Source organism: Typopeltis vanoorti, chromosome 9, assembly GCF_054136105.1.
Source record: "Typopeltis vanoorti isolate ZY-2024b chromosome 9, IOZ_Tvanoo_1.0, whole genome shotgun sequence".
NCBI lineage: Eukaryota > Metazoa > Arthropoda > Arachnida > Uropygi > Thelyphonidae > Typopeltis > Typopeltis vanoorti.
Window position 1 is genome coordinate 122,853,658 of NC_143557.1, and position 247,067 is coordinate 123,100,724.

Sequence of the window (247,067 nt, forward strand, 5' to 3'; positions counted from 1 at the left end):
TTTCTATATTCTTGCCAAAGTCCTCCCATGACTTTTGTTTAGCTAGTTTTACACACTGTTTAGCTTTCTTACATTTGTCTCTGTATTCTGTAAGAGTAAAAGCTGACTTATTTGCCAGGAACTTTTGATATGCTTTCTTCTTTTCCTTCACTGCCTCTTTAACTTCCTGTGTCCACCAGGGAGTTCTGATTTTTTTATCTTTGCACACAACCTCACCACATGCCTCTCTGGCAGAATCAATCAATGTTTCCTTCAGAGTTTGCCACTGAATCTCCAAGGTTTGATTCCTGTTCTCAAACTCTTTCATTTTCTTTTCAATAATATTTCTGTATTTTAGTCTACAGTTTACATCTGAGAGCTGCTCAACTTTTATTCGCTTTAAAACTTTCTTACATGTTATTCTTTTCAATATGAAATTCAATTTTATCCTGCTCAAGACTAAATAGTGATCACTTCCAATTTCAAATCCTCTGTACACTCTGGTGTCCTGCACCAGGGAGAAAACATCACTATCAACAATAACATAGTCAATGAGACTTTTCTTATTCCTAGCCTCTTCTCTCCATGTGAATTTGTGCACATTTTTATGTTGGAACATGGTGTTAGTAATAACCAGTCCATGTCCTGAGCAGAAATCCAACAGATATTTGCCATTATTATTAGCTTTGCTCTTTTCTCCAAATTTTCCCAAAATATTTTTGTATGTCTCACAATCATTTCCTACTCTACTATTTAGATCCCCAACAAGGACCAACTTTTCCTTTTTCATTGTGTCAGTTGCTTTTTCTAAAGCCTCAAAAAATTCCTCCACTTCTACCTTAGTAGAACCTTCTGTGGGACCATAGGCACAAATAAGTCTCATTGTCCAGTTCCCCATTCTCATATTTGCCCACATTACTCTACTTGAGACTGACTGCCATTCAAGAAGATTAGCCTCGTATTTTGTGTTGAATACTATGGCTACTCCTTCTTTTCCTTGATTGTTATTGCCTGAATATAACATTTTGTATTTATTGCTCAGAAAGATCTCACCAGTTTTGGTCTTTTTTGTTTCAGTCACCCCTATTATGTCGATCTGGTACTTATCTAATTCCTCAGCTAGCTCCATTTCTTTGCCATTCAGGCTTCTTACGTTGATAGTACCGATCTTTAACTCTGGTGATGTTGAGTTGGGGTTTGTTTTCAGATTTGTTCCAGTAGCTGACTTTTCGCTGTTCGCCCTGGTTCCCTGGCGAAAACAACGGGGGCCTTGTTTAACCGGGCGACGCCCCAGCCGGCATGAAATTTTGTCATGTTGTACCATCATTTCCATCATTTGGAAGGCATTAAGCTGCCAAAAATCCATAAACAGGATGTGTCATTTTGCCCTGTTCTGGATTTTATTTAGCATGAATACAAAGATCCCTTCCAATTTAGCTTTTGTTAGATATAGAAAAGGGGGGAGGGGGACTACTTCACTGAACTGCCTGGTGTAGTGGAACTTTATACTTAGTTACAAATTACCAATTGAATTCAAGAATGAACAGGTTTGTTTCTATTTCTAATGTTATTGCTGATCTATATGGGACTGCATTATTAAGTAATGTGATTTTAAATTCAGTTCTTGATTGTAGATCAGTCAAGTCTTCAAATGAATTAATCATTTGGCATGAAAATTGCCAATAAAAAAATAAACTGAAAACAACTGTATTCACAATGGTGAACTTACAAGACAGGTAATAATACATTTTTGCTATTTAGGCATAATTTTTAATGTAGATAATATGGAGCAAAATAAACCAAAATGTTAAGCTTGATAAGTATACAAGTCAGTGTTCAAACCAGTTTTAATATTTATATAATAATCTGAAAGTCTGATTAGAAATAAAGCAGGTTTGTTTGCAGAAACATAACTGAATTTCATATTATTAGTGTTGAACATATAAGTAGAGGTATTGTAAGGTAGTATAGTTGTATAAATAGACTGGGAAATTAAAGATTATTAAACATGACAGGAAAATTACCAAGATATAGAAGCAGAAAAGAAAACTGATCAAAGCAAAGCCCGAGTGTGTGTGTGTGTGCGAGCTTGCGTGGGGACATGTGAAACTAGTACATGAAATCTTAATGTGTTAGAAGATAGTAGCATCTGATACTTGCTTGAGAGCATGCATATATGAAAAAAAAAATGCTGATGATCAGGGTTCATCTATGGCAAACCCCGATTATATTTTTCAAAAAGTCGATGTTTTTACTGTTATTATTGACTTCTTCTCGGAATGGTTCTCCAAACAATGGTATACTGCACTACAAATCACTTTGTTAAACTACAGTACTGTAACTCTTGCTGTAGTGAAACGAATAGTTGATGCTATAGCATCTTTAGCGAATGAGTTTTATATAGTCAATTCTGACTAAAGCAAACTAAAAAAATTTTCTTTTGAGATTATAAAACAAAAATTTGGAGTTATAAAAATTGTTGAATGATCAGATCTAAATATTGACAACCTCCTTAATAGTTTTGAGCCAAAAAGAATTTGTTGGAATTCCCATACTGAAGTCAGAAAAATTCAATATTTTCTTTGTTCTAAAATAAATAAATTGTATTAGAGTGGAAGAGCCAAAGTTATCTTGGATGACTTCTTGATATGGAAATACTAATTTCCTTTTAACCTCAAGGTGCATGTTCCTGTAAAGGTTGGGAAAACTGTTAAGAGTTTTGTGATTGACAAACTATCAACAAAGTAAAAATAATTTATTTTAGCAAATATAATTATAATACATATCAAATTACAACCAAGACTAGAAATCAGGTCATAAAATACAACACAACCACTAATATCTTTTGCAGTTTACATAACCAGAAGTGCACTTTAGTGATCTATTCCTTAATACCTCATAAGAAATGCTGCTGATAAAGTTTCGAGGATCTTGTATAGCCTATCTAATTTTTGATTATTATACGTTATTGCCAGTTATAGTTCTACGTTCTTAACTGCCACTGGATAATATTTCATTAACTTATAAGGAACTGAAATGTGTCTCACAACCATTAAAACATGATATCCACATTCTACTACTTTGAGCAAAATGTCACTCAGTATATTTTGCCTTTGTTATATATAAACAACAGAATTTCACTTAATCACATGGCTTACAATGTAAAGGACTTATGTTTCTGCATCTATTAAACATATTTTCCCAAAATAATCCAGATTTAACTCATTTCATACATATCCACAAAAACTTTTTAGTTGCAATTGAGAAGCATATAAGCAGTGCACTTGCATTAGTGATATGATACATATGCAAAAATAGATCTTAAGAGAACTGTATAAAGTTAATTTATTTTTAACTGATCCTAATTCTCCTTGAGATCACTATTCTTGTTTCTCACTTTGTTCAATTTTTGATGCAGAAACTGGAATAGTTTCCTCTTTCTGATTAGGTGATACCAGTTCAGATTTTTGATTCCAGAACGGTCTTTCTTTCATCTGTAATATATCTGCTATTCTGCTAGCTGTCTGAACAACCTAAAGAGAGGGAAAAAGTTAGAAAATTATATTTATAGTGACCCACATTTATGCTTCTGTGAGGTATCAATTCTTTCATCAGGCTACATTTTACTTTTTTTTTTTTTACAAGGTATAATAGTCAAATAGGTATATGATATGTACACATACTGGCCACCAAATTAGAAACTTATTTAATACCATGTTGGGTCTTTTAATTGGCTTATATTTGATAGAAGAGGGCTTTGCTCCCAGATCTTTTTTTTTTTTGTCCCATACATTCTCAATGGGATTCAGATCTGAGGTTTGCGATGACTAGGGAAGATGGAAGTTGCTGTCATGCTCACTGAACCACTGCTGAGCAATTCCTGCACTGACAGCAGAATTCTTGCCCATGCATGAAACAACTGTCACCTGCTGGATAAAAAGTCAACATTGCTCAGATATTCCCTGATGGAGATCTGACTCTCACCAACAGAATATGCCCTATACCATGATACCACCTCTAGAACCTTGAGTTGTGTTTACAAGGCAAGCTGGGTTCATTGCTTCATGGGACTCCTGCAAAACTCTCTGCCTGCTGTTAGTACAGAACAAAGTATAATGTAACTTTTCTGACCACGACTTTTTTTTCTAGTGTCCAGTCACAGTGTTCCTGATGCCACTGTAGATAAACTTTCCAGTTCTTCACAGAAATCAGTGGCATGTATCGGTATTGGCAGTTGCATGTCTATAGTTTCCTATAGACATGCAACTGCCAATACCGATCCTTTTCAATTTCCTGCACATAGTTCAGTGAGTTTTCTGTGAGAACAATCTCATCTTCCTTTCTCTCTTTTACCTTACAGTGTCAAGGGTTTATTAATCATCAGACCTCAAACCATTCACAGTATAAGGTGGTCAGCCCTATGCCCCGGTGTATCCTATGTCCTGTGGTGTTGAGTTCTCAAGGCCGGTTTGCCTGCTTTGCAGGATAAAAAACCCTACTATCCCACTCCTAAGACCAGCTAACTTGGCTATGGCTGAGGAAGATCCTTCAGCTCCTCACGTCACTGACGGGAATCGAACCTAGGACACTCCTTCCCCAGGCATATGGTTGTGAAGCGCACAGCCACTAGGCTAACTGTGCAGACCCGTGAGAACAAGCCTTCCTTAAATGCTTCAATTGCTCCACACATGAAATTCTGTTTGTCTATACAAGCCTTCTCAGACAATGGCAATCTCATTCCTGACAGATTGTCTTAGGACGATAATTACACCTCTCAGACAAGCAATGTGGGTTTATAATCAGGTTTTAACTTGTATATATATATTTTTTTATTTATTTATACTAGGTGTATTTCCTTAACATGTTTTGCTGTCTATATGGTTAACAGCATCTTCAGGAGGTTGCTTAAAATAAGTAAAAAAGTTTTCCAATAGATGCTAATATCTATAAACTGAAAAGACTGGAATGATAGTTCATTCATGAGTAGCACTAGAACAGAGGATTATCATTAGTAGTCTATAGGAAAGAAACTCACACAAGCAGGTACCTATAAGCAAGTTTGTTCCATCACTCCACAAAAATTACATATAATCAAAACCTAGAGCTTACTCCACCTTTATGAGTGTCTGAGACCTGAAAATACTTCAGGCGCGAACTTGAAAAAGGATTAAAACCAAGTTTATAAAATTGCTTGGTATCGTTAACGTATAGTATACCCAAGGTAAAAAAATTTTCTACATCTTTCTCTCACCCTGAGATTTTTATTTAATAAGGTTTGTGGCAACTTGTATAGGTAAAATTTAAAAGTTCTGCATTACTTCAACCTTGGCATCTCGGGGTCTGGCTCCCAATGACGAGACCTCAATAAAGGTCGAAACCAGTCTGGGCAGTGGCCCTTCCCTTAATGCATAGCATCATACATGTCTGCAAAGAGATGTGCTTTGCATTAGGGGAGAGACTAAGGAAAGTGATCAGAGCTTACTCCACCTTTACCACAAGTTGCCTCAGACCCGAAAATATTTCAGGTGCAAACGTGACTTACCTGCTTTGCTTACTTGGAAAAAAGGATTAAAACCAAGTTTATAAAATTGCTTGGTATCTTTAACGTATAGTATACCCAAGGTAAAAAAAATGGATTCATAGCACACAACCTCAAAGACTATCACTAGTAAATTGGCAAACATTCTCCATGCCCTACTTAGAAGAGGAGTACTCTAAGGCAATTTGTTCAAAAGACACTAAACAGAAACCAAGGAATGATCCTTCTCACCATTTGGAAGTCATTAATTATGATGTGTAACGTTGAAGACCTGTCCTATGCCAGCACTTACATAGTTTACAGAACAATGTCGAGACTGCACACAACATGCCTAGCGATGCTTATGATTGAACAATCATTCCAGTCTTTTCAGTTTATAGATATTAGCAGCTTTTGGAATATTTTTATTTCTTTATTTTAAGTAACCTTTTGAAGATGCTGTTAGCTATACAGACAATGAAACATGTTGAAGAAATATATCTAGTATAAATAAAAAACATGAGTTAAAACCTGATTATCTGTTATTAAATGTAGGTTATTTTTCCGCTGATTAAAAGTAAACACCCAGGATATCTCACCTTCTGAGAAATCAGTTCTGTTGTTTTCAAAATTGTGGCTCCAGGCACCAACAACAAGTCCTTTATCAAACTTTGAAAGATCCTTTGTTTTGTTTTTTCCCCATTGTAATCAACCAGAAGCATTCTTAAATAGTTGCCTAGAGCACATGGTGATACAGGTGACCAAGTATTTTGCATATACAGTGTGTATATGCATAAAGGTTTCTAATTCAGTGACTGGTATGTGTGTATATGCTAGAACCCGTTGAGCCATTGGCAACAACACTGATACAAAACTAAGTTTCTACTTCATACTAGCTTCAGTAATTGTTACATCAACTTCAGCAAATTTAACGGCATTAGTTTTGTCTGATTATTGTATTCATGCTAATACAGAAAGTGATTGTCAGTAATGGTATATCTGACCTTTACTTTAGTATTTATATTTTGTTTCTGCATTTAATAAATTTTGTCTCATGATTTCCCCTAGTACAGGTGGATTTTTTTGCCTTCCGTTTTCAGCTTGTCTTTCAATTTACTGTAACGTTTGTGTAATCATCTATCTCCTGAGGTTTATTAATATAATTATAGACCAATGCAATTAAGTTTTTTATTATTACTAACTTCCTGTCAATTTTCTTTCAAATTAATTAGACTCCAACAACGTTAGTTTTTACATTTTGGTCTTCTAAGGTCCTACTAACTGCATCAATCCACTTACATCTCAGCCTTACTAATGTTCTTTTCTATCACTCTGGCTTCAAACACTTGTTATGCTAATCTTTCTTTCAGCTTGAATATTAAGCATCAACTTCTTTTCTGAAATCATTATTAATAATATTTTGACTTCTTTTTTTTCTTTTAAAGTGAATCTCTTAGCTTATAATATATTTATGGGCTAAGGATTTAAATAAGCTAGAAGCCCTGTTTTTTTCAACCTATTTTAGGCTTTCAATAAGCAAGGTGGTGGTCTCACATTAGCCAATGAATTGTATCTTCAATTTAAACCAGGCTGTAGATGACAATGATCTACAATCTGCTCTTATAATGCTGGATAGCATGTATGCTAATCACTCAGCATAACCAGGTTGGCTGTGCAATTAGCACTGGGGACTGCTCCCCTAATTTTCTTCATACAGTAGTGAACAGATTAATCTGCATACATTTTAAAGAAAAATTTTAATTTTGCAAGAAAATAAGTTCGAAAATTAAACTCCAACTTGAACTAATAATTTATATGCGCTCCTCTGTTCCTAATAAGTTCATTAATTTGCTTAGGCATGGACTCTACCAACATAGAATGCATTTTTCTTATTTTTGCATCTCAAAACCATGCTTTTATAATGGATCATATTAAGTTATCCTTTGTATCACAATTCAATTTTCCAAGTCTCTTTTTCACTATGGCTCACAAGTTTTCCATTGGGTTAATGGCAGGAAAGTTACCTGGCCACTGAAGCAACTGCATGTTGTGATTTTTGAGAACTCGCACTTTTTTTTGTCTTTCTGGATCTGTGAGGCCACTTTTCATCATACTGTCAACAAGCACAAATGATCCTAGATCGTCATTATGTAAAACAACTCCAGAACATCTTTTTAGCTGGGTGTTTAGCAGCTTGTTGAAAGTTTAGAAAAACCTTCTCAGCTGCTGATTTGCAAACATAGGGTACTTGCTCTCCTTGGACAAAGAAATGACTCTGATCTGAGAATAGACCTTCCATTTTCAACAATCCAATCTTTGTACACTTTTGCCCTGGAGCCTCTTTTTCTGCATAGCCTTCATTTGTTTCTTTTTTGGTCTGTAAGCGGTCCTCCCCGCTTCCAACAATCTTTGATGGACTGTCATGTCAGAAACGTTAATCCCACTAACTAAAGTCTCTAAGTCTACAGCAGACAATCTTGGATTCATTTTGCTTTTCCTAACTAGTAAATGCAGTTTTCCTTTTCTGTCCTGAAACCTCTTTAAAATATTAATAGTACCCAAACTAACACCACACTCATTGGCATTTTGTCTTTGAGTCACAGACGTGTGCTGAGAAAGAGTACATATTTTTGAATGATTTCTTGGAGATGTATCCATTTTATAGCTACACAAAATGAATAAAATACTACGAATGTCGACTTTATACACTATTAATAAACATCATAGAGACAGTTAAAACATGCAGCATTCATTCAACATAGTGAACTAAAACTAAAGCCGAAAATAGTAAACAAACGAAAATTATTGTGAAATGAAACAAAAACCAAAAACTTTGGCCTTCTTCAGATTAATTTATTCGCTGCTGTATCTATGGTCCCCAATTTCTGATATTGTTTTCTCTAACTCAGCTCTCTCTCTCTCTCAGATACATAAAATTGGTTTGCGTGCTGTTAACACAGTGTTTTTGGCTAATTTGTTTTTTCCTGTTGCTGTTTGAAGAGGAAATGTGTAAGAATAATAAACTAATTTTATTTAGTCATTAAATTATTAGACCAATAAAATATTCGGCACAAAGATTAAAAAAAAATATGCATGCATATGTGCATGCACAGACAAAGTGCAATACTCAAATCCTAACCACCATCCTCTATGGATGCAGGTCTCAAAAGGACACTCTTGCAGATTTTTTGGTAACATATTGTGGCCAGATTTATTTAGATTCAGAAATCTAAAATTTGTATTTACTTCTATATAACAAGGAGATTTTTCCTGTTGCATCTGGTAATCTGCATCAATGGCATAGTCTGCCATGCCAGAGGAGGTAGATAATGGTTGATAAAGTTGCTCAAAGAATACTGAAGATGCTAGAATGACTTAGTAAAAAGTAATAGTGACTTATTTTCAGTATGTTATAGCTTTTTATGAACATGTGAAATTTTTTCTAAAGTGCCAGCCTCAAGCTGTAAGGAATAGCAGATTTTTTTTATGAGGGATTTTGAGCAAAGAGTTCTATTGGCTAAAAAAAGTGTTCCTGTGTGATTGATTTTAGTGAGAGGCCAGTGTGGTTTGAAAAGATGGTATTTTAGCTCTATTTACTAAGGTTTTGATAACACCATATGAAGAAAAGGTGATGCGAGAGATGATGTACCTATCAGTATAGGTAGATTTTCTGTAGGAAAAAAGAAAAAAAAAAAAGAAATTAAATGTTTCAGTGTTTTTCATCGAAAAACTTCAGTTTTTCATCCCACAAAACAGACAAACTAGCCGAAGAACACATGCAATTAACAGACAAAGTGAACTATGTGGGCAGAATTAGCAGCCTTATTATAACATTAATAAAGAAAGATGTACTAAAAATCACGAAGCTGGAACAGTTCAAATGAAAAGCTTTCATTCTTAGCATCCTGGCCAAGATAAGAGCCTAGGTATTTCAATTTTCCAAGATGAAATGTTAATGAATTGAAGTTGACTTCAAGCTTACTGAAAAATAGCAAGGAGACAGATCAGCTTTCTGGGCACTAGGTTATAGAAGATAAATATAAAATAGATGTTTTCATTTTTTTTTTTTTTTAATATCTGGCACACACAAAAGGTCTCAAGACCTATGCATATCAGTGTTGTGTGTGGTTAAAAAAGCAGGAAGGCTGTTCCAAAGAATGGAAGGAGATGGAATAAACGTGAAGGCAGAGAAGTTGGTTTGGTGAGTTTCAAGCTGGACTGTAAATGGGTGTGGGTTAGCAGCTTTGTTTTTATGATTTTGGAGGAATGTTAGTGGCTAATTCAGTAGAGATTTGTGGGCAGAATTAGCAGCCCACATACAGATTCAGAAGATGAAATTTGATAAACCTTGTTTGTCAAATGAAAAGGAGGGAGATGCAATTATTAAGCATTAAATTTAAAGCAAAGTGTAGAGTAATTTTCTTACATTATCGTATAGCTCTTTCCCTGCTAACTTGTTCACTTTAAGCCACCTCTGTTCAAATTCTTTCATCTGCTCTATAGCAGCCTTTACATCTCCTTGTTCATACTGGAATACAGCATAATTGAGAGGTATGGTCGGATCATTCCTGAATATAAAAAAAAAAAATTAATTTAGTTCTTAGATTTATACATTATTTTATATTAGCAGAATGTTTCCTTTTAACTACAGAAATGGTCACAAATTTAAATGGTGCATTCTTTATATATGTTTAACCTGTAACCACCACCACTTGAGATATTAATTTGCTACTTCTGTTTTGCAGTCATATATATGTAATGGAATTTTCTTACCTTCCTTCCGCTCTCTTGGTACTTTGTTAGAGGCATTGCCAATTCTCCTAGTCACACATGCTGACATGACATCCAGTCCCATCACATTGATTTTTTCATTGAGAACCTCCTGTTCATCTACTTCATTTCTGACATTATTCTATATCACATCAACTGCAATTCTGTACCTTAATGATGAATCTTTGCAAAGTGATCACTCAGCAACTTTACTATTTATTTTGCTTCTGTCACCTTCCTATCATCAGCACTGATTATAGTCATCCCCTCATAATCATTCTACATAATGAAAAAATTCTTTTGGATTTACTTTGGCCTGCTTTATATAGTTTTCCCCTCTCATAATTTGATTTAACCTTCCCTACCATGCTAGTCACCCTACTTGTGGGCCTTATATTGCTCATGAGCATGCTAATCACCTTTTTATTTATATTTCATCTACAATGTACTTGGTTTATCCTCCTGACTCTGGGTTTGCAGCCTGATACTATTTCTCAAACAGTCCCTGAGTAAATTCTCCTGCATTACTGACATTGTTTCCTTGTAGCCTCTCAAGACATGGCACATTGCTCCAAGATGCCTCCTGTCTGTCAATTACCAGCTTTATAGTTCAACATAAACCCTTTCTTGAATATGAAATCTGCATTTAGCAACCTCCCAGAACAAGACTGCATGATCACTTTTCCTGATTGGAGAAAGAGTGTCTACTGTGAATACATCTTCTGATGCTATTACCAGATCCAGCAAACCTGTGGTCCCCCTCCTGAAACAACATGTCATGGAAATGGAATTTATACTGAACTAAGGGATAGTTAGTTCTATATAAATTCCATTTCCATCTTGCCATGTACCGATAGTTGGAGTCCCCCCCCACCATAATAATTGCTCAGCCTGCATCCACATCTTCCAATTGATCCCCTGGTCTATAGCAGCAACTAACAATATATTTTGTCCTATTGGCTTCTATCTGAGAGCCTCCATAGCTCAGGCAGTATAGACTAAGTCCTTTGGTCAGAAAGACCTGGGTTCAATTCCCATTAGTGACATGAGAAACCTTTATATGGTCTCTTTTGATGAAAGGTGAGTTAGCTGGTATCATACGGAGGAAGGAGTTTTTTCACCCAGAAACTTGGGTTTTTCATCCCCCAGAACAGGCAAACCAACCCTGTGAACACGTGCGTCAACAGGGCTAACCACCTTATCCTTGGGACGGGTATGGTTTGGAAGGGCTAAGGACAGCTCTGTAACAGGCCACTAGGCCTAATATGTAAATGGAAGAAGAAAAAGGCTTCTATCTCACACTAGATAGCCCTCAAATGAACCATCTCTCCTAGAACTAAAATCCTCTTTAACTTCTAATTTTGTTGGTTGAAGTTTTTCAGCTGTCATCAGCAATACCCAAACCTCCTATCCCTGAAAATACAATACCATTTACATTTTATCCGTGTAACTATGCCATGCTCTGTCAACCAGGGCTCACTGATGCCTATAATATTTGGCCAAGTCGAGCTTCCCAAAGCCCAAAAATCTTCTCCTTTATTTCTGATATTTCTGTGCATGCATCTCAACATTGCCTTGGTCCAACAGTTATCCTTGCAGACTTGAAATCTCTGAAACTGCATAATCATTTCTGTGCACACACACACATTTGTTTCAGAGCTGTTGAACCCACACTTGACTGTATCTCCCCATCCCAATACTTCTATTTCCCTGATTTTTCACTTCCAGTCTCACACTGAAACAACACTTTCCAAAAACCATTCAAATGCAGTCCATAGATTATTATCATCATCAGACCTCCATGGAGTCAAATGACTGATTGCAGGAGATCCACATCCCATCATACAGTGACTGGAATGCATTCACTGTCTCCCCATCTTAGATGTCGATGATTCATAATAATGTTTTACAATATAAATAATACCAAGAGAGGGGGAAAATACATTTATTAAACTGTAATATTTTGCTGGTTTTTTTAATCAGCATCATCAGAGCCCAATCATAACTATGATAGGCACACAGCACTAAACTGCATAATTGAGGGAATTAATTTAAATTGTAACTGACAATAGAACTAATGTCCAAAAAATCAAATAACCATAAAGTCAATTTAGAGAAGTCAGACTATCAGGTCAGGTCTCCTGGCCTGATACCACTTTCAAACCTTTCCTTTAGCTAGCTCCCTTCATACATTCTCCTAAACATCCTGGAGTGTATAAAGTTCCTTGTGCCTGCAGTTTGGCATACTTTGGACAGACTAGAAGATCAGTTAACATCTGCCTTGAACACAAAAATATCATTTGTGTGGTAAGGTTAGGATTAACAGACCATGATCTGAATACTCACATAGGATCAGATGGAGGAAAACATCTTTATTACACAGAAGTTGTTATAAATCTGAGATAATCTTTAAAAGTATCCGTGGCATAAATGTAAATAATAAATTACATGATAACCACAGTAATTAACTTTAATGAAATAAAGGTACAAATTAACAGTACATCATCAGCACAACAAGTAATTCAAAGGAATGGAATGCAAAGTACATTTGTTGAATTGCTTGTTGTCTACACTGATTATGTACTGTTAATTTCAGTACAAAATATTTGTACCTTTATTTCATTAAATTTAATTACTGTGGTTATCATGTAAAAGTCTGAGATACTATTTTTGGAATCAGCATCAGCTATGAAGCACTCTCCCAACCTCAACAATGGTTGCATTAATTTACTAAAGATCTGGGAGACTATCATTTTAAGACCTGATAGCTTGACGTCTCTAAATTAACTTTATAGTTATTTGACCCAAAGAGATGTTGTGTGCCTATCACAGTTCTTAAAAATGTAAGAGAGCTAAGCTATGTGTACAATTAGCTAAACAAAAGTCATGGGAAGACTTGGGTAAGAGTATGGAAAGTAAATATCAGGAAGGTAGAAAATGTTCAGGAGGCTATTGAAGAAATGGAGGAAAGAGCATGTAAAAGGAATCAAAGATAATAAAGGTGACATGAAAACTGAAGATAAGAATATCCAGAGTAATTACTTTCAAAGCCTGTTAAATGAACCAAGCAGTGACAGAACAGTAGTAGAAAATTTTCAAGAATGCAAACAGGAGTACACATCAATACTTCAGGTAGAAAAAGCCATCAAAAACTTGAAATGTGGAAAGACAGCTAGAGTATATGATATTCAACCAGAAATGCTTAAGTGTGGAGGTATAAACGTTTTTCAGTAGGTACACTTGCATAATTCAGAGTGCCTGGTCAGAAGGTCAAATTCCCAATGATTGGAGTAGAGCTCTCATAGTACCCATCTATAAAAAAGGGAATAAAACTGAATGTGAGAATTGCTAGAAGTATTCCTCTGTAAGTGTTCCAGGTAAGATTTATGCAATGATATATTTAAAAAGAGTTGAGAGACTTGAACAACCTGGGGGTTTAGGCCAAATAGAGGTTGTCAATATCAGATTTTCACTTTAAGATAAATAATGGCAAATACTTGTTGGATTTCTGACATGGACTGGTTATTACTAACACAATGTTCCAATATAAAAATATGCATAAACTCACATGGAGAGAAGATGCAAGGAATAAGAAAAGTCTCATTGACTAAGTTATTATTGATGGTGAGTGTACAGAGGATTTGCAATTGGAAGTGATCATCATAAAATTGAAGAGCATATAAGAAAGTTTTAAAGTGAATAAAAGTTGAGCAGCTCTCAGATATGAACTGTAGACTAAAATACACAAACATTATTCAAGAAAAAATGAAAGAGTTTGAGAACAGGAACCAAACCTTGGAGATTCAGTGGCAAATAATGAAGAAAACATTGATTGATTCAGCCAGAGAGGCATGTTGTGAGGTTGTCTGCAAGAATAAGAAAAATCAGAACTCCATGGTGGACACAAGAAGTTAATGAAGGAAAAGAAGAGCGCATATCAAAAGTTCCTGACAAATAAGTCAGCTTGTGCCTTATAGAATACAGAGACAAAAGTAAGAGAAAGCTAAACTCTGTAAAACTAGCTAAACAGAAGTCATGAGAAGATTTTGGCAAGAACATAGAAAATAAATATCAGAAAGGTGGCAAAATATTCTGGAGGTTGTTGAAAAAACTCAGAAATAGAGGAAAGAGTGCTGTAAAAGGAGACATGATGGAGAAAATGATATCCTTGAAGTGTGGAGTAATTACTTTGAAAAATTGCTAGATGAAACAATCGCTGACAGCCCCCAGCGGGTAGAAAACACTTGACAGGCATGCAATCAGGAATACATATCCATATACTTGAAGCCATCAAAATCCTGAAATGTGGAAAGGCAGCTGTAGTATTGACCATAAATGCTCAAGTATGAAGGTATAAAACTCTTACAGTGGCTGCATCGTTCAGAAGGCCTGGACAGAGGATGAATTCCAGATGATTGGAGTATAGCTCTCATAGTACCCATATATGAAACGGGAAATAACACTGAATGTGAGAGGTATTTCTCTACTAAGTGTTCCTGGTAAGAATTATTCAAGTATACTGAAGTGAGGAGGATTGTGAAAGGGAAGCTTGGTGAAGAACAAGCTGGATTCAGGCCAAATAGAGGCTGTCAGGATCAGATTTTCACTTTACAACAAATAGTGAAAGATCATGGGAATATAAAATAAAGATCTGTATTTAAGTTTTGCAGATCTGGAAAAGGCATATGACAAGGTGCCAAGAGAAAAGCTATTCAAAATGCTAAAGTTATATGATGTCAATGGGCGATATATCAAGTAATACTTGGTCTTTATTTAGGTTGCAAGCAGTTAGAATTGAAGGAAGTGCAGAAAGATGGTTTGACATAAAATTAGGGGTAAGACAAGGATGCAGATTATGAAAGAAAGTGGCATTAGGCCTGATATTATAATTGGAGATGTCAAGCTTAGCTCTTTTGTTGTTGATGTTGTACCCCTAATCATGTCCAGTGCAAGTTACATGGACTCACTAACTAAACTGAATAATACGTGTAACAAATTTGGCATGTAAATCAGCAATAAAAAAAAACCAAAGCTATGAAAATAGGCAGGAGCATAGAAAACTTCAGCTGCATTCAAGAGTTCCTATAGAAATAGCAAAATATTTTAGCTATTTAGGCACAGTTTTTAGTGAAGATGGCAGGTTAAATCTAGAAACTGACAACAGAATAAGCAAAGCCAGTATGGTGGATAGCCAGCTGAATAAATTTATATGGAATAAGAGAGAAATTAGCCAAATCATCAAACTAGTAGTATATACGACAGTGTTTAAACCAGTTTTAAGTTATGGATCTAAGAGTTGGGTTAGAAATAAAGCATTTGATCAAAAACTAGAGACCACAGATATGAGGGTTCTGAGAAAAATTAGGGGAGTGAACTGATGGCATTAATGGCAGAATCATATTAAAAATAAAGATATTAGAAAGGAACTTGAAACTATTAGTATTCAAGAATTTGTAAGCAGAGTTAATCTAAGGTGGTATGACCATTTAAATAGAATGGTTGAGGAAAGGTTAGTAAAACAGCTGTTTGATGCCAAGATGGCAGGAAAGAGACCCAGAGGAAGATCAAGGTCTAGGTGGAGTGATTCGGTCAGAAGTGCCTTAGCAGCACAAAATGTTAGATGTGACAATATTGGAGTGCTCACAAGTAATAGATTGATTTGGAGGAAAACTGTTGATAGAAGATTAATAATAATATAAACAATCATATAGGGCTGTCATAGTAACCTGAACATCTCTTGGGGGTTACATGTCAGGAAATTGATGATGTATTTTCATCTATATAATTTTCTGTTCATCACTTTTTATTTTTTTCTATGTAAAGTAGAGAGAACAAAATCTATTCACAATAGTAATTACACATCAATGTAATACCAATACAAATGTAATCTTGTGATTTACATATTTCTTTTAATAATCACAAATTAACACTTACCCATCAAGTTTCATTGCTTGCTCATATGCTTGACCTGCGTTCCCTGGATCCTGTAAGTTTTTTAATGACACTGGAAGAGCAGTTATTTAATATTATTATTATTTACATGATGTTTATATATCAATAAATAGATGGATTCAAAATGTAAATTATTTGATATATTTCATCCTTATGACTATTTGGATGGTTAATATATGTTATAAAGAGGCATTAATGTTTTATCATGTGAGGTTATACACTAATTATTTCCGATGCTTACAAATGACATTTTGTGGAGTGTTGGGTTATAAACTTTTCATTTCATCAATTAAAATACATCGCAAGCAGTTTTATCCACTTAGGTTAATTTTAATGAAGAGGAAGTGTTTTTCCTAATACTTGATAAAGGAAACCAAGTTAATACCTCAGCCTTTAGTGTCTCCTAAATCTTTATTAGTTCTTGACTATTTCCATTATTTATAAGATAACAATAAGACAAAGATTTAAAATTCCAAGTGAACATGGATGATAAGATTTATATTTATAAATATTATAAATCTTATCATCTTGATAAGATTTAAAAGTAAGTTAATGTTAGTAAACGTGGTATGAGAGAAAGATAACAGCTAGCTAGCATTGATCTTGAAACAACTAAGGCTGCAAGGTATCACTACATTGCTTGTTTTTTTTATGGATCATAACTGTAGCACCAAAACTTATCCCCAGTCGCAACTTTTGGAAGAAAGTTCTGGTCATTAAGAACTTGCTCCCTCAAATCGTGGTAAACAAAGCACAAATTAAGCAGACACGTGTTTCATTTGCAAATCTTCTGTTAAAATTTGCTGGCCTGAACTCTATGACAAATTAGTCTCTTCAGAAACTTGCTCATTGGTCTTTTAATGATCTTCAATTGATTGCCTGGCAAACTTTTTTGATATTTTCATCATTTCTGTTTGTCGAAGGTTGGCCAGATCGTGGTTGGTCTTTAACTGACATGTCCCATTTTTGAAATGGGGAAACCACTCATAGATCTGCATTTTACCTAAAGTGTCATCCTAGGCTTGTCAAAGCATAACAATAGTTTCAGCTGCAGTTTTACACAAAAGAAAACAAAATTTCATGCACACTCTGTTCCTTGTGGTCAGCTATCACAAAATTTCCAAACTGACTTGTAAGCACTAACAAACAAAAAAGCAGCCAGAACAACCAGCCACTTCACACAGGATGACACCACTTGCCAGTGGAAAACTGCACACTCATGATGCCGGTATCATCTGTAATTAGAAAATGCACATGCATGCCAAATTCAGATTCCTGTTATTTTTGGGTATCCCCCCTCGTATACAAAAATGTGTTGATATTAAAACCCTAATACAACACATTATCAATATTTTTATGGTGTGTCTTAGGACTATGTTTAAGATCTCAAGAATAAAACAAATTCATTTACCTGCAAGAAGCATCAACAACTGCCCATTGCGAGGATTCAGATTCATGGCTGCGCTCAAAAAATGAAAAGCTGATGCATACTGTTGCATTGACAAATGAACTAATCCAAGATTATGAAGAATTTGCCAGTTAAATGGTGCCAAATATGTTGCTCTCTTGAGACAGCTGATTGCCTAAAACGTTTTCAATTTGAAATGGAAATATTACAAAATTAAAATATTTTAATCTGAAAAGTAATAAAATATTTTTAATAATAAAAATGCTAATTTAAATACATATTTAGAGTTTACAGTTCTCATTATTTAGAATTATTGCTTTCACATCTACTACTTTCTGGCAATTTCATTTCAGATTATCCCAAAGCTTATATCATCTCTCTTTACATATTTTTATACCTCAGGATTCCTTTTATTTTGAAAACCTAACATGATATTTTTTCCAGTGAAGCTTATAAACAAAATAAGCTTCCCATTAAATGAGATTCTGTATTATAAAGCTTGTTTTGCCATATATTTATCAATTTTTTTATCTAAATTTGCTTCAGTTACTTACATTAATGGCAGAATCATATTAAAATGAGGATATTAGGAAGGAACCTGATACTGTTGGGATTCAGGAATTCGTGAGCAGAGCTCAGTTGGCATGATCGTTTAAACCAAATGGGAAATGAAAAGTTAGTAAAACGTATTTTTTGACAGGATGCATAAAAAAAGATCCCGAGGAAGATCAAGATCTAGGTGGATTAATACAGTAAAGTGCTTTAGAAGACTGAAATATAACATCAGACGATATTGGAATCTTGACAGATAATAGATTAATTTTGAAGATTGTCGATAGGCAGTTAGTAATGATGTAACCTTTTCATGCAATGCTATCCTAATATCCTGTACACCTCCTTCCTGAAGGAATACATCAGGAATTACATGATGACAATGATGAAAACAGGAACTATTCAATTTGAGAATTCTTAACACCTTCTGAAGATTTTTTTTTATGTGTAACTAGCTGAGAAAGGGCTAGAAAGTGTAATAAGTAAGATGCAATTAAAAACCAGTACAAACATAAGGCCAGGTGTGTGTGTGTGTGTTATGATCCATTGAGTCGTTTCCGACTCCACGAACATACACTCTCCATTCCGATCTGTTCCTGACCATGTCTTTCAGAACCTCCAAGCGCACTCCAGTGGCTTCTTTAACTCCATACCCGTCTAATTCTTGGTCCTCCTCTTCTCCTGCTTCCATCAACTTTAGCAAGCATCATCATCTTCTCCAGACTGTCATTTGCTCGCATAATAAGTCCAAAGTATGACAATTTTTGCTTGATGATCATAGTTTCAAGGGAGCAATCTGGCTTTATTCTGTCTATCACTGATTTATTGGTTTGCTTTGCGGTCCATGGTATTCTTAGCGAGCGTCTCCAAACCCATAATTCAAATGCATCTATCTTCCTTCTTTCACTCTTTCTCAGGGTCCAACTTTCATATCCATACAGCACCACAGGGAATACCACTGCTTTCACGATTCTGATTTTTGTTGTGAGGCTAATATCTTTAAAGATCTTGGTTAAATCTGTCATTGCATTTTTCCTTATTCTTCTTCTAACTTCTTCAGTACAATAACCATCTTTATCATTTCGGTATCCTAGGAACACAAAATTGTTAACTACTTCCATTTTCTCCCCATCTACTTCAAAATCATTAAGTTCATATGTTGCCATAACCTTTGTCTTTTTGAGGTTAAGTTTAAGACCATATTTAGCACTTTCTTCTTTAACTTTCATAATAAGTTCCTTCAAATCGTCTTTGCATTCTGCTGGCAAGGTGGTATTATCTGCATACCTCAAATTATTAATATTTTTTCCACCAATTTTAATTCCAACTGAAGACTCCTCCAGCCCTGCCATTCTTAAAATGTACAAGTTAAACAGGTATGGAGATAAAATACATCCTCATTGCACCCCTTTACCTATTGTGAAATACTCAGTTTCTCCAAGATCCGTTCGGACAGTAGCTTCTTGTTCATAATAAAGATTCCTCAGAAGGATAATGAAATGCTCTGGGACTCCCATTGTTCTTAACACATTCCACAGTTTCATATGATCTACAGAGTCAAAAGCTGTAGTCAAGGAAACCAAGGTAGACATTCTTGTGATATTCCTGTGCTCTTTCTATTATCTATCTCACATTGGCAATTTGATCTCTTGTTCCTCTGCCTTTTCGAAATCCTGCCTGTTCATCTGGCATTTCTCTCTTCATGAATGGTTCCAGTCTTTTCTGAATGATCTTAAGTAAGACTTTACTTGCACGAGTAATTTTTGTGCACTCTTGCATCGCCTTTCTTCAATAAAGGTATATAAACTGAAAGGCCAGGCATACAGTGTATTTTTTCATTATCATCAATTCCTAATATATACCCTCCAGAAATATACAGGATGATAGTATTTGCTATGATAGTATTTGTATGTTTAGACTTAGGCTGGTTAGAACTCATATTACACATTTAACAATTCTTGTAGATAAGCTTATACGTTGGTAACATGACTATTAAATTATTTCAGGAAATTACAATGCACACTAAATATTAATTATTATTATTATTACGGGTATCTCCATGGAGTCAGTAGACTCATCGCGGGAGACCCAAACTAGCAAAACAATATCTGTCATATCTCTTCTTGAATTCATTTACAGACGAAGAGCTCACAACTAAGTCAGGCAATGAGTTCCACTCATTCACCACCCTCCAGGCAAAAAACCTTGCTCTGACACCTTTGCTAACCACACTCTTCTTTAATTTCCAGAGATGACCTCTTGTTCTTCCATCACTATCACACAGCTGAAACATTTCCCCTGCATCAATCCTATAAAAACCTTTTAGTAATTTGAATGTTTCTATCATATCCCCTCTTCTTCGCCTATCAACCAATCTCTGCAATCCACAAGCTCTCAATCTATCAATGTAGGGAGCATTTTTTATATCACACACCAACTTGGTCACTCTTCTCTGAACCCTCTCCACAGCCTCCTCATCTCCAAGGAATCCAGGTGACCAGACCTGAGCACAGTAATCCAAATGTGGAAGTATCAATGCTTTATAAAGGGGAATAATAACCTCTTTATCTCTGGATGTCAGTGTGTTCCTCAACAACCAAGTAATCCTATGTGCAATCTTGGACACCTTAGCAATGTGTCCTCTGAACTTCATCTCCCTATCTACCAATACCCCTAAGTCCCTAGCCTCATCAATCTCTTGGAGTACCTTTCCATCGATGTAGTACACAGCTGGTAATCTTTTAATCCCAAAATGCATGACTTTACACTTTTCCACATTGAACTGACATCCATTTTCTTTTGCCCATTTTACCAGCTTATTTAAATCCTCCTGCAAACTTTCAACATCAGCTTGATTTTTTATTGCACTACACAACTTTGCATCATCAGCAAACAACTGAATATCTCCCTTTAAGCCGTTTCCTATATCATTTATATACAAATTAAACAACATTGTGCCCTGAGGCACACCACTGGTCACCTGCCTCATTCTGGACTCGGCTCCTCCATACACCACCTTATGGTATCTCTCCCTGAGCCATTCTCCTATCCATATCACCAATTTAACATCCATTCCCATCTGCTCCAATTTGCGTAACAGTGTTCTATGGGGTATCCTGTCAAAAGCCTTAGCAAAATCCAGAAGTACCACTGTGTAGCCAGTTCCTTTGTCCAACTCGGATGTTATTCTATTATGAATAGTTAATAGATTGCTAAGGCAGGATCTACCTTTAACAAAACCATGTTGGCCTCTATAGAGTATCATATCCTGATCCACCCATTCTTGAATTTTGTCTTTAACCAACTTTTCCAATACTTTTACCACTACTCCTGAGATGGTGATTGGTCTGTAATTCAATACCGCAGTTTTAGAGCCACCCTTATGCAAAGGAACCACTTTGCCTAACTTCCACTCCCTAGGGACCATACCGGAGTTCAAACTTAAATTAAATATCCAGGTAAGAGGGGTTGACAATTCATTTGCACATTCACGCAACACCCGAGCTGATATTCCATCTAAGCCTACCGCAGTGTTTGCATTTAAGTTTTGCAATATATTTAATACCTCTGATTCTTTAGCTTCAATTTTCACATTAGGTATTGCTATAGGTATAGAGATATCCTCACTTGGGTGATAGACTTTTGAGAAGTGATCACTCAGTAACTCGACTATTACATCTGATTTTGTCACCTCAATACCATCAGCACCCTTTAATCAACTTTAATCAATACTTCCTATATTTCAGCAATGTTACATTGCTATCTTCATGGGAACATAAAACCATGATATGTGCATGCAGGCACTACCAACCAATGAGCAATAAAACTATGATATAGTTTCCTCATTGTTAGCGCCTGTTTGCACATATCATAGTTTTATGTTCCATGAAGATAGCAATGTAACATTGCCAAAATATAGGAAGTACTGATTAAAGTTTTCTTTTAATTGGTTGGTCGATTGGTAGCACCTCTGCTACTAATGGCTCAGTTAAGTAAGTTTGAGCGCGGTTAGTAGTTGGAAAGGGAAATTGTTTGATGCTGTTGGCACACTCTCCCTCGATGAGTCTTTGGACTCCCTAGAGGTGTCTAATAATAATAATAATAATAATTTAGTATACATTGTAATTTCCTGAAATAATTTAATAGTTAACATACACGTTTAATAGAAGGAAAAAATAGTACAAAGAATGAATTAAATAATGATGTGATGCTTCCAGTATTTTGTCTCTGTCACAGTAATATCTTCAGAGTTAAAATATAAGCTGGAACAGACTACTAGACCAGAGTGTCAAGTGTGTCAAAGCAAATTACTAGTTTTGTCAAAACTAAGCAATCCATTTTGATCTGTCTTCCAATAAAAAATATGGCAGTTGCTGCCTTTTGAATATAGAAAAAAACTAAAATAAACTCAGAAAATCCAATAATAGGTCCTAAATCTGTTTTATTTTATTTTTTCTCACTCAATGTTCATTTTTATCCAAGAACATAGTTTTTGACAAAAGTGTCTGGATGGCAACTGTTTGTATTTAGTGTTGCTGTCAATATGAAGACAAGCCTCCTTTCACTGCTATTACAGTCATTACCCTTTGGGGTCGGCCACTAAGTTCTGGTAACCTGCTGCTGGAATTCATCTCCATTCCTCTTGTAGTATGGCAAACAGCTAAGAATTGTTAGTTGGACAAGTAGGTTTGGCATGCAACCTTTCCTCCAGCTCATCCCAAAAATGTTCAATAAAGTTGAGGTCAGGGCTTTGGGCTGGCCAGTTTAATTCTTCCACTTTCATGTCTTCAAACCACAGAGCTTTGTGAGTAGGTATGTCATTGTGCTGATATAGGAAAGGGCCTGTTGCTACCATGTGTAGGAATGGAATTGTCCAAAATATCATGGTAGGCATCAGCGTTTAAAGATAAGAACACAGAAACCAATGGGCCCAGACCATTATGCTACCACCTCCAAATTCTATGGTCGATACAAGACATCCCTGTAAGTATCATTCACCAGGCATCTGCCAGATCCAGACACATCCGTTGGATTGCCAAATCCAATGGATGTGTGCTGATTGTGTACCGTAATTAATTCATCACTCCACAATATCCTCTTCCACTGATTCACAGTCCAACGACAGTGTTGTTTGCACCATTCAAGAGGGCACTGGCAAATACAATCGAAGGCATATGAGCCACAACAGAACCATGAAACCCAAGGACAAACACCTCCTGGCAAATAGTTCTGTCACAGCATCCATTCCAGAGCTCATGTTTAAGTAGTTTGTGGTGGTTGCTAAGGTTGACTGATGATTTACTGTGGCAACACGTTTGAGAGTTCACTGGGCCTGATTTGTCAGTTTCTTGGGGCTACCAGTTCAGGGGAGCAGTTTGGTGGTTCCATCATGTTTCCATGTCATGATAATCTTGCTGACTGTAGACCAGGGCATGTGCAATGTGACAGAAATGCCCATGTGCCTATATAACATTGCAGACACGTATCTGCATCATACAGCAAGGCAACGTGGAACTATAGGGGTGTCCAGACACTTTTGGCAACATAGTATATGTGTACTCCAAGAGTGTCTGGACACCCCTATAACATCAGTGAGCTATAAGTAAGCTAATCTCCTGTGCATAGGAGTGATATATTCACACACATACACTGCTTATGAGGAACAAACAGTCACTGCACTCACCTTAATGAGATGTAGGACTCCTGCAGCAATCCAATGAGGTATGCTTGTGAAAAGCATGCCCCATTGGATTGCTGTGAACACACACCTGGACGCGGTTGCATTTACTTGGAAGCATTATATTCCTCCAATTTATATCACTTACAAACACGACTTGTCATGTAGTGCAATGCACCTTACCCATGAGGGGGGGTCCACTGATTTCTTCCAAGCAATGTATGCATATTATTTATATATATATATACACACACACATTGTGATTGTTCATTTTTACTCGGTAGAAAATATTAATTAGTTTAAATGACTGATACCGAGAGATAAAGAGGTCATATGGTTTATCAAAAAGATACTATTAGTTTACTAGTTTTGTTGAATGTATCAACTTCTTCAGGTATCACAATCAAAGAAATATATAAAAAATAACAGAGACTCAAAAATTGCATTAACAGTACTAGTACAAAAGACAGTAGTACATTTTGAAAACAGTAATGCGAGCTTGAGTTCCAAATAAAAGTTGACTACGTGCTGTCATGAGTGCGCCAGTATTGAACAGAGGCAATGTGTGCATCAGAGAGATTGAAACTTAGACTATTATTGATATGGGAAGAATCTAATGTAATTTCTCTAGATTCGACAATCTTTCAAGTTCATCATAGTATTAGAAGATATTAGAAGTTTGTGTCCAGTCCATAATGTGTTGGCGGCCTTCATCTGAGTTAACAGAAAAAAGAACGTGGCTAGAGAGAGCGCTGGCTCTAGTCCTGTTGTAGGAAATATCTCTATAGTGTTCGTCCATATATATATATATATATATATATATATATATATATATATATATATATATGGAAATCTTAATGGAAACAGTAAATTACTGTTCACAAATACCAAAACAATACTGAAAATTTAACTATTTCACATTACAAATTAAAAGTAATACTTTCACATAACATGAGTGTTATTTTATCCTATCCTTCTCATCCGTCTAGGACAGGAGTGGTGAATCGGCTGCATTAATATGCCAGTAACCCTTCATTAGGAAGGGGAACTGGCATATTAATGCAGCCGGTTCACCACTCCTCTACTGCATCCCCTAAGGGCGATATTCATGACTGTATCCATGTTCATAGGGCCGGTTTGCCTGCTTGTTGGATGACTCCCCCCCCCTCCAGATAAACTGGGGTCCATGCCCAAGACCAGCTAACTTGGCTATGGCTGAGGAAGATCCTTAAGCACGTTGTCAATGGGAATTGAACCTAGGACACTCCTTCCCCAGGCATATGGTTGCAAGCGCATAGCTGCTAGGCTAACCGCACAGACAGTGTTATTTTATATATACAAAAATGCAGAATAGATTATTTTGAGAGAAACTTCCCCAGAAAATTTTTCAGTTTAGTGAAATTCTTAACAAATCTTATCAATTATTAATTCTCTATTACCAAAAATTGTAGAAGTGAATTCAATACACTTACAATTTTCAAAGTAATGAAGGTACTCAGATTCTAGCAAAATTGTGGCTCCACATCTCAGAAAATTTTAATTCTCTGAGAAAATCACAAATATGTTATGTACAGATTTTAAATACGATTAAATCATGGAAATGAATTTATATGTGCAGAATGGTTGAACAGAATGTTCAAATAATGCACATTTTCAAAAAAAAATATTTTAGAATAAGATCATTTTATATTATAAAAAAATACTAAAATAAAGAGCCAAACGGCTTCATTTTGGCGATGTGAAATTATTTAAATTAAGGGGATATTAAATCCCACATTATTTCAAAGCCGAATAAGAAACTCAAAGATAGAAATCAAAGAGTTTCATACCGAATATATAGCCAACTATAAAAGTTTTGGCAGATTGTAGCGTATGCTAAAACACATGGTTCAATACTAGGGCAACTCATAGCAAAGGTGGGTAAAGTTCTGATCACTATTCTTAGTATTTCCCATAATGTAAAACATATCTCCTAGGAGATGTATGATATTATACATTATGGTGGAAAGTCACTACCCAGACTGGTTTCGAACTTTATTGAGGTCTCATCAGTGAGTAGGTAGACCTAGATAATACCCAGATTATAGTGAAGAGAACTTATATACTTTTCGATACGAGTTGTCAAAAAGGTGCACCAGTAAATTACTAAAATAAAGAGCCAAACGGCTTTATTTCGGCAATGTAAAATTATTTAAATTAAATGTGGGATTTAATATCCCCTTAATTTAAATAATTTCACATTGCTGAAATGAAGCTGTTTGGCTCTTTATTTTATTTAGTAATTTATTGGTGCACCTTTTTGACAACTCGTATCGCAAAGTATATAGTTCTCTTCACTATAATCTCGGTATTATCTATTCTCATCATTGAGTCTACCTACTCACTGATGAGACCTCAATAAAGGTCGAAACCGGTCTGGGTAGTGACCTTCCACCATAATGTACATCATACATCTCCTAGGAGATGTGTTTTACATTATGGGAAATACTAAGAATAGTGATCAGAACTTTACCCACCTTTGCTACAAGTTGCCCTGGTATTGAACCGTGTGTTTTAGCATACGCTACAATCCACCAAAACTTTTATAGTTCGCTATATATTCGGTATGAAACTCTTTGATTTCTATCTTTGAGTTTCTTATTCGGCTTTGAAATAATGTGGGATTTAATATCCCCTTAATTTAAATTTAAAAAAATATTTCTACTCACTGCTACGTATTTCTTCTTTCCAAAAAAACACATTCCAATGTTATTCCACAATGCTGGGCTCTCTGGGGCAGTAGAAGCAGCAACTCGATATTTTGTAAGGGCAACATCATAATCACCATGAGTCTGCATTATGCTCCCTGCAGCCAATATGCCAGGAACATAATAGGGATCAAATGTCAAGGCAGTACCCAATTTTTCAAATGCTTTTTGGTACATTCCACACTAAAAATTTAAGAAAATAACTTCCTGTCATTTAAATGGATTAATATCAATCATGAATAGAAATTGTTTAAGATAACATTTATATTTTTAGAACAGAATAAAACTTTAAAATATATGCTGTTTTTAAGCTTAAAGAAGGATAATGCAATTTAGTCAACTTTTGGCTGTAAGTAGTTTCATGAATATTGGTATTTTAATAGATGCTGTTTCACTCACTATGCTGGCCATCATCATTCCTCCACTGTCCTCTAATTATAAGCAGCTGCTGCTGGTCAACATCCATGCAATGGTTCAGTTTTAAAATTATTAAATCAACTTCTCGTCCATCTTTTTTTTTTCTCCCATCTACCTCTGTTCTCTGAAACTTCTTCCATATACTCACAGAGGACAGCATTGTGTTAAGGGTTTAACACAACATGGCAAATTAAGGACAAATCTCTCACAGAGTTGATTTTATATACAGTAAATCCTCCATTTAACGGACCTTGATTTAATGGACTTTGGGTTTAACGGACAAAATTTCCAGTCTGTATGCCACATGAAAATTAACACCCTGTTAATTTTAAAATGCTTTTAACCAAGATTTGCTTATGATGTTATTTGTTATTAATTTCCTGTTATTTTTAACAAATTTTGGCGAATAAGCCATCATATATTGGAAAAACACTGTAGTAATTTAGCCAACATAAATGAGTCGCTGCTCATAAAACATGTTTGCCTAATGATTAAGATGTGATCACACCAATCGCACTGTAATTGATTCCGTAAACTAATTACCAGTTACGCACTGTAATTGGTTCTTTTGTTGCATGGCATGACTTTCTGCAACAGTTTTATTACACGTTTTTGTAATTTTAGGGAGTTAATTATAAAAAAAAACAACAGCAGAATTCAAAAGTTCAAAAAAAAAAAAAAAACTTGATAGTTTTTTCAAAGTAGGATTACCTAAACCAAGCGCCTCAACATCTAACATTAACTTATCTAAAAGTGTTAAAAATTGTTAAAACAATTTTTTTGTTATTACAGTGTTAATATTGAAAAAATTGCAGTATAATTTTACAGATATTTTTATTTGAAAAAATTTGCGATTTAACGGACACCCCATAACTCCTATTAGTCCATTAAATCGAGGGTTTACTGTAGCCTCCTGAGCTAATCATTAGCAGAAAGTCGGTACTGCATATGATTTGCATATTTTCCTTTAATAACAATTATAGTTATCAAAGAATTAAAGAAAATTTAACAATTATGTACTTATGGAAAGCTTGGGTGTCATTAATTATTCAAGCACTTCAGAGTATAAACAACACCAGGAGAGCAAAAACTATATTTATACATTTTCTGTTCCCTTGGTGTTGTTTATACTGTGAAGTGCTATTATGAATATAACAATTACAGTTCCTGAAGTACTTGCATCCAATGACTAGTAATTCCAGCTACCTGACCTGGATTTGATCATATTTTATTTCATGCTTATCTGATGGTCAAATTCTTTTTATCTCCTTAATTTCATCTTTTTACTTTCTTCGAAAACTCGGGTTTTTCATCCTGCATACAGACAAATCTGCCTTTAGGCCACACACAATTTACAGACAAAAAATATTAGTGGCGATAATGAGCAGCAGATAGCGTTGGTGTAGATGACGGAGACAGAGAATTGTAGAGTAGATACCCTCCCCTCAATGAGTCTTTGGACTCCTTAAAAGTGTCACAAAATAATAATAATATACTTCAGAACCTATGCTATTAGAGTAACTTGAGGGCTAAGGCCTCTATTCTATTTTCCTCTTGCCAGTTTCCTGTTATTCTATTGTACAGCTAGAGCTATAAAATGCATCTCCCAATCTGCCTCAGTGTGGAAGATGAGACCAAAAACATCTTAATATGAAAAGAATGGCCATAATGGTAATTAATATAATCACAAATAAGACACTTTATGACCAGACACATGAAGAAACATTTCCAAACCTGCAAAAGAAAGTTGTCCCATTTGGTACAGCTTTCTAAGACATCGAATAAGAAGAAATGAATGACAATATCTATACAGCAACTTAGAATGTGGATACTCTCAGAGAAGATTAGTAAATATTGAATATAATTGGCATATACTAACATAGACACAAATGAAATATAATTGAAGATCTAAGAAATGGGCATCTATAAATTACAAGTAGGAAAAGAAAACCAAACATAGAGCTGGAGTTTTGATTAATAGAATACAAAATAAACAGACATAAAACTCATGACTGAAAGAATCTGTCCAATTACAATAAAAGATATCATTTAAGGATAGTGCAAATTAAGTGGGATATTTCACTTATATCCCGCTTATTTCACTTATATCTCACTTAAGGATAGTGCAGATTAAGTGGGATATAAGTGAAATAAGCTAACAGACACAAATGAAATATAACTGAAATGAGCATCTATTAATTACAAGTGAGAAGCAAATGAAAAGCAAATATGGAGTTGGACTTTTGATTAATAAAATAAAAAATAATATGCAAATATCATATCAGAAAAAATCCATCAAATCACAATAAAACTGAGAAAGATATAATTTAAGAATGCTACAAGTTAATCTTCCTATAAGATAAAGAGTACAACACTGATGAAATAGAGGACCTTGTTTATGACCAAATAAAGTCATAAAATTATTGTGTTAATTGAGTTGATTCATCTGCAAATAGTTGGAATAAATAGTTACATGAGAATGATAACCCAGCAGGACTATAAATGGAATGGTATGATGTTTTTCATGAGGACAGGAATAGTAAGAAAGGAGATCAGTGCTATTGATGATAGCAAGGCAATTATGTCCACACAAAGTTTGAGATAGAAAGGGAAAATAGTGGCAGTGATTTTATCATTATTATTACGTGACACCTCCAAGGAGTCCAAAGACTCATCGAGGGAGGACACCTACTCTACAACTCTCCATCTCCACCACTCAAATCTACTGACTACAGTGAACCACATCATCTACACCAATGCCATCTACTGTCCACCACCACCACTAGTATTTTCACAGACAATCACAAATGTCCATACCTACAGTGGGATTTAAATCCACAGCTTTTTGGCTGGAGAACAGATACACCTATCACCCAGCCAATCAGGCTGGCAGTTTAAAGCAGTATGGTGTGAGGTTGATAGGATGGGATATTTAGTTGGATGTTGCTTGAGGCTGGGGAATGCTGAGGTTGGAGACAAAGAAATGTATAGGCAACTTGGTTTAGTAAGCCAGAGAATGGTGATCATTATGGGCAACTTTAATTATGGCAATATTGATTGGAATGAAGAGATAGCATCAAGGATTAAGGAAAATGAATTTTGAGTTCTTAAGGGACAATTAGGCAATATGTAACAGAGGCCACATGAGAGTTGAGTTGTTTTAGATTTTATCATATCAGAGAATGTGCTTGTGAATGGAAAGTCTAATCTTTCCCTGGTTGGCAAGAGTGATTATGATCACTTGGATTGTAGCTAGTCACATGAGAACATCCATGAAGAAGGTGAAAAGGAGTAAAATAAAATGGATGAATGACGGGATTAAGCATGCAGTCTGGAAGAAGAAGGCAAAGAAGCAATACAAGATGAATGTTGGTAATAATCAGCTGCATGAAGAGTACAAAGAGCAGACCAGGAAGGTGACTTAGTAAAGACAACAAAGGTACAGTATGAGTAAAAACTAGCCAATCAAACCAAGAAAAATCCTAGTGAGTTTTTTTCACTACGTGGCAAAGTAGAAGAAAGAATGACTATGGGAGGATGATGTTAATTTATGACAGTGCTGGAGTGGTAATTGATGCAGAGGATATACTTGAGGTATTCAATGAGCAGTTTATCAAATCATGAGAAGCTGGAGTGTAAAGGATATGGTGGTGAAGGGATTGATGGTAAGAGAGCAGGAAATATATGAGGGATTGAGTAAACTTGATGTTAATATGGCAGTAGGCACATGGAACTGCAGCACCCCCAATTTTTCTTGATATATAAATATATTTATTACTTTATTTATATTTGCTTGTAATTTCCTTAATCCTTATTCTCAATTCTCTTATTTTGTATAAAAAATAATAAAAATCCATCTTGTAGCACTTAGGAGGGCAAAGGACGCTAGCAGCACTGTGTTTACCACAGTGTCATATTGATACGCGTCCAGGCATATGCACGTCACAGTGAGATGCGAGCTATCAGCATAATGTGGCACTGTCCGTCATGCAATTACACTGTTGTCTATATGCAGTTTGCGTCAGTAGTAGAGTGTTTGTAGTGCTTATCGTGTTTACTCCATTTTTTTAAATATTTGGACATTACAATTAAAGGAATGGATTTTATTTTTAAATAATTTTGAATTATACTAAACTGTATAATTTTATCGATAATAAACAATATTTTTTCATGTTTAATTTTTACCATAATTTTGATATTTTATCCAAACACATATACACTGTACTTACAGTGTCTATGTATATTTCGAAAGTTGCAGCACCCCCCACAATTTCAAGCCACGAGCTGCCACTGGCAGTAGGACTTGACAATATATCACTGCATTTTTGAAGGAATGCTCTAGAGCAGGGGGGTCAGCAACCAGTAGCACGCATGCAGCCCAAACGTGCATTTTTGGCGGCGGCCCATAAAGGTTTACCATACTTGCATGGCATGTGGCCCATATATTGAATTATTTAAATAATACATTTTATAATATGAATAATAAATTAAAAATAATTTTTATGCCTATATTCGTGATATCGCCGTGCAATTTGGCACGAGTCAACCGTGTGTCATCATGAGTGGGGATAACAAAGGCGACTTCATCCGATGACAACCAAGATTTTGGCACACTTTTGCAGTCGCCAACTACATATGTTGAAGAAACATATGATGGAAGAAAATCTACATCATTATACATGTTGCAAATCTGCATCTACAGTTGGACGGCAAACACAAAAGGAAACATTTGTTGGTATTATTGAAGATTTACAAACGGAATTTTCAACAATATTTGTGGATTTTCATAAAAATAGCATCGAAATGCGATTATTTTTGAACCCTTTTAATGTCGACATTGATGACGTACCGAATGAACTACAGATGGAAGTTTTGGAATTACAACACAATGAAACATTAAAGAACGCATTTTCGTTAGAAAATATTCAAAACTTTTATTGATGCTTACCAAAAAATTTGAAGGATTAATCAGTTTCGCAAAGAAGATGATAGTTGCATTTGGAAGCACATGCATTTGCGAACAAGCATTTTCTGCCATCAGTTTTAGAAAAAATAAATTTGCTTCTCGACTGACTGATGAATATTTGCATGCTTCTATTCGAATTTGCACCTAAAGTTATAAAGTGGACATAGATAATTTGACTAAGGGAAAACAATCACATTAAGCAGGAAGACACATATATTGTGATGCATAAACTATATAACTTTGTTTTTACGTGATAATAATTTTTCATTGAGTTTCATTTTTATGCTTGTTTCATATCAGGTGCTCGAAATATTTCGGTGTTTTTTAAGGTAGGTATTATTTCTGGGAAAATTCCCATGTTACTCCTCTAAACAAAAATAGGCTAAATAGCCATAAAAATAATAATCTGTGTTTTTTTAAGATTGATATAATAAAAATTGATAACTTAAGTTTTTTTTTTCCCTCACTATTTTCTCTTAATTAAACACTTGCAGCCTGATTATTAAAAATAAAAGCTGAATGTGGCTTGCGAGTCAGAAAAGGTTGCCGATCCCTGCTCTAGAGAATTAACAGCATCCTTGCCATACCTGTTTAACATGAGTCTTGCAACAGAGCAAGTCCCAAAGGAGAAAAAAGGCTACAAATTATAAGCCTTGCGTGTCTGGAGTTAAGGTGCTAGAGAGGTTGGTGGGACTAGGATTCACAATTCTCTATGGTAGTCAGCATGAGTTTGTTAGGAGGAGGTCATATTTCAGCAGTCTTCTTACATACTACAAGGTGATGAATTCACTGGATAAGGGAGATACATATATAGTAGTATACTTGGATTTTTCAAAGGCTTTTGACAGCTATTGTCACAGCAGGTAACTAAATTAAACTGGATTTGATTAGATAAGAGATCAGCTAGTTGAATAAGTAACTGGCTGTCTGATATGTATCAGCAGGTTGTGTGTGTGGAGAGTGGTATCCCAAAAGAGGAAGTTTACAATTACAAAAATAAACTCTTCTGACAAATAATAGGAACCCACTCACTCTCTCCTGCATTAGCTAATTTTTACCTGAACATTTTGAGGATATCTTAATCTTTACAATATAATCCCTACCATTCTTTTCAGCACATTATGATGATATATTCACAATCTAGCCTTATCCAAAAGATACACTTTCTTTATTCCTAAAGGAGATAAATGGTCTATAACTTTGCATAAAATTTACAATGCAAGTAGAGAAAGATGGGGAAACCGGCCTTTTAGATATTTTGCTTTCTCGCTCTCCATCTGATGATCTTACTACTTTTGCATATTGTAAACCAACTTTCACTGGCTGTTACACAATTCAGCACATCATCCTTCCAAAAAAAGCTCAGCATTATAAAAACCTCCAATAAATCATATATATGTTCTTTATTCCAACCCTCAAGACCTCTGACTAGAAATTCGTCATATCCAGAATTTTGATTTTACATATTATGATCAAAAATGGCTTCTCCGAGAAACAAATACAACATATCTGTGATTCCTCTGCACCAACTCCAAGAAACCGTACAGGGTTTCGATTCCTTACACCTCCAGTGTCTCTGAACCTGTTTCAAGAATATTAAAGAAAAAAAACTAATTTAACCAACATTCTCTCCTAAATAAATATTCATCTTGGCTACCTTCCTCTAAGGACAGACTGATTCCTCTTACTCTTCCAAGCTTGTAACAAGTTCCATATGAGGGTGATATTCTTTATTGTGGACAAACTGGTTGCTCTGTGGAAAAATGAATGCAGGAACATCATTCTTACGTCATTTACAATAAATGTGGATCGGAACAGCATGGTGTGGACACTAAACATAAAATCTTCTGGTCACAAACCTGACTGCTTAATCGAGGCTGCTTTAAACACGAACATTTATTTATGAAAAGTGTCAAAGCCTTAGTGAGTGCCCAAACTCAAAACGATTGTATGTTTTTATCAAAACATGGCTGATTCTCATTCTCCTTAGTCATCACTAGTTTTAAGTGATGACATTCATATCTCGATGTCACATCATGTATTCACATGGTGCTAATATCTTTTGAAATAATCTATTCCGCCTTGTTCAACTGTTCCTTCACTTCTCCAGCTTAATTTAATTTTGTAACCTAATAGATAATAATAACAAGACTCTAGCTTTGATGTAGTAAGGTTTTTTTCCCAACCAGAGGTCAGGCCAATAGTTGTAACGGTTGGTGAGTAACTTTAGCATACCATGTAGATTGTAGTGCAGCTCGTTTCTTTGTATATATATGTATACTCCAGATGACGACCTTAATGTGAAAGTCGAAATGTCGAGTGTTCATTTTGGTTTATATTAAACTAAAGTTTCGCTCTAACACAGTAGTTGTTTCCATAATTTTCATGATGAACAAATGATTTAATTGGGAACAAGTAGAATGTGAAAACAGAAGTTGGAAGGATGCTTAGGAAAGTAAAAGCTAACACTATTAGGAGAGGTAGTCAGTGTGCTGCTATGGTATGGTAATGATGAGTTGAGATGATAAGCAATGACCATGAGTAAAATATTAGCAGAGCTGTGTGAGGAGAAAGGAGTAAAATCTGAATGTATAGAATGAGTTTGAAAAATAGAGATGGAATTTTAGTAGAATGATGAACTACATTTACATGGCTTTGATGTGCATTGACTAGAGAGAATATTGCTGGAAGGGAGAGTAATGAAAATGATGACAGTGGTGAACAGGAAATCCAAGGTGAATAGGATAGAAGAGTGCTTGTAACAGAGATATGAGTGAGAATACTGAGGCAAGAATTAGAATGCAAGACAAGAAAATGGGGAGGATCGGGATAGACAGAGAGATACTACATGAAAAGGGTGAATGCTGGAACTAGTAGCGAATGTGGCTATATGAGCAGACAACAAAGGAATGCAAAGGGAGCATTTGAATTTGGGAAAAATTATGGGATAGGAAGTGATAATGAGGAATGTCCAAGGGCAGAAATGTAGAAGTCATATCTAAAAAGTAATGTCAGTAGTACTTGTTACAGACCAAGAAGTAGAGGTAGTGTCAAGGAAATGTATAGGCAAAAAAAAAAAAAAAAAAAAAAAAAACCTAGGCAAAATAAGAAATGGGCGATTTTGATGAAGAGATGGAACATTCTTGAATTTCTTGAATTTTAGAATGTAACAGAGCACATCAGGATCGAGTTATTTGGATTTGATCATTTTGTCAGAAGATGTTGCAAATGGAATGTTGCATCTCCCTCATTAGTGAGGGTGAATATGAAGTGATCATTTGGGTAGCAGCCAGCCAAAGAAATAACGTGGAACTACAAGGTTGCTGATTATGCAAAACTCAAGAGACGGCTTGGAGCTATATCATGGAATGAGGAATTGGGTGGTAAGACCAATGCTGTTTGGACACTATTCAAGAACTACTTAACAGAATGTCTAAATGCATTTTAAGGGTCAGGAGGTTAAATAAGGTAGGTGTGAAAAACAGATAAATGGAAGAGGTTATAAGTGGAATAGGGAAGAAGATTTTATGGAGATGGAATAAGATGAGAGGTAATAACCAGTTGTATGAGGAGTACAAAGAACAAGCAGGGAAGGTGACAGACAACGTTGCTTAAATAGTGCGATGAGTAGCAACTAGCTAATGATTTTCAAGAAAAACTCATGGTTCTTTTGATATGTAGCCACAGAAGAAAAAATTATTATGGGATGATGATGATACTGATTGGTGAAAATGGTAGAATGATAGTAGATAATGGTAAAAAAAAAATAATGATAGAAAATAGTAAATGAGCAATTTATAAAGGTATTTCATCCTTAGGAGTGGAGGAGAACTTATAGACCAAGTAAAGTATTTCAGCTCTTTACATTCATTTTAGTGAAGATGATTAATTATGGAAACAGGCAATAGACTACACAAAGTGGGTATGATAGGGGTTTTCTTTTTATGTATCTGGGATACCAATTTGTTATTCTTGAAGTCTTGCATGCATGTTATATGTCATGCCCACCTCTCTCTCTCCTTTTTTTGTTTGGTTGTTGTTATAGATAGCTTCTACAACATCTTTGAATCCAGATTTTTCCTTATTTCAATGTGTCTTATTATGATCTTTCTTGTTTATATTACAGACTCTTCTTTCTATTGGCTTTGGGTTGTTGTTAAGCTTTGTTCTTCCTTTTTTGTTGTTTCATATCTTGCTGATATAGGTAATTGCTGGTGGAATACTATTGTTAAAAAGGTTTGATCTTGTTTTGATATCTATTTTTTGCTTTGTGATAGTGTCTTTTAAAAAATCTGGTTAAAAAATTGTCAAGCAGCCTTTTCCCCCCATTTTTTATAATTTTTTTTTATAAATTTTTAATAGATTGTCCATTTTTAATACATATCCTAAATAAAGATAGTTCTCCACTCTATGGCTATTTTGCAATGTGATTTGGTGGTCATGACAGTGTTCATCATTTTTCATCCTCTGTCTTGTCGGCACGGTTAGCCTAGTGGCTATGTGACCATATGCCTAGGGAACAAGTGTATTAGGTTCGATACCTGTTGACAACGTGAGAAGCTTAAGGATCTTTCTCAGCCATAGCCAAGTTAGCCAGTCTTGGGTGTGGACAGCAGGTTCCCCCCCCCCCAAGTTTATCTGGGGTTTTTCATCCCACAAGCAGGCAAACTGATCCCTGTGAACACATGCTACAGTCATAGGATATAGTACTTAATCCTTCATTAGGAGGGCTCAACCAGTCCTAAAGGATGGTTAAGGAATGGGAGGAAATCACAAATAAATTAAAATCATCTGTCTTGTCAGGGTAGATTTGTAATCCTGACATTCTACAATGCAAATCTATTTAATTCAACATTATTTCTTATTCAGATGGGTGATGAGATATCAGAGCCACATCATCAGCAAACAATATTTTCAGATTCCATCTATATTTAAACCTCCATCCAGGTTTGTGTTTTTGATAATGTTTTCTGTAGATTTGATCTAAAATTACTCCTAAAAGTTCCCTCAAAATGCCTGAATCAATACAGAGGAGAGCAATAAGACCGATAAATGACCCATCTCTTACCAACTCATTCTCCTCACTTTCACACAGACGTTTGGTCTCTGCCATCTGTATATTCTATAAATAGTTCCATGGAAAACGTTCGTCTGAAACAGCATCAATAATTATGTTGGAAGTTTTTCCTACTTGGCTAGACTATAATAAATTTAGTTTAATCCTTTATTTAAGTGTAAGCAAACAAAGTTTGTGCCTGAAGTATCTTCAAGGACTGAGGCAACTCGTGGTAAAGGCGGACTAAGCTCTCTTCACGCCTTTTCTTAGTATCGCCCATAATGCAAAGCACATCTCCTTGTGGACATATGGAAGGGCCACTACCCAGACTGGTTTCGACCTTTATTGAGGTCTCGTCAGTAGGAGCCAGACGCAGAGGTGGTGATACCAAGATGGAAGCAATGGAGAAGTCATATTTAGCAACTTGTATAGATAAATATGATTCTCCATTGCTTCCACCTTGGTATCACCACCTCTGGATCTGGCAACCACTGATGAGACCGCAATAAAGGTCAAAACTGGTCTGGATAATGGTCCTTCCCTTAATGCATAGCATTATACATGTCTGCAAGGAGATGTGCTTTGCATTATGGGCGATACTAAGAAAAGGAGTGATGAGCGCTTGGTCCGTCTTTACGAGTTGCCTCAGTCCTGAAGATACTTCAGGCGCAAACTTTGTTTGCTTACATTTGGATAAAGGATTAAACTAAATTTATTAAAGCATCAATAATTCCCCCACTTTGTACTAAGCTCATTGGAACATGTACAGCTGCCACCCAACATCCTTTCACAGTACACCTTAAAACCCACAGAACAAGTTTCTTTTCCTCCTCCTCCATCTCTGCTACTGCAGTAGCAGTACTGCTACTGCAGTACTGTGGAACAGTCTTACCCCTGATGTATTTCCCAAGGAATACAACATACAGGCTTTTAAATCAAATGTAAAAAGTTTCTCCTTTCCCAACCCCTACCCATATATGGTACTAATGTACTATAGGTTGACAGGCAAGCCAACTTCTCGTATATGGGCCCAATATAAAAAACGGATTTCAGTGTTCTCCACATCATTCCCATAATCCGTTGTTTGTCCTCACAATTTTAGCAAAATGTCCACGAAATTTCAAGTCTCTGTCCACCACAACCTCCAAATCCTTCATCTTCTCCACCTCCTCCAAAATATCCCTGTCAATCCTATACTCTGCATCCCATCTTTGTTTCCCAAATTTTAAAGCCTTGCACTTTGTAACATTAAACTAAAATCCCCACACACTCACCCATTCAGACAGTCTACTTAGGTCCTCTTGCAAAGCTACAACATCTGTTCTACTTCTCGTAACTCTCCACAACTTTGCATTATCTGTAAACAACTGTATATTACCATTTAAGTCCTTTCAATGTCATTTACATACAAATTAAACAACTGTCCCAAAACAGATCCCTGGGACATGCCACTAGTGACCATCCTCTTCTGGGATATCACTCACCCATACACAAACCTGTTGATACCTGTCAGACAGCCAATCTTCAATCCAATGGACTAATCTTGTATCCAACCCCATCTGTTCCAATTTAACTACTAGTTTGTCATGTTGTAATCTATCAAAAGTCTTTGCAAAATCTAAACATACTACTGTATATGCATCCCCCTTGTCCAATGTATTTGTCACCTTGTTATAAGTAAGCAAGCAGATTGCTAAAACATGATCTTCCTTTAGCAAACCCATGCTGTCCATTAAAGAAAATTCTGCTGCTATCCACCCAGTTCTGAATCCTTGTCCTCACTAGCTTCTCCAACACCAGATAAGCAGATTGATCTATAATTTGAAGTTTTAGTCTTATCATCTCCTTTATGAAGTGGAACAATTTTGCCATCTTTCCATTTCTTTGGAACCTGGGCTAATCTAAGACTCATGTTGAAAATGTACTTTAAAGGTGTTAACTTCCTGGAACTTTCTCTCAAGACATGCGGTGATATAATATCAAGTCCCATGTCCTTGTTGATATCAAGTTTACTCAATTTCTCATAAAATACCTCCTGCTCACTCACCATCAGTGGTTCCTCTCCCATTCCCACTGCTCTCAAGTCCTGCATTATGACAATCACAAGGATGAAATACTTTAATGAATTGCTCATTTAACATCTCTACTATATCCTCCTCAGTGTTTATCATTCTCAACAATCTCCCATATTATACATATATTATATATTACATATTCTACCTTTTCTGGTAATACTTCTGGTGCTTTATACTCAATTAACTGTATTGGAGTCACATTCTGTGTGGATGAGTACAGCTTACTGTCATAATTCTGGACACTTTTTGCCTTTCTCTTCTGCTGGTTTTCTGGATAGTTAGGAGTGATAGTATCACTGTTTGTTTCATACTTAATTTATAAATGTTTTAGGCTCCTTTATTTTTCTGTTGCCTCTTGCAGTTTATTTATTCTAAATTTGGTGTAATTTTCATCATCATCAAATTCCTGCCATGTACCCTCAAGGGGTGTACAGGATATGATAGTACTAAATGAAAAATTTACATCATTACTAACTTCCTATCTACAATTTTCCTCCAAATTAGTCTGTTACTTGTCAAGACTCCAACATTATCAGATCTTATATTTCTATTGTCTAAGGCAGAGGGTTGGCAACCTTTTCAGACTTGCGGACCACATTCAACTTTTATTTTTAATAATCGGGCCGCAACCGTTTAATTAAGAGAAAATAGTGAGTGAAAAAAATACTCCATTTATCAATTTTTAATATATCAATCTTAAAAAACACAGAAATATTTAAAGTACAAGATATGAAACAAGTATGAAAATGAAACTTATTGAAAACTTATTATCACATAAAAACAAAGTAATATAGTTTATGAATCACAATATGTATGTCTCCCTGCTTAATGTGACTTTTGTGATTGTTTTCCCTTAGCAAATTCGAATCAAAGCATTCAAATGTTCATCAGTCAGTCGAGAAGAAAATTTACTTTTTCTAAAATTCATGGTAGAAAATGCTTGTTCGCAAATGTGTGTGCTTCCAAATACGACCATCATGTTCTTTGCAAAACTGATTAATCCTTCAAATTTTTTGCCAAGCATTGATAAAATTTTTAAACATTTTCTAACGAAAATGCATTCTTCAATGTTTCATTCTGTTCCAAAATTTCCATCTGTAGTTGGTTTGATATGTCATCAATGTTGACATTAAAAGGATTCAAAAATAATCACATTTTGATGCTATTTTTATGAAAATCCACAAATCTTGTTGAAAATTCCATTTGTAAATCTTTAATAATACCAACAAAAGTTTCCTTTTGTGTTTGCCATCCAACTGTAGATGCAGATTTGCAACATTCTTGAAATTCTTCAAATTGGCAGTGTTTCAGACCATTGTGTCAGATGTAATTTACAGTTGTATCACAATGTCCATAATGTCTTTCAATGACAGAAATAGAATACCCCTATTTTCAATAAAGAAGTACTTGCTATTCCATTTATCGTTAAACCTTCTTCCTACATCTGCAATTTTAAGTTTTCTTGAACCCATTTTTGAAATTATTTTTAAAAAATTATCATACCATAATCTTTGGCTATCTCATTTAGATCTAAAATAGCTTTCTGTAAGTTATCTTCAGAATTTGTAATTATTATTTATTTAAAACCTATCACAAGTATATATGAAAATAATCAAATATAAATAAGATTAAATCATGAGCTATCATATATGAGAGAGATAAACCAAGGGATCCGACAGGGATGTCCCCTCTCAGCAACTCTTTTTAATATCTACTTAAATGAAATAATGATAAAATGGAATAAACATTTACATCAAGGAATTAAACCTTCTCCTACAGTAAACTTAAACACTCTCCTCTTTGCCGACGACCAAATAATAATTACAAATTCTGAAGATAACCTACAGAAAGTTATTTTAGATCTAAATAAGATAGCCAAAGATTATGGAATGATAATATCAACAGGAAAATCAAAACTATGGCCTTTAAAAGACAAGATCCAGCAAGAACTAAAATAGTAATAGATAACAAGATCTTAGAACAGGTGAATTCATTTAACTACCTAGGATGTATGATCACATATGAAAATGAAAAAGATATAAACATAAAAATTGCAAAATATTTAAAAATAACAGGTGTAATTAACTCTATATTTAAACCAAACCTAGTTCAAAAACAAACCAGACTAAAAGTGTACAATACATTAGCCCTACCGGTCTTAATGTATGGAAGCAAAATTTGGACAATAAAACAAAAAGACAAAGATTAATAACAGCAGAAATGAAGTTTATGGGAAAAACTGCAAAGTATACCCTATTTGATCACAAAAGAAACAAAGAAATTATGAAAGAATTAAACCAAGACCCAGTAATAGAAAAAAATTAAAAAATATAAACATAAATGGATGGAACACGTTCAAAGAATGAAAACAGAAAGATTACCAAAACAATCCTTAAAGTACAAGCCATTAGGAAAAAGAAAAACAGGACGTCCTCTTAAACAATTCAATGATGACTTCTAAGGCCGGAACAGGCCATGCTAGGCTTAAATCCTTGATACGCATGATGATTTTTATCAAATATACATCCTCTGAAAATAATAGTTGATGTTATTGAATTATATTAGAAAATGGACCAGGAACGCAACTGCAAAAGTGTCCCAAAATCTCAGTTGTTGTCGGATGACATCGCCTTTGTTATCCCCACTCATGATGACTACAGTTAACTCATTGCAAGTTGCGCGGCAATATCAGGAAATATAGGTATAAAATTATTTTTAATTTATTATTCATATTATAAAAATGCATTATTTAAATAATTCAACATACGGGCCACATGCCATGTAAGTATGGTCAACCTATTATGGGCCACCAAAAATGCATGTTTGGGCCTTGGGCCACATGTGGCCCACTGGTTGCTGACCCCTGGTCTAAGGCACTTTGTACCGTATCAATCCACCTATATCTTGGTCTTCCTCTGGGTTGTTTTCCTGCCAACCGGGCAGAGAACACTCGTTTTGCTAATCTTTCCTCACCCATTCTGTTTAAGTGACCATACCACTTGAGATTAGCTCTGCTAACGCATTCCTGGATGCTGACAATGTCAAGTTTTTTCCTAATATCCTCGTTTTTAATATGATATTGCCATTGATGCCATCTATTCACGCCTCTAATCTTTCCCAGAACTCTCATATCTGCAGTCTTTGGTCAAGTGTTTTACTTCTGACCCAGTTCTCAGATCCATAAGTTAAAACTGGTTTGAACACTGTTGTTTATTTCTTAACGGTATATATTAGAACACAGAAAAATAAGTAAATAATTAATTTATTAACTTATTGCTGATATTTCGCTGGTGATATAACCAGCATCTTCAGAGCACAAAACACAGTTTGTCACAATATGCGAGACTATAACAACATGGTGTAATGAAAAATGATGTAAAGCAAAAGTACTGCACAGAAACTCTTACAAGTCGGAGAGATTGTTCTTAGAGGCAACAGAAGCCCTGAAACACACTCCAAATCTCAACAAATATGGCTGTATAAATTTGCCTAAAATCTGGGAGACAGTCATCTTAAGAAAAAACTAGTACCGGTTTTTTCTCTGTTTAGGACTCTAGTCTTATGTGATAAATTTAAATTTTTTTTTTTTTTTTTTTTTTTTTCAGATAGAGAGCACCAAAATCAAGACTCTAGTCTTTGTGTGGCTGCTACAATTTTGTTTAACTAATCCGTTGATTACACCATGTTGTTATAGTCTCGCGTATATTGTGACAAACTGTGTTTTGTGCTCTGAAGATGCTGGTTATATCACCAGCAAAATATCAGCAATAAGTTAATATAATTATTTACTTATTTTTCTGTGTTCCGTTAAGAAATAAACAACATGTACGACGAATGGTTTGAACACTGTCTTGTATATAGCTAATTTAGTTCTCACTAATTTCTCTCTTATTCCATATAAATTATTCAATTGACTTCCTACCACACCAGCTTTGTTGATTCTATTGTCTATTTCCTTATTTAATTTACCATCTTCAATAAAAATTGTGCCTAAGTAGCTGAAATGCTTTACTTGTTCCACAGGTTCTCCGTTCACAACGCGGTTGACATTTTCAACGATTCTGCCTATATTCATTGTCTTTGTCTTTTTATTGCTGACCTTCATACCATATCTATTACAACAGTTATTCAATTTAGTCAGGGAATCTTGCAGACTTGTAGAAGATTTATTTAGAAGTATAACATCATCCACATAAAGCAAAGAGCTGACATTAACATCTCCAATTTTGATGTCATGTTTAATAATGTACATCCTTGTCTCACACCAGATTTAACATTAAACCATCTTCCTGTACTTCCTTCAGTTCTAACTGCTGACTTACAACTGAAATAAAGACTAAATATTGCTTAATATAATGCCCCATTGACACCATATAACTGTAGCATACTGAATAGCTTCTCTCTTGGCATCCTGTCATATGCCTTTTCCAGATCGACAAAACTTAAATACAGATCTTTGTTATATTCCCATGATTTCTCAACTATTTGTCGTAAAGTGAAGATCTGATCCTGACAGTCTATTTGGCCTGAATTCAGCTTGTTCTTCACCAAGCTTTTCTTACACAATTCTTCTCAACCATTTCTCAAGTATACTTGCATAAATCTTGCCAGGAACACTCAGTAGAGAAATACCTCTGTAATTCTCACATTCAGCCTTATTTCCCTTTTTATATATGGGTACTATGAGAGTTCTACTCCAATCGTCGGGAATTTGTCCCTCTGTCCAGGCCTTCTGAACTATGCAGTGCAGTCACTAAGAGTTTTATACCACCATACCTCAGCATTTCTGGTTGAATATCATCTACTTCTGCTGCCTTTTCACATTTCAAGCCTTCTTGTATCTTTATTCACAGTAACTTGTTACTCGTTTACAGTCTTGCTGTAAATACTGTTACAACTTCTGTGCACTCATGCTGCCCACAGAATTGCACGAGCCCAGTTCCATTAGTGGCACTGTGTGCAGCCAATCAGTAGAGAGAGAGAGTTGTCTAGCTATATGGGTTAATATGCAGTGAGGAGATTATGAGAACAGTGTAGCTGTAATAGCACTGTTATTTTCAACATGCTTAAAACACTCAGGATCAGCAGGATCAACTATTAACTGTTATAACGATACAGAAGGTATATCTGGTCTCCAAAGAACAGGTCAACCATGCTGCATTAGGACACAACAGCTTGTGAGGGCTGTGAAGGCATGTCTCTCCATAATCCTGTGAGAATGCAGAAAGTGATGTTGCGAGAGATGAATGTCTTGCAGAGAACAGTGTCACATGTACTAACTGATGACCTGGGGGTGAAAGTCTACTGTCATTCTACTGGACAGTTCTTAACACCGCAACTTATGCAGCAGAGGGTAATAAAATCAAAGTCACTTCTCCGGCAGCACATGAACAACATACACAGAGATATCCTTTTTATAGATGAGATGTTACCATTGAAGTCATTTAATCGTGAAAATAATCAGGTATATATATATATATATATATATATATATGTATGTATGTCCTGGATGGTCGCACAGCACATGCCATGACACCTAGGATTCAGAGAGGTCATCACTCTTCCTCAGCGATGCTTTGATGTGTGTGTGTGGGGGTGACATATCAAGGGGTAACCAAGTTGCATTTCTGCAAGAAAGGGATCAAAACCTCCGCCAGTGTATCAAGACACCATGCTGGAACCTGTGGTATAGTCCCTGAACAACACCATGTTTCACAGTAGGCAGTGGAATTTGCAACAAGACTCAGCCCCTGCACACAAGGCGAGGACTACACAACAGCAGTTGGAGGCAAATGTGCCTGACCACTTATCACCATCTGACTGGCTGTCTAGAAGTCCTGATCTGAATCTGTTGGACTTTAAATTGTGGTCAGAGTTTGAGAGTAGCCTGCAAGAAACAACACCCCAGCATTGCCAACCTGAAGGTAGATTTGGAGTGAGCAGTGGCAGTGTTTCCATTGGATGTTGTGCATGCCACCATTGATATGTGGCATGCACAACTTCACAGATTTCGGGTGTGTGTGAAGGCAAAAGGGAGACATTTCAAACACTGAGTGCTGCTATATGCATATTTTACACATGGTTTGTATGTGCTGAAAGCCATGATTTACTGATAAATTAAATGTTTATGTGCTGTTTAAGATGTAACAGTATTTATGGCTAGACTAGGTACATATTCTAAATGAATATGACCTGAATTTTTTTTTAACTCACTTCTTTTACATAGCAGTTTGAGAGTTTCTTGGCTGAGATGCTCCTTGATTTTTTTCTGTTGCAAATTCTACCTGTTACATTGCTTTATTTGTTATTCAAATTTGGCCAGGTCTTTATATATATCTTTTTTGAAGCTCAAATCAATCTGCTTTACTAATTCCAGCTTAATGTTGTAACATTAGGCTGGAACAGTTAGGAAAACAAATTTAAGATCTGACAATGTTGGAGTCCTGACAAATAGATTAATTTGGAGGAAAATTGTTGATAGGAATTTAATAATAATGTAAACCTAGTCATGTCATACTACAACATATTCTATCTACCATTTGAGGATACATATCAGGAATTTGATGCTGATGAGAACTTTCACTGTAGCAAGCTAAACAGAACCACAAGAATAGTTATAGTTGACAGCTGTGAATCTTATAGTGAATTTTCTTCCGAATACAAATGTGTCTTTGAGGCTCAGCTAGAACTTTTGATGATTTGCTATAGTAAGTGAATTTTATATGATGTTTGTTATAATGAGAGCTGATTATACATGAGAGAACTATAAACAATCTTATTTATTATAATCTAATCAGTTAACTTAATAATAAAATAATGCAGAAAGAGTACATCCTTTTGGTCAAAAACAACTATGCAAATTTCAATGGATTAAATTTGATTGTCATATATGCATATGGTGTTGTTTTGGATTTAAAATTATGTGTATAGATCAGCTACCACTTTACTCTATATAGTAAGCTATGTACCGTAAAAAAAAAAAAAAAAAGAAAAAAAAGAAAAAAAAATCAGTATTAGTCATGTCAGAGGATATATGAAAACATTGAAATACCTGCATATAGAGCAATCCCAACTTAGTATTTAGCTCAGAATTCTCTGGTGCGTATCTGCAACCACGTATAAATTAAATTATTCATTATCTGAATTTATTTTATATAATTTGAAATAGATAAATAAAAAGATATAATTTTGAAAGAGTATTATAAAGAGACAGACAATTAACTATTATTTCATAAATGGTTGCCCAAAATATGAAAAATATGAGCCAAAAAGAAAGGATATTAAATATCTATTTTTTTTCTCAGCCAAATATACCATTCCAAAATGAGCTTATGAGAGTACAACCTTTAACATTACAGTTGCTTGGTTATTGCACTAATATGGCAGAATTTGCTCAGAAGCGTGTATATATTTGTCTTTTATTAGTGCATTTCATTAAGGTTGCAAAGACCTGATAGCTGTTTTGAATTGTTTGGTTCTCCTCAGAGGGCAGTTCAAAAAAACCTTACGAGGGTAAAAACCCATCTCAATACTGCAGCAATTTCATGTCAGAAAGTTCTATCTTACATAAATGAACCCTCAAGTAGTGCATCATCAGCATAAACATTGACAAAAGAGTCAAAAAGGCTTCCAATTTCCAAGTATTCTCTTTAAAGAAAGGATATCCATTCTTTCTTCATCAGCTATTTTGTTTTCAGCCAAATATATTTAAACACTAATAAAAGATGAATATATGGGATTCAGGCCAAAGTTCCATCTTTTAAGTAGTGCAATATAACTCCAATGCTGAAGGTCGCACGCGCATATGTTCTGTCATTTTCAACACTGATTAAAGAAAGGGTATTAAATATCCTTTTTTTTTTCTTTTTTTTAAAGCCAGATATACTGGAATGCATTAATTAATGACAAATATATAGGCTTCTGGACAAAGGACCATTGTAATACCTTTATGTGGTGTAAAAAACACCAAAAGAGGTAAAATTAAAGTAATTTATTGAACTTACTAATATTTCTGTGGTTTTTCTACCCAGCACCTTCAGAGCACAAATTATAACTATAACAAGCACTTAGGCCCTACACTAAATCATTAGAAACAATTCAATTAGAAATTGCCACAAAAGTAATATTCTAATATTGTGCCCTCTTTGGGCCAGATAACCATAAAGTTAATTTGGAGGTTAGGCTAGCTAACCTCCAAATTAACTTTATGGTTATCTAAATAAATTAAAGCAGCCATATCTTTTGAGGTTGGGGGAGTGCATCATAGAATATGTCAATTCTAAAAATAGACTTTTGGACATAGTGACTTTTGTGTAAAACCGGTGTCTTCCTCCATTTAATCCTATATGAAGGAGTATTCAAAAGCGTGATCCCTTAGTACCGACTTGCCATAATGATTATCACAGATGTAATTTTTGTGTTCTTCAAGGCAGATGTTAACAAATCTACCAGTCAGTCCTATGTAAGCCAAACTGCAGGCAAGGAACTTTATACCACTCCAGGATGATTTTTTTTTTAACCCCACACTTGCACAAGCAGTATATGAACCTATAACACATCAATGCCGTGGGTGAGGTACAGATAAGGGTTGAGAAAGAAGAAATTTATTGACATTTCTTCTTAAAGAGCTATAGGTGAAAATTGTTGGGAAACACATCATGAAGAAGGCTGTTCCAGAGGACAGAGGTAGATGGTATAAATGAGGAAGAGGAAAAGCAGGTTCAATGAGTTTGCAGTTGTGCTGTAGAGGGATGTTGGACATCCCTCTAAGATGCTCTTGTTTTAACAGGCCTAACAGCAAATGGAGAAATGATTTTTGCCAATTCACTGGAGACTATGGAAGTACCTGTAGAAGAGACACAGAGCTGAAACACTGCTTCTTGAGACAGAGGTTGAAGTGATTGTGAGGAAGGGCCATCTATGAACTTAACTGCTGTCTTCTGCACAGTATCAAGTATTTTTAAGGTGGTTTTTAGGTGCACCATCCCAAATGTATGTACAGTATTCTAACGATGGACAGATTTGGAATTTATAAAGCGTGAGTAGCTGGGTGTGTGTAAAATAGCTTCTTGAGTAAAAAAGAATGTCTAGTTTTTTAGAAGCTGAGGAAGATATTGATGTGATATGTTTGTGCTAAGAGAGGTTGGAGGTAAATGTCAGTCAAGGAGAGAGAGAGAGAGAGAGAGTTCATCCTGTCTGGTGATGTGTGTATTACTGAGGATAAGGATGATGATTTATGGTTTTAATGGTGCAAGGACAGCAAAAGTTATACTGCACCATATCAAAAGTTATAGCAGTACACAAGGTAAAACAATCACAAACATCCATGCCTGCAGTGGGATTTGAACCCACGACCTGTTGGTTGGAGAGCAGGTACACTAACCACTTAGCTAACTAGGCTGGCGAGGATAAAGGAAGGTGAGCTAAGATACCCGTTTGCGAGAAAAAAGGCAGGACTATGTTTTAGCAGCATTTCAGTTGATTGATTAGATGGGCAGCCTTATGAGGGGATGGTGCAGAACATCAGTAGAGTGGAAGTGAAGGAGGCCATGAAGAGGATGAAGAATAAGAAATCGGTGGATCCTGACAGGATCCCAGTGGAGGCATGGAAGACACTGGAGGATGAGGAAATTGACCTGCTGTGGGACCTGTTCATAAAAGCTTGCCAACAGGAAAATATACCTGAAGAGTGGAGGGAAAGTACTCTTGTCCCCATCTACAAGGGTAAAGGGGGATGCACAAGACTGTAAGAATTACAGAGGAATAAAGTTGATGTCCCACACAGTGAAAATCCTAGAAAGGGTTCTTGATGGAAGATTGAGGAAGGAGGTGGAGATTGCAAAGGAGCAATTTGGCTTCATGCCTGGTCGATCAACAGCAGATGCTATCTTTGGGTTATGGCAGATGATGGAAAAGTTTTGAGAGAAACAAAGGGAGCTATATCTGGTGTTTATTGATCTGGAGAAAGCATATGATAAAGGCCAGTCTGGAGGTGTCTGAGGGAGAAGAAGGTACCATAGAATGTCAGGTTGGTGCAGGAGATTTACAGAAATGTGAAGACAAGAGTTCGGACCTGCCTGGTACAGGCAGAAAGTTTTCAAGTGACAGTTGGCTTGAATTGAGGGTCAGCATTAAGTCTGTTCCTGTTTAATATTGTGATAGAAGTGGTGATGGAGGAGGTGAGAGAAGACGAGCCTTGCACAATGTTGTATGCAGATAACATCTTGCTGTGTGCAGAATCAAGAAAAGAAGTAGCAGCTACACTGGAAAGATGGAGGAATGTACTGGAAGAGAGAGAGGTATGAGACTGAGCAGAAGTAGGACAGAGTATATGTGTTGCAAACTGGATGGCGGCCAGAAGACAGATCTGGAGCTGGAAAGAAATGTCATCAGGAAGGTTAGGGACTCCAGATACTTAGGTTCAACAGTGGAAGAGGATGGAGAGGCTGAGAAGGAAGTGGGATGCAGGATACAAGCAGGATGGAGGAACTGGAGAGCTATGTGATAAGACGGTGCTGATCAATCTAAAAGGCAAAATCTATAGGACAGTAGTGAGACCAGCTATGACATATGCTATGGAAACTGTGGCCCTGAGGAAAACTGACATCAGCAGGATAGAGGTAGCAGATGCTTAGGTGGATGTGTGGTGTGACCAGAAAGGATCATCTGAGAAATGACTATGTGAGGGGAACGGTAAAAGTTACGAACTTAGGAGCGAAGATACAGGAGGCAAGGTTGAGATGGTTTGGTCATGTGACGAGGAAGGAGGACGAATGTGTGGGAAGTAAGGACATGCAGATGGATGTGCAGGCAGCCAAAGAAGAGATGGAAGGAGCTAGTGGAGGAGACTCACCCAAAACAGCAACCCCACTTAAGTGGGACATGCTGCAGAAGAAGAAGTTGATTAGATTATCCTTTTCCTTCTGAAGAATGGTATGGAGATTAGTGTTTAAGGCAATGGTTGCAGATGATCTTGATGTAGAAGAAAGAGAGAGAGAGAGTTCATCCTGTCTGGTAATGTGTGTGTATTACTGATGATAAGGGTGATGATGATTTATGGTTTTAATGGTGCAAGGACAGCAAAGGTCTGTCCTTGCACCATTAAAATGCACTATCAAAGGTTATAGCAGTTCACAACATAAGTGTGTATTACTGAAGACGAGGGATGGTAAGCTGAGATCCCTTTTGTGAGAGAAAAGGAAGGACTGTGTTTTGATGGCATCTGAAGGATGGTATGGATATCAGTGTTTAAGGCACTGGTTGCAGATCTTGATGTAAGGGATGTCTGGGAACTACATGATTTAGCAAAGGAATAGGATAAGTGGAGAGGATTATCATTGGCAAAGCTATGGATAGGATTTGTAGTGATTAAGAGCAGGTCATTTATACATAAGAGAAAGAGGGTAGATGAGAGAATGGAGTCCTGAGGTACTCCTGCATTGGTGGCAAAGCTTGAAGAGAGGGTGCTATCTACCATGACACACATACAGTGAATGACCAGAGAGAAAGCTGGCTATCCAGTTAGAGAGGGTGGCAGGAAGACTGAAAGAAGGCAGTTTGCAAAGCAGGCCTTGATGCCAAACCCAACTGAAAGCCTTGGAAATGTCAAGGGCAACAGTTTTCTGAACCTTTCCATGGCGCAAATCCAATGGTGAGTGATGTAGGCTAAGATATCAGCCATGGATCTGGATTGGCAGAATCCATATTGGTGGTCACTGATTAACTGGCAAGTTTCTAGGAAGTGAATAAGTTGATCATTGATAAATTTCTCAATTATTTTGGAGAGGACTGAGGTAATGACAATTGGTTGGTAGTTGGATGGTAGGCTTTTGTCTTCCTTTTTTTGGAATGGGTTGAATATATGTTAGTTTCCATGAGATGGAATAGGTGCCAACTGAGTATAGGAGATTGAAGAGAATATAGAGGACACTGGAGCTAAAGTTTGAGTACAAATAGGAGAAATGCCATCAGAACCAGATGACTTTGTAGTAATCAGGTTTTTACTATTCTTCTTGACTTCTGCCAAAAGATCCACAGGAGGCATGTGGTGCTCAGTTACTGGTATGGAAAGAGGTGATTTGCCTTTGTCATCTATGCTGAAGTTAGAGGAAAAGAGTGATGCTAGGAGGTCAGCTTTTTCTTTGAGTGTCGTAACAGTGATGCCATTTGGATGGGGGAGAGAGAGAGGTTGGAGCATGGGTGAGCAGAAGTTGTGTCTGATGGCTTTTGCAAGGGACCAGAAGGCACGGTTACCATTTGGAAAAGAGACTAGTTTTCTCTAGTGGCTTTTATGAAGTTGGATTTGCTGATAGTTAATTTACATTTATTGCATGCTTCCACACAGGCTGAGTATAAAGCTTGGGTTCTTGATGCAAGCCACATGTGGTAAGCTGAGTTTTTTCCTTCAACTGCTTTCATACATCTTCTGCTGAACCAGGGCTTGGAAAGTGGACAGGAATTTTGAATGGAATGAGGGACGAATGCCATCATGCAACTGAGGATGATTTCTGTGACTTTCTCAGTGCAGGTGTTAGGTGTTTTGCTCTGCTAACCTAGCAGAGCAAAAGCAACAGTGGAAGAGGATGAAGTTGATCTCTAAGTGAGCAGATGAAGAGTAGCTAGTTGCCTAAGTAGTTTAAAAGTGGCATGGAGATCATATCTTTACAGATATGATCTTCATGACAACTTCAGTTATCTTTTCTAGCCACCTGGAGTGTATAAAGCTCCCTGTGCCTGCAGTTTGGCTTACTTAGGACAGACTCGCAGATCAGTTAACATCCACCTTGAAGATCACAAAAATGACATCTGTGATCATCTTTATGAAACTCAGGAACAGCAGACCACACTCTGGATATTCCTTCACATAGGGCTAAATGGAAGAAGACATCAGTTTTACAAAAATCGCCATAGGTTTGAAAGATTATTTTTAGAATCAGCATTGTCTCTGAAGCACTCCCCCCAATCTCAACAAATATGGATGCATTAACATGTCACAGATCTGGGAGACAGTCATTCTGATAGATAGCCTGACTTCTCCAAATTAACTTGACAGTTAACATGTTAGGACATTAGTTCTGTGTCAGTTACAAACTGAATAGTTTCCAATGAATTTATTGTGGTGTCTGTATACTTGTCACAGTTATAATTTATGATCTGAAGATAACTAGAAAAAAGGTAGAAAACTAGAGACTAAAAACTAGAAAACTAAAAAAAGGTAGAAAACTAGAGACATATTAGTAAGTTCAATAAATTATTTTTTTTCATCTTTTGGTGGTGTTTATACTGTGAAGCACTATTATGAATAATCAACAACACCTAAGCCTTTTGATACTACTTCTTTGTAACTCAAGGTTGTCATTTTGCTCTATGTATAGTTCCTGCCAATCCTTTGTGTTCTGTCATCAATCTACAATTTCTCACCATTTCATTTTGTTTTGTTTCCCATGATTTTTTTGTTGTTGTTCTATTTCCTGCAATTAACTTTGTTAGCTTCTCACGACTTCTTTTGTTTCCTGCAAATTCTTTTGTCCTGTTTCCCATAATGTCTTCACAAGTGACCACAAGACATATACTGGTTGGTTAGGAGTGCTCTTGAAAGACAAGATGTTTAATAACGTGATACAGGACAAAAAAAAAAAGGAAACTATTGATATCTTAAATCATTTCACAACTAATCAAGTTAGAAGTAGGATAATTGATCTCTTATGCATTTTGAACTTATCCTACATGAGAGGCTACAGAACTTCATGTGTGATTCATTATTTTTTATTTTTTTTGAATAGTTAGATGTTGTTGCACTACTTGAGGACCATTACATGCACAAGACATTTCCAAAGGTAAAAGGAATAAAAAAGGAGGACTAGTGGATTTTATCTAGGAATTTACATGGGTATTGACTAGTGGTGGATTACATCAGGGAAGTGTAGGAATGATGGAAGATAGTTTAACACGTTAACTGCCAACTACAAGATAACTCATAGTTGGCGGTCTGCTGCTGGATGCCCATGAGTTATCTCATAGTGGCCAGGATGATCTATGATGCCAGCTACTATCATTCTCAATGCAAATACATTCTAATGATACGTATTGGGCATCTGTGGCAAGTCCATTCAAAGCCTTGATGGTGGCAGGAAATGAAACAAGTCATAAATAAAATGGATTTATTCAGAAAATAAAAAACCTTCACATGTTCAATAAGTAGAACTGGTAGAAGGGGCGATATTAGATCATTTGTAGTTGGCATCTGGAAGTACTTTAGACACCAACTACGAGATAACTTGAGTGATTTTTTTTTTTTTTTGAAAAAAATGACTCATTTTTGTCACAAAAAGTATCAAAAAAATCAAAATTCCTCATTTTCCTATTGAATAAAGTAGTTTACAGACCATGGTGTCTGGGATCAGACTTGACGACTCTCCCCCAACCCCATGGCACTCGACATGTTAAGCAGATCACTGATCATGGAAGAACCAACCGATAAAACAAAAACAGAATGTCTATAAGAAAATTGCTAGAATAAGCCTTAGTCAATCAATCAAATCATCTTTTTCTAGACAGCAACGAGAATTTTTGAGCTGGCTTATAGTGTCCTATTCCAAATGTGAGAACACCATTCTATGGCCAAGCATATTTGAGATTTGAACAAAAGATTAGTAGTTATACAGGTGAAAAATAATCCTGAGCAACAAAGAGCACAAAATTTTTGGAAGTTGTGGAGGTTATGAATATGAGGTGTTCAGATCTTTCTTGTTCCAAGAAAGATTTGAATACATCATATTCATAACCTTCTCGGAATTAAAGTATAAACCTAGATTAGAAATATGATCTTGCCTGTTATTAGAGTATTATCAAAGGTAAGGGAAGATAAAGTGAGATCTTTCTTGCATGAGATAAAACCAGACTGTCTTTGGAGTAGCACTGAACTCTGAGTTGTCTACACCCATACCAAAGAATGGCAAGGGGACCAGTGTTTAAGGCACTAGCCAGTCTTTTGGTCCAAATGATATCTCCCCCCCCCCCAATATGCTCAAAATGTGAGTGCTCCAAAATTAACACCCATTCTGCATTGTGTTTATAATCTTTTGCACTCATCTGACATTTATTCTACAGTATGAAATCAACCATATACGTATTCATTAAAAAAGGGAGGGAGGGGAGAATTGTTGATAGAAAAAGTCATTTAACAATCAAGTTGTTCCTCACCTAGAGTATCAATCAATTAGTGACCACCATTATGGATTCTGCCACTGCTGATTCACAACTTTCCAACACCACTCATCTTACAATACAAGCCATGAAAAGGTTTGAAAAAATTCATGAGGTCACTCTTGACATTTCCAGGGCATTTGATTGGGGTCTCTGGAACAAAGGCCAACCTTCTTACCATACTACTATTTTATTTTATGATTATCATATATTATTTGAAACTGAATTACCAATTTCAGGTTGTTGACCATGTCATGGTAGAGGGTTTTCTTTCTTCAGATTTTCTCATTAATTCATGAGTATTCGAGGCGCTACCTTTTGCCTCTGCCTTCCATCTATACTTATAAATGATTTCTCTCACTAACTTTCACAATAAACTCCATTCTAATTCTTTCTAATTGGCAGACTTTGTAGTACTCAAATGATTCAAGTTTCAATATCTTCCATAACCAATTAATTAATATTGGAAATGATCTGAAAGGAAATGTTCAGTTGTTTGCTGATGATGCAAAGATAGGCAGGGCATTTAGAGATGATACTGATATAAAGCATTTGCAGAATGATTTGAATATGGATTGATTTGGTCATAGTTATGGTGGAAAGGAGTTTGAAAGTCAAAGCCCACACAGCAAAAATGGCAAATACAACCTCAAGATAATTGCAATGTTGAAACAAACACTGACATGCAAGGATAAGGAAGCCATTTTGCCTCTTTACAAGGCCTTGATATGACTGCAATGAACATCGTTTGCAGATTGGGTTTCCATTGCTTTTTTCCCTCCTTGGAGCCTAGTAGATGAAATCTGCACATAACAGTCTAGGTGCAATCTTATTAAAGCTTATAAAGAAGTAAAATGACAAATGACATCCTCACACGTCAATGTTACCTTTGGGATTATGGAATATAAATTACATGGATAGAGTATGTGGACTGCAGACACTGGCAGTCAGGAGAAAGAAGGGTGATATGAGAGAAGTCTATAAACTTCTGGGAGGGTGCTATAACACCCTCTCTGTTATGCTTATGGTTTCCTTGGCTCCAAGAAGATAAAGAAGCCATGAAAACCAAATCTGCACATGCCTATGACAGAGAATATTATAACCTATAGCCCAGAATCTTACATTACAGTGAGAGTCTCTTCTTACAAGTTTATATTAATGAGACATCAGTTCATACTAATGTCTCATTAATAAGAAACTAGAAAACTGAACATATTGTGTATTTCTTGTATTTGACAAGAAATTATAATCTAATTTTCATCCATGTTTAAACCTAGCATAAATAAAGAAATCAGAATCTGCACAAGAAGTAACTTCATGATTTCTTTTTTTTTTTGCATACACCATTTGGCTTGATTAAATAATGACCACAATAGAAGTACACATATTAGCTATGCTAAATAAAATATTTGGCTATTCAGTTAAAATAATATCAAATAAAATTATATACAAGTAACTTACTCGACAGCTTTGCGGTATATTCCAACAGCAGCTTTCACATCTCCTTCTAAAAGGTAAAGTTTTCCCAGAGCAACAAATGTTTCTTCATGTGGCCGCTGCAAAGCCTGATGAAAGTATTCTTTTGCCTTAAAAATTAAGTAAAAGAATTTAATGCAGGCATGAGGAAAAGTTTTTATCAAATATATGAAATGTATGGAATCAGTAGATAGAAAAGCAGCTTTATTAATCATTCTTTATTTGTTTCCATTTACAGAAACTTCTAGATGTTTTCAGAGCATTTTATTAGGTCTAGAATAGAAGATTCTCCAAACTATCATCTTATGGTTGCCTTGAACAGCTGTTTACTTTCTGGCAGGTCTCTGCATGTTGTGGCAGACAGCATCCTCTCTTCAGATTTCCCTACTAATGCTGGAATCTGTGCTTTCACCCAGGCTTACATTTCTGTATATAAATAATCTCTCTGTCCTCAGGTCCCGTACATGGTTTTGCTGATGAAAGTTCAATCCATCCTCTTCTCCAAATGAAGAATCTTGTAGTAGTTCTTGACATTCTGGGCTTCATGATTTTCCATAACCCTGAACAATGATTGCCTTGCCTGGCAGGGTAAAATGGCCATGACAACTTTGGTGCTATAAAAACAGTTCCAATTTCTCACAAGAAGGATCTCATTTACCTACTCTAGCTTTTTCTCTTCTTGGGCCAATTTACACTTCTAACTTTTTCTGGAATGGATGCATCACATACATAGCCTCCTTGGTTTCCAGAAGGCTTGGTGGTCCACATTTGAGAGAAACTTTGTGGTTCACATTTGAGACTTGGTGGTCCAGATTATCAGCTCTATAAGTAACAAATAGTGACCTAAGTCACTATTTGTTACTTGTGGAGCTGATAATCGTGATCAAATCCCAGGCCCGCCCAACTCCAAAATATGGGTGAAGGAGTAGTACAGTGATTGGTTGTTCCTCTCTCTCTCTCTCTCTCTCTCTCCACTATCACAAAGATGTTCTATTTCTGCTGACTACTTTTTCTAGTCATTTATAAGTGATGTTCTGCAGTTTCTATCATTCTATCACTTTCCTCTGAAACTACTATAACATGCGCAACTGCTCTTAACATCTATTCATGAGTCTGATTGAACCAACTTCTTGTCCACCACTTGTATGTTATATGTACCTTTCAACTAGGATACTTCAAGGACTACAATATCAGATATTCAACAAACACATCAATGGATTTCTTCTTTCTAATTAACCTTTTCTTTTTTCTTTTTTTTTAAAGGAGAATCCGACTCATGAAAGGTTGTAAACCTATAGTATATTAGTATTGTGAATGGGCTAAGGGTCAGGTAATGCTAAAACCTCTTCCTCTAGAGTAGTGGTTTCTAGAGGAAAACACTGCCTCTGAATTAATTCTGACACTAATAATTAGAGCAGCAAGATTAATTCAGTGGGTCAGAGCCAACTTACACTGAATATCAAAAATGAATATTTTTATAGTCTTACTGATTAATTTGAGCTACTAACAATAGCAATTTTCTTACTTTTAAACTGAGCAGTAACATATTTCAATGAAATCAGAAAACCTTTTCTTGGTTTGACTTAATGAAATGTGACACTGCCCAATTTTTTTTTTAATAGACATATCAACTCCAGCATATGAGAGGTAGCAGCAAAGTCTATAGAAAATGAAATACTGTGTGTGTGTAGGCAGGTGGTCAAGAGAAAAGTAATCTGCTGATATTCCTTTTGAAGAGCTAGAGGTGTAGTCTTTGGGAAATACTTTTTGGGGAAGGCTGTTTTAAAGAACTGAGGTACATAGAATGAAAGATGAATAGTTGCAGATCTGATAAGTTGGGGATTCAACTGTCAAAGCATTGATCAGCTGACAGTGTGCCAGGTGTTGAAGTTGTCCAATGATCTTCTCCATTACTTTAGATAGCACTAATGTGAGAGCAACAGGACAATGGTTTGATGGTAGGCACTTGTCCCCTTTTATTTGAAATCAGCTGTATATGGGCTTGCTTCCATGCTGTGGAGCAGATGCCTGCATATAATATAATATAGAAATGATAGAGGACAGGTTTCGTTTCAAGAGTACTTCTCTTGAAATTAAATTTTCTCATCAATTCAACTATCAAAGGATATTGAGTTGTTGCTCATGTTATCATAGGCTTAAGAGAAATGAGGGACATGATGAATGGCATTTCTGCAGAACAGCATCCATGGAAATATCTGTAGAAGAGAAAATGCAGTAACTGACTATCTGTGAGACAGTCACAGGAGAGAGAAAAAGAGCAGTTGTCAATTTTTCAAGGCTGACCTGTGAAAAACATGTTAACTCAAATGGAGGAGGTGCAGGCTCCCTAGTTTAATAACTGTATTGAGGATGCCCAGCAAGACCATCATCTGCACTAAGAAAGAAAAAACAGAAACTGGGAATCCCACTTTAGAGATGAAACATGGCAGTGGCCACTTTACATCTCAGGTAAGCAGGGTGGTGGTGTTTCACTGGATAATGAAAGTCACCTACCACCTAGAGCTATAGCTGACATTTCTTCCAAAGGATATGATGCTACAAGGCAGCAATATCTCACCAGAGCCCTATTTGTGGAAAGAGGCCATATCACAGGAAGGTGGGGTTGACCTGACTGGGAGACTGTGCATCACCAACCCTTAATCTTGCAGCTGATTCATCAACTGCTCTAGTTTCCTAATAAAAACAGCATTGCTAGTATACACATCCATGCTATTTTTATGCCAAAATGCATTAAAATTACACTAGTTCAGTGTATTATTTATATCTTCATGACTAGGCTATTTGACTATAGAGAGCAGATAACTTCACATCAAATTGTTCTTTGTATTTCACAATGAACAGTGCACTCCCTTCTCAGGTATGTATAATACTATCACTATGATGAGATTCCGATTCCCTTACAAAACTAGTTTAAAACCTTTACTGAGGGGAGCAACTTGCTTAAAAATACATGAAATGTTTTCTAAGATAATTTATATTACATACCTTCTTGTAGTCTTTCACATGAAAGTAGCATATGCCAAGGTTATGACAAATTTCCTATAAAAAAGGTATATATTTTTAAATATACAGCATATATAATAAATCAGTGATTTTGTTTAACCTGATATCATTAACAAGCTTTAAGGCAGAAGCCTAATTTTACACATTATTATAATTCATTATGGAAATAGAGAAACTAAGTTATTTTTGTTTATTCATAATTATTTTAAATTACATCCTTTCATTCTATAAATATTGTTCTAATCTATTTCCGTAATTTTTTAAAACTGAAAAGTGCTTTTACAATACTAAAAAAAAAAAGTGCAACGTTTAAGTATGAACTGAAATTAGTTTCAACTGATTGCATAATATCACCACATCATAATACTGTGACAATTTTTATTACTATTTGTTTTTTAGAAATAGCATGCACAATTATGTAAATTTTTGAAGTGACAGTAATTCTTTCAGATATTAAACATTCTACTACTAACAGTTTTCAGATGGAAAAATAAGATGATTATTAACATCTGAAGTGAATATATTTGCTGAAGTGATCATGAAATATATATTTCATGGTCACTTTTCTTTTGCTAACATCATAAAACCAACTTTCACTATAGCAAACTCATAGTAACCACTTCTTCTTATTATTGTGCTATCTTCTATCGAAGGTCAGCGACCATCTTGGCGAACAAACCGCGCTCTTGTGCTAATCTGAGCAGTTGTGCACTGCTCTTTCCTGTCCACATCTTGATGTTGTCAAACCATGATATTCTTTTTCTTCCTCTAGTTCCTTTGCCATCAATTCTTACTACCAAAATAGTTTGTAGAAGTTGGTATTTGCTGTTTCTCATGATGTGTCCAAGATATGATGTTTTTTGTTTCTTGATTATTTGTACAAGATGTTTAGCTTTACCAATGGATTTTAAGACATCTTCATTGGTAATTTTTTCTGTTCATGATATCTTTAGCATTCTTCTGTATAGCCACATCTCAAAGGCTTCGATTTTCTTAATGGTTGTCGCCTTCAATGTCCATGTTTCAACTCCATAGAGCAGAATAGACCACACGTAGCATTTCAGCATTCGGCATCTGACTTCAATGTTTAGGTCTTTATTGCAGAATAGTGTTCTCATTTTCATGAAGGACTGCCGTGCAACTTCAATCCTTGTCTTTATATCTATTTCTGGATCCCACCGTTCATTAAGCCAGCAACCAAGATATTTATATCTTGACACTTGATCAATATTTTTCCCATTGAGTGTCAGTTTCATTGATGAGGCTGGATGTTTGCTGATGATCATGTATTTTGTCTTGTTTTCTCATAGTAACCACAGAAACAGAATTATCTTCAAGAAAGCATAAGAATATGATAAACTAACATAATTGAAGATTTTTTTAATCAAACTTTTTTCATCTTATTGTTGCATTACTTGTTAAGTCTTGCATGTGATAAATCCTTCCTTTTTTATATAAAGAGTCTTTTCCTTGTCACTTTTATTTTTTATCTTGCATATCTTTTCCCTCAATATTTATTTTGTATGCCTATCTACCAAATTTCATTTGAAGACCTTATTATAATCCCTAGTCTCCTGCAGCCAAATAGTTTTGCCTTTTGTTACTTGACTGGATTATCACTTTTCCTAAATTTTATGCACTAAAAATTTGTTTTTCTTTCTCCAAAGCAAGCATAGCCCAAGAACACACACACACACACACATTTACATGTGCATAATTCAAAAATTTTCTAGCTTTTTTTTTTGGTAAAAATAACAGATTGTAATACTGATCACAAACAAGTTCTGTCCTCAAGTTAAGTGAAAACAGCAACTGGATAATGACAAATAGCTGAGATGATTATCATAAATTTAGTTCCTGACAACATTTTTATTTTTGGCCCAAACCAGCTCAGTTTGCCTTCAACAATTTTTCTTAAATTCAAAATATTTCATAAATGAAACTGTTTGGTCAAACTATTTTCTGTGGAGAAACTGGAATATATTCAAACATATTTTCAAACTGATAAATCCATCATTTATAATTCCAAGAAGGGATCAATAACCCAAAGCATTTAATGTAAATATTAGAATATATTTCTGAAATTTAATTTTTACAAAGAAACTAAATAAATTCATGACTGTCCCTTCTCCTTAAAATAGCACACTTAATGATACATTTATGACATAACTGGATCTAGCAATAAATTTCTAAATGTCAAAAAAAATATTTTGTAAAAAGTTTCACATGTTTTTAGACAAATAATGAGTTTAAAAAAATAAACAAATGTAACCCTACAAGTTTTGTAAGTCATTAGACATATCATCAGGGGTATTATCAAAAGTTTACATACAAAAAAGACTAGAAACAATGAATTACACACATTAAATCCTATCAGAAAACTTCACAACTGATACAAATAAACAAGTAACCAGAATAAAAAAAAATATTAAATTAATTACTATATACACTTTGGAACAATACTAGTTGTTGCTGTCACATTCTGTACGTCATATCCTAGGTCTACAATAGTTATATTTTTAATGAAAGCAGACCAAAGTTGGTGTAGGATTAAGCCTTGATTTTTGTTACATTGTGTGGAAATCCATAGCATTTCTTCCTTGAACTTTCTCATAAAACAGTTATGATCAATATATGGCATTTTTGCTTGTTGCAACACTACTAGATGCCAAACCTGATTTATGCTGTCTTCTTCTTTCAACATCTTCCATCTCCAGACCTTCTCATCTGGTCTACATAGCAAATGCCACAAATGCAATGAATCTCATAAATGACAAGTTTGTTCATGGGATGATGTAAAGATTTTGGTGGATGTAAGAACCTGGAGATTTTATACAATGGTAAAAAAGCACTTTAATGTTGCAATCACACAGCAATGTTGCCATTTTGTCTATAACATTCTTAATATAAGATTTTAAGGACTGCATCCTTAAAATCTTGTTTAAGTATAATAAATTTAGTTTAATCCTTTATCCAAGTGTGAGCAAACAAAGTTTGCGCCCGAAAAATATTTTCAAAACTAGGGTAGTACAACACTGAGCCACTTGTAGCAAAGATGGAGCAAGCTACCACCACTTCTATCCCAGTATCTCCCATAATGCAAAACACATCTCCTTGTGGATATGTATAATATTATGCATTAAGGGAAGGGCCACTACCTAGACTAGTTTCGACCTTTATTGAGGTCTCTTCAGTGGGAGCCAGGCCCAGAAGTGGAGATACCAGGCAAAAGCAATAGCGAGGTCATCTTTACCTATAGGAGTTGCCAAATGGTGTGCAACCTTTTTATTAAATTACTCTGGATTTAGAGAAAGATGTTGAGAGTTTATTTTTCACTTGGTTAGACTATAATAAATTTAGTTTAATACTTTATCCAAGTGTGAGCAAACAAAGTTTGCACCTGAAAATATCTTCAGGACTAGGGTAAGGTAGTACAACACACTTTTTGCTCACACTTGGATAAAGAATTAAACTAAATTTATTATAGTCTAACCAAGTGAAAAATAAACTTTCAACATCTTTTTCTAAATCCAGAGTAATTTAATAAAAAGGTGGCGCATCGTTTGGCAACTCCTATAGGTAACGATGACCTCGCTATTGCTTCTGCCTGGTATCTCCACCTGTGGGCCTGGCTCCCACTGAAGAGACCTCAATAAAGGTCGAAACTAGTCTGGGTAGTGGCCCTTCCCTTAATGCATAACATTATACATATCCGCAAGGAGATGTGTTTTGCAATATGGGAGATACTGGGATAGGAGTGATGGTATCTTGCTCCACCTTTGCTACGAGTTGCCTGGTGTTGTACTACCTTACCCCAGTCCTGAAGATATTTTCGGGCGCAAACTTTGTTTGCTCACACTTGGATAAAGGATTAAACTAAATTTATTATAGTCTAACCAAGTGAAAAATAAACTTTCAACTTGTTCAAGTAAAGGAACTGTCAGAGGTATATTAAGAATTTTGTTGATTATCTTGGGCTCATAACCATAGGGAAAGAGTATGCTTCAGATAGTACAGTTCTTCATTCCTGTTAATTGACACATTGGAAATATATACAATATTTCAAGTACTATTAACTTTATCTCTTAATGTTTTAATCATGCCTATCATGACCATGGCACGTCCTTTTTGTTCCTGATATTCAAACACTATTTGAATAGTCTGACTGTGTCGGGGGGAGGGGGCTTTTTAAATTGTTGTTGTTGTTTTTATGTTGCTCTGACCCATAAAAGGTCATTTGCAAACTTATAGTACATTTTGTACCAGGTGGGCTGAGGATTTTTTTTCTTCTATTTTCATCAATTTTTATATTATTTATTTATTTTTTTACATGGCATGGTCCGGAAACCCTGTTCTAGAGACCAAACATGAAACTTTTCCAAACCACTTCAAGCCTCCAATAAGTGTGTGTGTGGGGGAGGTCTTCACACCAGAAGATGAAACTTAACTCCCACCTAAATACAATCACAAACGTCCATGCCCATGGCAGGATTCAAACCCACACTATGTGGTTTGAAAAGCAGATATGGTAGTCGCTCGGATAACCAGGCCAGCAATCCACTGTGTCAGCTTTAGGTATATTGGTAAAAAGACTGACTACATTTAAACTTACTAGGATGTCTGAAGGCTGTATATTTAAATATTTTACCTTTTCAATAAAACATAAGCTATTCTTCACATATGATTCTGTCTTTTCTTCTATGTGCAGAGCTACCAAGTTTGACAGATACTCAGCCAAGTTTGAGGTTCAGGAATTTCTTCCATCTACAATAGGATATAATTTTTTTTTTTCCTGTGAATTTTTGGTGCTCCTAAACCACAGAAATTTATATATTCATTTAATTATACAGTTTTGTTAAAAAATGGCATTCTTATTATGTATGTACAAGAAATGAATTAAATTTTCAGGCAATACTTTATATATAGCTGAAAATTAAAAATAAAAACTGAGCAGCAAATCTTCACCCAAAACTTGGCCTTATTTCTAAACATGAAATACAAAGAACAGCATTTTTTAAATGCTATTATATGTTTAAATGTTTATAACTCCATTTAAATTCTGGACAAATTTAAATGTTGAAATTAGATTATAGTGAAAAGATTGTTTCTCCTATATTAGTCTCATTACTGAGACTAACATAGGAGAAAAATTTGAAACATGTTCAAAAATACACACAATTATATTTTGGAATTAACTTGGAAAATATGAATAATAACAAAGCACTTATATTATAAACCTCAAATGCTTCCTACCCAATCTTTTGAACTTAGCCGTGCAGCCTCTTCATAGACATCAATTGCATTCTTATGTCTGCCTAACAGAAATCTATACCAAAGAAAACGATGGTAAAAACAAGAAAATTAATGTCACAAAGATTTTCAGCAAATAATTAAACTTTTAATGTACAAATTAAAATGTTCTTGTTCAACTAATTTTTTATGATAATGACCTAAACAAAGATCAATATTTTTCAAAGTTTTTTATTCTTATTTTTTTTAAACCATTATCATAGAAAATTTCTGAATCTTATGTTGCATTTAAGATAGTGTTAAGTTCTGGCTATGTTAAAACTCAGAGTAAATCAAACTATTAGCTTTGGGGGAGAAAAAAAAAAACTTTTAATGAAAAAGTATAACTTTAAATAAAGAAACTACATGGTAACAAAATCTGGAAAATAAAACAAGAAAATTCTTGGCTAACTATTCCAGAAAGCTTGAACATAATTTTTATGGTACAAAGAAGCAAATATGAAGTTTAATTAGAAACTAAATAACTGAATTATATGAATATATAAACATATTCCAAACTGAACAAAATGTTGGAAGAACATTTTACTAAGCTGCATGGAGATGGAGAAAAAAGGTCACTCCTGACAGTGCTTAATTAAACAAACATCAGAAGACAAATAATTAATTTACCAAACTTACTAATATTTCGCTGGATTTTCAACCAGCATCCTCAGAGTATAAAATTGCAAATGTGGTAAACATGTAGCCCTTGAAAAAAAAAAAAAAAAAAATCTTAACCTGAAAGATTTGATATTAGGTCATCTTTGATATTACTTCTTTATTTACCAATGTACCATTGATAGAGACCTTTGACCTTATCAAGCCACATTTCCCATCAGATATACAGTCAGCCTTCAAATTACAACAGGATTCCATTTCGATGATTCTGTCATAAGTCAGAAATCACTATATAAACCACAAGAATATGTAAATAATTAATATGACTGAATGCTAAAATGCATAAATCTGTTTTGTTATATTTTTAACTAATTTTACTCATTTGTAGTGAAATAACACAATATACAAATTATAATATAATTTGTATTATATTGTAATTTAATATAATAATATAATATAATATAATTGAGCTACTCAAAGCCCTGGGAGAAGAGGCAGTTAAAATTTTAACAGTTCTATGTCAGCAAATTTGGATCACAACTACATGGCCTAGGGAATGGAAAAAATCAGTTTATATACCTTTATTGAAGAAAGGCGATGCAAGAGAGTGCAAAAATTACAGAACTATAGCAATGATTTCTCATGCAAGTAAAATCTTACTTAAGATCATTCAGAAAAGACTGGAACCATTCATGAAGAGAGAAATGCTAGACGAACAGGCAGGATTTCGAAAAGGCAGAGGAGGAAAGAGATCAAATTGCCAATGTGAGATGGATAATAGAAAGAGCACAAGAATGTCTACCTTTGTTTCCTTGACTATAGCAAGGCTTTGGACTCTGTAGATCATGTGAAACTGTGGAATGTATTAAGAACAATGGGAGTCCCAGAGCATTTTGTTATTCTTCTGAGGAATCTTTATTATGAACAAGAAGCTACTGTCCGAACAGATGTTGAAAGTTTATTTTTCACTTGGTCAGACTATAATAAATTTAGTTTAATCCTTTATCCAAGTGTGTGCAAACAAAGTTTGCGCCTGAAAGTATCTTCAGGACTGGGGTAAAGTGGTACAACACCGGGCGACTCCTTGCAAAGGTATGGAGCAAGCTACCAACTCCTATCTCAGTATCTCCCATAATGCAAAACACATCTCCTTGCGGATATGTATAATGTTATGCATTAAGGGAGGGCCACTACCCAGACTAGTTTCGACCTTTATTTTGGTCTCTTCAGTGGGAGCCAAGCCCAAGTGGAGATACCAAGGCAGAAGCATTAGCAAGGTCATCTCCTCCTATAGGAGCTGCCAAACGGTTTGCCACCTTAATGCATAACATTATACATATCCACAAGGAGATGTGTTTTGCATTATGGAAGATACTGAGATAGGAGTGTTGGTAGTTTGCTCCACCTTTGCAAGGAGTCGCCTGGTGTTGTACCACTTTACCCCAGTCCTGAAGATACTTTCAGGTGCAAACTTTGTTTGCACACACTTGGATAAAGGATTAAACTAAATTTATTATAGTCTGACCAAGTGAAAAATAAACTTTCAACATCTTTCTCTAAATCCAGAGTAATTTAATAAAAAGGTGGCACACCGTTTGACAGCTCCTATAGGAGAAGATGACCTTGTTAATGCTTCTGCCTTGGTATCTCCACTTGGGCCTTGCTCCCACTGAAGAGACCTCAATAAAGGTTGAAACTAGTCTGGGTAGTGGCCCTTCCCTTAATGCATAATATTATACATATCCACAAGGAGATGTGTTTTGCATTATGGGAGATACTGAGAAAGGTGTGTTGGTAGCTTGCGCCACCTTTGCAAGGAGTCGCCCGATGTTGTACCACTTTACCCCAGTCCTGAACTAAATTTATTAATGTCCGAACAGATCTTGGAGAAACTTTACCTATTGTGAAAGGGGTGTGACAAGGATGTATTTTATCTCCATACCTGTTTAACATGTACAGTGAATACATTTTAAGAATGGCAGGGCTGGAGGAGTCTCCAGTTGGAATTAAAATTGGTGGAAAAAATATTAATAATTTGAGGTATGCAGATGATACTACCTTGCTAGCAGAATGCAAAGATTTAAAGGAACTTATTATGAAAGCTAAAGAAGAAAGTGATAAATATGGTCTTAAACTTAACCTCAAAAAGATAAAGGTTATGGCAACATGTGAACTTAATGATTTTGAAGTAGATGAGGAGAAAATGGAAGCAGTTAACAATTTTGTGTTCCTAGGATCCTGAATTGATAAAGATGGTTATTGAACCAAAGAAGTTAGAAGAATAAGGAAAATGAATGACAAATTTAACCAAGATCTTTAAAGATATTAGCCTCACAACAAAAATCAGAATCGTGAAAGCAATGGTATTCCCTGTGGTGCTGTATGGATGTGAAAGTTGGACCCCGAGAAAGAGTGAAAGAAGGAAGATAGATGCATTTGAATTATGGGTTTGGGAGACGCTTACTAAGAATACCATGGACTGCAAAGCAAACCAATAAATCAGTGATAGGCAGAATAAAGCCAGATTGCTCCCTTGAAGCTATGATCATCAAGGAAAAATTGTCATACTTCGAACATATTATGCGAGCAAATGACAGTCTAGAGAAGATGATGCTTGCTAAAGGAGAAGAGCGTGACCAAGAATTAGATGGGTGGATGGAGTTAAAGAAGCAACTGGAGTGCGCTTGGAGGTTCTGAAAGACATGGGCAGGACAGATTGGAATGGAGAGTGTATGTTCGTGCAGTCGCCAGGAGTTAGAAATGATCGATGGATCATAACAACAACTATAATAAATAATGAAACATGATACAGTGTTTGTGTGTACTTCATCATCAATGCCCTTGAGTCTAATGTGTGTTGGTATCTTGATGCATGTTTCACCATTCTTGGCCATTTCTCTGTCAATGCCAAGTAACTCCATTGCTAGGTAACTCACATCTGCAAACTCTTTCCACACCACTCTTTCACATCATCTAACCACTCTTGTCTTGGCTGTCCTCTTCTGTTTATACTATCCTTTGTACCAAGCATCAAGGTTTTGATTTTTCTACTGTTATCCATTCTGTGATATGTCCAAACAGCTTAAGTTTCCTTTGAATTAATTTCTACATTAGATTCTCTTTGCAGTTTATTTTGTTATACAGTTCTTCATTTGTTACCTTTCGCCCCCATTCAATTCGTAGAATCTTTGTATAACATGTTCTTTCAAAAGCCAATATTCATCTCACAAAATCTTTGACCATTATTCATGTCTCACAGCTATAGAGAGTGCTTGTGAATATGCATGTTTCCAGCAGGCTCAGCTTTATGGGCAGGCTCACTGATTTACTTTTTCATAATGGACACCTTGGTCCATGGGTTAAAGGAGTGAAGTGGTATTTGGTGAATATATGAGCTGGGCGTCGTAAGTATCTGACTGTATTTGAATGATTCAAATTCACCATTTATTCAAGATGGGAGGGACTGCTATTAGTTCCCCTTTTTGCCAGCTAATTTTTCATGGTATTTCTATAAATTCAACACAGCTACATATAATTTACTCTGTGTAAATTATGTGTTTGCTATTTGGTCCAGTAGCCAAAACACAGATACATTTTTAGTGTATTTAAATAGCTTACCTTCAAAAATACACTTTATTACATAAAAAGAAAGTAACAACTGCCTCTCCATCCTAGACACAATAGTCACATAACTAACAAATGGTTATTACCCTTGTCTATAAATGCAGACATGTTTATAAACATTGCCTATAAACATAGAAAACCCACACACACTGGACGGTGCTTACCCAAGCAATCACACGATTATCCATCTCAACAGTATTTGCATCCTTAAAGCGCGCACACACACACACACACACACAGCCAGAACTATCTGATCAAATGACAGAGCCCTGGCTACCAAACTTAGGTACCTTCACAACATTTTTTAGCCAATGGCTATAACTTCTAAAATAGATAAAGTGACATATTCACTCACCCTACTCCTCCTACAATCACAACATACAATATCGCAACAAAACTATTCTCATCCCTTATGTTCAAAAGATAGCTAAACTTCTCCACAAATATAATCTCCATACTTTCAAATCGATGGATCATACTTTCAAATCACACGTCCAATTAGTATTCATCTATTCTCCTTATATTCATCCTGTTGCACATTTTGCAGCTACAAAGAACTTTGTATAAATTTCTTTGTACCCGCAACCTAACCCACCTTTTGGAAACACTGGTAGTTCTATTAACAACAGCTTTTAAGACCATAAAAACTACATTCATAATTATCTAAGTCACAAATCAGAATTGGCAGACCATGTTCTGGACATTCCTTCAGACAGCATTAAATGAAAGAAGACTGTTGCACATAAGTCACTATAGTCTGAGAGACTATTTTTAGAACCAGCAACAGCTACAAAGCACTCCTCCTAACTTCTACAAATATAGAAGCATTAATTAGCCAAAAGATCTGAAATACCCTCATTCTAAGACCACATTTATCCTGACTTTTCTGAATTTGTTTTTATCTGGCTCCTAAAGGACACTTGGTAGGACATTAGTTCCTTTTCAGTTACAATTTGAACTATTTATATATAATTAAGTGCTATAACCCAGACACTTTAGGAGGGCAAACCATCCCATCTCAGTGCCAGTCCAAGCCCAGATAAATGGGGAGGGCTGGCGTCAGGAAGGGCATCCATGCCAAAACCAGGTATGAAATGTCGGATAACGGAGAAAGGACAATGGCTAGGGCATCCCCTGTAAGCGACGCACAGTTTTGTTGCCCGAGGACTGTGAGAGGTGAGCTTGGGCTACCAAACCAAGAACGGGTTCGGCTAAAGAAGCGAGTCTAACAGAAAGAGAGAGTGGGTAAAGTAAGAATCGGGTCGCTGAATGTGGGTACGATGAATGAGAAGAGCAGGGAGAATAGCAGACATGATAAGAAGAAGGAAGCTAAAAATCTTGTGCATGCAAGAGACAAGGTGGAAGGGCAACAAAGCAAAAGAGCTGGCTGAAGGATATAAAATGTTTTACAGCGGGGTAAATGAGAATGGAAGAAACGGAGTTGGAATCATCATCGACAAGGAGCCGAAGGGTGGAGTCTGCAAGGTGTGCTGGAAGAACGATCGGATTATGAGTGTTAAGCTTGAGATTGGAGGAAGTGTGGCTGCAATAGTGTGTGGCTACGCTCCACAAGTAGGTTGTGATAAGGAGGTGAAAGAGGCATTCTGGAGAGAACTTGACCAAGTTGTAATGGGAATCCCTGACGGCGAGAGAGAGTGATCGTCGGAGCAGACCTGAATTGGCATGTAGGAAGACGACAAAGTGGTGAAGAAAGGGTGCACGGGGGTTGGAGTAGTGGTGAAAGAAATGAAGAAGGTAAAAGAATCGTAGAGCATGCTGTGGTCTTCAATCTGGCAATAGCTAACACATGATTTAAGAAGAGAGTTGGACACCTGATAACCTATAAGAGCGGGCATAGAATGAGTCAGATTGACTATATTATGTGCCATAGGAAACATCTTAAGCAGGTGAAAAACTGTAAATTGATTAATGGAGAAAGTGCAGCAGCACAGCACAGGTTGGTTGTGGTAGACTGTGATATAAAAGGGGAAAAGAAGAATAGACGGAAGTTGCGGAAAGATAGGAAAATAAAGTGGTGGAAATTGGAAGAGGAAGGCCCAAGGAATAAGTTTCAAGAAAAGGTACTGAAAGAAATGAAGTTACCAGAGGATGTGGAAGAATGGTGGAACGTAAATAGTTGGATTATTAGAAAAATTGGAGAAGAGGTGATCGGTATAACATCAGGAAAGGGGCTGCCCGAGGATAAGGAGGCATGGTGGTGGAATGAGGAGGTGCAGTTGGAGATCAAGGAAAAGAAAGAGGCAAAGAAAAAAACGGGATATGACTGGAACTAGAGCCGACAAGGAGGCATATAGATTAGCGAAGAAAAATGCAAAGAGAGCTGTAGCAAGGGCGAGGAAAGTTGACGAGGTTTATGAAGTATTGGAGAGAAGCGGTGGTGAAGCTCAGTTGCTGAGAATAGCAAAAGCTAGAGATAAGGCCTTGAAAGACATAACATCAGCCAAGCAGATAAAACCTCAAGAGTAGTACTACAAGAGGAGGACAAAATCAGAGGAAGATGGAAAGAATATTTCCGTAATCTGCAAAATGAGGAGAATCCAAGAGAGAGGTGTAAGGATGGAGAGGCAAATGGATCGGTGCATGACATCAGCAGAAAGGAAGTGCTTTAGGTACCGAGAAAAACGAAGAATAAGCTGTGGGGATAGACCAGATACCTGGGGAAGTGTGGAGAAGTCTGGGCAGCGAGGGCACAGATATGTGATCTGATGAGGAAAATAGCCCAACAGGAGAAGATACCAGAGGGATGGAGGAAAAGCATTCTCATCCCAATGTACAAAGGAAATGTTCAGGATTGTGGTAACCATAGAGGGATCAAGCTGATGTCACACACGTCGAAGACATGGGAAAGAGTAATTGAAGGAAGGATACGGCAGAAAACGAAAATTGGCAAGGAGCAGTTTGGATTTATGCCAGGAGGAGGGACAATGGATGCATATTTGCGCTAAGACGACTGATGGAGAAATATACGGAGATGCAGGCGGAGCTGCATATGGTGTTTATAGACCTGGAAAAGGCGTACGACAGAGTGGCCAGGCAGGAGGTATGGAGGTGTATGAGGAAGAAGGGGGGGTGTCGGAGAAGTACGTGAGGTTGGTGAAGGAGATGTATGAGGGAGCAAAACTCAGGTCAGGTCTAGTGTCAGCATGACAGAGGGGTTCCCCATTGTCGTCAGGCTCCACCAGGGTTCAGCTCTGAACCCCTACCCCTTTGATCTGGTCATGGATGTACTAGTGGAGGACGTTAAGAGGAAGGTGCCGTGGAGCGTGATATTTGCCGACGACATTGTTCTTTGCGAATCATCCCGAGAGAAGCTTGAAAAGACCCTGGAAGAGTGGAGAAAGATATTGGAGGAGAGAGGCATGAGAATTAACTGAGTGAAGACCGAATATATGTCAACAGGGAGTGCCAACGATATGGTCATACGACTCCAGGGAAGAAATTAAAGTAACTCGGGTCGGTCGTCGAGAGGAATGGAGACAAGGATGAGGAAATACAGCACCAAATAAAATGCGGATGGATGAAATGGAGGTAGATGAGCAGGATCCTGTGTGACAAGAGAGCGAGTTGTAAGATGAAAGGAAAGCTGTATAAGATGGTGGCGAGGCTGGCAATGCTTCATGGTGTGGAGACGTGGCCTATAACAAAGGCACAGGAGAGGAAGATGGAAGTAGAGGAGATGCGGATGTTGAGCTGGATGAGTGGTGTGATAAAGATGGATAGGATAAGGAACGATTACATCAGAGGAATGGTCAAGGTGGGGCTGATCGGTAAGAAGGTACAAGAAAGCAGTTTGAGGTGGTTCGGTCATGTAGAGAGGAGGAGTGAGGAGTATGTTGGTAAACGAGTGGAGAGCATGGAGGAAAAGAAGCAGGCCCAAGCTCAGGTGGCAGACGATATTAGGTAGAAAGGATGGAGTCAGGAAGACACCCTGGGCCGGAGAACTTGGAGGAAGCAGATTAAAGATGGGAACGTCAACACTGTTTAACATGGGATAAAGGCATAGCGAAAGAAGAAGATATATAATTAAGTGCTATGCGTCTACCACATATGTAATTTTGTGCTCTGAGGTTGCTTAGTAAGTTCAATAAATATTTTTTTTTTTGCCAGTATTATTTAAACTATGAAGCACTTACTTAAATATAAAGAGCCAACAGCCTTCATTTCAGTGATATAAACACTATTTCAATTAAGGGGATATTAAATCCCACATTGTTTTAAAACCGAATAAGAAACTCAGAGATTGGAATCAGAGAGTTTCATGCCGAATATAGTAAACTATAGCTCACGCTAGTATTCGCCAATATTTTTATAGTTTACTATATTCGGCATGAAACTCTCTGATTCCAATCTCTGAGTTTCTTATTCAGTTTTAAAACAATGTGGGATTTAATATCTCCTTAATTGAAAAAACTATGAAGCACTGTTATGAATAATAACCAACACCTAAGCCTTTCTACACATATGCAAGAGTCATTCCATATGAAATCATCAAATTAAAAATTAAACTGAAACTGAACAATTTTGTATTTTGATGAAAGTCAGTTCACACCTATCGTTTAGATGGAAGATTTTTTTTTCTTAGATTTTTTTTCTGGCATTCTATTAATTATGGCAGTCATTTTTATTCAGTGAATCCACAAAATTTTTACCATTTCCAACAATTTTAAAATTAATCACATCTTATTTCCAAATTGTCCAATTTCTGTTTTTTACTACTGTTTTAATACATGAGGTATACTTTGTGATCTCTTATTTGCATTTTCATGCAAACTAACGTTTCTCGAGATAACATACACCTACTTTAGGTGTCTGAAGTGCTTCCCTCCACACACACACTTTGTACTCTATTACTGTACTCTGTATGAATAGTTTGAATCCACAACTCTGATTTTTTAGTGCATTCTATGTATGGCACTAAATCCTGAGGATTTTCCCCTTCAGCAATTTTTCTTTGCCTTTTCTCTAGAATGCTTGCATAAATTTCCTGAAAGATTTAGTAAGGAAATTCCTCTGTACTGACATTCAACAATCAATTTTATTTTCATTTTATACACTGGGGGGGGGGGGTGAAAAGTTCTGATAAACACCTAGAACAAAAATTAATTAATTTTATGTCTTCTTACATATCCTAAAAGAAAATTTTAGGATATGTAAGAAAGAAAAAGAAAAGGTTATATCAGTTGCTTTAATATCATTTTTATTCCAGGTGTTTATCAGAACTTTCCAGAACCCACTTGTATGCACTGCAGGTTCTTATTTTTTTAATCTCAAGTATCAATTTGTACTTCTGAATACATTCCTCTTGGATATTTTCTACTGTTTGTTACAATCTTAAATAATTTTTGGAAGCAATTACTCCAGAATATCCTTATCTTTAAAAACTTAGTCATTTCTGAACATTTTGAAAATTTCATGACATTTATCTTCTAAATTATTTCCAAAAATCATCTATCACTTTTGTTTAGCTATTTTTCAACATAACTTAGACCTACATTATTCTTTCTATTCTTGAAGAGTACATGCTCATACTGACTTACCACCCAAGCATTTTTTATAAGATTTCTTATTTTCATGGATTATTTCTTTGACTATGTTCACTGTCAGGTTACTATTTTTCTAATCTTGAAGCTACTTAACCACATTCTTCCCAGATTGTATCAATTAATGATGAATGTATACTTCAGGTTTCTTACAAAAGACCTTTATGCAGAAAGTTCTTTTCACTTGATTTCAAATCAAATTAAACTTGTCAAGAAATTAATTTCTTGTTTTAACCTTTATCCAAGTGTAAGCAAACAAAGTTTACATGTGAAGTATATTCACAACTAGGCTTATTCTATATATAGAGGCTTATGACTTCACATTAATTTTATAATGTATCCCATAATGCAAAACACACATCCTTTCAGACATGTTCAGATGCTATACATTATAGGAAAGGCTATTACACAGACTGGTTTTGAACTTTATTATGATCTCATCAGTAGAAGTCAGATCTCGCAGAAGAAATATCGAGGCTGAATTAATGTAAGTCTTATATTCCCATATACAAGGAGCAAAAAAGATTTTGCTTTCTATAAAAAAAAGTTTTGTAGAAAGTGAGTCTTCTCACTTTCTACAAAACTTTAAAAAAATTTTTTTTTTTTACAGGATAAAACAAGACTATAATTTCTTGGCAAGTTTAATTTAATTATTATTATTATTCATGACACCTCCAAGGAATCCGTAGACTCATCGCTGGAGGACACCCACCATACAACTCTCCTTCTCCACCACTACATCAAACTTCTACTACAAATCACCAACACCATCCACTGCCCACCACCAGTTTTTTTGTCTGTAAATTGAGTGTGTTCTGAAGGGCCGATTTATCTGTATGCGAGATGAAATACCAAAGTTTTCCGGGAGAAAAAACCCTGCTACCTTAAAATTAAAATGATCTTCTGAGACATTTTCTTTGAATTTTATTGGCCCATGATTTTTTATATAAATATATGTATACAATCATCAAACAGTTTTGCCAGCTTGGGTCTGTCTGGCTTCTTCAGGACAAGAATGGTTACATTAACATTAAATGCTACAATAGAAGAATGCAGTAACAACCTTAAAATCAGTTAAAAAAAAAATTGAAAAGCATGCGTGACTTTAAGAGCATAAAGTGTAGAGAATTAATCATTGTTGGTAGATCGCGTTTTATAGTTTTCCGTGTAATTCAGTTCTGCTAAACATAGTGAATTTATTAAGCTTTTCCAAATGTCTTTTAATATCATGCCTTGATTTCTATTGAGATTATCTCCTGTACGAAGTACCACTGCAGCTTCTTTAAAGCTGCTACATTTGAAATCTTTTTCAATGTACGACATGGAGCTGTTGTCCCAATCAATGGAATGATTCGAAATTGAGAAATAATGGGCTAATCCTGAGGTGTCTGTTCTGTTGTTGTTGGCATCTCCGATATGTTATTTTTTTCAGATTTCTAGGCTTCGTGATGTTTGGCTTACATAGTTCAGTCCACAGGAACATGGGATGTTGTATACTCTTGCGTATTTGTAGAAAAAGGGATGCTGTCCTTAGGAGATCTTAACATGTGCTGTGTAGTTAAAATACGTTTAAAGGAAACCCTGATGTTGAAAGACTTCATGATTTTTCCTATTTTGGTGGAGACTAAGCCTGCATAAGGTATGACGATGTGTACTGTGTCACTTGAGGTTGTTGCTGTGGGCTGTTTCTGTAGAGAATCTTTTGAATTATATTTTGTGGATAATCATTTTTGGATAGGGTTTTTGATATGAGTGAGAGTCAAGTAGATCTTTTTCTTCTGTGATGATATTTATTGCTCTGTTTTTGAGCATATGAATGATGCTAAGTTTTTGTGCATAATGATGAATAGATTTAAAATGAAGATAACGTCCAGTGTCTGTAGGTTTGCGGTAGATTTTGAGCTTGATTTGTCCATTATCCTGTTTTTTTACTAATACATCCAAAAAAGGCAATTGATGAATGTTTTCTAACTGTAATGGGAACTTAATTTTTTGGTGGAAAGAATTTATTTTTTGAAGGAACTCATGTAAGGCATTTTCCGTGTCTTTCCAAACGATGAACACATCATCTACATATCTCCACCAGACTGATGGTTTCAGAGTTATTTTTGATAGGATGTCATTTTCTAATTTTTCCATGAACAGATCTGCGCACGGTGGTGACATGGGATTGCCCACGGCTAAGCCTTCCAGTTGTTGATACAATAAGTTGTTTACTTTAAAATAGTTTGATTTTAGGCAGTGGCAGAAAAGCTGAGTAATGCCATTTGGAAAGAAATCTTCTATGATCTTAATTACTTCTTCGACCGGTACGTTCATGAATAAAGACACTATGTCTAGACTTGCAAGTATATTTGTATTGGATATATTGATACTTTTTAGTTTTTCAACAAAGTGCTGAGAGTTCTTTATGAATGAGGTTGATTTCTTTATCTTCTCTTTCAACAGACTGGCTATGTGTTTGGCCAGAAAGGTGCCTTTCTGCATTTAAATTTAAATTATGAATAACCTAGATGGATATTACAAAGCACAAGGTATGTTGTTTTGAAAAATTTAAATGCAGAAAGGCAAGACTGCTTAACCATCTAACTTTCCTTAAAAGATGCAGACAGTTTTCTATCATTCCAAAGTTCTTAATAGTCAAAGAGCATAAAATCTAAAAAAGCGAAATGGATTTACTACAAAACTTCTTTAGCCTTACTTCGGGAAAGGATCCAATATGGTAGATACGTACTGAATAAAATAGACCATCAATGCCTAGACCTGTTTGATGATATTTCTAATAACATAGATAATACCATTTGGAATATAATTGACTGCATGATACATAATAGCTACAGCAAAGTTTTTTTGGTTTAGTAAGGAATCTCAAATTAAAAAATTTGATGAACTTTATCAAAGAAAATACAAAACTCTAGACCATGTCTCCAGATGGTAAGGTTATTTTCAACCTTCGGACTACAGTCTTTCCAAAAAAGAATCAGAGATTTAAAAAAAAAAAAGGTTTCAACTTCTCAATAGCTCCTAATCACATCCCAAAAACAGATTTTATAAGTAATATTGAAAAAGATCTTTCTTCATTTTCAGAGCAAGTAACAAATGACATAAGATTTAAAAGTACAATCATACTCTCTACCACAAAATCACTGAAACGTAATATTACACCCTTTGAAAAGAAAGCACTCTTAAACTTAAAAAAGAACAAAGACATTATCGTCCTTAAAGCAGACAAAGGAAACAGTTATTATGAATAACTAAGTTTACATAATGAAGATTGATGCTTTAGTTTCTGCCTTGTCTACCTATCATATATGAGATGTAGATCCAACCATGAAAAACCACAAAGCAACCAATCTCTTAATACGCAATATGACTAGATGGCCTCAAGAATTGCAAAGAAATTTAAAATCTCTACATCTATTACCACCACGTCTATATGGTATACCAAAAGTCCATAAAGTCAGAGTTCTGCTTCTCCTGATCGTGGATGGCAGAAATTCTCCTACATACCCACTAGCCAAACACCTAGCCAGTCTGTTGAAAGAGAAGATAAAGAAACCAACCTCATTCATAAAGAATATCAGCATTTCGTTGAAAAACTAAAAAGTATCAATATATTCAATACAGATATACTTACAAGTCTAGACTTAGTGTCTTTATTGACAAATGTACCGGTTGAAGAAGTAATTAAGATCATAGAAGATCTCTTTCCAAACGACATTATGCAGCTTTTCCACCATTGCCTAAAATCAAACTATTTTAAAGTAAACAACTTATCGTATCAACAACTGGAAGGCTTAGCCATGGGCAGTACCCTGTCACCACCATGCGCAGATCTGTTCATGGAAAAATTAGAAAATGACATCCTATCAAAAATAACTCTGAAACCATCAGTCTGGTGGAGATACGTAGATGATGTGTTCATCGTTTGGAAAGACACGGAAAATGCCTTACATGAGTTCCTTCAAACAATAAATTCTTTCCACCAAAAAATTAAGTTCACATTACAGTTAGAAAACATTCATCAATTACCTTTTTAGGACGTATTAGTAAAAAAACAGGATAATGGACAAATCAAGCTCAAAATCTACCGCAAACCTACAGACACTGGACGTTATCTTCATTTTAAATCTATTCATCATTATGCACAAAAACTTAGCATCATTCATATGCTCAAAAACAGAGCAATAAATATCATCACAGAAGAAAAAGATCTACTTGATGAGCTCTCACTCATATCAAAAACTCTATCCAAGAATGGTTATCCACAAAATATAATTCAAAAGATTCTCTATAGAAACAGCCCACAGCGACAAGCTCAAGTGACACAGTACACATCATCTATCGTCATACCTTATGCAGGCTTAGTCTCCACCAAAATAGCAAAAATCATTAAGTCTTTCAACATCAGGGTTTCCTTTAAACGTATTTTAACTACACAGCACATGTTAAGATCTCCTAAGGACAGCATCGCTTTCTACAAATACGCAGGAGTATACAACATCCCATGTTCCTGTGGACTGAACTATGTAGGCCAAACATCACGAAGCCTAGAAATCCGAAAAAAAGAACATATCGGAGATGTCAACAACAACAGAACAGACACCTCAGGATTAGCCCATCATTTCTCAATTTCAAACCATTCCATTGATTGGGACAACAGCTCCATGCCGTACATTGAAGAAGATTTCAAATGTAGGAACTTTAAAGAAGCTGCAGTAGTACTCCGTACAGGAGACAATCTCAAAAGAAATCAAGGCATGATATTAAAAGACATTTGGAAAAGCTTAATAAATTCACTATGTTTAGCAGAACTGAATTACAGGGAAAACTATAAAACATGATCTACTAACAATGATTAATTCTCCAGACTTTATGCTCTTAATGTCGTGCATCCTTTTCAATTTTTTTAAACTGATTTTAAGGTTGTTACTGCATTCTTCTATTGTAGTATTTAATGTTAATGTAACCATTCTCGTCCTGAAGAAGCCAGACAGACTCAAGCTGGCGAAACTGGTTGACGATTGTATACATATATTTATATAAAAAATCATGGTCCAATAAAATCCAAAGAAAATGTCTCATATTTAGAAAAAAGGATCAAATATCAACAATCAAAATAAAATGATCTTCATACTTTGAAATGTTTATTGCAAAAAAACAATGAAAGAGGTTAAAATTAGATAACAACAATTCACTTCTGAGAGTTGTTCAAATTTATTTTCAAAACTTTAGTATACATTTTTTCTTTTTAATAGAATACTCAATTCTTATCCAATTATGGTCATTTCCTATTATCTCCTGTATATGCTTGGAGCAATTAGAAGACACATTCAGATATTGCATCACTTAAGCAAATTTTCAAAGCTTCCCTATGCACAGTTGATATCATTCCCATTCAAGTAGCTGATACCAAGGGACCAGACATATCAATGTTATGGCTATGTCACAATTTCCAGCTTTGTAGTTCAGCATGTAACCTGTCTTAACTGGAACATCCATATACTTACAGCAGCTACTTCCCAGGTCAGTACAGCATGATCGCTGTTACCAACTGGTAGCAAAACAATCGCATCCTTAACTGAGACACTTTCTGATACTATGATTAAATCCAACACTGTCTCTCCTCAAGTTGCTTTTTTTCACATAGCTCAATAAATTCTACTTCATTCCTTTCAGAAGTTTTCTCTGGAAATGTGACTTAAATGTTAGATAATTTAAGTAACACGTTCAAAATAAAAAGTAGAAAGGAAAAATATGCATCAAACTAATAATTGAGATTCAGAGTTTATCACAACTTCAAAACTAACACATTAATACAGTCAAAATGATAAAACATACTTACAAAGATCTAGCTACTTGCTTTAAGTTATCAGAAGAGGTATTTAATATTGAACAAGTCTGAAATAGTTCGAGTGATTCTTGTATTCGACCTTCTTCTCTTAAGATCAGAGCTAATGAGAAAAAAAAACTTTTTTTTTTTAATTACTGTTGCTAGAATAATATATTGTACATAATACGATTTATGTATGTTTGGTTTGAATTTAGGACTAAAATCTCAAATAAAAAAAAATACCAGGGCTAAAATTAGAAAAAGAAATTATCAGTGTTATTACTAAAATCATAAAAAGAAAATGGACAAAGAAATTTATTTTGTACAATGTAAAGGGCAAAAAATACTCAGGTTCACACATGTAAAATAGGTTTTCTCCCTTGAATATAATAAAGAATTATTAACAAAATTACTTTAATATACAAAATTACAATATTCTTCGACAGTTACAGCATGCAAATAGTTTTTTTTTTATTAAATATAGAGAAAAATTCCAAAATGGTATTCAACCAACGATAAATTAACACATCCTAAAGGGTTATTACATAAAGTATAAAGATTACAAGAAATACTCTTCATACTTCATACAGAGGATCCAGAGGCGAGTGACCAAGATGACAGCAGGTCTATGGAATGAACCTTATGAGAACAGGTTGAAGATTTGTGGGGTGCAAAAATTGGCTGATAGGCAGAAAAGGGGTGATATGATTGAGACATTCAAATTATTGAAGGGTTTCTATAAGATTAATTCAGAGGATATTTTTCAGAACAGGACTAGGGGCCATCCATGGAAACTGGGCAAGAGTGTGGTTAGCAAGGGTGTTAGAACTAGGTTTTTTACTTGGAGAGCGATGAATGAGTGGAATAAGCTGCAAGTGTCTCTGTTGTGGGTGTCATGGCTGTGAATGAGTTCAAGGCAAAGTATGATAGATACTGAGTGGATGTTGAATAGTTGTTCTTGACCTGATGTGTAGGGCCTCCCTTATTATTAAGGACTCCTTGGAGTCGCTCGTAATAATAATAAATACTTGAAACTGGTTCACTGATGTAAAATATAAGATGTTTTTCTCTTTTAGTGATAAAGAATTATTTGCAAAATCAATTTAGATTAATGACAGCATGCCATCATGTATCAATACAAAATGTCACTGATAACAGAAAAATCTAGAAGAAAGTTGATTTCAAAATTAGTCATGAAATTGGATTAGACTGATATGATATTAGTATATCTTTCTCCCCTGAAGGTATACATTAGGAAATAAAGAGGATGAGGATACATAAAGAACTTCTCTATAGTTGATGGAAGTTTTTTCACTTGACTATGCCTTTATCCAAGTGTAGGCAAACAAAGTTTGCACCTGAAGTATTTTCAGGACTGGGGCAACTCGTGGCAAAGGTAGTATAACTTCTCATCACTTGCCTTAGTATCCCATAATGCAAAGCACATCTCCTTGCGAACATGTATAATGCTATGCATTAAGGGAAGGGTAACTACCCAGACTGGTTTCGACCTTTATTGAGGTCTCATCAGTAGGAGACTCAGAGGTGAAAGTAATGGAGATACTAAGGTGAAAGTAATGGGAAGCCATATACCAGTTGCCAAAAGGAGTCGCACCTTATTATTAAAATTCTCTAGATTAGAGATAAGTTGATGGAAGTTTTTTTACTTGGCTATGCTACCAATTATATATTTGGTTTAATCCTTTATCCAAGTGTAAGCAAACAAAGTGTGCGGCTGAAGTATTTTCAGAACTGGAGTAACTCTATGGGGCAATCACCTTTGCCATGAGTTGCCCCAGTCCTAAAAATACTTCAGGGCACAAACTTTGTTTGCTTACACTTGGATAAAGGATTAAACCAAATATATAATTGGTAGCATAGCCAAGTGATATATTACCTGATATATACAATTAAGGAAAGTACCTACTGAATGGAAAACATCAAAGACCATACTTCTGCATAAAAAAGGTAATAAAGAAGACATCAGTAACTACAGACCTATCTGTCTATTAGCACACACACATATAAAATATTCGCCAGAATCGTCCTAAGCCGAATACAAACCTCCATCAATGAAAATAGCTGCAAAGAACAGGCTAGTTTCTTAAAAGGTTTTTCAACAATAGATCACATTCAAACTATTACTCAGCTAACAGAAAGATGCAGAGAATACCAGATCCCACTTTGTCTTCTTTTTATATATTTTAAAAAGGCATTTGACACTGTTGAGCATAACACAGTATTCCAAGCTTTAATAGAACAAGGTGTAGAAAAAATATACATCCAACTCATAAAAGATATCTACAAAGAAAGCACAACAAATATCACCCTTTTCAATCACCCGATTAAAATTAACTTAAGTAGAGGAGTACATCAGGGTGATGTCTTATCACCTAATCTCTTCACATCTACTCTGGACAGCATCATTCAAAAAATTGACATGAAAGACGGAATAAACATTGACGGTGAAATATTAAATATCCTATTATTTGCCAATGATGTGGTATTAATATCTCACTCACCCAAACTCCTAGAATCAATGCTGAATAACATAAGCCAAAACTGCCAAAAAATTGGATTGGAAATACACCCTGACAAAACAAGATGGATGAAAAATAAATACTGTAAAGATCATACAATCACTCTAGAATCTCACACCATTGAAAAAGTTGAAGAATACATCTACCTCGGCCAGTCCATGAAAATGAATAATGATATATCAAATGAAATAGCAAGGAGAAAAAGAGCTGCTTGGATAGCCTTCAACAAAATAAAATCAACAATTACCAACCAAAACATAGATATAGACATAAGAGCCCATCTTTTCAATAGTCACATCTTACCAGCATTAACTTATGGCAGTGAAACATGGAACACAACTTTAAAAGAAGAACAAAGCTTAACAACTCAACGTGCAATAGAAAGAAGAATATGCAATATAAACAAAATAGACCACATAAGACACACAGAAATCAGGAAGAAGTCTGAACTCACAGATATAATAAAAACAATCTACAACAGCAAAAGAAGATGGGCAGGACATCTTGCCAGAATGAGAGACAACAGATGGACAGTCAGAGTTACAAACTGGTATCCGAGAGATACCGAAAGAAAACCTGGAAGACCAGCCATAAGGTGGGAAGACCCAATGATTAAGAAAGTTGGAAGAAAATGAAGAAGAAAAACTCAAGACAGGAATAGCTGGACTCTTTACGACCTGCAGGCATGGAGAAATCCTGACTGAAACCACAGGTCCATCAAGGAAAAAAACTCCCATCAACTTATCTCTAATCCAGAGAATTTTAATAATAAGGTGTGACGCCTTTTGGCAACTGGTATATGGAAATATGACTTCTCCATTACTTCCACCTTAGTATCACCACCTCTGGGTCTAGCTCCCACTGATGACACCTCAATAAAGGTCAAAACCAGTCTGGGTAGTGACCCTTCCCTTAATGCATAGCATTATACATACTGCAAGAAGATGTGCTTTGCATTATGGGATACTAAGGCAAGTGATGAGAAGTTATACCCACCTTTGCCACAGTCCTGAAAATACTTCAGGAGCAAACTTTGTTTGCTTACACTTGGAATAAGGATTAAACCAAATATATAACTTCTTCATAGTATTTTCATTCTAATTTTTCTAACATCAGTGTGTAAGAACTTTTGCATGCAGGGTAATGTCAACCAGATAAAAGTGGCAAAGTAATATTATCTTTATTTGTAAGCAATACACAGACATAGCTGAATTAAAGCAAATACTACAGATAGTAACAAATGACATCAGAACAGTAGAAACTTTTCTTTGGTGGGGTTATGTCACTGAAGGTTATTGAATATTAGGTTAGCTGATCACATAAATATAGAAATCGTTTAAATGAAGAGAATGACTTAGAGAGTAGATGATATAGTAACTGAGTTATTCAGAGAACCAACAGATTCAGTAGGATATCATTTAAAAAATGTGATCTAGAACAAATAATTATAGTCATAATTAGGCTGAAAATAGCTGATTTTTGATTAATGAATCCATTGGGAAGAAGGATTCCAATGAACATGTAAAGCAATTTTGCACTATTATAAGTGCTAACATTGAAATCTATGGCAATTCTAATCTGAGAGAGGTAGGGAATATTTTATGTAGGTCATAAGAATATTACTCAATTATATTTGCTATAGCTAGAGGAAGTGATCTAAATAAAGCTATCTATAAGGAAAAATAACAGAAATTCTCATGTCTTTATGTCAGTGAAAATTAATAATTTAAAATATGAAGTTATTTATAAGAATACATATTAATTTTTCACATTCATATCAGCAGTTAAATAAAAACTTTTGGTTAATTTCTTTAATATAATGTCCAGGTTTGGCAGTGAGGAATCCATAATCAGAATAATGGCTAACTGGATCTAAGTGCTATACAGAACTGCAGTTTTTTTAATTTATGGATCAGTTTGTTAATGACTGGAATAACTAGATAGTGATGACTCATCTAGATGAGTAAGCCCATGAATTCAATAATATTATTAAAAGATTTAATACATGACACAAAAGCAAATTTATGGCAACTGAGCAAATATAGGAGATGAGTACTTCAAGTAATAATTGGAGAGGAGGGAGAAGTATATGCATTGATAGCAGAAGAAAATACTAGAGTGTAATTTGAATAGTATAGTTTTATATATGAATGCAAGAAGCTTAAATAATAAGCTCACATATAAAATTATTCCACACCAAATTATTATTATTATACAGGCACATCCAAGACTGAAGGCTCTTTATGAATGCCCCACAAAGAGTCTTCAGACCATTATTCACACAACACCTATCATATTTCTACTCAGTCATTCACTGACAAAGCATTCATAACTTCAATCCATTTGTTTTATCACTCTCCAAGTAAAAAATCTAGTTGTTACGTTCTTGTTAACCACACAACTTCTAGAGGTGATCCCTTGTTTTCTCTCACCTAGTCATATACTGGGAAATTCCTTGAGCATCTACTCTATAAAATCCCTTGTCCCTTCATATCCCCTCTTTTCTACCTATAAACTTTTACCAATGAATCTTCTCCACCACTTGCATAACCTTAAGAAGTAACCAAATCTGTGCAAATCATCCCAGATGTAGTCACATCAAAGGCTTTACAAAGACGTTTATAATAACGTCCTTATCCCTGCTTCTCAATGTTTTCTTAACATCCAAGTAATCTTTTAAGAGAGTTTATGCACATTTTGCAACATGTCCTCTGAACCTCTATCCACAATTACCAATAAATCCCTAAACTCAATTTTTTACATTCATAATGAATGTAACTATTTATTTAACATTTATGTAAAACACAGTATTTTTCAGCACAAAATGCATAACTTGACATTAACACATCTGGTTGGCAGCCATTATCCTTTGCCCAAACTATCAGTCAATTTAGATCACCCTCAGAATTTCTATATCACCTTTATTAACTACTGCTTTCCACAGTTTAGCATCACCATCAGCAACAAATGGATATTTTCCATCACCTCCCCCTCCTCAAATCATTATCACTGATGTACACACTGAACAGCAGTCCAAGTTCAGAACTTAGTGACATACCATGGTCACCTGCCTTCTCTTTGATTCAACTCCACCATATATTACCACCCTTATCCATTTTGCCAATTTCATATCCATCCCATTTATTCCAACTTGCATACTAGGGTTCCAAGTAATATCCTGTCAAATGCTTTTGCAAGATCCAGCAATATCATGTTCTTTCCCCTTCAAGAAATCATGCTATTCACTATAGGGTATCATAACCTGATCAACTTTAGTTTATATCTAAGGATCAACCTGATCCTTAGATACTTACTGGTGAATTAGTAAAACACTAATTACTAATTTGAGATATGAATTAAGCCACATATTATGGAGGCTTCAGTCCTTGGCTTAATGATGATTTTGTTATACTGAATTGCATAATGGTAATTATAAAGCTGTCAGGAGAGAGTACGTTGTTGCTCTCTCTCTCCCTCTCTCCCCTTTCCCTATTTGCTGAAAAGATAAGATTTTGAATTCTTACATAAGACAGAAGTTAAGGAAGTTTAGTGTATAATAAGGATGGGGGTATGTTAAGGTGGGAGTATGTTACCATAGTGGAAAAGGTATTCATGATATTATGGGCAGCTACCTAAAGTGATAAGGAATTGGAAGAATGAAAGAACCAATAATCCAATGGAGAGCAACTTTGACACAACTGTGATAGTTATCTAAAACAACATCAAAGGAATCAGTGATGGGCCATATTAATTACTTAGAACTCCTCTGTGATAGAGCCCATTTAACCTTGGAAGAGAAAAATTACAACTAAGGAGAAGGAGCATTATCATCAAATTCCTTTAATGTACCCTCAAGGGTGGGATGATGTAGGATATTATGATAGTAATACATGAAAAGATTACATCATTACTTATTTTCTAATAACAGTTTTCCTCCAAATTAATCTGTTATCTGTCAAGACTCCAATGTGATCTTATATTTTGATCTTCTAAGGAACTTAGTACTATATCAATCCACCTAGATCTTGAAACTGCCATAATTGCAAAAAAAAAAAAAATCTTATGCTAACATTTCCTCTCCCATTCTGTTTAAATGACCATACCACGTGAGATTAGCTCTTCTGATATTCCTAAATGTTAACAATGTCAAGTTCTTTCTTAATATCCACATTTTTAACATGATACTGCTACTGATGCCATCTATTCACTTAATCTTTCCCAGAATTTTGGAAGAGCAGCAAGCTGACTAACTTCATAAAAGCTTCCTATTCTGTTTCCATGTAGATAGAGGATTTGTATCTGAGGAAGATCTGTTACAATCTCTTCTATCTTGGATATCTGATTGAAGTTAAGATCAAGCCAAGAAATATCATCAGGTTTTGCAATCAACTGTTCCACAAGTTCTCATAATCCTTATGTAGTGAGAGCATTGTTCTGCAAACACAGAGAGTTTGTAATCACTTTGTTAGTTTTGCGACAAATGGTAAGCTTTTTCTGTTCTTCTCTCGGCATTTCCTTAGAAACATCATATAGACTAGTCAAACATTTAAATGAAAAATCAAGAGGACATTTAGTCATTTCCTGATCTGGCATTGGTAAAGAAAGCTATCTTCGGGATTTCATACTTGTTCTTGAAAACCTAAGTGCTTGAGAATTGCCAATAAATGTTAGTATCAAAGGATCGGTACATGTCTTAAGGTAAAAACGATTTATGACTGCTGTTAATGCATCGTCTAAGAAATGTTTTATATATAGTCACTAGATGAAATGCGACTCTACTTCATAGAATAATTTATATCACAAATTTCAAAAGAAGTACAGCCTTTGATCAAGTGTTTTATTTCTAACATAGCTTTCAGATCCTCAGTTAAAACTGTTTGAACACTACTGTATACAGCTAGTTTAATGTTTTCACTAATTTCTCTGTTATTTCATATAAATTTATTCAGATTTATTCACTTGACTTCTTATCATACAAACTTTGCTAATTCTAAATGCTATTTTTCAGGAAATTACAACATATACTGAATATTAACTATAATCACTTTAATTAATGCTTCTGATATTTCAGCAAAGTCAAATTGCCATCATCAGGGATCACAGAACAATGATATGTGCACACAGGCACTAACACAGAAACAACTGGTACAGCAAGAGAAAGAATGAAAGAAAAAGCGAGTTGGAAAAAAGTACAACACTAAGAATTTGACCTGCTGCGCCCTCTTTACATCTTTTCGAGTGACTCAAAGATGTATGCAAGTGTATGCAAATTTCTCTTAACTCCTTAATCGTCATATGATACTTTCTCTTAACTTCCATTTTCTCAAGTGTAAGAAAATGGAAGTTAAGAGAAAGTATCATATGACGATTCAATGATAAGAGGTGTAATTACTGAGAAAGTGATGAAAGCACCAGGGGAAGCTCGTGTATAGGCACTTCGGAACTGCAGCACCCCCAATTTTTCTCGATATATAAATATCAGGGGTGAATATTCTGGGTGTGCGGTGCTAATCCATGAAATATCAGTATCACCAATATTATATTTTTGCATTTATTCCGGTTAAAGACTCCCCCAATTGTTTGCAGACTTTGCGTGATTCCTAAAATTGAACAGAGTATGCTGTACTAATACTTCATTGTCCTCTTCAGGAGAGTAATAAAGCATTAGTGCTTCATGAAGAATGAAGCACTAATGAAGCACACTTTTCGGCGTGTAAACATTGTGTCACATTCGTGTTAATAGCCCGAGTGTGCTTTTGAAATGCATACACCTTTGAGTCATTCGAAAAGATGTAAAGAGGGCGCAGCAGGTCAAATTCTTAGTGTTGTAGTATTTTTAAACTGCTGAGAAGGCAGGTCCGGGTGAACTAAAATTTTGAGCTCACTCAGCAGCTAAAGTCTGTGATTGGTTATTGTGTCTACCAATCCAATTGAACGTTGTCACTTGTCATGAGTTGAGCGCTTTTCTTATTCGATATATATTATAAGCAGTTGTTACGCATGTTTTCTGGAACTGAAAATTTGAAAGTGGATGTTAGGAGAAAAATACTAATTGTTTTTTTTCTTTTGCTTGTGCAGTATAGCATCTGTTGAGGTTGCAAAGTTTTTTAACGGTATATAGAGCCATTTTTATTCTAGTCTTCGGAAACAACAGACAGTAAAAAATATCTATTCCTGAATAAAATTGAATATTCTGTGTATTATAAGACATTGTCGATCTATAAGAAAATACCAGCATGTGTGAGATTGATAAGACAGAAGATTCCCGAAAGTGTGGATAATTCCGATAATGATCGGATGTTATGTATACTGAGTCTTACTAAACAAAATAAAATTTTTGAAAACGTAGCGAAATATACAAAAACCATAGAAATACACATAACATGGGCAAAATTTTATGAGATGATTTGCTGCTCCGTCAAACCATATTTATTCCTGCAATATTCTCTCTCTCTTCATAAGTTTTCTTTTTTTTTTAAATTATGCCATCATAAATTCACTTATTCATGTTTAGACTTTATAGGATCGTGCTATTCGCTCTACCCAGCAACTTATAGGACACACATATCACAAATGATAATTATTCTTTACCATTAATTAAAGTGTTTCCTTTCACACTTATTCTTTCCTATTCTCACATGTCTAATAAATGATGGTTCACATATTTTCATCTTTGAGCATGTCAAATATACCAACCAAACTATAGCATTCTCCTTCATTGTTGTTTTGTAATAAATCCTAAAACAGATTGTTCCCCCACTCTATGCAGTATTCAAAGTTATCCTGCAGTTAATTGCACTGGACCAATTAAGAAGAGCGGCGATGCACTATGCCCTCTCAAAACTTTCATACAGCGATAAAATGCAATCACACGGTCATGGGCACTTCCCCCAGGGATCGATTAAAACATTCCACAAATTATAATCGTAAAATTGATTGAGATATGTAATCTTACACCCTTGACCCTGGGAACGCTTTGTCTGTCTTAAAATTTTATTATGGGTTGGCCTGTTTCGGCCAGCCCACTGCAGGGAAGCCATAGAACACGTGTTTTATTGCAGCAATAAAACACATGTTCCTGTTTTTGGTTCATCTTTTTCTGATTTGTGAACAGTGACCGGTTAGTTTGCCCTCTGTGTCTAGTGATTTACTGTAAATTTATAGTGAAACAAATTTAAACAGAAAAATACATTTTTAAAAGGTAAGTGTATGTAATTTAATATTATTTTACTCGTTAGTTTTATGATTTTTTTGCTTTTAAACTAATAATTTGGGATTAATTAATTAGTTGATTTTTAATAAAATATGCCAGTCATTTTTTTAATATATGAAATTGTGCTAAAAACTATTAATTCTGAATACCTTTTTTTTTCTCCTCCAAGAATTAAAGATCATTAAAATTGATGCAAAATGAAAATAATATATTTATAGTTTACATCGACAAGTAATTACATAAAAAAAAAAGCTAAAAGACGTTTATTGATGTAATCATTTAAATAATCAATAATTATAAAAATGTATTGATATAATTATTTGCCTTCAAACTTTGCTCACCCCCAGAAAATTTTCTGTGGATGCACGCCCATGCATATGGTCAAATTGACGTGAAATTAGTAGCACAGGTTGCATAACCCACATGACAGCACATCCAACCGAAATGAGCACACGATGCCACTAATAAATATATTTATTAATTTATTTATATTTGCTTGTAATATTTAATTTTATCATCAACAATCCTAGACAATTCCCTTATTTTGAATAAAAGATAATAAAAATCCATCTTGTAGCACTTAGGAGGGCGAAGGACGCTAGCAGCATTGTGTTTACCACAGTGTCATATTGCTACGCACGCAAGCATATGCACGTCATAGTGAGATAAGAGCTATTAGTGTAATGGGGCACTGTCCATCGCGCAGTTCCACTGTTGTTTATATGCAGTTTGCACCAGTAGTAGAGTGTTCATAGTGCTTATCGTGTTTACCCCGTCTCTTTAAATATTTGGACATTACAATTAAAGGATTTAATTATCATGTCCAAAAATTGTATATCCATTCCTTTAATTACAATTAAAGGAATGGATTTTATTTTTAAGTAATTTTGAATTATACTAAACTGTATAATTTTATTGATAATAAACAATACTTTTTCATGAAACAAAACAAGAAGGATATATTTTATTTTTAAGCATTTTTGAATTATACCAAACTGTATAATTTTATCAATAATAAACAATATTTTTTCATGTTTACATAAATTTTTACCATAATTTTGATATTTTATCCAAACACATATACACTGTACTAACAGTGTGTATGTATATTTTGAAAGTTGCAGCACTCCCACGATTTCAAGCCACGAGCCACCACTGGAAAGCACATTTCCCAGGTGCAAAGATCAAGGATGTTAGTGAAGCAGAAGTTAGTTAGGCGAAGTGAAAGAGTTGACAGTTTTGGCAGACACAGATGATTTGAATCCCTGGGAGAAATATGCAATGACAAAGGATATGAAAGAATTAAGTTAAGGGGATAATAAATTCCTCATTATTGTACAGCCGAATATGAAACTCGGAGATCGAAATCTATCGAAATTTAAGAGTTTCATGCCGAAGAAATATCGGCGAGTCCAAGCGTAAGTCCTGGCTGTACAATAATGAGGGATTTATTATCCCCTTAATTTATGCCGCCGGAAAAAATAGCCTCTTGGCTCTTTATCATATGAAAGAATTGTTGAAGAAAGCAAAAATGAAAAGTAAGAATATAAAGATTGTGAATCTGATGCCTCAGTATGATAGGACAGAGTTGAGAAGATGGACCATAATTGCCGATGGACTACATTTGAATGGTTTTGGAGTCAGATGTTTGGAGAAAGTGTTGTTTAGAATTTGGTAGTGTAAAACCAGGGAAACCAGAGATATTAAGGGAATTGCACCCCAACATGTTTCCACCCCTGGGACTAATGAGTGTGAGTATCAAAAATTATTGGCACCAGCGAGACCTGGTTGACAGAGAATGATGTAGTTATAGGGATAGAATGTAATCGGATATTTTATTTTCAGAGAAGATAGGGGAAATAGGGCAGAAGAAGGGATATTATTAATGATAGATAAAGAATTTCAACCAACAAAAATAAAGTTAAAGAGGATTGTGGATCTTGGGAAAATGGTTCATTTGAGGCTGTCTAATGTCAGATGAGATCAATAGTATTTTGCTGGTTCTTTGAATTAGTAAATTCATTGAAATTTTCCATATTCTCATTATTAATACATAATCAATGCAATTTCTAGTAGAGAAGTCAGGTAAGCATGATGAGGCAAAAGAAGGTCTCAAATTAAGGTGTGTGCAATTAGAGAGTTTTCGAAATATAAACACTATCTTGATGTGTTTATATTTCATAATTAAATCATATGTGAATATGATTGATTTTGATTTTCTCAAAATCAATCATATTCACATAGGAAAGCATTACCGGAAACGCCACCCGAAAGTGATAGGCGGTGCTGTTCGGCATCGCTCCAGGTGAGCAATTGGGGCTACCTCATTCAAGCTTTCGACGTTGTACGAAGAACGTGCGTCATTTTACGAACGCTGAGATGGCAGACATGCACCTCGTTTACCATATCATGTATCCAACTACTATTGAACTGTTCAGTTACGCCTAATAAAGTTTTTTATACTACTTACTGCCTTGTGTTATTTCTGTATCTTTGTGTTCCTGTTAGTACCTCCCAGTGGCGTTTCCTGTCATGCTTTCCTATGTGAATATGGTTGATTTTGATGTTCCTTACCCCCCCCCTCTCAAAGTTTGCACGTGGAATTTTGAACCACCCTGTATATGTGTATGCACCTAAACCTCTTTTTACGTGATAGATATGTTCCTAAAAATTACGCGTAAAAAGAACTACTGACTCCATAGAAAAAGTGAAGATTGGTTCCAAACCTGAAATATAAGCAAAATAATGAAAAAACAAACATTAAATTCGTTAGGATCATAAGATTTTTATTTACATTTCATGGAGAACACACATACATATAAAAAATTTTAATAACTTTAAAAAAACATATTTCAATTGTTTGCTAACGATTCTATAAAAAAATTATGTTATTTGCTATCAGTTTCTGACAATAAATGCGAAAGCTTTCATTTTCGTGAGACTGTAATATCACTAGAACTACTAGATATGGTATTATCGTCATCGACTTCCACCTCAACTTGTGGAATTCTTCTTGTCATGTCTTGAACAAAAGTACCACTGGTTGTTTCAGTAGTTTTAGGCATAAACTCAGTTATTAATCGCTGTGTTGATGCTTGAGATAAGTCGCGATATAATTCTCTGTATGAAGACATTAACAACTTAAGCTCACATGAAAACTTCCTAGCATGTTCTTCATTTGGATCATGTTGGGCAAAATAATTGCCTAAATTACTGGCCAGTTTAAGACCTCCTTTAATAATATCAGCAGTAAAAGTAGAATTATCTTGATCATTATCATTAACTTCTTCACTTTCAGGAGTCTCAGAAACAATCTCCACTATTTCGTCTTCGCTAAGAGGTTTATCAATTAACAATTCTTCGATATCTGCTAAAGTAAGATCATTGAATCCTTTTTCGCCAATTTCACATGCCAAACTTATTATATTGGGGAATTCTGCAGTCTGATTGAAGAGAACAGGAGCATTCTCTTTAACACATGCGGGCCAAATAGCTTTCCAACATGCATTCATAGTTTCTGGTCTCAATTCAGATAACGATGATTGAACCTGATCAATACAATCCATAATTGAAATTTTTTTATTTTTTCCACACAACCATAGTGAAAGTGTTTCATCATCATTTAGCTTGTTCAAAACATACTGAAATGTTCGTCTGACATAATATGTTTTAAAAGTCGCAATTATACCCTGATCTAGAGGTTGTAGCAATGATGTGGTATTGGGCGGCAGAAAAAAAAATTGCACATTTGGGTGTTCTATGGGAGAATGACCGCGGGCATTATCAAGAATCAAAAGCACTTTAAATTCGAGACCCTGTCATTCAAATAGCGTCTAACCTCTGGCACAAAATGTTTGTGGAACCACTCAGTGAAAATATCAATGGTCACCCAAGCTTTTTTTGTTGGCCATCTAATGAACTGGCAATTTTTGAAAATCTATGCCTTTCATTGGCCATGGTCTTAATGATCGATTTATGAGCAGTGGTTTTAACATCCAATCTTCTAAAGCGTTCGAACAAAATAGGAGTGTTATGCGATCCTTTGCTGCTTTGACCCACCAACAGTTTTTTGCATTTTTGATAGGTAAGTTCTGTTCGGCATTTTTTTCCAGAAAAGGCTGGTTTCATCCATATTCCAAACTTGTTCATGAGTGTAACCTCCATCTTCAATTATTTTAGCAAGTTTTTGTGGAAATGCTTTAGCAGCTGTTTCATCAGCAGAAGCCGTTTCACCTTTAATTTTTATATTATGAAGAGCATGTCATTTAATAAACTTAGCCAGCCAACCATTGCTTGCATGAAATTAATATTTTTTCCTCGCTTGAGATGAAGTATCTGGCTGCAGTTTTTTAATCTGTTCATAAAATCTCAATACTGATTGCTTGATGGAATTTCTGTCAACTGGCATTCTTTTTTTGTACATTATCTTCTATCCACATCACTAAAGCTTTTTCGGCCTTTTCTAGAACAACATCTCTTGTGTATGATGATAACTTCGCACTCAATTTTGTACCAGAACATACCGCATTTCTAATAGTCTCTTCATTTTTTTTTTTTTTTATAGATCTGACAGTTGATTCACAGACTCCAAAATGCTTACCCACAGCCATCACACCCCCCAGTTTGAAGATGATCTAAAATTTGAATTTTTATATCCAAGGAAACGGCTTTCCTTTTTTTTTTTTTTTTGGTTATCGGCAAATCATGTGAGGGCTGGATTAAAATCTTCGGTTAATGAAATTGAAGTTTGAAAATTACATATAGCTTAACATTTATTCTTGGCAAAATTATTAATTTTATAACGCAATTTTTATTTTGATTTCACTTAAAAAATGCAAATGCAAACAATGCGGTAACTGTGTTGTCTACTCAAACACCAAATTCAAACTGCTAAGAACTGCTTTTTTATGCACAGTCAGTTATGTAATTTGGGGAATTCCCAATAAATGAAATTCATAAGAATTTAGAATTTTCTTAATTGAAACGAGAATGCAAAAAAAAAAAAAAAAGAAATCTCAGAATTTTCTAGAATTTTCTTAATTGAAACGAGAATGCAAAAAAAAAAAAAAAGAAATCTCAGAATTTTCTAGAATTTTCTTAATTGAAACGAGAATGCAATTCTCCAAAATTCTCAGAATTTTCTTGAATTACAGATTTTTTCCTAACTTAGACTTTAGGTTGGTCGCGTAAAAGTGAATAAAAATCGTGTAAAAAAAAAATATATATTTTTGATATCCCAATTCGTGTAACTCCGAATTCGCGTAAAAAAATTCGCATAAAAAGAGGTTTAGGTGTATACACATTTTCAAAATCTGAATTTTGTGAGGATGGGGGATCTGCAGCTATCTCCCTGTTGTAAAAGCAGCAGCACCTGTGTTGCTTTTACAATACTGAAACAGTCAGAAATAAAAATTTATCAGTTTATTTAAATAACTTGCAGCTACATACCTTGAATATAGAGTGCATATTCACACATTCCCTGTGTTTCATCTAATTGTTCTTTAATTAAAGCCTTACATGTATCATATTCTTTTTGGATATAATGGAGATGGATTAACCAGTTCCTTCGTTCCAGTGTGGGCAATTCTGGAGCTAAACAATTGGAACAAAAATTGTTATAGCTTATATGATATATTAACTATAATTCTTATATTTATACATATAAGAACCAATATATATTACTTTGATATGGGGCCAAAATACTTTGATTAATTTAATTATTACAGTAACAAAGCAAATTTTCTTTTGAAATGGTTTGCCAAAACAACATGATATGTTAATTTTAACTCATGTATAACATCATGTATATTTTTTCAGGGTCAAGCCACTCTATTTAACTATTATTATGATAATAAAGCAATTTTGTATCATATAATTTTGAATCATATAATTCAAGTTCAAATTACATAAAATCTCATAGCTGTGACTGTGATCTCATTTATCATTAGAGTAGAAGGAAGTTGATTTGGGAGTCATTTCAGAGATAAAGAGGGATAAATTGTTAGCAAGAAGAGTAAAAAGGAAAAGAGCAAATAAATGCAGAAGGGATGATGAGTAAGAAGGGGAAGAGAAACAGGAAGAGGCATTTAGGAGATGGAAAATATAGTAAAAGTGAATAATATGATCTGTGTGGTTAGCCTAGTGGCTGAGCGCTTCACAACTATATGCCTGGGGAAGGAGTGTCCTAGGATCGATTCCCGTCTGTGATGTGAGGAGCTGAAGGATCTTCCTTGGCCATAGCCAAGTTAGCCGGTCCTGGGCATGGACAGTAGAGTTTTTTCCCAGTTTATCCTGGGGTTTTTCATCCCACCCTGGCCTTGAGAACTCAACACTACAGAACATAGGGCTGACCACCTTATCCTGTGAACAGTTTGAGGTCAGATGATTAATAAACTCTTGACACTCCAAGGATAAAGAGGGTAAAAGGGATGTTGAAAGTTTATTTTTCACTTGGTTAGAGTATAATAAATTTAGTTACTTTCAGGCGCAAACTTTGTTTGCTTACACTTGGATAAAGGATATTATCCTTTATCCAAGTCATTCTTTATAAATTTAGGATAAACTAAATTTATTACGGTAAAAGGGAAATGAGATGAGATGAGTGAATAATATCTTTTGCATACATCACAGATGTATACTTCTTTGTTCACTGACAGAGGTATGTGAGGGGGGATATAAAAAGTCAACATGCAGTTATATGCAAAATGGACATTACAGAGCATAAGAAAAAAAGTTACAGTAAAATCGTAACCAAGGTGTTCTTGTATATTCATTTGTATTTAATTTTTGATGATTTCCACATGAAGATATGTATAAAGGGAATAATTCATTTTGAGTTTTCCATCTTACTCCCTTCTCTCTCTCTAAACACTTTTGCTCATCATCCCTTTTTTCTTGTCCTTTGAACTTTTCTTACTAAAACGCTTTCTCTTTCTTAAATTCTTTCTTTTTATTGAATGACCTCCCATTAAGTTACCAGCTTAATAATAAGATGAAGTATTTCCTTTTAGCAAAATTTCCTGTCACATTACATGAAGGAAACAAAGTTAATAAGCATAGAATGAGATAGTTAAATTTATGCAATCATGAAGTAACACACACAAAACAGCTAGTATGCTATGCTGATCTATCATAAAGGATAATTAATTATTATTATTTTTTTTTTTTTTTTATAAAATAGGTAATGGTACTTATTCTTTGCTGATAGGAAAAATTGAAGATTAATGATAGTGATATTATTATTATTATTATTATTATTATTATGTGACACCTCCAGGGAGTCCAAGACTCATTGAAGGAGGACACCTACTCCACATCTCTCTGTCTCCACCACTCAATCCACTTACCACAACTACACCAACGCCATCTACTGCCTGCTGCTGCCACCACCACCACCACTAGTATTTCCACATACATTCACAAACATCCATTCCCATGGTGGGATTCGAACCCTGCAGCCTTTTGGCTGGAGAGTGGATACACTAACCACGCGGCCCACCAGGCCAGTACGTATAGGTATGGTGATAACGATAATGATAGGCATAGAAACAGTCACGATGCCTTGTTTCTTTATACTAATGCCAGGATTATCCGAATAAAGGAGATGAATTGGTGGTACTGATAGCATCAGCCTGGCCAAAGATTATTGGGATCTCTGTAGTTGACAGAAGGTGATATAATAACAGGAATAGAAGTAGCAGGGTACAGCATTTTTTGGCAGAATAGGAAGAGAAAACGCGGTGGTGGAGTACTGCTTATGATAAGTGATGACTTATATCCTCTCGGAGTGGACGATTTGGATGGCAGTGGCACGAATAGTTTTGAAAGCATATGATGTGAGGTAGAGGTGGGCAGGACAGGATATTTAGTGGGTGCTGCTACAAGCCAGAGAGTGAAGAGAAAGAGATGTTTAGGCAGCTGAGCTTGGCAAGTACAAGAAGAATGATTGTTATGGGAGATTATTGAGAAGAGGAAACTGCATGTAGTAATAAAGGAATTGAATCTCTGGAATTCTTGAGGAACAAATGTCTTAGAAAACATTTGTTCCTCATGTAATAGAAGAAACATGAGGTTCAAGAGATGTAGATTTGGTCATAGCATCAGAAAAGCTGATTATAACTGAAATGGCATCTCTGCCCCAAGTTGGAGAGAATGATCATGTGGTTTTGATTTGGAAGATGAACAGACATGCAGGAGTATCAAACAGAAAGGAATATATGGAGAATTATAAGGCAGTTGATTATAATAGGCTTAGATATTAACTTAGGACAGTTCCATGGAAGGAGGAATTGGAAGGGTGAGATATCATCAGTGCTTGGGAACTTGTGAAGGAATATTAGCAGCAATAGCAAGCTGCATACCGCGAGTGAAGAAGAGAACACAATTTGGTATTCTCTTCTTCAAATGGGAACTGCGGGTAAAAAAGAGGTTATCGAAGAGGTTATCGAAGTTCACATTAAACTGACATCCGTTCATCCTACACTCTCTACATTGTCTTGATTAAATATTACACTATACAATTTTGCATCATCAGCAAGCAATTCAATATCTCTCCTCTTTAATTCATTTCCTACATCATTGATTTACAAATTAAATAGATGTGGTCTAATCATAGCACACCGCAGCACATTTCTATTATAAAAAGTGACTGAAGCACTCATGACCAATCTCACAAAAAGCCACACTGTCTCCCCTATACAATAACATTATCTGTCCATTCCTGAATTTTGTCTGGCCAACTTTTCCACCACTCCCAAGATACCGATTGGTTTATAATTCATTATCTCTCCATTATAGCCTCCTTAATGCAACATACTATTTTGTGCTCTTTCAATTCCCTTAGGAATGGCTATGATAGATCAATATAGTTAGGACTTTGCTATTGAAACCATTGGTTAGTGCACATTAATTTTCTGCAAAACTCATATCAGTTTCTAATCAATGATTTTATTATTATTATTATTATTATGACACCTCCAGGGAGTCCAAAGACTCATCAATGGAGAGTGTGCCAACAGCATCGAACGATTGATCCTGTCCAACTACTAGCCAAGCTCAAACTTACTTAACTTTTTGCATGAGCCATTAAGTAGCAGAGGTTCAACCAACTACCAAATGCTTTGTTTGTTTCTGATTTTAGACATCATAACTTTCTTTATATGCTCACAAGTTAGTTCAATTTAGCACTGCAAGAATCCTTATATAACTTAATACACCTTTGTAATATGACCTCCAACCTTCTGTCCACCATTAGATCTCTAGATTCATCAGTTTGTTGCAGTAAGTTCCCATCAATGTAACACTCCAGACAAGATCTCTTAGTCACAACCCAATGTACACAAATTAATGTTTGGCTACACTGAACTGATACCTATTATTTTTTACCCACAACATCAGTCTATTCACATCCTTTTCCAGAGACTACATATCAAAACGTTCCTTAAAAACTTACCAAAAGTTGTCATCTGCAAACAATCAAGAGTTTCAAAACCTATCCTACTATCATTAACAAAGTGAACAGGACAAGTGCCTGTGGAAATTAGAAGTTTACACAGAACCCAAGACACACCACTAGTCACTCCCAATTTCTTAGACTCTGCTTCCTCAAATATGCTTTCTGATGCCCATCAGTCACACCCTTGTCATGATACCAAATTTTCCTCCATCTCCATGTGATTCAATTTACAGAATAACCTTTCAGTGACACTCTGTGAAATATTTTATGAAAGTTCAGCAATAGGCCTTGATCAGGCCTCATATAGATTATTGTACAGATTTGGTCGCTAGGTTTTCATGCAAATGAAGATATGTTAAAAAGGGTTCAGAGAATATTCATAAAGGTGGTCAGTGGTCCTTGGAATGTGGACATATTGAGAGAATGTAAACTGCAAAGCCTTGTTAATAGGAAAAGGGGGGTACAATTGAGGCATATAAGCTAGTAAGGGGTTGTTATCAGGTTGACATAGAAGAGATTTTTCATAGAATGGGAGTGCAGGGGTAGAACAAGAGGCCATTGCTGGTAATTGTATAAGGAGGGTGTGAGCAGGTTCTTTGCATGGAGAGTGGTTAGTGAGGTGAAATGCATTGCCTGAGTGTGTTGTGAATGTAGACACACTGAACTGTTGGATGAGCATTGTGTGCAATAATGTGTACCTCCCATGATGAGTCTCTGACTCCAAGGAGGTCAGATGTTAATAATAATATCATTGCATATGTTTTTCTCAATTTGTGAAATCTTGAGAAATTCCTGCTCATTCTCAAAATGTTATGATGAACAAATCAACATAAAATGAGAACATCTACAGCAATAATTCAGAAATCCTGCTCTTGAGACCAAATACGGAATATTCTTTGTTACTTTAGACCTTTGGTTGTGCTCTTCACTCAACTAAAGCAAATATCATGGCAATTCATAGAAAATTAAATCCTCTTCAGCTGATCCTGTGTTTGCTTTTATCTACTCCTCAATCAAGGTGTAATAGTAATTACAGGTTCCTGCATAATAAACATGCAGCATCCAAAAAAAACCAAGCTTTATTGTCCACTCTTCTTCTAATACAATGCTTGGAAAGAAGTCAATAGACATCATAGTGTGAGGAACAAACAGCCATGGCATTCACCTTAATAAGATGTAGGACCTGCTTTCATTGCGATACCTAATAGAATTATAGGCATACTTTTCACAAGAATACAATAGTGATCAATGGGAATTTTGGACCCTTTTTCCTGTAGGCATGTAATGAGGTCCTCGACTGTTGTGGAGTGGACATCCCTTCACCTCACCCAATGCTCCAGTTCATCTGACAGATGTTCAATATTGTTGAGATCAGGACTCTATGGAGGTCAGTCAAACGCGATGATGTTCACATCCAAAAACCATGCAGTTGCAGCAGCAGCCTTATGACATGGTGCCTTATCTTGCTGAAAGAGACAATAATTCTAAAGAAATGCACAAAGTAGAAAGCATCGCATTATCCAGAATGTTCAGATATCTCTGAGTTCAACGTTCATAAACAACCCACAAACAGTGGTCTGAGGCCAAACCAGGAAAAATATGACCAAACTATCACACCACCATCTCCAAATTTCATAGTTGGGGTTACACACTCTGGTAAGAGACGTTCACTGGACATCTGCCACACCTGTCCATCTGCTCAGTATAGTGTGTAGCATGATTCCTTGCTCATTAACACAGCATTTCAAGTTTCCATGTCCCACTGTACACATTCTTTGCACCACTGAAGATGACGATGCATATTGGTTCAAGTAATGTGGGGCTTGCATGTTGCAGTCCTACAATGGACACTCATGTTGTGATCCTCAGTTCTGAATGTTTTTTGTGTTCCAGTCAATGCCTGGAACTCTGCATTCAATGTCAGCCAACGAATGGTGGTTTTTACATATTATCCTTTGTATCCCTATGGTCACATTCAGTGAATGCAGTGGGTCATCCACTGTGGATAGCACTTGTAGTTGACTCCCTGAGCTACCATCTCAGTATGGTATCACTGATTGTTGACCTGGGAAGGCCCAGTTTGTCAAATATTTGAACAGATAGGACTGTAACATGGCATCCTATCACAATGCCTCTTTCAAACTCAGTCAGTTCTTTTCTCAAGCCATTTCATCAGGGAACAGTTGCACGGACATGGGAGCATCATATTCCTCCAATTTATACTGGTTACAAACACATGACTCGTTACATCGCACGATAAATTCCACAGATATTAGTATACGATGCACCTTACACGTACAGGTGTCTGTTGACTTCCAACCAGTGTAAATTAGAAATCCCAAATCCATCCAGCAATGGAGTTGGAAACTGAAATCAGACACTAATATTAAATTTAGTTTAACCCTTTATCCAAGTGTGAGCAAACAAAGTTTGTACCTGAAAGTATCTTCAGGACTGGGGTAAGGTGGTAACAACACCGGGCAACTCGTTGCAAAAAAATTCCTCCAATTTATACTGGTTACAAACACATGACTCGTTACATTGCACGATAAATTCCACAGATATTAGTATACGATGCACCTTACACGTACAGGTGTCTGTTGACTTCCAACCAGTGTAAATTAGAAATCCCAAATCCATCCAGCAATGGAGTTGGAAACTGAAATCAGACACTAATATTAAATTTAGTTTAACCCTTTATCCAAGTGTGAGCAAACAAAGTTTGCACCTGAAAGTATCTTCAGGACTGGGGTAAGGTGGTACAACACCAGGCAACTTGTTGCAAAGGTGGAGCAAGCTAACATCACTCCTATCTCAGTATTGCCCATATTGCAAAACACATCTCCTTGTGGATATGTATAATGTTATGCATTAAGGGAAGGGACATTACCCAGACTAGTTCCGACCTTTATTGAGGTCTCTTCACCTCTTTCCTCAATAAAGGTCGAAACTTACCGTAGTCCAGAAGATACTTTCAGGCACAAACTTTGTTTGCTCACACTTGGATAAAGGATTAAACTAAATTTATTACAAAAGGCAATTTGTTTATTAGCAATAGTAAGATAGATTTAAATTGAGACATCCTGCTATTATCAGCATTTTCTATAAACCATAACCTAACAAAATTAGAAAAAATGTCTCCTGTCTTCTTAGCCCACCTACAGCATTAGTATACTATGCCCTCAACTTTTCATGGCTATAATCATTACCCAAGCCATACAAACAAATTACCAAGAATAAATTGCCTGTAGCAAAGCATCCTATCCTGTATGAACTATTAATCCATGTCTAACCATCCATTCTCATATTGGGATCATAAAAGAAATATGATAGGAGCATTCAACCCATTCCTGAATTCTACCTTTAAAAAAACGTTTCCAATACCTTAAACACTACTCCTGAGATATTCATTGGTCTGTAGTTTGCTATGTCTGTAAGAGCCTCTTATATGTAATAGAATTATCTTGCTCTCTTTCCACTCCCTTGGAAAGAGGACAAAACAGAGCTGACACTTACATTAAACAACTTGTTGAGGCACTACTAGTTATTTTGTACATTCTCATAATGCATGGACCAACATGTCATCTAATCCTACTGCTGATTCACATTGACATTTTTCAATAGTCTGAGCACCTCCAGTTCAACTACCTCAATTCTCATCAGTCTCTGTCATGTCAGAGACTGATGAGAATTGCAACATCACCATCTAAACGATGCAACCTTGCTAAGTGATCAATTAGTAAAAATTATTTCTTCTGCTTCTTTCTTTCCCATCACCGGAAATGATTAACAAGTATTCTTCTCTTACTCACTACATAGCAAAAAAAATATTTTTCTGCTTAGCTAATTTTCTCTCATAATTTAATCCTCCTTACCATAATGGCCACTCTTCCTGCATGACTTGGTACTGCTCATGAGCATGCTGATTGCATTTTTCTTTATATTTCCTCCATAAGGTTTTTTCTTTATTTTTCATTTTCTGCAGCTCCTGATTCATATTGCTACCCATCCATTCACTGCCCAGTTAGTTTATTCTCTTGAGTCGGATTCTTGACATTTTCCATGCCCTACTGACATTCTTCTCTTACTTCTTATGACTGCTTCCTTAGTTTGTCATAATCACTAGTGTTGTAGTTCCACATACCCTTACTTGACTGAGAATTCCACATTTTAGCAACTTCCCAGAGCAAAACTGCATGGTACTTTCCTTGAACAGAAGCAGAGTTGCTACCTTAGGTATAGATATAAATTCCATTTCCATCTAGCCATATGTCCTTAACTTTCCCCAAGTCATGTATCCATAGTCAACATCCCTTATTATAATTGCTTGGCCTACACTCATTGTACTAATTAGTACATATAACTTACACCTCCATCATTTCATTTTCCACTGACCATTAGATAACTCAATAAATTAACTCTTTCTTCTTAATCAGTCATCCTGCTAACACCAATATTTAACATGATTATTTGCTCTTTTTTTTTTTTTTTTTTCACTTGCCATAGGGCTATACAACTTCATATTAGCAGAGAACTTAAAGAAAGCTTAATGCTTTTCCATTAATCAAATCAGTACATATGAATCTTCCCCTAAGGCTAGAACTCGACACACACACACACACACACACACACTGGTTACAGTGTTGTAGCTAGAGCTTTTGCCACCGGAGCGGTCCCTGATTTTGCCACCCCTCTCAACACACACCAAAAATATTACAAAATGTCAAAACGACATATAGGGAAATAAATTAAAAGCACTATGTTTATATTTGAAGTTTATTTATTCATTCAAATGGAGTTTTCTCCCTTTTCTCCCCTGTCCCTATTTGGGCGAGTTGAGCCCCCTCATGGGGAGTTAAGTATTTATGGCTGTAGCTCTGTGTGTTCCCGGGGCCGGTTTGCCTGCTTGTAGGATGAAAATCCCCAGATAAATGGGGGGGAAAAAAACCTTACTGTCCACGCCCAAGACCGGCTAAATGAGCAGTTGGAGTAACACAACAACAACAAATTCGCCACATTGCCTTGGACCCCAAATTCCCCTAACTATGATCTAAATTGAACATGTGTGGGATATGCTAGAATGGGGCATGCATGAGAACTGCTGATCCTCTTCCTCCATGGAATGAGCATGAACTGATGGAGTTGCTGCAGCACACATGGATTGAGTTATGCATGGAGGATGTTTGATGCCTCTGTTCCTAGACATCTGCAGGCCGTGATTGCAAAAAGGTGGACCAACACGTTATTAGGTGGGTGTTCCTAATGCAAAGCTAATTCAGCATGACATTCATGGTATTGTTATTATTATTCTTGTTATTATATATTATTCATATTATTGTTAATACATGGTATTATTCATTTAGGAGATGCAATGCCTATATTCGGGTTCCACATCAGTAAGCGATATTTCTAATTAGGTTGCTGCTCATGCCTGGGCCATGGGTAGTTTCTTTCACTTAGCCAGACTCGTTGGTCGAATGATTAGCATAATCACTCTCCAGCTAAAAGGCTGTGTGTTCATAACCTGCCGTGGGACAAGATGTTTGCGATTGTCTGTGAAAATACTACTGATGGTGGGCGGTAGATGCCATTGGTATAGTTGTGGTTCATTATGGTTGGTGGAGACACAGAGTTGTAGAGTAGGCGCCTTCCCTAGATGAGTCTTTGGCCTCCCTGGAGATGTTACATAATAATAATAATAATTATTATTAGCAAGACCCTGCTATGCATTCATACCCTGCTAAATACAAATCCAATATTCCTCCCATACTTTTGCAAGAATATCTGCACATATTCATATGTACTTGTCAATCTATACTAAATAATGGGATTATGGAAAATTGTACTCTGCACCACAATTGCAGGTTACGTACATAACAAATAATTAAGTAAGGTATTGTATAATTATGTAATAACATCTAATAATGTGAGAAGAACTTGACAGATAACCATGTAATAGTTTATCAGCTCAGAATTTCTTGCAAGCACTGCAGACAATTTTCTAGGGAACATAAAGAACTGACTCTCCTCCATATCTGGCTTCAAGTGCATGCACAAGTAACTGTACAATTTAATTTTTACTCTATCACTGAAGTTTCACAGAAAATTTCTGTAGTAAAAATGTTGATCTTACGCTTTCGAGAATGGGCCCTTTTATTTGATGGATTTAAGACCACTGCTGCAGCGGCCAAAGCAACCGGTTTTTCTTCATTATCCCCTTTTTCGTTTTCTTGAGACTGAGAAGGCGAATTAGAAGGAGAACTTTTTAAACCAGAATTTTCGGGGGTTTCGCTTTCTTCTTCTTCCATTTTGTAATAATGTAGTTAGCATAATCTGGGAATCTATATTTCATCGATCTCCTACATCCATTGATTAAGAAACATAACAGTGAAAGCTGGCGTTTAGATATTTATAATTAAATTTGTATTGGCCCTCTCTAACGTAAAACTCGAACGTCCACACAGATACTGAATAATAAAATTCATTTTCTTAACCAATACCAGTAAGAAATATTTCAGACCATTAAATATCGACTGTAGTCACATCTACGCTGACAAATCAGAAATTAAAAAAAAATAAATAAAAAATAATAAAAAAAAAACTTATCGAGGCTTTTCATTTAAAATGATACCATCCAATGAAATAAAAGCCGTTAGCTGATTTTTTTTTTCTTTTTTTTTTTAATGTATCGTCCTTCCTCAAATGTTAATAGAGGAAATGTTCGGAGAGGACAGAATTTCGATGGGATTACAATAAAATCTTACGCCATAGCATAAAAATTTGGAAGGGAGAGAGAAATGTTGGTGGGAGGCAGTCATTGATTGCTTGAAGAAAGCAGTATTACACTGTATACCAAGAGTTAAGAAGAATAAATCAGATAGGGAGTAAACGGATAAACAGAATCAAGTTCTTAAGTTGCTGTGTGTATATACTTCAGGGCATGGAATGGATAGGAATATGATGCTTTATAAGGGATTGCATGATTTTTGAAGGTTAGGTCTTGTCTTAGTAATTTGCTTACTTTTTATAATAAAGCTATAATGCAGTTTAAGACACAAAATGGCGAGACGGTGATACTGCTGGACTTTGAAAAGGCATTTTTACATATTCCATAGAATTCTGTTGCATAAATGGGAGGATTGGAGATTTATATGAATTAACAATGGCAAGAAACTATATTCTTTATTTAATAATTTATCCAAGTGTAAGCAAAATTTGCACGTGAAGTATCTTCAAGATTGAGCTACTTGTATATAGAGGCTAATGACTTCATGTCACTTGCCTTAATATCCGATAATGCCAAACACATTTCCTTTCAGAGTATATAATGCTATGCATTATGAGAAGGCTCACAACCTCTTTATTGAAGTCTCATCAGTGAGAGCCAGATCCAGGAGACATACAAAGATTGATATGACTTCTGCATTACATCAACCTTGGTATCTCTTCTGGGTCTGGCTCCCGCTGATGAGACCACAATAAATGTCGAAATCTGTCTGTGTGGCAAAGGGTTTAGCATATTTGCTTTCCAGCCAAGAGACTGCGAGTTTGAAGCTAACCAGGGATATGGATATTTGTGATTGTTCTACTAATTCATCAGCAAAGCTATGGAAAGAACGTCTGTGACCCCATCACTTCACTCCCAAAAAGCAGTGAGTTACTAAAGTGACTATTCGACGTCAAATCATGTCGCACGTGAATAACTCACTTCTATCCTCTCAGTTCTGCTCTCACTTCTGTTCTCTCTGAAGCTATGGAGAAAGTAATCAACAACCAACTCTTGAACCACCTAGAGTCACACTAACTAATCAGTGACAGTATCGATTCCGCCATTCGCGATCTACAGCTGAACTTCTTGCTTACATCACTAACATCTGTACTCTTGCCATGGAAAAATTTGAAGAAACTCAAGTGGTTGCCTTCAACATTTCAAAGACATTCAATCAGGTTTGGCAAAGTGGCCTACTTAACAAAATGCTATCCTATGGTCTGTCTTCCTAACTCTGCAACTGCATCGCTGACTTTCTCATTGATCGCTCACTGTCATGGTGGACGGTTTATTCTCGTAAGATTTCCCCACCATTGTAAAAGTATCCCAGGATCCTGATCTTTCATCCACTCTCATCCTTTTGCATATAAATGATTTGCTCTCTGAGACTTCCAATCTGATTCATAACTTTGCTGATGACAGTACACTCCATTCCTCCTTTTCATTCGATAACTCTTGCAGTGATAGAATACTACAGATCTACCATGACCAGTGCCTGTACTCGGATCTCCTAGTATATCCCACTGGGTAAACAACAACAACAACCTTGTAAACTTCAATGCCACCAAAACAGAGTTCTGCATGATCTTGCTCAAGTAAGATCATGCAGAACTCACATGCCTCCCACTCACCTTCAGTAATACTGTGATATCCGAGCAAAATGAGATTTCTCTTCTTGGACGTACCTGAACCTCTTCTTGGCACAGCTACATTTCACCTATAGCTTCTATAGCTGCCAAACATTTGGTGTACCTTTTCACAGAAGACACTACTTCACACCTTCACAACGATTAGCCGTTTACAAAGTTCATATCCGCCAATCCATGGATTATTGCTCCCATATTTGGAGTGGTGCACACCAAAATCCTCTCTAATGTTGCTCGATTCTGTCCAGAAGAGAGCAATCCAGCTAACCAAAAATTCCCTTCTCTTACATACCCACATCAGTTCCTCTTTCACAGACGTTCAGTTTCTGCCTTGTGCTTCTTCTACAGATATTTTCATGGACAGTGTTCTGTTGAACACTGGCCACTATTATTCCCACTCTCCTCTACAATTATTAAAACGAGAGCTACTGTTAACCAGCACCCTTTTACAGTCCATCTTGAAACTCACTGAACCAACTTCACTGTCTCCTCTTTCATTCCATCCACTTTTGTTCCTTGGAACAATCTTCCCCACCCTTCCTTCCTGAAACATTACACCCCTCAGCTGTTTAAGCAAAATGTGAACAGATTCCTCCTTTCTTCTTTCCTCTTGCCCACACATGGCAGTAATGTGCTACTGGTCATGTGGCCTTTTGTGTGTGGATCATATATATATATACTATATATAATTTATGATCCAGTCCAGTCTCTGAGAAGAGAAACTTTTCCTAAACCTTTCTTTCACCGGTTCCAGACTTAGTTGATCTCTAGAAGGGGAATGCACATTTTTTCTCCCAGCAATTCAGTGTTTCATCCCGTAAATTCAAGAAAATCGACCCTGTAATCCACACAAATTCAGACAATAACATATATTGATAGGACTTAATACTAGGAGATGGAAGCATTTGTTTGCCAGTCTCATCATTGGTTGCTGCTTATAATTAGTGATAATCTTGGACCAGTTATCTCTAATTGGCTACCAGTGGAGATTGAGTAGGCAATTCACAATCTCTAATCTACTCCCTGTAAGGGAATAAAACTCGTTAGCTAAAATGTGGATTCTAGTTGTTAATGCCATTACTGTGGATGGCATTAACAACTAGAATGAAGGGAAAATTCTAGTCTCCAACTTTTCAAATATCATGGCACCTGCTGAATTGCGTGACATCCAAATTCCAGTTCATCTGGTATTAGAACGACGCATGGCTGTGAATTTTAGAACTCGTTAGCTACATTTTTTTACTCATATCACCCCTATGGAGCAATATCCGAGCATATAAGTGATATCTTGAACACCTCTTTGTGGTACATATCAGGAAAACGATGATCATGATGATCGTTTCTGCATAATGTACAATGTGTTCCTGCAAATTTTCGCTAGTTTGATCACTGGATGGTACTCCAAATATTGATCATCCTGTATACTATGATTACTATTATTATTATTACTATGTGACACCTCCAGGGAGCCCAATGACTCATCGTGGGAGGGCATACTACTCTACTTCGCAAAATTCATCTCATCCTCTCCACTATGACACCACTACCATCAACGCTATCTATCGCCCATCATCACCACCAACAATAGTGTTTTTTGTCTGTAAATTCCGTGGGTTCTGAAGGCCGAATTGTCTGTACGCGGGATTAAAACCCCGAGTTTTCGGGGAAAAAACCCTGCTACCACCGTATGAGATCGGCTAACTCACCTTGAACTGAAAAAGCCCATATACGGATTCCCCTCGTTACGACGAGAATCGAACCCAGGTCTTTTTCAATCGAAGGGCGCAATATTCCATTGTTCTTCCAATTCCGCTACGGCGGCCTATGTATTAACGATTCATATTATTTTAATATTGACAATGATGATTATATATACATTTTTACCATGAGTAACTAATATATATATTTCCAAATTGGTCTGAAAAGTTTTTGGCCAAACAATGAAAAAACGAATTTATAAGGTGAGTTAGCTGATCTTAGACGGGATTAGCAGGGTTTTATCTCCGGGAAACTCGGTTTTTCATCCCGCATACAGGCAAATCGGCCCTTCAGAACACACGCAATTTACAGACATAGAATACCAGTTGTGGTGGAGGTGGGTGGTAGATGGCGTTGATTCGTAGTAGAGATTCGGTGTAGTGGTTGAGACAGTTGTAGGTGTCCTCCCGCGATGAGTCTTCGGACTCCTTGGAGGTGTCAGGAATAATAATAATAATAATAATAATAATAATAATAATAATAATAATAATAATAATAATAATAATAATAATAATAATAATAATTTCCAAATTAGTTTTATTTTTCAACATAATCTTCCGTAAGACTAATACATTTATTCCAGCGATGCTCCAGCGCCATTATCCCGTCCCCGAGTGGTTCTCAGTTAGATCTGAAAAATACCCCTCTACAGCTACAATCGAAGAGCTGACCAGGAGGAAGAGTTTTAGTTTTGGAAAGAGACAGAAATCAGAGGGAGCCAAATCTGGGGAATAGGGTGGATGTTCCAATTGTTTCATAGTGCAGATCCCTTAATTTTTCCATTGCCAAAACACCTTTATGGGCAGTTGCATTGGCCTGATGAAAGATGATTTTTTCTTATGCAAACTGGGTATTTTATCATGAATTGTTTCCTATAGTCTGGTTAAAAGATCGAAATGATATTCCCCGGTTATTGTTTCACCCTTTTCAAGATAATTGATAAACAAAATACCTTTCGCATCTCAAAACGCTGATGCCATGACCTTTCACTCATCAACCTACTACTCAATCTAAAATATTTAAACGGTTACTAGACATTAAAAATGAACGGTGGAAACTATCATAACAAACAGATCCATCACCCCCCCACACACACACACAAAGTTATATTATTACCAATCTCTTCAGAAAAGCTAAGTCTAGCCCTGAAGCTAGAGTTAGCTTTTCTGAAGCTTTTTGCTTTGCACTACTAATATTTTTTCATTATTTAACCAACTCAATAATTATACAATTTTCTTTCCGGAATTTTATTTTATGCTATAATTAACACACGCTATCATGTAAAAAGCATGTTATATAGCATATATTATTTTATACCTAGGTATTGATTATTTTATACCTAAAGACAGTGCCTCCTTATCCATTGGGCTAAACAGGCTCAATATAACCCAGGAGCGCCATTGATCCATATATGTATTAAATAATGCATATAATTAATTATATGTATTATTTAATTATTGCTCAATCCAATGTGATTAAGGTGCCAAATTTTTTTTTAGTCCAGGGGCGCACAAACTTGTTAAGACGCCACTGTTTAAAGATCATACAATAAGCATCACCATTCCAACTGTGTCTATCATGTTACACCATACTTTCTTTGTCTCTTTTTAAACATGTACTAATTTTCACGGTAATAGTACTATAATTATGTACTAATTAATTAATTATTTATTTACGTAACGAAATATTATTGGTAATAAATTTGTACTAAAGAAAATTTTTTTAAAAAATTTATCTGCTTGTATATGTGATATTCTATGTCAGGGATTCCCTTCAGCTGCCACTATTGAGACGCACCTAGTAAGTTGAGCCTCCTCAAATTGCTGACAATATAGTTAATTATTTATGATTACATAAATAATTAACTATATTGTTAATTGCTAGAAAATAATTAAGCTCTGTTGTAGTAATAGAAATCATCACTATTGATAATCTTTGAGTTTATCTTAAGATACATCAGTTAACTTTCTTAATTACTAATAAAATAAAATAAAATAAAATAAAAACTCACAAATCAGATTCAACAAAAGAGTAAATGGTTTAGTAAAAAAACACAGACCAGTGTAGCTCTTGCTTCACAGTGTTAGCACAAGCGCTACTTCAGTGGAAGTAGCGCTTGTGCTACTTCCACTGAAGTAGCACAAAGATAGTCTTATTAGTTCGAGTCTAGTCACTTCGACCGGTTCCCGAGTTAGTCGATCTCTGGCATGGGCAAGCTGGTTTTCTCATCCCGTAAACTCAAGAAAATCTATCAGAGAACCCACATTATTTCAGACAATAACATATCCTGTTAAGGTTAGGTACCTAGAGATGGCAGCACTTGTTTGCTCGTCTCTTAATCGGTGCGCCTATAGTGATAGACATGGACCAGCTATCTCTGATTGGCTAACGGTGGAGATTGAACTGCTCACTCAGTCTACAAATGGTAGAGAGGGTTTAACCTTAAAGGAAGTGGGCCTCGCCTACTTCCTTTAAGGGGATAAAAAGGTGTTAGCTTATTATTATTATTATTATCATTATAAAAAACTAATCATTGTAAAACTAAACTAAACTAAAAAAATCAACAACTAAACTTTGTAAAATAACACTTTACAACGTTACTCGAGATGATTATTGTAGATATGTAAATATTTTAGCAATCAATAAAATTATTTTTTATATATTATTATTATTATTATTATTATTATTATTACACTGCCACCTCCACGAAATCTATGGCTTATCGTGGGAAATCCAGTGGACACATAACATCAGTTCATTTATTTTATACACTTAAAATCTAAAAAGCAAACTACTTTCACTAATAATCTATTACTCACAGTATCTGTTATACTATCCTTAAACTAATTCACCGATGTAGCTTTAAACACACACTCTCTCTCGCTCTCGCAATATATTCCACTCGCTCACCAACAGTCATGAGAAAAATATATTTATTCCCTAAAACATTAAACAAGTTTCATTTGTTTTCCAATTGGATACTAGATATTCTATTTCCAAAATGCTGAGAGAGAGTACTTCTTTTGGAAAATGATTTAAATAAGGTGTGCATATATATAAGACAGCCTAAAAGTGGAGAAATGAAGAATGGAGAAACAATTGAAGCCAGGTAAGCCAATTAAAACTCTTAATCAGTTAATGAACTTCTATTAATTCTTAATTCTTTCATTGCTAACCAAAAAATTTACCCAATAGATTTAAAGAGTATTAAATGAAGTCAATTTTTTTTTTGTTTTTTGCTTAGAAGCAAAGCCTCTAAGCGAAAAAGACAGGGATATAATTTCTTGTTAAGTATACGTAAAGTAAAGTGATTTGGACGTACAGTCCCGTTTTTAGGCCTATGTCCCGCTTTTTTCAGAAACGTTTGCGGGACACCTGTCATCACATGAACACAACGCACACGCAGTAATAAGTGCTTGTTGAACACGAACATTGACAGTTTTCTGAATTTTTTTTTCTCTTCATCGGAAGTTGTTTTTAAACTTTGATGAGTTAATACACTGTGTTATTATATTTTTATCATAGAAATTATTATTATTATTATTATTATTATTATTATTATTATAGCGGATGATGATATAACGTCTGTGAGGCCCTATTACGGGGAAGTACAGCACCATCTCAATCTCCCCAAATTTTATCCGGGCTCGGGACCGACATAGCTGACGAATCAGGCCTATAGCTGGGATGTATTCCTGACTGTAATCCGTGTGTTTACGGGGCTTGCGGGAAGAAAACCCCCAAATAAACTCGGGAGAAAAACCTTGCTGTCCACGCCCAAGACCGGCTAACTTGGCTATTTCTGAGAAAGATCCTTAAACTCCTCACGTCAACGAGAATCGAACCAAGGACACTCCTTTCGTAGGCATATGTTTACGAAGACATATGCGTGGACGTCTTAGAGAAATAACTAGACGAAAAAGAAGCTCATGCCGCCTGACATGCACAATAGCTAGAACTGTTAATTGTTACACATATGTTTACTTTAATATGTTTAACCTGTTTTTCTTTTTTATAGAAATTAATGGTAATTTATATATTTTTATTAAAATGCGCATTTAAGTTAAATACTGTACACTGTATGAATTATTGATTTATTAAATAAATGTTATCGTACAAGTATAAATGTGTGTATATTTTTTATTACAAATTATGAAAAGATATTGGGGAAAGGAGCTCGTAAGAGTGCCCCGGTTTTGTGTTAGACAAAAATGATAACATGAGTTCTGTATACAGAACTTATCTTCTGATGTTCCGTGTTAGCGGATTTGATATATTTTTTTATTAGTATTCCGATGTTGACCATTGAGATACAAAAAAACATACTATCCAAAATAACTTAAGTAAATATAATATGCGATTTCTACTAACGATTTTTCAGATATTATAAATTTTCTTTATATAAAGATATTGTTCTTCATTAAAGAGAAATATCAGCTGCGCAATCACAGATAATTACATGAAGCAACTCTAAGGAAAAATTGAACTTTAAATTGCACACTCTGTGAGTCTAATGACGTTTATAGCGAAAGTAAATAAAATTGCAGCTATTATTGTTTGAATATGGGTCATTTCCTTCAACAGAGTCAATTATCTTATTTTAAAACGAAATTTGCGTTTTTTTATTGTGTGTTATTTACCCTACTTTTGCACAATTCAGCTACAGAAACTAGTTCTGTAAACACCTCGACATAATTAGATTTCTAAAGTTTAAGGGAAAATCAGTACAAATGGCATGATTAAGAGCTAGCAACAGATAGCGCTACAATCATTGGAAAAACGTGCCTTTCAGTGACCGGAACTTCTGGACTTTGAGGAGCAGTATTTTAGTTTTACAACTTATGTGTAAGTAGTACGAGTTTGAATGAAATTCTGTTTGGCGTAGGAGTAATAAACATGAATGTTATCAGGATTCGTGTAGATTACGAATTACATAATGCACTAACGTTTCTTACTTTATTTTGTCAGATGCTCATAAGTAGTCATTATGTTGCTGAAACTTCAGATAAATTTGGTTCAGCATCCACATAGAAAGGGTTTCCCGGAGTAAGTGTGATGGGTCGCAGGAAAAAAGCGCATAGTTCTGTATTAGTAATCAGCGTGGTAACCCATTCTCCATCTAAAATTATGCAGAACTTAACTGCACTGTAAACTATGAATGTAATGAGTAGCAACTTTTGGATGTTTTGAATAGCAACCTCCTTCCCTCCCTATTATTATTTTTATTTATTTATTTAATTTTTTTTTTTGTGCAGAAAAGTAATTTTAAGTAAAATAGCAGGATTTAAGAAAAATACTTGCATGTTTAGCATGTGTTGTTTCATTAATACAGGCTACTAGCCTTCTGACGGCGCCAGTTTTTGTTTATACTTAAAAATGTGTCATAACTATTTTATAGTTGGTTCCAGGGAATTTGAGGAATCTTCATCCCCTCCCCATATCAAAAATTATATGAGAAGCTATTGAGAATTGTTAAGTAAATAACGAAAAAAGCAACGTGTGTGTTAAAATATATTGGGAATAACAAATACGATCAACCACTCGCTCGTGACGAGTAGGTTTCGTCATTTGGCGAGTAGCTGCTGACTGGACAAAACAATGTTTTATTTAATAAACAATAACTTTCTAAATCTAATCTTTGTTTAAACTTTAAGAAAACACAGAAGAATATGAATACTTTAGTAACAAAGAGTAACACATTTATATTTTCAAAAAAATCAATATTATTTTTATATATCAATATATTAAAAAAAATGGGGGGGGATTCTTAGAGTACATTGTTTTCCCCATGATAAGTAGGATTTTACATAATTGGTTGAGCCCTGTATATACACAGGTGTGCTTAATTTTATATATATATATATATATATAATGTTTTAATTATATATATATATATAATTGTTTTAAATTAGAGATGCCAAGATATATTCTGGTTTCATCCTTTATCCAAGTGTAAGCAAATAAAGTTTGCATATGAAGTAGCTTCACGACTGGACTACTTGTATATAGAGGCTAATGACTTCACACCAGTTGCCTTAGTATCAAATAATAATCCCATAATTGTGGTAAGGCAATTGATGTAAAGTCATTAGCCTCTATATACCAGTAGTCCAGTCGCGAAGTTACCTTGGATAAAGGATGAAACCAAGAATATAATTTCTTGGCATTTCTAATTTATGGTCTCTAGGGATGGATTCTGTAGTGCTAATATACTATTGGTTCACATCCTTTTGTAGGTGAGATAAACAAAAAATAATAATAATAATTATTATTATTATTATTATTTGACACCTCCAGGGAGGGCAGCACCTACTCTACAACTCTCTGTTTCCACCACTCAACTTCATTCATCCGTCATCCACATCATCTACATCAATGCCATCTACTGTCCACTACCACCACCACTACTATTTTCACAGACAATCATAAACATCCATACCCATGGTGGGATTCGAACCTGCAGCCTTTTGGCTGGAGAGCCAATATGCTAACCACTTGGTAGTTCGTTTTTGTTATGAATAAAATAACTAAACCATACCACAAGGAAATGTTTTACTTCATATTTCTGTATTCATATTTTTTGCTGTGAACTGAAAAAAACATCAAGGGTAAAATTTATAATAATCTGTTTACTTGTTGTTACATGACACCTCCAAGGACTCATTGTGGGAAGGCAAAATCCACTGTTTAATGCCACTTAATCCTATGTGTACATGCTATCCACCACCTTGCACACTGCATGGCCAATTTGCTTGTATGTGGGATGCAAAAAAACTAGTTTCCAGGAGAAAAATTAGTAGGCTCAATGCTATGTTAGAGCTGCATAACTTGGCCTTAACCTAACTTTACTTGACAGGCAATTTATCCTATATTCATAATTTGCTATCTCTTTCAACTGTATGTGTTCTCTAGTTGGTTCATCTGTTTAGCAGGAAAAAAATGCAAGTTTCCTGGAAAAAAACTTTGCCACCTCTGTATGAAACTGAAGTTGACTTAGCTGGTTGGAGTCAAATGTTCTTTTCATCCTAGACAGGATACAAATAGATCTTTCCAGCTGAGACACATGCCATTTAATGTGTTATGGAGGTAACACATTAAAAATAAATATAAATGAAATACAGTGATACGTCATCTACCTGACCCTTGAATAATGCACTTCAGTTTATTGGTTACTATGTCATCTGACACCTGGAATAGCATTTTGGAACTGCACAGTTAATTAACCACATTAATTTTCCCCTATATCTGGATAATTAAGATTACAGTACTAAAATTCAAATTCAAAATTCTTATCTGGGGCTAGAATACCTAGTATACTTAAATTGAAAAGAAGCAAATTTTACAGAAGAATATTTCATTAGAAGTAGTACAAGTTAGCACTGAATGTAGTACATGTATAAAAGTCATTAGCCAATGAAGTGTAATTTTTATGAACTTAACTGAATCCTATCTTAAACTGCATTGCAATTACTTCTCAAGTTTCTAGAACAATGTATCACACAATTTTACATATAGAGAAAAGTGATTTTCAAGTCTTCTGAGAAATTAAATAAACGCCTACATTTTTGCAAACGTAAAAATTAAAAAGTGTATTTTTTTTAATTTCATTAAAGCATGCTAAAAAATATTACATTTCTTTCATAATTTGTCAGGCAGCTGCAAGGTATTGTTATTCTCTTTCTGTAAAGGCTTGTATTATCTGAGACACTTTCATGCATCATATAATACTTTAGGCTTTTACAAATTTATATGAGAATATTTTGAATATAGTGAAAATAGACACTTCTTAATTGATAATGGGAAAATATTTCTAAGTTTTTTTTTTTTTAATTAATATATATATATATCCATGGAATTTGGGTCCACTATTTTTCCCATTTCTTTCCAGTTCATGTACCTAGATATTATAGCTTTACCTATACCATGTCTGGATATGAAGGTTTTTTTTTTGCTGTCTGGGAATTGGATGTAGTTAATGATTAAGGTGACCTCATTTCTCTGACCTTCAGAAACCTATTTACTAGTTTTTAAATCTGCATAGTCTTTTTTGAGTCACTAAAATGCAAAGTTCCCAGTAGCATTCATTAATAGTTATACAAAGAGAATTCTTATTTAGTTGGCTGTTTAAGTTTTTTCAAAACAGTATCATTGTTCTGGTAAAAAATTTGATGCATTTCATTACTTTGGGCAGATGACTCAGTTCTAGCAGAATGGTTAATACTTATTTTGCATTGAAACCCTATTAGTCAAAAAGAATACCCCTTAAAGTATAGTTAATAAAGTTTTACATGTTAGCATATCAATGTGTTTCTGTTAAGTAGTACGTGGAGAATATTATTTGAGGGTAAAAAGGAACTATTCAAGAAGGAATGATTTATTATAAGTTACCGTACGAACAAAAATTTTTGCTAATACTTACGAAATTTTGTGAAATCTATGATCTGAATTTGCAAAAAAATCTTAGACATTTGTTCTTTTATTCATGATAGGTAAAGAGATGCAGTATTTTTTTTTTTTTTTTTTTTTTTTTAATTAATGTAGAACAACATATCCTGCAGGAATACTACCTTCCCCCTTTATTATTTTATTTTATTTATTTATTTTTTTACATTACTTCCCGCCTCCACTTGACCAAATAACTGAATTATGATGAAATTCTATGAATATATGAATATTTTATCCTAGGTTATGTTCATTAGTTTATTCACTTGCCATCAGAATCAACATGGACAAAATTGAATAACATCACATCTTGGCTATATTTGAAAGCATTGTTTTGGAGAAATTGATAAATATAGATGATGGTGGGAGCATTGCAAGAATTGTTATTGATATCAATGACTTCAGTCACTTGAATATATTTTTATTAAATATGCAATGAAGAATTCATAAACAAGTTTGTATAAATACATGTTTTCATAAAATGTGCTCTCTCCCATGAGCATCAGTTTATATGTCTGTTTTATTTTATACTTCTCAGAAATTATTATTCATCTTTAATCCTTTATCCAAGTGTAAGCAAACAAAGTTTGCACATGAAGTATTTTCATGACTAAGCTACTTGTATGTAGAGGCTGAAAACTTCACATCAATTGCCTTAGTATTCCTTTATGCAAAGCACACTTCCTTTCAGACATGCATAATGCTAAGCATTAAGAGAGAGAGTGTCACCACCTGGACCACTTTTAATCTTTATTGTAGTCTCATCAGTGGGAGCCAGACCCAGGAAGATACTAAGGTAGAATTAATGCAGAAATCATAGGTTTCCCATTATCCAAGTAGTAAAAAAAAAAAAAAAAAAAAAAAATTAAAGTTTAGAAAACTTTCCAAATTTCTAACCTTTCATTTTTCGTTTTGTGCATTTGACATTTGTCTTAATTTCATCATCATCATCACGAACCATGGGCTGGCTCATTGCCCATTGGTGTCCGATGCCTCCTTCACTATCTTCTTCCACCTTTTTTTTTTGTCCAGTGCATAGTGTCGTAGTTTCTGTAAACCCATTCCACACTATTCCTTTATGTCATCTATCCATTCTCTGTATGTGGTCTATCTCTACTGTTTACATCATCCATGATACCAAACATGAATGTCTTTAACTTCTGGTCCTCACTCATTCTGCAGATGTGGCCAAATAATTGCAGTTTCCATTGTATAATCTTCTGCATTAGATTCTCCTTTGGTTGTATCTTCCAATAGAGCACTTCATTTCTGATTTTCTGTACCCATCCTATTCTTAGAATTTTCATGTAACAAGTTCTTTCAAATGCCAAAATTCTTTTTCTTGATTCCTTATGTATTACCCAGGTGAAGCACTCACAACCACCTATGGCAATGCATTCCATACATTACCCACTCTCCAAACAAAAAATGTAGTCCTAACATTGTTTTTAACTGCACTCTTACACACTTTCCAGGGATGACCCCTGATTTTCTCCCTTCCTGCAATGTACAGAAAAAAGTTATCAGTATCAATTCTATTAAGCCTCTTTAATAACTTATATGCTTCTATCATATCTCCTCTCTTACATCTATCAGCTAGTTTTTGGAGCCAACAGACTTTCAGTCTATCATCATAAGAAGCATTCCACAGACCTGCAATAATCTTTGTTACTCACCTCTGGATCCTCTCCACCACTTCATCACCAAGGAATCCAGGTGACCAGATAGATCTGTGCACAATAATCCAGATGTGGCTTTATTAATGCCTTATAAAGTGGAACAATAACTTCACTATTCCTGCTTGTCAGTGTGTTCTTCAACAACTAATTTCATGTTTTGTTTTGGCCACCTTTGTAATATGTCTTCTAAACTTCAGTTCTCTGTTCATACCCCCCCCCCCCCCCAAGTCTCTTGCACCTTTCAACTTCTTGCAGTTCAGTTCCATGAATATAGTACACAGCATGTGATCCCATACTTAGTGCGGAATTTAAAATTGAGCTGAAAAATAATGTGAGATTAGAAAACAATGTGGAAGCTGATAACTAGATACATGAGCAAAGATATATAAATTGAAATAAAACCTTTATTTAAAATAAAGAGCCAGTAGGCTTAATTTAAATAATGAAATAAAACCATAAAACAAAATTAAGATGGCAATGAATTCAAATAATGTGAATTAAGAAAAAAGTTAGTTAAAAATAAACCTGAGTAAACACAGTTAATACATTCACTCCAGACAAAAGTTGTGCTCATGGGGGATGGGAAGTGACAAGTCATCTCATACTTTCAGTTTGTCATCTGTTGGGCACATGACAAATCATTACACGTTTTCTAGAGAAACCGAAATTATGTTAGAAGGGAAAGACTTTTTGCTTTAAAAATACAAATGAGTATAGAATTTATCTCACTGATAATTAAGAGACATTCTATAATTGTTTATATTTGCAGATTTCTAAAGGTGTAGCAAATATTAGTTTTACACACACACATTCTAACAAAAAAAAAAAAAATCTTTCAAATTGGCATGTGAAACATGTTGGAGCTCCTGCTGGATGCATGACAAGCAAACACAGTCTGGTGTGAACCTGTTAATAGCCAGCAATATAAATGACAGCATGTTGGCCATTTTGGTGGATTTGTCATCAGATAGGAAAAACTAGTTATGAGCCTGGCTCATGGTTCACTAGATAAAAAGATCCTTTTTATAGGACTCATGTTGAAGTATGGAAGTTTATTTTGCACTTGGTTAGACTATAATAAATTCATTTTTCACTTGGTTAGAGTATAATAAAATTAGTTTAATCCTTTATCCAAGTGTGAGCAAACAAAGTTTGCGCTTGAAAGTATCTTCAGGACTGGGGTAAGGTGGTACAACACCAGGGCAATTTGTTGCAAAGGTGGAGCAAGCTACCAACACTCCTATCTCAGTATCTCCTATAATGCAAAACACATCTCCTTCCGGATATGTCTAATGTTATGCATTAAGGGAAGGGCCACTACCCAGACTAGTTTCGACCTTTATTGAGGTCTCTTCAGTGGGAGCCAGGCCCAAGTGGAGATACCAGGCAGAAGCATTAGCAGGTCATCTCTACCTATAGGAGTTGCCAAATGGTGTGCCACCCTTTTTTAATAAATTACTCTGGATTTAGAGAAAGATGTTGAAAGTTTATTTTTCGCTTGGTTAGAGTATAATAAAATTAGTTTAATCCTTTATCCAAGTGTGAGCAAACAAAGTTTGCAACTGAAAGTAGCTTGCTCCACCTTTGCAACGAGTTGCCCTGGTGTTGTACCACCTTACCCCAGTCCTGAAGATACTTTCAGGCACAAACTTTGTTTGCTCACACTTGGATAAAGTATTAAACTAATTTTATTATACTCTAACCAAGTGAAAAATAAACTTTCAACATCTTTCTCTAAATCCAGAGTAATTTATTAAAAAAGAGTGGCACACCATTTGGCAACTCCTATAGGTAGAGATGACCTGCTAATGCTTCTGCCTGGTATCTCCACTTGGGCCTGGCTCCCACTGAAGAGACCTTTTTCAGTGGCCCTGAGAGAAAGCTCCATGTTCCAGTCCTTCTTCAAACCTGTTCCAGCGGATTCCAGCAACAGTTTAGGAGAACCGAAAAGAGAGCTCCGATTGAAGTCCTGCCTTGGTAAGATTCCTTTGTGGTTTTTTTTTTTTTTTAGGCCTATACACGGCATTCCGCTATTTTATAGGAATAGACTATCCTTGGAAAGTCTTCTTCCTTTCTTTCGTTAAATAATGTCTTCGGTTTTACCGAGGGTAAGAACCCTCGGGTTCGAAATAGATACTGGTATTCACCAGAGGACGTTTGCGAGGGCTATATTATTGACTGCGTCGGGGCAGACAATATTTCCGGTTTCACCCCTTATGGGGGGGGGTTTCAAGTTGTATGCAAAGACGCTGCTACTAGAGAAAAACTTCTGAAAGGAGTCGAGTGCGAGGCAAAAATTTTTCAACCTTTTGTGGTAGGAAGCTTTGTCAAAAGAGTAAGAATAGATCGTTTTCCGCTTGAATACTTAGAAGAAGACAATGACATCATAACTAAAGTCTTCTCGAAATGGGGAGCTGTTCGGGATATCAAAGTTGGCACGGACGATGAGATCCCACAATGGAAATCTGGTGAAGTCACCTTTTCCGTCATGATGAAGGCAGAAATTTCGTCAGGATAGGATCGGCCAGGGTAATGGTGAGTTACCCGGGAGTAAAGAGGCAATGCTTTAGATGCGGCGCCCTCACTCATCTAGGGGCCCAGTGCCCGAAGTTAATATGCAAGAACTGCCTAACAGCGGGCCATACAGTAGCACAGTGCCAGTCAGCATGCCTAAAATGCGGCACTAACGGCCATAAGGTGGACACCTGTCCGGACAAACCTGGCCGAAAAATTGGGAGGCAGTATTATGCCCAACACGGAAGCAACAGCCAAAAATGTCATTGGCACAGAACAGAATGAGTTCCCTACCCTGAAGGCCGCGCATGAGGGAACAACAAGAAAGAATCATGCTGCCACGTCTGAAACACTGCCGAATACACCAATAGAGAAACCTACAAGCAGGAAAGACAAAAGGCAGAAAGAACCAGCCACTGAGCAAACTGCCACTACAAATGTAGCGACCGAAAATAACTAGCAGCACCAACAAAAAGGAACTATCACTGCAGTCACAATAGACGAAGACACGGAGGCAGTAGATATGGAAATCAACAATGCAGAAAGCACACAAAAGAGGCCAGCCAGCCCTGAAGAAGTAAATATAAAAAAACCAAAACCAGCTGAAGTTGGAAAAATAAAGTCAACTTCAGAACCCACAAAGTTCCCTCACGCAAAGGCCAATGCACCTATATTGCATCTCTTAAAAGATTTCCCCGAGGAGGAGGCGAGACTACGAAAAGCAATAGAAACATTCGGAGACATTCAACTGATACTCACAGGACAAAACAGGCCAAGAGTCGTCAGTGCAGAATGGAACGACGTGTTTGTCGATAATATAGATGAAATCACTCCTGAAAAGATCATTGGTCTTATCGATGCAGAGGACGACGTGGGACTAGCACTGCACAGAGGCCTCTACGTGCTAAACCACGTCAGTGGAGACAAATTAGCAGATCTCATCATTAAAACCCACAACAATAGACAGCAGGAGGATTTAAACCTCGGATAACAAGTCAGTCGACTCCTAGTATCGATCTGCCAGAGGGGAAAAAAAAAAAAAAAAAAATCTGGTTTGTTTTTTCTTCTTTTTGTCCTCTTTCAGATTAGAATTTTTGTTGTAAAAAAGGTCTATGTCTATTCCACACAGGAGGGGGTATCCTGAGAACCTGGGCTGCGAAGGCTTACACCGAGGCGGTGCAGCTCCTTGTGGGCTGCATCACCCAGGCCAGGCTCTGTCCCCGCTCTTCTCAGTATTAAACTGGTCATTCCAGTTGAAATTTCAGAATTTTCCTAGTTTCTTACAAAAAGTTATATGTAATTTTAAAGGTTATTTACTAGTTCCTCTTTTTCATGTGGTGCTTCTTTCATTTGTTTTTCCCCACTTTCCTCGGGCAGACACCTGAAGAGGTGACTGACCGGGGAAAGCTGAAAAGAACGGATGGAGGGAGATAATGTCGGAGATCTGCTTGGTGCTGACATTTAAGTCAGGCCAAGTAGATCGACTGAGGCCTCTTTTAACTATCTACTGCTATCCACTCTATCTTTCTCCTCCTCTCTCACTATCAAGCTGACTCTCAGCACAACTTTTTTAAATCTAAAGAGGCCAGTGATGAAAGGCATGAACTCCCATTCGACCTCAATAATGGTCGAAACTAGTCTGGGTAGTGGCCCTTCCCTTAATGCATAACATTAGACATATCCGCAAGGAGATGTGTTTTGCATTATAGGAGATACTGAAATAGGAGTGTTGGTAGCTTGCTCCACCTTTGCAACGAGTTGCCCTGGTGTTGTACCACCTTACCCCAGTCCTGAAGATACTTTCAGGCACAAACTTTGTTTGCTCACACTTGGATAAAGGATTAAACTAATTTTATTGTAATAAATTCAGTTTAATCCTTTATCCAAGTGTGAGTAAACAAAGTTTTCACCTTAAAATATCTTCAGGACTGAGGTAAGGTAGTATATTTCTCTAAATCCAGAGTAATTTAATAATAAGGTGGCATACCTTTTGATAACTCCTATAGGTAAAGATGACCTCTTCATTGCTTCTGCCTTGGTATCTCCACTTCTTGGCCTGGCTCCCACTGACAAGACCTCAATAAAGGTCGAAACTGGTCTGGGTAGTGACCTTCCCTTAATGCATAACATTATACATATCCGCAAGATGTGTTTTGCATTATGGGAGATATTGAGATAGGAGTGATGTTAGCTTGGTCCACCTCTGCTACGAGTTTCCCGGTGTTGTACTACCTTACCTCAGTCCTGAAGATATTTTCAGGCGCAAACTTTGTTTGCTCACATTTGGATAAAGGATTAAACTAAATTTATTATATTGAAGTATGGATTTTGCACATACTCAATAGAGATTTTTTTTCACTCCCACTTAGAGAGTTAATTATATTAGACAAATTATATTTGTATTTTAATCTTTTACCCAAGCACAATACACACTGTAGTGTGAGAAACAAACAGCCATGGCACTCATCTTAAGCTGCAGGACCACCTTTTGCTGCAATAACTGCAGCAGTCCTGTGGGACATACTTTCCACAAGTGTAGAATAGCTGTCAATGGAAATTTTGGACCATTCTTGGGCATGTAATGAGATCCTGGACTATTGTGGGGCAGACGTCCCTTGATCTCACCCAACTCTTCAGGTCATCCCACAGATGTTCAGTAGGGTTGAGATCAGGGTTCTGTGGAGGCTAGTCAGAGTATAAGGGAAAGATGAAAATGTGGTGAGTTTCATGTCCACAAACCATGCAGTTACAGCAGCAGCCTTGTGACATGGTGCATTGCCTTGCTGAAAGAAACAGTTTTCAGTTCCACAGAAATGCCACAAAATAGGAAGCATTGCATTGTCCAGAATGTTCAGATATCTCTCGAAGTGCAATGTTCATGCCACCGCAAACAGATTTCTGAGGCCAAACCAAATTTCGTAGTAGTTATGCACTCTGGTAAGAGATGTTTACTAAGTATCTGCCACACCCTTCCATCTGCTCAGTAGAGGGTGAGTGATTTGTTGCTCCATAACACAGCCTTTCCAAGCTTCCATGTCCCACTATATATGCTCTTTGTACCACTGAAGATGATGCTGCATGTTGGTTCAGCAATGTGGGGCTTACATATTATTTTCCCACCATGGAAACCCATGTTTATGAGCCTCAGTTCTGAATGTTTTTGTGCAGATTCATGTTACATTTAATGCCTGGAACATTGCATTCAATGTGTTGGCTGATGAATGGCGGTTTACATATTTTCTTTGTAGCGCCCTACTGTCATGTTCGGTGAGTGTCGTGGTTTGTTCACTGCAAGTAGCACTTACATTTGACTCACTGAGCTACTATCTCAGTATGGTATTACTGATCATTGACCTAGGATGGACCAGTTTGTCAAAAATTTGCTGATAGGCCTGTAGCATGACAGGCCTATCACAGTGCTTCTTTCAAACTCCATCAGTTCTCTTCTCGCAGCCATTTCACCTGGACACATTTGCACTGACTTGGGAGCATCATATTCCTCCCAATTTATACTGGCTACAAACACGACTCGTTACATGGGACGATACATCTTGCCCATGGGGTGTCCATTGACTTCTTTCCAAGCAGTGTGTATATACCCATCTAAAAGGAAATGTGGGATGCTGTGTATTATGCAATGCTGAGGCAACTGTGGTTAAGTCAATAGCCTCTGTATACATGCACTAGTAATCTAATTTTAATGATACTTAATGTGCAAACTTTTGCTTACACTTGGGTAAAGGATTAAAAACTATTTAGTCTAGTATAATTTATGCTTAGTTGAATTCAATACAGAGAGTTATTCCTCCCCCGCCTCCATTTTATCCCATTCACTTGTATATAGCCTATGTAAATCCCATTCTGGGTGTTATTGACTTTGTCATACCATGTGCAGTCATACCATTCCTGCACATGGTATGACTTAATATCCTAAGTTTTGGATTTGTGTTTAAGTTACATTTCTATTACTATCAGTTATATTACAAATTCATAATGTAATGTCCCAAACTTTTTATTGCATGTCCATTTTTAATCATTTAAAATAATGATTAATTTATAATTTGTTTTAGATTTCCTCATGTATCTTGCGGTTTGAATGGCCACTGCAGCAGCTCATGGTATTAAAGCGGTTTGTAGGAAGGTAATTCGTGTAGGTCATCAGCTGTTTAATGAATATCTACTGGTGACTAATGCTGTCTTTTCCACAGCCATGGGAGCAACAGGAGATGTCATTCAACAACATTATGATATCTTAATGGGTGATAAAGAAGGATGGCAACCAGTTCGCACTCTTCACATGTCTGCTGCTGGGTTAACCACCGGTGTGTTATCCCATTATTGGTATGTTTTATTAGACCGCTGGTTACCTGGTAGATGCTTTAGGACTGTTATTAAGAAAGTTGTTTATGATCAAGTTTTGTTTTCACCAGTAAACATCACTGTCTACTTTGGTACTGTTGGCATATTAGAAGGCTCCACTGTAGCTGTAGTTAAAGAAGAAGTTCTTGAGAAGGGAGCCAAGATATATTTAGCAGAGTGGATGATATGGCCACCTGCACAGCTGTTAAACTTTTATGTTCTTCCTTTGAGATTTAGAGTATTTTTTGACAACATCATATCACTTGGTTTTGATATATATTCTCCATACATTAAATATAAATATCAAGCAAAAAAAAATGATACAGAAGATTGACAAAAGTATCATTTTAGTGTTTAAAAATTAATGTACATTTTAATGCTGGTGTAGATTTAATATTTATAGAAAGTCTATTCAAAGAGCCCCAGGTTTGTATAATATAATTAGAATTAAAATTTGAATAGATTTCATGATGTGTATGTAGATATTATCATATTTGTTTCACAATGTATAATTTTCAAGCATTCCAAACTTAACTACAATAAATTAAATTCTATAGGCTCTGGTTTCGAATCTCACTGTGATATCAATATATGTCTTTAAGTGATATGATCCTGCACTGCTTATAGTGGAATGCAGTGCAGAATTATATCACTCTCCATGCAACTATCACCATGTTTATTGTAGGATTGAAGTAGCTTGACAAATTTACTATGTTTGATCTCAGACCAAAGGTTTCCGAATTGTCCATTCATGGTACTAATGTAATAGAAGCTGACAGCTGGAGTTTTTTTAAGCTGGATATTTTTATAAAGAAATATCAGTGGAAATTCCACTGATATTTCTTTATAAAAATAAAATGATATGTTTATAATATAGGTTCAATTCTATTTTGCAACTGACTAATAGGTTATAAATAGGCATAACTGTATGTGATTCATATTAACATTTCCATATTAATAAAATCTTAAATTTTGCATATACAGCAACATTACAATATCTACCATGATGAAATTATAAATTAAAGATGCCAAGAAATTATATTCTTATAAACAAAGTTTGCACGTGAAGTAACTTCACAACTGGCTACTTGTACATGGAGGCTAATGACTTCACATCAGTTTCCTTAGTATTCCATAATGCAATGCACATCCTTAGACTTGTATAATGCTGTGCATTATGGGAAGGGCCACTACCCTTAATGCATACTAGGTTGCATTACTTCAACCTTGGAGTTACCTTTTGGTCTGGCTCCCACTGATGAGCCCTCAAAATAAAGGTCAAAAACAGTCTGAGTAGGTGGCCCTTCCCATAATGCATAGCATTATAAATGTCTATAAGGATATGTGTGTTGCATTATGGGATACTAAGGCAATTGGTGTGAAATCATTAGTCTCTATATACAAGTAGCCCAGTTGTGAAGTTACTTCATGCACAAACTTTGTTTGCTTACATGTGGATAAAGGATATAACCAAGTAGAAAAATTTTCAACATGAAATTATTTAGATTGAAATATTCAAACTTCAAACTTTTATTCAAAACTTTTTTCCATAATAAAATTAAACCTGTTTGGCGTATTCATTTACTAACAAGCAAAGTTTTTAGCCAAATTTCTTGACTGTCTTCAGTGCCAGTGCATGATTATGATTGCTTCATAAAAATTTACTTGAAAATAAAGTAATTACTTTAGTCAAATCCTGTTTAATCTTTATTATTATTATTATTATGTAGTATCTCCATGGAGTCCAGCGGCTCATCGAGAAGACCCAAATGAAATATTTTACACACAAAACCTATCATATCTCTCCTTAAACTTATTCACTGTCAGGGAACTCAACTAATTCTGGCAATCCATTCCACTCCTTCACCACTCTCCACACAAAAAATCTAGTCTGCACACCACTACTGACCCCATGACCCCTAGTTCTCTGACCATTGGTCATATATTGAAAAATTTCCTTGGCATCAACTTTATAAAATCCCTTTATGATCTTATAAGTTTCTATTATGTCCCCTCTTTTCTGCCTATCAACCAAACTTTGTAACCTACACACCTTCAGTCTATCCTCATAGGGAGCATTCCACAGACCTGTCGTGATAGTCACTCGTCTGAATTCTCTTCGCTACCTCCCTATTTCCTAGAAATGCAGGTGACCAAATCTGTGCATAGTAGTCAAGATGCAGCCAAACCATAAGCCTTATAAAGAAGGATAATGACTTCTCTATCTTTACTTGTTAGGGTGTTTTTCAACATCCAAGTAATCCTTTGCTTTTACCAACTTTTGCAATATGTTGAACTTCAACTCTATCCACCATTACTCCAAGTCCTTAACCTCACCAATTTGCTGCAATCCAGTCCCATGAATATGACACACATGTAACCTTTTCAACCCGAAATGCATAACCTTACATTTTGCAACATTAAATTGACAATCTTTATCATTTATCCACAATGCCACTTTATTTAAATCATATATCTGCATCACCTTTATCAACTATTGCTCTCCCGTTTTACATCTTTAGCAAACAACTGAATACCCCCCCTCCTTAAATCTTTCCCTATAGCGCTAATATACAAATTAAAGAGTAGTATCTGTAGTAGAACCCTGAAGTAGTCCACCAGTCATTTTCATTCTCTAAGATTCTATTCTACCATATACTGCTTTCTGGTGTCTGTCAGCCATCCCCTCTTATCCGTGCTACTAGCTTCATATCCATTCCCACTTGCTCCAACATTTGTAATAATATCATGGTGTAGCCATTTCTTTTATCCAATTGTGCTGTCACTTTTATTATAATGAATAAGTTACTAAGACAGGACTTACCCTTTACAAATCCATGCTGCCCACTATAGAGTATTGCACCCCTATCTACCCACTTTTGGATTTTACTTTTAACCAACTTTTCCACTACTTTAACAACCACTCTTGATATGTTAACTGGTCTGTGGTTTTCTGCTTCTGTCTTGCAGTCAACTTTATGTAATGAAAACATCTTACCCTCTTTTCACTCCCCTGCCAGAGCTGCTTAGATTGAACAACTGCATCAGAAGCAATTGCAATTCTCTTTTGCATTCACATAGTGCATGGGCTGACATGCCATCAATTCCCACAGCTGTATTCACATTGATATCTTTTAATATGCTGAACACATCCTGCTCATCTACTTCAATTTCAATATGCATCTCTGCAAAATCATCCACCTGGATGATGCATCTTTGCCAGATACTCAACTATTTCTTTTCCCTCTGTCACCTTCCTAACATCAGCATTGCTTAAAGTTATCCTATCATAGTAATTTTGCCTCTTTACTTTAGCCCACTTAGCTAGCTAATTTTCTCTCAATTTAATTATCATAGCTCAAGTATCTATTTTGTATTTAAGTACTTTGTATTTATTGAGGTGTTTGTATTTAAACTCATTTGTGACTTATCATGATTGTTTGCTTCTATTGTAACAAATATATAATGAACTGAAAATAGATTATGAATGTATTTAATTTGTAGAACTCTTCAGTTTAGAACAGATGATTAGTACAGAGAAACTGGCCTTTAGAATACGCAATTTACAGACAAAGATGTTGATGGCGATGATGATATGAACGTCATAGTTGGAGAATTAAATAGTAGTGGAGAGGATGAGATGTATTTAGCGAAGTAGAGTAGTGTGTCCTCCCATGATGAGTCCTTGGACTCCCTGGAGGTGTCATGCAATAATAATAATTACATTTTTTACAACAAATAAAAAGATCTGATTAATAGAATTTGTAACTAAATGGATAATAAAGTTATTTAACAAAAAAAAAAAAAAATTCTGAAATTCATACGAAAAAGTTTATTGTAAATGTAAGAATACTTCATCAAACATTTTTAGAAAACAAGTATAAATATGTCATATGTTCTTGGAAAGATACTGGTAGGGTTGGGAAAATGTGCACATATCTTTAACAAATTAAAATTCATATGAAATAAGAACTCAGTTAAATATGTCTGTCTGTATAATATATTTAAAATTTGTGATTAGATATGACCTTTGATTAGCATATTTTATTACTGAAAATATAATTACCATTTTAAATGAATGTAAAGTTGTACAGAAATGGGAAAATTTATTTTTTTATTAAATTTATATCTCACTCTGTATCTATCTAAATGAGATATCTGTAAATATGTTGCAGTTTGTACATATGAACATATTGAGGCTTTGTGGTTGTGAGCGATGACAGTGGGAATTCTGTATGTCATGAGTTTTGAATGGTAATTTTGCTTTATATATATTTTCAGGGTCCTCTCTCAATGAGTACCTGATTGTTTGGAGGTGCTTTTATATATATATATATATATATAATAGTATATTGTTGGAAAGTTAATTTTATTCTTGGGAAATGAAAAACAAAAATTTCCCTCAAAATAAATTTATGCACAAAGTCATTAATATTGTAATTGGATATGTCTTCTTTTTGTAATTTAATTCTTTCATCAAATTTATATTTTTATTAATATGATCATTTCCTACTGTATACCCTCAAGTCATTTAACACCCCAACCGGCCATGATGTCTATAGACGTCCAGAAAAATCTGGATACGATTCTGTAACACCTATTGATTAACATGGATAAGAAGTGCAGTTTGGTTTCACTATTTCATCCACCATGGCTGGTAGAGAGGTTAAAGGATATTGTGAATGTCCAATATAATTTAATTAATTTTCATTATTAGCTTCCCATCGGCAATTTTCTTCCACATTAAATCTGTCCATTATCATCTTAGATTTATCTTATTTTTTTGGATATTTTCTCTGCCATCTTTGCTTTAAAATTTAACATTTCCCATTCTGTTTGTGTCCATATCTTAGATTAGCACTGTCCACCATTCCATTCCCATTTTCCTTTTTGTGTTAGGCTCAGTGGCTTATTTGAAACCTACTTAATGCACTGATTGGGTGTTTAATCACCCTGCATAGCTTATTATGGCTATCAGTTGCACATTGTTCTTCTGGCCTGTTTTGTAGGATGAAAAAAACCTTGCGACCTCTGTATGAGACTATCTTGCCTTCATTTGAAATGTCCTGATAAAAGTTCTTTGTGTTGAACAGGATTTAAACCTAGATCTTTCCAACCAAAGGACATCGTCAAAACTGACTAAGCTACTTAGGCTGTGCTTATATATATTCTTGTGTGCTCATGTCAAGTCCCTCTTGAATATTTCCAATTTTAGTACAGTGATACTATTGATGTAATTTGTCCTCTGTCCTAATTTTCTTGGAACTCTTATCGTGGCCTTCAGCTGCTTTATTTCTAATTCAGCTGTCAGCTTCACAAGGTTTGAAATGATTTGAATATTGTCTTTTATACTGCTGTTTTAGTGTTCCCATTCCATATGTTTCATAAATTTATTCACCTGGCTTCCCACCATAACAGCCTTGCTTATTCTGTTGCATATTTTCATCTTTAATTTACTATTTTTACTAAAAATTGTGCATAAATGATTGAAATATTTTACTTGTTCTACATGTTCTTTATTGATAATGCAGATTTTTTTTTTTTTATTCAGAATTCTCTTTCCATATTTTGATTTTTGATTTTTATACCAAATTTGTCATGGCAATTATTTCATTTAGCTAAAGGCTTGAAGTAGATTTATTTACTTCTAGCCTTTAATAATGTGAAATTGCATTGCACCATATAAATCTAGTTTAATATTTTGGATATCAGGTTTGTTGCCTCTTTTCTTCATATTATGATCTGTATATATGGTGAATACCTGGAGATAACATGCAACTTGATCTTGCACATAGTTTTTTTTTTTATCAAGCTATACTATCTTCCTATATGTATAACTATTCATAACAGTGTTTCATGGTATCAGCAATATCAAGGGGGGGGGGGGAAAGCTTGTTTCTGACATATCTAAACATCAAAGGTAGTTGATCATTTCCTGTTTCCAATCCCCTTTATGCTCTAACTCTTGTATCTAAACTAGCCTAAAGAAATCATTTTCTTGTGTATATCCTAACAAGGTGTACCAGATATCAGAGTCTAACACGATACTTCATGAACTAATTTCTGATCAGCATATTTCTAAATTTCTCTTTTATATTTTGATATTCTAGAACAGTTTGCATTAATTTCCCTCACCTTTATCATGGGTTTCCTCTTGGTCTTTTTTCCTGCCATTTTTATTTCAAACACTAGTTTTTCTAATCTACTATCCAGTTTACTGACCTTGTATTAGCTCAGCTTGCACTTTCTTGAAAATTAATATCAAGTTCTTTTCTGATCTCATTTTTAATATTGTCTGCCACTGATTTACTCCTCCAATTTTCCTTATTACTTTTATATCAGTTACCTGCCTCTTATAGACATGGGCTGGTTTTTGCCAAATTAAAAACTGGTCAGAAGAACACACAAAATCAAGACATAATACACTGCCCTACAGCCTTATCTGTTTGGCTGTAATTCAAAACAATTCAACCATCTCATATCATTTTTAACATATAAATCGGAGAGGTTGATCACTATTTTTTTAATTAATCTCTCTGATACAGATGCTAAAATCAGTTTGAATATGGTCTTGCATGTTGCTAACTTGGTCTTTTAGTGAAGATGAAAAGCTTCACTAAATTGTATGTAGAAATGTATATTCTTTTTTTTAAATTTAAATTTAATTTTTTTTTATCATTTGTCCTCTGACTTAGTTTGCCATTTTGAAATTGGGCTTGGGATGTTGAAAGTTTATATATGTCACATGGAGAAGGAAATTTTTTTTTTTTAATTGCTGTTTTGTGTGATTATACAGCTCTTCAGGAGAGTGAAGTAAGCAACTTAACTGGTGTTGGATTTGCAAGTAAGCTAATAGTATCAGTAATATTTGAAATAGACTATTTGTCTGTTTCAAATAATTTGAAATGAACAGTTTCAAATATTCTGTATTCCTGATGCTTCTGCTGCATTCATAATGTTTTGGAATTATGAAATAAAAAAAAAACGTTTTTCATGTGCTCTCATACAGAAAAAGAAGTTTTTCTGTATGAGAGCAGTCCACATCTGTTTGCAAATATATTACTCTGAAATAGCCAATATGCACAACATACAACAGGGATACATTTTTTTTTAAATGTTTAAGTGCACTGTTGACAAAGTCTAATTATATTGGAACAAAGCACATCACAAAAAATTATTCTGTGTGGACAAATAAGAAGAATGCTAGCTTTATGCTGCCACTAGAGAAGCTACATTTTAAAGCCTTGCAAATATATTTGCAGGTGTATGTCGACTGCATTAACATTATCTGATTTAAATTTCCGTTTTAAATGCATAAGCTATTGAAGTTATATACCTTAATTTTAACATGTAAGGTTTAAATGTTTTGTATGAAGCATGGTTAGATATTCTCTTAATAAACTGATAAACCACTGAACTCTTATGGGAATTTTTTTTTTTACCAACTTATCAGTTTTATATGATAGAGGTTTATTGTCTAGCTTAAGATCACTGCCCTGCTAGTGCGTGGACTGAAGTTATTTGCATTATAATTGCATTATATAATTTTATTTTTAGAGGTTTGGAGATTTTACCTAGTTTATTATTTAATCTAACTTTCAGCATATCCAAAATCTGTCACACAATTAATGCCATATGTACCAATGTATTAATTCATGGATGTGATGGGATGCACATAAAAAAAAAAGGAACTTGGAGGTTTTACTCAATATAAATATTTCACTAATCTATTAAAATCATACAGAATTCTTAACACCTTTATTTATTATTACGCGACACCTTCCAAGGAGTCCAAAGACTCGCGGGGGAGGGCACCTACTCTACAACTGTTTCCACCAACTACAGCAAACTGCAACTACAATCATCTACACCACCGGCACTAGTATTTTCACAGACAATCACAAACATCCACGCCCATGGTGGGATTCGAACCTGCAGCCATTTGGCTGGAAAGCAGATACGCTAACCACTCAGCCAACGTTTGTTTATTATTTTTTTTATTGCAAAGTCTACCATGTTAACAATGCAACGAAAATCGAGAGTTAACAAGATAAAAAATGATTACTTTTCATATAAAAAAATTATATGAATTATATTGTAGACTGACTTTTTTTAAATTGTACTGATGTTAATTGCATTCAGTTTAAATAAAGAAAAACTAATGGTCTACTGGTGTATACCCTCAAAAAATGTTATTATTGGCATTCCAAAAGTAAATATTTTGGCACTAACCCACAGGCTGCAGGTTCAAATCCCATCATAGGCTTGGATGTTTATGAATGTCTTTAAGTCATCCTCCAACGGGGTTCAGATAACCCTCATCAATTTCAATGCTAATAAAACTCAGTTCTGTCTTATATCTCATAAAAAAGAACGATTTTCTTCTAGTATTATTTTTGACAACACCCAAATTTCCAGACAATTTGTGATTTCTCTTGGGATTACCCTGACATCGTCTCTTCTGGCATAAACACATCACAACCATTGCATCCTCAGTTTCTAAAATACTAGGATTTCTCTTTAACTCAAAATGTTACTTAACCCCAGAACAGCTGTTTACCTTACACAAATCTGTCCAGCTATTGAATACTGCTCTCACATATGGGGTTGGGTCCATAAAAGCTCCCTCAAAATGCTGACTCAATGCAGAGGAGAACAGTTACTTATCGAGTTGGTAAGAAATGACCCGTTTCTTACCAACTCACTCCACCTACTTCTGCACAGACGTCTGGTTTCTGCAATATGTGTATTCTACAAATATTTCCATGGAAAATGTTTATCTGAAATAGCATGAAAGCATTCACAGTACACTTTGAACCCAGAGAAAAGTTTCTTTTCCTCCTGCAACAGCTGTATGTATTGTGGAACAGTCTTCCCCCTGTTGCATTTCCCAAGGAATACAATATACATTCTTTTAAATCAAATTTAACAAGTTCCTCCTTTCTCTACTCCTACATGATACTGATGTACTATAGGTTGATCAACCAACCTCTTGTGTATGGACTCAACGTAAAAAAAAAAAAAAGGTGGGAGATGAATCTCATTTCCCTGTGTGAGCCCACTGTCTAATAAACAGATTGGTTCCATTGTGAGCATATCATCATCATTAAGCAATATTACATTCATCAGTTTTTTTTCCCTCAACTTGCAGTTATCACAACCATCATAAAATTCCTGATGTATATCCTCAAGGGATGAGAGGACTTTATATTACATGATTAAGTTTGCATTATTAGTTCCTATCAACAGTTTTGTTCTTGATTATTTAAATCTAACATTTCAGTCCTCTAAGGCTATTAGATCTACATAAATTAAAGCTATTAATAGCATCATTTCATGTATATCTTGGTTGTCCTCAGGATTTTTTCTTTCTTTTTGTTGTCCTAGGCATTAGATACCTGTTTTACAAACCACTTCTCACACGTTTCAGTGTTAACAATATGGTTTCTGATGTCTTCATTTTTAATATAATTCCACCATTGACATCTGTTCTCTCTCTCCTAATTTTTCTCAGAACTCTCCTATCTGTTGGCTCTAGTCTTTGATCAACTGTTTTATTACCCACAGTTCAAGTTCATAAATCAAAATTGGTTTGAACACTGCTACCCATAGAAATATACTCAGCAGGTTTCCCCACCACACTGGCTTCATTTATTCTATTATCTGTTTCCAAATTTAATTTATCTTTTACAAAAAAAAATTGTTTTGTAGATTTTCCACATTTCTGCATATTTTCTTAGTGTGTGTTTAATGCTGATTTTCATTCCAAATTTGTTACAGCAGCTGTTCAATTTAGTGTCCTATAGACTTATAATGGATTTATTCAGGAGTCTGTAGTTCTAATAAGATCCGAGTTGAATATTTTGAGTTTCATTATGAAGTTGTATGCCACCACTTTCCTTCATAATTCAGTCCATATAGACAAGAGATGAATAACAATGGGGTGCTTAAAGGTCAAAGCTGTATAACAGAGAGGAGACCTCTCTGTTATACAGAGAGGTCTCCTCTCTGTTGGCATAGCCTTTAAAGCAGTGTTTCTCAACATTTTTTTGGATCATGCCCCACCTCAACATCTCAAAGATTCTGAGGCCCCCCCTCTAGCATAATAGTCAACCAAGTCCTGAAAAATTATAATATATGTACATTTGCAAATTGCCACCCAAAATATTCAAATTGCCCCGTGTGGAGTGTATGCCCCACATTGAGAAACACTGCTTTAAAGGAATGCGGAGAACCGAACAGGGCTTCTGACCTAATGTAAAATCCTCACCTTCTCATGGTGCACCCTGTTAGGTATCTACCTAGATATTGAACGAATGAGGATGGGCTGGCAATTTGGGATTTAGCCAACCAAATTGTATTCTTATTGGCTTAAACCAAAATACAAAATGATGGTACATGACAAAATTTCATGTGGCTGGGGCATCACCCAGTTAAACAAGGTCTTTTTTTGTTTAACTGGGTGATGTTCCAGTAGCTGACCAAAACAGCTACTGGAACAAATCCTAAAACACACCCCAACTCAACATCACCAGAGTTGAAGATCGGTACTATCAACATAAGAAGCCTGAATGGCAAAGAAATGGAACTAGCTGAGGAATTAGATAAGTACCAGATCGACATAATAGGGGTGACTGAAACAAAAACTGGTGAAATCTTTCTGAGCAATAAATACAAAATGTTATATTCAGGCAATGAGAATCAAGGAAAAGGAGTAGCCATTGAAGAAGGTTAGCCTTGTATTTAATTTGTTAGTCTCAAGTAGAGTGATGTGGGCAAATATCAGAATGGGGAACTGGACAATAAGACTAATTTGTGCCTATGATCCCACAGAAGGTTCTACTAAGGTAGAAGTGGATGAAATTTTTGAGGCTTTAGAAAGAGCAACTGACTACTGTATGTCTCACAATTATTTCCTACTCTGCTATTTAGATCCCCAACAAGGACTAACTTTTGGTCCTTGTTGGGGATCTAAATAGCAGAGTAGGAAATAATTGTGAGACATACAAAAATATTTTGGGAAAATTTGGAGAAAAGAGCAAAGCTAATAATAATGGCAAATATCTGTCGGATTTCTGCTCAGGAGATGGATTGGTTATTACTAACACCATGTTCCAACATAAAAATGTGCACAAATTCACATGGAGAGAAGAGGCAAGGAACAAGAAAAGTCTCATTGACTATATTATTGTTGATAGTGATGTTTTCTCCCTGGTGCAGGACACCAGAGTGTACACAGGATTTGAAATTGTAAGTGATCACTATTTAGTCTTGAGCAGGATAAAATTGAATTTCATATTGAAAAGAATAACATGTAAGAAAGTTTTAAAACGAATAAAAATTGAGCAGCTCTCAGATGTGAACTGTAGACTAAAATACACAGACTATTCAAGAAAAAATGAAAGAGTTTGAGAACAGGAACCAAACCTTGGAGATTAAGTGGCAAGCCTTGAAAAAAACCCTGATTGATTCAGCCAGAGAGGCATGTAGTGAGGTTGTCTGCAAGGATAGAAAAATTAGAACTCCATGGTGGACACAGGAAGTTAAAGAGGCAGTGAAGAAGAAAGCATAAGTGAAGAAGAAAGCATATCAAAAGTAACTGACAAGTAAGTCATCTTGTGCTCTTAGAGAATAGAGACAAATGTAAGACAGCTAAAAACTGTGTAAAACTAGCTAAACAAGAGTCATGGGAGGACTTTGGCAAGAACGTGGCAAAATATTCTGGAGGTTGTTGAAGAAGCTTAGAAATGGAGGCAAGAGTGCTGCAAAAGGAGTTATAGATGATAAAGGTGACATGAAAATGGGAGAAAAAGATATCCTTGAAGTACAGAGTAATTACTTTGAAAAATTGCTAAATGAAACAAGCAGTGGTAGCACAGTGGTAAAAAACACTTAAACAGGCATACAGTCAAGAATACATATCCGTACTTGAAGTAGAAAAAGCAATCAAAGCAGAACTAGATGATATTCGACCAGAAATGCTGAAGTATGGTGTTATAAAAATCTTAGTGGTTGCACTGCATAGTTCGGAATGACAAATTCCCGATGATTGGAGTAGAGCTCCAAAATACCCATATATAAAATAAAAAGGGAAATAAAACTGAAGGTGAGAATTAGAGGTATATCTTACTGAGTGTTCCTTGTAAGATTTATGCAAGTATACTTGAGAATTGTGGAAGAAAAGCTTGATGAAGATCAATCTGCATTCAGGCCAAATAGAGGCTGTCAGGATCAGATCTTCACTTTAAGACAGTTGAGAAATCATGGGAATATAACAAAGATCTGTATCTAACTTTTGTCAATCTGGAAAATGCATATGCCAAGAGAGAAGCTATTCAATATGCTACAGTTATATGGTGTTAATGGGGCATTATATCAAGTAATACTTAGTCTTTATTTGAATTGTAAATCAGCTAACGCCTATTTATTCCTGTATAGGGAGTAGGCGAGGCCATTTACCCTATCTAACTTTTTGGAGACTGAGTAGGCAGTTCAATCTCCACTGGTAGCCAATCAGAGAGATAGCTAGCCCAAGGCTATCACTGATTCATCGGTACGTAGTGAAGGCGTCAAGCTAGTGCCATCATCTCGTAGTCCCTAACACAATATTTTTAATGTCTGAAAATAGCGTGGGTTCGACAGTCGATTTTCTTGAGTGTCCAGGACGAAAAACCAGAGTTTCCGCGAGAAAAACTCGCTAGCCCGTGCCAGAGATCGACTAACAAGGGAACCGGTTGAAAAAATGCTTAGAAAAATTTCCTCTAGTCGGCGACTAGATTTGAACCACCAAATCCTTTCTTCGTGCGGTCAAGCACCGTAGAGTGGAAACGCCACTTCTACTGAGCTACACAGGCTCTTGTAAGTCAGCAGTTAGAATAGAAGGAAGTACAGGAAGATGGTTTAATGTTATATCTGGTGTGAGACAAGGATGTACATTATCCCCTCTGTTATTATCTATATGGATCACATTATGAAGAAAAGTGGTATTAAACATGATATCAAAATTGGAGATGTTAATGTCAGCTCTTTGCTTTATGCGGATGTTATACTTCTAAATAAATCTGCTTCAAGTCTGCAAGATTCTCTGACTAAATTGAATAGTTGTTGTAATAGATATGGTATGAAGGTCAGCAATAAAAAGACAAAGACAATGAAAATAGGCAGAATCATTGAAAATGTCAACTGTGTTGTGAATGGAGAACCTGTGGAACAAGTAAAACATTTCAGCTACTTAGGCACGATTTTTACTGAAGATGGTAAATTAAATATAGAAATAGACAACAGAATCAGCAAAGCTGGTATGGTGGGAAGTCAATTGAATAAATTCATATGGAATAAGAGAGAAATTAGTCGGAACACTAAATTAGCTGTATACAAGACAGTGTTCAAACCAGTTTTAACTTATGGATCTGAGAGCTGGGTCAGAAGTAAAACACTTGACCAAAGACTAGAAACCGTAGATATGAGAGTCCTGAGAAAGATTAGAGGCGTGAACAGATGGCATCAATGGCAATATCATATTAAAAATGAGGATATTAGGAAAGAACTTGACATTGTCAGCATCCAGGAATGCGTAAGCAGAGCTAATCTCAGGTGGTATGGTCACTTAAATAGAATGGGAGAGGAAAGATTAGCAAAACAAGTGTTCTCTGCCAGGTTGGCAGGAAAACGACCCAGAGGAAGACCAAGATATAGGTGGATTGATATGGTACAAAGTGCCTTAGACGATAGAAATATAAGATCTGATAATGTTGGAGTCTTGACAAATAACAGACTGATTTGGAGGAAAATTGTAGATAGGAAGTTAGTAATGATGTAATTTTTTCATGTAGTACTGTCATATCCTGTACACCCCTTGAGGGTACATGGCAGGAATTTGATGATGATGTACTATGATCCACATTATATAACATACAGAAATGTGGACTTGACATATTTTTTAAGCCCATGAAATTTTTACCACCTTATAATTTTCATATTTGTGTATATATTTTTTTTGTTGTGAAAGTGGGTCATAAACTTTGTGCTGAGTAGTATGGAAATAATTTCTTTCCCAGAAGGATATGCCTTAATTAAATACCAGTAGTAAGGTAACTGTTCAGACTTCAGGAATAGCATAGTTAATTAACAATAACAATTTAATATGAAAAAATTGATACATGCTACATTAGGTTAATAAACAATTATATTCTATTAGATCTGTCAACTTAATTAGCATTTAACACCTTGCTCATGCAAGCACATTCAGTTAACCAAGTTATTCATTTAAATGTTAAACAGTATTCACATCTCACCTTACCAAGTAGCTTTACACATCAAACACTCACTTCTCAGCCAAAAGTCCTTAAACTTGGAATTAAGATCACAACATTACACATCCAGTTAATATACTTTAACATGTAAGCACATTAAGTTTTTATGTAACCACAATGTATAAAAGGAGAGGCCTATGAAATTCTAATCAACCATCCTAATCTTAGCAATAATAATGGTCTAAAAATCCCAAGAATATGGATGGCGCATATTCTAGAAGTTCATTATAAATTATAATTAGCACTAATCCAGGATCTTAGCCTTAATATATAACATAGCACTTATGTTAAATCATTAATTAGGCCGCCACCACCACTGATGTGTTAAAAGTATTAATATGAATTTGTTCCATCTTATAAATAGGATATAGTTTTGATGTAAGTTTATTTTTTGCACTAGAGGTCAAGCCAGTAGAATGGTGTCACTCTGTTTGAAAATGTAGCTGGTCTGTGTTATATATATATATATATGAGAGTGTGTGTGTATATATACTCTGGATGACCTTATTAATGAAGTTTGAAACATCAGAAAATTAAGGTAATTATTCTTAACATGGTTGTTGTCTCTATAATATGAATAAGTTATTATTCTGTATGGACAAAACTAGTGGTATTTTAATCCTTCCTAGAGAATTTTTATTCCATTGTGATTTTACACAGGAAAAACTTAATACAAATTGCTTCTTCCCGTATTCTAAAATAAACATATCTTGCCTTGATTCAAAACACATTGGTAACTTAATTCACTTTCTATATGGAAGTCACAGTAAGCTCCACTGAATAATTACTAAAACAATTGTTTCACCACATCAAAATGAATTTCCTTTCTATACAAAAATCTCAGGATACTTTATTAAATAAATCATATCAACAGTGCCAAATTCAGACAATCCTAAATAAAAACAAGACACTTCACTGGATCCATTTTTATATGAACTGGGAAGCTATTGCTTCTTTCAGGTTTAACTGAATAAATCCTATGTGGATTGACTACAATAAACTTCACTTCTCTTTTAAAGGAGTTCCTCTCTGTCTCCCCTTTCTAACATTTCTTATTTCTGTTCATTCTTCATATATCGAAGACAAAAACTCTTCAATTTTTTCCTTCTGTTGTGTTCTCTTTTTCCTCCTCCTTAACAGTTAATGGTGCCCATTAATGTTCTTTTAACTAATGCACATGCTTGGAAATACAGCAGAGCTACTTCTGTTCTAGTCCACCACTGTATGCCATCATGACTGGTTACAGCATTGTGCCTGAAAGCTGAAAAATGTTCTTTACTTAGTTCAGGAAAGTTAATTATATCAAAATGAAAGTAGTGAAAATTATAGCAATTAATTTTACAGTATTTAAATGCTGAAGTAAGTTATTCCCACAACATGAATTTACAACTGATTTCTCTCACAACAATGTAACAAACTAAATAAAAGTTGTCAAGAAATTATATTCTTATTTAATTCTTCATTCATTTGTTTGCAAATGAATGAAGAATTAAATAATTTTTAAAGTTTGAATTAAAACTTTAAGAAAAATGTGCAAACTTTAAGAATTAAAAATTCTTAAAGTTTGCACATTAAGTACCCACACGACTAGGCTACTTGTATATTTTGGATGTGTATAATGAAATGCATTATGGGAAGAGCCACTACCCAGACCGGTTTCGACCTTTATTGAGGTCTCATCAGTGGAAGCTGGATTCAGAAGAGATGTCTAGGTTGAAGTAGACTAGTTGTGAAGATACTTCACATGCAAACTATGTTTGCTTACACTTGGATAAAGGATTAGACAATATAATTTCTTTGCAACTTATATTTAATTTATAACCGAGAGAAAAAAACTTTCTACAACTATCTCTAATCCAGAGGTTTAAATAAGGCCATACCTTTTCACCACTTACATAAGGGAAACATATGACTTCTGCATTACTTCAACCTTTTGGTTGAAGTAATGCAGTTTTGGATCTGGTTTGGATCAGTTATCACTTTTGGATCTGGCTTTCACTGATGACATTTAATGTTCATCTTTGGACTTGATTCCAGAGCGTAGAGCAATTCTGCTTAATGGCAAGTTTTATCCTATCACTGAGTAGAACCACTGTTAAGAGTTTAATGAGTTTAGTAGTGATCTTTTTTTTGGCATCACTCAATGACATTTAGTGATTTTGTAGATCACTCAAGAGTTTTTGGAGAGGTCATCCCAACACTTTATCTCAATAATGTTCATCTTTGGATTTGCTGTTTCCTGAGGAGCTGAGCAGTTCTGCTGTGTGGTAACTTCATCCTTCATCCAAGTGTAAGCAAATAAAGTTTGTGCATGAAGTAACATCATGACAGGGTAACTTGTATATAAAGGCTAATGACTTCCACATCAATTGCCTTAGTGTCCCATAATACAAAGCACATTGTAAAATCTTGTATAGACAGAAATTTAAAATTAAATTCTTTCTATACTGATTTTACTTAGGAATTTAAATTACATTAATTTACTTGTGATTTTTGTAAATATTTAACTGTTGAATTACTGTACAACAACAAAAGAAAGAAAAATATATATAAATGAAATGTAACAATAGATTGTTAAGACAAAGAAATATCCCAGACGGGATTAAGAATATGACCTAAGGCCATAGCACGAAGGTCAAGAATGTACGGGGTTTCCTGCCTTAACGCAGCGACCTAAAAGGGTGGCGGATGAAGACCCATGTGAATAAAAGAGTAGAAAAATCCAAGGTCGATGGAGCAGCTTAAAAGGGAGAGACATCGAGGGCAAGGGAGTTCTTTTTTCGTCAGAGGTCAGTCGTTATAGCAGGAGGTCATTGGTAGCCAGAGAGCCATTTAAGAGGAGAGGCCATTATCGATGGTCGTCGCTGGATAAGCACGCTTTCGCCCAGTTTTCTGTTTCGGCTACAGGTTCGGGTATGTCCTGTCGGTTCTAGGTCAAGGGACCTGTTCCAGCCAACAGACACCTGAAGATGTTAGGTGGGTCATTTAAGCAGTGAAAGAAGTGCGTTCCGGACTTCCAGCTGCCAAGGTGATCTGATGATCACCGCCAATGGAAGTGCCTCCGTCGATGTCGAAAAAAGGAACCTGTGTGTGAAAGGCAATATCGGAATGAAATAGATACGATCTCAAGGATCCACTGATGTGAACTAGATGACTAAATACCAAGTAAGGTCTTCTATATATGATTAACCAAAGACAGGAATTATAGCAGAGATTGCTCTAGCGAATTTGTTTGTCAGTATTACTTCAGGACTGAAGGCAATTAGCTAAACATTAAGAATTTACCTGCTTAGTTGTGTGAGATAAGATAGCGTTTATTGTTACTTTTTTGTTTAAACTTGCCTGTTGTATAGCATTGTAGGTAATTTCTATTATGTGATTTAAGTGTAGGCACAATTATTACCATAGTCTGTGTACGTAATGAAAAATTGTTGAACTAGGTTGAATAAGTTAAGATCCAAGTTATATTAATGAGAAGTATAGAGTCAGAATTAAATTGTATGCCTGGTATTAACCCTTATTGTAACTTGATTAGTATGAATAAATTGTTTTGTTTGTCAAATAATTTGCCTGATTCCTGCATACCAATGCACTGTTCATAAAAATCTAACTTGTGTGACCTAAGGAGATAGTTAGCCACGACTGAAGAAAAATAGTTTTACGTTGCTTGATAAAGTGATAAGAGTTAGAAATATTTCCGTGCTAAGCGAAGTGTTTTTTTTTTATGGAAGAATATTTAAATCTTATCTGTGATTTCTGATGACACAGTCAAAATAAAAATAAATTTTCAGAAATCAATATAAAAAAAATACACCACTTGCTGTTATATAACAAAGGAATTCGGCTCCAGCCAGAGGCAAATTCCCAAGTAATAAATTTCGTGCAAGTGAATAAACATAACTACAACCTTGAGAATGGGGGGCAATGAGTAAAGAGAAGAAATATGGAATGAGTTTAAATAAAAATTAAAAGAACATATATAAAAATATAAAAAACAATATTTTTACAACATATCCTTACAGGCATATATCATGCTATGTATTATAGGACGGACCACTACCCAGACTGGTTTGACACTTATTGAGGTCTCATCAGTGGGAGCAAGACCCAGAAGTGATACTAAGGTAATGCAGAAGTCATATTTCCATATACAAGTAGCTAAAATATGTCACACCTTATTTAAATATTAAACTTTAAACACCATTATTAAAATACTCTGGATTAGAGATGCTGAAAGTTTTCCCCTGCACAATTTTCATTTGCAATCTTCATAAAGATGAAACCAAGAATATAATTTCTTGGCATCTTTAATTTATAATATAATCATCTATCTCTTTCTCATATTTTTAAATATTTTGTAATACTGAAAGAATATCTAAAGCTTCAGTCATAATATACATAAAAACTAAGCAAAACAAATATGTCCTGGTCAAATTAAAAAAAAAAAAAAAATTCACTAATTATAAACCCTTTAACCATAACTGCTAATTACATTGTTCTATGAGGTACTCATAGTGAAAACTGACTATGCAACAGTTGTAAACATCCTTATATTGTGCCTTATTCTTTGTTTATTAATGTATTCTCAAGCAGAAACACAGAACACTGCAATGAATTTAAATTTATAAAATTTTACATATAAACATGCCCTGAAGGTTGGTTAGATACATCCAGAGATTAGTGCATGGGTTGCTTGAGGATGATTCCGATCATAGATTAGTTCTGTTAAGTTAATTAAATGAAAATGTTCATTTGCTCCAACACATCTGGTTAGATGAAGCTACCCTCCACCTATTTGGACACATAAATAGGCATGACTCTGTCTATTGAGACAACACTAATCCTCATGTGGCCAGTGAAAAGCAACCAGACATTAATGTGTCGGGAGCAATTTCTGCATCTAGTGTTACTGGACCACACTTATTTAACGGAACAGTAACATATCTGGAAATGTTGAGAACACGTCTGTGTAAAATGTAACTATATTTCACATTTTTATTTTATTTCATCTTGCATTAATCAATACATCTAACTGTAAACTGACTTTTGCCTCACTCTGCATATTAGGTTTGCATTCCAGACAGTACCTTTGTGTTAGATGCATTTGTTAAATTAATAACAGGAGAATATGTATAACATATAAATCACACAGAAAAAAAATTCACTGAAATATAATGAATAGTTAATGCAACAATAAAATACAGTGATCTTTGAAACATCCAACTGCTATGGAAATTGATTTGCTGGCTGAACATAAAGTTACAAAGTGCTGGTTCAATGGTCAGTTGAAATTTATCCATTCAAGTACAGGTAAGCTGAAGATTCTGATAATTTGGAGATTGGATAAACCAACTACAGTAAATATACTTCTCTAGCAACCAATTCTCACCATATATATTTCTGAAAAGGCAATTATTTTAGTATTAAAGTTTTACATCGAAGTAATATACTTAAATCATTCAACTACAAAAGTAGAGAGTAAAATAAATCACACCAAGCATCTATACAGCATGGGAATTGGCTGTGTAGATGTCCAGTGTAATTTAATTATTCAATTGCAATTTGTGATCCTCATAAAAAACACACTAGTATGAAGTTATGAGTTCCTATAACTTCAGGAGAATGGATGGATGTGAATATGCAAATTATTAGCCTATATATGAGATTATTGACCCACTTGACTTTTTTTTTTCTTTTCATGTTTATCTTATATGTACTACACAGATGAGAGATAACATTACATAGGAGAGGGACAGTTGAATATCATTCAGGAAAACTGAACTATTAGCAATAAGTATTTTCTGTGCCCACAGCTGGCAATGTGCTAAAGAAATGGAAGCCCACAGTAACACTGAGACCAAGATAATGACAGGAGTCGATGCTGTTTGTGAAGGCTAGCAATTTACCCATCTTAGAGAATTTATGTTTGGAGATAGGAGCAGTCAGACAATCTTATTGTTTTCATGATAGTTAGAGTTATAATCTGTGTTTACCATTCACAACAATACACACACACACACACACACACACACACACACACACACACACACACACACACACACACACACACACACACACACACAGCTTACATGACATAACCAAGATACACAGAATCTGGACTGAGGAGCAAAGGGTCACGTTACATACTTTTCCAGTCTGATGGATATATTGGTTACAGAGAATGCCTAGAGAACACTTTTTACATGAGTGTACTGCCTGAATGAAGTGGAAATGTTAGCTTATTGATGTGAAGATGATTTTCATGGTATGAATTAGGTCCAGTGAACGGAATCTTAACTGCTAATCATATATTAATGTGCTGCATTATTTTCATTGTAGCAATTTTATGGTAAAAGTGCCCTTACACCTTATACGAGAGGGTTTCCGAAAAGTAAAGTAACACATTGAGTTACCTTCATCAAGCAAGACAGAAGACAACATTCAGAGACAAGCAAATCTAACAGATAAGCTTAGGTGTTGATGGTTATTCATGACTTATTTTTCACGGTATTAACAACACCACAAACACTTTTATCAACAAGGATGTTTTATTAACGCTAATATTTCGCTGATTTTCAACTCAGCATCATCAGAGCACAACACACATGTAAACGCGACAGTGAGTGAGAGAGTGAGTGCTTTGATGATGCTGAGTTGAAAATCAGCGAAATATTAGCGTTAATAAAACATCCTTGTTGATAAAAGTGTTTGTGGTGTTGTAATACCGTGAAAAATAAGTCAAGAGAGACAAGCAAAATTGCAAAAGGGGTGAACTTGAGTAAGTCTACTGTTTACAAAATTGTTCATTATGTCCTTGGCTTTTGAAAGGTGCGCTCCTGATGGGTACTCTGACAAATGTCAAAGTTGCATAAGGCAACACACATGGGGATGTGTCTGGAGAATCTGTTGTGATAAAGTCATAAAGGTGAGGATTTTCTCATTCACCTAGTCACAGGAGACAAAACGTGGGTTGATCACTTAACCCTCAAAGAGCAAACAAGACTCCATGACCTGGAAACATCCACAATCTTCTGTGTGCAAAAAATTCAAAACTGTTTCCACTGTCAAAAAAGTTATGGCCATACACAGTGTTGTGGGATCGCCAAGGTGATCCCACAACATTGTGTGTGGACTTCTTGCAAGGGAGGAACAATTAATGGAGAGCTCTACTAAAAGCTAAGAAGGTAAATTAAATATGGAAATAGACAACAGAATCAACAAAGCTGGTATGGTAAGAAGTCAATTGAATAAATTCATATGGAATAAGAGAGAAATTAGTGAAAACACTAAATTAGCTATATATATACAAGACAGTGTTCAAACCAGTTTTAACTTATGGATCTGAGTGCTGGGTCAGAAATAAAACACTTGACCAAAAACTACCGCAGATATGAGAGTCCTGAGAAAGATTATAGGCATGAACAGATGGCATCAATGGCAATATCATATTAAAAATGAGAATATTAGGAAAAAACTTGACATTGTCAGCATCCAGGAATGCGTTAGCAGAGCTAATCTCAGGTGGTATGGTCACTTAAACAGAACGGGCGAGGAAAGATTAGCAAAACAAGTGTTCTCTGCCAGGTTGGCAGGAAAACAACCCAGAGGAAGACCAAGATATAGGTGGATTGATACGGTACAAAGTGCCTTAGACGATAGAAATAGAAATATAAGATCTGATAATGTTTAAGAGGACGTCCTAGTTTTCTTTTTCCTAATGGCTTGTACTTTAAGGCTTGTTTTGGTAATCTTTCTGTTTTCATTCTTTGAACATGTTCCATCCATTTATGTTTATATTTTTTAATTTTTTCTATTACTTGTTCTTGGTTTAATTCTTTCATATCTTTGTTTCTTTATAGGATATACTTTTGCAGTTTTTCTCATAAACTTCATTTCTGCTGTTGTTAATCTTTGTTTGTCTTTTTGTTTTATTGTCCAGATTTTGCTTCCATACATTAAGACTGGTAGGGCTAATGTATTGTATACTTTTAGTCTGGTTTGTTTTTGAACTAGGTTTGGTTTAAATATAGAGTTAATTACACCTGTTATTTTTAAATATTTTGCAATTTTTACGTTTATATCTTTTTCATTTTCATATGTGATCATACATCCTAGGTAGTTAAATGAATTCAGCTGTTCTAAGATCTTGTTATCTATTACTATTTTAGTTCTTGCTGGATCTTGTCCTTTAAAGGCCATAGTTTTTGATTTTTCTGTTGATATTATCATACCATAATTTTTGGATATCTCATTTAGATCTAAAATAGCTTTCTGTAAGTTATCTTCAGAATTTGTAATTATTATTTGGTCGTCGGCAAAGAGGAGAGTGTTTAAGTTAACTGTAGGAGAAAGTTTAATTCCCTGATGTAAATTTTTATTCCATTTTATTATTTCATTTAAGTAGATATTAAAAAGAGTTGCTGAGAGGGGATATCCCTGCCGGACCCCTTGGTTTATCTCATTTGTTTAGTCCCCCTCAAAAAACACCTTTCCAGAAGGCATTTCACTACAGAGGGAGTTCATCAGACAGTGCGATGTTGGTTACTTGGAGTGGGCACAGACTTCTTCAGTACTGGTGTTGATAAACTAACCTATTGTTGAGACAAGTGCATTGGTAAATTTACAGACTTTGTAGAGTAGTGCATGTCTACTTATTTTTTGATGTATAATTTCATCAACTTGTTGATGTATAATTTCAAACTTCCTATTATTAAACATCCTTGAGGAAAAAAATATGTTACCTTATTTTTTGGAAACACCTCATGACATGCTAACACTCCATGCCCCAGAATAATGATTATAAATAAATTGCACAAAGAGCCTAACATTAGAATATTTTAGTAGCCCATCTTAAACAAAACGGTTATGGAATGAACTGGAATGCAGAATTCCATGACCAAGATGGCTCTCTTCATTACTGGAACTTGCAAAATGCTTTAAAGGAGGAGTGAAGTACTATACTTCACTTTAGCAGAAAGTCTTCTATAATTAATGACCTGCCCTGCCAAAAGCAGGACAACAGGTCAATCATTTTTATAACTTTCTACACGATGTTCCATGACTTTTGATAAGATGGTATATATATATATATATTAATTTATTCAAGTCTTTTTGACAACAATTCTTATGAAGTTTGCTGCTCATTTAATTGTAATCCACTGCTTGAGAACCTGTGCCTATGTGGGCATGCCAAGCAGGAATCTGCCGAACTTCAAGAATTGATTCTTTAAGTTATTTAAGCACAAATATTTGTCAGCACAGGGTCTGATTCCTGAGAGACAGGAAGCACAATTAGGTTGAGTATCTGATGATTATCATTCAGATACACGTTTTCATAATTAACTTACATTCAAAATTAAACTATTTTAAATCAGATAAACTGAAAATGATAAATCAATAATCTATTACAGTAATCCTCTTTATTTCCTTTCTGCATTTACAGTAATATAATACTGCTAATGCTATTATATGCAAATAGTCTTATGAATGTTTAAACATCACATAATGAATAAATTCATTTGTTTTTGCTTCTATAAAAATGTTCGGTTGTGTTAAAATATTTTTTTTTAATGCTTAACTGCAATTTATTGTTGTTATTTAACCACAGAGCTCTAAAACAGAATTAAGTTTTCAAGTTCAAGAACAATACTTATTTCATTTCAGCAGATATTAAGAACTTTTCATACTTGAACAGACTGGAAACAGTACAATGAAACTTCTTTTCTTTTAATTCCTCAGAATTCATTTTTACATTATTTGTCTTACATATATAAATATAACTCCATTAGCTTAACTAGCATATTTATAGCAAGTGTGCATATGCACATACTTTCAGGAATCAGTGCAACTCATTATCAATAGCATTGAAATGTTAGAATGTGCTGATATTCCAATGGAATGTTGCTTTTAGAGGAGAGCTAATGGAATACTGTTTTTAGATGAAAGAGAAGAAAGTTAAGAAATGGAAAAAGATAAAAGGGAATAATTATCAGAATATATAAACCTAAAGAAGATCTCTTCATTGTTTTGTTTATAGTTAAAACAAAAATTTGAAATAACTTTGGGGAAAGCTATTTCCTCAGGGGCTTGCTAGCGAGCGTGGGAGTAGCAAACCAGAGGTACCAAATGCTTGACTTGGTATTACTTCATACAATATGCTTCTGATATGTTGCCTGTAGGCCCTGTCTCTACTCTTTCATTCTCATCTCTCTTTCATTCTCATCTCTCTTCCCTTTTCTTACTCATTTTCCCAATGCTATTAGAGTACTCAAGGGCTAGAGGTGATATTTTCTTATTCTTATCTTTTTTTTTCTTGCAGTGGGAGTCTGCCTTCTCTTCCCAGGTTCTGGCCCTATCCTTAATGGACTTTGCAGCAGAGGAGTGGCAAGCCAATTGCAGCATATTGTATGAAGTCAATTGCAGCATATTATTTAAAACTGGAAAAAAAAAAAAAATCTTCTAACATTAGAAGATTTTTTTTTCCAGTTTTAAATAATCTTCTAAAATTAATTGTTGGAAGATTATTTAAAACTGGAAAAATTAACGTTAGAAGAATTACCAAAATTTAAGTGGAGTATAGGGGGTATGTCAGAGACCCACTGGACAGACAAGGGATATATTAAGATCTAAAAATGCAAGAATATCTTATTCAGGAAGAAAAGATGGAGTACATAGAGAAGGAACAGCAATCATATCACAACTTTACATCATTTGCCTGAAATTTGACTCCTGCATTACTTCAACCTTAGTATCATTTCTGGGTGTGGCTCCCACTGATGAGACCTCAAATAAAGGTCAAAACCAGTCTGGGTAGTGACTGCCCTTCCCATAATGCATAGCATTATACATGTCTGTAAAGATATGTGCATTGCATTATGGAATACTAAGGCAATTCATGTGAAGTCATTAGTCTATGTATATGAAGTTACTTCATGTGCAAACTTTGTTTGCTTACACTTGGATAAAGGATTAAACCAAGATTTTAATTTCATGGCATCTTTAATTTATAGCATAACCAAGTGAAAAAAGTTTCAACTTTTATACCTCCATACTTAAGCATTTCTGGTCGAATGTCATCTACTCCAGCTGCCTTTCCACATTTCAAGTTTTTGATGCCTTTTTCTGCCTCAAGTACTGATATGTACTCCTCTGGAAAAATTTCTAGTACAGTTCTGTCATTGCTTGGTTCATTTAACAGTCTTTCAAAGTAATTACTCCAGACATCTAGGATATCCTTATCTTCAGTGTTCATGTTACCTTTATCATCTTTGATTCATTTTACAGTACAATCTCCATTCCAATCTCCAAAAACTTCTTCAATAGCCTCCAGAACATTTTGTCACCTTCCTGATATTTATTTTCCATACTCTTACCAGTCTTCCCATGACTTTTGTTTAGCTACTTTTACACATAGCTTAGCTCTCTTATGTTTTTCCTCTATAATCTTTTAGGGTATCTGCTGACTTATTTGCTAATAAACTTTAGTATATGCTTTCTGCTTTTCCAGACTGCTTCTCTAACTTCTTGTGTCTACCATGGTATTCTTATTTTTCTATTCTTGCAGAGAATTCACCACATACTTCCCTAGCTGAATCAATCAATGTCTTCTTCAGAGTTTGCCAATGAGACTCCAAGATTTGGTTCTTGTTTTCAAACCACTGCAAATTTTCTTCAGTATTGTTTGCATAGTTGAGTCTACAATTTACCTGTAACAGCTGCTCAACTTTAATTCTTTTTAAAACTTTCTTTCTTACATACTGGTCTTTTCAATGTGATATCCATTTTTATCCTGCTTAGTATAAGAACCTGAACCAGCCTTATGATATCATTACGAACAATGACGTAGTCAATGAGGCTTTTCTTATTTCTTCTATCCATATGATCTTGTACACATTTTTATGTAGAAACATGGTGTTATTAATGACTAGTCCATGTCCTGAGCAGAAGTCCAGTAAATACTTACAATTATTATTAGCTTTACCCTTTTCTCCAAATTTCCCTATGTGCCTGATGAGATTCATTTCCTACTCTGCTATTCAAGTCTCCAACAGGACGATTTTCTTTATGTCAGCTGTCTGTTTTAATGACTCAAAAAATTCTCCATTTCTTCTGGGATGATCTAGACATATACATACAATGATATATTAAAATCTTTAATAAAGATGGCAGATCAAGACAGGATATTAGAATAAAAATTGCAAAGCAACAGCACTCCAAAAACTAAAACCACTATGGACAGATAACAAGCTTATAACTACCAACAGATTACACCTTATGAACATGCTAGTTAATTCAGTACTTTTATACAGAAGTGAAATTTGGACCTTCCTAAATAAAGAAAAAAAGAGGGTGAATTTGAAATGAGGTAGTAAGGGTCAAAGCTGTATAACTGAGAGGAGACCTCCACATAGCCTTTAAAGGAATGCAGAGAACCGACCAGGGCTACTGACCTAATGTCCAATCCTCACCTTCTCGTGGTGCACCCTGTTGGGTATCTACCTGGATACTGAACGAACGAGGATGGGCTGGCAATTTGGTATTTAGCTGACCTAATTGTATTCTTATTGGTTAAACCAAAATAAAAAATGATGGTACAACATGACAAAATTTCATGCCGGGGTGTTGTCCGGTTAAACAAGGCCCCTGTTGTTTTTGCCAGTGAACAGGGCAAAAAGCGAATAGTCAGCTAATGGAACAAATCTGAAAGCACACCCCAACTCAACATCACCAGAGTTAAAGATCGGTACTATCAACATAAGAAGCCTGAATGGCAAAGAAATGGAGCTAGCTGAGGAATTAGATAAGTACCAGATCGACATAATAGGGGTGACTGAAACAAAAAAGACAAAAACTGGTGAGATCTTTCTGAGCAATAAATACAAAATGTTATATTCAGGCAACGACAATCAAGGAAAAGAAGGAGTAGCCATAGTATTCAACAGAAAATACAAGGCTAATCTTCTTGAATGGCAGTCAGTCTCAAGTAGAGTAATGTGGGCAAATATGAGAATGGGGAACTGGACAATGAGACTTATTTGTGCCTATGGTCCCACAGAAGGTTCTACTAAGGTAGAAGTGGAGGAAATTTTTGAGGCTTTAGAAAAAGCAACTGACACAATGAAACATTGGTCCTTGTTGGGGATCTAAATAGCAGAGTAGGAAATGATTGTGAGACATACAAAAATATTTTGGGAAAATTTGGAGAAAAGAGCAAAGCTAATAATAATGGCAAATACCTGTTGGATTTCTGCTCAGGACATGGACTGGTTATTACTAACACCATGTTCAAACATAAAAATGTGCACAAATTCACATGGAGAGAAGAGGCAAGGAATAAGAAAAGTCTCATTGACTATGTTATTGTTGATAGTGATGTTTTCTCCCTGGTGCAAGACACCAGAGTGTACAGAGGATTTGAAATTGGAAGTGATCACTATTTAGTCTTGAGCAGGATAAAATTGAATTTCATATTGAAAAGAATAACATGTAAGAATGTTTTGAAGTGAATAAAAGTTGAGCAGCTCTAAGATGTGAACTGTAGACTAAAATACAAAAAGATCATTGAAGAAAAAATGAAAGAGTTTGAGAACAGGAATCAAACCTTGGAGATTCAGTGGCAAGCCATGAAGTAAGCCCTGGTTGATTCAGCTAGAGAGGCATGTGGTGAAGTTGTCTGCAAGGATAGAAAAATCAGAACTCCCTGGTGGACACAGGAAGTTAAAGAGGCAGTGAAGAAAAGAAGAAAGCATATCAAAATTTCCTGGCAGAAGCAAATAAGTCAGCTTGTGCTCTTAGAGAATCCAGAGACAAATGCAAGAATGCTAAACACTGTGTAAAACTAGCTAAACAAAAATCATGGGAGGTCTTTGGCAAGAATATAGAAAATAAATATCAAGAAGGCGGCAAAATATTCTGGAGGTTGTTGAAGAAGCTTAGGAATGGAGGAAAGAGTGCTGTAAAAGGAGTTAGAGATGATAAAGGTGACATGAAAATGGAAGAAAACGATATCCTTGAAGTATGGAGTAATTACTTTGAAAAACTGCTAAATGAAACAAGCAGTGAAGACAGCACAGTGGTAAAAAACACTTACCAGGCATGCAGTCCTGAATACATATCTATACTTGAAGTAGAAAAAGCCATCAAAGGGCTTAAAATGTGGAAAGGCAGCAGGAGTAGATGATATTCAACCAGAAATGCTGAAGTATAGTGGCATAAAAGTCTTGCAGTAGCTGCACTGCATAGTTCAGAAAGCCTGGAAAGAGGGACGAATTCCTGGTGATTGGAGTAGAGCTCTCATAGTACTCATATATAAAAAGGGAAATAAAACTGAATGTGAGAATTACAGAGGTATTTCCCTACTGAATGTTCCTGGCAAGATTTATGCAAGTATACTTGAGAAACGATTGACAAGAATTGTGGAAGAACACACTGGATTCAGACCAAATAGAGGCTGTCAGGATCAGATGTTCACTTTACGACAAATAGTCGAGAAAGCATGGGAATATAACCAAGATCTGTATTTAACTTTTGTCGATTTGGAAAAGGCATATGACAAGGTGCCAAGAGAGAAGCTATTCAATACGTTACAGTTATATGGTGTCAATGGGGCAAAATATCAAACAATACTTTGTCTTTGAGTTGTAAGTCAGCAGTTAGAATTGAAGGACGTACAGGAAGATGGTTTAATGTTAAATCTGGTGTGAGACAAGGATGTACATTGTCCCCTCTGTTATTCATTGTCTATATGGATCACATTATGAAGGAAAGTGGTATTAAACATGATATCAAAATTGGAGATGTTAATGTCAGCTCTTTGCTTTATGCGGATGATGTTATTCTTCTAAATAAATCTGCTACAAGTCTGCAAGATTCTCTGACTAAGTTGAATAACTGTTGTAATAGATATGGTATGAAGGTCAGCAATAAAAAGACAAAGACAATGAAAATAGGCAGAATCATTGAAAATGTCAACTGTGTTGTGAATGGAGAACCTGTGGAACAAGTAAAACATTTCAGCTACTTAGGCACGATTTTTACTGAAGATGGTAAATTAAATATAGAAATAGACAACAGAATCAGCAAAGCTGGTATGGTGGGAAGTCAAATGAATAAATTCATATGCAATAAGAGAGAAATTAGTTGGAACACTAAATTAGCTGTATATATACAAGACAGTGTTCAAACCTGTTTTAACTTATGGATCTTAGAGCTGGGTCAGAAGTAAAACACTTGACCAAAGACTAGAGTCCGCAGATATGAGAGTCCTGAGAAAGATTATAGGCATGAACAGATGGCATCAATGGCAATATCATATTAAAAATGAGAATATTAGGAAAAAACTTGACATTGTCAGCATCCAGGAATGCATTAGCAGAGCTAATCTCAGGTGGTATGGTCACTTAAACAGAATGGGCAGAGAAATATTAGCAAAACAAGTGTTCTCTGCCAGGTTGGCAGCAAAACAACCCAGAGGAAGACCAAGATATAGGTGGATTGATACGGTACAAAGTGCCTTGGACAATAGAAATATAAGATCTGATAATGTTGGAGTCTTGACAAGTAACAGACTGATTTGGAGGAAAATTGTAGATAGGAAGTTAGTAATGATGTATTTTTTTCATGTAGTACTATCATATCCTGTACACCCCTTGAGGGTACATGGCAGGAATTTGATGATGTAGTATAGATGACTCCTAAAGATACCATACACTGATCACAAATTTTGAAGTAAGAAAAATAATCAATTCTTTTCCCAATCCAAGAGATAACATCATAACTAAGATTTGAAGAAAACAACTTATTTGGCTTGGTCATATTAGTAGATCAAATGGCATACCAATGCAAGTTCTTGAAGGACTTATTCCAGGAACTCGAAAGAGGCAGACTTAGAATAAACTGGATAGACAATATAAAAAGCTGGACCAATGTTTTGCTTACAGAGCTGAAAGCAAAGTGTCAATCAAGGACTGAGTGGAAGATAACATTTCCTAATATCTACTGCATGGTCCTTTGTTGGCTATGGAATGATGAAGATGAAGCTAGTTTTACAAACAAAATACCCTATCTATATATCTGTTTAGCCAGTGGACCCATGAATATACTTTTTTGCTTAAAATTGTGGAAGGAGGTCAAATCAACCCCAAATTTTTCTGGGAACAATCCAAACAGAATAATATCCAATAATCTATTAATTTGGATATTTCTTTTAATGTCTTCATCAGGTTAACTTAAGTTTTTTTAAATATTTTAACAGTTGAAGCAAATAAAGAAACATGTTTATAAAATCCACATTATTGTTACCTGAAATTACACTGGATTACAGGAAATTAATATAACATTACAACATATTGCATCTAATATTTCTCATCCTGAAGTCCAGTTCGATTTATCTGCTGATATGATTTAGGCTGTCTGGCAAGGTGTGGATTGAACTGAGAATTGTAACTCTGATATCTTTCATCTGTAGGAATCATGCCCATTTCTTTTAAAGTTGCTTCTCCTCGAACTCTAGCTAATAGCTGTTTTGTACGTTCTCTCTCTTCTTTTTCCCTTTCGAGCCTTTCAGCTCTAAGCTGTTCAATAGTTTTACTTGGTTTTGAACTTGTATAATTAGTCTTGTTATCTTTTTTATTTCTCTTTTTGACCTAAAAATTTAAAAAATCCAATTACTAAATCAACTTATTAAATTTTTAAATTTAAATATTTAAATTTGTACAGTGATCTCTTAATTAGCTAATCACTTAGGAAATTATCTGAAGTTACCTGAGGACACAATATGGTCAACCAAATGCATAATGTTAGATAATAGTCTTAAAACTGGTGATGTGGTGTTAATTCAATGACCAAGTAATCAAGAGTTTGATGGTTGGATAATTGAAATACCACTGTATTTCTGTTTCTTGAAGTTAGTGCTTTTCTCTTATTTATTTCAGAATTCTTATTTCTTTTCAAGTAAGAAGGCCTATATTATGATTAAATGAGATCTCTAGAATTCATGATTGGAATGGATAATTGAAATACCACTGTATTTCTGTTTCTTGAAGTTAGTTCTTTTCTCTTATTTACTTCAGAATTCTTATTTCTTTTCAAATAGGAAGGTCTATATTATTATTAAAAGAGACCTCCAGAAAGTCAGGGAGACCACATATCACACACACACTCCAGCTATCGTACTTATTCTTGAATTCATTTCCCACTGCTTGCACCCACAACATCCAATGGCAATCCATTCCAATCATGCACCACCCTATTAGAGAAAAATCTAGCCCCCCCTTAGTGGCATTCATTCATTCTCAGCTTCCAAAAAGGCCCTCTTATCCTTTTCCCACCCTCCATAAATAGAAAAATTCCATCAACCAAAATCCCGTATGGCCGTTTCAGAAGTTTGCAAGTCTCGATCATATCACCCCTCTTTCTCCTATTTGCTAGTGTCTGCAGTCTACAAATTCTCAATCTGCCTTTATAATCAGTATTCCACAATTCTGGTATAATTTTACTCTCTCCACTATATCAGAATCACAACGGAAACCAGACCTGTGCACAATAGTCCAAGTGAGGTCTCTTATCAAGGCCTGGTAAAGAGGCAAAATGATATGAACGTTCGTTTCAGCATTGCAATTATCTTTTGAGTTGTATTTGCAATCTTTGCTACATGGCTCCTGAACTTCAACTTCCTATCTACTAACACTCCAAGATTGCTAACCTCATCAGTTTCTTCAAGCATAATCCCACCAATATACGAGAGTGGTCTGAAAAGTTCTTGGCTTCGACCATAGATGGCACCACTATCGGCAAGATTTCTTTTTCTAAGTTGGTACATCTGTCATAAGCATCCATGTGAAATTGCAAGGCATTCTATCAAGTAGTTTGTTTTATACAGCTGTCTGAAGCAAAAGTGTTGTCTGTATCCCTTGAAATGGATAAAATTGAGTATTGTACGGTTATAAAATTCTTTGTAAAAGAAGGCTTAACGCCAAAAGAAATTGATTTGAAGTTCATAAAAGTTTATGGGCATTCTTCTCCTTTGTTTTCGACAATTAAGAAATGGGATGCCGAATTCAAACGTGGCCGTACCAGCTCTGAAGATGATCCACATGAAGGACGTACAGAAAGTGTAACAACACCAGAAATCATTGATCAAGTGAGCGATATGGTATTGGATGAATGGAGAGTCAAAGTGTGTGAAATTGCTGAGACTATGGGCATTTCAAAAGAACATGTAGGATATATTTTGCATGAAGAATTGCAAATGAAAAAGCTTTGTGCAAGATGGGTGCTGCACTTGCTCACAGCAGATCAAAAATGCACTCGCATGAAAATCTCTGAACAGTGCTTGGAGCGTTTTAACAAGAATAAAACTGATTTTGTGCGTTAATTTATTACTATGGATGGGAGTTAGATTCACCATTACACACCAGAATCCAAACAGCAGTTAAAACAGTGGACAGAAGCCAGTTGTTCAGCGCCAAAGAAGAGAAAGTTGGTTCCATTAGCAGGAGAGGTCATGGCATCGGTGTTTTGGGATGCTAAAGGCATTTTGTTTATTAATTATCTTGAAAAGGGTAAAACAATAACTGAGAGGAATATTATTCTGATCTTTTAACTAGACTGGACAAAAAAATTCATGAGAAAAGAACTGGTTTCCAGCATAAGAAACTCATCTTTCATCAGGACAATGCACCTGCCCACTAAGGTGATGGGAAAATTAAGGGATCTGCACTGTGAATTGTTGGAACATCCACCCTATTCCCAAGATTTGGCTTCCTCTGACTTCTGTCTCTTCCCAAAACTAAAACTCTTCCTTGCTGGTCAGCGTTTTTCTTTGAATCAAGAGGCAATTGCAGATTATAGGGGTATTTTGTAGATCTTCCTGATTACCACTACAAGGATGGGATAATGGTGCTGAAGAATCACTGAAATAAATGTATTAGTCTTAAGGGAGATAATGTTGAAAAATATAAATAATTTCGAAATTATAAATTCGTTTTTTCATTGTTAGGTCAAGAACTTCAGACTACCCTCGTAATATGACATTGGATATCTAATCATGCCAAAGTGAATGACTTTACATTTATTACCATTGAACTGACATCCATTTTCCCATGCCCACAATTCCAGCCTATTCAAATCATTCTGCAAGTACTGCATATCAGCAGTATTCCCAATTACCCTATCTATCTTTGCATCATCAGCAGATAGCTGTATGTCGCTTGTCAAATCCTTCCCAATTAATGTAGAGATTGAATAACAGTGGACAAAGCACTGATCCTTGTTTAAGTGACCATATCTCAGGTGATATGGTCACTTAAACAGAATGTGTGAAGAAAGATTAGCAAAACAAGTATTTCTGCCAGGTTGGCAGCAAAACGACCCAGAGGAAGACCAAGATATAGGTGGATTGATATGGTACAAAGTGCCTTAGACGATAGAAATATAAGATCTGATAATGTTGGAGTCTTGACAAGTAACAGACTGATTTGGAGGAAAATTGTAGATAGGAAGTTAGTAATGATGTAATTTTTTTCATGTAGTACTATCATATCCTGTACACCCCTTGAAGGTACATGGCAGGAATTTGATGATGATGATAAAAGAAATTCACCAAAGCAAATCATTCACTATAACAAACCATTGCTGTGATTTCCATGGTTTCAGCATAATGAGAGTTGACTGTGTATGATTTAACACAAGTTATAAAACTTTTATGACAAGCAGTAAATGTTTCAAATGAAATAAATTAATATTAAATTCATCTTACTTTGGAAGTGTGTTTATGCCTTTCTGAATGTTCGATTTTATGTGATTTTGCAGTTTTCATTCCTTTTCCAGCTTTGAGCTTCAAATATTCTTGCATCTTTTTTAAAGGATCAAGAAGTGCCTTGCGTTTGCTATCTGGAAGGGTGTCATCATCACTATATAACAAAAAATAATCTATAAACAAAGTACACAATATTCTAGAAGTATTAAGACACTTTACTACTAGCATAATAAGCACATATTAAACATGGTAATGACACATAGTAACAATTCTAAGGTATGATCATGACTATAGAAAGCCACAGGAAGCACAGATCAATTCATCTGAATATACAGACAGCAACTGGATGTTGTAAGACATGGATGTCTGATGAATTCAGCAGATCCTCAAGGCTATTTTAATGGAATGCACCATGGCAATTCTTCTGCAACTATGGATATGATTGTTTGCCAGTATATTTGCTGCAAAAATAAATCACACCCACAGCTGCAGCAAATTATCCAGCAGATCCTGAAGAATACAACAAATACAATATATAACAGTTAACTACACCAATTCCAATAAACTGCCCAATGCAGAGCCTAATTTCAGCCCTCAGAAGGGCTGAAATTAGATTTGCAATATATAGCCTCACTTTTATCACAAATGAATTTCCACCAAACCCATTGAATACTGCTAGTGTAAATATTTCTTCAGTTGGAAGAAATACCAACTAGACCTCTAGATAATGAATGACTTTCATTGCCCAGTGAAAAACCAGTGCTTTACTTATTAGAGACAAGAGGCTATTTGCTGCTGATTTAGTCTCCAGAGTAATCTTGAATTTCTGTTTTCCCTTTCTCTTCTTACATGTAGTGCATGTGACACCTTTCAAGGGAACAACAAACACACTGTAAGAGACCCAGAATCTACTCCTCCATTTGAGGATGCACTAAAGTTCAAATGCTAAATAGTACACAGACCAAACCTGACAGTAATGTATCAGGAGGCATCCCAACCAGTCAGCAAATAATTGTGCTACCACTTACTCTGCCAGATCATTCTTTTAAATCCCTAGTAGTTAAATGTAGGCCAAGAGAAGAAGAAGACCAAGTATAACAGTATACAGATGGTATTATGGGGGAGAGCATTGTTCATGCATGCATGAACTGTGTTCACTTTCTATGTAGGAGAAAATTTCATGAGTCTTTCTCCTACACTTCATTTTTACCACAGTAGTTTTAACTTCCTTGCAAACTAAAAAAGAAATCTTAAATAAATACAGCAATACCCCGACTTACGTGAATCCGGAGTTCCGCAGTTTCTTATATGTACGTATTCCCATCCCGCTTCACCACTAGTCTTATCTTTCCGGCATCCGCATTTGCCAGTGTCGCACATGCTGTGAACAAGCACTGACATGTTTCATCAGTCTCCATTCATACACGATTTTTATAGTCTACAAACCTTGCGATTGTTTAATGTTATGTTCTTGATAAAAATTTTATCACAAAAAATAATAATGTCGTCCAAAAGAAGCAAGTCTGATTCTTCTACAGCTAGCAAGAAAAGAAAAACATTGACTTTGGAAACAAAACTCAACATTATTAAGGATTTTGAAGGCGGAATGAAAATTTGTGAGCTAGCAAAGAAATTCGATCTACAGGAATCCACAGTAAAAACAATCATAAAAGATAAAGAATTCTTGCTGCTCTGGAAAATGCCCAATCATTGAATTCAAGCATAATTTGTAAACGTCATGTGATTATTGGTGAGATGGAAACTATGCTTAAATTATGGCGTCATAATCAAGTGAGAGTAAAAAATTGTCCAGTTGATCAAATGACAATATGTAGTCAAGCCAAGCTGATTTTTGAGAGGCTAAAAGTAGAAGCTGGAGAAGTGGCCAAAGAAGAAAATTTCGTGGCCAGTAATGGTTGGTTCAACCGATTTAAAAATCGCTGTAACTGGCACAGCGTTGCGGAGATTGGAGAGGCGGCAAGCGCTGATAAAGAGGCTACGTCTTCTTTTCCTGAGAAACTTAAGGCTATCATCGAGGAAGGTAGCTATAGCAGTCAAACCATATTTAATGTAGACGAGACCGGCTTGTTCTGGAAAAAGATGCCTAAGAGAACTTTCATCGCACGTAAAGAAAAAACGTTTCGTGGCTTTAAGGCTTCCAAAGACGGTTGACAGTAATGCTTGATGGAAATGCAGCTGGTGATTGCAAGTTAAAACCTCTCTTAATTTATTGCTCCGAAAATCCAAGAGCTCTAAAAAATAAATCTAAAGCTGGCTTGGTAGTGATTTGGAAGTCAAATTCTAAAGCTTGGGTGACAGCTTCTATTTTTGAAGACTGGTTTGGTCACCACTTCATACCTGAAGTTGAACGTTATTGCCAGTTTAAAAAAAATTCTGTTTAAAGTTATGCTCATTATTGATAATGCACCTGGTCACCCTCCTGCAACTTTAATTGATTTTGATCCAATGTAAAAGTTGTTTTCTAGCCTCCAAATACAACCAGCTTACTTCAACCGATGGACCAAGGAGTTATCAAAACATTCAAAGCATACTACACACGGCGTTTGTTTGCAAGTCTGAATGAAGCTATGAGGCAAAATGAGCAACTGTCTGTTAAAGAGTTTTGGAAACAGTTTAATGGTTTAGATACAGTAAGGATTATCGGAGATTCTTGGGGTGAAATTTCCCAAAAATCCTTGAATGGTGTCTGGAAAAAACTTTGTCCATTTTTTAAATGTGAAACAAAAATGTTGGCAAAAACTGATCAAGTTGCTGAGGCAATAGAAGAAGTTGTCAACCTTGCAAGGCAATTAGATTTAGAAGTCAACAGTGAAGATGTCAGCGAGCTGTTAGACTCACATAACAAGTAGCTTGTAATCGACGAGCTCATAGAGATGCGTGAGCAAAGCGCTACTGAAGAGACCGAAATCTCAGATCCAGTTCTACCAGAAAAGCATATGACAATTATAAAATTAACAGAAGGTCTCAGCTTAATTAAGAAAGGTTTACAGATTTTGGACAACATAGATTCTAATGAGGAACGAATTGTAGCCACAAGACAAGGAATAAAAAAATCATTGGCTTGCTATGAAGAAATTTTGCGTGACAAGAAAAAGACATGCCGTCAGACGAATCTAATAGATTTTATGAAACCATCGACATCGAAATAACTTTCTTTTTTTTATGTACGAAAAACTACAATTATGATTATATTTCTTAAAAAATATAGGTGTTTTGTAAACCTTTGGTCCCAATTAACTAATATTTTGTGTGTTTGTATATATAAATTACATGCAAAATTATATCCCGAGTTATGCGAATTCGACTTACGCTTTTTGTTGGTCCCACCTACCGCGTAACTTCGGGATTTTACTGTAGTTTAATACCGCAAATCAGAAAAAAAAAAAACTTTCACAAAAACAGCACCAAAAAACAAAAAATCTCATCAGATAATATTCTTACTATTTTAGCAGTTGTATTATTGGTTAGTAACAAATCTTAAAGTGCAGTCTAATAATAATCAACATTAAAACATTTAATTGATATCTATCTTTTGTTCTTAAGTCCTCTAATATGGATCAATGTTTAAAAACAGGATGTTCGAAAGGCACAACAAAAAGAGTGAAAGATATGAAAACAATTATAGTAACTGTAAGAAAGAACACGTTACTTTCATTAAATGAATGTCAGCCATCTTTAAGTTACATAAAAAAAAAAAGTTAACTACAAAAAGTGAAAAAATCCATAAGAAAGATTAAGATTATTTAAAATTTGGATTTTCACAGACTGTTGTCTTCACCTGGAAGTAAGGGGAGCTTGCACATTCCAATGATTCCATGAGCTATACCAGCAGCAGCAGCAATGCTACCAGCAAGAACTTCCAAGCTGGACAAGTCATAGGTGAGGGGTCAGAGGAAGAGTCACTCTGATTGTCCAGGTTGAAGGTTGAGCATGGGACTAACAACTCCATCTAGTAAAAAATCTGCTAGTCACAAAACATGTACCAAGTAATCTTCGCTGGATGGACTTAAATGGATATTGACTCAAGCCTTGGAATAACAGTTTCTGAATAGGTTCTTGAAATGTGAAAAGCTTCTACAGAGTTGAGCATTTCAAGAAATCATACATGAATTAAATAATTATGAAATGGATATAGTAGCAATACAAGAAACACGATGGATAGGAGGAAGTAATTTGAAGAACGAGAACCTTTTGCTACTTTACGGTGGAAACAACTCTGTGGCCAGTGCCAATCGAATTTGAAACTTTTAATAAGCAAACTAAGAGTACAAGCAAAATGGTTCAAGATAACCTTTATTAATGTACATGCACCTACAGAAGCTGAAGGAGGATATAAAAGATAAATTCTATGAAAAACTGAAACTAATTCTCAAAAAAATTCCATAACAGGATATAATCATTTTATTAGGAAATTTCAATGCAAAAATTGGAAAAGAAGAAATATATAGAAAACTTATTGGAAAATGAAGAGACAAATATTAATAGAGAAAGATTAATTAATCTGACCACATTCAGAAATTTAATAATAAGCTGCACTATGTTTATGATGAAGAATATTCGCAAAAAAACATGGAAATCTACTGAAAGGACACACATTCAATCAAATAGACCATATCATAATCAGTACAACACACATAAATTGCATTCACAATATCCAGCGCTTCAGAGAAGCTGAACATGAAAATAAACAGTAAATATTTTTCAGCACATGCAAATCAACTTAGATTAAATATTAACAAACTAGTTAAAACTGAAGAGAGAAGAAAACATGAGTGTGAATTAAAACAGAAACTGAAAAATATGCTGGAAGAGAATAAAAATATTGAAAATATCTGGAATCGTATCAAGGATAGCATAAAAATTCAACTGGAATTCAAATACAGCATGATAAAGATCTAGGTGGATTGATACAGTAAGAAGTGCCTTACATGACAGACATGACATCATCATCATCCAATTCCCAATAGGTACCCTCAAGAGCAGGGGAGGGATGTACAGATTATTATGATAGTATTACATGGACACAATTACATCATTACTAACTTTGGATAAACAATTTTCCTCCAAATTAATTTGGTATCTGTCAAGACTCCAACATTATCAGATATATTTCTGTTTTCTAGGGCACTTTTTACTGTATCAATCCATCTACATCTTGGTCTTCCTCTGGATCTTTTTCCTGCCAACAAGGCAAAGATTACTTCTTTTGCTAATCTTTCTTCTCCTATTCTTTTTTAGTGACCAAACCACTGGAGATTAGCTCTGCCAACGCATTCATGAATGCTAACAATGGTAAGTTATTTCCTGATATCCTAATTTTTAATATGATACTGTTATTGATGCCATCTATTCATCCCCCCCCTAATCTTTCTCAGAGCTCTCATATCTTTGGCCTCCAGTCTTTGATCAAGTGTTTTATTTCTAATGCAGTTCTCAGATCCATAAGTTAAAATAGGTTTGAACACTGTCTTGTATACAACTAATTTAGTGTAATTCGTGTTGCATTTTAATGGAATAATTTACAGCATAAAGAGAAATAACTGAGCAACGGGTTTAATCGATTTCAATATTTCGTCTGAGTCACAGAGACATCAAGAATACAATGTTAAAGTTGTAATAACACACACAAGAATCGGTAACTGAAAGAAATGAGGTAGAATAAATAAAAACTAGAGTCCTATGAGGGGATGAGGGGTATCCTCTATGAATGCTGTTGGCTAGCCTAAGAAGTTGGGCAGGAGGCCTAAGAATTAAAGTTTCCCAAATTTTGGAAAGTTTAATGCACTCATATTTATTAAGATTAGGATGGTCTTTTAAGTTCGCTGCAGATTCTAAAAAGAGAATTTCAAGTTCTTATTTGTTGGGATGGAGCATGGTGGTTTTCTTCCATCTGATTCTGTGTAAAGTATCCAAGGCATGGTCTGCTACACCTGAATGACCATGGTTGTAGTGGTAGATGTATTTTTTTTACGTTCTTCTAGGCCAGGGGTGTTCAACCATTGATCGCGATCGACCAGTCAATTGCATAGTGATTTTTGGTCGATCTCTTGTGTATTCCTCCTTACTTACAAATTTCATTAAAACTGAAAACATAATATTTTATTTATCATTATTTTGTATTATTTTTAATTCACTTTAAGTGTACTGCTATTGTTTTATTTATTTTTCGTTAAAATTGTCAAATCAGTAATTTTCTTATAAGTCCAGGTAAATTAATTAATTTGGATCAGTGGAAGTCAAACAGCGAGCCGAGTGAATAAGATTATAAGCAAAGTGTAAAAACTCAATTGTAGCTTAAATATTAAATATTCCACAGCACATTATATCGATTTTTTACTTAGGATAAGTCCCATGTGAATATTGTAAAAAAATAAACTTTGTTTGTCTCGGTATAGTTTGTATTAGATGTTTTTGTAAATAACTCTTTCGAAGCTAACTGAATATACTGCTTTAATAAGAATATGTTAGTGTGTTAAAAACAAAGGCGATGTTTTTGTCGCCGAAGCTGTACATGGCGGCATTAGAAAGATTGTTATTGAAACTTGAATGTATGAGAAAGGCTTGCAGGCTCTAAGTGTAAACATCTCCGAAGTCAGTCAGAAAGAGTTCAAACAACTTTCCGATGGCCGGCAACTTACAATCAAAAGAAAGCGGAGGAGAACAAAAGGCATGCCGAACTTGAAACTTAAGATGAAAGACTCATACCGATTCTTTGGGGGTTGCCAAACTTCATGCAAGGTCTCAGAGGAGGCCTAATAAAAAGGTACTGAAGCAAGCAGAAGGTGTCCCGGTTCCAGAATTGCTGTCAGAGAGGAGGCTGCCCAGTCCATAGTCGCCGTCAGAGAGATTGACCAGATCCATGTTGCTTGAGAGAGGAGTTCACCACTTCCAGAAAGGTGCTTCTCGGTTCAAGACGTTGCTAGAGAGAGAGAGAGAGAGAGAGAGAGAGACTACTTCTAGGCCACAAACAAGGTTTCAAATTGCCAAAAGGAAGAGTTCCAATTGCCGGAGAAAAGTTTCCAGGCCAGGTTAAAGTCAGACATTCACCAGTGTGTTGCATTTTCATTACAATTTGATGAATCAAATGACTTCACTGATATTGCTCGGTTAATGGTATTTATTCGCATGGTATTTCAAGATTATTCAAGTAAAGAAGAACTTTTGAAAATTATACCATTATTGGGAAGGAGAGCCTGTGTAGCTCAGTGGATGTGGCGTTCGCACACCACAGCGCTTGGCCACATGAAGGAAGACTTGATTTCGAGTCTAATCGTCGACTAGAGGAAATTTTTCTAAGCCTTTTTTCGACCAGTTCCCGAATTAGTCGATCTCTGGCACAGGCAAGCGAGTTATTCTCCTGGAAACTCAAGAAAATCGACCGTAGAACCCACATTATTTCAGACATTAAATACGAATGTTAGGGTTAGGGACCACGAGATGGCGGCACTTGTTGAGCCATCACTCTTCACTGTGTACCACTTAATTAGTGATAGCCTTGGGCAAGCTATCTCTGATGGGGTACCAGTGGAGATTGAACGGCCCACTCAGTCTCCAAAAGTTAGTTAGGGCTAAAAATGGCCCCGCCTACTCCCTATATATACAGGAATAAAAAGGCGTTAGCTGATTTTTGATTTATTTTATTGGGAAGGACTAGGGGAGAAGACATTTTTTGGCATTTGATGAATTTGTGAAACAACACAAACTTTCTGCTTTACCTATCATTGCAGGAGCTTAGTGCTCCTGCAATGATAGGTAATAAATCGGGGTTCATTTCATTATATATAAAAACGATGACAAATATCCAGATTTTTTAACGCACCACTGTATTATTCACCAACAAGTACTGTGTAGTAAAAGATTAAACACAAAAGATGTTTTGGATATTACATTTAAAATTGTAGATCCTGTTCAAGGAAAAGCCCTGCAACGGCGGTTTAAATTAGGGAACTTCTGTTGTACAATAATGTTTGCTGGCTCAGCAGAAGTCAATTTTTAGAAAGATTTCTTGTATTAATTAATGATATAAAAATTTTTCTTGATGAAAAAGGAGATATTTATCCACAATTGAGTGATAAAAGATGGTTGTTACACTTATCATTTTTAGTAGATTTCTGTACGAAATTAAGCAATTTAAATTTAGAGTTACAAGGTAGAGATAAAAATTTAATCGATATGTTAAGTTCAATAAAAACTTTCCGACAATACTTACTTTTATTAAAGAAAAATATAAATGACCGCAAATTTAGACATCTCCCATATTTATTAAAATTTTTTGAACAAAATCAAGAAATGCTTTGCTATGATTTAAAAGAATTTATTCATGAAATAGAATTAGTTGAGGAAGAAATAAATTCAAGATTTAAATAAAACTGAAATGATTGTATCTTTTATCAATAATCCATTTTGAGAAAACTTGAACATCACAGAAATTTCAAATAAAATTAGTGGGCTGTTTGATATAAACCATGCTGAAGTAAAACTTGAGATGATAAACATTCAGATTAGTTTACATTTAAAATCAATAAACAATGAAGTCATTTGGAAGTATGCACATGAAAAATTCCCAATATTAACTGATATTGCGCAAAAAATTCTGTCGTGTTTCGGATTGACATACTTGTCAGAATCCGCTTTTTCAAATATGAGTGTCATAAAAAATCAATTAAGAAACCAAATTACAAGTGATCATTTGGATAATTGTCTGTGATTGGCCACTTCTTCATATCAACTTGACTATGAAAATATTGCGAGGTCCCAACAATGCCAAATTTCACATTAACTTTTTCTTTTTAATCAACCAGCATTTCCTGTAACTTGTGAGTTTGTAATCAATCTTGTTTTTTTTACTTCGGTTTTCCAAAATAGAGAAATAAATATTTTATTCCAATATATATATTTTTTTTTGTTGTATTAAAATAATTAAAAGTGATAAATAAATTTTTAAATACAAAAATAAAATTTCTAGTTGTGTATTTTTTTTAGTTGTTTATTTGTGCATAATCAGATATCAGGTTGGCGAAAGTGATCTATATGAGAGAGTAGTTTGCCAAATAACTTTTTATAGAAAAGTAGCTCACATAGTAAAAAAGGTTGAACACCATTCTAGGCAGATATTAGAAGATCTCTCAGTCTGACCATAATATGATAATTTGCAAGAACAAGGAATCTTGTAAACACGAAATAGAGAGGTGGGGGGGGGGGGAGAAGCAGATCCTTAAGAGAGAAACTTAAGGATCTGCCTCTCCCCCTCTCCATTTCAGGTGTTTACAAGATTCCTTGTTCTTGCAAATTATCATATTATGGAAAGACTGGGAGATCTAACATCTGCCTAGAAGAACATAAAAAAAAAATACATCCACCACAACTATGGTCAGTCAGATGATATTTTGTTCAAAGTTCTGGCTATTTTTTTCTGAAGTGTCCCAGATACAGGAAATAGTAATGGCATTATGTTGAATTTTTTATTGACAATTATTCATAAGACTATTACACTTTTTTTATCTAATCTTTGTCAAGTAACTTTATTTTATCCTCCTACATGTTTCGCCAATATTAACTAAAACTGAAAACCTAAACAAGAATCAACGTCTAATTTTACCAGAAATTTGGAAAACTTTTATCAGATCATTAAACATCAAAGAAATGAACTTTCATAACAATTACGTCATGAGCCATAACAAATAAATCACATTAACGAGACAAGCACATTGTCACCCACAATACCAATTTTTTGTATGAATTAGAACCATCGGTTATAACCTAGTCTGTAACCTTCATTTTAGCTTACTAGTTTGTATTCCCTGAGGATGCCAATAGACAAAGATTGGGTGAAACATGTAGGAGAATAAAATAAAGCTACTTGACAAAGATTAGATAAAAAAAGTGTAATAGTCTTATGAATAATTGTCAAGAAAAAATTCAACATAATGAACAGGATCAACGAGTTCACCAAACAAAAGGTATGCAATCTCGAAGGTTTAAAATGCAAAAAAGCTAGGTATTTAAACTATCTGACTTTTTTAAAAAGATGTAGAGACAACAGCGTGATCCCAAAATTTCTTCATTTGAAACAATATTATAAAATTAGACAAGCCAACTTGATTTACAAACGAACTTCGTATGTTCTTCTTAGAGAAAGAATTCGGCATACGAGATTCATGCTTAGCAAAATAGACTCACAGTGCTATAATTTATTCACAGATATCTCTAATAATCTTGACGCTGAGACATGGCAACTATTAGACAATATGATTAGCAACAGTTTTACCAAAACATTTAATCACAGCAAAAAGACACAAATTGAAAAATTCAATATACTGTATGATAATCATAGCAACTGCAAACCGTCTCTACCAGATAACCAAGTGATAATTAACCTATCTAAACACGTTTTAAGTAAACCTGATATCTCTATTCTCAAAAAAGGATTCAATTTTGCTTTAAAACCCACTGTCATTCCTAAAATAGAGTTCATCTGCAACTTAGAAAAAGCCTTCTGATTACTACCAGTTCCAATAGCTAATGACTTACGATTAAAAAGCAGCATAATGCTTTCAGCTCAGTCAAGATCTCCTAACACCAACTCTAACCAAATGGAAAGAAGAACGCTTCTCAAATTAAGGAATAATAAAGATATCATCATACTCAAAGCCGACAAAGGTAATAATACAGTTATATTAAATACTAAAGATTATGAAGAAAAAATTAAAAATCTATTATCTGACAGGTCTGTATATGAAGTTCTCAGTAGAGATCCTACCACAAAAAACCATAATGACACCAATGAATTATTACATGGAATGAATAACTGGCCTATAGAAATTATAAAAAAATTAAAATCTATGGCCCCACTTACTCCTAGATTGTATGGCCTTCCAAAAATTCATAAAGAAGGTATACCATTACGTCCAATAGTTGATGGAATCTATTCTCCCACTTACCAACTGTCCAAGTATCTTGCGAAGATTTTACAACAGCACATTCACGTCTCGGATACTTATATTAAAAATCAAAACATTTTATAGATAAAATAAAAAACATTCCGATTTTTTAAGAGGATATACTAGCAAGCCTGGACATTACATCTCTGTTTACTAACATTCCAATGGTTGAAGTCATCAACATCTTAGACAACTTGTTCCCAAGAAACATCACTACTTTGTTCAATCACTGTTTAACTTCTATTTTATTTGGCAAAAAACGATCTACAAACAACTCACTGGATTAGCTATGGGTAGCCCCCTCTCACCTCCTTGTGCTGACTTATTCATGGAAGATCTAGAGAAAAAAATCTTAACCCAGATCATTCCAAAACCGAAAATTTGGTACAGATATGTAGATGACATCTTTATCATTTGGGATCATACGAAAGAAGAACTAATGAATTACCTCAACCAAATCAATAGTTTCCACAATACCATCAAATTCACATTAGAAATGGAAAAAGATAAAAAACTGCCTTTCCTTGACATTTTAATAAAGAAACAATCCAATAATAGTATCAACCTATCTGTATACAGAAAACCTACAAATACTGGACGTTACCTCCATTTCAACTCAGCTCATCACATAGCTCAGAAACTTAGCATTATCCATAGTCTCAAGAAAAGAGCTATACAGTATACGACAGACAAGGATGACCTACTAACGGAATTAACCACAATATCCAGAGAACTTTCTTTAAATGGTTACCCAAAAAGACTCTACAAGATTCTCTTTACTGATATACCACATCGACAACGTGATGACGTCCAATACATCAGTACAATTACGATTCCTGTTGTCAGTAACCTTTCCAAAAAATTAGCTAACCTTTTAAAACCACATAAGATCAGAGTGGCATTCAAACCAATCAACACTATTCGGAAATTTTTAAGATCACCGAAAGATCCTCACCCATTCTACAAGTACTCTGGAGTATAATATACCTTGCTCATGTGGTATTAGTTACGTAGGTCAGACCTCTAGAAGCTTTGAAACGAGAAAGAAAGAACACATAGGATATGTCAGAAATAACAGACAAGACATTTCAGGCCTTTCATGCCACTTTGCCTCTATTAACCATCACATTGAGTGGGATAAGAGCCTTATGCCATACATAGGAGATAACTATCATTCAAGAACCTTTAAAGAAGCAGCTACAGTCGCCCGTAAAACTGAAAACCTAAACAAGAATCAAGGTCTAATTTTACCAGAAATTTGGAAAACTTTTATCAGATCATTAAACATCAAAGAAATGAACTTTCATAACAATTACATCATGAGCCATAACGAATAAATCACGTTAACGAGACACGCACATTGTCACGCACAATACCAATTTTTTGTATGAATTAGAACCATCAGTTATAACCTAGTCTGTAACCTTCATTTTAGCTTACTAGTTTGTATTCCCTGAGGATGCCAATAGACAAAGATTGGCGAAACATGTAGGAGGATAAAATAAAGCTACTTGACAAAGATTAGATAAAAAAAGTTTAATAGTCTTAGTAATGGCATTATTGTAGTTTTTATGGTGAGAGGGATGAAAGGGACAGATAATTTGTAGATTTTTTTGGCATTGTAACCACTAGACAGGAAGGTTTGGCAAATAAAGGCAAGTCCTGCTGACAAGAGTTTTGATTATCCCATATTGTTGAGAAGGGGGATGGTGGGAAAGTTTATGTATCTATCTGTGTTGATGGGTTTTCTTTAAACTGAAAAAGAAAGGGTACCATTTGGCAGTCGTGTGATTAGAGTATCTAAAAGGAAAGATGTTTTTTTCTTTTGAATAGTGAACTGGATTCTGGGGTGTTGACTGCTGAGGTAGAGGAGGAAAGAGTCTGTGTCTGAGCTATGTTGCCAAATAGAGAACACACCATCAATATATCTTTACAAAATAGGTTTGAGACTGGTAGTATTATCAAGAGCATTTTCAAAAGGCTCCATATAGAAATTGACCAGAGGGGAAAAGAGGGAAGAGCCCATGGAAGTACCTTCTATCTGTTTATATAAAGTGCTCTTACAGGAGAAGAAACCAGTATGGATGCAAAAATTAAAAAGATCAATAACATCGGGGGGGGGGGGAAAGCATTTTTAAGTAAATTTAGTGTCAGAAAGAGGGATATTTGTAAATATCCCTCTTTCTGACACTAAACATCAAAGTTCACCATGATATCATTATTATTTAAAACAAAATTCTGGATTAAAGATTTGAAATAAGTGGAATTTTTATAAGATATACTCATTTAGCTAATTTGATGTTCTGATTAATTTCTCTCTTATTCCATATAAATTTATTCAGCTGACTTCTTACCATATCAGTTTTGCTAATTCTTATCCATTTGCAAATTTAATTTACCATCTCCACTAAAAATTGTGCCTAAATATCTAAAATCTTTTACTTGTTCTATAGGTTTCCATTCAGGATACAGTTTATTTCTAATGTTTCTACTATTTTCATTGTCTTTGTCTTGTTACTGCTGATTTTCATACCGAATTTATTGCAACATGTTATTCAATGAAGTCAGGGAATCTTGCAGGTTTGTACTATATTTATTTAGAAGCATAACATGAGCATAAAGTAAAGAGCTAACGTAAACATCGCCAATTTTGATATCAGGCAACACTTTCCTTCATAATGTGATCCATGAAGATGATGAATAAGAATACAAATAATGTACGCTCTTGTCTCACATCTCATTTAACATCAAACAATCTTCCTGTACATCTTTTTCAATTCTAACTGCTGATTTGTAACTGAAATGTAGACTAAGAATTGATTGATATAATGTCCCATTTTCATCATATAACTGTAGCTTTTGGTAATGTTTTTCTCTTGGCAGTTTACCATATGCCTTTTCCAGATCTACAAAACTTAAATACAGATCTTTGTTATATTTCCAGGATTTTTTAAGTATCTGTCTTAAAATCTCACTTCTACCATTTTTCTTAGCTGTTTCTCTAGTATATTTTGGATAAATCTTACCAAAAACAATGAGCAGAGAAATTACTTTGAAATCACCCACTCACTTTTATTTCCCTATTTATAATGGGTACTATGAGAGCTCTACTCCAATCATCTGGAATTCAAGCCTCTGTCCAGGCCTACTTAATTATGAAGTGTAGCCACTGTAAAACTCTTTGCCTTATATTTGAGCATTTCTGGTTGAATATCATCCAGTCTAGCTGTTTTTCCACATTTCGGGTTTTTGACAGCTCTTTCTACTTGAAGTATACTGAAATGTATTCCTCATTCTATTCCTGTTGTGTTTTCTACCACCATGCTGTCACTGCTTGTTTCATTTAGTAATCTTTCAAAGATATTAATCTAGACATCTAGAATATCTTTATCTGCAGTACTGATGTAACTATAATCATCTCTGATTCCTTTTACAGTATTCTTTCCTATATTTCTTATCTTTTTAAACAGCCTGCAGAATATTTTGCCACCTTCCTGATATTTGTTTTCTATGTTCTTACCAGTCTTCCCATGACTTTTGTTTAGCTAGTTTTACACATGATAACTAATAATTAAGGAATTGACAGCATACGCTAGAAACATAAATTAAATAAACTTTAATATATACTTTCCGATATTTCGGCAAACGTCATGTTGCCATCTTCTTGGGAACTTAATACAAAGACACGTGCACACAAGTACTACATAACAGCAAATGAAAACCGAAGCTAGGAAGCTAACGTTTTCCTAAAGTCCTGATGGTGCCCCCTGGTGGGCTATATTGATAGTTCTTGGCCTTTGGGCTGAAGTTCTGATAAATGTTTCCCAAATTTGGGGCAGTCTCATGCATCCAAATTTGTTGAGGTTTGGCATGTTCCTAAGGGCTGAGGCTGATTCCATGAATAGTCTGCAGTAATACACCGCAGCAAGTTCATATTTGAACTTGCTGCGGTGTATTACTGTGGCTTTCTTCCATCTTATTCTGTGGCGAGTATCCAGAGCGTGGTCTGCAAGCCCAGAGTGGCTGTACTGGTGAAATCGGATGTAATCCTTATGTTCTGAGATTCTGATATTAATCTAGACATCTAGAATATCTTTATCTGCAGTACTGATGTAACTATGATCATCTCATCCCTTAGGAACATGCCAAACCTCAACAAATTTGGATGCATGAGACTGCCCCAAATTTGGGAAACATTTATCAGAAGAACTTCAGCCCAAAGGCCAAGAACTACCAATATAGCCTGCCAGGGGGCACCATCAGGACTTTAAGAAAACGCCACTGTGGTACTCAATCTTAATGACTACACAGGTAAGCTCAAGGCTTTACTATTAGATCGATCCACTTACCTCCCTATTGAATACAATCCCACCAACTCTCAAATTAGAAAACTCCATAGGCTCCTTTAGAAGGTCACTTCTTGGCCTGTGGAGATTACCAACAGACTGAAACCATATAACTCTAGACCCCCCCCCCCCGTATATGGGCTCCCTAAAATATAAAGAAAATGTGCCATTACATCCCATAGTGGATGGCATTGATTCCCCCACTTACAAACTAGCCAAGCACTTAGCCAAAGCGCTCTCACACTATACTGGCAACACACCATCACATAAAAAACTCAGCCCACTTCAAAGCCAGTATAGAAAACCTTACACTCCAACATAATGACATAATGGTCAGTTTTGACGTCTCCTCCTTATTCACGAATGTCCCCTCAAAGAAACCTTAGAGCTAATCCAAGCTAAATTTCCTCCCGATATCTCAGCCCTATTTCAGTTTACAATGAACTCAGGCTATTTCATTTGGCAGGAAAAATTCTATAAACAGATAGATGGGACAGCCATGGGTTCACCACTTTCCCCACTCTTGGCCAACTTCTTTATGGAGACTTTTGAAGAGAAAGCCTTAAACTCAGCCCCACAAAAACCTACCATATGGCTTCGCTACATTGATGGTGTTCGCTATTTGGCCACATGGCCCGGATTCACTCCTCTCCTTCCTAACACATTTAGACAACCAACACCCTAGAATCAAGTTCACCCTGGAAAAAGAGGAAAACAATAACCTACCCTTCCTAGACACACTAGTCACCCGCCAACCTGATGGAACCTTGATTTTCTCAGTTTATAGAAAACCCACCCATACAGGCAGATACATTCACCAACAATCCCATCACCCCCCTCACAACAATATGGAGTGGTAAAAACACTATACAACAGGGCTAAACTAATCTGTTCTAACGACATAGCCCTTAACACTGAACTAAATCACATCCTCAACACTTTCTCAGCCAATGGCTACCCCCCCCCCCCCACAAAAAAAGAATCCAAAAAATACTTAAACCAGTTATCCACAACCCACCTCCCCCCCCCTTCACAAAAAAGATTACTCTAAATCCATCACCATTCCCTACGTCCGAGGCACCTCGGAAAAAATCAACAAAATCTTAAAAAAAAACATGACTTGACCACTTGTTACAGACCACACAGAAAATTGACATCCCTTATCCGCTCCACTAAAGACCAACCACTTCCCCTAGACCTACCTGGCGTATACCAGGTCCTTTGCAGCTTTGTCCTACTTTGGCGAAACAGGCAGGACAGCAAATATCAGAATCTCAGAACACAAAGATTATATCCGATTTCACCAGTACAGCCACTCTGGGCTTGCAGACCATGCTCTGGATACTCGCCACAGAATAAGATGGAAGAAAGCCACAGTAATACACTGCAGCAAGTTCAAATATGAAAGACTATTCATGGAATCAGCCTCAGCCCTTAGGAACATGCCAAACCTCAACAAATTTGGATGCATAAGACTGCCCCAAATTTGGGAAACATTTATCAGAAGAACTTCAGCCCAAAGGCCAAGAACTACCAATATAGCCCGCCAGGGGGCACCATCAGGACTTTAGGAAAACGTTAGCTTCCTAGCTTCAGTTTTCATTTGCTGTTATGTAGTACTTGTCTGCACGTGTCTTTGTATTAAGTTCCCAAGAAGATGGCAACATGACATTTGCCGAAATATTGGAAAGTATATATTAAAGTTTATTTAATTTATATTTCTAGTGTACGCTGTCAATTCCTTGATTATTAGTTATCATGTTTAACCAGCGTATAAGCCTCTCTACAAGTTTTACACAGTGCTTTGCTTTCTTACATTGTTCACTGTATTCTCTAAGAGCTCAAGCTAACTTACTTGCCAAGAACTTTTGATACGCTTTCCTTTTTTCCATGAATGCATTAACTTCTCAGCCCACCACAGAGTTATGATTTTTCTATCCTTGCAGACCTCACCACACCCTTCTCCGGCTGAATCAATCATTTTTTTTCAGGGTTTGCCACTGTATCTCTTTCAATTTGTACTGTTTCATTTATTTATTTATTTGAATAATGTTTACGTACTTGACTCTGCATCTCTAACCTCTGAAAACTGCTCAATGCTGATCTATTTTCTAACTTTCTTAAACAGTCTTCCTTTCAATATGAAATTCAATTTTATCCTGCTATACACTAAATGGTAATCACTTTCAACTTCAAATCCTCTGTATAATCTTGTGTCCTGAATATGGAAAACATTATTATCAACAATAATAAACAATGAGTTTTTCCTTATTTCTTGCTCTTGTTTCCACATGAATTTGTCCATATTTTTATGTTGAAACATGGTGTTCGTAATAACTATGTCCTGAATAGAAATCCAGCATGCATACCAACACAACCATTCTTTATGCAAACAACTGAAAACAACTTGCAGACCAAATGGATGGGAAAAGCATGCAATTTACTAGCAAGTGAATGCAGCAAGCAATCAAGTTAAATGCAAATAAGGAAATGATAATGTCTATAATTACCAATGACTTGGGGAAAAATAAAAATCTCTATGATATTCATTCAACACTGTTGTGTAATGAAAAACTAAGAGAACTGGACAAAGTTTTTGTTCAAAAATCTGATTGTAAACCCTGGTTTCCTAAACAACTTCTCATCTCATCTTCCTTTTCCCTCTTTTACAGTGTCGAGGGTTTATTAATCACCAGACCTCAAATCGTTCACAGGATAAGGTGGTCAAGCCCTATGCCCCCAGTGTATCCTATGTCCATAGTGTTGAGTTCTTAAGGCCGGTTTGCCTGCTTTGCAGGATGAAAAATCCCAGGATAAACTGGGGGAAAAAGCCCTACTGTCCATGCCCAAGACTGGCCAACTTGGCTATGGCTGAGATCCTTCAGCTCCTCATATCATCGAAAGGAATCGAACATAGGACACTCCTTCCCCAGGCATATGGTTGCGAAGCACATAGCCACTAGGCTAACTGCGTGGACAAACAACTAAAACAACCTAAACAACTTTATTACTGAAAATAAAAATTGGCTTTTCTAACCTGATAATCAGAAAGGAATAATCCATAAGGAATTTGTTCCAAAATGAAGGACTGGTAGTAGAAATATTTAGGAGTATCGAAACGTCTATTAGCAAGAATCAAGCAGCAGTCAAAGTTGGAGACTTTGCAGCTGTTACATAATGCACATGTTCACACAGTGATCAGTGTGAACATTTCTATATAAGAAGCAGGCTGCAGTGCTTAAATAACTTCTTTAATCCCCCTTACTTGACTCCTGAAGACTTTTTTTTCTGTTTCACAAGTTGAGATTGAAAGGACATCCACCGATCAGATAGTATTTATGTTACAGCAAATATGACAGCAGAACTAAACACCATTGTAGAAGAACAGTTTTCCAAGTCTTTCCATAGATTAATGAATGTGAAAGGATGTAAGAAGTGTATTTTGTCCATATTTTAGTCCATTTGAATTCAGTCTCATTACTGTTTTGGCCATACTCTGTATACACATAATATATATAATACATGCAATAATGGAAAGAAGAAATTTTTTCTGTATACCTGTCTTCATCAGGTTCTTGCTTTCTCTTCTTATCAGGAGGTTTCAAGTACCATGGTTTCTCACCTACATATATCAAATTGAAAAAAAAAAAAATATTAATAAATAAATAAAGGTATTTTGCAATACGCAATTTAGAAATAAATAATTTGATTTAAATGCCTATTTGTGCAATATCGTTATTATTTTTGATAAAAATTATGTGGACGTCATTGCAGATTGTACTTATCCATCGATACACTTTAAAAGGATAAACGATGCTGAGTGATTTGATACTGACGTCCACCACCATTAAGGGGTGAATCACTTGATGACACACCTCGTGAGGGATGAATGACTGCCACTAAATCATATTCATGCCAAACACCAAGATGCTTGCAAAAAGATACAACATGAGCGATGAAACCATTTATTTGTATTTGTATTATCAAGTTATACAATCTTAGAAAATAGGTCTTACATAAATGCACAATTGACAACCAACTTCCGAGATTAACAATTTGCTTGTCACAGCTTTATTTCAACCGATTGTTGTAATAGTTTATGCACAGCAATGCCAATTAATGATTATATCATTAGTCATTGTCTAGGAAACGTGCTACATATATAAAAGTTCATAATAACCCACAGAAGAGTTTGCTCTATGCCTGATGTAATATAGCTGATATCATCTATTAAAAGATGCTATACTAACCAAATGTTCAATGGGGAAATCTATCTGGCACAGCTGGAGTGTTACAAAAGAAGCCTGCATTGGTTAATTGTGAAGTGCCTTTACAGTTAACCAGGTAATGCGAACCCTCACACAGTGCAAGTGACTCCAGACAAGCTCCACAACGTTGGGAAATTATATTCCATTCTTCACATTTTCCAGAAATTTGCCATATGATTATCACTTTCTTAGTACTGGAAGCATTGGAAATAAAAATTAATTTTTTGTGGAATAGCACTTTTGTCATTTTTTTAAGAATATTTATATTTCATTATCAAGAAGAAAATGGAAGAAAAAAAATATATAAATAAAGAAACTGTGAAAGAAAAGAAGAAAGGCAAAATAAAATGATCTATAGTAGATCATCTTTATGGTAAATAAATACAAAGGCTGAAAAATGGCAGAAATATGACATACAATTATATTGCTATTTCAGAGATTTCAAACAAGCATTTTGATTCTACAGGGGAAGAAAATAAACAGTTCAAACAATTGATTTTGAAAAATCCTCATTTAATAGATGAATTTAACGTAAAAATAGAATGCAGAGACTCTTACCTAACAGATTAATATCTTCTTTTTTTCACTATTAAGTCAAGTTGTTTGTAATGCCACTGTTTTCAAAAACATCCTACCATCTTCTCATTGGTCTTCCTCTGTTTCCTTTTCCCTTTGGTATCCAGTGTTTATTTATTTTGTTTGCCCATCTCTTATCCTGCATTCTTTGTATATGATTTTTCTATTCTTGTTTATGAATTGGATCATTTATTGGATACCAAAAAAATGAAAGCCATTGCATTTTACAGCTTTCTCTGGTTTATAAGTTCTTAATTTTCTTTAATACTGTTACATCACATTTTATACTGTTACAGGGGAGAATATTTGATATGCTTTACATCATCTATAAACTGACCCTGATTGTTCTCGGATCCAGGTGATATGGATATGGGCACACAAACTATGGGTTGCCTAACAAGAGACCACCTTCGCGAAGCCTTCTGCACATATTTGAAGCAGATACTAATGTTCTTGTAGCTGATGCAAGGTCAGATCTTAGCGATTTGAGGTAGCACTCCTGTTTTAGCAAGCAGATAACTGGAGATATCAGTCACCCACTGCAGCCATAGCCAGTGGTCCTTAAGTGTATTTCCAGGATGCTATTTGTGACTGTTAGAATTGGTTTTTACAAAGTAATTACTCCATACTTCAAGGATATCTTTTTCTCCAGTTTTCATATCACCTTTATCATCTCTAATTCCTTTTACAGCACTCTTTCCTCCATTTCTGATATTTATTTTCTATGCTTGTACAAAAGTCTTCCCATGACTTTTGTTTAGCTAGTTTTACACAGTGTTTAGCTTTCTTACATTTGTCTCTGTATTCTCTAAGAGCAAAAGCTGACTTATTTGACAGGAAATTTTGATATGCTTTCTTCTTTTCCTTCACTGCCTCTTTAACTTCCTGTGTCCACCAGGGAGTTCTAATTTTCCTATCCTTGCAGACAACCTCACCACATGCCTCTCTGACAGAATCAATCAATGTTTTCTTCGGAGCTTGCCACTGAATCTCCAAGGTTTGATTCCTGTTCTCAAACGTTTTCATTTTTTCTAGAATAATGTTTGTATATTTTTGTCTACAGTTCACATCTGAGAGCTGCTCAACTTTTATTCGTTTTAAAACTTTCTTACATGTCATTCTTTCCAATATTAAATTCAATTTTATCCTGCTCAAGACTAAATTGTGATCACTTCCAATTTCAAATCCTCTGTACACTCTGGTGTCCTGCACCAGGAAGAAAACATCACTATCAACAATAACATAGTCAATGAGACTTTTCTTATTCCTTGCCTCTTCTCTCCATGTGAATTTGTGCAGATTTTTATGTTGGAACATGGTGTTAGTAATAACCAGTCCATGTCCTGAGCAGAAATCCAACAGATATTTGCCATTATTATTAGCTTTGCTCTTTTCTCCAAATTTTCCCAAAATATTTTTGTATGTCTGACAATCACTTCCTACTCTGCTATTTAGATCCCCAACAAGGACCAACTTTTCCTTTTTCATTGGGTCAGTAGCTTTCTCTAGAGCCTCAAAAAATTCCTCCACTTTTACCTTAGGAGAACCTTTTGTGGGACCATAGGCACAAATAAGTCTCATTGTCTAGTTCCCCATTCTGATATTTGCCCACATCACTCTATTTGAAATTGCCTGCCATTCGAGGAGATTATCTTCGTATTTAGTGTTCAATACTATGGCTACTCCTTTTCCTTGATTGTCATTGCCTGAATATAACATTTTGTATTTATTGCTCAGAAAGAGCTCACCAGTTTTTGTCTTTTTTGTTTCAGTCACCCCGATTATGTTGATCTGCTACTTATCTAATTCCTCAGCTAGCTCCATTTCTTTGCCATTCAGGCTTCTTATGTTGATAGTACCGATCTTCAATTCTGGTGATATTGAGTTGGGGTGTGTTTTAGGATTGTCCCAGTAGCTGATTTTTCGCTGTTCGCCCTGGTTTCCTGGCAAAAACAATGGGGGCCTTGTTTAACCTGGCGATGCCCAGCCAGCATGAAATTTTATCATATTGTACCATCATTTAATATTGTAGTTTAAGCCAATAAGAATATAATTTGGTTGGCTAAATCCCGAATTGCCAGCCCATCCTCGTTTTTTCAGTATCCAGGTTCAGTACTTAACAGGGTGCACCATGAGAAGGTGAGGACTGGACATTAGGTCAGAAGCCCTGGTATGTTCTCCACATTCCTTTAAAGGCTATGTAGAGGTCTCCTCTCAGTTATACAGCTTTGACCCTTATGCACCCTGAATATAGGAAATAAATATCAGGAAGGTAGGAAAATGTTTTGGAAACTATTGAAGAAGCTTAGAAATGGAAGAAAGTATTAAAAAAAAAAAAGAATCAGAAATGAAAAGGTAACAGGAAACTGGATAAAGATATCCTAGATGATTGGAGTAATAATTACTTTGAAAGATTATTTAAATTACTTTTAAAGATTGGTGGTAGAAAATATAGGGTCAATTGTCCATATTGATACTCAGTACTTGAGATAGGAAAAGTCGTCAGAAATCTAAAATGTGAGAAGGCATCCAAAGTAGATATTGATCAGAAATATCAGTATATGATTTTACACAAGATCATTGCAATTTATAAATGCTAGATTTTAAATTTTAATGCATTTTAAATTAGTGGAATATTTACTTTATATTTGTATAATTGTGAATGAAGTATTTAATTTGATGTTTATAATTTACAGGGTTACTATAAATGAAGTTAATGAATTTATATATGCACTGTATGTTGTCCACAGATGCGAGATCCTTCGATACTTCTGCACATATCAGAAGAAGGAGAATCCATTCCAATAAGAGGGTAATCACGTCAAAAAATTAACTTTTCTTTTATGGACATTGTAGTTTTTAAAATGGTAACTATTGGAAAATTTTATGTATAAAGCACGTGATTTTGCGTGTTGGTGACCAATTCGTACATCCTTTATTTCCTTCTCTCCTTCAGCATGAATTGACTCTTCTGAGCAGGTTGCCAGACTAGGGTCTTGGATCTATGGTCAGACAATATTATAAATAAAATATACACCTTAGATCACTACATCACATATTCTATGAAGAAAAACTTCAAAAGTTTTGCATTATTCAGTCTTTAGTAGTTCACCAAAGTTGTACATTCTACAAGCACCTATAAATTCTTGTACTTGATTCAGTGTCTTAGACAATAGGACTTGATGACATGTTGCTGTGCATTTTAAGGAAATGTTGCTTAACACAATCCTTTCAGAAGTTTAAAAAAAAAAAAACCTCTGAAAAGTGGAAGAAGAGTGTGAAGAAAATTACTAAACACATTCAGTAATGTTGCAGAAAAGAAAAATATGAAGATATCAACAAAACAACAACAACAAAAAACTATAACAGTTGCTAGAGAACTAATAAAATGTGAATCACTGGTTTCTATAAATTAAGGAACAAAGAGAAAAATTACAATAACTTTTTTTTTTGGGGGGGGGGGTAAAACATCTGAAAACCATGTCTATTTTTTCCCAGACTCAACAAGATGTAAAATATGATATCAACTCTGGTTATCATATACATATGAGTGGTGCTGCCGGTGATTTATGCAAATGAGCAATTACATAAAAGCAAGCATTTTGAAGGTTGTTCATTTTATGTCTGAAGGGAGAACAAGACATCATTTAACTGATGAATTCAGTTGGTGACCATTGTAAGACTGTAGGCCAGCCAAAGTCAGAAGTAGCCAGGTAGTTGCATGTGAGTTGTTACCTGGTTCACAGACTGGTGAACCAGGTAACAACTCATACTGTACATCTTCACAGAAGATGTATAGTATGTTTCTCCTACCAAGGAGAGACATACTGTACATCTTAGGAGACTTAAATGCAAAAGTGGGAAAGAGTATAAGAGTCAGGCCGGAGTGTGGCATGTTTGGTCTGGGTGAACGTAACACCCATGGTGAAAGACTGTTGGAATTTGCCCGTGCTAACAGATTAGTTATTACCAATACCTGCTTCCAGAAACATCCACAATGGACCTATACTTGGACATCTAACATTGATAGGTCAAGGCACCAGATTGATTACATCCTGGCTCTCCAGCGGTGGAAGACAAGCATCTCTGATGTGCATACTTGTCCTGGAGCAGATTGTGGTACAGACCATCAGCTGGTAAGAGCCAAAGTAAGACTAAGACTGAAAACTTCCAGGTCAGGCACATTCCACTAGATTGGATGCTAGAGTAATTCCTAGTGAATTCACAGAAGAAACATCAACTTGCTGGATGATTTTTTGGAGACCAATGAGGAGAACTCACCAGAAATGCTTTGGGAAGGAGTCAAGGTGATAATACAGGATACAGCAAAGAAGTATCTCAGCCCAATAAGAAAACCAAGAGACCCATGGATATCAGATTCAACATGGGAACTAATCAAAAGAAGGCGGTTGGAAAAACAGAGACACAGGGACCGAAGAATACAAGAGATTACATAGAGAAATCAGAAGAGCCATCAAGCAGGACAAGGAAAAGTACTATACTAATAAATGTGAAGAAATAGAGTTCCAGATGAGAAGGAATAATTATAAAAGAATGTTTTATTTAGTTCGTGACTTAAAGCACAAGTTTAAGCCTAAATTGAATGTCATCAAAGAATGGATCATTACTAACAGAAGAGTTGGAAATCAAAAACAGATGGAAAGAATACTGTGAGGAACTGTACAGCAGAGTGGATAAAGAAAATGTGGAGTCCTCCCACCAAGAAAAGTTTGATTTGGAACCTCCTCCACTTAGGCATGAAGTTGAAAGAACAGTTAAGCAGCTCAAGAGCAATAAGGCCCCAGGTGCAGATGAAATCCCAGCAGAGTTAATTAAGGCCACAGGGGATGGAGGGATAAGTGTTTCATAGATTGATTCCAAGGATATGGGAGACAGGATCATGGCCTAGAGACTGAAAGAAGTCAGTTTTCATACCACTACACAAGAAAGGTAATAAGAAGGCATGCAAGAATTATAGAACTATTCGTTTGATATCTCATGCAAGTAAAATTTTATTAAAGATCATGCTAAATAGGATTGAGGCCAAAGTTGAGGCGGAGATGCCCGAGGAACAAGCAGGTTTTAGGAAAGGTAGGGGCACCAGAGATCAGATCCTTTGCCTTAGACAGATCATAGAAAAATATAAAGAATTCAGACTTCCTCTGGTAATGTGTTTCTTAGACTACTCTAAAGCTTTTGACTGTGTTGAGCATGTGAAACTGTGGGAAGTAATGAAAAGAATGGGTTTTCCTCAACACACTATCAGGTTGATAGCCAACTTGTATAAGGAGCAAGAAGCCACAGTAAGAACAGGTGTTGGATTGACTGACTGGCTTCAAGTTAGAAAAGGAGTTAGACAAGGATGTTTACTTTCTCCTCACTTGTTTAGTATATATGCAGAGGACATCATGCGTGAAGCATTGGATGAGCTCAGGACAGGAATTACGATAGGAGGTAGATTGATCAGTAATCTGAGGTACGCTGATGATACAGTACTCCTTTGTAATGACATGGAAGAACTAGGACTAATTCTTGACAAAGTTAACAAGATCAGTAATAATAGAGGACTTCAACTCAATTCCAGCAAAACAAAGATCATGGTTCTCAAAGGAAAAACAGAGAAGCTCTTGAGAAACAAGTGTATCTTAATGGAGAAAGAATTGAGGAAGTCAGCAAGTTTGAGTACCTGGGATCCATTATTAATGTGAAGAATTGCTGTTCAGAAGATGTCAGAAAAAGGGTTAGGAATGGCTAAAACAACAGTCAGAGACCTGTCTAAAATCTGGAAGGATGGATCTATCTCCATGGGAAAAAAGTTGAGGATTTTCGATGCAGTTGTTTTTCCAAGAGCGACTTATGGATGCGAGACTTGGAACCTAAAGAAGTCAGATAAGAAACGGATATCTGCTTTTGAGATGTGGTGTTACAGAAGGCTATTGAGGATATCATATACTGAAAGATGTACAAATGAATGGGTGTTAGAAAAGATTAGTAGAACTTTAAGGCTCCTTAAGGATATTGACATAAGAAAGTTAAAATATTTTGGACACATAGAAAGGATGGAAGGAGGACTTCTCAGAACAGTAATAGAAGGTAAAGTTCCTGGAAAAAGAGGCAGGGGTAGACCATCAATGAGATGGATGGATGGCATGTGTGGAGTGACTGATCTTCAGAGTTGAGGCTGCCAGAAAAGCAAACAACATGACTACATGGCGAGGCCTGGTGTGGAACATCATCGAGCATCAGAGTGACCATACGGCAACTGTAGATACCCAGTGAACATAGAGAGAGAGATCTTGAAAAGGCATATGACAAGGTGCCAAGAGAAAAGCTATTCAATATGCTACAGTTATATGGTGTCAATGGGGCATTATATCAAGCAATACTTAGTCTTTATTTGAGTCGTAAGTCAGCAGTTAGAATTGAAGGAAGTACAGGGAGATGGTTTAATGTTAAATCTGGTGTCAGACAAGGATGTACATTATCACCTCTGTTATTCATTATCTATATGGATTACATTATGAAGGAAAGTGGTATAAAACCTGATATCAAAATTGGAGATGTTAATGTCAGCTCCTTGGTTTATGCAGATGATGTTATACTTCTAAATAAATCCGCTACAAGTCTGCAAGATTCCCTGACTAAATTGAATAACTGTTGTGATAGATATGGTATGAAGGTCAGCAATAACAAGACAAAGATAATGAAAATAGGCAGAAACATTGAAGATATCAGCTGCATTGTGAATGGAGAACCTATAGAACAAGTAAAACATTTCAGCTACTTAGGCATGATTTTTAGTGAAGATGGTAAATTAAATATGGAAATAGACAACAGAATCAACAAAGCTGGTATGGTAGGAAGTCAACTGAATAAATGTATATGGAATAAGAGAGAAATTAATGAAAACACTAAATTAGCTATATACAGGGTGTTCGGGATAAATTTGACAGTTTCGTAAGGAAAAAGAAAATCTTCTTTGTATCTATTAAATTTAATGAATTGACAAAAAAACATTACAGGCAGAGTTAATTACAATACTATCAACAAGATTTACTCAAAATAACCACCATTAGCATCGATCACAGCTTCAATTCTGCTTCGGAACCTCGAACAAGCTGATGCTACAGTCTCCCTGGGAAGGGCCGCAAAAACTGTTTTAATTTTATCCATTAACTGGGCTTTTGTATTACTGGAAGTGCGATTGGTGTCTTTTTCAACTGCGCCCCATACAAAATAATCCATGGGGTTAAGGTCTGGGGAGTTTGGAGGCCAAGCATTTGGACTGGTGAAGTCGTAGAAATTTTCAGACAACCATTTTTGACTTTTCCCAGAGGTGTGGCAAGGGGCCGAATCCTGCTGCCATACATACGGCCTACCATTGGCTACCCTTGTTATCCAGGGCTTGACTACAGTTAGCAACTCCACGAACAAAGCCCGAATTCCAATGCCAGGGTTCTTCAACACCTGTTCCTGCAGATTTGCGAGGAATTCTGCTGTACGAACGCAATCAGATCGCCTGCTAGGGATCTTTCTTCTTGCTACATCCTCGTAGTCACCATTGCAAGTCTCTAGTTCATGCCTGATTGTTTTTACTGTATTCAGGGAGCATTGGGCAGCAGTCGTAATATCCTTATTTTGATGGCGGGCACGAATCATCATGATACAAGTTATTCTCTTCCATGATTCAGGTGGGTTCCAGCTATCCATCCTTTCTGACATCTTGTATATGAATGAAGAAGGGTCCAAACTTTTAAATGAAGAGAAGTGTGTGTTAATACATGTAACTTACGGAAAAATATAATTAATTATAAATATGTCAAATTTATCCCGAACACCCTGTATATATACAAGACAGTGTTCAAACCAATTTTAACTTATGGATCTGAGAGCTGGGTCAGAAGTAAAACACTTGATCAAAGACTAGAGACCACAGATATCAGAGTCCTGAGAAAGATTACGGGTGTGAAAAGATGGAATCAATGGCAATATCATATGAAAAACAAAGATAGTAGGAAAGAACTTGACATTGTAAGCATCGAGGAATGCATTAGCAGAGCTAATCTTAGGTGGTATGGTCACTTAAACAGAATGGGCGAGGAAAGATTAGCCAAACAAGTGTTCTCTGCCAGGTTGGCAGGAAAAAGACCCAGAGGAAGACCAAGATATAGGTGGATTGATAATACTGTAAAAAGTGCCTTAGAAGATAGATATATAAATATAAGATCTGACAATGTTGTAGCTTTGACAGGTAACAGATTGATTTGGCAGAAAATTGTAGGTAGGAAGTTAGTAATGATGTAAATTTTTCATGTGGTACTATCATATCCTGTATACCCTTTGAGGGTAAATGTCAGGAATTTGATGATGATGATGATGATATTCTTACCAATGCCTTCTTATGACGTTTGTTGAGTTACTTTTATGCATAATAGCTTAGCTTTCTCACATTTTTCTCTGTATCCTCTTAAGGCATCTGCTAAGAACATGCAACATGCTTTCTTCTTTTCGAGTACTGCATCTTTAACTTTTTATGTCAACTATGGGGGTTCTGTTTTTTTTAAAACAACTTTACCACATACCTCTCTAGCTGAATCAATCAATGTTCTCTTCTGAGTTTGCCACTAAGTCTCCAAGATCTGGTTGTTTTTGAACTCTTTCATCTTTTGTTGAATAGTATTTATTATTATTATTATTTGACACCTCCAGGTAGTCCAAAAACTCATCGAGGGAGGGCACCTGCTCTACAGCTCTGTCTCCACCACTTAATACACCAACTGTCCGCAACTTCCACCAATGACATCTACCACCGACCACCACCACAAGTTTTTCCACAGACAATCACAAACATCCATGCCCACAGCGGGGTTTGAAACTGCAGCCTTTGGCTGGAGAGAGGATATGCAACCTCTCTCTCATTTATGGCCGACCTGGCCGTCCAGCCAGGTCGGCCATAAATAATTCATGAATACTACCTAGTCTATTCTGATCCTGTCCTGATTTATGCTCATACATAGACCTACACTCTTTACCACGTAAGCATTTGGAACTGAAATTCTATGGAATAGGTTGGTTACTCCTTATTCCTGGAGATATCCTATGTCTGTAGAAGCATGTGTCCACAGGGCTGGTTTGCCTGTTTGCGGGAAGAAAAACCCCCGATAAATTGGGGAGAAAAACCCTGCTGTCCATGCCCAAGACCAGCTAACTTGGCTATGTCTGAGAAAAATCCTAAGCTCCTCATGTCAGTAATGGGAATCGAACACAGGACATTCCTTTCCCAGGCATATGGTTGCAAAGTGCATAGCCACTCGGCTAATTGCGCAGAGTCTACAACTCACTCCTGAATGTTACACTATTTTGATTCTTTTTTTAAAGTTTCTTATATTGTTCTTTTCAAGATATTCATTTTTATTCTACTTAAAACTAATCACTTCATATTTCAAATCCTCCATATGTGAAGATATATTGGAGGATTTGATATATGAGGAACCAATGTGAAGATATTGTTAACAGTTTTAAATGTCTGAAAATGTCTTGAACTGAAATCCAGCAGGTACATATACCATTATTATCTTTGCTCTTTTCTCCAATTTTGAACAACACATTTCTGTGTCTGGTATTCATTTCCTACTTAGCTATTCCGATCACTGACAAGGACCAGCTTGAACCATTTTCTTTGTCAGCTGCCTTTTGAAATGATTCAAAAAAAATTCTTCCACTTCTTGTTTAGTGGAACCTTCTACGGGCCTTAGACACAAATATGTCTCACTGTACAATTCCCCATTTTTTTATGTTTTCCTGCATCATTCTACTTTAAATTGTCTGCCATTCAAGAAAATCATCTTTGTGTCTAGTATTGAATACTATAGTTAGTCCTTCTTTTCTCTGATCATTATTATTATTGCCTGAATAAAACATCTTATATTCATTTAGAAGAATCTCATCTGTTTTTTTGTCCTCTTTGTTTTGGTAACACCAATTGTGTCTCCTGGTATTTCATTAATTCTCTTCCCAGTTACACTTCTTTTTCATTGATTTTTTACATCGAATGGTTCCTATCTTGAATTCTGCTCATGTTTGAGTTTGTTTCATATAGACTTTTCACTATTCACCCTGGTTCCCAGATGTAAAAACAGCAGATGCCTTGTTTAACCATGCCCCAGCCAGCATGATATTTCATCTTGTTATACCATCACTGTCTTTTGGCAAAAGACATACAGAATTTGATCAATTAAACTCCAAATTGCCAGCTCATCCTAGTATATTCAGTATCCAGGTAGATACCTATTAACAGGATTCACTACAGAAGGCAAGGATTGGCAGAAGCCCCGATCAGTTTTGTGCATTCCTTAAAAGGTTATGTGGAGAGCTCCTCCAAGTTACCTAGCTTTGATCCTTAAGCAATCCCATCTCAATTTATTTACAGGTGATTTTTTTTTTTTTTACAAGACTGTGCACATAATGTAACATATAGAAATTGTACTATGCATGTTGCATTATGTGAACAACCTGTTAATGTAATCTTTTGACTTGATGCATGATGGGCAAGAACAAGTATGGAAACTTAAGACTATACGGATTACAAGCAGACAGTAAATAGTGCTAATCATGCAGGCATAATATAACACTCTGTATAAGGCAATTCAATATACTTAAGAAAAGGATACCATACTACTAGATGGTACCAAATTTGGTATAAAACCATTTTCATTCATCATCCCACATCATCACCATGGTAATCTAATACAACTATATTTAAAATAGCAAAATAAAGTAAAACAATCATACCAGAGGCTTCAATGGAACTCTGACCAAGATAAGTAAGCAATCCAATGCTCTTCTCAAATTTTTCTTGTTCTGCTTTCTTTTCAGCTTCATGTTCTTTATTGGTTCCTCCAAGGTATCTCTATGAAGGTATATATTTATAGGCCACTACACTATAAAAAATTATCTTTACTCATGGAAGTTATATACAAATGATGCTGCAAAAATATTAAGTATATTTTTAAAATCTTAACTTTAATGATACTCATAATATAGTAATAATATAAGACATATTAGACATGGTAATGAATTTAGTGAAATTAGCAACAAATACTTTGTACTAAAATTAAGAGTGCATCTTCAGTGCAGAACAAATGAGAAATTTAATGAAACAAAAAGGTAACAGCTCATTCTCACTATAGCAAACTCATGGGGACCAAAAATGGCCTGCAATGGACAGCTGGCAGCATGGCATTATATGGCTGGGGCTTTCCAACAGTTCATTATAATGAGCCTGTTTGTTATAGCAATGTTTACTATAGTGAGAATCTCCCACACTTTTGAAATCAAGAGGCAATCATCCGAATTTAAATTTGGATAGCATAACATGGACTCTAAAATTTCTGTGAAGAGCCATGCATACTTAAAACTGCTTAAATTTTAAACATGAATTAGGTGAGAATCATTCCAGTAGATAATGTGTTTGGTCACAATACTATGTTGTGCAAGACCCAACTTTTGAGATTTAAAGTACTCAATGTATTGATATTTACTAATTCTTTTTTTTCCCCCCACAAACTTGTCAATCTGTCCAAATTTTTAAATTATACTCACAAGGAATCTGATAAACACCAATTAAAGACAGAAGTGAAAGTCTGTCTTTTTTGTAGTTGCAAAAGATTAAAAATTTTATTGACTTCAAAACATAGGTATCAGGTGAAAATTCAAGAGTCTGCTGACATACTGCTCGGAAAGAAGTCAATGGACACCATAGTGTGAGGAACAAATAGCCATGGCACCTGCCTCAATAAGATGCAGGACTTCTTTTCACTGTGATGACTGTAATAATCCTACAGGGCATATTTTCCACAAGTGTACAATGCCGATCAATGGGAATTTTTGACCATTCTTCCTGCAGGCATGTAATGAAGTCCTGGACTGTTGTGGGGCAGACATCTCTAGACCCTATATGATACTCCAGTTCATCCCAGAAATGTCAGATATTCAATAGGATTGAGGATCAGGGCTCTGTGGAGGTTGAAGTGTGGTGATGTTCATGTCCACAAACCATGCAGTTACAGCAGCCTTATGACATGGTGCATTGTCTTACTGAAAGAGACAATGGTCAGTTTGGTAGGAAACATTGCATTGTCCAGTCCAGAATGTTCAGACCTCTCAGAGTTCAATGTTTGTGTCACCACAAACAGAGGACCGAGGCCAAACCAGGAAAAACAGGACCATACCATCACACTGCTACCTCTGAATTTTGTAGTTGGGGTTACACACTCTGGTAAGAGATGTTCACCAGGCATCCACCACACTCATACCCTCCATCTGTTCAGTAGAGGGTGTAGCATGATTTGTCACTCCATAAACATAGCTTTTCAAGTTTCCATGTCTCCACTCACAACATGAATTTTCATGGTTCTGCCATGGAAATCCATGTTGTGAGCCTGGGTTCTGAATGTTTTTATACAGATTCATGTTCCAGTTGATGCCTGGAACTCTGTTCAATGTGTCAGCTGACAAATGGTGGTATTTACATATTATCCTTTGTAGCACTTTATGGTCACGTTTAGCGAGTGCAGTAGGTTGTCCAGTGCTGATAGTACTTGCAGCTGACTCTATGCACTTCCATCTCAGTATGGAATCACTGATTTTTGAATAAGGATGGCCCAACTTGTCAACAATTTGCCAAACAGATAAGCTTGCAACATAGCATCATATCACAACACCTCTTTCAAATTTGTCAATTCTGATCTTGCAGCCATTTCATCCAAATACAGTTGCACTGACTTGGGAGAACCATATTCCTCCAATTTATACTGGCTACAAACACATGACTCATTACACCTTGTCCATGGGGGTGTTTGTTGACTTTCTTTCTAAGCAGTGTATCTGTTTGGCAAATTATAGGATCAGAACTCTGCATTCCATTGTGATATCCTTGTATGCAGAGCTAGTCCAATATCCATTGAATACAATGAGGGCTACAGCCATTTGATTCCATTAAAGATTTGAATAAGAAGTTCTTGTTGTGAAGAGAGGAACATATGTTATGTGCTTTGTTAATTAAGGTTTTTGACAACTCTTTTTCTAGGATGTATGAATAACAGAACTTTGGCATATGTGTATATGCATGAAGGTAAGCCTTTTTGATAGAAACACTGGCTGACAAGTTACTGGGGGCTGTATGACACAAACATATAAAACAACAAAGTACAATAAATTAACTTATTATTATTAAACTATAAACAAAAGGTAAAAGAGAAAAACCCAGAGAAGCACAGCGATGGGATAGGAGGGTTGGTGAAGTCATAATAAAACAGTGCATGAGAATAACTGATATAAGCATGATGTTTAACACTTCACATATACTGCTATGTTTGCAACTCATTATGCAAAAAATATTCAGAAATAAGGGAGCTGAGTTTGTGGCATTGATTGAGTCTGTGCCAAGGAAAACCAGCAAAGCAAATCTTAGTTAAGTGAAGATGACATAAAGGTGATAATAGAAATGGGGATAAACAATCTTCTAGGAGGTTATGCAGGATGAAAAAGGAGGGGCAAGTAAACTGTTAATGATAACAGGAGAATTATGCCTACTCAGGGTAGAGGTAGAAAATGGTAGCACATATGACAGTTTGAGGCTGAAATAAACAGAATAATGTATCTAATATGATGGTGTTACAGATCTCTTATAAAAGGACAGTAACTGTAAAAATTTGTGACAAATTATTCGGAGAGGTAAAAGGAAGTTGATTATAGGATTATTGATTGGAAGTATTTGCACATGCACTTAATGGCTTTGGAGTGAGTGCACTAGGGAAAATGTTGATAGATGGAAGTGCAGTGTCAGCTCATCAGCTAATGCCTTTTTATTCCTGTATAGGGAGTAGGCGAGCGAGGGAAGTGCAATGTGTGATGCAAAAAAGAGATCAGAAGTAAGAGATGAAGAGAAAGATCAGGAGAGTAGTATTGAAGAGATAGAAGTGCTTGGCAATGGAAAACAGCAGTAGAGTGAGAGATGAAAAGAGATCAGGAATGCAAGACGAACAGGGAAATGATGGGAGCCTGGGTGGATGGGGGGGGGGACATGGCATAGCGAGAGTGGATGTTGAAGTAGTGTATGGGATATTATTATGTGATAAGCAGTGATAAAAGTGATTTTGCAAGGGCAAGTGCAGTGGGGAAATCACAACCAACAAGTGGCTTGGGTAGGACTGGTTATAGACCTAAAAGTGAACTGCTGTGTTTATTTAAAAATGCCAGAAGTATCAGAAATAAGGGAGAGGAAATGGTTTCACTGATTGAGTTTATCATCGTCATCATCAAATTCCTGCCATGTACCCTCAAGGGGTGTACAGGATATGATAGTACTACATGAAAAAAATTACATCATTACTAACTTCCTATCTACAATTTTCCTCCAAATCAGTCTGTTACTTGTCAAGACTCCAACATTATCAGATCTTATATTTCTATCGTCCAAGGCACTTTGTACCGTATCAATCCACCTATATCTTGGTCTTAATCTGGGTCGTTTTGCTGCCAACCTGGGGCAGAGAAAACTTGTTTTGCTAATCTTTCTTCGCCCATTCTGTTTAAGTGACCATACCACCTGAGATTAGCTCTGCTAACGCATTCCTGGATGCTGACAATGTCAAGTTCTTTCCTAATATCCTTGTTTTTAATATGATATTGCCATTGATGCCATCTGTTCATTCCTATAATCTTTCTCAGGACTCTCATATCTGCGGTCTCTAGTCTTTGGTCAAGTGTTTTACTTCTGACCCAGCTCTCAGATCCATAAGTTAAAACTGTACATAAAAATATAACGGAAAAACTCACGTAGAAAAATTATTTAATGGTATAATTTTCGCCCGTGTGTCACAGGCATCTTCAGTACAATTAGGCACAAAAATTAAACATTAACTGACAATTCCAAAAAGCGCCACCTAAGTAGCTGGTGTAAGATAACTAAAAAGGTCAATAACTTTCCTAAAAAAAAAAAAAAAAAAAAAAAAAAAAAAATTAATACAATAAATAGTTAGGAAAGATTAGCTGATTTGTAAAGTACTATCTCCCATAAAGGGGATAGACGTAAGCCGTCGGATCTGTTTAAGTTAGGAGAATGAAGTAGAGTTTCACATGCTTCTTTATAAAGGCGTTCCATGAGAAACTGACTTTTGTGAAGAACTCTTGTCTTTTTCCAATGAACTCTGTGTCTAGTGAAGATGGCATGTTCTGCAAGTCCAGACTTTTCAGGTTTAAAGTATTCAATATAAGATTGGTGTTCTTCTAGCCGAATGGAGGCAGATCTTCCCGTTTGTCCGAAATAACATAATCCACAAGAGCACGGAATCTGGTAGACACCTGGATGATTGAGATGTGGAAGCTTGTCCTTTGGAGAAGCGAGAAAGGTGGAGATTTTTCTAAACGGTCGAAAGGCAACAAAAATATTCAGTGGTTTTAAAATTTTTGCTATACGTTCACTGATGCCTTGTATATAAGGGATGGTAATGCGTGTTATTTCCTCTGTGTTTGAAGAGGGAGACATATTAAATCTACTCAAAGTTCTTTTAATGAAGCAATTCTTATAGCCATTAGATAGAAAGGAAGAAGTTATATATCGTATTTCTTTCTGTAAAAGATCGTCTGTAGAACAAAAGGAGTGGGCCCGATGAACCAGTGTTTTAATAGTTCCTGCCTTTTGACTGGGATGGTGATGAGATTCCGCATGGATATAATGGCCTGTATGAGTCTTCTTTCCATAAACTGAGAAATGTAGGTTACCATCTGGTTGGCGAAGAATTAGAAGATCTAAAAAGGCTAACTGCTTATTTGATTCTACTTCTAGGGTAAACTTGATCCTAGGATGAAATGCGTTTAACTTATTGAGAAATTGTTGAAGTTCATCAGAAGAGCCATTCCATACAGCAAAAATGTCATCGACATATCTGAACCAATGAGTAGGTCTGGGAGAAATATTGTCAAAGATACGTTGTTCAAAATGTTCCATAAATAAATTGGAGATAGCAGGAGAGAGAGGATTACCCATTGCTGTTCCTTCAATTTGTTGATATAACTTATTTTTAAAAGAAAAATAACCAGAATTTATTACAAAATCAAATAAGTTTACAATGTCTGAAGGAAATTCCTGTTGTAGTAATTCAATACTTTCCGAAAGAGGCACATTTGTAAATAAAGAAACAACATCTAAACTGATCATGATATCAGAAACGTCCAAATGAAGATCTGAAATTTTATTTTTAAAATCCAAAGTATTTTTTATATAAGTATCAGTTCTTCTAGTTGAAGAGGAGAGTAAATTAGATAAAAATTTTGAGATTTTGTAAGTTGGGCAACCTATACAATCTACGACTGGTCTTAACGGAATGCCTGGTTTATGAACTTTTGGAAGACCATACAATCTAGGTGGACGACCGAAGAAGGTTTTAAGTTTTTTCTTTTGATCTTCATTCCATGTAGATACATTATCTATAAGAGAATTAAGTCTCTTCAATTGACTCCGGGTAGGATCCGATGTAAGAGGCCTATAAGTTGAATAGTCGCGAAGTAAAAGAGACATTTTTCTCTCATATTCCTTCCTATCTTGAATCACTACAGCCTTCCCCTTATCAGCTTTCGTAATTATTAAATTATTGTTATTCTTCAGTGATTTCAATGCTTTAAATTCAGAGTAAGAAAGATTAGGACGAGGAGGCTTGGCATGAAAAAGAATTTGTGCACATTCAAAACGTAATCTGTTGGCTGTTTTTTGGGATAAGGATCGAATACCCCTGTCGATGTTATGAAAAAAATCCATAAATTTGAATGTGCACAAATTCTTTTTCATGCCAAGCCTCCTCGTCCTAATATTTATTTTCCATATTCTTGCCAAAGTCCTCCCATGACTTTTGTTTAGCTAGTTTTACACAGTGTTTAGCATTCTTGCATTTGTCTCTGGATTCTCTAAGAGCACAAGCTGACTTATTTGACAGGAAATTTTGATATGCTTTCTTCTTTTCCTTCACTGCCTCTTTAACTTCCTGTGTCCACCAGGGAGTTCTGATTTTTTTATCCTTCCAGACAACCTCACCACATGCCTCTCTGGCAGAATCAATCAATGTTTTCTTCAGAGTTTGCCACTGAATTTCCAAGGTTTGATTCCTGTTGTCAAACTCTTTCATTTTTTCTTCAATAATCTTTGTGTATTTTAGTCTACAGTTCACATCTGAGAGCTGCTCAACTTTTATTCGCTTTAAAACTTTCTTATATGTTATTCTTTTCAATATGAAATTCAATTTTATCCTGCTCAAGACTAAATAGTGATCACTTCCAATTTCAAATCCTCTGTACACTCTGGTGTCCTGCACCAGGAAGAAAACATCACTATCAACAATAACATAGTCAATGCGACTTTTCTTATTCCTTGTCTCTTCTCTCCATGTGAATTTGTGCACATTTTTATGTTGGAGCATGGTGTTAGTAATAACCAGTTCATGTCCTGAGCAGAGATCCAACAGATATTTGCCATTATTATTAGCTTTGCTCTTTTCTCCAAATTTTCCCAAAATATTTTTGTAATTCTCAATCATTTCCTACTCTGCTATTTAGATCCCCAACAAGGACCAACTTTTCCTTTTTCATTGTGTCAGTTGCTTTTTCTAAAGCCTCAAAAAATTCCTCCACTTCTACCTTAGTAGAACCTTCTGTGGGACCATAGGCACAAATAAGTCTCATTGTCCAGTTCCCTATTCTCAAATTGCCCACATATTCAGGCAATGACAGTCGAGGAAAAGAAGGAGTAGCCATAATAATCAACGGAAAATACGAGGCTAATCTTCTTGAGACTGACTGCCATTCAAGAAGATTAGCCTCGTATTTTCTGTTGATTATTATGGCTACTCCTTCTTTTCCTCGACTGTCATTGCCTGAATATAACATTTTGTATTTATTGCTCAGAAAGATCTCACCAGTTTTTGTCTTTTTTGTTTCAGTCACCCCTATTATGTCGATCTGGTACATATCTAATTCCTCAGCTAGCTCCATTTCTTTGCCATTCAGACTTATGTTGGTAGTACTGATCTTTAACTCTGGTGATGTTGAGTTGGGGGTGTGCTTTCAGATTTGTTCCAGTAGCTGACTTTTCGCTGTTCGCCCTGGTTCCCTGGCGAAAACAACGGGGGCCTTGTTTAACTGGCGATGCCCCAGTCGGCATGAAATTTTTCATGTTGTACCATCATTTTTTTATTTTGGTTTAACCAATAAGAATACAATTTGGTCGGCTAAATTCCAAATTGCCAGCCCATCCTCGTTCATTCAGTATCCAAGTAGATACCCAACAGGGTGCACCACGAGAAGGTGAGGATTGGACATTAGGTCAGAAGCCCTGGTCGGTTCTCCGCATTCCTTTAAAGGCTATGTGGAGGTCTCATCTCAGTAATACAGCTTTGACCCTTAAGTAGCCCTTGCCCAAAAATCGTCGGAATAAGTGAAAAATGGTTGAATGAAGATGATATCCTAATGGGAATAAGAAATGGAAGGATATAGTGTTTGTGAAGATAGAAAGGACTGATGATAATACGGGAATAATATCCACATGAAGTAGACATGAAAGAGGGAAATAGTGGCAATGGTTAAGAGGCAATGTGGTGTGAGGCAGAGATTGACAAGAAGACATTTAGTTGGTTGCTATAAGCCAGGAAATGTGGAGGGTGGTCATGAAGAAATGTATACACAACTTGGGTTATTGAAAAAAGGATGGGTATTTATTATGGACGATTTTAATTATAGTGGTATAGATTGGAATGAAAAGATAGCATTTGGGAATAAGGAAAATGAGTTTCTCGAGAGACAACTATTTCAGGCAGCATGTACAGGAGGGCATGCGAGGATTGAGAGTTTTAGATCTGATCATTTCATCAGAGGATGTAATTGTGAGTGGGGTTTCATACGTTCCTCCAGTTGGTGAGAGTGATCATGAAGTGACTGCCTAGATTGTAGCTAGCTATATGCACTTTTGTGCGGAAAGGCCATACGTGGAAGTACAAGACTGGTGATTATGACAAGCTTAGCAGAGAGTTGGAATGAAGAGCTGAGTGGTAAGGAAATAAATACTCTTGGGAAATGACAAAGAAATAGATATCAGCATCAATGTGTGAATGTATTCCAAAGATCAAAAAAAAGCTGAATAAGGTACGTGTAAAATAGATGAATGAAGGGCTTAAGCATGAAATCTGGAAGAAGAAGAAGGCACTTTGGAGGCAGTACAAGATGAATAATGGTAATAATCAGTTACATGAAAAAGTATAAAGAACAAGCCAGGAGAGTGACCCAGTTAGGTAGAGAATGAAGGACAATGAAAGTGCAGCATGAGCAGAAATTGGCAAATTAGGCAAATAAAATCCCTTGAGTTTTTTAGATATGTGGCAAGTAGAAAGAAAAACGATTATGCTAAGATGATGTTAATCAAAAATAGTAGAATGGTAACTGCTGCAAAAGATATTGCAGCAGTTACCATTCTACTATTTTTATTACTATTACTACTATTCTACTAATAGAGGAATGAATGAATGTTGAGGCATTCAAATATCAATTTATAAGTGTTTCATCCTTATCAGAGTGAAATCATGGGGAACTTAAGTGTAGAGAACTTAGGAGAGGATGGCTAATTGTGAGTGAGCAGGAGATATTTGAGGAAATAAATAATCTTGATGTCAATAAGGCAATAGGATTTGATGACATATCACCATGCATCTTAAGGGAATTGGCAGTAGCATTGGCATGCCTGTTTAATAAGTGTCTTACAACAGCACAGGTTCCAAGGGAATGGAAAAAGGTAAAATTGTTCTACTGCATAAAGGTGTGATAAGGCTATGGCAAATTATAGGCCAATCTGTATATCTGGAATTATGGTGAAGGTATTAGAGAGATTGGTGAGAAGTAGGATACAGAAATGGGTTGATAACAGCAGTATTCTCTGGTTATCAGCATGGGTTTGTTAAAGGCAGATCATATTTTACTAACTTATGTACCATAACAAGGTGACAAATATCTTGGACAAGGGAGATGCATATACAGTAGTATACTTAAATTCTGCAAAAGCTTCTTTTGATAGACTGCCACAAGACAAGCTGTTAAATAAACTGAAACAGATAGGAATGGATAACAGACTTCTGAGTTGGATCAGTGACTGGCTGTCAGATAGGTATCAGAAAGTTATATATTGGGGTTCGGTATCCAAAAGGAGGAAAGTCACTAGTGGTTTGCTGCAGGGGGTCTGTATTCAGACCATGTGGTTCAGTTTGTATATTAATGATGTTGGGATGGGTTTAACTGGTGGTATGCAGCTGTTTGCAGATGAAGCAAAACTGAGGAGAGCAATGCAGAATCAAGCAGATGTTATAGCCTTACAGGAGGGCTTGAATAGATTACATGAATGGACATGTAAGTGGAACTGTCAGTTCAATGTTGCAAAGCATAAGAGTTTTGAAATTTGGTAAGCAATGATGGGATGCAAAGTATACACTTAGTAGGGAAACTTCAAAAGGGGTAGAGGAGATGAGAGATCTGGAAGATGGTGGACAAGGACCTGAAATTCAGGGGACACAATGCACAAGTTGTAAAGACGTCACATTGGATAATGGAATGATGCAGAGAAACCTGACATGCAGAAATAGAGAGGTATGTATAAGGCCTCGATCAGGTCTGATATGGATTATTGTACACATATATAGTCACTAGGTTTTCAATGTGATGAGCCTTGTCAAGAGGGTGGGGATATGATTGAGACATATAAACTAGTCAGGGGTTATCATGGGTTGACATGAAAAAGATTTTTCATAGAATTAGAGGGGGGGGGGGGTAGAACAAGAGGCCATCATTGGAAAGAAACTGTATAAGAAGGGCGTGTGTGAGCAGAGGAGTGAGGAGAAGGTTCTTTACTTGGAGAGTGATTGGTGAGTGGAATGTATTGCTTAAGTGTGTTGTGAATCTAGGCATGTTGAATCGGTTTAAGGCACAGTTAGATGAGCTTTGTTTGCGATAGTGTGTCTCCCACGATGAATCTTTGACTCCATGGAGGTCAGATAATAAAAAAAAACAATAACTATTTCATGCAGCATATAATGGAAGCAACATGAGGATTTTAGATTTGGTGATAGCTTTACAAGAAATGGTCATGAATGAGGCATCAAAACTGCTGCCAATTCATGACAGTAATTATGAGATACCCACCTGGGAAGTGTTGAAGCAGTGGATGATAATAATTGCAAAGGGATAATATGTACAGCTGTAAGATGGGTGATTGTGGAAAACTATAAACAAAACTATAAACAAAAATACAACAACAGGTAATGATCAAATACCATCAGAATTATAAAATGCAGGCTACAGTGGTGAAAGTATGGTGATAAAAGAAAAACTGCAAATTCCAATGGTAACAAAGTGATTGTGGCAAGAAAAGTGCTTATTATTTAATGAGTACTTTTCATACTGATATGTGTGAGGTGTTCAGTAGGCTAGATGCTTATAAGGCCTTATTAACATCTAGCCATTTATGTCACTCATAAAGGAATGAATGACATATCAAATGTTTTTAGAGACTGTGCAAAAGAGTTGATTGTACCCTTAACTTGATTGTTCAGAGAGACAACAGGAAAGAGTCTACAATGAGTGGAAAGAATGCAAAATAATGCATATGTGACAGATGTGGTAATAGGTCAGATGTTTTCAATTAAAGACTATTCTGTATATAGACAGTGGTTAAACTACTGGAGAAAATCATTAAGAAGGAATACTTCTGGGATGCTCTACAATAGGTGGCAGGTTTGTAAAAAGTAGGTCTTATTTCAGCAATCTACTCATGTTTTATGATAAAGCAACCAATGTTAAAGCAGTGTAAAGACAGCAATTTTATGACTAACTGCATCAAACTGAAAAATAAATTTACTTTGGCCAAAGCACTTTGAATCTATGCATGCACAAAAGCAATACTTAGATAACAAATTCAAACAGCCTGCAAAAATCTAGCAATGGCCCAAAATCAAGTTATAAATTCCAATTATGTCAATCTTGATATTTGGAATGTACTTGGAAACAAAGGATGATCGATAACTCAGCTAAATATATTTTGGAAAGTAATAAAGAAAAACTTACAGACAAATTTCATATACTAAAAGAACAGCAAAATTCGAATGTGAATCATACGTATTTAACCAATCAGGATATCTCTCTTCTGACATGTCACTCTAGCAGCAGCCAACCACAACCAAGGGATATGAGGAGTGACCAACCTATCTAGCCACCCCTAAATAATGGTGAACTGTTGCCACTTAATAAAGGCATAAACTCTGCAGTAGTACCTAGATCTGTTAATAAACTGGCTGTTATATAATAACACCTTGAAAGAGTCAAATTTCTTCCAAGCAATATAGCTGATAAAATTCATTTAGAAACCTATAATGTTTTGAATAATACAAAGCCATAAGTAGCAATCTCACCAAAACAGAACTAGCAGCTGTCAAGCCATATTAAAAGCTAATAAGGATATATTAGTTATAACAAAGTCTGACAAAGATAATGCTATGGTCATCCTAAACAGATCTGCTTACCTTCATCAAATGAATCAATTAATCTCTGATAACAGTACTTATCAACTTGAACTATATTCCAACTAATAGGATTCAGAAGAAACTGTCAAATTACTTAAAGTGCTTTGGCCAATTGAAGGTATAGATAGCTCTAATTATTACCTAGCCATGAAATTAGCATCAACACTCAAGGAGTTGGTAGAACATCCCACCTCCTACATAAAGAACACACAATACTTCATAAACAAAATTAAAAACAATGCTCAGCAAAGATCATTTATTAGTCAATTTTGATATTTCTGTCCTTTTCACAAATATCCCAATCAGTGACTCAATTCTTCTCTTAAAGAATAAATGTCTGCCTGATATTATGGCTCTTTTGCCCATGTACTACATTCCGGTTTGCTTCATGTGGCAAAATAATTTTTACCTACAAAAAGAAGGTACAGCTATGAGCTCACCATTATCCCCCAACTACTAACAATTATATGGAAGCTTTTGAGCATTGCACTCTAGATTCTTTTACTTTAAAATCTGCAGTTTGGCTTAGATACATTGATGTTTTTATTGTCTGGCCACACAGCCACTATAAACACTTTCCTCAGCCACCTGTACAAACAATATGAGAGACAGCATACAATTTACAATTGAAATTCAAAACTCACTTCCTTTCCTGGATACACTGGTCACACATCTTCCCTCAGGCAGTCTATCCTTCACTGTCTGCCATAAGCCCACACACAATACAGGTAAACATGCTGCCTCTTACCACCACCCTTCACAAAAACCTGGAGTTATTAACACCCTCAAAAACAGAGTTATAACAATTTGCTCTAATGAACAACACATTTATAAACAATGGCTATAGCAAGAATACTATCAATAAAATTCTTCATAAAACTTTTCAAAAAATGCAAATAATATATAGGTTACAGGAAAACCATTAGCTATCCCATACATTAAAGGTCATCAGATAAAATAAACAGAATCCTACACCATTGCAATCTTAATGCTACTTTTAAACCACCTATAGAATTAAAAAACTTATATTCAACTCCTCTAAGGATCCTCTCCCTCCCTTGGTCCTGGGGTATACAGAATCGATTGTACCTGTAACTTACCCTATATTGGTAAAACTAGACAAAGAATTCTATTCTATAAAAAAGAACACATTTTGGTAAAGCAGCCCTCTAAGAGAATGCTCTTAACACCCTACACCAAAACTGATTGGAAAGGTATCTGTTCTGGTATGAATGCAAATTCAAGGAAGCCTGTGGAATTTTGATCAATCATCCTAATCTAAACAATAATGATGGCATAAAAATCCCAGTAATTTGGATCGCACACATTCAGCCCATATAAGTTCTTTCCAATTTTCCAGCGAACCTTTATGTTACGACTTTAAGCAATAATTTCAGCCCTTATTGGCCACATTTATACTGTTTTGTTCTAATTAATATGTTAATATTAATATATCCCTTAATGGTTTGTAACAAATAACAAGACTCTAGTTTTCATGTAGTAATTTTTTTTCACCAGAGGTCAGGCCAATAGTGTTAACGGTTGACCAAATTGGTGTGACTTTAACATACTCTGTAAATTGTAATATAGCTTGTTTCATCGTATATATGTATGTATATGTATATATATATATATATATATATATATATATATATATACTCCAGATGACAACTTTGATATCAAGGTAGACAAGCCAAGTGATTATTTTATTTATAACATGGTAGTTGTTTCCATAATTTTTTAATAATACACCCTCTGTCCAAAAAGAAACTGAACTTTTGATAGAAAATAAAACAAGGCCAATTATAATTATTCAAATCATTTATTTCAATCAATATATTAAATGAGTTTATTATATCGGTTTTTGGGATACTATTGAGGGTCGTGGTTACTGCCGCTTGAACGTTTTCAATGGTGTTTGTATCGCTTTCCTTTCATCGGCAAATGAAGTTGGGAGAAGAGAAAGAAGTCACAGGGTGCTAAATCAGGTGAATACGGCGAGTGATCCAACACACAAACTTGGTTTTTGCTCAAAAACTGTCTCACAATGTTTGAACAATGAGATGGTGCATTATCATGCAAAAGTGACCAGCTGCTTGCATCCCGATATTCATGCCATATGCGACAAATTCTCGCTATCAATCACTTCAAAACTTGGAGATAAAACTCACCATTGACCGTTTGGCCAGGCGGGACGAATTCTTTGTGGATCCCTTGGAATCATAGAAACAAATCAGCATTGTCTTTACTTTTGACATCTCTGAACTACTTTTTTTCGGATGCCCCTCTTCTGGTGGTCTCCACTCAGCACTTTGGCGCTTTGTTTCAGGCTCATACTCAAAACACCATGTTTCATCACCAGTAATGATCGTTTCAAGGAAGTTTGAGTCCTTACGAGCTGTTTTAATGAGTCTTTACAGTGTTCAATTCGATACATTTTTTGGTCATTGGTCAACTTGTGAGGAACAAATCACAAATTCAATTTACAAAGGCCCAAACTATCAGTCAAAATGTTGTGCACAGTTGATTTTGGAATCCCCAATTCATCTTCAATCAATCTCACGGACAATTTTGGATTTTCTTTGATGAAATCATGCACTTTTTGAATGTTAACTTCTCTCAGTCCAGTTTTTGGATGACCTGGCTTTTTGTCTCATGACCACTTTGAAATCGCTTAAACCATAAACTGAAGTACAAGATAAGCATTCATCACCGTATGCTTTTTGAAGCATTTGATGCGTTTCGGTAAAACTTTTACCAATTTTAACACAAAAGTCAATCGCAACTCAATCTGTTTGAAACTCATTTTCTGACCGTTCGTCAAAACACACTGTCACTCTTGTCACTATAACTTGGCTTCTAATGAAACAAATGTCATAAACAGTTGACACCACACTAATGAAGGTTGCTGCTTTCGACAACAAAAAGATACAACAGGTGGCACCACTAGTTTCTTCTATTTTCGAAAAGTTCGGTTTATTTTTGGACAGAGGGTGTAAATGTGTTGAATAGGAGAAATTCATATGTGTCTTCTGAACTAACTTTGCAAAGGTATTTGAAAGATTACTGCATAGAAATCTGGAATACAAGCTGGAGAGATGGGGATGAAAAATAGAATTGCTAGATGGTGATCCTTTCCTTTAATGGACAGAAGATGGGTTGTTTGAATAACACCAGCAAGTTGTATGGGTGAAGGGAAACAAACAGATCCTGTAGTTGCCTTCCTTTTCAGGAAGGCAACTACAGGATCTGTTTTTTGGACCCCTATTGTTTAATTATTGTTGATATCTAGCATGGAATGAGAGGGATATCTGTTTGTTTGCTGATGATACAGGAGAGAATTACAAGGAGTGATGTTGATGTCAAGTCACTAAAAAACAAGATTTAAATAAACTTTTAGTTTCGAGTGCAGAGTAGGACTGAATACTGTACAGGTGAAACTGTGCTCTATGAGGTGGATGAGATTCAGGATCTGGAGGTAATGGTTGAAAAAGGTCTAAATTCAGGGAAAAAGAATACAAGTGATGCAAAGACTACACAGTGCACTGCTGCCATGATAAGAAGTGCAATGATAAGTACAGACAAGGAGGCAGCTGAACAACTGTATGGGGGCACTGACAAGACCCACAATGACTACCATGGTCATCTGATTTTCATTGTGATGTGGTAACTAAAGATGGATACACAAATAAATGACTAAGGTAACATCAAGACTCTGGAAGATGGCAGAAACTGAGGAAATGTAAAATACAGTTTAGTGGTGGATATCCCAAAAAGAGGTATATGACAGACATTTGAGTTGGTGAGGGGATTATACATAAAGTTAAAGGCAGAGATGTTTATATCTCTAAGTTGTATAAAAATGTGAAAAAGAAAGTGAGAAGTAGATATTTTATATGTTAATATTATAAAAGGGTGGGTGAATGATAAGAATATAAACAAGTTTAAGGTTCAGTGTATGTTACTAGTTGAGTAACACCTACTGCTATGAGCTTATTGAATCTACAGAAGTGTTATAAATAAGAAAGTTATTCCCATCCCATGAGATCTGAATTTAGGGCACTTTCTTGGGAAAGTGTGTAAGATGAGGCTATTTAACAACAAACACAAAATAAATACACTTCATAATTTTGAATTCAGGATTTTTTTCCCACTGATTTTTTATTTTGAGAACCACTGCTTAAAATGTAACACACACACACACAGTGTGCTATTTTTAAGGCTGAGATAGTTAATTGGTATTTAAAAAAAAAACATTTATATTAAAAAAAAAAAAAAATCTGCATTTCTATTGTATATCACCCAAAATATGCCTACAGATAATCATAGAAACGAATTTTTTTTTTCTTGGCAGAATGACAAAGATATCTATTTAAATAATTTTTGCATTAGCTCAACGAACTTACTTGAGCTTCTTCAATTTCACTAAAGAAGTTTACATGCTTATCCTTAGGGTCCTCACTTTCATTTTTAATGTCTTTTGATCCATCTATCTGAGACTTGGCTTTGCTTCTTAGAAACTCTGTCCTGGCTTCTTGTTCCTGAAATAATTTTAGATTTTAAATAAATAATCAAAATGCTGATTAATGAAAGGATTACATTAGCAGACAATGGTAATTAGAACATTACTTTTGTCGGCTATTGTAAATGTGGATAAATCTAATATTCACCCATAATTTTATACAGATTAAGCTTTTATTTTAATAACTAGAAAAAACACATAAAAAGCTGCATTCGTAATTATTCAAACTCATAAGTTCAAAATATATCTTATGTAATACAATGAAAATACTATGGATAATTTAAACTGCTATACAGGCACTGTTGTGCTATAGGTTTTGATAACTCATGTATGGGATAAATTAAAAATAAAGGAGGAATAATGACAGCCAGTCAGTCCTTGACTTATAACCACTTGGACTTACAACAGCCACCTCATTAATATGTCCACTGAATACCACCTTACTCCTGCAACTCATGGACCATAGTATTATTGCTGCTGTCAAGACATTATTTGAGAAATACTCAGGCTATTGCTACTACTGAGGATGAGAAAAACTAAAACTTTCAGAAAGAATATAATATCTTGCATAGTACAAAGAATGTAGATGCAGCATGGAGTGAGGTGACAGCAGTGTGTGAATAGTATCTGGTAGAAGTTACTGAAATATATGTTCATACATTTACATGATTCAACAAAGCCTTACAAGAGTTGATGACAAGACAGTGTCGCTAGTGAAAGAGAGATTAATAACGACGATGTCAATCTCTTACTCCTTGGAAGGAGTGGAAGTGCTCACCGGAGCTAGAAGCACAGAAAGTTGAAGAAAAAGAAGAGAGGAAAAAAAGCAGAACATAAAGATGCTGCTCCCCTCAAAAAAGTTTGCAGTGAAAAATTGGTAGAAGCATTTGCTTCTGGTAACTAGATAAGTTGAGGAAACAGATCCCAACATGGAGAGATCTAGCAAAGCCGACAGAATGATGCAAGCTGCGACTACTGCTTGCTACAGAGAAATTTATGAAGAAAAGAAAAGGCAAGCTGCGCCAACTAAGTTAGACATAACGTACCAATTTTTAAAGAAGTTGCACTCCTGCTGTTACCTCACCCTGAAGATAAGCCTTTCATAAGTAATGCATCTCATGAACCATCCTCAGAACGTTTTGTTATAAAACTCTTGAATTTGTTACTGATAATCTTACTTTCTCAGATGAATTATCCAGTTAATAAGGAAGCAGCTGTGAAGAATTACTCTTCTCCTATGTTTTTCTAGCTGATTTTTTCACCAGAAAGTGTAGAGAAGAACTGTATACTAATATTTTATTATTTATTGCAGTATTTTCATTTTTAGTACAGTATTATTTATTATAGTACTATATGTAGTAATTTATGTTATAATTTATACATTTATTATATTACTATAAACAAAGTAGAATCAGTTTAAAATATAACAGAACTGACCAACACATTTTAGCATTCATACATGCTAAATTTACATGTATTTACATACATGTAAATTGTTAACATATCTTTATGGTTCGTATTGTGATTTCCAACTTACAATCTTTTTGCTGACTTATGTCAGGATCATTGGAACTGAACCCGTTATAAGTCAAAGACTGACTGAACATAAAATTCCCACACCTTTGCCAATGATAATAATTTACTGCATACTGAGGATGCACGTATCACAAATCAGCATGATGTTTATTTATTTTTTTTTAATAAGGACAATGTAAATTAAAGATGAATTCCATAAGAGAACCAAACTGAATTCAGAAAAATGCTAATTTCTATGTACAAGAATATTATTGAGGTATTAGAGTATGCAAGCCTTTCTGGTAACAAGACTGGTTTTTTTAAATATCATAAATGGATTTCTCGAGAATATAATATTAAAAGAACTCTGTAAAATTATATGCACAAAAATATATATTAAAAAAATCCTCCTGTTTGCCAATCCATGCTTCTCAACTATATGTTCTGTCCTTGCTCTGCTTTAAGTTCATAATTTTCGACATGCTACTCAAGTTATGCAGGTCTGTATATACGGATACTGTACAACAAGAAGTACAATTGAATATTCAACAACTTATTCTCAAATTCTCATCATTATTCAACATATTTTCTATACTTTTTTATGACTCCATCTACAGTCATTAGTACCATTGAGTGGACTAGGATTTTTTATTTATTTATTAATTAATTTTTCTACCAAGGAATTTCTTCAAGCCGCCAATTAACAAGACAGCGGTATCACACCAGGCAATGAAATTTATCTCCTACCTAAAGACAACTGCAAACATCCACGTACAGAGCATTCAAACCTGCTGGTTGGAGAGCAGATATATGCTAACCACTTGTAGTCGCTTTAATCAAATTATAAAAATTATTTATTCAACCTACTTATGATGCATGCCCTTTCCTCAATTCTGTATAAAACTGTGATTTTTTTTTTTAAATATTTAAATAATAATTATTTTCATCCAAACTCAGGAAACTAACATTTGTGATTTTACAATCAATTTTAATACTGCCAACAACAAATCCTCATAAGCTAAGAAATGTACAAAGTTTCTTTGACTTATGTTTTCTGTTACTGCCTTCATCTTCAATCCTGTATTCAGTTAAAATACTACCAAGTACTAATTTATTATATGGTGCTCAAGCATGTATATTATGGTTTATCAACAAACTAATATAAATATTGCAGTATAAAATTTTAACTGATTTATAAAAATATGGAAATCATTGCCATCATCAATTTCTTATATAAAAGGACTAGGTGAAAGATCCAAAACTTAGCACAAATATCAATCATCAAAGCAGCAATCCGGAATATGGAATTCACCTCCTGCAAACACTGAATTTGATCTTTGTTTTATTTTAAATAGTTCTTTAAAATGTTAAGCATTAACATACACTGGTGTCCAAAAGCTAAAGATGAACTATAATTTTACCTGTATATGAAAAAATGAATTGTTCATGACTACAGCCAAATGAGGACTTAAATTTATTGCCAGAATAAATTTAACACAAAAAAAGTGTTAAATTTCATACATTTTTGGCAAAAGTTACAAATTTCTTAAGGACAAAGTTAATTAATGTACAATGTGTAGGAAAAAGTATGCAGAGAGAATGCATACTTTTCAGTATGGACTATGTCACCTCAAATTGCAATGTGCAGCTCTCACAACATTGTACCATGCTCAGCACTAAGTGATTCAGGAGTTCTTGAGGCAAACTGGCTCTCTCCTCCTTCCGAGCAAGAATAAGGCCTTGTTTGTTTTCTGGAGGGGAATTTTTAGCAGCAATGCATCTCCTTGTTGTGTCCCAAACGTGTTCTATGGTTGAGATTTGGGGAATGTGCTGACCACTCGATTCGATTAATATATTTAGTCTCCAGAAGTATCTCCACTGCTCGTGTACAATGTGGTGTGGCACTGTCATCCATAAAAACAAATTCTTTGCTTACAGTGCCACAGAACAAATGAACATGCACTGAAGAACTTCACTGTAATATCAATCATATTCCCTTTTTTTCCAGCATTTGTAGATCAATGCATCCATTAAGCATAATGCCTCCTCACAACACGATGGTAAGCAGTACAATTTTAATGCTAGAACAAGTGTCATGTAGAACTGGAGGAAGGACTAAAGCTAATCTCATCTGTAAAGCATACATTAGACCATTGGTCTTGTCCAATTTTTATGTAAACAATTCTATTGAAAACATGCTCTATGATGAGCTGTGGATGTGGATTACAGGACCACAGAACTCTTGCCCCAGTTTGTCGAGATATCGGTGTATCTGTGCTTGAATGGGGCCAACTTGTAAGCTGACCTGCATGGGCATGCGTCAATTACATTTTGCTGTTATAACCAAAAAACTGTCTTCATGCTCCATGGTAGAGGGGATGATCTCTAAGCAAACTTCTGGAACATATTCAGTTGGTTTGAAACATTGCTCAGAGCCCAGATACAACACTATGTGAGATTCGAAACTTTCTCTGGCAATATCAGTAATTCTCTGGCCTTCTTCAAGTTTCCAATAATTCTTCCCTGCATTAAATCATCTAGAATCTAGATGATTTAATTTAAATTCTAGATGATGTCTTTGAGACATTACAGGACATCCACGTTTGCAACTTTATTCCTTCACTAAAGAGCATCCTTCAAACACAGTTTGCTTAGCATAGCCTTTTTTATCCTGTCAAGTGCTACCATGTGACCACTTTGTGTGATTCAAAAATTCAAATGTGTAATTTGCATAACTGACGATTTCCTACAAGCTGAGTTGTCTGAATATGCAGTTGTAATCTTCAGAAATAGTGTTTGTCCTTAAGTTTTGGATACCAGTGTATATTTATTAATGTAATACAGTATTAATAACATTCTCATTTATAAGTACAATCTTGCACAATTAAAATTTTTAAAACGTACTGCAAGCTTAATCCTTCTTTGTAACTCTCTCTCCTTTGAAGCTGCTTCTGCTTCATCTCTTCTAACTCTTTCAATATTCTGTTTGGTCCTCACATGCCACCTATTATAGTTAAAAATTAGTCTATATACATATTGCTTATTATTAGGAAATAAGATGTAGCTATGCTTACAATAAACTCATTTTTTGTTTTTGTCCTTATTTTATCCAAGCATGACAAACAAAGGCTTACCATATAGATATATATATATTGATATATGACTGGCATACACCTATAGAGTTGTGTGCATAATCACATATCACCTATGCATGATTATACACAACTGACAAATGTGTTGTCATTATGGAATACAAAGAGTAATTAATGTGAAATCAACTGCCCTCTACTTTAAACATTGCTTGAATGGAGCATTGAGTGGATCACACACTAGCAACCAATAGGATGCGGGTTTGAATCCAGCTATAAGCATAGATGTTTGTGAATATTTATAGGTGAGATTTTTAGCTTTAGTTTCTAGAACAGAGTTTCCAGTTTATGTAAAAAATAAATAAATAAAATAAAAATAGACATCACCCATGGCATTATACTACAAGTTTGCAATTGCTCATGGGCACAGATAACAAAAAACATTTTGCAAATGCTTCATGATTTTTTTTTTTTAAATTATTCTTTTTTTCCACTGGCTATTACGATCAGAATACCTTTTCACACAATCACAAGTTCTTCAAGTTATGGCTTCAATTACTAATCTTATATTTTTAGACACCACTACTATCCAGGCTACTTTTATAGTCTACAGCAGTGGTTCCCAACCTTTTTCCACTTGTGTACCCCTTTTACATCCATTTCTATAAATTGTACCCCTTGTTTTTAAAATAGCAGTGATTCAAACTTAACATTTATTGTTCCATAACTAACATTTTGCATTTTGTTTACTTTACTTGTTTTTCCACCATTACTGATTATTTTTTGTGTAGTCCTGAACGGCCCAGCATGTACCCCCAGGGATACACGTACCACCGGTTGGGAACCGATGGTCTACAGCAAGGGTTCGTAAACTTTCAGCATTTGTGTATCCCTTCTAAAATTTTAGTAACACTGGAGTACCAATCTGAGGAAAATGCAATTTCAGAGAAGTGATAATAATATTTTTTTTCATACACGAATACTTATAAAGATACTTATTTTTCAACACTTGCATTATAATCAATTAATGAATCACACTCACTACTTTCATTACAAATATTTGATGCTGATGCAGCAATGTTTTTTCTCAGTTATCACAGTTCATTATCATATCCTTTAATATTTTCTACTGTGAATATCAAACATCCTATTTTTAACAAGTGATCCACATCAAAGAGTTTATTATTATTAACATTTGACCTCCATGGAGTAAAAGACTCATTGTGGGAGGTATACACTATGACACACACAAAGCTCATCCAACCATGCCTTAAACTTCAATGTGTGTGCATTCAACAACACACTCAGGCAATGCATTCCACTCACCAACCACTCTCCATGTCATCAGTGGAAGCTATATCTGATTCTGTTCTTCTACACAATGGCAGAAGTAATGTTTCCATATATAAGTAGGAAAATATATCATGTCATATTATTAAAATATTCTGGATGAGAGATAGCTGTAACATGGTCCCCCCCGACACACACACATGGTCAGAAAACAAATTATACTTGACAAGAAATTATATCCATAATTTTATTTTTCATCTGAACATTGGCAAACAACATCTCTGTGTTATGAAATAACTTCATGACTTGGCAAACACAGGCCTTCATTCAGCAGATATATTGTCAAGAAATTGATATGTAATAATGTCATGTGACTGACATCCCAAGAAGTGATGATACTAAGTCCTCTGCAATTCATAAAAACAAGTAAATAAAAAGAAAATAAAAATTAGAATCATATACATAAAAAATAAATAAAATAAAATAAAAACATATTTAGAATTAATGGTTTCTAATGTGGCTATGTGGTTAGGTTTTCTCTGTGCTACTTCCCATAGAAAGTAGCACAGATAAAATATCTTCCTATGTTACTAATGTGAGCATGCATTAGAATGGTACACGAACTAGAAGGAAAATGGATCCAACTATTCTAGAAAGGGATTCAACTATCCTAATCTATGAGGTAAGATTTACAGTCAGATTTTCCTGGTACTGGAGAATGTAATACCAGAGTGTACTTGCAGTACTAATAAGAATGACACATAGTACCAGAAAGAATCAGTGTGGCCATGGGGTTAGATTTTCTCTATACTGGCTCTAGTGATGAAAACTGATACCAGCTTGTATTATCTATGTTCCACCATGAAAAACAAGAGCACTATGAGCAAGCACTAGTTTTGGTGCAGTAAAAGCATGTAGAACTAGAATGAATCAAACTCTAATGGTTTGATCCATTTGTGGACAAATTTGTGGTTTAATGATGCTAGTTAGAAAACTGGCAAAAAGATTAGATTATTAAATATTCTTCTAGTGTGATTTATACTAATAGTTAAAGCTAAAATTTGTTTTGTCCTATTTAATTTTTTCTTTTTTTGCATTTGTTTATTTTAGTTGATTGTCAGGCACAGTGATATCACTTCTTATGACTAGTTATGTGACAATTTTTGTTTACAACATGAGCAGTGAGTAGCTAATGCTTACTCAACCAATATCAGCTTCACCAACAGGTAGAATCCCAAAGTAGGATGAAGATAAAATAATACTACCACAGAAAAAATGAAGGGGAGGCTAAGACTGAGGTGACTTCAACTGCAGATCTATTTGTGTATCTGGAGTGGAGGTTAAGATTAGAGATACGATGAGGACTAGGAAATAAACTGATTAGAGTAGCATTCTATAAAGGTGGACATGGATTGATTGGGAGAGGAGTGCTTTATTAGTGCTACTTTGAAATTGTAACCGTTTGAATGCAGATGGATAGTTTGAAAGAAGGAGGATCCGAGGAATGAAGACAAATTCTCTGATACCAGGACCTGTAAATATCACAGCTTCTAGCATATTCAGTCTCAACAATTTTGCTAGAAGCCTAGTTCCATTGCAAAGATTTGAGAGTGTGCAGATTTTGGAACAACATAATAGGAACACATATTTTCAATTTAATTTCATGACCAGGCAATCCAGATGGATGAAGCAAATTTAAAAATTCCATGGGAAAATGAACTGTGTTAAACTTTTTGCTTTCTCTTTCTATGTTTGTTTAGTCAGTTTGTTTAATCTTATACAATAATTTATTGTTTCTTGATTCTATCCTTTTGCTTACTTAAAAAACCTTATATAATCAGATTCTTACTGGCTGCGCCATTTGTCGTGTCTTCCCTTCTTTCTTATTGTTATGTGTATCTAGTATCTTTCTCATTGATATCTCGGGACAACGCATTTTATATTAGCCTTTCTTATTGCAGTCGCAGTATCAAGTTCTATCATGTATGTCTCTCTGCTAAATAGATTGCGTCATTGTTATGCGATCCACATTAGTAATAAGCTTAGCCTTACGTCTCATTTCTTTTATGCTCCTTCTTACGTAGCTTAACCTTTAAGGGCCACCAGAAGATTACCCGTTCCCTGAATTCTATATATTATCCTGATTACTCAAGCAAATTTATTTTTTTTCTGCGCCAGCCTGAGCCTTAAAGTTAGAGATAGACACTGCCTTTAGGTTAATTATAGAATATCAGGTGTTACTAGCAATATAATTAAATTTCTAGAAACCTGGGCTCTCTGGCTTAATTTCTACTCTTATTTGCAGTCGTGCCCTTACTTTCAATTGGGGTATTCCCGCACACTCACACGTACTCAGGTTCGATTTTTTATGAAGGGTCAGAGTCAGTCAACATGATCAGAAATGCATATAATTAAAGAATCAAACATTTATTAAGTTCAATTAAGTGATGCTATACAAGTTAAATTGATCATCAAATTCTAAAGTTAAATCACTACCTTTCATTCACTCTCTCAGTCTTAAATAAATTTTAGTATTCTACTTCAAAGTATCAGCAATTCAATGTCTCAATGACTCAATACATATTACATTTATGATTACAATTCATTTTTAACACTAAGTTCAGAGTATTAGCACAATTCAATGTTTCAATAACTCAATACACATTACATTTAAGATTACAATTCATTTTTAGCATTAAGGCACTTTAACACATTCTTCAAACTCTCTCAGAAAAAACATAACAGAATCTCTATCTGGTTGAAAGTTCCTAGAGTTCGTTTCAGATCTAAACTTTTCACTCTTTCTTCTAATACAAATTTCAAATTTTCGCTCTCTTAAATGTTAGTCAATCTCAAAAGGGCTAGAATAAGTGAGGGTACTTATCTATTCTTTTTCTTCGGTTTCCTACCGTCCTTTGTCTCGAATCTGGTTGTCTCGATTTTTAATGCCACTTGGGGTGCACGCGATTGCTTGGGCTTGACACTATACTTCTGCCTAGGTTTTTACGTAGATGAACTTCTCACTACGGCCTGCGATTAATCTTGCCGAAACTTTACTACGGTGTCATACTGAACTCTGTCGTAAGTCAGCCCTCAAATATGAGAGCTGAACTGCAAAGAACTCTCGGAGCACATGGAGAGAAAATTCAGGAACAAGAAAAAACGGGGTCATTTTCTTCCGTGTCGCGGGTTATATACCTTCTCCTGGAGCGCCACCTTTCCGAGTTTGAAATTTCTCATCGTTTCACCCATTGGTTTCCGTTCTGGTGACTTCACCGATTAACATACGGGACTTCTTCATTCAGGGAACGTATGCGTCATTGTGCCTTCTAAGATGTAAAGCCCGTGGGTATTTCTCTGATCTTACAGTATTTAGGGTGATCTTTGCCCTATGTCGTTGAATAGTTTGCATTCTTTCACTTACATTATTTCATTAACAATTCCTCTCTTATTTTGTCCTTTTTTCTGACTTACATTTATGCTAGACACTTAGGTATAAAGTTTTAAAATTCACAAAATTCACAAATTATCATATAGGAAGTTGTTATAAACAAAAAAAACACATTTTTACTGCTAAAAGACAAGTATGCAAGTGTGATTTTATGTAAATTGTTAGATTCCGGAATGGTGACGTCAGGTAAATTCTGAAGTCGCCCATTTCAGATCTAACAACAGCATCTATATCCACAGGAGTATCTACTGACTTGTAAACACACCAACAGATCCATTAACCCTATTAAGAACCAACTCGTTTATTATTGACAAGCCATCATTTTGAGGTGCGAGGATAGCTCACCCTAGAAGGTGACTTTTTGGTTATGTTTTCAATAGATGGATAGACACTGAACAAAACAACAGTTCATCTGCAGTTCGGACAATTTTCCCAATATTTAGGAGTGTTAAAACAATTTTTCCATCTCTTTGCTGTACTTCACTATTGCCAATTTTTAACAATTTCGATGAGAAGGAATGTGCATTAGTCTCCATGTAGGTGAACATGCATATTGGTTTTGAGAGAAAGCTTTTCTATATCATGCCATTAATGATTTCTTAAGGTGGGTATTCACTTCGCCTGCCCTGGTTCTGCAGGATACAACAGGCAGTGCTTGTCGAAAATCACCGGCAAATAAAATAGTTATTCCACCCATTCTTCGGTCACCTGATCTGATATCCCTCAGTGTTCTGTCAACTGCTTCAACAGATGTTTTATGGGACACTGTACATTCATCCTAAACTTTCAAAGAAACCTTTTGTAATATCACTTAATATCACAATATCTAACAATAAAATTTAATAATATCTAAAAATAATATCTGGCCACAGGTAATATCACAATATCTAACAATGGAATGTAATAATATCTACAAATAACAATATCTGGCCACAGGTAATATCACAATATCTAACAATGGAATGTAATAATATCTAAAAATGACCACAATAGTGGCTAGATATTGTTAAACTGCAGTACGAGCCATGGAATGAGATAAAAAAAAATTAATCACTGCTCCATAATCTGGAAGTGTCAATCAATGAAAATGCATATAAACCATCTTTGGTACATCCTCTATGCATTGGTGAAGAAATCAAAATCAGTCAATTCGTTCTTGAGTTATAAGCAAACATCGAAAACAAACTTTTCTTTACACACACACACACACACACACACACACACACACACATATATATATTATAGCAGTGGTAAAATTGCTGAACTAACAAATGTTTTTTTTTTTTCAGTGTTTCTTGCCCACAAAAGGTTTGAAGCCTACACATCATTATGATGGGTAGGCTAGGGAATTTTTTTTATTTATTTCTTTGTATTTTATTTTTTTTTTAATTTATTTCTTTTTATTTATTTTTACATGGTCCAGAAACATTGCCATAGAGATCAAAAATGGAACTTTTTGAGCCACTTTTCATCAATTTCACAAATGATGAAATTTATCTTCTACCTAAACACAATCACAAACATCCTTGCCTACAGCAGAATTCAAACCCACAACCTGTTGGTTGGAGAGTGAATATGTTAACAGCTTGACCAAACAGGAGCAAACATGTATATCAAATATGTAGATTATATACATGATCACTCCTGGTTGGCCAAGTGATTAACAATCTAGATTATGAGGTAATCTAGATTTTTCTGAAGCCTATAACTAGATTTACTACAATTTCTTTGCCTCAAACTGTGATATTTATGGGGTTTGAACAGGACATTTTCATCAAGGGAGGGTACCTGCTCTACAACTCTTCAACTGTAGGGGTTAAATGGATGAATAACACCATTATGCTTGAGCTGCAAAAAAAGAAACAACTGTGGAGGGAATTTAAAGAGAAAGGTGACCGGCAGGCACACGAATGGTATAAAGCACAGGCCAGAAGGGTAATGAGTGTGGTAAGAAAAGCAAAAGCGGATTATGAAAGAACATTAGCCATGCAGGCTAAAGAGAATCCCAAACAGTTCTTTCAATATGTTGCAAGTAAAAAAAAAAAAGGTATATACGGCAGAATGATTTTAAAGAATGCCGATGGTAGGGAGGTAACCGAATCAGTTGATATTGTGGAATTACTGAGTGAGCACTTTGCAAGAGTATATCATCCAGGTGGTGACATTGCAGGAATGAATGAACCAACAGCTTATACGGGAATTGTGGTGAATGAAGTGGAGGTGAATAGTCTATTACAAAACCTTATTGTCAATACATCGGTGGGATTGGATGGTATACCAGCTCGTGTCGTACGTGAAGAGGCTAAAGAATTATCAGTGCCCTTGACCATTTTGTTTAATTTGAGTCTCAGGTCTGGGTTAGTCCCAAGGGGGTGGGGAAAGAGGGGAAAATAGCTCCAATGCATAAAGGAGGTTCCAAGACTGCTGTTGTAAATTGCCGACCAATCAGCATATCAGGAGTCGTTGTCAAGGTCTTGGAGAAAATAGTCAAGAGGAAAATAGAGGATTGGATAGATGAAAATGGGATACTGTATGGGGGACAGCATGGTTTTGGGAAGGACAGATCATACCTCAGTAACTTGCTCATGTTTTATAACACAGTGATGGCTGAACCGGATAAGGGTAATGGGTTTACAGTGATTCTACTGGACCTTGCTAAGGCCTTTGACAGGATACGACATGGAATTCTAATCAGTAAACTGCAGCATATGGGGATGGATATAGGGTTGGTGAGATGGATAGGAGGGTGGTTGATGGAGAGATATCAGAGTGGTTTATTCAGGAGTAGTCCAAAAGACAGCCTGAGACTAGTGGTGTGCCGCAGGGTTCTGTTCTTGGACCACTACTGTTCAATTTGTTCATTAACGATATAGGAAAGGATCTGAGAGGAACTGTTCATTTGTTTGCTGATGATGCAAAGTTGAGTAGAGCAATAGTGAGTGCACAGGATGTCAAAATTTTGCAGGATGATTTGGATAGTTTGGAGGACTGGGCTAAGGGGAATGGATGTCAATTTAATGTGGCAAAATGTAAGGTTATGCATTTTGGGGTGAAAAGATTAGCAGCAGTATATCACATTGGTGGAACTGTACTCCAGGAGATTGATGAGGCAAGGGATTTGGGAGTGTTGGTGGATAGGGAGTTGATAGGGGGCACATCGCAAAAGTGGCTAAATCAGCTCATCAAATCACTTGGTTGCTGAAAAATACTTTAAGCAGAGACAAACAGGTTATTGTTCCTCTGTATCGAGCCTTGATAAGACCCCATCTAGACAGATATGGGCGCCAGGGTTTCTTATGGATGGGGAGGAGGTGGAGACGATCCAGAGACAAGCGACCAAGATGATAGCAGGTCTATGGAATGAACCTTATGAGAACAGGTTGAAGATTTGTGGGTTGCAGAAATTGGTTGATAGGTGGAAAAGGGGTGATATGATTGAGACATTCAAATTACTGAAGGGTTTCTATAAGATTAATTCAGAAGATATTTTTGAGAATAGGACTGGTGGTGGGAGGACTAGGGGCCATACATGGAAGCTGGGCAAGAGTTTAGTTAGCAAGGGTGTTAGAGCTACGTTTTTTACTTGGAGAGTGGTGAATGAGTGGAATAAGCTGCCAGTCTGTTGTGGGTGCCATGACTGTAAATGAGTTCAAGGCGAAGTATGATAGATACTGTGTAAATATCGAATAATTGTTCTTGGCATGATGTTAGGGGCTCCCTCGATGAGTCTATGGACTCCTTGGAGTTGCCCGTAATAATAATAATAATAACTACAACCAGCTGCAACTACACCAACACCATATACTGCCTACTAATACCACTAGTATTTTCACAGACAATCACAAACATCCATGCCCATTTGACAGCAACTATTGTCAAACCAGCCCTAATTTATTATTTTTGCTTAGCTTATTTTTGGCACTGAGACTAGCTGAAATTAAAAAAAAAAAAAAATGCTAATAATAAAATAAAAGATAATAAAACCTCAGGAAATATACTACACGTACAAAATTAAAGACCGATACAATTACAGATGATACACAGATGTGTGCAGTACTGAGATTACAGCATTAAATAAAAGAAAAACAGATCTATGTTATACTTTTATTTTTATGATCAGGAAAAAATAAACTGACTGGAACTTGAGGATCAGACTTTCAAACCAGGACAATTCTAGTCAAAGTGGAAGTATAGTAACTCTACCTATAACAGACTATCACATGGTATGTTTGTATTTAAACTGAAGCACAGATGAAGCAGGATTATAGATTGGCAAGCTGAAGAGACTAGTGTTGGATAAGCAAAGTTCCTCTCTAAGCAGAGTACATGTGCGGTTATGCAGCGCCCCTTGCATGCCTGCACACAAGACTCAAGTCTCCATCTCACTGTCAAAGACAACACATTAACAAAGCATTTACTAAGATGTCAAAGCATAGTACAAAGATTGGCAAAACATTCACAATAACATTAAGCAACTTAAAGCTGCCAGAAAAGGAGTTTCAATTTATTGTGGCTAACTGAAACAGAATGAAACTTTTGAAAATCACTGCCCCCTGGCCCAGGCCAACCCATTTGCTGCTCAGAAGACATCATGACAGGCATTTGCTTCCCTGGCTTAGAGAGAGAACATTGCTGATAAGTATTAGCAAGTTGTATATGGAAGTGGTGAATTGCACAAAATCTTATTCTCTTGCAAACAGGAATCTATGATAATTATAAATTAACAGGAATTTGCATTAGTTAGAATAGCAACAAAGACATATCTGTTAAAACATAACTGTAGACATTATTATTATTACATGATAATAAAGTTTGGACTCCTGGAGTCTTTGGCCCTCCAGGGAGTCCAAAGACTCATCAAGGGAGGGAACCTGCTCTACAACTCAACTACACCAACGCCATCTACTGCCTACCAACACCACTAGTATTTTCACAGACAATCGCAATCATACATGCCCACAGCAGGATTCGAACCAGCAGCCTTTTGGCTGGAGAGCAGATACGCTAACCACTCAGCCAACCATGCCGAGGACACTAAATAATAATATGATATGGTTTTTCAAATAAGACAGGTAATTATATAGCTTTTTTGCAAAAAAAGCTGACCCCAAGTTGTCAGTCAAACTAGAAAGGTCACATGACTTTAAGATGTAGCTTAGAGTAGAGCAATGGTAAAGTTGCTTTTGCAACTTTACCATTGACAGAGCTCAAAACACAGAATAAATTTAAAGTCATACCTAACTCAAAAATATTTGTGGATCAGTAGAATGATCCACAAATCTATCATAATGAATACTGTTCACGATTTAATTTCACTAAACGTCAGAAAAAAAGGAAAATCGACTACTAGCATGCCATAAAGGTCTGTTTTCAAGCTGAATGACACGTTAGCAATAATGGAGGGTTAATGGAAGAAATTATTATCTGACTTCTATGAAGTCAAAGTACTCAATGCGGGAAGTCTATCCTCTCTCAAAAGATCATGAAACCAAAAGATCATGAAACCGTGCTTTGAATCCACACTTTCAGGCAATGCATTCCACTCGCCATTCTCCATGCAAAGAACAAAAATATAAGGGTGCTTCCAGGATTCGAATCTGGATCCACTTGCACCCTAAGCAAGAATCACACCACTAGGCCAATGAGCTACTATAAAAAAATAATAATAATAAATAATAAAATAAAATACTCTCTCTCTCCAGCAGGGAATCCAACTCCAGTCTCTCACATGACAGGCAGAGATACTAAACACAATACTATCAAGATTTACAAAGATAATGAAATAAGATAAGATAATATAAATGGTAGATGGTGCAAAGATATGGTAAATTAAGCTGATATTGGAGCTCTCTAGAGAAAAATAATAATAATAAATTATACTTAACAAAAAATTATATTCTTGTTTTAATCCTTTACAAAATGTGAGCAAAAAAAGAAGCCAGCACTTGTAGAGAGAGTAACACATGAAATTTATAGACAAAATATACTACTGGCAAGTTGTAAATGGCATTTTGCATAGATGGAGGATAAATAGCAGAGTGGTGGGTTATGTAAATACCCTCCTACAACAATGTATGAATAAATTGATGGGCTCTGCAAATAATCAGTAGGGAATGAAAGTCGCTGTTGGTACAAGAAGTACAATACGTGTTGACAATCTTCATCTAGAATCCTCTGTGTTTAATGAGGCACGGGGGGGGGGGGATTATGTGCTTATCAAAAATCACACCCTTTACATAACAAGCAAAATCTTACTATTTGGGATACACACACTAATATACTTAGCAAAGAACAGCATAGCAAAAGTGTAGAGATGGAAAAATTTTAAGAGTTTTCTGATAGATTCAATAAGTAACGAAACAGTACGAAAAATAGTAATGATAAATGATTCCTGTTCCTCTCAAACACATTAGCATGCATTATTAGAGTATTCGAGAAGAAGAATATAGATATATTTATTGCATTTTCTACATATTTTTCTATATACATATGTAGTTAGATATAACTACATATGTATATAGAAATCTATATACATATGTATATGATCAGATCTAATCAGCTCATTAGATATAATTATGTACTTTTTTTTTTTTTTTTTTTTTTTTTTTTTTTTTTTTTTTTTAAGGGCTAGTAGGAACTGTGCAAATTTATGAACAGACTCTTCCTCTGGAAATTTCGAAAATTTGATATCAAGCAATTCAGCACCTTTGGACTATAAAAGAATCACTACAAGTTTTAGGAGAGAAACACAAATTTTTCAAATCAAATATATACTGAATATAGTTCAGTTTGTTTAGCCCTACATTGATTAGAGTTAATCATTTAGTTGAAAGGTTCAAAGCTAACAGCGATAACTGTTATTGTATAATACTTGCCGTTTCTTTGGCAGAATATTCATGTTGCTGACAAATTAAAAATACGCGTATAACCGTTAATATCTTGAATTAAAAGAACAGACGCAACTCAAAATCATTGCAAGGAAGGAACACATTCACTCGACAAATTAATTTAATACTCTACCACTAGAGGCCAATAGCTATTCATCGCATGACCAATATCTTTCGAGTCATTGGCGTCGTCAAGGTTACGATTCGTCATATATCACAAATTGTCTACAGATATGTAGTAAATGGGCATTGTTTGCTAACTTTCATTGAAAGGAACTTCTATCATATTTAATCTAACATGCATAATTAGTAAAATAAAAATATGTTTCTTTCTTTGTATATCACTCTCACATATGAGAAGACACAAAGACTCTAGTAAATAAATTTTTACTGGCCGAGTGGTTAGCATATCCGCTCTCCATGTAAAAGGCTGCAGGTTCGAATCCCGCCGTGGGCATGGTTATTTGTGATTGTCTGTGGAAATACCAGTGGTGGTGGTTGGCGGTAGATGGGGTTGGCATAGCTAGGTGGATTGAGGTGAAGACAGAGTTGTACAGCAGGTGCCATCTCTCGATGAGTCTTTGGACTTCCTGAAGGTGTCAAATAATAATAATGATAATAAATGCCATGCGTGGACTGAAGTCAAGAGCAAAGTAATCTTTTGATGTACTTGATGAAAACCGAAGATTGTAGTCTTTAGGGATAGAATGAAAGATAATGATCAATGGTAGCAACAAGCCTGAGTCAGCAGCATAACTGCAAAAGGATTCTGGATAGCTGATGTTCCATTAGCAGAAATAGAGAAAACAATAACAGTCCTACTGAGCAGTGCCCACAAAACAGCTTCAGAAGAGACACAATGAGGAAATCGACTGTCCATGAGACAGTGGTCAAAGATAGTTCATGAACCAAGTTACTCATTCTAAACATCACAAACCTTCAGAGAAACCCTAGGTGTAACATCAAACGCTAGAGCAATACTCTAAGGATGGGAGGATATAGGCTACTTACTCTGTAAGGATCAATGTCTGAGGGAAAAAGTACAGCAAGTTTTTGGAAGCCAAGGATGCTTCACAAGTAATATGACTCTGCCAGGAAAAGCCAGGATCAAGAGTCATTCCAAGATAAGAGAGCTGGTCAGCTGAGTACCATCAAGCAGAGGAAGAGAACCCACGAATTTTTACAGAAGGAAACCTTTTCCTGGAAGCGCTAAAGGTCCATAGCCTCACGGAAACGGAACATCAGTTTCCACGATACCTATTGCGATTATTCCGAAGCCTAAGTTTCCCAAACAATGTATAACCTCTTTCCATAGCAGGAAAGGGACATCACCTGTAACACCATGAATGAGGCTTGAGTCAGTGAGGAAAGTCAATTGTGTATATAAAGAAAAGTGTGGCTGAAATAAAAGATCCCTGAAAAACATCTGCATCCTTTACCATTACATGAAATGAATGCCTTGAGAGAAAACTGGAAATGCAATTACAAAGAGATGGAAGGTAGATCATAAGCTGACATTCTGATGAAAAGCCATCAATGCAAAATTACATCATTGCTTTGGATATGTCAAGTACATCAGCAAAATTTTCTTCGAATCTTTCTCCTTCAAAGACAGGCGATTCAGGTGAAGAAATCTGTTATGGATCTTAAGAGGCAGAATCCATATTGCTGGCTACTGATTAATTGACAGTTTATGTGTCGAAAAAATTAACTGTTGATGACCCTCTTATCACTGATAGTAGTGAAGTGAAAACAACAGGTGAACAGACCTAATGGCATCTTTTACCAAAAAAAAGGGTAATAGGTGGCATCCATATTACCTGCTGATATCTATCACCCCTTTTGTAGGCTAATGACAGAATGCTAGCCAAAAGTGTGATACAGTTCAGAGATGACAATGAACAGGTATTAACTCAGGTACACATCTTATCGGCTCGTCAGATATCGATGAGATGTGTACCGAAGACAAATGAGTGTAAAAGGCTACTGGAGACAAATGAGTCAATGGTCTGGGCAAAGCAGGGGTGACTGACCTCAGTCTCAACAACACAGGAATTGGATGAGAAGAATGATGAGAGAAAGTCAGCTCTTTAAGTAATGAGGCAACATGTAATTTAGGAAAGAGAGAGATAGAGAGAGAAAGGCAGAGACACAGAAGTACAAGAGTTGCATTCAAAAGCTTTTGCAAGGGACTAGAAAGTTTAAGTATCATTAGAACTAATGGTGAGTGTTCAAAATTTATCCCTTTAAAAGTCAGGCGGAGCTGTGTTAATGATAGTTTTGTAAGTGTCCCATGTTTCAGTGTAGGTTGCGAATGAAGCTAGAATTTTGTCTCATACTACTTACGACAAGCTGCTTTTTAATTTAATTTAATTTTCTTGAATAGCCCCTGACACACTCATATGAAAATCATGCTGTAAATATTGGGTTGGAATTTTGAACAGAATGGAGAATGTGGGCATTCATTCGAAGATCGATCATTTCTGCGAGAATATTATAACAAATAATGCCTGTGCAGCTCAGTGGAAGTGGCGCTTGCGTCCTCTGCACTTGGTCGTCCGAAATTAGATATAGGTTCAAGTCGTCGTCGACTGGAAGAACTTTTTTTAAGCCTATTTTCGACCGGTTTCCAAGTTAGTCGATCTCTGGCACGGGAAAGCAGTTTTTTTTTTCTCCCAGAAACTCGGGTTTTTCGTTCCGTAAAATCAAGAAATTCGACCGTAGTACCCACATTATTTCAGATAGTAACATCCTCTTAGTGTTAGGTACCAGTGCCGGCGGAAGCGGCATGAGGGCGCAGCTACGAAGGGGGCGTCGCCGCCGGGGCACAGTTCATAAGTTCATTTTTTTAAGAAACAAATTTTTTTATCATAGAAACAAAAAATCTTAGAATGATAAATATTAAAATAAATAAGGCCAGATACACCGAATAAAAATTTTAAAAAATTATATATTTCCGCCTCTTTCATCAGCCAGCTGTTTACAATTTTGTAGTGAGAGCAGTCTAAATGATTGCCTGCAGCATGTTGTGCTTACTGCAGTCTATCTAAAGTGAAACAGTGAGAGGTTTTTATGCGTAGAAACGAATTTTCGTACAAAAAACATTTGATGCTAGTTAACCAGCATATGGTACGCATCTCAGTAGGCTACTGACAGTAGCGCAGTGTGGACTATTATTTGGTCTCTGTGTCAGGTTGTGTAATAATTTCTTGTGGGTATAAAATAGAAATGGAATCAAAAATTAAAAAAAAAAAAAGTTATCCTGTGCACAAAAACGTAAGCGTCATGCTGCGAAAGAAGCAGATATTGACAAACAAACTGGGGCTCTTAATAAATTTGTTAAAATATTAAAATATCCTGATGCAGATTGTAACCAACTCGATACATCAGAAATCAGAGTTGAAGAACCGCGCACATCATCCAGTTTTCATGCAAGTACTATTGCAACTATTGAACAAGATAACAAGACGCATGATTTAAGTGAAAAACAGTTAGGAGAAGATTTAGTTGTAGTTGACCACAAACTAACACATTGTTAGTCTCTATAACTTTAGAAGATCCAGGTGAATGGGGAAATATTGATGAAAAATTACGAGCTGTTTTAATTAAAATGGGGCCTGTTCAGAAGAAAAATATAATATATCCCAGAGATACTTATGGTCGTAAATTTGGCGACACGTATTATAATAGAAACATGGAAAACGGGGAGCTCGTGCCAAGAACATGGCTCATTTATTCCGAAACTTTAAATTCTGTTTTTTGCTTTGTTGCAAACGTTTCGTACCTACTGAATCAAGTAGTCTTGTAGAAGGATATAACGATTGGAGAAATGTATGTACAACTTTGCGTAGACATGAGACTAGTTTAACTCACATGAAAAATTTCTTAAAATGGAAGGAACTTGATAAAAATTTAAAAAACAAAACTACTATTGTGACACCCTGATACCTGCACTATGTGGAATTTCCAGTTATCATGGTGTAACATGAAGAGAAAATAAAATGAAACCCCTGTATAAGAGCTCATACAGAAATTATTTAAAGAAAGAAAAATATTCTTGCATCCAAGTAAAATATATACCAAAAAAGTGATTGTTGAAATAAATAATAAAAGAAGGAATATATTACAGTTGCGATATGGAAAAAAATTAGCTAAGTAAGACAGAAAAGGATTAGTCATAAGAAATTGTATGTGAGAGGCTAGGGATTAAAATATTAAGTAAATTCTTAGAAAATTTTGGAAGGGGGATTAATTTAGAGGCTAGCAAAAGAAAAACAATAGACTATCGCTCAGGGTCAATTTCCGGATTGAGACATCGTCACGTGCTCGCTGACCTCAGGAGCTCGCTGACAGCAGAAAAACGCCACCCTAATTGGTCGGTGAAGTCGAATCCAGTAAGGGACGGAGAAAAGAAATTAAAGAAGGTGCCGGTAGGGTTCAAGTTATAAAAGGGTTAAACCCCCCCCCAGAGGATTTTTTTCCCCGTATAGTTTCTTCACGAGCTCCTTCGTAAAGGTCTCACGTGGTTTTCCTGAGTGGCGGGATTGGAGTTATCTCTGTCGTCACAACAAGGAAACAAAGGTGAGGGATTTCGATTCCGTATTTCCTATGGTAAGAAACGAGGAATGCCATTTAGCTAAAGCAAAGAAGGTATTATCTATGTGTTTCATCGTCCAGTGAAAAGGAAATCTGTAAAGAAGTCGTTGTCCACTTGATGAGTTTCACAGCCATTGTATAGATGATTCAAAGTGTGTCCTTAATTTAAGAACGAAAAGTTAAGATCGCGTAAGCACAGTTTAATGTCAAAAGAACTTAGGAGTAACAGATTATAAGAGAGATCATACCAGGATAGAATAATCGGGAAAAGGTAGAGTCCAGTATAGAAAACTCAAGAGAAAAAGGTATTGTAAAAAATCTCGTGTTAACTGAAAATCGTCTATAATTGTAAATCATTATTCTATTACTGAACTGTTGAAGAGACTAAGGAAATTTATACTAGGACTTTAGTACATGACTGATTATAATGAAAGTATGCTTGTTAATGTTAATATTATATAAGTAATTTTGTGTCCTGAGATTTATGCATGTGTATTATAACTTATAGGAAAGTTTTAAATGTCAAAGTTATGTGTTAACACAGTGAAAGGATAATTTAATTTACATAGTTTTAGATAGTTAAAAATAGAGTGAGTTGATCTCATATGTCCAGGTGCTACAGCATATAGCGTATTCAGACTAATATAGGGTTAACTAATGTGTTAATTAGATCTGGGATTATACATATGATTGTACGAGTTGAATTTGTTATGGCGGCATGATCGCAATACCCATATAGGATCATAGCCAAATTACTTGTGATAAGCTAATGTTACTTTGTAAATGTTTTCTTAGTATTGAATTGAATTATATTAGAAATTGAATTGTACCATACTAATGAGTTTAATAAACCTTTGTTCATTGATAAAACAGTTGTCTGAAATTGCTGCCCAATGCACCACTTGAAAAACGTACGAACCTAATCATGCGGGAAATTAATGTGTTAAAAAACGAGATAAAGAGTCACGACTGCAACGTTGTTTCACATTCAGACATATTTTAGTAATTGCTCCTTGTTTTTTTATTTAATATCTCAAACTAAATGTCCCAAAAGGCGCAGTATAATATAAATATTAGGGACACTAAGGGGAGAAATAGCTTAAATATTTCTATTTTGGGAATATCTCGTGCATAGATAATAGTTGAACATAGATAAGCAGAATTTCACTAGATAGAATAATAATCATAAATTGGGACACAACACTATTGATTGCCATACTCAAAGCATGTATGAAATCGAAAAGAAACATTGGACGAGTGTTTTAGAACGCTTGATTGAAATTATAAAATTCCTTGGTAGCCAAAATTTATTTTTTCGCGGATCATTTGATAAATTATATGAAAGGAATAACGGCAGTTTTTTTAAAATTAGTCGAACTGTTTGCGAAGTTTGATCCCGTTATGGAAAATCATGTTGAAAATAGATTACACTATTTGAGTAAAGACAGTCAAAATGAAATATTGGAAACTTAAAGTAATGCAATCAGGGATACAATTTTATTATCAATTCGAAAATCTAAATATTATTCCATAATTTTAGACTGCACACCTGATGCAAGTAAAACAGAACAAATGACCCATTATTATTCACTTTGTTTCCTGTGACAATGGAATTGTCAAGATCAGGGAAAACGTTTTAGGTTTTGGAGATATATCAGATTCCACAGGATGTGGTTTATGTGCAACAATAATGGAACAACTGGAAAAATGGAACATTCCCATTGAAGACATGCGAGATCAAGGGTATGACAATGGGGCAAATATGAAAGGGAAAAAATATGGGCTCCAAAACTGGCTTTTGAATAAAAATCCTTGAGCTTTTTACGTGCCATGTGCTGCTCATACTCTAAATTTGATCATTAACGATGCAGATACAATTAGTTGCTTTGCAATTATTCAAGAAATATAAAATTTCTTTTCATTCTCTTACAAACATTGGGCAATCCTTTTAAAGTTTTAAAAAAATTAACATTGAAACAGCCATCAGAAACGCGATGGGAATTAAATTAATACAATTCGCACTCTACGATATCAGTTAGGAGAAATTTACGATGCACTTTTTGAAATTTTAAATAATGAAAATTTTAATAAAGATACTCAGTATGAAGCCCAAACATTATGTGCTAAAATAAAGGACTACAAATTTACAAGAGTATCGATCAGATACAAATTTTAAAGAAGTTCTAAAAACGGCAAATGAACTGAGTGAAGAGGTAAACGGAGAACAAGAATTTAAAACTGGTACGGAAGTTCGACAACGACAGAAGACATACATTTTTTACGAACTTTAAAAGGATTGCCCAATTTGACTACGAGCATCAAGGCGAAACGCCACAATCGCCAGAAGATAAATTTAGAGTGAATGTGTTTTATACACTTCTAGACGTTGCGGTGTGTTCGTTAATAGAACGTTTTGAACAACAAAAAACATATTATGATAATTTCAATTTCTTGTATAGATTTCTACAAATTAATAACGAAGATTTACGAAAAAATTGTGACGATTTAGAGATTCTCTTGAAGGATTGCGACAACAAAGAAGAAAATGCAATAAAACTATATGACGAGTTATGTGCTTTCTGGGATATTTTTCGGAAGGATAATTTAAATATTCAAAACCCTTTCGATATTCTTAATTTTATTGTGTCCAATAATTTATCTTTCCTTAACTTTTCAATTGCTTTAAGAATACTATTAACCTTACCTGTAAGTGTAGCGAGTGGTGAACGTTCCTTTTTAAAATTGAAATTTATTAAAACCTACTTAAAAACAAGTATGTCAAAAATGAGGCTTGTTAGTTTGGCGTTAATAGCTATTGAAAATGATATATGTGCGGAATTAGAAGTTAAGAGTATTATTTCTAATTTTGTGAATATGAAATCAAAAACCCTAAAATTTTAATTAAAAAAATTTCAAGTATATATATGTCATTTAATTTATTTTCTGTTATTTTGTAAAGATGTCATTTTTGAATACTTATATTAAATGTTCTAATTATTTGTGAATTATTTTCTTTTTTCCCATCTATCTTGAGTTTCTTCTCTTTTTTTTCTAAAAGATAGTTCCACTTATAAAAATTATTAAAAATTTTTTACACGTTACTAAGAATTTAGTAACTTGTAAAATGCAAGAATTTTTTTAAACTTTAGTTCAAATAAATTTTAATTTTAATTAAAATTAATTTTAATTTTGCTAGCGATTCGGAAGGCCTGTGTAGTTCAGTGGAAGTGGCGCTTGCGTCCTCTGTACTTGGCTGCTTGAAGTTAGACCTAGGTTCTAGTCTAGTCGCTGACTGGAGGAACTTTTTCTAAGCCTATCTTCGACCGGTTCCCGAGTTAGTCGATCTCTGGCACAGGCAATCGGGTTTTTCCTCCCAAAAACTGGGGTTTTTCGTCCCGTAAACTCAAGAAAATCGACCGTAGTACCCACATTATTTCAGACACTGACATATCTTGTTAGGGTTAGATACCAAGAGATGGCAGCACTTGTTTGCCAGCCTCTTTATCGGTGGCTGCTATAATTAGGGATAGACATGGGCCAGTTATCTCTGATTGGCTACCGGTAGAGATTGAATTGCCCACTCGGTCTCCAAAAGCTAGATAGGGTATAAAGGCCTCATCTTCTCCCTATTAGGGAATAAAAGGCGTTAGTTAACTTTTGATTTTCTAGCGATTCGGATCGGTGAGAAGGCTATAATCCCTGTGTCATTATATTCAACGATTAAAGTGAAGTGGCTTTATCAAAATTTGCTTTAACTTTTGAGAAATTTTTGCATATTCGGGTTTTTAATGATTATCCTGCCTAGTCAACACCCCCGGTTCATTACATTTAGCGAACCAACTTGCGGCTGTTCTGTCAAAATTTATTTAAGAAATTTCAAATAATTAAAATTTTTATTATCGTAAAAGAACCACACATGCCCAGATCGTTACAGGGGCGCTTAAATAGAAATTGCATGCGGGCCGCAAAGACCCTAGCGCCGGTTCTGTTAGGTACCAAGAGATGGCAGAACTTGTTTGCCAGCCTCTTCATCCATGCCTGCCTATAATTAGTGATAGACATGTGCCAGCTATTTTTGATCGGCTACCAGTGGGGATTAAACTACCCACTCAGTCTCCAAAAGCTAGATAGGGTATAAAGGCCTCGCCTATTCCCTGTAAGGGAATAAAAGGCGTTAGCTGATTTATTTATTTTTATTTATATTTGAAGCTGGAAAAGAGGAAGTATATTTTGATCACGAAAGAAGAGATAAAAGTATTCAAGATCTTCCCACTGATGGCACGAATATAATTAATTTGAAGGTCGTCATTCATTCCAGTATTGATAATTTTTGCAACAAGATCATAACAAATATCACGATTTGGAAAACAGAAACCATATTTTGAAAGTTGGAAGTATTTGGAATCTAATTACTGAGTGCTCTGGTAACATCTCAGAAATTAGATCTCCAATACTTCCACATGATAGTATATTGTTTCTTTTTTCCAGAAATGATTAAGAAAATATTCGTAAGATTGGGTGACTACATGGGGTTATAAAATATTCTGTTTAGGAGGTGATTAGTTTGCTTTAAATCATTGCTAGCTGTAAACACATTAGCTTCTCTTCCAACTTGGTCAGTCGAAACAGAATAAAGGACCAGTTGAAGTTTGGACATGCAAGAAAGAAAACTTACTATTAGTGTAATTGTATAGCAAGACACCAAGTTTCAGTCATCTATGCAGGGATCAGAGAATGAATTCTATGAGATGTATAACGTGCTCGGACTGTTAAGATGGCTGCAGCAGTTGTGGCAGTAATTTGGTGGTCAGTCAAAAATAGAATGTCAATTTTGGATGTCTGTATGGATGTCTAGAGATGGGTAAAATAATAATAATAATAATAATAATAATAATAATAATAATAATAATAATAATAATAATAATAATAATAATAATAATAATAATAATAAATAATAATAATAATAGAGATCCCAGGAAGTCAGAGATTCATCGAGGGAGGCAGATACTGCACTCACCAGCTGTGATGCTTGTTATTGAATTCATTCACACTGCTTGCATACAAAACATCTAATGGTAATCCATTTCCATCAAGCATAATTCTATGAGAGAAAAATCTAGCTCTTACCCCTCTCTTGACCACATTCATTCTCAGCTTCCAAGGATGCCTTGTTGTCCTTTCCCACCTCCATAAACTGAAAAATTTAATCAAATGAAATCCTTTATGACCCTTTCAGAAGTTTGTAAGTCTCAATCATATCACTCCACTTTCTCCTGTTCGGTAGCCGCAGTCTACAAATTTCCAATAGGTCTTCATAATCAGTATTCCACAATCTGATATCAATTTCAACACTCCACATTGTTGCTCCATGGTATCAGAATCACCAAGGAGACCAGACCTGCACACAATAGTCCAGGTGAGGTTTTATCAATGCCTTGCATATGAGACAAAATGGCATCGTTTTCTTTACATGTCAAAGTTCGTTTCAACATTGCAATAACAATAATAAACTCAAAAGGAGAGGGAAATTTGTTTATGAACTATGAAAAAAAAAACATGCTAATTGCTTCTTATTCTCTAAAGAGAATAAGCGAATATGTTTAGTCCTGTGAACATTGGTGGGTAGCCAATCTTCACTCCATCCAATTAGAGATAGCTGACCCAGTGGATCGATGATTTTATTAGGAATCCCGAGAGGAGAACATGAAGACAACTGATGCCTTCTTGTAACCCTAACCCTAAAAGCTAAAATTATTGTCCACCTCCGTCCTATGGTCTTTTTTAAATGGTGAGATTAAAAACTTGAATTTTCCAGGGAGGGAAGAAGTACTATCCTTTACCAGACTAGAGTCTGCAAACTCGGATACCGGTTGAAGAAAGGTTTAGGAAAAGTCCCACTATTCAAAATGTACAAAGACCAATAATAAACAGCTGGTGTATACACTGGTTACTTAGTAATAGATTATACGGAAGGAGAGAGATTATAGATTGAACTTAAAATGTTGATCAGATAATTCATCTAGATGTGGCATAAAATGTGTGGCGTAGCCAGTCAGAGATAGATAGTCCAAGGCTATCGCTATCACTAATTTAATCAGCACGAAACGAAGAGATGGCCAACAAGTGCCGCATGTCGTGGTCCCTAACACTAACACAATATTTTTAATGTCTGAAAAGAGTGAGTGTTCGACGGTCGATTTTCTTGAGTTTACTGGACGAAAAACCCGAGTTTCTGGGAGAAAAAAGCGCTTACCCCTGCCAGAGATCGAAGAACTCGGGAACCGGTAGAAGAAATGATTAGAAAATGTTCCTCGAGTCGAAGACTAGATTTGAATCCAAGTCTTCCTTCAAGCGGGCAAGCGCCGTGGAGCTAACGCCACCTCCACTGAGTACAGAGGCCGAATGGAGGAACTTTTTTTTAAAACCCTTTCTTCGACCGGTTCCCATCTGTGATTGGATACTGATGGAAATTAAACTGCGTCCTCAATCCCCAAAAGTTAAATCGGGCTAAAACAAGCTCGCCTCTTCTCTATAAGGAATAAAAGGCGTTACTACAGAAGAATGCTATTTTATTCAGTAACGATTGTTATGATCAGGATACAGTTTTTTACATAGGAAAAAAATCCTAGATATACTAATATTTTATTAGTGATCACTAGACTTAGTACTTTTCTTATAAAATCTAGAAGAATTCGTTTTTATTCTGAGGACGAAATGAATTTTTACTCACTATGTCAGTTCCACACACCACTGGAAGGCAAATATAAGTTGTGAAAATTCCTTCCTGCACAGACACCATACCTTGCTACACTGATGCAAGCAAAACAAAGTAGAAATTTTATTGTATCGTTAAATACAGTACAGGGACAATTAGACTCTATGCATGATAATTAATGACAGAGTAATTACTGTAATTAGAAACAACTGGAATGGAAATGATTTTGTACTGTGAAAACCAAGTTCATTCCCAGTAACTAAGAAAAATTAGACGTAAGCAGAACAAAGCAGAGGTTATATGTTAACTATTATCTAATGACTGAACTCCGAAATTATAAGGAAACAAGTAAATTTGATATTTCCACACAACTAGTTTCGTCGGGATGCCGACTTCGTTAGGTGTGTGATAACATAAAAGTAAATAAAAGACCGTAAAAACATTGCATTACACAAACAGAGCATTAAAAAACTGTTGTTATGTTTGAATTGGAGTCCGAACTACAGTTCTATTGTTATGTACACGCGAGCGTATAACTTCACGAGTTTGCAAGTACTGAATAGTAGAGCTATGAGAGTGGCAAACTGTAACTGAGAATGCTGTTCATGTGGGAAGAATCGAGGATTATTTCTTGTGATTCAAGGATACGACATTCTAGTTCATCGTAACATTTATGCATGTTGGATGCTAAATTCCAGTCTATTAGATGTTGGCGGCCTTCAACATTGGAGTTAATTGAGAACAAGACGTGGCTGGAGAGGACGCTGGCTCTGGTTCTGTTATATGAGATCTCTCTGGTGTTCTTCGAGATGAAGAAAAATAGACTTTTCAGTTTGGCCGTAATATGGTTTCCGACAATCGCGTATAATTCTGTAGACACCTGGAAACTGAAAGATGGTGATGATTTTCTTTGGGGTGGCTTAGGAATGATCTGAGTTTTGGTAAAATGGAGAAACACGTTTTGATATTGAACCTCTTCAAAATTTTTGCCAGTTTAGGGGAGAGGGAACTGATGTAAGGTAAGGAGATGTAGGCTCTGGGGTTAGTAGAAACCTCATTAGTATGTTGATGACGGTGGTATAGTAGTTTGTTAATACTTTTCGAAGAGTAATCATTATTTATGAAGGTCCTTTTAAGATGTTTCAGTTCATTTTTGAGCTATTCTTCGTCAAATAATACGGAACTGGCACGATGAGCGAGAGTGGATAAGATGCCTAATTTTTGTGATGGACAGTGGTGAGAGGATGCATGCAGTTACCTATCTGTATGTGTAGATTTTCTGAAGATTGAGATTTTTAAAGTATTAGTCATCTTGGTAAGTTTGATTATACGATTGTCTGGCCTTCCAAAGATACATGAAGAAAATGCTACTTTAAGATCCATACTTGAAAGTATTCACTCCCCTACATATAACTTAATGAATATCTCAACTACAACCTATCAAATTGTTACTGCACTACTGTTCAACTATCAAGAATACGAAAACACCACACAACCTTCACGTGCTCAACAATGCAGTTAGATTCAGAATTACTTCAAATGTGAGTAATGCATTTTAATATAATGACAGTTATATTCTCGTAATGTTCAGTGTATTTGTCTGAATTTTTCTCTTCTTTGTTTGTACGCATGTAGTCTCTTTATTGGTGTACTCGAAGATAGGGGATGTTCTGGACCTCAACAGTATAATCAGCGCACCCTTAAAGGGTATCGTTCAAACTGCGTCTAACAAGAAGACTAGGAGACAGAAAACAGAATTTCTGTTCTACTAAACAAAAATGGCAACCATTTCAGGCTCTTAATAAGCAAGCTGTAATATCTTACCGATCGATTAACTATTTTTTCCTTTTTTTTTTCCTCAGGGCCTCTCCATATACAGATAATTTATGGATTCTATAGAATAAAGAAAATTTCTACCTCATACTACACGTACTTTTTCGAGTCTTTTATGTCGACTTACAGCAAGAAAACTAGGTACCTAGAACATAATCAGTATTTGTTATGTTGAATTTTTTCTTGACAATTATTCATAAGACTATTACACTTTTTTTATAATCGTTGTCAAATAGCTTTAGTTTATCCTCCTACATGTTTTGCCAATCTTTTTCTATTGGCATCCCCAGGGAATACTTCTTCTTCTTCTTCTTCTGCAGCTTCTCCCACTTAAGTGGGGTCACTGTTTGTTATGAGTCTCCTCCACACCTTCCTGTCTTGGGCTGTCACCACATCCAAGTTTTTCATCTTCAAGTCCTCTTCTACCAGCTCCCTCCATCTCTTCTTTGGCTGCCCACGCTTCCGCCTTCCTTGCACATCCATCTGCATGACCCTTCTTCCCACATATTCGTCCTCCCTCCTCATCACATGACCAAACCATCTCAACCTTGCCTCCTGTATTTTCGCTCCTAAGTTACTAGTAAGCTAAAATGAAGGTTACAGACTAGGTTATAACTGATAGTTCTAATTCATACAAAAAATTGGTATTCTGCGTGACAACGTGCGTGTCTCGTTAACGCGATTTATTCGTTATGGCTCATTACGTAATTGTTATGAAAGTTCATTTCTTTGATGTTTAATGATCTGATAAAAGTTTTCCAAATTTCTGGTAAAATTAGACCTTGATTCTTGTTTAGGTTTTCAGTTTTACGGGCGACTGTAGCTGCTTCTTTAAAGGTTCTTGAATGGTAGTTATCTTCTACGTATGGCACAAGGCTCTTATCCCTCTCAATGTGATTGTTAGTAGAGGCAAAGTGGCATGAAAGGCCTGAAATGTCTTGTCTGTTATTTCTGACATATCCTATGTGTTCTTTCTTTCTCGTTTCAAAGCTTCTAGAGGTCTGACCTACGTAACTAATACCACATGAGCAAGGTATATTATATACTCCAGAGTACTTGTAGAATGGTGAGGATCTTTCGGTGATCTTAAAAATTTCCGAATAGTGTTGATTGGTTTGAATGCCACTCTGATCTTATGTAGTTTTAAAAGGTTAGCTAATTTTTTGGAAAGGTTGCTGACAAAAGGAATCGTAATTGTACTGATGTATTGGACGTCATCACGTCCAATATGTAGATGACATCTTTATCATTTGGGATCATACAAAAGAAGAACTAATGAATTACCTCAACCAAATCAATAGTTTCCACAATACCATCAAATTCACATTAGAAATGGAAAAAGATTAAAAACTGCCATTCCTTGACATTTTAATAAAGAAACAATCCAATAATAGTATCAACCTATCTGTATACAGAAACCTACAAATACTGGACGTTACCTCCATTTCACCTCAGCTCATCACATAGCTCAGAAACTTAGCATTATCCATAGTTTCAAGAAAAGAGCTATATAGTACACGACAGACAAGGATGACCTACTAACGGAATTAACCACAATATCCAGAGAACTGTCTTTAAATGGTCACCCCAAAAGACTCTATAACAAAATTATCTTTACTGATATACCACATCGACAACGTGATGACGTCCAATACATCAGTACAATTACGATTCCTTTTGTCAGCAACCTTTCCAAAAAATTAGCTAACCTTTTAAAACCACATAAGATCAGAGTGGCATTCAAACCAATCAACACTATTCGGAAATTTTTAAGATCACCGAAAGATCCTCACCCATTCTACAAGAACTCTGGAGTATATAATATACCTTGCTCATGTGGTATTAGTTACGTAGGTCAGACCTCTAGAAGCTTTGAAACGAGAAAGAAAGAACACATAGGATATGTCAGAAATAACAGACAAGACATTTCAGGCTTTTCATGCCACTTTGCCTCTGCTAACCATCACATTGCGTGGGATAAGAGCCTTATGCCATACATAGAAGATAACTACCATTGAAGAACCTTTAAAGAAGCAGCTACAGTCGCCCGTAAAACTGAAAACCTAAACAAGAATCAAGGTCTAATTTTAGTTTGAATTTGGAAAACTTTTATCAGATCATTAAACATCAAAGAAATGAACTTTCATAACAATTACGTAATGAGCCATAACGAATAAATCACGTTAACGAGACATGCACATTGTCACGCACAATACCAATTTTTTGTATGAATTAGAACTATCAGTTATAACCTAGTCTGTAACCTTCATTTTAGCTTACTAGTTTGTATTCCCTGAGGATGCCAATAGAAAAAGATTGGCGAAACATGTAGAAGGATAAAATAAAGCTACTTGACAAAGATTATAAAAAAAAAGTGTAATAGTCTTATAATCAGTATTTATTCCCGCAAATAAACAAGTTTGACAAAAGGAACATATTTTCTGTACATGTTATTCTAGTTTGTGCATGTGTCTATTAGAGGTTCTATTCTAGGCATCGACTAGAGAAACCTCTTCTATTCTATTTTCTTTCGACTACAGAGAGTCAATATTTGGAACAGATAAGTAGGAATTTATTTTTTTGCTGGGGGAGATTTAAAATTCGTGTGCTTTTGAAATTCTGGATTCCAAAGTTGGCTGATCTCCAGCACTGGTATGTAAAGATTTTCATCTTAGAAACTCTGGTTTTTAATTCCAAAACGCGATAAAACATGAAAGTAGAAATCACACGATTTCGGACAGTAATATATTGTGTTAGGGTTAGGGGGAGATTTAAACTAGATGGCAACAGCCCTCTTCCTTATTCTCGTCACTGGATGCAGTATAAAATCATTGATAGTTTGGAGCCAGTCGAAACAGGACAGACTACCGAAAGGAGGGAATGACTTGATAGGGAAAGGTTGTATATTATATTGTGCACATTGCACTGCCCATTAGTCGCCCAAAGGAGTGTCAATAACACTTGAAAATAATCGTAGCTGAAAGGTCAATCAACAGACAAAATTCCTTAAATGCTTGATCCGTTTATAATTTTCGAGAATTTTTAGAGGATCTCCAGGGCTAATGGCTGTGTAAATATACTGGAGGGCAAATTAGATGAGAAAAGATCTCCTGGTATAGCAAGAACTTCTTGGATTGATGATATAAAGAAATGGATGGGTAAGAAGAGCTATTATGAGATCAAAACAATGGAAGAAGAAAAGAAAAGAAAAGATTTTTTTTTCCATTGTTCGTTTTCAAATTTTTATGATTACTTAATTTTTTTTTGCGTTTTACAATAGTATGTGGCTGATATTCCGAAGTGGAGTAAAAAGAACCGTCATAAAACAAGGGCTCCGTGTATTTCTCTTAAGGGACATTCTCCCAGAAGAAGGAAAAAAAATACCGAAACTATGATCAAGAGTTGAAATAATATTTTGCAGTAAATTTAATCAGTAACATCGATATTGGGTCCAGTATTCGTTCTAAAACAAGGAAGACTACATCAGGAAACATATTGTAACTAGGATATGGTTTGTTCACATAAAGCAAATAAAAATACATCCACAAGAACAAAGTTGATAATTCAGGATTCAGCTGTTTTTACAACAGTGACTTACGGAGGAGACAACCTAAAGAAAGAAATTTACGTTAATTTAATGGATAAAGAAACCTGGGGCCCATTATTAATGTGAAGAATTGCTGATCAGAAGACGTCAGAAGATTAGGAATGGCTAAAACAACAGTCAGGGACTTCTCTATAATCTTCCTATCTATCTCCACAGGAACAAAGTTGAGATTCTGGATGCAGCTGTTTTTCCAATAACGACTGATGCTTGTAAGACTTGGAACCTAAAGAAGTCTGATAGGAAAAAAGTAGCCACTTTTGAGATTTGGTGTTATGAAAGGCTGCTACGGATATCATATACTGAAAGGCATACAAATGGTAGGTGCTAGAAAGAACTGATAGAACTTTAAGGCTCCTTAAGCATATTTATAGAAGAAAGCTGAAATACTTTGGAGGCATTGAAAGGATGGAAGGCAGAGTTTTAAAAACAGTAAAACAGGGTAAAGTTCCTGGGAAAAAGACGAAAGCGAAAACCCTCAGTGAGATGGATGGATGGTATGTCTGAAGTGACTAGGCTTGAGAGACTGCAAGGCTCTAGAAAAGCATACAACAGGACAAGACCATCTGGTGAGGACTGGTGTGGCACATCACTAAGGAACAGAGGGACCATATGGCATCTAATGATGTCAAATGAATAGGTGATAATGATTATGATGCTTGCAGAAGTCTATGCACCTCATTGGAGTTTAAGAAAAGATGAATACAAAGATTGGCATAATTCTGAATAGATTAACAGGAATGATGTTTGTTTCCATAGTGCTACAGTGCCAAAAAGTTATTCAATCAATGGCAAGCAAGTAAATCCACCATGGCACCTTGCTATTTTCAGACAATAGTATATAATATTAAGGCTGATGTAGTCCTATGGAAATGGCCTTTGCATTCATAGCACTCAGTTAGGTTGCGCTAAGACAGAATGTTCTGATGTGGATTATAGTCACCAATAACAACTTTCTGTAAGTCTCAGACTGGTTCCTGGGTTAGTCGATCATAGGCATGTTCAAGTAGGGTTTTTCTCCTGGAAACTGATCTTTAATCAAGCAACTCAAAGAAATCGATTGTAAAACACAGTATTTCAGATACTAATATATAATGATAGAGACCGCGAGATGGCAGCAGTTGTCTAGCATATTCTCTTGCCAAGATGGCATTAAAATCACGGATAGTCTTGGGCTAGCGATCTATGATTGAGTAAGGGTGGAGTTGATTGCCTCTTCTGGTTTCCAAGGTTAATTAGGGTCATGTAACCTCATCTATGCTCTTGGGAAAATAAAAAGCTGCAAGCAGATATTTTATATAATATCAGGATTATGGACCATGCTCAGAAGTAGCTGGTTGCAATATTCATAGGATATCTGGAAAAGCATTGGTAGGCTTGGACTAAGAGTGGATGACTAACAAACAAAAAACTAGGGCATGAACTTTCTCTATACACTCTTTGAGAAATAAAATTTGTTAGATAATTTTTTTTTGAACTATTAACACCTTTTATCATCTTATAGGGAGTAGGTGAGACTGTTTCAGCTCTAACTTTTGGAGACTTGGTGGACAATTCAATCTCCACCGGTAGCCAATCAGATAGGTAGCCCAGCACTATCACTAATAATAATGGCATCCGATGAAGAGATGAATGGTAATGTGTAGCCATCTGATGGTCCTTAATCCTACCAGAATATCATATTGTCTGAAAGTGTGGGTTCCAGGGTCGATTTTCTTGAGTTTATGGGACGAAAAACTCAAGTTTCTGAGAGAAAAAAAAACTCCATTTTCCCATGTGAAAGCGACTAACTCGGGACCAGATTGAAGAAAGGCTTAAAAATACTTCCTCTAGTTGGCGACTAGACTAGAATTTTAGACTTTCTTTGGATGGCCTGATGCAGAGGATACAAAAGCCATTCATTCCAATACACAGGTTTGAGAATTTATGTGTTTATTTTTAAGGGAGATGAGATGAATAAATTTATACAAATGTCTCACATTTTGACAATCCTTGAAGAAAACCTGAAAAAAAAATTGAAAAGCATTTTTCTAATAAAAAAAATCACCTAACGACATTTTGGTCCCCTATATGGAGTAGGCAAGGCCATTTTAGCCCTATCTAACTTTGGGAGACTGAGTGAGCAGTTCAATCTCGACTGGTAGCCAATCAGAGATAGCTGGTGCAAGGCTATCACTAATTAATCGGTACACAGTGAAGAAGGCAGCTAGCAAGTGCCGCCCTCTCATGGTCCCTAACCCTAACACAATATTTTTAATGTCTGAAAATAGTGTGGGTTTCAGTTGATTTTCTTTCTAACCTCCATTAGATGCTGGCTGAAATGGTTGCACCATCTGGCACACATGTTCTATGAAGGGATTATACAATTTGGAGTTTTCTGGTTAGGAGATTCAATATTTCCAGGGTGTGTATTTTGAATAAACATTTTTATTATGTGACACCTGCAAGAACTCACCACTGGAGGATATGTTATCCCACTTCACTACATAAATCTCATTGTCTCCTGTACCACTTAATTCTCCAACTAATTCATAACAACATTACTACAATCAATGTCAGTAACCACCTACCACTAATACCACCAATTGTAGTTTTGTCTGTATATTGCGCATATTCCCATAGCTGATTTGACTGATCAGATGAAAACCCGAGTTCTCAAAGAAAACTCTGGTCAGCAGCAGGATCGGTTTGAAAGAACCAGTTCTACTCTGATCACTGAATTTAAGCAAATATGAGCCCAGTTAGTACTTGGGAGGGTGCTCAACTGGGAACCTTGGGTGCAGCAGGCAATAATTAGGAGGCCTGTGTAGCTCAGTGGAAATGGCGCTTGCATCCTCTGTGCTTGATCGCTCGAAGTTTGATTTAAGTTCAAGTCTAGTCGCCAACTAGAGGAACTTTTTTCTAAGCCTTTCTTCGACCGGTACCCAACTTAGTCGATCTCTGGCATGGGCAAGCAGGTTTTTCCTCCCAGAAACTCGGGTTTTTCACCTCGTAAACTCAAGAAACCGACTGTAGTACCCACATTATTTTGGACAGTAACATAGGGTTAGGTACCAAGAGATGGCAGCACTTGTTTGCGAGCCTCTTCATCAGTGGCTGACTATAATTAGTGATAAACATGGTCCGGCTATCTCTGATTGGCTACTGGTGGAGATTGAACTGCCTGCTCAGTTTCCAAGAGCTAGATAGGGTATAAAGGCCTTGTCTACTCCTTATAAGGGAATAAAAGGCATTAGTTGATTTATATTTTTATCGGTTTGCAATGCAGACCTTTATCATGGATGCGAAGTGCATATTAAAATTGTAATACCGTTGATATTACTTTGAAATATATGATGGATACAAAGCGTATGAGGATGCGTATTTGATCCATAATGGCCGATAATGTGGTTAAGACTAATACATTTATTCCAGCGATGCTCCAGCGCCATTTATCCAGACCCTGTAGTAGTTCTTAGTAAGATCTGCAAAATACCCCTCTACAGCTGCAATTAATCACCTCTTGATTCAAAGAAAAACACTGACCAGCGAGGAAGCGTTTTAGTTTTGGGAAGAGACAGAAGTCAGAGGGAGCCAAATCTGGGAATGGGGTGGATGTTCCAACAATTCATAGTGCAGATCCCTTAATTTTCCAATTGCCAAAACACCTTTGTGGGCAGGTGCATTGTCCTGATGAAAGATGTTTTTTTTATTCTGCAAACCGGGTCATTTCTCACCATTTCGTCTAGTCCGGTTAAAAGATTGGAATAATATTCCCTGGTTAGTTTTACCATTTTCAAGATAATAAATGCTAAAGGCATTTATTATCTTGAAATGATGGAACCAAAGTTGGTTCCATCACCTTTCCTGCTGATGGAACCAACTTTGTCTTCTTTGGCACTGAACACCGGCTTCTGTCTACTGTTTTGACTGCTGTTTGGATTCTTGCATGTAATGGTGAATCCAAGTCTCATCCATAGTAATAAGTCAATGCACAAAATCAGTTTCATTCTTGTTAACACGCTCCATGCACTGTTAAGAGATCCTACACGTTCTTTTGAATGCCCCTAGTCTCAGCAATTTCACGCTTTGACTTGCTGGTCATCCAATACAATATCGTGCACTTGATCAATGATTTCTGGTGTTGTGGCACTTTTTGGATATTCTTCACATGGATCATCTTCAAGGCTGGTATGGCCACGTTTAAACTCGGCAGCCCATTTCTTAATTGCCGAAAACGAAGGAGAAGAGTGTGCATAAATTTTTATGAACTTCGAATGAATTTCTTTTGGCCTTAAACCTTTTTTACAAAGAATTATATATATATATATATATATATATATATATATAGAAAGTCATCTATTATCCTGCTTCCCATCTCCTAATCGCTTCAGGGAGAACATTATGAACTCATCTTAGCACAGCGCCCAACTAAATATCTAAGATGCTCTGTAAACTGCTGGTGCTTCGTAATTATTATATTATACTTTGGAGAACTGTAGCTTGTAAAGTTATTTGATACTGTGGTTGCCACTACATGATTTTTCATATGTGCAGCTAGACGCATGCTGCTTCTTGTCTGTGATCCAGTGTTATCAATGAACTGTAAGTGAAAAACAGTAAAAATATACATTACAAGGATGTGAATAGGCACACAAATACTGTTCTGATAGAAAGTAATATTTTCAGCAGTGTTTGAGTAGAAAATTCAGTTTCAATTATAAATATATAAATATAGCTCTCTCCGTTAAGATCTAGGGCTACTAGATGGCACATTTGTTTACCATGATTTTTCACTGAAAATTATTAATTCATCGGTAACTTGAGCTCGCTCTTAATGATAGCTGAAGGATGAAGACCAGCTGCCTATTGCTCTTCAAAAAGTCAAGACTAAAAGGAAGCTTGCTTTGGAAAAAAAGCGTTAGAAGATTGTTATTTATTTTATATATATGATCCTTGACTGTTAGTGCAGTCAAGGACAATATATATTATATTGGTTAAAATTAAGGTCAATTTTTTGAAAATATTTCAGTGCATCCTAAATAAAACAAATCTTCGCACTAGTAAGTTATGATTTAGAGATTAAAGCAGCATACTTTTTCTAAGCTTTCTTCCATCCGGTGCCCGAGTTAGTTGGTCTTTGGTACAGAATAAGTGTGCAAAATATAAGTAATTGTAAAGGTTTGGTACCAAGAGATGGGGGATATCCTCTCCGCTCTCGTGCGTTGGTTGTGAAATCATTTACCATGTATTACGCAGTTTTCAGTGATGGCTAAGGATAAAAATTGGCTTCCACCAATCTTTTAACCATAACCAAAAGTTATCGTTAAGAGTTCCACTTACTTTCTTTGCGAGTAAGAGATACTGGGTGAGTTATTTGCTAGCGAATAGTGTTGCATGTTTTTTTTTTTGTTCATATACCAAGCCGCAACGATTTTAATATTTACGTGCATAGCTATTGTGGGAGGTGAAAATATATGTGTAGACAGGAAGGTAACAGGGCACAAACGTTGCATTGAGGAGTAATCTGAGTTCATAGGTCGACAGTCAAACGATACGGAAAGTACAATAAAGTGTTCAAAGCCGAGCGGCTGGATGTTTTAACTGATACTGCACAATGCAACAGACTTTATGGAAGTTTGCACAGCATATTGAAACCTTCACCTTACCTGATCGTTTTTTTTCTCTCTCAAAAAAGTCACTGTCTGGGAAAGACACTCGAGTTTAAATCCTGTGTGTGACGGACCATTATTAGGCCTATAAAAAACTGGCTTTAACCAGTGAATGAGTAGTTTTTAGTTCCCTCAACAAAAAAAAAAAAGGGGGGGGGAGCAACCTAAGAATGCACATCTCGAAACAAGTATACCACTGACATACCAGATCGATGAGGTTCCTAAGATAGGGGAGTAAAAAGCTGGCCAGATAACAATCGGCCGACGCATGCGAAAATGACTTTAGGATTTGATGAAATAACTGCATTTTTAAGTGCTGTGCTATTGCAAATTCATCCATAAAATTTATCAAATAAAAATACACTTCTCAGAGATAAATATATACAATTTTATTATAGATAAGTGTAGATTCTAGTTGTGCATACATACCCTAAGAAATCTCACTTAAAAATACTGTGGCAGGATATGTACACAGTTCACATTCTTCGTAGTTACAAGAACAGACAACACAGTTACTAGAACAGTTTAAACATGAATACAGTACGAACAGCATTTATATTTGGTTTGTTTTCTAGTTGCATTTTATCGTTCTTTAAATTGAAACTCATTGAAAAGCGACAATTTATAGAAAGACATCAAAATATCGTAAGAGCTATTCTGAGAACTCTATAATAACACATCAAAGAATCTACGCATTTACTAAAAATTTTCCTAACAGTGCAGCATTAGTTTCCCCCCCCCTCTTTGATTCTGTAATTCAATTAGTACTAAATGCATATCTGAATAATTAGCGTCATTCTTATTGAAAAAGTCAGCATTCCACGCAGTATATAAACTTATACAAGCGAGTATCTTCAAAATATTCTGGAAGTTTTTTTTATTTTTATTGATCCCTCCATATATTATTAATATCGAAATAGAAAACACACGTTACTGGTAAATACATACATGATTTTTGTTCGCAACTATTC

The 247,067-nt window shown here is 35.5% G+C and overlaps 3 protein-coding genes across 8 annotated transcripts; 1 reads left to right on the forward strand and 2 right to left on the reverse strand.

Moving 5' to 3' along the window:
• Nucleotides 1-2,719: 2,719 nt before the first annotated feature.
• BBS4 (Bardet-Biedl syndrome 4) lies at nucleotides 2,720-105,499 on the reverse strand. The gene is made up of 12 exons (XM_090397513.1): nucleotides 105,087-105,499; nucleotides 94,948-95,091; nucleotides 79,759-79,867; nucleotides 64,075-64,147; nucleotides 58,804-58,857; nucleotides 55,783-55,907; nucleotides 46,169-46,223; nucleotides 26,565-26,786; nucleotides 17,631-17,802; nucleotides 16,202-16,271; nucleotides 9,924-10,065; nucleotides 2,720-3,512 (listed from the first exon to the last, which is right to left on the reverse strand). Exons 1-12 carry the CDS (start codon nucleotides 105,259-105,261, stop codon nucleotides 3,360-3,362), a joined length of 1,494 nt encoding a protein of 497 aa, XP_090253639.1. The 5' UTR covers nucleotides 105,262-105,499; the 3' UTR covers nucleotides 2,720-3,359.
• Nucleotides 105,500-112,165: 6,666 nt separating this feature from the next.
• Nucleotides 112,166-130,484, forward strand: LOC150103492 (mpv17-like protein 2). Of its 4 annotated transcripts, none has more exons than XM_090397517.1 (3): nucleotides 113,901-113,971; nucleotides 125,832-126,083; nucleotides 129,625-130,484. In XM_090397517.1, the coding sequence occupies exons 2-3, from the start codon at nucleotides 125,858-125,860 to the stop codon at nucleotides 129,717-129,719; spliced, it is 321 nt and encodes a 106-aa protein (XP_090253643.1). In that variant the 5' UTR covers nucleotides 113,901-113,971; nucleotides 125,832-125,857; the 3' UTR covers nucleotides 129,720-130,484. The 4 variants fall into 4 exon arrangements, with proteins under 4 accessions (XP_090253642.1, XP_090253643.1, XP_090253640.1 ...); XM_090397515.1 differs by lacking the exon at nucleotides 129,625-130,484 and adding an exon at nucleotides 120,992-121,224 and having other exon boundaries at nucleotides 113,940-113,971; nucleotides 125,832-126,925; XM_090397516.1 differs by lacking the exons at nucleotides 113,901-113,971; nucleotides 129,625-130,484 and adding an exon at nucleotides 112,166-112,235 and having other exon boundaries at nucleotides 125,832-126,925.
• A 10,556-nt stretch (nucleotides 130,485-141,040) lies between these two features.
• LOC150103493 (leukocyte receptor cluster member 1 homolog) lies at nucleotides 141,041-223,799 on the reverse strand. Of its 3 annotated transcripts, none has more exons than XM_090397832.1 (8): nucleotides 223,686-223,799; nucleotides 211,885-211,984; nucleotides 207,350-207,484; nucleotides 191,131-191,248; nucleotides 179,054-179,117; nucleotides 160,189-160,342; nucleotides 156,732-157,075; nucleotides 141,041-141,686 (listed from the first exon to the last, which is right to left on the reverse strand). In XM_090397832.1, the coding sequence occupies exons 1-7, from the start codon at nucleotides 223,706-223,708 to the stop codon at nucleotides 156,785-156,787; spliced, it is 885 nt and encodes a 294-aa protein (XP_090253958.1). In that variant the 5' UTR covers nucleotides 223,709-223,799; the 3' UTR covers nucleotides 141,041-141,686; nucleotides 156,732-156,784. The 3 variants fall into 3 exon arrangements, with proteins under 3 accessions (XP_090253958.1, XP_090253955.1, XP_090253959.1); XM_090397829.1 differs by having other exon boundaries at nucleotides 141,041-141,693; XM_090397833.1 differs by lacking the exon at nucleotides 156,732-157,075 and having other exon boundaries at nucleotides 141,041-141,693.
• Nucleotides 223,800-247,067: the final 23,268 nt, after the last annotated feature.

Bases quoted from the DNA above. Each gene is read 5' to 3' on its own strand.
- BBS4 (XM_090397513.1), bottom strand. From the start codon at position 105,261: ATGGAAGAAGAAGAAAGCGAAACCCCCGAAAATTCTGGTTTAAAAAGT. The intron at 58,858-64,074 runs GTAGGAAGCATT...CCTTTTTTATAG, and splicing joins GGCTAAGTTCAAAAGATTGG to GAAATTTGTCATAACCTTGG. The intron at 26,787-46,168 runs GTATTTCAATGT...TTAAATTTTTAG, and splicing joins TGGGATTGCTCTATATGCAG to TGTGGAATGTACCAAAAAGC.
- LOC150103492 (XM_090397516.1), top strand. From the start codon at position 125,858: ATGGCCACTGCAGCAGCTCATGGTATTAAAGCGGTTTGTAGGAAGGTA.
- LOC150103493 (XM_090397832.1), bottom strand. From the start codon at position 223,708: ATGAATATTCTGCCAAAGAAACG. The intron at 211,985-223,685 runs GCAAGTATTATA...TAACTATAATAG, and splicing joins AATATTCTGCCAAAGAAACG to GTGGCATGTGAGGACCAAAC. The intron at 207,485-211,884 runs GTACGTTTTAAA...AAATTATTTCAG, and splicing joins AAAGAAGGATTAAGCTTGCA to GAACAAGAAGCCAGGACAGA.